Source organism: Leptonotus elevatus, chromosome 16 (genome assembly GCF_054856555.1).
Source record: "Leptonotus elevatus isolate MCC_2025b chromosome 16, RoL_Lele_1.0, whole genome shotgun sequence".
NCBI lineage: Eukaryota > Metazoa > Chordata > Actinopteri > Syngnathiformes > Syngnathidae > Leptonotus > Leptonotus elevatus.
This window is the reverse complement of record NC_141254.1, coordinates 16,500,004-16,707,863: the sequence shown is the minus strand read 5'-3', so window position 1 is coordinate 16,707,863 and position 207,860 is coordinate 16,500,004. Positions and strand designations below refer to the sequence as shown.

The window sequence follows — 207,860 nt, the reverse complement described above, 5'->3', positions numbered from 1 at the left end:
CCAGGAAATAAACCAGATCAGACTTGCATGATGCCCAGTCACCCACAACATATTTGCCTCGTTTCTTTAGCAGATATAGGATGGCTCAAAAGGGGAGTGAAAAGGGAGATGTTGAGAAAAGATACAAGTTTAACAGCAAACTATACGCAAGCCGTTAGAACATACGTCAACTGTTCCATTTCCATCGAAACTCGAAATGATTGATTTGACTGTCCTCATTTTTCTCAAATGGGACCAATAAAATACATCTGTCAAGTACCACAACATTTTCTAGCGATGAGCTGATTGGAGCAAAAAGTATTGGAACATCGCTTTGCTGTTCACAACAAACATTTGGGTTGGACGTCAAAATGAGGAGACCGAGCTGGACGCTGTAGTTTTGCGTCTGTTTAAATCTGGTTTGTGCTTTTTGTTCAAATTCATGATGCTCACGCCTGCCCTCTGCAGGTTGTTACTGCATGTCACGATTGTTCTATGTTCTTCGACAATTCTCACATTAACTGCTGCCGTTTTCCTTGGGTAGACACTTTTATACTGTTACTTGGTACACCAGTAATTTCGTTCCTTGGGACATAAAAAAAAATATATATATATATATTTTATATTGGTATGACGTATGACCAATGTTTGTGTAAACATGTGACGAGACTGTCTGCCTCACAGTTGAAAGGTTGTGTGTTCAAATCCTGGCTTGGACTTCTTTTTTTTTGCTTGCTTGCTTTTCCCAAGCTTGCACGTGTGTTATCCTGGTACAATTTCCTCCCTCATTTCAAAAACATGTAAGTTAGATTAATCGAAGATGCAAAATCCTATTGGTCTGGCTGTATAAATAGTTGTTTGTCAATATGTGCCCTCCAAGTGGGTGCCAACTAGTCCGGGATGTACTCTGGTTCTTGCCCAAATTCTGCTGGGAAAGGCTCCAGCATCCCGGTGACACTAAACGGGGATTTGTTATGTGGAATTCAGTTTTATTTCACTTTTTAAGAACAATCCACAACAATAGAAATGTGATTACAGTTTTGGACTACTGAATGAACGGTCTATGTTCGGAGCGGTCTACAGCGCCCTCTGTAGTATTTAAATAGGAACAACACACTCTCAGGGCGACAGTGCTGTCTTTCATTCATGTCTTGTTGACGATGTATTTATTCTTATTTATTTAAATTAGGCCGCAGGCTGAGGGTAATTTCTGTAGTGGTCGTGCTACTCTGTGGATTGGTTATCAGTGTCTCTAATTAAAATTCCGCATGCAACCTTCTTGTTTATATCAGTTTCAAAGTTTTTATCATGGGAAGCCGATAAACACAGGGTCATTCTACATGAATGTAAACCATATGTGTCTAATTTTACAAATGACCCAAGCATATCGGATTACATGTTACTCATACTTCAATAATTAAAATGTTATTCATATTTTTTTTGTCATTGTCTGCTATAAATTCCCTTGGTGTTTTTAATTGTATTAGTTAATCTGAATATGTTTTGTGCCTTTGTTTAGAAATTTGGACTCACCAAAATTTTCAGAAAGCTTTTCCAAAACATTAATGTTTGTGTCTGTTGTACGGAGGACCAAAAATGCCAAAATAAAATACATGCATGAATATATAATTAAATGTTTAATGAATTGTTTAATTAATTCCGTATTTATATAATCATCTCGATATTTATTGATTCGATTATTTAAATATTTATTTCTATGTATATTTATTTCGATGTTTTATGTCAAAGTTTGAAATTCGCAAATAAATAATGGAATAGGCTAATGACTGTCAATAGTTTATGACTCATTTAATTAATTGAAAATATATTTATATAATTTTGGCACTTAAGATCACCCATAAAATTATTATTATTATTATTTTATTTTTTGTTTAAAGATTTGACTTGCTGCACACTTCAGGTTGGTGACGCTTTATTCCAATCAGAGCGCATTACTAGTGCCTACGTCATCTTCCTGCGACGGGTTAAATGAAATTCCGTAGTTAGAGGTTGCAAATGGAAGAATCGACACAGGGAGCTATTTTTACGTCTAGTAAGTAACGCAGTTGAACTTTTATTCTCACACATAAACGGTCGCAAGCGTGTTTTCAGGAATACGCTTTGACATTATTGATAAAGCGAGCAGGCTAATGCTAGCGCGCAGATTTGGGCCCTGTTTAATCTCGGAGTAGTTTGCATTGTTTTGGTCGGTGACGTCAAACTAAGCAGTAACACCTGACTCTTCCCCATCTACCGAACATACTTGTCGGTTTCCGTTTTGCTTATTTACACTAAGTTAGTTGCATTCATAGGCTTCGCTAACTCAACCAAAGCTATGGCTTCCAGGCGGGCCGGTTATCCGAGCAGAGTGGATTCCCCTTCATCAAATAGTGGCAACCGCAAGACGAGTATCAACAACATTCCTGAAAGGCCTGGGACAGAATCCTGCTACGACCGCAAACCAGACAAGGTCGCATACGGCAGCGTGAGTGTAACATCGCTGAAAACCCGCCTTGCACCGACCATTCAATCTGCCATGTCGGCTGCAGTTGACACTCTCGTGGGCGAGGTGGTGCTTGTGATCAACGAGACTCATCAAGAGTTGCTGCACAAGGAACAAGAAAACGAGAGGCTCAAAGTGCGTCTGGAGGTGTCTGAGAGGGAGTTGAAGACGATGCAGGATTGCCTGTGCAGTGCCCAGAAGCTCATAGACCAGCTTCAGATCTCGTACAGCGGCCCTCATAACATTGGTCAGTCGGTTTTCGCTCCATCTCTGCCCCCTATGGTGGCAAGCGTAGACCGGGACCATCCGAACTCTCGAAACGGTGGAGGCGGCGTGCATTTGGGTCTCGGTGGTGGTTCCGTGGATGACTCGCTTCATTCCTTTGAGCCAAGAGATGACTACAAGATTTGCCAGCTGTCTATTCAACCTGATGGTTCTGTGACCAACCACGCTCTGGACTCCTTTGCAGCAGACACGTCTCACATGTGCGCCGATGCCAACAGATCAGGTAAGGATATTGTAAAAACCCGTCAAAAGAAATTCTAGCAGCAACTCTCCAAAAATGTAAACGTTTAGGATGCAAGGACCGCGTGCTATCCAATAAAGGATCCCGTCTTGTAAGAGAACTTGACCCATTAAGTTTTGTTCATTTCATGCCTAACAAGGACGTTTTTAGTCTTCAAAAGGTGACATATATCAATATGAGCTAAGTTAATATAACCTAGCTGGAACGAAATGCCCCACCAATTGTAAAACAAATGTTCTGCCTATAATTTATATATTAATTCTTGTAAGCAATAAGGAACCAAAAAATAAGTTATTATATTCATTATATATTTTTAAACCACTGTAATCGGTTATCTGAATCTTAGTCTGGCAAATATGCTAATCGGCCTAAAAAATGTTTTTGTCACTCGCTGCTTACTGAAAATGACATCACAGTTGCTCAGTACTCAGGTAACGACCAATCACGGCTCATCTTGTGGAAGTCACTTGAATAAACTCAAAACACAGGTGATCTGGTGATTGGTCGTTATCTGAGCCCTGAGCAACTGTGATGTCATTTTCAGTCCACAGCGAGTGGCAAAATGGCCGCCCCCTGAGTTGGATAACAACCGTTGGATTTTGATGCTTAATTTATATTGCATAAACACAATATTAATCAGAATGCCGTGTGTAGACTAGTGGGGCATAGGACATACAATGACAATTTCTTTGCTTAAATTCCCACTTTAATAATTCAAAATCAATTTGATCCTATTTCTGCTTCAGATGAGAGGCCGTCTCAGGGATCTGGTGAAGCTGGCGGCTTTGAGATAAAAGTGGAGCAGGGACAAGCTTCAAGCTCCACTCCGAACAACAGGAAGGACACAGTTGGCGATGGCGAACAGTCGCCCCACGCCATGGCCGACCTCAGCTATGTTCAGGTTGGGGACGGGGGCAGTTCCCAGCGTCCCTTCACCCAACCTTTGCGCCACCAAAGGCCTGTTCGAGAATGCAGCAATGCCCCGCAGCAGCGGATGATGGACGGGCAAAAGCCGCTGGTGAGGACTTCAGGACCCGGAAGAGGTCACGGCGTTTCAGCGGGCAGAGCAGACGAGCCAGCGGGACCTTCTGGCGCCGACGCGGCCGCGGAGCCTCCCGTAGATCGTCCTCACCATTGCTTAGAGTGCGGGAAGACCTTCCGTCTGATTTCCAGCCTGAAGAAACACATCCGGATCCACACGGGAGAGAAGCCGTACCCTTGCAGCGTCTGCGGCCGCTGCTTCCGCGAGTCGGGCGCCCTCAAGACGCACCTGCGCATCCACACCGGCGAGAAACCGTACTCGTGCTCCGAGTGCGGCAACTGCTTCCGCCACTTGGACGGCCTGCGCAAACACCGGCGCACGCACACGGGAGAGAAGCCGTACGTGTGCGCCATCTGCGGCAAGCGGCTGAGCCGCCTGCAGCACCTCAAGCACCACCAGCTCATCCACACGGGGGAGAGGCCGTGCTGCTGCCCCTTCTGCAACCGCAGCTTCAAGGAGCCCGCCGCGCTGCGCAAGCACATCCGGACGCACCGCGAGGAGGGCGGCCACATGGCGGTCGGCGCCACCGCCGACGTAGCCGAACCCGACGCCATCGGTAATATTAACAGCCTTCACCCGGCTGCGCCGTCTCCCCAGATGAGGTTTGGGGAGTGGGGGGCGGAAGAGGACAACGCGGGTGCTGACTGTGTGTAGAAAGTGTGTGTGTGTGTGTGGGGGGGGGTTCTGAAGATTCGATTTGGCACCGACACATTCCTCCCCCAAAAACAAAAAGCCAATCAGAACCTGAGAAGAGCCTTTTAAAGAAAAGTTGAATGCCTTCTGCACTCTTGAGGTTTTGATTTGATTAATAGCAAAGTGAGGACAAGTTGAATTATTGGCAACGGATTGTGGAGTTATAATAATAATAATAATAAACCTCCATCTATTCATTTTCTATTGCGCTTGTCCTCGTTAGAGTCGTGGATGAAAACATATCAACATTTTCAACTTTGTGTGCATGCGAAAAAATTTTAAGGGCATTTTCCTATTTTACATGTTAATAGTTTGCATGAAATCGATCCTGCACCACTCGGACGGTACATCGTATTGACTGGTCTGCTTCTCAGCAATTTGACAAAAGCCGTAGCGCATATTTAGAAAAGTGCCTTAGCCGATTTAAAAAATAAAAAAAAAAGATCCGTCAGTCCTGCTACTGAATGTAATTCTCACCTGGCGGGACTTTGGTCATTATTTCACAAATTGCACGTCTTCATAAAACACAGACGCATTGAGATTAGATTAGTCTGGCAAACATATCATGAAGAATCAGTCTTGTGTAATTGTTAATCCAACAACTATGAACACAAATATTGATTAAAAAAATTACAATTATTGTATAGCTTACAAGGTACTTGGGGCTTTATTTATTGCTCGTTATTTATACTAATTGACACCAGCCACATTAGGCACAGAAAACATGCCTTTACATAGACAATAATCACCTATGAGCAAATATTAGAAGCAAAATGATTTTTTTTTTTATTGAGAAAACGAATGGCTAGCAAATGTTTTCTGATGCACTTTTTAATAGTGTAAATATGGCTGTAATTTATTCTGTCTAATGATGATTTTTTTTTTAATGTACAGTAAACCTTTTTGTTTTAATATTTCAAACCGCTAACTCATCATGTAAATATGCTTATTAAATACTGACGTCCCTCCCAGTTGTAACTCATATAGTCTCAGCCTTCAAACAAACTAAATATTACCGTACTTTCTCCATGTATGCTGCACAGTAAATGCTATACTGTAAATCTTCACGAAAGATGCTCCAAATGTGAAATGTTTGTCGTTGTATACCCACAGTGTGGTTTGCCAAGGTAGCTTTGCCCCTATAATGCTGTATTTTTTTTTTTGCTTTTTGCTTCAAATGACATTAAAGGAGGCCTTTTGCATGTAACTTAAAAATGAAAACGGGAAGTCCCTGTTAAATGTGCAATGACTTTTCTATGCTTCTGTGTTCAAACTGTAATGTACTCTTGTTTCATATGCTATAAATGTTACTGTACTAAAAGGCCTTGTTTATATTTAAACGTTATTGGACGAACAATGGAACAAACAACAATTATGTTATATTTGTAGCATGCGAAAATAGGGCGGGGGGGGGACAACAAGCTTTTTATTCTCCACACCGCCACCTGCTGGTTTGGGCGATGCACTGCACCACTCGCCCGATTGCAAAATCATTCATAAGAGTGACATCAATACGCAATTGACATTGAACCCTCAACCTGTTGAGCGTTAGTAAACGCAAAAACCTTCTACCTCACTTGATACCTAAATTTGTATCTTGTTCCCTTTCTAACCAGTCTGCGAGTAAACAAGACATTACGGTCCAGCCTCATGCAGTGAGATCACAGCGCAGCGCCCCCCCTTTTGCACCCTTGCATGATCTCATTGCATCATGACTGTACCGCCGCCAGACAGATGGTGGCGGTCTCTGGACACGCCCCCAAACATCCCAAATAACACTTAAGTAATGACAGCTGTGGTCGCGCACGCACGCACGCAAACCGCTGATGTGTTCCTTTGGTGTGATTAAAAGCTTAGCACGAAAGACGTGCTACGATTTCTGCATTATAATTTAATTTAATGTTTTCAAATGAAATTTGCATAGCGCTGCACAGCCCCTTCGGGGACGGCGCCAGGATTTTTTTTTTTTCTTCAGAGGCTTGACTGGGGCCACACGAGACCCGGTGTCGTACCATCTTGAGTCTCTTCTATAGCACCCACGTATATAATAAACTACAATTTCAAACAATAAGTCCAACGAGGAGCATGTATCTTCAAAATGTAAATGTACAACGAAAAAGAATTCGTCATTATCAAAAAACATACAACAAATCTTGTTCTATAACTAAAACAATGAGGAAAAAATATAATTAGCCTAACAGCATAATTGCCAGTCATTTTTAACTCAATGTCACAATATCAACCAATAAATAACAATGCGCTTGCAATTTTTTTTGTCATGTCTGTCAGACATCCAGATCAATGTAATCCGCAAAAATTTAAATGTGATGGTTTTTTGTTTTGTTTTCCAAAAACCAAAATTTCTGTCAATTATGCTAGTTAGACTAACAATACTCAAGAAATGCAAACGTCATTAAAAGGAGAAGTCCACATTTTTCTTTCTCTTTTTTTTTCAGGAAACAACCAATCACGACTCACCTGTTTTCTGGGTTTTGGTCATGTGACGTTCGCGAGCTGACCCTTTGGCACTGTGATGTCATTTTCAGTCGATAGCGAGTGACAAAATGGCTGCCCCCCAGAGATGGATAGAAACGGGTGGATTTTGCTGCTTAATTCATATTCCACAAACACAACATTAATCAGAATATCGTGTTTAGACCGTTAGGGACACACAGAACATATTGTCAAGATTTTTTTTTTTTAAAACGTCACCTTTAACAGATTGTGACCAAAACTATTTCAGCCCAATTTTCTTTTTGAATTGTTTTTTTTTAGTTTCCATAATACATAGTATAATTTTTTTTTTTTAATGAAAATGATCTATGGTATGCTTTGTGTGTCAATTATAGGCTATTTATTTTTTGTGTCCGTGTGCTTGCAGTTAATGACGGCAAAGGAGATGTCAGAGCAGCCTGTGAACTCCATGGAGTCATTTCCTCAGCGCCTGGAAAGTAAACACATACTTTTTTTTTTTGGTAAGGAAGTGACTCACTTTCTCTCGCTCTCACTCTCTTTCTTATTGTGTCTGTGTCACTTTCCCTTGTTGACCACATGACCCCCAAATACCGCCTTCCTCCCTTTGGGAGCGCAGTGGACGTCCACTCCAGACACACTTGACTTTTCCCAGGCATGAAATTCATGATTGGAATCCTTTAAAGTGTGTATGTATGTATGTGTGTGTGTGGAGCGGGGTCGAGTCGACTGGACTGAGCATTACGTCATTGGGCTAACTTGAGTCTATTCTATTTACAGTGAATGGCTGATGGTTATATTGTTTGGTCATGTAGAATACAGTGGGCTTGTTGTCACATGGGTACGTTGTCACATTGTAATGATCTTCTCCACCAGTAGGCACAACTAAAAAGCGGAATACGAGTTTTCTTCCTTTATGTTCAGGTGTCATGTCCTGTCTGAGAAGAGAATAATTGTGAGCTGACATGAGCGGCAATTAACAATTTTGCGCAAAGTAAATTAAAAAAAGTTAACGTTCAGTGACAGTTGTTCTTTTTTAAGATAACTTTGAACTAGAGCTAGCATTTGTAAACAGCCCGGTGAGTTTGTGGCAACATGTCTCAGTCATTTTGTGGTTAATTGTTACATATGTAAGTCGGTCTACGTATATGCCAGAATAACCTTTCTGATGATGAGTCTGATTTGTAAGGAAATTCGTTTTTCAGATTTTGTTTTGAGTGTTTATAAGTGTAATAATCTTCCGTTTTAGTTTAACATTTTCAATATCCATGGTAAACATTTTCTGTGCTTGAAAATGTTTCACTTTTAAGTGAAAAAAAGTCATTTTAATTATTTTTGCCATTGTGACATATTGAATGAGAAAACTTACCCGAATGCGTATGCAACATGTCACATGTTCACATTCTCTATTTGATTGCTTCTGTAACTTAGCACTGACACAAAAAACATGAACATGACATGAATCCCATGACACGGTGTTGATAAATTAGACACGTAACATACAGGAGGATGCAGTGTTATTCATATTTCCAGAGTGACTTGCGAGCTTGAACGCGGCAAGGCTTGCGCGGGAAGGTGGGAAAGAAAACGTGGTCGCTAGAAAAAAGCACTTTCAGCTAAACTCCTGCAGCGCACCGCCTGCATGGCCCGCTGCCAGCCTTTCTCCACGGAGGGCTGGCTCACTTCTCCTCCTCCTCCTCCTCCCTTTTCTTCCCTCCTTCTCCCAGAGCCGCATACGCACTCCCGGGGAAGCAACAGGCGAAGAAGGAAGAGAGGAGGACGAACTTGGAGAACTTTTTTTTTTTTTTGGAAAGGGGAACTTCAACCATGCCAAATTGGTCGCTTTTGCGAATGGATCACCAAAGCACGCCCGAGTAGTGATTTAAATCCTCCATAAAGAGGGGAACCCCCTCCCCACAAGGAGCTCATTGTCGTCAATCGGCGAACTCAGCGGATCGCCCCCGGCTGGTGGTTTCATGTGTCCGGCTGCGTGAAAAGGGGGGCACCGGAGGATGCCACGATGCCCTCGCTGATCTGCCGCGTGCTTCTCCTGTGGCTCAGCGTGCACAGGCTGGCGCGTTGCACGGAGCGCCTGTCGACGCGTGAGCGCTTCAAGGTGGTCATCGCGCCGGTCTGCAAACGGATCTGCCTGAAGGGCCAGTGCCAGGACCGCTGCGAGCAGGGCAACAACACCACGCTCATTGGGGAGAACGGCCAGGGGGCGGACACGCTCATCGGACAGGGGTTCAGGGTCGGTGAGTAAACAATCAGACGGGGTTTGGTTTTTTTTGGGGGGGGGGGGGGGGGGTATAATTAGGCTGCTGAGATCAACGCCGAATGGCGCTCTGATGACTTCAATTTGCACGCCGCATCTGTTCATAACGCGTCTTGGTGCGAAAAAAAAGTTTGAAACCCCTCATCATCCTCTTTAGGGAGAGGGAGGAGAGTAGCCACAATTTGTAAAAAAGTAGTCCTCTAAATAATTATTGAGATGTAAGTAGTGTATTGAGTGAAAAAAAAAAATACTCAAATTAATTTAATCATTCACTTCAATCAGATAAAAAATAATCATAAAAGTGCAAGGGAAAATTCATATCTTGTCTAATAATATAATTTGCGCTTAAGCAGCCAATAACAAGTTGTTTAATAACTTAAATTAAGGCAAATTCAGCCACAAGGAATTGTATTTCATCACAGGTGTCAAACTCAAGGCCTCGGGGGGCCAAATCTGGCCCACCACATGATTTTAAGCAAGCGACGTGTATCAACTTCATGTTTCTTGCTAACATGCCAACATTTTTAATTATCTGAACTTTTAAAGACATTCATATTGCTAGCATTTTCTTCTTAATTTTTGGAGGAAAAACTGTTTTATTAGCCTCTTCTTTATAGTGGAAGTCAACCTTAAACATTCCTTGATAATAATGTTATATTTGACCTCACTTGTCTAAACATGACATTCTGATTAAGATTCGTTTGTGGAATATAAATTATGAAGCTTTTTTTTTTTTTTGGATCCATCTCATGGGGCAGCCATTTTGCCACTTGCTGTCGACTGAAGATGACATTAATATTGCTCAGGGCTCAGGTAACAACCAATCACAGCTCAACTTCAGAAAACAGGTGAGCTGTAATTGGTCATTGCCTGAGCCCCGAGCAACAATCATGTGATCTTCAGTCGACAGCAAGTGGCAAAATGGCCGCCCCGGATGGATAAAAACGACTGCATTTTGCTGCTTAACTCATATTCCACTAACACAATATCAACCAGAATACCATATTTTGGTTGAATTCCCCTTTAAAAAAATCATCTATTTATATAATATAATATGAGGCAATCATACATTTAATTGGGCTCACAATCATAACAGCCCTTCGAAGGAAACCATAACTAAGATGTGGCCCACGACAAAAATAAGTTTCACGCCCTCGTAAACTTTCTTTGTTTACATTCTTGAAAAAACACAATAGCCTCACCAGGCAGATATTAATTACTATATATAAAGCTATATCCGCTACGTATAAGCAAGTAGGGAGCCGATTGTAGCTCAGTGTAACGGAGTAAACGTTTCTTCTTACCAAAATATACTATGTTACATTAAAACGACTCTGATAAGTACAGTTAAAAAAAAAAGAAGTTATTTAGCTCAAATTTAACTGAGTAAATTTAGGGCAGGAGTCGCCCGTCATGGGACATTGTGATTACTAATTTCCAACGAATATTATTGCAGAGATGGTGATCATTTTTTTTAATTATTATTATTATTATTATTATTATTATAATACACATTAAAAAGTCATTTGAGCAAATTAGTTTCAGTAGTGGGTATCAAACTGGTAGTCCTTAACATTAATAGTTCCCAAGAAGTAGTTCTCAGTTTCAAAAAGTTGGTGCCCTCTGCCCTCATCTTAAAGTAAAAACCCACTTATAGTATGGAGCAGGACAGCCGCACACGGGTTCCTAATTTTAATGATAACAGGAAGTTGCTGTAGGAAAAGATTGTGTTTGTCTTTGCTTTTCATGTTGTAATACCCTCCATGAAATATTTAAAGCCTGTTTGGAATAGCTGCGCGTTTGATCAAAAGTATTAAATAGCCTGCTCGTGATGTACATTAGATGGCTCTCAAACCGGGCCCCGGTGGTCTGTGAGACGTCTTGGGGGGGTCTGCAATATCATTTGCAATAAATTATGTCTTATCATTTAAAGAGGTGCATACCGGCGCACCAATAAAACAAACAGAATAAACAGAGTAAACCAATTTCTCCTCCCTATAAGGGAGGACAGTCTAACACTCTGCACACTAACAAATGAAGGTTCGACATAGAGTTACTTAAGTACTCCGTAGTGCCGTCAGAACCAGTAATGACCCCAAAGAAAATACACTGTACAATGGTGCAATATGGAACCAGGGATGCTATTTTGAACCTATGCAGCATCTTTACTTTATTTATTTATTTATTTTTACAGTTTTGGTCAAATTATAGGAATGTGACATGTATCGCTTGAAAATAGGCAACATTTTTATTGCTATGTCATTTAGAAATCAAGCCAAAAAAAATTCTTTACAATATGTTCTAGGTTGCTCCATTAGTCTAAACACAGTATTCTGATTTAATATTGCATTTGTGGAATATGAATAAAGCAGCAGAAAACAGGGCTCAGGAAACAACCAATCACAGCTCACCTCTTTTCTGAGTTTAGGTCATGTGATGTTCACAAGCTGAATCGTGATTGGTCAGTACCTTAGCTTCGAGCAACTGTGATGTCCTTTTCACTCGCAAAATGGCCGCCACCTAAGATGGATAAAACACCAATAGTAATCCTAATGCAGTGTTTAGACTAGTTCAGGGAGCATACAACATATTATTGTAAAGAAATGTTCACTTAAATCTGATTATTATTCACTTTGTAAATGCACATTGGTAAATTGGATCTTTTAGCTAACTTTGATCAAAACGTGATTTATTCCATTTGTAAAATATCTAGTAATAGTACTCCAATCATTAATGAAATATAATGTCACCATTCAAGTTGAAATAATGTTCCCAGCATAGTGACAAAATCTACCGTGGCTCCTTTAATTCAATCCTTTAATTCAATCTCTCAAACATGATGATGCAATACATGAGCTGTATCCAAAACCTCCTTACTGTGCTTGGACCCGTGTGCCCTGCTTTAAACTCGTTGCCACCAAAGTAAAAAAATAATGACGTCGTCTCCGAGCCTCGCAAATATCGTACACATTCGACTAACTTTTAGACCCAATCGATAAAAAAAAACTATCAGTTGGTGAAATGAGGTGGAGCTCCCTCCACTGCCAAAATGTTCCCATATCGCACTTTAATTACTGAGCCAAGGCTCATTACATAGCACATAAATGCACTCTCAGATCTCGACTTTCCCCCCAGTGAGCGGAGCAAGCAGTCTGGTTGGCGTGAGCGAGTCTTTCTCCGCTCCATCACATCAAATGTGGCCAGACGTGGAGCCTTACTGTCTACTTCACTTGTCCAGCCCACAATCGGCTTCAGTCTTTTCCTGACTGTGCGTATAGAACATGACCCCCCCCCCCTTACCCCCCCCCCCCATCAAAAAAAAAAAAAAAAGGAAGTGATGCGGATTGGTTATCTAAAAGGAACTTGTCCAAAAAAGTAGTCGCTGGTAAGGCTGAGCTTTAAATGATAAACGTGATCCAAGGTAGCAGATGTTAACCATCACTCACGGAGTTTTTTTTTTTTTTATTCCGTCATGGTAATAAAGTATAGTCTAATATCGTAGTAAAATAAATACAAGTCGGACATATTGAGTGACAAATGAAATGACTTTGAGAATGTGTATCTATGTGCTATATTTAAAAAAAAAAAAAAATCCTTTCTCTCCATCTGTGGAAGTCATTAGTGAGTGAACTTTTCGTGTTTCCATTACTGTATATGCTGCTGGAAATTAAACCTCTTGACTCCCTTTCAAAGAAGCGGCGTGTATTCAGGCTCATGTTACACACATGAAAGATAATTTTCCCCCTCTTGAAGTCTCATTGCATTGCAGTGTCAAAAGTTCAAAATTATTATTTCTTTGTTTGCTCCCCTTTTACCCTCGCATAAATCATGTCACAACCCTTTGCTGTGTTTTGTATTCATAAATAGTCATAAAGCAACTTTCGGCTGCTTTAGCAATAACATCCTGGTTCCACTTGGAATATAACAGTCAGGTTCTTTCAGATAAGCTTCAAAATATTTAAATGCTTTTTTGGCAGCTAATAAACATGCAATAGTTTTTGTTTTGTTATTTGTATAGTGGAACTTCGAAAGCCAACACAAGCCGATAACGTGAGGCTGGTTGGATTTTATTTATTCATAATTGCCCCATACAAAGTGTGACTATGTGACTAGAAATAGTCTGTTGCCAGGTCACATTGCCGCCATCATAAAACTCTTTATTGAAGGGTTAGGTAATGTATTAGGTAACAGTTTGACATTCTTCACCGTCATGACATGTAAAAAAAAAAAAAAAAACTACTATATATTAAAACGAATGAATTGACCGACCTTTTATTGACACGTGACATACAGTGGATATAAAAAGTCTACACACCCCTGTTCAAATGTCAGGTTCTTATGATATAAAAATTAGACCAAGATGAATAATTCCCCCAAAATTTATGGAAAAAAAAATCATTCAGAAAAAGGTGGTTGCAAAAGTGTACACACCCTCTTATAACAAGATGTGGATGTTTTTATAATTAACCAATCACATTCAAACTCATGATAAATGGGAGTCAGGACAAACCTGCCATTATTTAAAGTGCTTTATAGCAGAAGTCTGAATGTTTTTACATTCATACATACCTTTGGAATTATGTGCAAAAAATTCAACCAAAATCTCCTGAACATATTTGGGCAAATGTGTTTGAACACACCCTGTGTGCCAAACCCTATTTATAAGGGGGTGTGCACACTTTTGTAACAAGCCTCGTTTTGTTTTATTTTTTACTTCCCCTCCAAATGAATTGTACAGGTTGTTACTGTAAACCACATTAATGGTGAAAACGTTTTGAAATCATTTGTCTTGGTCTCATTTTTTTTTACTTTTAAATCACAAACACCTGGCAATTGAACAGGGGTGTGTAGACTTTTTATACCTGGCCTATAACTTGTACTTAGCATCGATGGCAAACTTCAGAGCGTCCGCCGTATTACTCTAGTACTTGAGGAATATAAACATGTTTAATTTCCTGACACCATTTGCAGGGCTCGTGATGGTGCTTCCTTTTTGACTTGCCCATTTACAGTACGGTGCTGCAGCACACGCACAGATGCGAATAGCGAGCGTTCGTTCCCAGTTTTTACAATCAGCTCAACAATTCCTTTCTCCTTTTCCCAGAGACGGTTTTGATTTACTAGCCTGTTGTGACGTTTAACCTGCGAGTCTTACAGTTGAGCGTGTGACATCACTTCAGATTCATTTCAGATTCGTGCATCGCCCTCTCCAACTCGTTTTGGAGCTTCTGTGTCAAATAATTCAGGCGTTACATTTTTGAATTCCTAGAATGACTGGTGATTGGTACACATTTGTTCTGGAAGCTGCTCTGCAAAGCACCTGCATCCTGGATTTATCGCCCCCCCCCCCCCAAGAAAAAAAAAACAGGCTGGAAAAATGGGACTGAGTTGTACGGCTCTTGCGGCAGCCTGAGGAGCATTTGGCTTCGTTCGCCACACGAGATGTGTGTTGTTCTGCGCGAGTCCTGGAATGTGTGCGAGAGTGGACGAGTGGAAATTTCTCTCCCCTGTGTTAAATCGGCCGCAGCTATAGCGGCAACAATATGAAGACTTTTCCATATCGGTGACGTGAGCTTAGCCTGACCGGATCTGTTTAAGTCTTGTGTACGAATATGGTACACATGCAACATGGACAAGGATGCCTGGATTAATTCAGGGAATAATAAAAAAAATCAATCAATCAATCAATAATGCTAATATAGACGTCTGCCAGTTGATCAAATCTTTATAGCTATGATCTCTTTTTTTCATGTTTTTTTTTTCGACACGGTAATTGTAATTATGTTTCTGTCAGGAAAGATGATCAAGTTCCTTCATATGTTGTGGTTGATAAAATTTACAGTTGGAATCAAAGTTGGAAAAAAATGGCATTATCTAGTTATCTAGTTGCTTTTTACTTATATTTGTTCCTGCTTGTATTATGAGTGTGTTGGGCAATGTTCTGGATATGTGTGCATTTTATTTTACGACAACCCTGATGATAAATAAAATAAAATAAAATGACACCAAGAAACCGTTGAACTGCCAATGTTTTTGGCTGGAAAATACATTTAAAATGTAACGCTGGCCATTCGAACGTACCTTCAAATACATTTAATCGTATTTGCAAATGCGCTTGTATGCACTTGTTGGCTAAACGCTATAAACCTATAATGATAAGGTGTATATTGGCTTACTTTAAAAAATAAAATACAATTAGCATTCGACCTACAGTATACCAATGTGTTTATAAATAAAGTACGTAAACATTATTTCATTATACCGGTCTTTTTTTTTCTTCTTTTTTTTTGCTTTAAAAAATTGTATGCTGGGCATGATTTCCGTTGGGCATGTTTTCCCATAATGCCACGGGGTATTGACTTGCGCATGTGCACGTTTGAAAAAGAATGCATTTCAACGAAGTCAGTAAAAAATTTTTTTTCCAATGATTTATTATTACGTCTGCAATAGAAGATTTACTTTTGGCATTTTCCCCCAAAATGCCACGGGGTGTACACATGCGCAAGGCAAGACCCCGTGGCATTATGGGTGGAAAATGCTAAGTTTTTAGCATTTAGTCTTAAAGATAACATGTTTGGGATTGGCTTTATTGCCCTGTGACCGCATCTGCTTAGGTTCCTTTTTATTCAGCTTGATGCTTGAGAGAAAAATGTCGAGGGGAGGCACCTCGCCATCAGTTATTAGGTTGGACTACATGTGAATCTTTAAGCTGCGTTTAAGACCATTTGAGTCAATTCAAATGACCATCTATAGCCTGCAACATTTCTACCATGAGTTTTGTTTTGATTAGAACGTTCATCCTCTCCATCAGCCTCATTGGCTTCGTCTGTAGTGTGTGGATGTTGACCTGTCTTGCTGAAAGTGGACCTCATCATCATTAGTAGAAATTCTGCTATTCTGGGAGTTCCCATGTGGTTCGCTATTTCGAGTGAATGACAGTAGTAGCCTGCGGTTTGTCCCCCCAAGCACAGGTCAGAGGTCCATGAGAGTTTGAAAATGAAGACAAGTTATATTAAATAGGTCAGCTTTGCTCCCTGCCTATTTAGAGTGGGTTGGTTTATTTATTATTTTTATTATTTTTACCTCGGAGCCACCCCACAAACTCCGCTCTCTCTTTTGGTTGGGAAAAGACACTCACATGCTTTCATGGTGATAAAAAACAAAAGTACCTTTTAAAGAGCCAAGGTATAATCACTGTATGTACTGTAGTATTCATGTGTTGGATGTGTGCATTTCAGGGGCGGGGCCTAGTGAGTGATGTCAGGAGTTGTAGTCGGTCGGCCAGTGTTAGTTCATTGTGAGCGTGTCGGCGGGTCATGTGGCCTCAGCAGCAAGTGTTTTAATTTTGTATTTGTGTGGCTGAATGTGCATTGGCAACTATGGCTCTCCTTGCCCACATGAGAGGGCATTACATTACAGTACCTTAATTGCTCTTTCACTTTAATGGCAGCGTATCTTAAGCTTGCTCATCTCAAATTTTAGCAATACCAAACAAAATCAACCATAAAAATGACAAATATGTTAACTCTTTTAAAATTGTTAACAATCTGCCTATTTATTGCTGATATTTGTTGATTTTTTTTCCACCCCAACACATGTTTAATTAAAATATTTTAAGTTGAATATTCTCTCAGGGGTCTCTGAAAAGTTTGTATAGTCCATCCATCCGTTTTCTATACCGCTTCCCTGATGACTTGGTGCAAAAGTCCGTCAATCTCAGGGCACATATAGACAAGCTAGTGGGAATTGAGCACATGCTACCGGCGCCGTAGTCAGGTGAACGTACCATCATCAGTGACTAAAGTTTGACGTCCACATCACAATACATTCACTGAATCGAAACATTCACTAGTTACACTGCACGGTGGAGGCCACCCCTGCGAGTCATTTCAAATCAAATTCCTCTTTGTCATCACTTTCTGCAAAAAGACGCTGAAAAAGATCCAGTCCGTTGCATGAGCTCTGAAGCGTTGCAGTAAAATAATGTTTGGAAAACAAAGCAGCAATTAGGGTTGTTTTTGGGAATGTCACAAGGGAACAGTGTGCATGTTTGCACGAGCGTGTGCGCCCGAGTTTGCCTGGTGTTCAAATGTTGTTTACCGACCTGCAGCTCTAACAAACAACCTCCTTTACCATCTTTAACACTCTCCTCCCATTTGCCCGGCCGGGGGGGAAGGGGGGGGGGGGGGGGGGAGAATGGCAGCAGTTTATTTAAAGCCGCTCGGAGGAATGTGAGCGCCCGGGATTGCCGCCATCGCGCGGGACCCTGTAGCTGTAGCGATTAGCCAGGGTAAACAGAATAATACGGCTTCTGCCAGAACTGCCGCCATGGCCTTAGACTGTGCTGCATTCACAAACCTTGAAGCTGACACACTCACCATTGCTGATTGTTATCTTGTTGAATAACATCTGTGCAGAAATATAATGAGCATTTCCAACCTATGGGTGGCAGAAGTACTCGTACAGTAAAGATACAAAAAGACACTGATAAAAGGAGAAGCACTGATTCAAGACAAGGTGAAATGAATGAACTTTCTTACTTAGGTACAAAAGTGAGAGGTGTAAAAATGTATGTCAATTATATTCGATACCCCCCGTTGGCACAACAACAAAAATCCCTATACAAAATTTAGTGCGCCTCTTTTATTAGACCTCACACTAGAAATAACACACACAAAAAATCACGTTATGTAGTATGTTGTTTTAGCTAGCTAGCTTTGGCTCAATTGTAATGCTAACAAAACATGTTGCCGTAGCGTTGCTAATGCTGTGAAGTGAAGTAAATGTAAAACAATTTTTTTTACTGTCAGTTATATTTAATACCAGTTTTAAAGTTGGCACAATGAAAAAAAAAAACTTCTCTGTACACAATTAGTGCACCTCTTTTATTAACTGCTCGTACTGAAAATAAGAACAAAATAAATCATGTTATGTAGCATGTTGTTTTAGCTAGTTAGCATTGGCTCAACTGTTATGCTAACAAAGCAGAAAAAGAAGTGTAAATTAGAAAATGTTACCAACTGAAAAAATACACTTCATGTGAGTGGTTTTTTTGTGTGTGTGATAAATTTAGAAAGTACTGATGCTGTATATATTTTTTCAAATGTTTGGAGTAAAATAAACAAATTGTTAGTAAGAAATATACTCAAGTACAGATACCTGAAATATCTACTTAAGTACAGTAATGAAGTATTTGTACTTTGGTACTTACTAATACTGCTTTTGAATATATTCACGATTTCACATGTACCAGTGGATGAAATAGTGAAGCTTGTAGTACTTTTATTTTTTATTTTTTTTTTTAACAGTGATTTATCCAAATAAAAGTAAAACATTTATGCTGCATGGGCACTGTATTAATAGTATTTTTATGACTGCGGTGGCTGACTGTGTTTCTCATTAGCTTAAAACCAGGAAAAGGGAGTGTGCAGTGGAGTTACTTGCCGCTTCGCTTAAAGAAACACCTTCTGTATATCTGTCGATTAATCAGATGACAATGATGTCACGGCCCTTTTCGGCCTGCGTTCTACGACCAGATTGGAAGAGGTTCTGAGGAACGATTCCATTGTTACCGGCTGGCTACAACAAAGTGTAATGGAAATGCAACCACGCTAGGCGGAACCAGGCGGTTTCGGGGTGAAAGTGGATATATAATGGCAAAGGGGCATAAGTTACTGCAGTCACATTAATTCATTAAATATCTCTTCCTTAAATTGTTATACCAACATCGCCACATAGAATACTATTCAAGAGCCTGTCTACGGGATTATCCATTATGTGTTAGCATTAAGCTAATGCACTTAAAGTGTGAGGTTGTTTTAAATACACGCCATGTAATTCTCTTAGTTTTATATTGTGATGTTTAGTTTTGCTGAACAATGTACTTTTGTTTTTCTGCTCAGTCATGTCAAAATATGTCATTTGTGTAAGTGCGTGTGTGGAAAAGTGTAAGCCAGCAAAGCGTTTCAGAGATGAGGCAGCCTAAGTACAGAGAGCGACAGCAAGTGGCTGCAAACCAGCTAAAGAGCGAAGAGGGATGAGATGATGACAGCTTTGTCCCATGCAAAAGTGATAGTTTGACGCCTTTGGACAGATGCTTCGAGCTTTATGAGAGGATAGATACACGAGCAGTGGCATAGCTTTCCGATAAAGACTAGCTTAGCCTAGCATTATGACCCCCAAACGGAGAGAAACAGTCAATCCGCCGTGGAGCACTTTTAAAGCTCATTAGTGCTATATTTGTTCCGTTCATTCATCCAGGGGTTATGTGCCAAACTATTTCCTCCGAAGGGACAGCCCCAGTGCATTATGCAGTGTGTGTGTGTGTACATAAATAGACAGCTGTTTTCTACTGTCACACTTTGACCATAACAATTTAGACAACTGGTATTAGGGTCATGCTTTTCCTGGGTTTGTCTGTAACCGCTAGCCTACCGTGCTGTCATAACATTCAACCACTAAAACAATTTTTTTTCTGTTCAGGAATGCAAGTAAATCATTTGACAATAATAAAGATAGTAAAAATAGTAGTGATTGACTACTTTTTCCAGGTTTGTTTTGGTAGAACAGTACATTTGTCAAATTCATGGATGGTAATTGTATTTTAGCATTGGATTAGCACTCTGGATTAGCACAGTGTATGTGATTAGCACGTTTGTTTTGCAGTTTGGAGGTTCCAATTTAGAATTTCGTATTTTATGCTGTGCACCGGTGATTCCGATTTTGAAAACTGGCATCTCAGATTTAATGAAAAGCGGCACTTAAGTAAAAAAAAAAAAAAAGTCTTTACAATAATATGTTCCATGCGGCCTCGCTAATCGAAACACGGTATTCTGTTTAAAATTGCGTTTGTGGAATATTAATTAAGCCGACCATTTTGTCACTTGCTGTTGACGGAAAATAAAATCACAGTTGGTCACAGGGCTCGGGTAACGACCAATCACGGCTCACCTGTTGTCTGAATGAAGCTGCACCGTGATTGGTTGTCACCTGAGCAACTGTGATGTCATTTTCAATTGACAGCAAGTAACAAAATGGCCGCCCCCTCGATGGATAAAAACGGTTGGTAAGGGCTCATCGTTATAAATTACGTATGGTAAAATTTATAGGTCAAACTTAAAAAAACAAAAAAAATGAAACCAAAATATCTTAAAAACCTGATGTGTTATAAAAAAATGCTTTTACTTTTTTTTCTTTTTTTTTTATTCATTGAGGAACACATAAACATCACCTTTCCCCAATCTTTTGATTTACTGTGTCATGCTTTTTTAGCATAAATTCTGCCGTGTGTTTTAGTCAGCATGTCAAGAGTTCCAGGCCAACAATACGAAAACTACACCAGTGGAAACGTGCACGGACAAAATGTACGCGTGTGTTTGTGTGTGCAGTGTAGCCCAGAAAGAGAAACAGTGTCTATATTTAATCTACGTGTGGGTTGGTTGGTTCAGACAGGCCCGTGTGAATCACAGAGAAAGTGACTCAACTGGCGTCATTATTATTTTACAGTCGGAATCCTTTGATTGGGGGCGTGGCTAATGCTTGTTTGTGGCACGGTCGGCGTCGAGGGGACACATCAGGTCATTGTGTGTGGTTGCGTGTTTGCTGCAGTCTGCTGTATGTGCATTCTTTTTTTTCTTTTTTTTTTTGTGGTGTGTAATTTGTTGTTTTTGTGTGGGAAGGGCGCGGCTGTGGCTGCAACGACGCTGTAGGGGAAGGTGGGGGGGCTTGCGTTATGACGATGCGTCATCGACAGACCATCGAGTGGGTGGTCGCGTCACAGGGCACTCTCAGGGCAAACCTTGCTTTCTTTTTTCTCTTTTTTCTCTTTTTTCTTTGTACCTTTCTTTCCTTCCTCCATTTGTATCCTTGCTCTTTTTCTTCTTGACTCTCTACTTTGCTTTTCTTCCTGCATTTGTTACCTTCCTATTTCTCTCTCTCTCTCTCTCTCTCTCTCTCTCTCTCTCTCTCTCTCTCTCTCTCTCTCTCTCTCTCCCTCTCTCTCTCTCTCTCTCTCTCTCTCTCGCCTTGTCTTTCATTTAACTCCGTTTGTCTCCTTCCTTTTCCTTCATTTTGTTCTTTACTTCTGGCCTCTTTGCTTTCCTTCTCCCTCTTTTATCTCTCTCGTTTGCCCCTTCCCCACTTCCTCTTAACTAATTTTTTTGCCTTTCCCATCTTCCATTATATCTGTTCTTTTTCACATTTCATTTTTTTTTTTTACACTCTTCAAATTTCCGCACACCCTTTCTTCCATTTCTTTTTCCCATTCTTTGCCTCTGTCTTTCCTTCCGTCATCCCTTCCTTTCTTACAGCAGCCAACACCCCCCCCCCCCCCATCCATTTGCATTTTCTTATGTTCATTTCCATGTACGTACACGGTTTCTGTTTTATGCTTGTGGAATGTGAACGCTCTTTTTTTTTAAATACCGTAAAAGAGACAGGTCATCACAAGCTGTAGATATCACATTATTTTCTTTCATGCATATCTTCTTACTTTATTCTCCGACTCTACCACATGCTCTATACGTCATTTTTCCTCTGACACTTTATCTCTCCGCCGCACTTTTAGCATAACCCGCTGTGGAGCATTCAAAGGGAGTTTCTCCGTATATGTCCTAAAACCCTTTTTTGTCAGGCCAGTGAAAATCCTACATTTCCTCTCTGCCAGAGCGTGACAAAAACTTTTAATGGCTTAACTGAAACCACATGTACAACAACGACATGGACGTATGAAGGTGGAGAAGGGCGGCTTGCAACTGCAATCTGGTAATCTTTCCATTGTCCAGGTTTTTGTGGGAAATGAAATAATTGCTGTATCGTCCCACGATCACGCCATCCAGACAGCCCCCCCCCGTCCTCACTCCTCCAGTTCACACAATCGCACCATCGCGTAGCTCAAAGGAGTAGTGTATTTGATTTTTAATAACACCCCGTCTCAGGAATGCGTTGGATCCTTAAAAGACAAAGGCGTGGCGCATGCACGAGGACGCCGGCCTCCCAGACGAAAAGACGTGAACTGATGAGTTAATGAGTATGGGAGGATCATAAATTCTGTGCTGATGAAGGGAAAGTCTTCTGTAGATGTGTGCAATTTTTGGTAATTTGGTCTTAGCAGGCCATGTGTATGTAGCTAACACCCTGCGTTCCATTGGCAGGCAAACGTATTTCACTAAAAATAAGTCACCAGAAAGCGTTGGTCGGTTTATCACCAATATGTAAAGTGAAGAATGACTTGATACGACGTAAATCATAAAGGATTTTAAATCATAAATGTGTCAGTCTCAAAGAGCAGTAAGACAAAATCGAATTAGCAGTGTAATATAGACAAGATGTGCAACTTGGAATGTTTATTTTATTATTTTTATTTTTTTAAATCAAGCTGCTGACAGTAAACTGGGTTATAATGATTTACAGTATTGAAACCACAAGTGGTTGCTACTGTAGAAATGGACTGTACAGCTTTGGTGGAAAGCAGGAGAATGAGAAATTGAGTTGCTATTGGGCAACGATACATTTCAATATAATATCCAAAATACAGTGGATATAAGTGTACACACCCTTGTTTAAATGCCAGGTTAATTGTGATGTAAAATTATTGAATTAAAAATCGATCATGTCAAAACATTTCCCCAACATTAATGAAACCTATAACTAGTACAACTTAGTTGACTTTTCAATAATTAAATAGAAGACCACAAAAACGAAAAAAGGTGGTAAAAGTGTTCACACCCTCTTAATTGGAGGTCTTGGCTGTTCTCAGAATTAACCAATCACACTCAAACTCGTGTTAAGTGAGAGTCAGCACACACCTGCCACCAAGTGGCTCTCATTACCATAACACATTTTTCCACATTTAGGAGATTTTGTTATGTTTGTTAATTTTTCTTTTTCTTTTTTCCAAGTTGAATTGTACATGGTTGGAAAAAATAGTTTTGTACCACAAAAGCCTAGCGTTTGAGCAGGGGTGTGTAGACTTTTTATATCAAGGTATAAGCTTTCAGCATATGCATACACAATATATGCAATGTTATAATTTATAGTAGCAATATTTAAAGCTTCTAATCCTTGGTTGAGAAAGTGTCAAAATGTTAATATGGGTTCGGGTTCGAGCACTTCTTGCCCCAAAGTTAGCTTAAGTACCGCTAGGCTCCAGCCCATTTGTAACCCTGATCAGGTTAAAGCAGTCGAAAATGGATGAATGCAAAAGTCCCTTTCACTTGAAGCCCCTTCCCCAGAATTGATTAATACTCCCCTGAACTGCTCGATAACCTCCCCATCTACCTTTGACTCTCTTGAACGTGACATGATCCTGACTGTGCTACCTCACAAAACTCCCTCTGCTCTGGTCTTCCTGAGTCCATTCTCTGTGGCTTTGTGTGGGATCGTGTGACATTGTGTAACATTTGCGAGGGGGGAAAAAAAGAGGCTCTTTGGCTTGCGTCTGTTATCGTAATTTTCCTCCCCCGCGTCTTTCCCAGTTCCCAACTCGGATGAAAAGTGTAGCCGCAGCCCGATTGTGCAGCTCTTATGTCAGAGGATGTCTGGGAAAAAATGACTCCCGAGTGTGTGTGTTGCTCACCTGCTTCTTGTCATGCTCTGGCTCATTCATGCTGCATGTCGCTGCCTGCATGGAGGTTATGCACTGTCACCTTGTGTTAATGCTTGTCAAACCGCCAGTGCAGTGGTGTTTTTATATGAAAATATTTGGTAGGTTACATACCAGAAACATTGCAGTATTCTCTTTTAGTCTCTTATTAGCTTTATTTGAATTATTCTTAGTAAGTCTCAGTAATCCTGGTAACTGGTGAGCTATTTTCAGAACAGACCACACGTGCTACTCATGTTGTCCTTGGGACTAACTAGTACCCACTGGCACCTTTTATTTTATTTTTAGGACAATGCACATTAATCAGAGCATGATGTGTTTTTGCAGTGTTTCTTTCGTCTTGCTCCCTCCCTCCTCCCCCATACGCTCTCAGCTCGCTGAAAAGGAGAGAGAAAAAAGTGAATTGGAGGCAATTAACTTCACAGAGGCAGCTCATTGACATTGAGGTGCTCACCTTGACATTTTACATTTTTAAAATAATATAACCGTTCATTATTACTTTTAAAATGCATTTGTACAAATTAAGAGCACCTAAAACATATTCCTAGCGTGAATAAACACCTCATACTTCATTTTCATTCATTTCACAACTATAAAAAATGTGGACTTTTGTACAGTTTCCCTCTCAATAAACCTTTCCACCACGCTGGCTCACTGTTTCAGATTTGTTGCCTTTTGTCCTTCTCGTTCTGAGGATGTCCCTGCTGCGTTTAAAGTGATCCAGGCCCATAATTACCCCACAGTCCAGACTCGCTGGCAGTGCGCCCCTAATTGTTTCCATGTGGATTCTTTCCTCTTTGTCTTTTTTGTTGGTTGAACAAAATGTGTTACTAGTGAAAAGAAAACACTTGTTAGTACACGTGTCGTGGTAATTAGCTGCAAAACTGGAACTGCCAAAAGCATTTCCATGTTTCGACCTTTTCCTGGGAAGTCCCCAAACAGCAGGATAAAAGTACAAAATGGAGAATTTATACATTTGCTGTGATTGCTGGCTAAGCCATGGACCTCTTTTTTTTTTTTCTCATACATTCTGTAGATAGGAATAGCCTTCCACCATTAAGGCTGTTAAACACATCAATGACATCACCTTCTTGTACTCTGCCAAGGGTCAGCTTTTGATTGGCTGTAGAGACCAACTAGTCCAGGAAGTAGGGGATTTTTTTTTTTTTTTTAATCCTTGTGCAATGTTCATTGAAAATTACATTTGACTCTCCTCCCTCCCTTTGTGTTTCCACAGTTGTGTGTCCCCTCACATGCTTGAATGGTGGCGTGTGCAGCTCCAGAAAACACTGCCTATGCCCGCCGGGCTTCACGGGCCGATTTTGCCAGTTTCCCCTGCGGCTCACCCAGCGAGTTCAGGCGGCGCGAGGCAACAAGCAACCCGTCTACCCCATGTCCTTAAAGCCCGACGGCCAGAAGCTGCTGGACCAAGCGGGCCTGGGACGAACACAGTTGACTCAGTCGCACTCCGTGTTCTCCATACCGTTTGCACAACCGGGCCATCATTCCTCTGAAGGTATCAGCTTGCTTATGTCAGTTCTACATTAGGAGCGAAACAATTACAGCAATTGGCAGAGGTGGTAAAAGAACTCACACTCTGTACTAGTAAGTAGAAATTCAGATGCTTGAGTAAAACTGTAGTAAAAGTACAGATTCATCTCTAGTTCTAAAGTCAAAGTACAGACTCTGAAATTTACTTGGGTATAAAAGTAAAAATGAAACAACTAGAAAATTCCCACATACTTGCTGATTAGTTGGAATGGTTTGAAAAGGGCACGTGGAAATTATAGGAAAATATGAAAAATTCAATAAATAAATAAATAATAAATGTAATTTAGGGAAAATAAAATAGGAATGAGCTGAACAGTTTAAAGTTGGAACAGTTTTAATTGGCCAAGAGATGTGGAAATTAGAGGTAAATTTGTATTTTTCTTTTTTTAAACCGACTTTTGAGGTAAATATTATAAATAAATAAATAAATAAATCCTACTTTGGATAATTATTATGTAATTTAGGGGGGGAAATGAAATAGGAATGATCTGAAAAGTTTAAAGTTGGAACAGTTTGAATTGGCTAAGTGATGTGGAAATTATAGGTATTTTTTGCATTTTTTTTTTAAAAATCCTTTTTTCTGGCTTTTATTTTTGAAATTTTGGGGGGAAATGAGCTGAACAGTTTAACGTTTTTTTTTAAATCCTACTTTTGGGCTTTTATTTTGTAATTTAGAGAAAAATGAAATAGGAATGAGCTGAACAGTTTAAAGTTGCAACAGTTTGAATTTGCCAGGTGATGTGGAAATTAGAGGTCATTTTTGCATTTTTTTTTAAAAATCCTTTTTTCTGGCTTTTATTTTTGAAATTTTGGGGGGAAATGAGCTGAACAGTTTAACGTTGAAACCGTTTGAATTGGCCAAGTGATGTCGAAATTATAGGTATTTTTTTTTAATCATACTTTTGAGCTTTTATTTTGTAATTTATGGACTAGCAATGGAAAAAAATGGAATAGCAATGAGCTGAACACTTAAAAGTTAGAACGGTTTGAATCGATCAAGAAATGTATAAAATCGACTTAAATATGTACTGTAATGAAATATGTATGCTGACAGTATCAATGATCTACTCTAGAATTATTTATATTTTTAATCATACTCAATAAGTGGAATAATGTAAGTAATAATTTGGCCTCAATGAATGTCCTTCGTTTGTTTTTCAGTGCAGATAAACGTGCATGTTCAGCACACGCCAGAAACGTCTGTGGTCATTCAGCCTGTGGACCAAGCGGACAGCAAACCTCCCCAGAAGACGGGGCCGCGCTTTCCGCCCACGCGACAAAAGCCCAAGGGGCGCTGCTTCCAGGAGACCACCCCCAAGCAAGCCGTAAGTTTGACTCACAAGACTTCGGACATGGAGACGAGACTCAAGAGATTCCGCTTCTAATAATTTGACTGAATGGCTTTAGTGCAACAGCACCCCGCTTCCTGTTCTGACCAATCAGGAGGACTGCTGTGGCAGCGTGGGCAACTCGTGGGGGCAAAACAAGTGTTACCAGTGCCCCAAACTGCCAAGTAAGCAACATCAGGAACATTCATTGGCTGGGAGAAATCGCATGGTTCTACCGCCCTATAAGTATTTAATTTTTACCAGGTATAGGTCCTTGCTTGTAAGTTCAATTAGCATTTATTAGCACAATTAGCATAATTACATGTCTGTGACATGTGTTGGTAAAAACACCCCAAGGAAGAAAGAGGAAGTGGTTCATTTAATTAGCTCCGACGTTGTGCAGGACAGCTTGCTCACGTACAGTGTATATTTTCAGAAATAAGCAGATAACTTAAGGTATGTTTGGTTGTTAACTTTCACACTTGATGAGTGGGCAGGCACTCCAGAGAGTTGTGTACAAAAACGACAAAAAGGCATTAGTTTCCATAATATTTCTTTTTTCCAGTCAGCACAGCAAAAAAAATACACTGGCTGGCAATGGCATTAGGTGCGCCACAGTCTAATGAGCTCTGGATCAAAAATCTGCCTTTAACAATGTGTTTATTCTTTTGGGACTAGTTTGCCCTTCTCATGCACTGCAGTTAAATAAGGTAGCCAAATAAAAACAATTGTCCTGGATGTGTCCAGTGAGCTCAAAAGAATTCCGTATAAATACATTTAGTTATTGCACTACGATGGCGTATTAGGGCCACATATAAATATATATATATATATATATTTTTTTTTTGGAGAGGTGGTTAATATAATAATAATAAAGAAAAAAACTTTCAGGGAAAAACACTTGCATAATATCGACATTATAAAGTGGCAAATTTGCGAGAAGAAGTGCCGTGCCCTTTCAAAGTGGAAATGCTTAATATAATATGGTTAATCTCTAACGCAATTACTATCTCCTTACTTGAAAACCCGACCGAAAAGTATAATTTAACGAGTTTTTCCACCGTAGGCATTTTGCACAATTGGGAATTGTGACTTGGCACAATCATTCGAGTACACTCTAAAAAGAGAATTGATGAAACAAGTGGTAACATACAATTGAATTAAATAAATTCAAGTCAATATATTAAGTTTAATTAATTATGAGTTCATTAAGTTTAATCACTTGAGTTATACTTAATATAATAATTTTGGATTAGCTTAATTCAGTCATGTGTTACCACTTCAATGAAGTTGGTCAACAATTCTCTTTTTAGAGTGTAGGTAGATGTATTTCTTGCAAGTTTCTCCATTTTATTCTTGAAAATCTGCAATTTTATGTCTCATAAATTGGGGGCGGGGGGGGGGGGTTCCCCTGCAAATTTGCCACTTTATGATGTCACAAATATTCAAGTTTTTTTCTTGAAAATTTGTGAGGTTTTTTCCTTTCTAAAAAAAATATTTATTCGGGACGCCTAGTACCGTACACAAATAAGTTTTGATGAAAAATGTTTGTTTAGGTACATTCCAAAATCAATATGTTGCTTAGCAGTATCCACTATGCGTGCAAAAAAAAAAAAAAAGAAGTATGTATTGAATCCATCTCCTTATCCGCATCTTGTGTGTTCCTGGGAACAAATGATTGTTTATCCGGCCAAAAAAATGTCAGGCATCCCCGGCAAGTTGCACCTTCCGACTTTGAAATATGGATTTGATATCACCGTACATGAAAGTTAGGGAGGAGAAAGCAGATTCAATTATAGGAATGACACACCCGCAGACAGTGAGCCAGAGGAGGAGAATGTGGAAAATAAGGCTGTTCTACATCTCCATGTTCCTACGGGCCTGCCCAGTGCAGGACTGTCATCACATCGCCCAAGGTTGAATTTCAAGAAAATGTTGGCTGCGCATTCTTTCCACTCAACTATTATTCCAGCTCTCAGCACTGAGTCACACAATACAGCCTTTGACAAAACCCGATACTGTACGTCTGGTTAGAATTTAGACTACAGCCCCCGAAGTCCTGTATGCTTTGTTCCATCCATATTCTTTTATCTCTTTTATTTTTAACTCTTATTCACAACTCTGATCTTGTTTTTTTTCCCCCCCAGTTTACATTCAAATAATTCCTGTTCCGTCCACCCGCGGCTGTCTAAAACGGCTACTTATCGATTTACTGCCTTTTGTTACATAAAATTCATCTGGGCTGGAAACTCATGACAAACGAGGCTAATGCATTGTTAAACTTTTAAGCCACATTTCAAGACGTGTTCATTGTATTGTGAGACTGGATTTACTGAGCAGAAGGGCTCGTAAAAGCTATCATTAGAGAAGCAAAGGAGAAACAAAGTAGTTTGTTTAGCTGTAAAATGTGGCCAGAAATCTTTCACTGGCTTTGACAACTGCAATTTCTCAGACGTCGTAACAACATGGTGCCAAAAATACACGCTGGTGCTAAAACGAGGCTTGTTTTTTCAAGATGTTCTTTACCATTTAAACTCAAAATTGAAACATTTTTATTGGGGGTAATTTGATTATTTTGGGAAATGGACTTAATTGTCGTCTCGGTGCACAGCAATATGCTTTTATGCGCCATTTTACGCAGAGACTAAACTGAGAGGTGTTAATGAGTCAGTTAAAGGTTTATTCTTGAAAGGTCTCTTGATGCTATGTTTCAGCATGTGTGCTTTGCTGTGTCCTCAGATGCTTCTGTCAAGCAGACAATTGTAGAAGATTACGGATCAACCTGCCCGCAAGGCTATAAAAGATTCAACAGCACACACTGTCAAGGTAGCGTTGACTTTTTCATTATTTTATTTTATTTTATTTTATTTTATTTTATTTTATTTTATTTTATTTTATTTTATTTTATTTTATTTTATTTACTTTAATTTAATTTAATTTAATTTAATTTATTTAGTTGTAATTATTTTTTTCAGAGGGGGTTTATTGTTTTGTTTTTTAATGGTTTTTTAATTTAGTTTTTATTTTAGTTTTATTAGTCTTACAGTAGTATTAGTATTTCATTAAAAAGAAATTGTCTCTTGTGTGCAAGATTAAAAAAGACCACAGTGAGTATTGCATAGTAAAAAAAATTATAAAAATATTATTTTTAAATCATTTTATAAACAACGATCCACAAATCAAATTCAGGTAATGTGTAACAGTCCACAGACTCTGAATTACAAAAAGTGCGGTGCATAATACCGCTTCTCAAGGTATTTAGATGCATTGCAAGAACCCTAATGAAATGATGTGATAATGTAGAAGTAATTCACAAGTTGAGACATAAACATTTCTTCAGAGGTAATTGCTCTTATTTCCGCGGGGTAAGCCATTCAAGAGCAATGAAGCCTTACGAGTAGAGACGCTGTCTAACCTGCTGACCTTTTTTTTTTATCTCTATTTAATTTATTTTACAGTACTTTCCTTTGCCTTTTTAAAGTTTAGACAGTGTTTTATTGTTTGACGCTATACTAACAATTCGTTTTCATCTTTCCAACTCCTATTTCCGTTTTTAAGAATTTTTTCAATGATTTAACTATTTCTTTAGGTTTTTAAATCTGAACAAATTGGAGATTGACCCAAAATACTTTATAACTTACTCAAACTATGCTCTCTGCTGTCCTGTCTAAATATAAAATCAGATCTACTGCGTATCTAAATGACATTTTCATGCTCTTGCTCCCATCCTGCCCGCCTGCCTTGAAGATATCAACGAGTGTTCCATGCAGGGTATTTGTCAGAATGGAGATTGTTTGAATACTCTGGGAAGCTTCAAATGTTCCTGCAAGGCTGGTTTTGTCCTGGAGAGGAATCGATGTGTTGGTGAGTTGATATACCGCAAAAAAAAAAAAAACACTTCAGTCCTCATCGCGGTAAGGCTTGATCCGTTCTCCGTCTCCAGTGGAGTTGGCTCAGTGCTTCCGGATGGCGTCCGACGTCAGGGGTTGCGAGCATGCCCTGACCACCCAACTCACCAAGGACATGTGCTGCTGCACGGTGGGCAAAGCCTGGGGGCGCAACTGTGAACGCTGTCCGCAGGTGGGCACAGGTGAGGACACCAGTGAGACGCACTGCTCGTGGCTTAGAAAATGTCATATTATTATTATTATTATTATTATTATTATTATTATTTTTATTATTTTTATTATTATTATTATTATTATTATTATTATTATTATTATTATTATTATTATTATCATTATCATTATCATTATTATTATATTTTATAATGTAAAGCTGGCGTCAGTTTATTCTGAGTCCTTCACTTTCTTATGCAGAGAGGTGTTCGATTAATGTATGTGATATGTTTATGAAACTTTATTGTTTTGCAACATATTGGCATCTAACTGAATAGGTCAACAAAGTGCACTCGAAAAACAGTTGGGTTAAAAAAGAGCCCAAATTGGGTCAAGAATGGGCCGACTCAACTTTTTGAGCGACTGAACCCAAAAAGTTGGGCCAAATGAATAATCCGCAATTTTTTTGGGGTTGTTTTGTGGGTTATTCATTTGACCCAACTTTTTGTTAATTTGGTTGTCTTGGGTCAAAAATGAACGGACTCAACTCAACTGAGTTATTTAAACCAAAAAGTTAGGTCAAATGAATAACCCACATAGCAACACAATTTTTGGGTTGTTTTGTGAGTTATTAACCCTTATAAGATAACCCAATTGATTTGGGTCAAAATTGAACCGACCCAAATTCTTGTGTTATTTATTGAACCCAAAAATCAAATTAAATTAATAATCCACATAGCAACCCAATGATATATGTTGTTTTGTGAGTTATTTATTTGACCAAACTTTTTGGGTTATTAAATGTACCCCAAAAGTTGGGTCAAATACGGTAACACACATGGGTGATTCAATTGACCCAAAAAGTTGGGTCGACCCCTTTTTGACCCAACTTGGGTCATTTTTAACCCAACTATTTTTAGAGTGTTTTTAAAACACCTCCCTCAATACAGCTGCATACTAATAAGCATTACATGTAATGCAATGTTCTTTGTGCTTGATACTTAGTGGCCTTCAGTAAGATCTGCCCTGCTGGCAAAGGATATGTTCTCAAAACATTCACAGAAACTGTCGCCTTCCCCCCGATGCCCTACCCTCGCAAGCCTGAAAAGGAAGGTAAAATAAAGTTATTTCTTACTATAACACTGGCACTTGCTAGCACAATCCCAATTATAATATTTATTTTCTTTTGTTGTCATCTAGAGACAACAACTGCTGTGCAGCAGGTTCCAACCAGCTCTCACAGTCCTCGTGTTCCTGGTAAACTGCCTACGTCCACGCTTACCTTTCTACGCGTATAATTATACACACACTTTTCAAAGCAAGCATTTTCCATTTGAGTGGCATGATAATTGTTTTGTTATAATTTTAGCAGGTTTAGAAACAGGACACTTTTACCTTGGCTGAAGTCCGTTTTTGGCATCAACTTGCACAGATTGCAGGAGATCAAACATATTTCAAAAATCACACTTATTCCCAATCTGCGTTTACAAGTTTATGACTTGTTGTACTTCAGATATACAGAGTGTACAATCATACACGTAAATGTTTTTTGTTGTTGTCATTATTCATTTTTTATCTGTTTTACCGGCAGTTGTCAAACCCACCCCTCCGACAATCATCCGAATGACCCCTGGGAATGACCCCTTTGGAACCCAAACTAAAGTCTCACGTGAGTTTCCTGCAAACCTCAAATTCATTATTCAGTGCCCGCCATCCTAAAGATGGATAGAAAATAACTTGACGACTTCTCGGCCAGTAGCTCACAAATGAGAAGCTAATTCTACTAATACATTCTTTCATGTTAGCATGCGTATGAGTTGTTTTTAGGACTAAGCTAAATCTTCATGAATTCTACTAAACAAGTCTTTAGGTGTAGTGTGTGTATTCTCTGTGTTTTACTGTTTTTTGTATTCAAATATGTTGGCTCAACTGCGTTTGTGATGCACACTCGACTCACAAACTTCACAACAATATATGTACTTTAACGGAAGCGGACGCCATTTTGTTTTGTATTAACACAAATATGAATCGCAAACCCTTTTGTCCATAAGTGTTGTTTTATGTTGTTGTTGGCAACTGCTTTGGGCAAGGCTGCTAATGGAATGTTGCTAATGAACCTCTTCATTCATTTCTGCTTTCTATGCTTTATTTTGTCCTACTTGCTTTCATTTTCTGGACAATTTTATCATGTTAGTAAGCTAGTTTTAGGAATTCACTTTATGTCTACTTTCCAGTGATAACCACAAAAGGGTTTTAACACTGGATGTGTATACACTCACCTGTCGCTTTATTTGGGTCCACGCAGGCTTGGTTTTAATGATTTTAGAAACTGTAGCCGTAGTACTCCGGGTGAGAACGTAAAGTTTCGAGGTAGCCTACACAGGTGACAGAAAACTCATAGGGTTGTTTTGAGAATTTGACGTTAAGGAATGAGAAAGCATGAGTCGATCCCTAGTTTATTTATTAATAATTCAGGATGTTGATCAAGTTACGATACGTTCTGAATGAAAATAGCGAAGCAGACATATTGCTTTGGCTCAAATAGTCTCCGCAGTCATGACAGCTCAATAAATATCCTTGAGGATGTATTGCGGCAGATCATTGCCATCGGACATCTGCGCTGGAATCAAATTGTCGTCCGAGAGTACTAGCAAAAGTGTTCGCTAATAAGGTGCCCTGTGAGTGTATACGCACGGATCTTCAGTAGCAGATGCTGGCCTACTAGTATGTTGTGTGTTCCCTCCCTAAAGCAGAGACAGATGAATGTAGGCTAAGCAGAAACATTTGCGGTCGCGGAGAATGTGAGAACAGCCCGAACGGCCACATCTGTCACTGTCACCCTGGCTACCGTCTCAGCCCGCAGAGGAACATCTGTGAGGGTAAGGGACGACGGTGGTTAAAGGAGGTGCACACCTGGACCCTTTTTTTTGGGTTGTACCGTCTGAGGAAACATGCGTGCATGTCCTTTTGCTTCGAGCAGATTGTGTCCTTACTTTTTTTTCAAGCTGCATTTTCTCATTAGTTTGGAGTTAATTAATGGCCGCTTGCTTTGAATATTTCATGAGGAACACATTGCATAATCTACTGCGATCCGATACAAAAGCTGCATTATTAAAAATAGGTGAAGTTTGCAGAAAAAAAGATCATGATGCTTAGTTTTGATTAACTCCATCATTAGAGCAGTATTGATTCTACAGCAGACGTTTGTAACCGTTATAAGTTAAGTAATGTGTTTTTTACCTATTTCAAGGAGATTTTGTTGTCATCGAGGTGAGTTTGAGTTTTTACAGATTTAAATATATATTTTTTCCTTTAATTTTAATTTTAAAACAATTTAAATCATATTTTTCCCACCATTTTTCATCCCAATATCAGAGTGATGGGGAGTGACGTCTTGCTCAAAAGCACCTCGACAGTAGTCACTATAAGTATATGCACCACGACTATTCAGCATTCTAATTAATATTGCATTCGTGGAATATGAATTAAGTAGCACAATCCACCCATTTTTATCCATCTCGGCGGCCATTTTGTCGCGGTCGACTGAAAATGACAAAACAGTTGCTCGGGGTTCAGCTAATGACCAATCATGGCTCACCTGTGACATTCGCAAGCTGAGCCGTGATTGGTCGACTCGTTACCTGAGCCTTGAGCAACTGTGATGTAATTTTCAGTCGACAGCAAGTGACAAAATGGCCGCCCCCTGAGATGGATTTAAAAAAGGGTGGATTTTGCTGCCTAATTCATTTCTACAAACACAAAGCCGTTGCCTAGAACATATTATTGTAAAGAATAATTTTGGGTTAACCCTTTAAAGGAACATACACAAATATATGTCATATTTATGTAATATTTCATATCAATGTACTGTATATGCAAGGTTAAAAAATGTCAAACCAAAATTAATCTGGATATTAAACCAGATTAAAATGTACTGTGGGAAAGCATCAAATCCTGCCTAATCCCATTAGATAATTTTCTTTCTTTTTTTTTTTGCACTTTTAGAGGATCACCGCTACATTTTATTCCTGTGCGAAACTTAGCCTCGTTTAGGGTATTGAGATTCTACATTGTGCCATTTGCGCGTTGATCTTGCAGATGATAAATGTTCATTCTTGGCGGAGTGCCGTGCTCTGTAATTGCTCTTGTTTGTTTGGGTAAAAGGCAGAACTTTCAATACATCATTTTTTTTTTGTATGGCTGCAGTCAGAGCGTATGTCAAAAGTAATCCGCGGCCATTGCTCCTTCCTGTCCAGATGATAATGAATGTGAGTCTGAGCCTTGCGGTCAGGGCAGAGGCTTTTGCATCAACACAGACGGTGGCTACAAATGCCACTGTCGCCAAGGCTACAAACACATGGTGCAGCATGGGAGGCTAAAGTGTGTCGGTAAGTCAGGCTGAGTCATGGCCATGTATTTTTTTTTTTTTTTTTTTTTTTTTTTGTCAGGTCGTGAATTTGCTTCTCTGTGTTGGCAGATGTGAACGAATGCTCCAAGCGGGACATCTGTGGCGCTGGAGGCCAGTGTGTTAACTTGCCCGGGTCTTACAAATGTGAATGTCACAGCGGCTTTAAGAGCAGGTCACACCGTCATCCTGTTTGCGAAGGTAAAGAAAGAAAGAAAAGAAAAGAAAACATTCATTATGCATGACAATTTACATTCTTTTGATATGAATTTCTTTCTAGATATAAATGAGTGTTTGAGTCCTGACACTTGTCCGAATGAGCAATGTGAGAACACGCCCGGGTCCTACGAGTGCGTCCCTTGCTTGCCGGGTCACGAGGCCCTCTCTGGCGTCTGTTATGGTGAGTGATAATTTCACTTGCATCTTTATTTGGAACACCAAAAAAAAAAAAAAAACTTTAGTTAACAGCCTATTTTAATGTATTTAACCAGATATAAATGAGTGTCAGAAGCCTGGAATCTGTCCTAATGGGAGATGTGAAAACCTGCCTGGAACTTACCGCTGCTTATGCAATGAGGGCTTCCTCCCATCTGTTGACAGCAAAGGCTGCAGTGGTGAGTCTTTTGAGGGATGGAGGGGGGGGGGGGGCGGGGGGTTGATATTTCTGTAACTGAATGCTTTTATTTTTTGGTAACATTTACAACTCAATTCTTACAAAATCATACATGCTATGTAACATGTTTGCCATGTTTTAGGTTGGTACACCATTTTTTGATATGCGGCATTGCGTTGATTTACACTTATGTAATAGTGAGTACAATTTTAAGTTCGATTCATGACATATAGTCAAATATATCATGATAAAATGTGTATGTTTGAATCAAAAAAATATGTTTTAAATATAAATGCGTTTGAAGTGGAAGTAAATCCCGGCATTTAAAAAAAAAAAAAATATTACATGTATGCGGCCCAACTAGTCTGAACACAGTATTCTGATTAATATTGTGTTTGTGGAATATGAATAAAGCAGCAAAAAGATTGTGTCCATCTCATGGGTGGCCATTTTACCACTTGCTGTCAACTAAAAATGACATCACAGTTGCTCGGGGCTCAGGTAACGACCAATCACAGTTCAGCTTGCCAACGTCACGTGACCAAACTCAGAAAACCGGTGAGCCGTGATTGGTCTGTACCCGAGTTCCAGAGCAACTGTGATGTCATTTTCAGTAGACAGCATGTGGCAAAATGGCCGCCCCGATATGGATACAAATGGGTGGATTTTTGCTAATTCATATTGCACAAATAGAATGTTAATCAGAATAACATATTTAGACTAGTGGGGCTGCATAGAAAATATTGGAAGAACATTTTTGACTTGACTTCCTTTTTGATGATTTTACATATTTATATTGTATATGATTCACTTTTTGAATTGCTCTAAAACAGCTTAGGTGCCTAATTTTTATATATTCAAATTTATTGATAGACATTAAGCATCTACGTGTGCATTAAAATTTTGTGCAGTCAAATTGGGAAACGTTAATATTTCCCACTTAACCTCACAAAGAGTGCGTCACTCGTGCTTATCGTAGATTTATTTCCCAGAAAAGAGGTCGTGTCTAATTAGTGAATTGACATCACCATCCGACCCTCCCCGGTCAATCATAATGCATTTAATCGTTTAATGGTCGTCTGGAGGTGGAAGCGTAATGACAAATGCCCTTTTACACGTGTACCCTGTTCCTCTTATGGCACTCAAGACATCGACGAGTGCGAGGACGTCAGGTTGTGCGCGTACGGCCGCTGCATCAATACTGAGGGATCCTTCCAGTGTCAGTGCTACCCGGGCTACCAGCGCACGCAGGAAGGCAGCCACTGCGAAGGCATGAATTATTCACCTCCCTTTTTTTTTTTTTTTTTTTTTTTTTTTTTTTTACACTGACATGGAATAGTTTATGGCGTACATAAAAGTTCATCATTTACTTTTGCTTAGCTCAGTTTCTGGTTGGCACGATTTACACCCTGCCGTTGTCTCTCCAGATATCAATGAGTGCGAGAGGCCGTCAAACTGTCAAAGGGGCCGCTGTATCAACAGTATGGGCTCGTACACCTGCGAGTGCCAGAAGGGTTACACGCTGGTGGGAGGCCGGCGATGCCAAGGTCAGTCTGCTCAAATCCCAAAGGAAGTTTCATCATGCTGCCTGCTTTATTTATTTATTATTTATCACAAGTTAATGCAAGCTCTGGATTCAAACGGATTGTATTTGTGGGCTTTTGTGTCAACATGCATGAGATTTGTCATTGTTTTCTGTGATTTTCCAAGCTATGAGTCCATGCCTATTTTTAAAATGTCTGAGCAAATATACCAATAAGACAGTGTTTTTTTTTTTTTTTTTTTACTTTAATCTACCAAAACATTCTTTCGGCTGGTGTTTACATTGTAATCACAAAGTTAGATCACGTGTTGTTTTCTTTTCAGACATTGACGAATGCGCATCGGACTGGAGTCTTTGCCAGCCGTACGGCTCTTGCGAAAATAGGCCGGGCTCGTACGCGTGCGCCTGCCATCATGGCTACGTCCTCTCAGAAGACAAACACAGCTGCGAGGGTAAGCTTCCTCTCATTCTTTCTTGCATTTCTTGATGTCCGTGTTCATCCTTGAGCTTTACGCCCGCCGGAACATTTGATTCCTCCCAGACGCCGGATCAGCTCACTTCAGACCAATTACAGACAATTCTACTTCCTTTTAAGGACTAAAAATGGAAATTCCCACAGTAATTGTGGGGAGTTGAATGTGAAAAGATGCCATTGGCAAGCTGAATTAGAAATAAATCAATAAAGTGTCTGTTGACTGTAAAAAGTGCAATCAATTTACAGCAATGCTGTGACATCATTGTCTCCCTCAGCATTATGCTTCCAAGGTCATTTGTTTGCATGTCAGATGCTGACCTCTCATAATATTTGCCACCTCGCAGCGCCTCAGATGGTAGCAGATGAAAAGAAGGAGTGCTACCTGAATCTGGACGACACCGTGTTCTGTGACAGCGTCCTGGCCACCAACGTCACCAAGCAGGAGTGCTGCTGCTCCATCGGGGTCGGATGGGGAGACCACTGTGAGATCTACCCGTGTCCTGTTTCTCACTCAGGTACAAGCGAAACATGCTCACCATTGGCTCCTGGAAGGATGCCTGGTACATGACTGTGCACTCTAAAAACTGTTGGGTCAAAAATGATCCCCAGTTGGGTCAAGAATGGACCTACCCAACTTTTTGAGTTATTTAGCCCCAAAAGTTGGGTCAAAGGAATAACCCACAAACAATTCTTTTGTGGGTTACCCAACTTTCTGGGTTAATTAAATAACCCAAATTTAATTAAATAACCCAAATTTAATTAATAAAGCACAAAGCAACCAAATATTTTGGGGTTGTTTTGTGGGTTATTCATATGACCCAACTTTTTTGCTTAATTGAACACCCCAATTTAATTGGGTCAAAAATGAACCGACCCATCTTTTTGAGTTATTTAACCCTAAAAGTTGGGTCGAATTAAATCAATAACCTACAAAGCAACCCAATTACAGTATATGAGTTTTTTTTGTGGGTTATTCATTTGACCCAATAAGTTGGGTCAGTCCATTCAATTGACCCAGAAAGTTGGGTCAGTCCCATTCTGACCCAAAATGGCTTATTTTTGAGCCAAATTAATTTACACTCTTAAAATTGCTGGGTCAAAAACAACCCAGTTTTTGTCCAAATTTGGACCACCTGTTAACTTTTGGTTTTGTATAGAACAGCCCAAACTTTCTGAATTGTTTTGTATAAAACAACACCATTTTTGGGTTGTTTTTCTACAGTGAGTTGTTTTTGCACAAAACAGCCCAAAGTTGGGTTAAATTCACCCACCCAATTTAGTGGGTCGGTCCAATTTTTGACCCAACTGTTTTTAGATTGAACAGTGGAATTCTAGTTTATCAACTAACCCAATATGCATTTTGATGAGTGTGTTATAATGAATGTGTTAATTACGCTTTTGTTTTCTTATCCACCCAGCTGAATTCCACTTCCTGTGCCCACACGGGCAGGGTCTGTATTATGACGAAGGACTCATGTATAGCCGGCCTGCCTTCCAAGGTCGATATGTCATCACATGCTGCACTTTTCTTATTCATCTGCAACATCAACCTTGTGATTAACTTGTCACTTATGAGACTTGTACACCCTTCCTTCGCAGATATTGACGAGTGTTCTCTTTTTGATGACGAAATCTGCAAAAAGGGTCGCTGTCAGAACACGCAGCCAGGATACGAGTGCTACTGTCAACAGGGCTTTTACTACGACAGCAACCTGCTCGAGTGCATTGGTACGTCTTAGGCTTTTTTACCGCGGTATCAAAGTCATTACCGGTGGCAACACTCTATTTTCTCCTTCAGATGTGAATGAATGCCACGACGAGTCTCTGTGCAGAAATGGCCATTGCGTCAACACCGAAGGGTCCTTTTACTGCAACTGTAAGCAACCGTGGACCCCGGACACCAACAAGAAGAAATGCGTGATAGCAGCGGTGGCAGGTGAGTACGCTACAATCTTCTCCCAAAGACCTCGTCACGATGACGTGCGTTTTTATTGTGCAGATGTGAATGAGTGTGAGGACACAGCCAACTGCAAGAACGGTCTCTGCGTGGACACCCCGGGGTCTTACTACTGCATTTGCTCCCCGCCTTGGACCCTCGCTAACGACCGCAACCGTTGTGTGACTCCTGAGGAGCAGGCCGGTGAGTGCAGACGCGCCTTATAGAAAGCACTAATTCATGCTTGGCAATATTTGCTTATGGCAAAACAAAGAATAGATTATTGGTTTCACTGATGGGGGGGAAAACTGGCGGAAATACGTACAACCTTGAATGTACACCACGTTCACACCTCTGCAAAAACAAAACAGCATAATTTTTATTGGGAATTGCTCCTGAACCATATTTAATAGAAAATAGTACTTTGATAAAAACTAGTTTGTATGCAATGGGAGGGAAAAAAAAAATTCCTAACATAGCTGTGCTCATTTTTGTACATGGTTTGGTAAAAACAAAAAAAAACAAAAAAACTGTACTTAATAGTTAAATTAAAACGTGTTGCACATAAAAGTTAAATACAAATTTTACCTAAAGACTGAAACACATAAGAATTTAAAAGTGAAATATAACTGAACTGTTAGTTGGCAGTGTTTTTTAGTACCACTAGAGGGAGCAAGAGAGGGTAATAATCACCTGGCTACATAATATAAGAACTGCAATCCTTTCTTTAATAATTAATTTTTTACTAGAACACAAATCATAATCCATTAGAAAACTTACATTAATAACTGAATATTTTAAAAGTTTAGTCAAAATAGCAATTTTAGAAAAAAGTGAATCATTTTTCTCTGGTGTGACAGAAAAGAAAGGCTCTTTTGTTAAATTCGTTGTCGTACACTGTAGTTGTGCTTTAATTATGTTTTTTGTGATTTGTGATACAAAAAAAAAAAAGGGTTTCTTTATGGATAATATTGAGCGTCGATTAAAAAGCTAGCCGGTCTTTGGGTGTCAAGTTTCCAGCTTGTTGTTTGTGAGGCACCATTGCTATTTATTATGGATGAATTTGGTTCAGCCGTTTTGTGATACCCAATGTTTACCACAGCAGTTTGCAGGAGGGTGAGAGGTAGGATTAGTTAGGATTATACAAGCGAAAACAATCAAAATACTCAGCTGGCCCTACAGTTTTATGTGGGAGCAAAAAGCAGCAATGACGTTTCTGTGCAGTTTTCTACAGTCAATATCAATCTACTATTTCTTTCCATCAACACCTTGTATTTTTTCTTTTTATTAGCATTCACAAAAGAAGGTGGATACTGTTATAAAAATGCAGCTCATTGGGTACCCCTGCACAAGCAAAAATCAAATGAGAACCAATCAAACAAATGTGCTTTTTCCAAACGATTATGCTCAATTTTGATTGCCTGAGAGATTTTGGTTGACTGAGACTGATGCAAAATGCACTTAATAAAGTAACAAAACGTCCATTGTATTGTATGTTATGCAATATAGTATTTCTGCTCGAAATATTGCTAGTGGTGTTTATGCAACTGAAACAAAATTTCTGGCGCAGACAGGATAACTGGTATTTACTGCAGGATTGTTATGCCACATTGCTAAACTAAAATGTCTCTGTGTTCACCACTTTGCCAATTATAGCTGGCCCAAAACAGATGTTCATACTGTAACCAGTGTCTGTGGTGCCCTTTGCAGATGTGAATGAGTGCCAGGATCCCTCGTACTGTAAGAATGGGAGGTGTGAGAACACGCCCGGCTCCTTTCACTGTTTTTGTGACCCTCCTCGCACCTTCAGTGCGGCGCTCAAACAGTGCGTCTATGACGGTGGGTAAAATCAGTATCAGCTAGTTTTTTTTTTTAAATCCCTAAAGACACTTGGCACCATGGTGCTCCATGTAATTTGTCCAAATTTAGGAAATGTGTTAATCCGTTTAATAATATCCTGAGGTATTATTTTTACACACGTTTGGACAGATTTTTTATTTTTTTGCATTAAATATACATGATGTCAAGCAGAAATAATAATATTAACACTGATTAAAGACTACACACCAAATATTAGCTAGCTAGCTAGCTTCTAAAATATATATATATATATATATATAAGCTATCTAGCAAAATAATATTTAAGCTAGCTATCTACAGCAAATAATATTTACCTGTACTATAAGGTCATTGGTCATATATTATTTAGCTAGCTAGCTTAAGATGGCTTCTAAAAATATATAAGCTAGCTAGCTAAATCATATTTAAGATAGCTAGCTACAGTAATATTTAGCTGCACTATGTGAACATTTGTAAGCAAGTCTTCTAAATATACACACAATTATTGTTTGTTATATACAGTGTTCCCTCGTTTTCTGCTGGGGTTATGTTCCAAAAAAATACCCGCAATAAATGAAATCCGCAAAGTAGTTAGCCTTATGTTTTACATTTATTACAAATGTTTTAAGGCTCTAAAACCCCTCACCACACAATTTATACACTTTTCTCAATGAGGCATTTACATTTTCTCACATTTCACCTTCATAAATTAAATAAAATATTTAAATAATTACTGTAAAAAAAAAAAAAAAACATGCAAAATTGCACTTAAAAAAGTCTGTGAAACAGCAGAGCCGTAAAAAAGGGGACCGTGTTACAGCGAGGGAACACTGTATTGTTATAACTGCTTGACATCATTTATATTTAATGCATCTAAACAAGGTAATAAAAATCTGTACAAATACAATAATATTGTGTTAAAGCAATAGCCTACCTCTCAAATAATATCTTTATTAAGGAATATTTTATGATACCAGAACTGGTTCTTTTTAAAATGTGCAGGTGTGCCTAATGAGGTGAGCCATTTACTAAATGAAGAATATTACATAGCCTAGAGACGTGTACACAAGCAGAACTGCTTAGTGGGTGATCCAAAGCACTCAAAGCTGTTAGTCTTATTTCAAGTTCCTCTACTGTATATGGAATGAAAGCCATGCATTTATATTTGTGGATTTCGGACCATTACAAAAAAATGTTTCTGTACTGTTTCTGTATGTTATCATGCCTAAATACTGTTTTCTTTACCCAGATCGCACCGCGGCCCACAAAGACGTGTGTTTCCTGCAGGTGGACGAGGGTTTGATCTGCAGCGATCCAAGGAGCGTCATGCTGGTGACTTACTCGGAATGCTGCTGCCACTACGGCCGTGGCTGGGGACCCGAGTGCAACACTTGCCCACCGAGGAATTCGGGTTAGTAAAAGTCAGTGTCACGCTGTCATGCTGCTGTCCCCGTTGAGTTTTCCTGAAGGTTCTTCTTGTTTGTACGCAGAAATGTTCAACCATTTATGCGAGATGCACCTGGAGACGGAGTCAGACGGAGAGCAGGATATCCTGACAGCTTTCGCTCACTATAATCCAGGTTGGACTTTACCGCCAACATCTTTGCTTTTAAATTGCGTTCAGTGTTCCGCCGCAATATCGCAGTATGCCTTCACACTGTTTTATGTTATCTTGCATATTTGCAGTTTGACATTCACAAATTCACCGATTTGTGGATTTGTTTTTTGGGGGAGCCGATTCTGTTATTTGCTTTGTTGAACTAAGTTGAAGTAAATTGAAAGTAAGATTTGCAAGATTTTCAAAAAGAAATGAATGACTAAATGAATAAATACATGACTAAAAGTGAAAATAAAAACAGATATAAACAAATATAATTTGAAGATAAAATATATATATATATATATATATATATATATATATATATATATATATATATATATATATATATATATAGAAATGAAGAAAAAATATATATAAACACATAAATAAATATATGTGTATTTAATTTTGTAATGATATTTTTCATATTTGTTTTTATTTTAACTTTTATTCATGTTTATTTATTTATAGTCATTTATTTATTTAGTTATTTATTTATTTATTTTGAATTTTGGCAGTTTTGGTCCTCCATAAAATAGAAAGAAAAAAAACAATTCTCTCACTGTATTTCTTGCCAACCTTCTTTTTCCATCCGCCACATGTTTTTAAAATGTTCTCTCACAGGTGACAGTTCAGAGGAGGATTCAGACGAATGCAGCTGTGCAAATGGCCACTGTGTGCGCTCCTATCTGGGCACCATGTGTGAATGTAACCAAGGATTTAGGTTGGACCACTCCCACACCCGCTGTATAGGTATGTACTTTCATCATGTTGTACATTGATTGACGTTAGATAGACTTAATAGTTGTAGATACTTCACAAAACTGTTTTCTGAAAACATGGATTTCATATTTTATTGAAGATAAAATATACATATATATATATATATATATAGAAATGAAGAAAAAAATATATATAAACACATAAATAAATATATGTGTATTTAATTTTGTAATGATATTTTTCATATTTGTTTTTATTTTAACTTTTATTCATGTTTATTTATTTATAGTCATTTATTTATTTATTTATTTATTTATTTATTTTGAATTTTGGCAGTTTTGGTCCTCCATAAAATAGAAAGAAAAAAAACTTCTCTCACTGTATTTTCCTCACTTTTTACCCGCCCACCCCGCCTCCCCCCCAGATATCGACGAGTGTGCAGAACCAGGAGTTCGCAGTAGTCCGTGCGAGAACGCTCGCTGTGTGAACACTGTGGGCTCATACAAGTGCTACTGCAAACAAGGCTTTGCGCCCACACGCAGGCCAAACAAATGTGTACGCCGTAGACCCCAATCCCCTTGACATGTCGCTCTTATTTATCCATATACAGTATATGCAATACACACTCAAGCACTGTGCACATGCTGTACATAATCCCTATTTTATACATACAGTCAATCTAAAAGGAGTCATGTGATCACAATAAATGATGCCAGCTCTTTTTCTGTCCTTAAAAAAAAAAAAGAGGTTTGGACAAAAAATGTTTAAATCAATATTTTTGTAATTAATTATTGAGATTTTGATTTTTAAAATGTTTTTAGTTGATGTTTTCTACTCAAAGCCCATTTGAGATTTGTACATTGAAGGCTAAAAGTAACGCTATCCCTCTTTAAATCTTTGTCCGCATTCATTAATATTTAATTCTAAATTGCCCTATTTTGAATTGTGTTATTTGAAACACAGATTGTTGATTGTGTTATTGTACAGTTTGTGGATTGAGAGTTGCTGTAAAACTTGTCAATTGTTGTTGATGTAAAATAGGAGAGAGCTGAAGTTTTTGTATAATTTGACATGTGCACCTGAGTAGACTTTAAGCTAGAAATAAAGACCATGCACTTAGCAATGAATGGGGGAATGTTTGCCAACTGTAGCTGATTTAGGAGGGGGAAAAAAACGAGAATGTTTTGCTGCATTGTACCATTTTAAAAACGTGTTAAGGATTTAATAATTAAAAATATTCCAACTACTTTGTGAATTTCTATTGTATGTGTTAAGATGGGTTTGGGGGGGAAAAAAATGTCTTATTTGAGTATTTGCAACTCTGCTTCCTGGTACACATAAAGATGATGCCGCTGCTCATCCTGTGAGCTCAAAGGAGTCACGTCGCTATGGCACCAGCAGCCCCCTCGCTGTCCCGGTTTCATTCTGTCAGAGAATTATGCAATTTAAATCTGGAACAGCAGGGTGACCTTCAGCAACTAGTTTAGGCAGATAAGAAAGAGGTCAGGATGGAAAAAAAATGGAGGCTGAGCAACAATTACAACAGAAATAGCCTAGCTGCCCTTTTTGAGGTGACTTAAAAGGTGGTGAGAGGATATTAATACATTTTAGTGGGTCGCGCTGCTTGGTGAGTAACCCTCTGATGGCTCCGCACTGCATCTGCTGAACTTAAGTAGGAGTCTTGGAGAGTCTGTGGAAAATGGAGGGGACAAACTTAGCTAGCAATGACTTTTCCGAAATGAGCTGTCTCTTTCTATCAGTCCTCGGTTGACCACAAACCTTCTTTAAAGCAAGTATTGTCTTTTCTACTTTGGAAAAAAAAAAAAAAAGGGTGTGTGCATCCAGTTGCTAATGTAGTTTGAAATGACCTTTTGTGACGTAAATAAGCATCAGGTGTGTCTGTCTGTCATAAAGTAATGGTGAAAAAAAATAATGCGTAACAATTACAATGACACCTCCAACTGAATGATACCACCCCCCCACATATTAGCATATTTTTTTTAACCCGATCCGCCATCGCTCCCATATTCACAGCTTTGCGCTCTTTCCGTGATGCTCGAGATGGCCACAAGATGGCGCCAAAGTCTTGTCTACAAAGGAATAAGTCACAAAGAAGAACTACGGGTATGTTGAAGGACTACGTTTAAATAGAGAGGCTAGCTCTGTTTGTCAGGTAAAAGACATAGGAGAGTCTTCTCCGTTCTATTTCAGGTGCAATATTTTTTTGAAATTAGAACATCTGTAAAGTCTGCATCCTGCTGTGCGCGAAAGTTTGCGATAAACTATGCGAATGTTGATTTCTCATGGTCAGGGTTCGTACAAGTTCGCAATGTTCGCTAAGCCTTCTCTAAACGTTTTTTTCCATTAAAAATCTAAGCGAAGGTTTAGCGAAAGTTTTCAAACCTTGAACGAACCCTGACGAACCCTCACGAGCTAGAGTTTGTGGTGGATTTATGGTTGAATCTGTTAAAATAGGCAATTATTAACTTTTTAAGAGTAATTAATTATAAACATTATACTCACTTTTTTGTTGATTATTTGTAGTAGGGCACGCACAAAAAAAGTAGGATTAATGATAGGGACCAAGAAAAAAGCAAGGTAATATAAACTTCAAATTAAGGCCTGATAGTTTTTACATTTGGGTAAATAAATACACTCGGCACTATTTAATGAAATACAGAAATCAAGTGTGCAAATCAGGTTATTATACACCCTTTTCAGATGACAGCATATGAATACGGTTGACTTTTTATGACGATGTTTCCGTGCTCCAAGCAGAGTCGTCTCTCTTGCACCTCTTGTCATTCTGAAAGGTCAACACAGAGCCCCTCCTCCTTTACCTCTCCTTGACTGGAGTCATATGATTCAGCTTTAAGGTTGGGAACATCGTTCCCACATTTGACTGAGAGAAAATAAGAACACAGATCATGCCCAACCATGCGTGAGCACAGTCACACCAACTTTGCCAATTCGCATGCCTGCCCGCCGCGACCCCGCCCCCGTTGCCGCCACGCACCAAAGATGACCCCGCCCGTCCGGGTCCCATCTATAGAAAGCAGACAGAGGGGGGTTTAGCTCAAACTGCTGCAATCTGCAGAAAGCACTGTGCCGGACGCACTCTGGCAGTCAGTGGCAGACTTATATTCTGCACTCAGCTCTTTCCCTTTGTCACAGTGGATTGGGGATGAGCTCCCTGCGCAGGGTGTGGGTGTGAGCGCAGGGGTGTAAACATGCTGGGTGTGTGCTAAACATGTTGACACATATTCACGCAGATTCATTGGAGGGGCTTTAATGTCACACCAAAGTAGACAAATTTCAATTCTTTGGACCGTCCTGTTCTGCTAATACAGCTTTGGACGTGGGTTTTTTTAATTGTATTTTTTAATCAAGATTTTCAGGGCCGTTTTTTTTTTTCCTCACAAAAAGTCTGCTCCATCACAGTGTTGCTGGAGCAGATGGTGAGTGCCTTGCTCAAAGGCACCAAGCACGATATTGCCCTAAATCCTTTTACGACACAAACAACACAAGAAAAATGTACAAGTAGCGGAATATTGTGGAGAACTTATTGTCAATTAAAAGTGGTTGGATGTTCCGTGCAATATCAAATATTTCAAATAAATAGCCAAGTGTCAAGACTGGTTGGAACGCTTCGGCTACAATCAAAACGTCCCCAACAAAACCCGGCTCGGCGCTTTCACGACCACAAATTGCTTGTAATGAATGGGGTGCTATTTTCCCAACTGCTCGGCCCTCCCAAGACGGCCCAACATCCCATAAAGTCCCCCCCCCCGCTACCACTTTGTTGGTTTAGCTACGCCCACGAGCGCACATGTAGCCGCCCTCTCCAGTGCACACAGACCCAAAAATAGGTGCTCTGAGTTGAACTGCTTACATGTTTGAAAGCCACCGATAGTGTCTTGGATATTTTTCGCGTATTCCAGGAGTGATTTTTGATCCAGCCTGAGGTTCCAGGTTCCAAACTCAAGCTCTGGGCTTCTGTGTGAATGTTATTCCCGACATTTTAGAAGGGACATCCTGTTCTTGGAATGTTACTGTTTGTGACAATATGACACATTTACTGTAACATCCTTTCAATACTAAGATCCCTTTGAGACTTTTATGTTTACTGTATACTGTTTTTAATGTTATTTATGGTTTCATATTAGTGCACAACAAGCATTCATGCTTGTCTCGTCACTGAGTGGGGAATGAATCCACGCTGCCAGGTGTCAGGTCACAATTGCATTAGTTTATTTCATTAAGAACATTTCCAACCTAATAAAAGTGATCTTTATTGGGCAAGTTTGTAAAAAACAAAAAATACCACACAAGAAATTGTCTCCAGTGAAGCTACAATAATGAATGCAGTAATACAGGCCTACAGGGATATGCAAAATTGGCACAACTTTAGAAAATGTCAAAAATGGATTCATGAGTCAAAAATATAGCATAACTGTGAAAGTTATTTTCAAACCAAAAAAATGTAACAAAAAAAAAAGTCAATTTGCCTTGAGTCAACCTTTGACCTGAATGACTAAGAATCAACACAGACAAAGAAAAAACATTATTTTTAGGACAGTATGTTAAAAATGACTTGGGCAATTATGTGACACACTAACAAATACTGGGTTGTTTTTCTAACCCACTCACTGGGTAGTTGTGGAAGATTGGGTTACTTTTACCCAAGGTTGGGTTAATTATTTTTGACCCAGCAAGATTGGGTTGAAGATTGGATTTTGGCGGTCTAAAGCTGGTGGCCATTTTGTACAGTTTTGTGGCGTGTACTGAAATTGAAGTCAATTTAATGTAAAATTCTCAGTCAGTAACACAGGTGCCTTTGGACATGGAGAATGGGGTTCAAATCCGTGTCTGGTTGAAATGTAACATCTATTTGGGTCCAGGCAGGTATGATGCCGATTTCAAGCCACTGCTGGTGCCAAGCCTGTATAAATATGCGAGTTGCGTCAGGAAGGGCATACGGTGTAAAAAGTATGCCAAAGATATCATGCGAGTGACTCGCTGTGGCTAAATTAGCTAAATCTTAAAAAAAATGATGCTAATAGAATGAGTGTTATTTTTAACCACAGCTACGCAGGTAACCTGATAACCTATTTATTGATCGATTTAATTCATCACTATGGGTCATTTTGACCCCATGTCAAATCCTCAAGCGTATGCTCTGAGATTAAAACAACCAAGCATTGGTTCAATCTTTTTTTTCTTTTTCTTCACCCAATTTGGATTCATTTCTAACCCAGCAGTTTTAAGAGCGCATTAGGCAAACAAACGACATGCTATTTGGCTAACAGTAGTAGTCGTTGTAGTGTTTGTACTATAACCCCATGAAATGTATCATCTCAATACAAACCAATATGGTAGCAGGCTTTTTTTTTTTTTTTTGCTTTTAGCACCAGGGACAGCAACCATATTGTGCTTTTATGTTTCTTTTCAATCGTAAATGCAGAAAGCACACCGAATCCGTACACGCTGCTTGTGCATGTGACCAGCAAGGGTCAGCAGGCAAGCACCCACCCACCCACACTCCCCCTCGCGCACACGCCGAACGACCACCAACAGCAGCACCTCCACCAGCTTTTTCTTTCTTCGAGCCTCTGTACTGGAGCGCAGGCAGCGGGAGCGACCCGGGCGGAGTGTCGGATGCTCGGATGCTCGGATGCTCGGCCACGAGCTGCTGCGGATATCCGCCTCGTACCTGCAACTCTCGTCAGATATGTTCCCAGCGCGGACCGTTTTCGCGTGTTTCAACTCGATTCTGAAAAGGCCTTTTTGAGGGTGCTTTTATAATACAGCGTATTGAGAGCGAGCAAGCGCGGCGGAGGAGATTTTTTTGTTTGTTTTTTGTTCGATGATGCGGATGTAACGGAGGGACATGATTAGCATCTTTTTGGGGATTTGATTTTTTTTAACCCTTTGTTCTTGTTGTTTTTTAACCATTTGAATTAGCGGGCGGAGTGGCACGCGCCGATTGACGTCGGTTTAAATTCAATTTTTACGCGATAGGGTACAATTGCACACACACCGAGGCAGAAGACAAAACAACAGGTAAGCACATTCCCCCATTATTCGTCCATCTTCTACTGGCTTTCTGGCTAACCCACTAATAACAAAGCTCATGAGAGAGGAGAGTGATATCATTCAGGTGACTGCTGTTAGCCCACAGCAGCTATTAGCATCCCATGCCAGCAGATAGCTCATCGTCGCCAAATGTGTGTTTGTTCAACATGATGACAAAAAAGTAATGTTTTCCACACCGGGGCTCATCTGTTGCTCAAATGCTAGCTGTTTGGCCGAGGCGTTCGTTTGTGTAGTAAATGGGAACCATCAATCAGGACGTCTGTCTTTTGCCTTTGTTTGAATCTATGTCAAAGCCTGCCACATTCGGACAACATGCTGCGTCCACACTGTGGAGCCGTAGAGGCACTAAAGCAACGTTTACCTGCAAGCTATCTTATTCTTTTGTCTCATATTTTCTGCCTTTTAATTTGTCTTCATGATTTCCATGTCGTGAGCTGTTATTATGATAGGACAGATATATGTTGCATGGCCTACACTGCAAGAAGGGCATCAGCTATGATGGATGCTGATTATTTTAACAACCCATGTGCATTAAAGCAGTATTTCCCAATCTTTATTGAATCCATTTTATATTACAAAGAAATCTCGTGGAACGCCACCAATCAAAAAAATGTCACAAAAAGTTGATACACAGGTGAATTGTTTACCTGTAGAGCGTTTAATAGTTCTGCCAGTCACTATACATTGCTGGCATAGATAGCAGAACAAATAAACATTTAATGTAATGAATAAATAATTTCCAATTCAGTGAAATTAGACATCCAATGATCTCTCGTGGCACACTGGTTGGAAATAACTGTATTACACCATATTTCATCCAACTTATAGTTGACCTAACATACATGATGACAAACAGCATCGCAGCGGTTTAAAATGTGCTCATAAGAATTGAATGGCGGTTTGGACATGGCTGCTCAATATGCGTATGCTTATTGACGACTTTTAATTGCTTTTCTTGCCCAGACCATTACGGTGTCCACCTAAGGGAATTCTCTTTAATATTGTATGATCGTGGTTGTCAATATTGCTCCCCATACACATATTACAGCTTGTCTGTGCTTTGATGCAGCCAACGATGGTGGGAATAGAAAACGTAATGTTTCAGTGGTTATATTTTAATTGCCTTGTCTCTTTTCCTTATGACGTATGTATGTCATGTTCCAGAATGTGACTGTGATCATTTTTAGTTCCTACTAAGATTGCACAATGACTTCTGTATATAAGGACAGTTAGTCACTGCGTACAGGGATGGCCATAGCATTGTGTTGCAATTTCACATTCATTGCATGATTGATTCGTATTCAGACCTCTTTGACCCCTAACCTAGCATCTACTATGGAAACTTTCCATGCATCCATTTCTATACCGCTTGTCCTCATTAGGTCTCGAATAACTACTCAGCCGACATTCTGCCGAACTATGGACGCTAGACCAACTAAATGTATTCTTGACACCTTCTGGAACTGTATGTCAGCCACATTAGCTTTACTATGTAAAATAGGCCTGCTCATATAGGTTGATTTCACCTAAGTTTTTGAAAGAATGGGACAGTGCCACTAGAGGGCCACATGTCAACATTTCCACCCAGTACAGTAAATCAATGCTTCTGAGGGAATTGTCTGGAGGCAGGATTAGTTGTATGTTGGTAGATGGCCCCATGTACTGTAGTAAATAATTTACAGTAGCCCTCTGGATATGTGGCCAAAATGGTGTATAATATATAATGAATAATTCATGGGAAATTATTGGGTCCCCACAAAGCAGGGTTTCCTTAACATTTCCAGCTATAGACCCTAATAATAAATGTGGTTCCTCTTCAGAACCCAATCCCCCTCCAATGTATTGCCATAACATCAGTATTAACTCATTGACTGCCATTGACGACTATAGACGTCAACAATTTATGTGAACTTTTTCTATTAGTTTAACTATTTTTTTTTCATTTCATTTAATTTTTTATGAAAACCTAGATTTTTTTTTTGTTCATTTATAACGTGAGTCAACTATTGAAGTCATGCGATTAATTACAAATACAAATTTTAATCGTCTGACGCCCCTCATTTTTTTTTTTATTTTAAAATTAGGGGCGTCAGGCGATGACATTTTTTTAAAATTTTAATTAATCACATGACTTCACTAGTTAACTAACGATTAATCCAAACATTTATATCTGTTCTGAATGTACAATAAAAAAAATCTAGGTTTTCATACTCTTGTTAGCAAAAGTGGAAAAAAAATGAAACTAATAGAAATAGTTCAAATTAATTTTTGACGTCTATAGCCGTCAATGGCAGTGAATGAGTTAAAGAATAAATGAGACATTAATTTTTTTCTTTCTTTTTTAAGAGCTTAGTATTGTTCATTCGGTAATGTCATCATCATTGCTCTGTCTTTTATTTAATTTTATTTATTACATTTTTTAATTTTGTATGTGGGTGAGAATTTGTATGTGCGTGCATGCGAGTGTGTGTGTATTCGTTAGTTCACCAAAAACCTATTTTAAAAATCCCATACTGTTCACCTAAACCGAACACCGCCGTCAGGAGACCCGAGGACATTAATTTAACGCGTCACCAAAAAGCCATTTGGCAAGGCGCTCGACAAACTAAGCAAAGAGGAAACAAACAAAAAGTCAAGAAAACGCTTTGTTTATTTTCCATCAAGACGTGAGAAGGTAACCTGTTGTATGGGAACTGGGCCTTACTATACAAAAATAACTTGCATGCATGGTTTAGTCACATTTGTTTCCAATGCTATTATTATACTAAGAAAGCTTGTGTGTACGCCTTTAAAAAAAAAAAATCAATGTCAGTAGTAGTACACTGAATGATGTACTTGAAGTGAGTGTTGACATACTTAATTTAGTTACACAATTCGTTACTTATTATCTTGCTGTGAAAATTATGCACCCAGTAGAATGGAAATTGTTTGCTAATCAGTACCTCATGATGATGTTGGGTGTTCTAGAATGTGACAGATGGGCTAAATGTTCCTCATTCGTCAAAAAATGAAAATTGAAATTTGTTTATTCTAATTCTACAATTAATCCCCTTTAAAATTATATATAACACACCTAAAAAATGGACGAAGTTACAGTCAGCAATTTCAATGTCGGCAGGTTGAAATCCCTAAAACTGAGAAAAATACATTTAAAGTTTTGGCAATACATCTTTCAAAGGTCCATAGCAAAAAGATATTGACGCCAAACTTTCAGGAATCGTTGATAGACCGTTTGATGGTTCACATCAAAGTCCCCCCCCCCCCCCCCCCTCACACACGTAAAACAAAAGCAACATATCAACACTTTAAACATACTGTACAGTATTTACAAGTCACTCCAACTCGATGATCATCTTTTCATCTGCAAGTTTAACAGTGCTCATATTTAATTCACATTTCATGCCACTTGCTGTGTGCATTTATATAAATCATTTGTGAAATGACTTTAGAGTTGAGGAACTCCTGGTTAATTGGAGTCAGGTTCCGCGAGATGCGCTAATGACAAGTCTGCTAAATGATGCACATTGTCTACTACTTGCAGTCACTTATTTTCATACACTTTGACTACACAAAAATCGAGACCTTAAGAAGGGTGTTTTTGTAGGAATCTCAAAATTGACATCAGTTACTCGAAACTAATCTTTGCGACAAGCGGGACCCCTTAGTCAGACCGGGTCGTATGAAGTGGCAGCAGTTTTATGTTTAGAGAAGGCCGAGGGTGTGAGTCAGAGTCAATATATTCTAAATTGGGTTTTGAGCTGAATAGGTTTGGAAAAATGATCATTTGCCTCGCAGTGACACTTTAGTCACATTTCCTTTTTTGTGCCGCATGATTTCCCTGATGCACAAGAGAAACTAATGATGTTTTCCTTTATTCTGTACACAAAAGCTGGTTTGCTGAATCAAAGTGACACGTCTGTCTGCGTGCGGCGGACACGGTGGCTTGGCCGTTTGATGAATGTGATGCTACAGGTCAACAAAAGAGCCTGCTGTCCTATTCAGCAATGCATTTAGACTGGGATCAACAGCCTGTGGAGGGGCCTCCGATGCTTACATGCCGCTGGCTGCTTCGTCGCTACAAACAGGAAAAGGCCGAACAACTGTCCCAGCTCTCTGCTGACTCCTTCATTGTATGGGGCCGTTTGTTGGCACAGGCTTTTTTTAGTTTTAGGGATACTTTTATTGTGTGTCTAGCGAGTGTATTTAAACTCTGTGTGTAGCCTCAGTTCAGTAATCATCTCAATGAAGTCGGACGTTTAGCTACATTCAGTTGTGTTAGACTTGCCGATCAAACCAACATTAGCCCTCCGCAATAAAAAACTGGAGGGCTTTTATGTTGAATAAATGATGGGAATTCATCCAGAGTTTACACGCAGTGTCCTGTCCGCACTGCCTATTAATCGAAGAAGCCCCAGGTATGATGAATACTTTGCAAACTAAGCTTGTATGGAAGTTTGAGATTGGGGATTCTAGCAGAAGGTTGCTGACGAAAGGAGTCCTAATCACCGATGTAGCTCGTCTTCCCTTAGCTGATGTCGTGTTGTTCATAAGACCACGCAGACTAGTTGAGACGGAATCATTCAATTAAGTAGTGAACTACTCCCCTTTGGTTCAATTGCTTCACAATGAATCAATGATCAATTCCGCACTGTTGGCAGGTTAATTGATTAAGCTGTTATTTTAGAATGTAAACACGCAGGACATACGCAGACTGTCTGAAAGTGCTTTTGAATTTCAAAACGTTAACCTATATAAACCTTTAAGTGAAAAAACAAACACACACGTGATGATGTTATCACGGGGCTCTTACCAGAACTTTTCATTTGCATCATTTCTGGACTGCTTTTTGGAGCAGTTCCTACTGACAAAAGACAACCACCAAAGCGGAACGCTGCCATTTCAGAATTCACCTTGGATGTGTTGTTCTTCGGGTGGTCTAAAGTGTTGCTTTTACACCAAAAGTATTTTTTGAAACCCGTTGCTATGATGAGAAAGAACATTTTGCAGAATGCACCACTTACACTATCAGGTGACCAGTCCGACCTGATTTTGGGTATTGCAAGTGGTGGCATTTCGAATGCAATTGCTGTGGTTGTAACAAGCACTACACTGTCATGATATCTGATGGGAGGGACGATAACCACAGAATTTTCATTCTGTACCCTTCCAATAATTAAATTGTTTTTTCCACTAAAGAACCTTGACAGGTCTCTTTTGTAGTGTATTTTGCATTTGTATCTACTCTATAGTACTGCACTCCACTTTTGGCGAGTGACTGTGTGGCTGGCTAACACACACAGACCATGTCATTCCCTGCAGGCGACAGATTCTGGACTCAATTTCTCATTTGCTCCGCTCCTGATTAACGTGGTCACATTGACAAAGAGATGATGATGCGAAGGAGGGGTGACAAAGAGAGGGGAGACGGAAAGAACGGTGGCGCTGCCCGTCACGCCGCTGGCTCTGTTCGGCGGCGTTCAGCTTGCGCCGCTGCACAATAGGCTGACACGCGTCTGTCAGGTCAGAGGATGAGTTTTGGCCCCCCGGGGCACCGCCGGATGGCCTACTTCCCTTTTGGTCGGAGCGCCCTAGTCTCACTTGCATCGGATATGTGAAAGATAAAATAAGACAACAATAATTTCTTCAATATGTGTCATTGTTTTTGGTTTTTAGCTGCAAATTACAAAGACACTTTGATTTGTGTTGTTATTCATTTAGTTTTAATTTGTGGATTATGCCTCAAGGGGATTTTCTTTTATGGAACCCTTTTTAATACCCCCCTTTTTTTTATTCAACATCTGTCCATTCCTTTTCCGGTCTTAACATGAAGAAGCTGTATTGTGGAATAGCTCCAGGCTGTTATTTTGGAAATATTGTCCTCAAGAGGATCCTGCCTGGTTACCCATAACAACCAAAGTAGTTGTTACCATCTACTTGTTCTTGTGTGATTCAAAAATGCTGAGCCGAGCCACATTGGGCCAAATCCTAAAACACCCCAGTGCAGTCTATGGGTTCATGCTGAGTGGGTGGATCGAATGTGTGGCTTTTCCAGGCGGTGCGTGATTTTGGCAGTGGCGGTAAGTGTTAGTAGGTCATCCCAGTTAGTTTGTGGTTTCGTTCCACTGTGCATGTGGGTGTGTGGGAGGACGAGCAATAGGTTGTATCATAGTAGGTCAGGGGGATTGTTTGTCTGATCCATTGAGGAGAGATTAACGTAGACACTGAACAACGACCCTTCATACTTGTTACCAGAACAGGATTGCCCTGCCTCTCTGCCAGACTCCCTTCACCTCATTGCCCTTTCAGCCCCCAACCACCTTTAACCGCACCCACAGAAATGGGGTGTATTGTGATACATATTAAGGATGCTTGTCCAGAGTTTGGGGGGTAGTGAAATTGTGTTTCTGATTAATGAAGAGTTTAGTTTTCAGCACCTTAGCACATTTTCCGTCAGTCGTATGGTTAGTTGAATGTGATGTGAAAATGTTGAGGGGGGGTAATGTGGAGGCGGTGTTCTGTCTTCTTCACTAATCCCTGCCTTTAGTTCCTATTCCCAGCCACTCCTTAATCTCCTGCTAATAAGATTTTCAAGCTTTTGTTTGATTTTTTTTTTTTATATAACTAGAATGTGTGTGTCAGATTTTTACTTGACTTTAAGGTTTACTTTCAGTGTTGAATGCAGTGTGCTTTTATTTCTGACATGCTTAATAATGCAATGGGTTGGGGGGGGGGGGGGGTCAATGGTGTTTTTTCTGTCCTTTCTGTAACTAGGGCCAAGAAGACAGGCGGTATATAGAAAAATGTTCATGATATATAATTAATGGTCATAGTGGGCCATGGTCATAGTGGGCTGCTGTTTCTATGCCTCATCCTTTGCTAGACAACAAACCAAAGAATGATGGACCATCATTTTCCATTTGGAAGTCCTGCTTTGTTAGACAATCTTTGATTTTTGGGTGTGCTAATTTTTTTTCCTACTATAAAATATCAGAATATGTATCACCTTGTAAGCCATGTAACAGGATTCGCGTGTATCGCGTTACGTATCGCGTATCGTATTGTATTTTGAGGTTGTTGGCAATAGCCTACCCACCCCAACTATACATATACACACAGCAGTCACAGCAAACTGTTATTAGTGAATTGACTCATCATGGACAATGCCATTAATCTGGCCAATGCTCTTAAATGGTGGAGTTTAATCCTTTACAGATTTCCAAGGGTGGCATTTGTGTGTTCATACTTATTTTGTGTCTGTACTAACACAATTTGAAATAGTGGTAATGTTTGTTGCCTTTGTCAATTAAACTGTGCTCAAGTTGTCGTTGGAACAAATAGGATGTTATGGAAAGAGTTAACAGTTAAATAAGTATAGTGCAATTTTGATTCATCATAAAGACACACTGGCTTCTGCCTCAAAATCAAATACCCAATATCTCATTACATAAGATCTGGCAGCTAGTTGTACAGTGAAAGCTCCTATCAGATGTGGAATATAAAGCTGTGCAGCTGTCAGCTTTTTATACAATATCCCCCACCTCCGCAGTGTGCAATGACTTTGTCTTTTTCGACTTTAGGTTGGATGAATTTTCCTCTTGCCTGGACGCCTGGACACCATGAGCACCATCTCGCCCACAGACTTTGACAGCTTGGAGATCCAGCAGCAGTACAATGACATCAACAACCGCTGGGACCTGGCGGCCGAGACCGATTGGGACAACGAAAACAGTTCCGCGCGCCTCTTTGAGCGCTCGCGCATCAAAGCTCTTGCAGGTATGGGTTACCTCAGCAATGTAATTAATCTGAATTTAGTCTGTTAGTCACTTTGGGGAACATTTTCAAGAAGGGCTGTTTGGGTGGCATACATGTCTTCAAGATACAGATTACATTCAGTCATTCAACACTGGCCTGGTTACATCCTGAGTCTTGACCTTATCTTCGTAGCCACCACAGTCTGGAGATAGCATGCAATCCATCTTTAACTAATGGTCTCTGATTGGGTTGCTGATTAGATGACCTTTTATCATCTGCATTTGCTTTCACTCCGACGAGCAATTCTGTGATCCAGTGTGTACCTTCAGTTAGAGCTGCCCACTTGTGATTGGATCACTCGGGTTGTATTTGAAGTCTGGCTCTGAGCATAGCTAAAGTGTTGTCCTTAATGATTTGCTTCAACGATTAGGTGGGTTCAGCCTCACTTTAGATAAACAGCTTAAAGAAGTGAAACTGAAGTTTGTTTTCATAAGGTAATTTTTAACTGGAGGTAGCTTGGGCGGTTTATTTACATGAGATTGGCCTGGCAGGAGTACTTCTAGTCATCTGTACGGGAAACTTCATTTTTACTAGGTTGTTGTACAAATTTACCCTTACACAGCCTTTTGACTAGCTTTTGGAAATTAGAAATGTTACAAAAATGACAGTAAAAGAAAATATCAAAGACTAATAGTAATCAGAACAAATCTAATTAGGATCTCTAGTTAGGTACTAACACAATTCCTTGTGGCCCAAGAGATGCAATTTGGTCATTATAGGGCGAGACAGAAATAGATGCAAAAGAGACCCATGTTAGATAGAGGCCTCTGCTTCCAATACACTGCATACTGTGCATAGTAATACAGCGAAATAATGGTAGCAACAGATTTTTCGCATCTTCTTCCAGTGTGGAGTCTCAAAAGCGATGACATACAAAATGTCTGTTCGCTGAAACCCACCTTGAAATCATAATGCATTTTCGGTTGGATAAAAATGCATTTTAAAGTAAGGCTGTGAGATGCGGAACACAACCATATCTGCTTAGTCTTAGCTACTTCAAGCTTGGTGATTGCTAGTACATCGCAGACACGGCTCCTCGTCCATCCTCTTAAGAAACCCACATTGATGGCCGAGTACGGATACTAAGTATCTGTATCGGGCCGATACTTAGTATCAGTACTCAGTACTCGAGTACCTTATTTCAAGCTATTGGTACTCATGATGTAAAATGGACTCTTATCGGCTGCCCTCATGTGGACATTTTTATGATTAGGAACTAGAAATTAGAAAAGAGAAAAATAGAAAATTGCCCGGGTGAAAAATAAAAATGGCGATGTGCTGCTTTTAATATCGTAACTTGACAATGGCAAATGTAATTTTGAGAAATTCTCGTTATCGTTACATCCCTAACTGCACTGGTATCGGTGACTACTCGAGAGTTGAGTATTTGCACTGGTATCAATCTGAAAAAAAGGTGATATCAAACATGATCATCCATACATATTTATGTTTTCTAGGTGTCCATGTGTCTGTGAACTTCCCTGCCCTCCTAGTTGTTCACAACTTGCAGTATTGAGGAAAACCCAGCAGAGGGGAGCAAGAGTCACTAACACCCACAATTAAAACTTTACTAGTCTCAATCTCTTAACAAAGGTTCTGATGATATCTGAGTACAGTTTTTGTTGAATAATGTGTAAAATAGGACTTTTGACGTTCATGTACAAATACAAGGAAATTCCTTTCCTCCTTGCCCATAAAACACATCCATCTCATGACATAGCCATCTGTCTTGACGCCAAGGCATTATATCATAGCTGGCATATTATTAGAGGAAGCTAGAGGGCTGCTCTACTCGGCGTTTTGTCATCTGCCCGAATGAGACCCAAAAAGTGTGCGCTCCAGCATGAATACTTGCGATACCATCGCACTTGGACAAGCACAGGCTTGATGTACACATTCTTTGACATGCTGCAGTAAATGTTTTCCCCCTGGGCCAAGTTACCGCCCACCTTTTCTAACTTACAAGACCCGCATCCTGTGTACACAGTTACACTATTGACTCATTCATACCTGTATTATTGTTGGATCCTTTGCTGTTTAATCGTTTTCCTGCTGTTCCAGACTGTACAGAAGTCACTCTCATCTTTGAAGTTTGCCATAAATACATTCCATCTATCTGCATTCATTGCCTACTCCCCACAGTGGGTGTCCATTCACCAGACCATTGCTTGCTATCATGAATTATTACTTCTATTTTCCTCAGTTCCCATCTCTTGATAGTGCTTTCTCTATTCTCTGTTCATTGCTTCTATCCGGAAGAAGCACATACTCGTTGGATCTCATTAGTCCGAGCCCCCCTCCACCCCACCATAAACACACAGTCACATAAGACCCAGGGCAGTTCATTTCCTAATGAGACCAAACCAGATGCTCCTTGCTCATCAGTACACGGATCAAAAAAAATAAACAGTCCCTTTTAACTCTGCCCCCTGACCAGACCAAAGGCCACTAAATGAAAAAAGGCCACGACCCTAAATCCTCATGCTCTTTATTATAGACTTGTGTGTGTAATTCTTTGCACATGTAGGCGCATCATTCCATGTTTTTTTTCTGACAGTTTGTCACCATTCTAAATCTAGAGTAATAATTGTACATTACAAGATTTCCAATAAGTAAATGACAGTGCTGTAAAAATGAGAGGCACAGAGACACACAATGTACTAATTCTATATTTGTCTTTATCTAGCAAAACATCAAATGAGATAATAAAGCTTGATCTGTAATTGTTTTAGAAAGATAACACTCCACTTCAAACCCTGCTAATAGGTTTCCTGAAAGAAAGACATAATTCAATATCAGGACAGGAAAGAGCTTGCTGTGTTGTCAAGTCGAGACCCCTCAACAACTTCCTTCTTGTCTCAAGTGTTTTATCATGTATTGCAACATTGTCCAGAGGAACACAAAAAAAGAAGAATAAATGCTGTCTTAGAAAATGATAGAGGAAGGAGGGAAAGAAGCGTACAGCGAGACACCGGATAACACACTTTCGTGTTTGTGCCTTCTTGGCAGACCACGCCCCTTTTGCTCCATGGAATTAAGGTGGCTGTGAGTAATCTGCCTCCGGTTACACTGTGCAAAGCGCTCGTAATGGTTTAGTCCACCTCCACACATCCCCCTTCCCCTCTTCTGTCCACCATTCTTTGGAAGCTCCTCCCTTAGCACACCTTTGCAAATGAGACGAGGAGGGCACAGCCGGCTTTGTTTACACAGCAATCCGACCACAGCCTGTTAGCCTTTTCTACAGTGCACTGCTCCAACAAATGTGAAGAAGAAGAATTTGTTGGGAGGAATATTTCAATGTTCCTTTCCTGGAAACAGAAGAGATTTTAATCTGTTTTTTTTTTTGTGTGGTGAGGAGGTAAAACAGACACTATATTGTTCTTCAGTTTTTGTCGTTTTTGCGTTTGCATTGGACAAGGTAGAGGATTCCAACTTTTGAGCTCATCTTTTGCCTTACTTCAACACGTTGTGAGGATTTAGAGGAAATTATAAACCAAGACGTTCTGGATATCCAAAAGGTTGATCTTATGTAAAGCCGTTGAAAGGATTTGATGCAGTCTTAAAGTGGGAAGATTTTCCTTTTGCTGTGATATGCTGGAGAGCCCACATTTATACTGTGTCTAAGAGGAATATTTTGGAGGGAAATCCAGAGACAAGGCCATGGAATGGGACCACAGAGACAAGGAGCCCTGCTTGTCTCCTGCAGCATTTGTTAATCAGGTGCAATACTCAAATATCCTGGAAGGAAGGTTTAAACAGTTGCAAGGTAAGATTTCTTACAACCTCATTTGACTTCGAGAAGTGATTTTTGCTATGGATTTGTGCCTATCAATGAAAGCACACATGAGGCTTCCGCTCGGTGTCTAAAGCAGGGCGACAGTGTGGCACCTGATTACTAGGCCACCTGTCCCGAGCTTATCACAATGCATGGCTCTGTCTATGCCCTGCACACACGTTGAACAGTGATTGCAGTAACCCAAAACGTATTTAAATTTTGTAGTCATTATATTAAGAGCAGAAAGGGTGTAATGGGAAAACATTCTTTTTTTTCTTGTGTCAAAAATTACAGTTTGAACCAACGTTCTTACGTTATTGTGGGGCCTGTTTTCTTGAAGTTGTAGACGTTTTATTTACAGGCCACAGGGTATTCACAGTCATTGCCTATGTGTTCACATTACAGTGCGTGCAACTGGCTTTGTGCCACCGGAATGCATAAGTGTCTCGGTGTTTTGCAAGCTTCCGGCACTTCATCTGCGGGTCTCTTAAAAGGAGCGTTGTCTTACACTTTCTTGAGGTGGGGGGGGGATAAATATATAATTTAACAAGTGCTTAGCTGTATTTCAATAATGTCAAACATTTAATGAATTTAGAAGTAAATGCTAAATAGTTTTGCATCCATAGAGACAACGTGAAGACACCACAAAGGACAAAATAGTATCTGTTGCTGCAAAGAAAGCAAAAATAGTCATGTCCTGTAATCAGAGCATTATGAGATTTTATTAATAGTTTCAGTAATAAACAGGATTCATGTAAATATTCATGCAACAGTAAAACAAGTATTGTTGTACAGAACTGTAAATATCCACTCCATAGTCACACGTCTTATGAGTAACTCTTGTATTTCCGGTTGGACTGCACTTGAGGCTAATTCTTGGTGTCACTCCTTCATCAAGTCATGATGTCGGCTAGATTTGAAAATGAACATAGTTTAGTGTCTGAGCCTCAACATGTCACACAAATGGAAGCATTCCTATTGTTTTGGGCACACAAGTTTCCCAATGTTTTAAGTCCTGGATTTTTTTTTAGATAAAATATATAATCTCCATTGGTAGTTAAATATGACTGTACGAGCAAAGGGTCATTAACTTAAGTAGATGATTAACATTTGACCAAAGTGTTAAACTAATATCAGGTCTTGACGTGGTGATATTATGTAACTGTCATAAAAAGGAAATTGTCACACCTGTTTTCTAATTTAGAAATAATGTGAACACAAATAGTTTCTCAGCCCACAGCTAAGTAGAAAGCATACAAAGCAAGAGCTGACCCTGTGGCACATAATGTCTGAGGGATAAAGCAAGTAACTCATTAACCACAGTTAAAGTAGATAACCGTAATGAAAGCGTGAGCCACATAGTTAAATTTATGTCTGAAGAAAAATAATTTGTTTATGCACACTCAAAGTTTATTTTTCCCAGTAAAGAGAAAGTGTGATATTGCTGATTATAGATAATGAATTAATTACATGTTCTCAATCATTTTCACAAATCGCAGGATGAGCTTTATATTATGTGGTCAGACTGGCAGTACAAAATTTGAATTTTGTTTTTATGTTTGATTTTTTTGTGAGGCTTGTCAGCGTAATCAATGTCAGAATGTTGTTTTTGTTCTACCTCCAGTTACCCACTGAGTTAACTTTCTATGGACTCTTGAACTTTACTATAGTGTGGTCTAAATTCCTTCTCGGCATAATTGTTTTAAAATACTTAAAATGGTAGCTCATTTTGATTATTCACAGTCTTCAAAGCGTGCCAAATATAATATGTACAGTATATTACGGCATTTTCCACCATGCAAGACAGCTTTGCATTGTCTTCTTCATAGACATTTTTGTGAGAATTCTTCAAATGTTAACTTTCAAACCTAGCAGTCTCCTGCTGAGTGTTGTAACTTCATACATCGAAAGCTCTTAGTCAAGTGGCCTGCAGCCGTATCTGAGAGTCACGTTGCCTTTGTGAGAGTTCAGCATCCGTAGAAACACACACAAGCACACAAAACAAATAAAATTCCCGCTTTCTTTGTACAGTTAGACCAACATTGACAGTTTGTTCTTGGAAGTATGTCACAAGACGCTGTCCATTTTGAAGCTTGAGGGACAATTACTGTCTTGTTGACATTTCACTTCTCTTTTCTGTCCAGATGTTGTGGCTTTAGTGGTCCCTGTTTCTGTCTCTTCTCCCATGGGATTGGCCTTGGCCAATCCCTTCCTCCCCACACGTAACGCATTATCAAGTGCAGCTGCAGATGCCAGAGAAGCATGACCTGAATGGTACATTGATACCTTCACTGTCTTCACAAAAGTGGGGTTATTGGCCTGTGAGCCTCATCTGAGTTCATGAAAAAGAAACATGCTGCTTTGCTGCTATCTTGCACATGTGACCTCAAACGGTTGTAAGTAGGAGGGGAAAAACGAGTACATACCTCATGTTGCAAGGTGGCAGTTTTACCACAGTCCTACTTTTAGTTGCAGGGTAGAGCAAAGGCAGTTCCGCTTTCATCGCGAGGTTATATTTTGCAGTTTGCAAACACACTTTTGCACAGTTTTATTTAAGCACCAATGATTGGATTTGGAAAAAGTTGCAAAAACCCTCAATACCTTAGTTATGTATCCCTCATGGCTGTCATTTTGACATAGAGGTAGTAAAATGACTGATACAGTTAGTTGGATTACCCAAAAATTGGACAAAGAACCCATTAAATGTTGGTAAGGGTTTGGATAAAAATACAGGAAGTTATTTTTTTACTTGATGTCACACGTTCATCACTGGAACAGTCCACTCCCAGATCATTAGACGGGTGGTGAAGAAGTAATCTGTCATCTCACTTGCCAGTTGGAAAATTACATCCCAAAGTCTCAATTTTAAAGTGTGCTCTAAAATCGCGAGGGTTAAGATTTAGGGTTATGTTTATCCTTTGTTCATTAAAATACCATGTATCTGGTTTTCCTCAAAAAACTGTGCTGAAATGTAAGGCAAAAACGTACTCCCACGGATTTCCTCGTTCCTGCACCGTAATCTACTGAGGGGATGGCCAAGAGAAGGTCACTGAAGCAGATTAAAGCAGACATTTGTTTATCCATTCTTTGCGAGGACATGGTGACCAGAAGCAATCATTATGCAAGTTCAGGGTGAGATGGGACGTCAGAAGTTTATGGGATCAAGGGCATTTTAGAGAGCCAGGGAAGAAGGCTTCACAGGGAAAAGTACACAAAATAAATTACTCGTCAGAGCCTTTGTGATGAACTAGTTCTCTGGTATCTTTTTGTGATAGCTTATCACAATATGTCTGAACGTATCAGTCAGGTAGACTGTATTCGACTTTCACATCATGTGAAATGCTGCTTACTATGGTGAGCTATTTTCAGACGGGGGTCACTTCTTACCCTCAATGACGACACAGAGCCAAAGTGCAGTGTCATGCATTTGCGGGCAGCGTGATACTGGATTCGTTGACACTGCAGCGATCCATGTATTGAACTCATTTTCACTCCTGGGAATTCAAAGAATGCTTCTTTTTCCCCTTTCACCCCCTCACATATGGTATGCTCACTGCTTGTATTTGGCCACAGCAGAAAACTTTGGCACGATTTGAACATGACAATTGCTGAGAACTGAAGCAGTAAATCTTTGCTCACTGCCACATGTAGTAAATCAACGTCTGTGTATGTTTGTGTGCAGTATTTGTGTAAAAAAAAAAAAAAAACACAACAAAACACAGACATTTAGTCTGCCATAATTTTTTCTACATATCAAGTTAGAGTGAAATAAGAAACTTGGCACAGGCTGACGAATACCTCATATGTAATCATTGATCTCTAGACTTTTATCTATTCTGTTCAAAAGAAGCAGTTAAACTTTTACAACAATGTTGCTTATCCTCTAATGAACAAACATGACCCACTAGTGCCATATTGTTAGAGAAAACAGCTGCCCAAGGTTTGTTCTCATCTGCCATGGCAGGAACTGATGACAAGTGTGTGTGTGTGTTTGCTTATGATACATAACCAGCAAAGCCATCATGTGTTTGCCGGCAATCTTCCTGTTCCGTCGCCTTGTCGTTAGGGCCACTGTGCTTGAACTGTGGCAGGATGGCGTCTGCAAGACTGCTGTCCGCGGACCCATTGTCTGCACCTCAATTTGAGAATTATGTCACAGCATAAACAAGCCTATGGACAAGTTCATCTCTCAATATAACCCATTGGTTATTTATGGGAGAAGTTGGATTTTTAAAAGCACACTTGTAACATTCTAGTTTTACAGGTGGAGGTGTTGGAAGCCATCTTGCTTTACGTAGACATCATTTTGCCTCATGATTACCTCTGAAGACATTCCGTCCAAGTGTGTCATAGAGCAATAAAAATGACCCAAGTATTATGTGGCCTTGCGTTTCCGCATTAAACCTTTTTCACATTGAACCACAAAATGCCAGTTGAGTGCTTCTTAATAGCAGGCTGAGTTTTCTAAATAGAGGTGTGCCGTGTAACAATAGGGGTGTGCCACGGAACATCACAATGCTGCCCTTTTTAAACCTTTATTTCATTTTGCAGCACTCTAATTGCTGTCTCAACTGTGGGAAATTCCATCCTCCTCTGCCTCTTCATTTTATTTTATTTGATGAGGCAATGATAGAGTAATCCCACTTTAAATAGAGCGTATCAAATCAAATACCACAGACTCTTTAACACCTTTTTGCTTTCTCCAGTAGGGTTGTTGCTTTCTCATTGGCGCAAAATGAGCCATTTTCAGAACACTGCAAAAATAATTCATTGTCATTTCCTTTTCCTACATAAAGTGCTGAGCAAGCCTTGAGTTTAGTGGTGACAATCAGAACATTTGAAATGAAATGACCCGAGGCTGATTAATCAGTCATTGAAGGATAACCGTAATGGTCATCTGAAATTAGCCGATAAAGTGTTATAAAAGTCTTGGAATAGAAATTAGCCACATCATATAATGATAAATTAACCACATCTTATTAATAGACTTTAGACTCATGTGCAAACATTCGGTAGAGAAGATGCTAATAGAGCTTTAATGTATACACTTTGAAAGATCAGTGGACAGGGCTCTTACTTTCTCCAATTTAAACGTGAAAAAGTTCAAAGAGGAAGGAAGGACCTTCATTGAGCCTGCAATAGTTTTAAGTGTAACGCGTTGTGGTATTTCTCCACCTTAGCAGGCATGTGTGAAATTTTTGAATTGGTTCTTTTTTTTTCTCTCTCTAAATGGTTGCAAGAGTGGTTGATTGCACAATTGCTGTCTTATGTTTCCTCATGTTCACTGAACTTTACCCTTTTGGACTTTATCTATTAATAACTCACAATGTGGCAGTTTTTAATTTGCCTTGCCATACTTAAGTTATTTAGTTTAAATGGTGTAGTAGTTTATTATTGTTATATTAATTTCACAACGTGCCATACTAGAATAGCATTTTGAAAAGGAAGCAAGACCTTATGTCCTAGAAATCAGGCCACCTTGTTAGCTGCATGGTAGAGAAGGATTAGCCTCTTATTCCCCTGGTCCATATGTCTGATCTTCTTTTAGTGTTAAAATCATTCATTCTTATTCTATAATTTTACTAAAATAGTGATAAACACTTGTATTGTCACTTTTTTTTTTTTTTTTTACTTTCTACTTCTCTAACCACCATAACGTAGAGGCAGAAATGTCACAAAATATTAGTTTATGTTAAACAAATTAAAAGCACGTCCTAAGTGGTTAATACAATAATCTGTGTTATTTAAAGCTTATTGAAAATGGAGTGGACCTCAGGATTTACTGTCTATTCGCTGAGGTTTAAAGTCGTAGACTTGTATTTATACTTGTTGCAATGCAACTGTTGATTAAAAAACGTTCTCTCTCTCCTTGTGATTCCTTTCCAGATGAGCGTGAAGCTGTGCAGAAGAAGACCTTTACCAAATGGGTGAACTCTCACTTAGGCCGAGTCACTTGTCGCATCGGTGACCTGTACACGGATCTGCGTGACGGCCGCATGCTTATCCGCCTGCTGGAAGTGCTCTCGGGAGAACAGCTGGTCAGTATCTCAGAAAAAAAATCAATCTCTGTCCCTCTCCTGGCCCCGAAAGTTATGAGGAAGGACACATCATGTGCTTCATTTCATCATTTTTATGTGTGACTTTATTTCTCTACTGGCGTTTACAACCTGGATCTTTTTTGCCTCTCTCGCTTAACAGCCAAAACCCACTAAAGGCCGCATGCGCATCCACTGCTTAGAAAATGTTGATAAAGCGCTGCAATTCCTCAAAGAACAAAAGGTCCATCTAGAAAACATGGGATCACATGATATTGTGGATGGGAATCACCGTCTCACCCTGGGGCTCATCTGGACCATAATTCTTCGCTTCCAGGTAATATCCTATCTCATGCTATAATTAATCCAGGATTGTGTTCTGTGGGCACCATATTAAATTAACAAATGATGATGCCGCAGATTCAAGACATCAGTGTTGAGACGGAGGACAATAAAGAGAAGAAATCCGCAAAAGATGCCCTCCTCTTGTGGTGCCAAATGAAAACCGCCGGGTGAGGAATTGACCTGAGAGAACAGTCATTATATGTCTAAGATATTAGGCCATTTATGCTCCTAAAGCAATCCCTGCTGGATCTGTGTGTCGTGTCAATGATTGATCACTTCTGTCCTGGCCTCCGCAGCTACCCCAATGTCAACATCCACAACTTTACTACCAGCTGGCGGGATGGTCTAGCGTTCAATGCCATCGTACACAAACACAGGTCATTGACTTTTCCTTGTACTTGATGCTGCTTACTACATTGGTATGTACAATGAAACTAGCCATTGTTCGCTCTTTGAATGGAAGTCTTTTCAATCCAAGGTTGTAGATCTTCTTTTTTTTTTTTTTAAAGCTTATGACACTTGTTGCAGTGCCATCACACTTCTCAGGGGTGTTTTAATCAGGTCTTCTCTTCAGTCTGTAGGATGGCTAAAGATAAAAATAAAAAAAGGAGTGAGATGACCTAGATCACAGAAATAATAACCCACTTATTTTATATGTAGAGCCCTTCTCGGTAAGTCACTTGCACATCCAGTAGGTAATAGTGCTATCAGAGTATCTTGTTAAGGTATGAGTACGTATGTGACTGCGGTGTCTTCAAAAACTGCAATGATACAGTGGTTAAATGTTATTAAAGGTTAACATTGCTCTCAGTGCAGTTACTGAAGGATGCCTACAGCATATAAACCACGACACTACCATTAACATAGCTGTTCAAGATATATATTGTATGAGTAGTTCCCTTCTCCAATTGACTATTTTCAATTTCCTGGTCTATCATCGGAGACTAATCAGTTTTTTAATAGATTGTAAAATGTATTTCAAGGTCTAATTCTCTATAGCATAAAAAGGTGATGACGCATTTCAATCCTGCCTCCCCGTGCAGTTTGTTCCTATTACAATAATAATTGTTCCCTGGCCTCTGCAGACATGACCTGATTGAATTTGATACCCTGAAAAGGTCCAACGCTCACTACAATCTCCAGAATGCTTTCAATGTGGCCGAGAAGGAGTTGGGCCTTACTAAGCTGCTGGATCCAGAAGGTGAGTGGCTCAGGCCACTACAAACACACAAAGCCTTATGTAACTTGTACTACAGCGGGTGTTTCCACTGAACCACTAATTCCCTGGCCTGATTGATGGATTACTAGGCTCAATTATTGTATAGATGACACTACATCACATCAGTGACTTCTGACAATGTGTTTCCAAATGTGTACTGAACCGAAAACACAATTTTCTCCTCCCAGATGTTAATGTTGATCAGCCAGATGAGAAGTCCATCATTACTTATGTGGCAACCTACTACCATTACTTCTCAAAGATGAAGGCGCTAGCAGTGGAGGGCAAACGTATTGGCAAGGTTAGCTGTCATGTGAATTCATATAATGTACTTTACATACATTTATATAAATCCTAAATACCCAATGAGTATGTGGTTGCTATTTGCTTAGCCAGTTGCGTCAACCCTTACATCTCTCTTGCAGGTTCTTGACTATGCCATTGAGGCTGATCAGCTGATAGACAAGTATGAGACCTTGGCGTCAGAGCTGCTGGAGTGGATTGAGCAGACAATAGTGACTCTGAATGATCGGCAGCTAGCTAACTCGCTCAATGCTGTACAGAATCAGCTGCAGGCTTTTAATTCTTACCGCACTGTGGAGAAACCTCCCAAGTGAGTGACAGAAAACATCTATTTTAAATCAGTATAACAATCAACCTGTTCTGTTTCATTAGTATGTTTTTTTTTTTTAATTAGGAATGGGCGAGTACAGATACCAGATATCGGACAAAAAATTCAAAATAGAAAAATTCCATTAATTTCATGCAATTTGAAGGAAAATTGTACATTGGGATATACTGTATATTGTCTTTCTTTAAAATTATCTGTCATTTTATGTATCAAAAGTAGAAGAGTTGAGTACTCATACTGGTATTTATCTGGGGGTAAAAAGTATCAAACATCACTACTTTTTAACAGGAATTGTTTGTCACCACAGATTCACAGAGAAAGGAAACTTGGAGGTCCTGCTATTTACAATCCAGAGCAAAATGAGAGCAAACAACCAGAAAGTGTACATGCCAAGAGAGGGAAAACTCATCTCTGACATCAATAAGGTATTGGTTTATCCATAGATAGATGCATGCATCGATTAGTCCTAGTCGTAGTGTGTAGTGCTTACTTCCTAGATTTCCTGTATGTGCAGGCGTGGGAGCGACTTGAAAAGGCGGAGCACGAACGTGAGTTGGCCCTCAGAAATGAACTGATTCGCCAAGAAAAGCTAGAGATGCTCGCGGCGCGTTTTGACCGCAAAGCTGCTATGCGAGAAACATGGCTGAGTGAAAATCAGCGCTTGGTGTCTCAGGTAATTATTTCAAATCTTTATATAGCACAGCATACATTTGATTGTAAATCTTATTTGACTTATTTTGTCAACAGGACAATTTTGGAACTGACTTGGGAGCCGTGGAAGCTGCCACCCGTAAACATGAGGCAATTGAAACAGACATTGGTGCATATTGGGAGCGCGTGGCTGCTGTTGAGGCTGTTGCCAAAGAGCTGGAGGCAGAGGGGTACCACGATGTGCGACGTGTGCTTGCTAGAAGGGACAATGTGCTTCGACTCTGGGAATACCTCAAGGAGCTGCTAGCTGCACGCAGAGAGCGGCTTAATGCTCATCGGGACCTACAGAGGCTGTTTGAAGAGATGCGTTATATCATGGACTGGATGGCTGACATGAAGGTACTGCCGCAGTATTTCACACACGTCGACAATTACCCAGGATGCACCAAGAGTGGCTGTGATAATGGATACATGTTCCTTACTTTTGTCAATTTGTCAAAAATCATTGGATATTTTGTCTGTATTTCTGTGTAGAGTCGTCTACAGTCTCAAGACAGTGGCAAACATTTGCATGATGTTTTGGACCTACTTCAGAAACATACTCTAGTCGAGGCGGATATTTCGGCACAGGCAGAGAGAATCAAAGCAGTGCAGGGAGCTGCAAACCGCTTCACTTCTCATGACCAAGGTGAGGATTAAATACGTGACTTACCTTTACAAAATATTTACAGTCGTATATGTTCTATCCCTTCTAATTGCCAGCCTATACACCATGTGAGCCGGGGCTGGTGAGTGAAAAGGTGGACCTGCTGGGTCAAGCTTACGAGGAGCTCGGGCAGCTTGCCGGACAACGCAGAGAACGCCTCGAGGACTCCCGTCGCCTGTGGCAGTTCCTGTGGGACTTGGGAGAGGAGGCAGCCTGGATCAGGGAGCAAGAGCAGATCCTGACCAGCGGCGAGTGTGGCAGGGACCTGACTTCCGCCCTTCACCTGCTCAGTAAACACGAGGCTTTCAGGGATGAGATGGCGGCACGCTATGGCCCGCTCAGTAACAGCATTGCTGCAGGGGAAGCTTTGGTGAATGAGGGACACTTTGGAGCCTTAGAGGTCACAGAGAATATTAAAGACATCCGTGCACAGTGGGCACATCTGGAAGAGGTGGGTGGTGATCAACATTCTTTAAAAGTGCCTGACAGCTATGCCCCAGTAAAAATCAGTTTTGTTGGATTTCTTGTCATTTCTTTTCCACAGACAACTAAACTGAGAGAACAAAAGCTTAAAGACTCAGTGGCCCTGCATCAGTTCCTAACGGATGCTAATGATATGGATGCTTGGCTGATGGAAACTCTAAGGCAAGTGTCAAGTCAGGACGTGGGCCTTGACGAGTTCTCCACCCAAACTCTTGCTCGCAAGCAGAGGGAAATCGAAGAAGAGATCAAGAGCCACCAACCCCTCCTTGAATCCCTGCATGAGCAGAACCAAGCACTGCCACAGACCTATGCTAATTTCCCAGAGGTAGTCTTCTTCTGTTTTTCATGCATTTTAAATGATGACATGCTGTACTAAATTACTGTTTATTGTCTATGTAGGTGGAGGGCCGGCTACCTGCTTTTGAGCAACGCTATAAAGAGCTGGAATCCCTGTCAGTGTCTCGGCGTCAGGCCCTGGAAGGTGCTTTAGCACTTTATCGTATGTTCAGTGAGGCGGGTGCCTGCCAACTCTGGGTGGAAGAAAAAGAGAAGTGGTTGCATGGCATGGCGATCCCGACCAAACTTGAAGACTTGGAAGTGGTGCAGCAAAGGTTAGTGTAAAAGTAAACAATGTGAAAAAGATACAGCATTTATTGGTATAATATGCTCCAAAAATCCAATTGGAAAAAAAAGCAGCGGCAGGCTATGCGACTGGTACTTGGGGCTTCAGTGGGTACAAGCTCCACCTTTAAATGCCACTGCTATCACACCACAATTATAGAAAAAAATCTATACTGTACAAAAACGCAATATATACAGCACACAACTGTGCCACATACATCACCTGGAGCAGTTTAAAATCAATATTACTCTCATAACATGACAAAAACATTTTTAAAAAATGATGAAAAATGTTGCTAGCTGGTTGGCCCTTAGAGGTGAATTTAAAATTTGCTTGGTTCAAAAAACAGTCCTATGGCCCCAAAGTTTCAAGTTACATTGGCCAGCACTACATATCCTGAAGGCACTGGGCAGATTAGACTGGCATGTCAAAACGGATAACCTGAAATCCGATTGGACAAAAAAAAAAATACTCTAGCGTCCACAAAGGATTCAAATCAATGCAGCCAAAAATATTGGTGACCGCTCACCACTGCTCGAATGTCGGAATTTAGTACAGATTATGAATTGAGTTCCGTTGTGGCTACAGGTTTGAGACACTGGAACCAGAAATGAACAACATAGGGACCAGTGTCACCGATGTGAACAAGGTGGCTCAGCAGCTGCTGACTTCGGACAACTGTAGCAAAGACCAAATCCACCAGACGCGCGACTATCTGAACAACAGGTTAGAGATGGCTGTTAATGACCACTAATGCAGCATGATGTAAATAATTACCATTGGTACCAACCCTAGGTGGAAAGAATTCCAGAAACTAACTGGTCAAAAGAAACTAGGCCTGGAGTCAGCCCTCAATATCCAAAACTACCACCTGGAATGTAATGAGATCCAAACGTGGATGAAAGAAAAGACCAAAGTGATAGAATCAACTCAGAGCTTGGGAAATGATCTGACTGGAGTGATGGCGCTGCAACGCAAACTCACAGGCATGGAGCGAGACCTAGAAGCTATTCAGGTATGTAGTAACCACTGTGTTGGGTATGGAGCGATGAACGTGGTAAAAAAATTGTGTGTGTCTTTCCAGGGGAAGTTAGATGACCTGAGAGAGGAGGCAGAAAAACTGGCCAAGGAACATCCAGATCAAGCAGGGGAGATTCAAGACCACCTGGCAGGGATACAGGAAGTGTGGGAGGAGTTGAACGACACCATGAAGCGGCGTGAAGAGTCACTGGGTGAGGCCAGCAAACTGCAAGGCTTCCTCAGGGATCTCAATGACTTCCAGTCGTGGCTATCCCGCACCCAAACAGCTGTGGCCTCTGAGGACATTCCCACCTCTCTGCCTGAGGCTGAGAGTTTGCTAGCCCAGCACGAGAATATCAAAAACGAGGTGGATAACTATAGGGACGACTATGAGAAGATGCGAATGGTCGGTGAGGAGGTGACTCAAGGTCAAACAGATGCCCAGCATATGTTCTTGGCACAAAGGCTGCAGGCGCTGGATACTGGCTGGCATGAGCTGCGTCAAATGTGGGAGAACCGCCACAGTCTTTTGGCCCAAGCATTTGACTTCCAGACATTCTTAAGAGATGCAAAGCAGGCGGAGGCCTTCCTCAACAGCCAGGTTAGGAAAATGAACTACAAAACTAAGGTTTCTTCCAGATCGCTGTGACCACAGGGATTCTAAAAATATCTAAAGAGTACACTCTGAGCTTGCTATGAGCAAACATTAGGTTGCTGGCTGGTGTGCTGAGTAAAGACTAACACAGTGTTGCAGTCATGATTGAGCTACAAAAGAACAGGTTGAAGCCTCTTCAGGATAACTGTTTAGAATTACCATTACCTAATAATAGTTCTTTCATTTAATAATCCAGCAATAAGACAGATGAACCTAGATAGAATTTAAAGGGGAAGTCAACCGCAGGTAACAAACAATCATGGTTCAGCTTGTGAATGTCACATGACCAAACTCGGAAAACAGGTGAGCCATGATTGATCGTTAGCTGAGCCTTGAGCAACTGTGATGTCATTTTCGGTCAATAGCAAATAACAAAATGGCCACCCCATGTGATCGATAAAAATGGGTGGACTTTGCTGTTTAATTTTATATTCCAGAAAGGCAATATTAATCAGAACACCGTGTTTAGACTGTTGGGGGAGGATATAACATTATTGTAAAGAAGTGTTTCTGGTTGACTTCCCCTTAAATTATTTTATGCTAGAGAACTTGTCTTTTTTTTCTTTTTCTTTTTTAGACTTCATGTCAAGAATAAGCAGAATAGGATTCTAGTTGAGAAATGCATTTAAAACATTCCTTTCCTCTCTTTGTAGGAGTATGTATTATCCCACACAGAGATGCCGACAAGCCTTCAGGGAGCGGACGAGGCCATTAAAAAATATGAAGATTTCCTCACCACCACAGAGGCCAGCGAGGAGAAGATAACTGGTGTTGTGGAGGCGGGACGGCGCCTCATTAACGATGGCAATGCAAACTCTGATAAGATCCAAGAGAAAGTGGATTCTATTCAGGAAAGGTAAGAGTATTTTTAAAACAGATGCCATTTTGCGCTTGTGAAAACATTGCATTTGAATTTTCTCGTTCACTTTGACCAGGCATCTCAAAAATAAGAAGGCTGCCAATGAATTGCTGGCAAAACTTAAGGATAACCGCGAACTGCAGCACTTCCTCCAAGATGGACAGGAGGTATGAATAGCACATCAATAATCACACATTTTGTTCATCACATGCTACATAATAAAGATGTTGTCTAATATCTGCTTTCTTTCTGAAGCTCACATTGTGGATTAATGAGAAGATGCTAACAGCTCAGGACATGTCATATGACGAGGCTCGAAATCTTCACAGCAAGTGGCAAAAACACCAGGCCTTCATGGCAGAGCTGGCCTCTAACAAAGACTGGCTAGACAAAATCGATAAGGTGTGACTATTTTTTTCCCCTTTTAAAACCACACATGGAAGTGAAATCAAAAAATAATTGTCATGCTTTTATTTTGGCTTCTCAACAGGAGGGCCAGGCTCTTGTGGCTGAGAAGCCAGAGTTGAAACCAATTGTTCAGCAAACCCTGGAGGACCTGCAACGTCAGTGGGAGGAGTTAGAGGGCACCACCCGCACCAAAGCCCAGTGCCTGTTTGATGCCAATCGGGCAGAGCTGTTTACACAAAGCTGCTGTGCTCTGGATGGCTGGGTGAATAACCTCAAGGGTCAGCTGCATAGTGATGATTATGGCAAGGATTTGACCAGTGTCAACATCTTGCTCAAGAAGCATCAGGTAGGTTGCAGCAAGTGATGTCTCATTGGTGACAAAAAAAAAAAAAAAAAATTTTTTTAAAAGACTTGTAAATAACAGCATGTTGGTTGTGTCTGTTCAGTGACTGATTGTCTCACACTCTTGTTCCCTTCCTGTGTAGATGTTGGAATCCCAGATGGAGGTCAGGGAGAAAGAGGTGCATTCACTGCAGTCTCAAGCCTTGGCTTTGTCTCAGGAAGATGCTGGACTTGCTGAGGTAGATGGTCAACAAAGACGCGTCACCGACAGCTTTTCGAGCCTTCGGGATCCTCTTCAACTGAGGAGACAGCGGCTCCTTGCCTCTAAAGAGGCACACCAGTTCAACAGAGACTTGGAAGATGAAATAGTGAGTTAAATTAGGATACATTGGATGAATGAGTATATTGATGTTTCTGCTCATTCGTAATGTTATTCCTATAGTTGTGGGTGAAAGAACGGATGCCCCTGGCGACCTCCACGGACCATGGAAAGGATCTTCCTACTGTGCAGCTTCTCATCAAGAAAAACCAGGCATTTAACTTGAACTTTTAGGAATCCTAGAATGCAGGAAGATGGGAACTGTGGCTGATTATGTAATTTGTTTCTGAAAATCAGACGTTGCAAAAGGAGATCCAAGGGCATCAACCCCGCATTGATGACATCCACAAACGAGGAAAGACTCAAAGCCAGGTAGACGGGGAGCGGCAGTCTGTTCTAGAGGAGCGGCTCGTTGAGCTGAAAGAGCTTTGGGACCAGCTGATTGGCGAAACCGACAAGCGCCACGCTCGTCTGGTAGAGGCCAATCGAGCCCAGCAGTTCTACGCCGATGCGGCGGAGGCGGAGGCCTGGATGGGAGAGCAAGAGTTGCACATGATGTCGGAAGAAAAGGCTAAAGTAAGTTAAGACGAATCAGGAAGAGAAGTGATTTACTGCCACTTGCCTTTTTACCTCAATTTTAAATGAATCGTAACTGTGTCTCTCAGGATGAGCAGAGCGCTCTAGTGATGGTTAAAAAGCACCAGACTCTGGAACAGGCACTTGAGGACTATGCCCAAACCATTCACCAGTTGGCCAACAGCAGCCGGTTAATGGTCACCAGTGAACATCCAGAGAGGTTAGAGAATGAATCACCTTTTTAATGACTGAAGTACATTGCAAACAACTGAGATGGTATTTGTTCAATTTCACAGTGACAGGATCACATTACGACAAGCACAAGTCGACAAGTTGTACGCGGGTTTGAAAGACCTCGCAGAGGAGCGCCGTGGGAGGCTTCAGGAGAGACTTCGTCTGACCCAGTTAAAGCGCGAGGTGGATGATTTGGAACAGTGGATCGCAGAAAGGGAGGTGGTTGCCGGCTCCCATGAACTAGGACAGGACTATGAGCATGTCACAGTAGGTTTTATTCCACCCTCTGCATATCTTGTTGATTATGGTGCTATGGGAAATGTAGCTGAATTAATTATTTTTCTTTGCACAGATGCTGAGGGACAAGTTCCGCGAGTTTGCTCGTGACACTAGCACAATTGGCCAAGAGCGTGTAGACGGCGTAAACGGACTGGCAGATGACCTCATCGAGTCCGGTCACCCGGAGAACGCCAGCGTCGCCGAGTGGAAGGATGGCCTGAACGAGGCCTGGGCCGACCTGCTGGAACTGATTGACACGCGCACACAGATGTTGGCAGCCTCCTACGAGCTGCACCGCTTCCATCAGGATGCCATGGAGGTTCTCGGGCGAGTGAGGGAGAAGCGGGAGGCGCTACCGTCTGACCTCGGCCGGGATCTGAATACTGTCCAGCATCTACACAGACAGCACAATACTTTTGAAAATGACATCCAGGCCCTCAGTGGACAGGTAATCTGCTGAGAAAATGTATAAAAATCTTCTAATCTTCTTGCGAGTGGACACATTTTTATTTCTATCTTCTTTCTACCCCAAGGTGAACCAGGTGCAAGACGATGCCGCACGGCTGCAAAAGGCATACGCTGGAGAGAAAGCTGATGACATTAACCGGAGTGAACATGCTGTGAGCTCTGCCTGGGAGGGTCTTCTTAAGGCTGGCGAATCCCGCAGGGTGCTCCTCCTGGACACAGTGGAGAAGTTCCGCTTCTTCAACATGGTGCGAGACCTCATGCTCTGGATGGACGGGGTCAACCTGCAGATTGATGCACATGACAGCCCCAGGTTAGTAAATAATGGAGTGCAAACACATTTAATGGATTCTGCGGGTCATAGTAAAGCATTTAAAAGTCATTAAATGAAAAATTAAGGCCTTAAATGGCATTAAAAACCGTTGAATACATATTGCATACATACATGTCTGGATCATGGCATTAAAAATTGTAATCCAATTGATGTTACAGTTGATGTTGTTCATGCTTTATTTTACGTACAACATTGTGCAAAGGAGTCGCTATCGCAATTTAGCAATAATAAATGTGATTAAAACATTTTTTTTATTTGTGGTGAGTCCGTGAGTTGCTTCATGTTCCAAGTGCCAAATGCTCTGAATTTGAAAAGTAAAACGTACCATTTCTGTCACCAAGGTCCAACATGAAACACTAATCCCACCTAGTGGCAGAAAATTACCTCAACACAAATGTATGACTCGATGATTTACACTCCTTTTAATTGTTTAGCATATCTTTTTAACTTCCTATTACTTCCTATAAAATTACTGTTATCAGTGGTTGAAAAAATAGAACCACATTTGTATTTGGTAACCATAGTATGTCCACTTTTATGTTAATTAACAAGAGTACAAAATATTGTATTGGGTATTAAGAACAGATATAACGTACAAGTAATTTGTGATTAATTGTGACTTTAACTATGGAAATCATGCAATTAATTACAATTACGGAAGCATTACATGAGACTTGCTGATGCCTGCAGAAACTTCATTTATTGTTGTAGTTACTTGTACCTTACTTCTCATCGTCTTGTTGCAGGGATGTCTCTTCTGCAGGCCTGGTCATCGCCAATCATCAAGACATCAAGTCGGAGATCGAGACCCGAGCGGACAGCTTCACGGCCTGTATAGACATGGGGAACACACTCATCGAGAATAATCACTATGCCACGGATGAGGTCATTTTCTCTTGCGGCGATTCACCTATTACAACAAAAATGCTGACCATGTCATTACTCATCATTTCTTCATTTTCAGATCCGGGAAAAGCTCGCTCAGTTACAAGAAAAGAGAGAGAAGATTAACAAAAAGTGGCAGGACAAGATGGACTATTTACAAATTAGTATGTATTCAACTCAACTTATTTTGCCGTTTATAAAAGGGCACATTCAAGGTAATAACATTGCACGAATGTAAAACCTCTTTTTCTCCTTTCCTTGCCTTCCAGTGCTGGAAGTATTGCAGTTTGGACGTGATGCCTCTGTCGCGGAGTCCTGGTTGGCTGGGCAAGAACCTCTTGTGCGGACAGCAGACCTCGGCTCCAATGTGAGCGAGGTGGAAAGTCTAATAAAACGCCACGAGGCCTTTGAGAAACTTGCCGCTTCCTGGGAAGAGCGTTTTGTCCTGTTGGAGAAACTTACAACAGTGAGTAGAAATAAATAAAATCAATCATTAAAATCAAATAAAATTGTGATCTAAGAATCACAGCCTAACGTCTTGAAGGCTTCAGTTCAGAAATCACAACTGTATTTCAGTTGGAGGAGCAGGAAATTCAGAGGCGGCGAGAGGAAGAGGAGAGGGCACGACGGCCCCCCACGCCAGCCCCGTTGGAGGAAGTGGCGCAGTCGGAGGCAGAAAGTCAAGTGCACGACTCTGCTGCCAGGTAAGCCAAAGGTTGATTTTTAGCCAACATAAAGCTGGGTACGCAGTGTCAACATCGTGTTTGATAATATATGCGTTATCTCATTATCAAACACAGAACCAGTCTCGACCAGACAACGCTGAATCAATCGGTGTCTGTGAACGGAGTGCACAGTGACAATGACACGTCACAGGTGAGAGAGACTTTTTTTTTTTTAAATCATGAATGTGGATCCAGACTTGTGATTCAAATTGTTTTTTAAAAGACAAAAAGTGACCCTTTGTTGCAATATACCAACATTTTGAATCAAAACGTTTCTTAGCAATAATGCCTTTGTGCTCATTAGTATTCCAAAATAAGCCTAGATTCCAAGTGTGTCATTCAAACATTGTATAACTGGACTGTTTGTGAGTTGATGTGCATCTTTGCATTGTCTACTTGACTTATCAGCATTGTCTCTTGTCAGATACCGACATTGTTATACTGTATGCGGGGCACTTACGTCATCATCATTATCTGTGTTTAGCTCCAGGGGACATCCATGTTGAACCCACATTCTACACCGACTGCGTGTGGAAAGAAAGTAACTTTTTTTTTTTTTTTGAAAGTCTGCAGATGAGACAACTCAAAAAGAAATCCAGCATTGTTTTGTTAGTGAAGAAACAGTTACACGACTTAACAATGTCCTGTTGCGTTTTTACCAGCAATCGCTATCGCTATCATTGTCAGTGGGATCGAAATCAGAGGCTAAGCGTGTGTGTAAACCAAAGCAGCCGCAGCGTGTGAGTACCACGACTTGGTCAGCTTTTGTAGCCTCCGCTCAGCTCCTGGTCAACTTGCAGCGCCATTGCTCCCTCGTCCGTCACTGTCACAACCATCGCTTTGTCATGTAGCGTCAGATCATTTTGTTATGGCCTTTGTTTTGCCGTTTGCGCTCCGAGGCATGATGCAGATCCATGGACCGGCGGTGTTCATGGATCAAGTATACATCTGCTCTTATGTGCTCATATTGACCAGGACACGAGTGACTGTAGAGTTGTATATGTGGTGGTATTTGTTCAATTTATGTGTAGTTTGTTTCCCGTGACAGATATCTTAGCAAAAACATCCACTCAAAAAAAATGATGATTATAAAGTTACTATACATGTCCAAGCTGTATAATTTCTGAAGTATTTATGACAGGTGTGGCGCATAAGTCCCCAGGAAGTATGGCTGTCATGTTAATTGTATGTCTCAACTGTGCAAGTGACTGCAAACGTACAGTTAAACATACATACATACGCTGTGATGTGTCATTATCCGGACCTGCTGAACTGACAAAATGATATACTTGAAGCGAAAACTTCATCCGAGCTTTCCATGTCAAGCCTGTGAATTAGCTGCTTTGCTCCTCAAACATCCTCCAGCAACATTCCACCACCTCCAATTCACGCTTTGCTCCCCCAACCACAGGGCTCAGAATCGGAAAACGGACCAGGTCGAGACAGCGGCTTGGCGTCCTCGCGCCTCGAGCCGTCGGCCACGTTGCCGGGCCGAGGTGGAGCCGACGCCGACCCGGACACCATGGAGGGCATACTTTGTCGGAAGCAAGAGATGGAGTCGCACAGCAAGAAGGCAGCTACTAGGTAACAAAAGTGTACAGCAAAACAAGTACCCAACCCTTGAGCAGGGTTATTATAGTTTCGGAATTTTTATTTTAGTTAGTTTTTATTTTGTTTTGAGTTTAGTTTAAAAAAAAAAATGTAGTTAGTTTAAATTAGTTTTTAGGGTGGTTCTGTTAGTGTTTTATTAGTTTTAGTTATTTAAAAAATGCTTAATTTTAGTTAGATTCAGTATTACTTTTTTTTTTTTTAAACACCATGGTAAAATGAAAAAAGTAACTAATTTCGTACCTAGCGTTGCATTTCAGCTGAAAAAGCAGGCGAGATCAGCCATTGGAGCCAAAAGTCAAGCACGCAAAATTGTCGCTAAAGAGCAACGTCATCCAAAGGTGCTTTTCTATCGGCTGCTGCTAGAGGACGTCGCGTCTGTGTGACACACTTTCAAACGTCTTTATTCCAGTTAATATCAAAATAAATATACTTAATATTTAAAATCATCCCCAAAGGCAACATACATTAAATTATCAAAGACTAAACAAAAAATCAGTTAGTTTTCGTTTAAAAAGAAAAAAAAAAGCATTTTCGTTTTTATTTAATTTCGCTAACCTAATGTTTTTATTTTATTTTTGTTTGATATTTTTTTGTTAGTTTTCATTAACTAAAATAACCTTGCTCTTGAGTAGTCTCCGATTCCAAGTACTGATACCACTAGTACTTTTGAATGGAGGAATAAAGTTTTCCCCAGAAAACAATGGCATTAATGGCAATTTTCTATTCCGTACCGATACTAAACGTGGTATCGATACTCACATCCCTAAAATGAACTATGTGCTTTTGGTGCTGAACTCTACACTTTTAATTGATTTTGTAATTTGTATAATCTCCTAGGTCATGGCAGAATGTGTACTGTGTCCTACGAAAAGGAAGTATGGGTTTCTACAAAGATGGCAAGAGTGCTGCTAACGGGATTCCATACCACGGAGAGGTTCCCATCAGCCTCGGAGAGGCTGTTTGTGAGATCGCACATGACTATAAGAAGAGGAAATACGTATTTAAGCTCCGGTGAGCGGATTATTGTACTTCATCAAATAGTGGTCTTTTAGAATGGATGTATTCCATCTGATGCAAAAAAAAAAAAAAACACATAATGAATAAATAAATAATATAAGTCATCTCTTGACGATCATGTGAATGCTGTGTTTTCAGGCTTGGAGATGGAAAAGAGTACCTGTTCCAAGCAAAGGATGAGGTGAAATCTATTTATAGACTTTCTAAACCAGTTTGACTTGTGGTATGAATTGTCTGATTAAAAAACATCTTTGTCCTCCTTGAAGGCGGAAATGAGCTCCTGGATCCGCTCCATCCTCAATTCCATTCCATCGGGATCGGGAGACTCGCCCGTCGGCCCGCGGCTTCTCAACCGCGCCATGACCATGCCCCCCATCTCACCCATCTCCCCCGGCGGCTCAGTCGACACCGCCGGCGTGACCATGCGCAACAAAGACGGGAAAGATAAGGATCGGGAGAAGAGGTTCAGCTTCTTCGGCAAGAAGAAATAGGACTTTTTTGTCAAAACCATGGATGGAACCAAATTGCGTCGGATCGACCCACAAACTGAACAAGGCGGACGTAGAAGTCCAAAACGACACACACTGGTCTCAGTGCAGCCCGGACAGGCGCACTGTATTTCGACAGCTACAGAAAATGTACTTTCTTTTTTTTTCCCTCTGGTTTTATCTGTCGCTTTCTTTTTGGTTCACCAGTATTTCCCGACTCAAGTGCATCTCAACCACGGACGCCCGCATCCAGAGACACAACACACAGTAATTAACACAACTAACGTAGGCTGAGGTGAGGCGAGGTGGTGTCCCGTTTGAGCCGCGTTGCTGCCGCGTGACTCCCCAGTTGACGGAAGCTCTTCTTTGTTGTGGAGCAAATCACCTCAGACGCTCTGTTCTGCTTTTCAGCTTGATGTTATTAACCTGACCAATATTAATGCTGTTCTGATGATTATTTATCTTTTGTTGTTGCTGGTTTGAAGAAAACAAATTGATTTGATTATCCATGTCGTGGAGAGAAACAAAATAAAACTAGTGGAGAATGTTGGGCTTATGTATGTATTATACATTTATTTTAGGAATGACGGTACTCGAGTTGTGTTTTTATTTTATTTTCTTTTTTATTAAAATAAAGCCCATTTAGTTTGAGCAGTCTGCAGTACGTGAACACAAATTAAATTGGGAAAATTATATATTTAATAAGCGGCTTGATTTCCTTCTTTTTTTGTATTGCTAAATTTGCCTGAATTGATTATCTTTGGAGTGTTCTTTTTTGCTTGATTTGTGATTATTATTTTTTTGTCTGTACAAAGCAGAGAAAATTAGTTTTTCTAGTGCGTGTGTGTGTGTGTGTGTGTGCGTGAGTTGTGGTGATGTGGATTTTGCACGTCAATATTACTCCTCATCAAATAACAACCTGATGGATGCTACTTTTTGGTACTAAATGCGGATGAAAATGGAACACAAATACAAAAATACTACTGGAATTCTTTTCTGGAGATAAATGCTTTTTGTTATGTTGTAAACTGATATGACCCAGCAGTTTTCTTTTACTTTTGTTTCAATCATCACTCTGGCATTTGGTGGCTGTTGGTAGACTAAATGTTGTACGTGGCCGGCATGGATGGACGGCAGCACGTGTCCAATCACAATTGACGTGGCTGCTATGGATTTAATGTAAGGAACCAGAATACAGCATATGTGCTGCCAGAGTGTCGCCTTACTTGAAAAGATGCCCCTGACCCCATTCACAAACCTTCCAAACCCTCCATTCAAACACTTTCCAAAATAAGCGTTGACAGTACAGAGATACAGAATGTTCTAATGTAATTTAATTGGGCTATGGACTATATATATATATATATATATGTAGGTACAAGGCCCAATGTTGCGCTAAAACATCACAGTGCCGTCAAATAGGGACACATTTTGAATCCTCTAAAAATGATATTTGTGCTTTGTGGCATGATTATACTGTAGGTTTATCGTGTGCATCATCATCAACCCATTTGTGTGGATTTATGCTGAGAACGTAATCGCATCATTATAACGGTGGGACAACAACGTTGTATGTAATTGGCGTCTATAACCACTAGAAATAAGGTAGCTCTGTCTATGAAAAACACGTTAGGCATTCTATTAGACTCTTCAAATTGCTGTACATGTTAAAACGGTACGTGAGGTAGTAGAGCAGTTTTCTATAAATGCATATTAATAACTATCGTCACTTTCATCCAGGTGTCAATTTGCCTTTCTAACTGCCAAAATGTAATGAGGTATCTTGATAATACTAAAGGTTTGGGTTGCGTTACAGGTAATCACAATGACACTGACAGAGGGGAGATGTAAACCTACCTAATGGTTGCGCTGGTTTGAACTGTAATGCTTGGCCTTATTTTCTAGCTCCAAATGAATGTGGAACCAGTACAACCATTGCGCCAATCCGAGTACAGGGTGACCAAACATCCACTTTGGTCTGCAGTGCGAGGAAGCCAAGTTACAAAGGGGCATAAACAAGTGACCATTGGCACTGTTACATTGAGCACAATGATTCAAATGTCACGGTGGATCGGTGGTGCTGAGGTCAAAGGTCATGCAGAGTATTGTCTTACATCAACTCATTTGAATGTAAATGAATCCACTGCGGTTGGGCCAAATTGGTCATGGAAGCAAAAAAAAAAAAAGAAGTGCTCTCTCTTCCACCTTCCCATTAACACTGCATGCTTGAAACATGTACGTTTCTCCTCAGAGGACCTTTGACAAGAAAAGAAAGTTGGTAGGCTGCGAGAGCGCTCGTGAAAATAAAAGTTCAGAATGAAGAACGGCTTTGATGTGTGAACTATTTTATAGAGGGGGGTGGGGGGCACTGGAATGGGGATTATTTTTATTTTTTTTGTAGAAGGAGGCAGGGTATTTGCAGTTGAGTTGGAACTGGTCATTTTTCATCCAGTGGTTTGTCTTGCCGCTTTGGACAAAACTTTCATTTTCTCTTTACTTTTGACAATGTCCGTTTTTTCCCTCTGTAGTTAACACTACTATTATCAATTGCTATTATGATCATTATTGCTACTGTTGTTACTATTACTACTACTGTTACTAATGCCACTTAAAGCAAAAAAAAATAAAAAAAGGTGTAATTGCTGTCCATTTTTCAGGTACGTGTCTGTAATAGCAGACTCTTCCACATGGTGTCAGTGTGCCGTGGAGCATTTTCATTACAATTCGAGAAATGTTTGTTGACTTGTGTATCTACAGCTACAATATTAGGAATAATAAAAATCTGGTTGAATCAAATAATGTGCTGCTTTTTGAAGAGTAAATTATAACTGGGGTGTTTTGGGTGGATTACTGGAGAAAAGTCTTTACTCTTTCAAATGTATTTTTATTCACCGTTTGATGCCAGTGACGTATAATGACAGGCAGAACAACTAAACACTCTTCCACTAGATGGCGAAAGCTACAATTAACCTATGTAGCCAATTGTTTTTTAAGGCCAAAATAATAGCATTGTGTTCAACAAAATATACAGTAGTTACCTCTTTTTTAGCTTCTTCTCTACTGCTTGTCCTTGAAAATAGAATAAAAATGTTTACATAACAATCACACGCAGCGACAAGGCATGGCCTACGTCATATCATATCAAAACAACAGCTCCGTTGTACTGATTCCAGCCAGGGGGACGACAGAAGCGTCACACTGCAACATTCAACTATGTTTTGAATAGTTTATATGTTTTAAAGAGTGTAGGAGGCCTAAAACGTTGATATATTTTTTATATCGCTATAAACGGGATTCGCTTATTGTAAATGACAAATGATCCTGCAATGACGAAAAATGACCACTAAGCGGTGCTAAGTGGTCACATGTCTGTTCTCGTCGTGTGTGTGCGGGGACACATTTCCCAGCAGCCCCTTTGGCCGCATACTCAAGCAAGATGGCAGCTGTTGTCGACAATGTTGTCAAACTGTAAGTGTTCCACTTTTCCTACACACTTGTCTCGCTTTTAAACGACAAAAGGTGAGGACAACCCACGACGACCATTTCGTTGTTACGCTACCAGGCGCGTCGCTGGGTCACCCGAACGAACATTTCCACTGGACGTTTGAAGGTTATCAAACGCAGTCGGAACGTCGAATGTTCTGTTGGTCATGTCCTACATTGGTTGCTGAATAGTTAGCAAGCACGCATTTGACGTCTTGAATGTGTCGAGTCACTATGAAAGGGCAAATATATGTCCTGTTTTGTATTTGTGGGTGTGTGAGCAATTTTTTATTTTATTTATGTGGATATTGTGATGCTATTTTTGACAGCTAGCTCACGTCGGTTGCTACCACACAAGCAAGGTGTCTGTCACGTAACTAGCTAAAGTTAGCCAAAGTTGGCGTTTAGGGGGGTAACTTGGTGAGTACAAGTTTAAAATGATTTGGTAGCGAATTGAATACCCTTTCTAACAATCTCTTCTTAGTAACTTGCTGCACTAGTTAGTTTTGAATAGAAGTTTACAACGTGCTCAACGACTCAATTTTCCGCGCCGTCGCACACTTTGGAGTTTTTACAGCAGGTGTTTTGGGAGATTTCAGATGCTGTCCTTAAATCCAGCAATTTTGAAGCGTCACCTAAATCTTCCTCAACTCCATTTTCATTAATAATTCATTCAAAGAGCACCTACATATAAAAAAATAAAAAATAGTCATCGTTTCCTGTGGAACTTGCATTCAGCTATTCTTTATGTGCTCTTTCTGAACTTCCCTTTGGAGTTGGGAGCGTTTATTTTAGTTGAAATTGGCACAAGTAATTTTAGTTCTCGGCGAGAGAGACTGATAACGATTATTAGTAGTCAATGAGACCGATAACTGAAATTTGGAGCCGATATTTTCAGTAAAAGTGGGGGGAAAAATAATGCCGGAAAAGTTTTTAACAATACAAATTCAGGCATTTGTTGAAATGTCTTAAGTCGTATGTTTATTGAACAACTTTTCAAATTATTATTTTTTTGTCTTACACAATAGAAATCTTTATTTTAAAATTCTAACAAAAAGTTCAGGGCGCTCCCATGGTCATCAGTATGTCTTTAAAAAGCTATATGGAAATTTAAATAATATCTATAATTGCGCCCTATAGTTTTCTACAGTTAATACATTTTTCCAAAATGTCAAAATAACTGAAAAACAAAAGAGAGTTCCCAATGGTCAGCAGCATCTCCTATAAAGTTAACTTAAAATGTAAATAAATATTTCCATGAGGGTAACCACAATTTTAAATGAATCTATTATTGGCCATCAGATTTTTAAAGAAAGGCGGAAGGCTGACATCGCTATTGGACATAATGCCAAATATCGGCGCCAATAATCGATCTATCCTTATTTTATGTATTCTTCGATATGTAATGGCTTCAACTTCTGAAGCTGAAATTGCACTGTAGCACTTCTCTGATAGCTATCAGTCTAAAACAAAACAAGATCATAGTAGCAAGAACACTTTTTGAATAGTGTCTTTAGTTTAAAAAAATAAAATAATAATTTGTCCGCAGGTTGGGAGAGCAGTACTACAGAGATGCCATGGAGCAATGTCATAACTACAACGCCCGCCTGTGCGCAGAGAGGAGCGTGCGCATGCCCTTTCTCGACTCCCAGACGGGAGTTGCTCAGAGCAACTGCTACATTTGGATGGAGAAGAGGCACAGGGGACCCGGTAGGCATCATCGCTGTTTGATTTGATTGTGTGTTAAATATGTATTCATTTTTGCCTAATGTGGCAACACATTTAGATGTCGTCACAAGCATACAAGATGGCGTTTTTATTGAAGTTCTGTTGTTCCTTAGGCAGGGCTCCCGGACAGCTCTACACTTACCCTTCCAGGAGGTGGAGGAAGAAGAGAAGATCTCATCCTCCCGAGGACACTCGGTTCGTCTTCCCTTCAGTGAAGTCAGGTACTTTGTAGCGGGATTTTCTTTGAAGTGGGCGCTCCGGTCCAGGTGAGCCTCAGACGGAATTATCAAGCCCGCGTGCGCTTGTTTGACTGCGCAGAGCTTGATTTAGGACTGAAGAAGGATGCGCTCCTGTCATCTGACGGCAGCAGCCTGGAGGCCTTGCTCAAGGGCGACTCCCTGGAGAAACGCGCACCCGCCGATCCCCGAGCGTCTGAGGAGGACTCCAACCCCAGCGACTACACCGCCGGCTTAAACCCTGCTGCGCGCATCAGAAAGGTTCGACGCAAACTCAAAATAGTTCAATGTGAAGTTTTCTATTGAATTTTATTTACAATAAATCAGTTCATCCTTTATTTAACGAGATAAATGAATACAAATAAACGTGTATATAATAAAAGTTGTCACGCACCTTCACCTGCCATGTTTTCCACGCCAGAAAATCTTGGAACCCGATGACTTCCTGGATGACTTGGACGACGAGGACTACGAGGAAGACACGCCCAAGAGAAGAGGCAAAGGGAAGGGGAAGGTGAACAAGTGCTTGGGACAAGAACACGCTTAACAATTTGTTTTAGGGTCACGTTATATCATTTTCAAGGTTGTGTGCGTGTTCAGGGTCGCGGCGTTGGCAGCAGCAGCAGCAGCAGGAAGAAGCTGGACTCGGCAGCGTTGGAGGAGCGGGACAAGCCGTACGCGTGCGACAGTGAGTGACGCCGCCCCCGCCCGCGACTTTGTCCTGACCTCGTCCTGACCTCCTCCATCTTGTCTCCGCTCCCTGTAAAACCTCGTCAGCGAGTGAAGCTGCCGTAGACTTCATCTACTTCTTAATGTGTGTGCGTGTGTGGTGTTCTACTTAAGGGATCACATTCTTCTGTCTTGTCTGTGCTTTCTTGTCTCCTCCCCCTCTCTTTCAGACGCTATCAAACAAAAGCATAGTTGCAAACCTTCTGAAAAAGGTACATCAGCTTCCTTCCTACATCGTCTGCATGTCGCGCGCTCGCCCGCATCTTGTGCTTTGTCGTCGTCGCTGTTGAGTTTCACTCTTGATTTTTGTGGCCCGCAACCTTATTCGGAGGACAACTGGATGTGATCACTGCCAGTGATTTGCCGTCTTGACACGATGGACGCGCTTTGCTTCAGTTTGCTCACGTAGATGGAAGCGCAGGGTTTTTCTCTGTGTGCTTCATCGTTTGTTTTTTTCACTCCACACTGTGCACCATTTTGATATTTATTAGTATGTATTTAATAAGATTTTTTTAAAGTCTTTTTTTTCCCTTAATTTTTATTAATGCATTGTAGATGTAATTTTAGACAATTTTTCATTGATGTCAAATATGATTCAATACGAAGTACATTTGCAATGTGTTTGCCAGGCAAACAATAATGTCAAACCAAGTTTATTTGTTTAATATGACGGCGGTTTAAATATAAAAAGGAACATTTCGTTTCGTCTTGCTGAGGGCTCTTGGTCCCACTTTCCTCCTCGGCTGCACTCCTTACATTAGAGCAGGGTGGCCAAAAAAGTGCATGTTGGATTAATCCAGCCATTTTTCCCTAAAAGTGGCAAATTTTTCTGTAATTCATCTAATCATTTTTGAAGATATTTCTACTAAATAATAAATAAAATATTATTTATTGATTTTTATTAAATACTTGTTTATAAACTATTTTTAACTTGTAAATAAAGCATTTAAAAACAAGAACGGTTATAGTAATAACATTTTAAAATATTTGACATAAATATTGATTTTTTTTTTTTTTTAATGTTTATAAACCTTATTTGCCTGGCCTATTTTCTCTCTCCCCCCCAAAAATGGTCCCCTTTGAGCATCCAGATTTGCCCACCCCTGGGTTCCCTTTGCCTTCTGCTTGTTGCCTCTTTGACCTTAAAAGGTCGCCATCCGCGTCACGTGACTTGCCGCCTCTGAGGTGATTGCGGTCAGTGTGGTGTCCGCTCAGAAAGTACTGCAATCCCTCCTGATCACGGCGGGCAGGAATGCAAATAAGAGGACGCGAAAGAGGAACTTTTGTCTTTGGCTTTTATCCGATGACACTCGCACGCTCTCCTCGGAGTGCTCCTTATCCTCACGTACTCATCACTTCCTTTTCGCCACACGCACGCTCTATTAACAAAACACTGTGAAATATCCTGAAAGTATTGAATTTGGAAAATAAGTTCAAAACAATTTGAATAGGAGCCATTTAATTGCTGGGTGCAACCAACCCGATACATTTAGACGGTAAAAATTGTCCAGTCAATTTTTTACCATTTATTTCATGCTAATGGTAACTGATGTCAATACACCATTAAACCAAGTAAATAATAAAATGCGGTGGAACCTTCAGAGTCATTCAGATGAATGATATTAGACCAGAATTGTAGGAAATGTAATTGTAAAGTGACTGTAGTCACCTTTTGATTTTTGACAGCCAAAGGAAGCTCTTTGCTTCACAATACTGTCACTTAGTGGTGGTCACGCATGTTGTCTTTTTCCGGTGTTGGCGTCAGTCTGCGGCAAGCGCTACAAGAACCGCCCCGGCCTCAGCTACCACTACACCCACTCGCACCTGGCCGACGAGGAGGGCGAAGACAAGGAGGAGGACATGGAGGTCATCGAGACCCCGCCGGAGACGCCCAAAAGTAAGTGGTCGACCTTTTCCCGCTTGGCAGAATGTCTTAAGCGGCGGCGTGCTTGAGCTCCCCCCCCCCCCCCCCTCCCCCATCAGCTCCTAAGAGAGGCCCGGATGGGCTGGCCCTGCCCAACAAGTACTGTGACTTCTGCTTGGGAGACTCCAAAACCAATCACAAGACGGGCCAGTCCGAAGAGCTGGTGTCCTGCTCCGACTGCGGACGCTCGGGTTGGTAACACTGCTGGCGTCCTCCTCCGCAGAGTCCAAAACGTAGAAATGTGGTTCAAAGAATCGTGGCGGTTTCAGGCCACCCGTCCTGCCTGCAGTTCACCCCCATCATGATGGCCGCCGTCAAGACGTATCGCTGGCAGTGCATCGAGTGCAAGTGCTGCAACATGTGCGGCACCTCCGAGAACGATGTGAGCTCACGAACCTTTTGCCGTAGACGATACGACAAATTCTTTGAGAATGTTCTCTATATATATTTTGTTTTTCAAGGACCAGCTGCTCTTCTGTGACGACTGTGATCGAGGTTACCACATGTACTGTCTCAAGCCTCCCATGGCAGAACCCCCGGAGGGTACGTGCACTTGTTTTGTAAATTTACTCTCTTCGCGAAAGTCTGTCCACAAGGAAACACTTTCTACGACAAGGTGCCTGCTTGAAAGGTTGTGATGTAAAGCTCGGAAAAGTACTCTCATTTTGTGTAGCATATTTCAAAGTGCTGGTCATTGTGACAAACTGTCTGGCTAGTTAATTGTTAGATGGTTAACTTAAACTATACATGCATGCATTAAACTTTATTATTATTTTTTTTAATGTTTACAACAAAAATATTACCTCCTTCATTGTGATGTTGTATAATGGAAATTTAAAAATTTACAAAAGCAAAATTATTTTGAAGTCACAATTTTGTTTCAATCTGCATTTATTGGAATTTCTCAGTGCTGGTATAAAAAAAAAAACTAAGACTTTTCCACAAAAGTCACAAGGGAAATGGGGGCAGTGGGAGCCCCCCCTCCCTCCCTCCCAAAGAGATAATGTTTCTAAAATATTGACAACAAATTAGAAAACACTATCTGTGTAAATTATGTCATATTCTAAGGAGAGAAAAAAGTCAAAATATCCGGATAATATTCTCAATTTTATAATTGTGTAAATGTCTTAATTTTAATTTACTTGTCATATTACAAGAAAAAAAATTATTGCATTTTAAAATAAAAGTATTAATTTTACATTAGTTTGATGAGAAAAGTTATCAAATTTACAAGAATGAGTTAGAATTATATGTCTTTTATTATTTATTTGATTTATTTTTTGAGGAAAAAAAGAAAAATGTCTTAATTTAACGAGAACAAAGATGTCACCTTGATCTTATACTATAAATAAATGTTTTCTAGCAAAAGTTTGTGTTTTTAAACAGTGGTTATGAGGTTGAAAAACAAACATAACGAAATAGAATACAACATGAAGTAAAAATGTGAATAGACTAAAAAAATAAACGTGGACTCAATTGGTTGTGTGTGTGTGTGTGTGTGTGTGTGTGTGTGTGTGTGTGTGTGTGTGTGTGTGTGTGTGTGTGTGTGTGTGTGTGTGTGTGTGTGTGTGTGTGTGTGTGTGTGTGTGTGTGTGTGTGTGTGTGTGTGTGTGTGTGTGTGTGTGTGTGTGTGTGTGTGTGTGTGTGTGTGCGTGCGCCTCATTAGGGAGCTGGAGCTGTCACCTGTGCGTGGACCTCCTGAAAGACAAAGCGTCCATCTACCAGAAGCAGGACGCGCCGCCCTCGTGATGGCCGCTCCTTCTGCGCACACTCCGTCGCACGGACGACGACGACGTCGTCGCGCGAGTGTGTCCAGAGGGAGGCTGTGATTGGTCCAAAGGGAAGTACGCGCTACCACACTGGCCTCATGTCTTCAAACGGGACTGCTACGCGCTCCGCCTTCAGGCAGAACTCTTGCCGGTTGGAATCGAGTAGCACGCCGTGCGAAACCGAGCTTTTCTACCATTTTTTTTATATTTCTAAAGTCTATCTCAGTACACTTAAGTGGATGGCCGTTTGGGTTCATTTAGATTTTGGAAACGTTTCACACCGTCGCACGCAGGCTAAAGATAGATCTCGTGTCAAGCTTGTTTAAATGGCTCCAAAGGCTTCAAGACTGCAGGGGAGGGGTCGCGTCTTAAGTGAAACATTGCTCAACAAACAGCACTTTGCTCTAAAACGGAGGGCAAATATGCTGCCCCCCCCCCCCCTCTCTTTTAATTGACATAAACTGCAATGGATATTTATTAGCAGTTATGCTATAACACTAATATTCAAACGTTTGGGCTCACTGATCAATTAATTATAAAGGAAATGACCAGCTTGTAAATAGACAATAATGATCACTTTTAATTGCTGTCTAAGATAGTCACCCTCAAAAAATAGGATTATAAATTGTTTTTGAGTGGGTGTTTTTGTTGTGCATCTCACTTTAAAAAAAATATCCATTTTGCCTTGACTCAGGAACCGTTTTTAATACCGCTGAGATTCATACTAAATGTATAGAAACTAATGATGGAGCAGTCGAACAAATCTTTATTATTATATGAACTAAAAAAAAAAAAAAACCGTTCCTCTGAGGTTTTCTTTGCATGGCGTGCTGGCTGAAAAGCTCTCGCAGTTTGTGTATGTTTGAATTCTTCATCTGTGTTTGAAGAGTGCAAAAATAGCCCCTCCGCCCGTCATTCCCAAAAGTTCTTTGGGGCCTTTTAGTGACACGCATAAACATAATTCCTCCCACCAAACTAAAATGTTAAGGTCTTCCTTGCTGTACTGTAGCAGTTTGCACCCTTTTCTATATTTATTCTAGATTGCAGCGCCACTTGATTCTTTCCGAGTCATTTGCTCGTCCGTTGCTTGTGTGGAGAACGAAGAGGCACGTTTTGGAGCTTCTTACAGGGTTGGCGTTGGATTTTTTCGAGAGAACGTGTGATGTGAGTGTTGTTTTACTGCAAGGTCACTGTAGGCGACTCCCTCTTAGGCTGACTGATGGAATGTCCCGTTGTACTTTTCACTGTAGGAAAATAAAACAAATTGCTAAGCACTGTGATGTTTTTTGTGCTTCAATCCGCAGACAAACTAATGAGATCCGAGACGATAATATTCTTAATAAGCTTAAGTATAACAATCCAACTGTTTGTTTTTGCGGATAACGTTTGTAGTCGTTTTGAACAGCACTCCGTACTCACAACCATTTGCAATATTGCGGTTACTCGTTCAATATTTTGTGTGCAAGATTCTGAACATTTTGCCGACGACAACAGGAACGACCTATTATGCAAACGGTATATCCGTATTGGGATGCCACAAATCAGGTACAAATATTGTCGCACTATTTTATTGCACTCAGGATATAACAGTCTATATCAATGCCTAATTTGAAAAAAATAAAATAAAATCCATCACATTTGAATATATTTAACATTGCCACATAACAGCCATTAAAACATTCAATCTTCGGTTTCCATTTGATTTCTGTCTCAGTGTGTTCCCCTTTCACAAAACCATTGCGCGTGTCAACGGCCCTAAAAATTCTACACACGGAAACATTTATTAATGATCTAGTTTCAATATTTTATAAATACAAAAAAAAAAAAAAGCCACAAAACTAGTCTCCAAGTCAGACCTTCATTGCTGCAAATCTAAGTCAGTTATTTAACATTTACAAAAAGTCTTGGCAAGGAGTCACGAGTAGTAATTACACATCCATTTGGAAACCAAATCACTTTGGTGGAACATTTAAGACTTGGATTTAATATCAGATTGTACCAAAAAATGTGGCGGCTTCTATATAAAAATATCAGATTGCTTTTATTTGATGATAAAAGGAGCAGCAGTCTAGAGCATGAATACAATTGCATTTAATTTATGCATGAAGTACCGGTGAAGGTTTGTGCTTAGCAATTCAAATATTCCACCAAAGTGAAGACATTGGATTGGAATCATACAAGAAAACAAATTCTTCGTACCTGCGTGACAATTCAATCTAAGCTACACTCATCAAAGTTGGTGACACTCATTAAATATAATATCATCTAATAATCTAAACAAGAGTAGAGGCCAATCTTTTGACGTACATTAAATTGTACCAATACTCGCTGAGAGGCTAACAATGAGCCTATAGCCACTCCTGACACGTTCAAGTTGTCCCAGTAACGTAGGACATTCGAGCCTCGCAGATTGCTGCGCCGTCATGTAAATATTACACTCAAATACAGACAAGAATGAACAATAAATACTGTTTCCTTTTTAGCACGGGTGAGGAACAAAAGTTGAACAAATAGGCGGCGGCGCTGTCAAGAAATCAACATAAATGAAAAGTGCTGCTGTGAAAAGACTCAAAAGTGTGTTAAGCAAATCTTTCTTTTGGCTTGAGCAAAAAAAAAAAAAAAAAAAAAGGGGTGAATGAGGAGTTAATTGACCTCACATGTGGCCAAAGAGGATGGAGCAGAGCAGGAAGATGGCGTAGAGGAACAACAGGCCCAGACCGAGGCGCCGATCCAGCCGCCAGCGGTTCAGATAAACGCTCGTCACCTGCAAGACGACACCAGAGCACGCATACTTTTTTTTTGCTTGGTTCGTGATATCGGTTGACGGAATGAAGAAAAAAAAAATGTTTTGACTCACAGTGAGGAACACGGACGCTAACAGCAGGATGACCGAGTACACCAGTCCTTTGTTATTGATGGACACCTGTTGGAAAACGAGATATCAATCATTGAGCAGCTGCTTGGAGGTGATGAGAGAAGAAGCGCGACGGTGAGCCTACAGACGAGCCGTGTTCCACCACCAAAGTGCGTAAGGCCCACGGGAAGCCCAGACCCAGCAAGATGTCGAAGATGTTGCTGCCTATGGAGTTGGACACGGCCATGTCCCCCATGCCTGAAGGGAGAGAACAGATGGGAGATTCCCGACTGAAGCAGCAGAGGGCGCTACGAGGTTAAATGTGTTGATGTAAATGAAGAGAACAAGTTTACATACGATATTCATTCAAAATGTTTATTGTATTAAATGCTTAATAGATTTTACTGTACACAATCTAAAAAAAAAATATGAGTAAACAGTCTTATGTATAATTTCACTTTTTAACATTTCAAATACAGTAATTGATTTAATTTTAAAAAGTCAAGTTAATTACAATTTGACATCTGCAGTACATTTCAAAATTCTTTATTGGATTAATTGGATATTTAAAGAATTTGTTGATTTATTGCAAACATTAACAATTTTACATACATTAAAATTGTTTTGTTTGTAATTGACTATTATTTTATATATATATATATATATAATGTATATTAAGGCTTTTGTTTTCTATCAAAAAATGACCATTTGCTTTTATTATGTAAAAAATACATATTTTATTTAACTTGAGGCATTTTTTCCTATCAAAAAGTTACCATTGGCTTTCTTTTTTAATAAAAAAATGACCATAGGCCGTAGGCCTAAGGTTTTTTTTTTTCGTTTTTTTTGTTAAGTATAGTAAGGCTTTTATTATGTTACAAAAAAGAACATGTATGGTAACGCTTTTTTTTTTTATAAAAAAAAATAAAAAAGTTTATAGTATTTTTTTTTTTTTTTGCTTTTACTCTTTAATTGATAGGACATCTGAAGAATTGACAGGAAAAGGTATGAACGGACCGCACGGCCCGGGGATTTGAACCAGGGTTACCTGCTCCGAGGACAGGGTCTTTGCACGTGGTGCAGGTGCTCAACACAGTGAGCTAACCATCAGTTTTTTTTCTTTTAGATTAAAAAAAAAAAAAGATCATGTATAGTACAGCTTTTATTATGTAAAAAAACAAAAGCACACGCACACCATTATTTTAAGGGCTTTTTTTTCCTATAAAAAAAAAAGAAAGACCATTATCTTTTTTTTAAATAAATACAAAAATGTATTTAATTGAGGCATTGTGAATCCCACTAGAGTTCTAGGCAGTCAGGCCTAAACCCCTCTCATTTTTTTTTTTAATAAAAAATGACCATATAGTAAGGCTTTTATTTAAATAAATAAAATCGAGATGTATATTTTGGCTTTCATTATGTAAAAAAAATTATAAATTTTTCCTTTTTTTTTTTAAATTCCTTCAAGTAGTTTGACTGCTTTGATTTTATTTTGGTTTGGCATTTTATATGCTTGTTCCTTTATTTTATGTTCCTATATAGTTAATGCATACTGAATATTTTCTCCAGCACACAGTAAATATTTACAAGAAGGTGATTGATGCCTGACTTGGCGTTTGCTCACCCACCTTGCCGGGCAACGATGAGGCTGGCCATGCAGTCGGGCACGCTGGTCCCCGCTGCCAGAAAGGTGATACCCATGATGTAGTCTGGGATGTCTAAGGTGAAGCTCACAATGGTGACCTGATTGACAGGTGAGCACGGTCACATGACAACATGCTGTCAATTATAGCGATGATACTGACTAGCAGCATCTGGGTGCTTACCATCCACACCATGAGGTAGGAGAAGATGGCGATCCACAGCGTGGAGGCCACAAAGGTGACCATGAACCAGCGGTGCCAGCGCGGTACGACGCAGTTGGGCACCGTGCAGTAGAGCAGGAGGCCCAGAGGCCACGTGGTGACCCACTTGACCTTAGCCGAGCAGCCGCCTGACGCAAATGCTCACGATGTCACTTGAACCCCCGCCAAGTCATCACACTACTTCCTGTCAAGTTTCCTCACCTGGGATGCGCAAGGGGTGGAATACGCCGCCGCCGTCGTCATCTTCGTCCGCCCCCGGCTTGTCTGCGGACTCCGCGTGTCCTACGCTGCCCCCGTTTTCCAACCCGCAGGAGCCCGTCCTCTTCAGGCTGTTGGCGGCGGAGCCCCCTCGGGACCCGAGACTGGCGCCGCTGCCTCGCGGGCTCTTGGAACTGCGGATGAGCCTCTGCCTCTGGGAGGAGAGAAGAGTCATTTATACCAGCAACAACAATGTCCATCGATTCTTTGTGGTGTGCCCGCTTTGGCCACCAGGGGGCAGTATAAGACAGGCAGCTATACAGCCCTGTTCATTGAGGCATTGTGAATCCCACTTGGGTTCTAGGCAGTCCAACCTCAACCTCTCTCATTTTGCATTGGGTTTAATCCATTACTTAAAGGGTTACAACACCACATCATAAATGCTAACTAGTGCTAGCAGTAAGCTAACGAACCAAAGGGCTAAGTTTGGTTGTTTTCAATACCAAAAGTGTAAATTCTCTTTGTTTGGTGCTTAAATTTGGCAGTAATCTTGATGCCTCTTTTTTGATGAACTGTTCACTATTTACCAAGCTGTTGCTGATTGTAAAATGTGTGCCACTATGCATTTATCTCAAGTTAAAAGAAGAAGAAAAAAACAGTTTGGCGTGCGTGTGTGTTACCTCGCTAATGAGCACACGGCCAGCCATGGAGAGTCGGGTGCGAGGCGAGAAGTGTGGAGTGATCATGATGCGCAGGCCGGCGTCAGAGAAGGACAGCTTGTGAGGGCTGAGGATGAGAAGCTCATCCACCATGACGACTGGGGGGCTTTCCTGATTGTGAACTTGAGCTAAACGTGCACGAGGAAGAGGAAAGTCTCAGCAATAAGAAATCTTCATACATGACAGGTTTTAAGGTTCATATTTCATATTATTTTATTTTATTTTTTTAACACTAGCCATTTTCAAAACCTTTGTTCAGGAGTGCCATGGCGGTGTGGCAGGCCGAAGCTTCGTCGGCCATTTTGTCCTCCCCGCGATCCTCTGAGGCGACACAACACGGCCTGGCGTGCCGGAACTGCCACTTGACAAATGTCAGGATGCGAGCGTTGAACCTGCCGACACACGGGTTTGACGCGTCATTTCAAGACGACAAGGTCGTCGCGCTCTCGGGTTGGATGAAGGAAGGGGGCGTGGCCTCTTACTTCATGATGATAATGTAGATCACGTACATGGTCATGAGGAGCAAAGACTCCCACCTGAATCACAACAATAAAGTCAAACATGAATTATTAGTAAATTATATATTTTTATATATATATATTTTTTTTTTTTATTATTATTTTTTTTTTATTTTTTAGGACAAGTGCATTAGAAAATGGCACATTAGATGGGCGTATGTTTTTTCAAGGCCGAGCCCAATGAGGGTGATGTCATGTGACAGCATCACTCTGGCAGATGTGGTTTGTTGCACCAGTACAAAGTCCAATCTGATTCAAATCACACTTTGCAAGCATGTCTGGGGATTACAGTTTTGCATAAAAAAAATAATTAAAAAAAATCTTATTTGACCATATAAGTAGTAATTGAAATGGCACTTTAAATACCACTACAACCACAATAGTAAACAATGTCAACATTGTTAAACAGCTCTCTCCAAATTTAACATAAATTATTTGTCAACGCTAAACAACCCGTCCTATTCTAAAGCATGCACATTAAGTCTTACGGCACTCCGTGAAATACAATTTGTGCTCCTATAAAACACAGCTGGATGACCGACGCCAACAACATTGGCATTCAGTGAAAAGTCACCACCGTTTATCAGCTGGGATTCCATTAAGTTTAGCGATAAATCCTCGGTTTCGTGAAACCGCATCACACAGCGAGACAGAACCGGAGGACGAGGCTCTCAAAAGCTGCTTTGCCGATTTCTAAAGCACTCATCGCCTAACTGAACAATACTCGTGTTGGTTGTTTGTCTTTTTTGATGGGTTCCAATCACGGAGACAGCGTATTGATATTTTGCTGAACGTCTGATTTGACGCGTTCGCCCTCACAAGTGACAGTTTGTGAGCAAGGGCAATCGTGCGTGTCCCTCAACAGCGTTTTGCAAAACGGTATCAAAGCAAAGATGGACTCACCAGACGACCACAGCATCATAAATCACCTTGAAGAAAGGATTATAGACGTTAAGGGCTGCTCGATCGATTTGATTGATTCATTGGAGTAAGGAACGTGTTTGCATACAAGGAAAAGTCAAATAAAGCATTCAACATTAGAAATTCGATTTGGATTTCTTATATGGCCTCCATCACAGCTCTAATGTTAAAGAAGGGGTCGCGTGCGACTCACCCCGATGAGCGCCAGCACAGACAGGATGTAGTAGGAGGAGTCTCGAAACAAAGGCCACCACGTCAGCGTCACCGTCTGCGGAGGATGCGCGAACATCGTCACGATAACATTCGGCCCAGTCGCGACAACCTTCATGAGGATTTCATCATAATGTGGTTTCCACCTGGCCGGCGAAAATGCCGCTCAGGCCGATGATGACCAGGATGTTGAAGACGGCCGAGCCGACGATGGTGCCCACGCCCACGTCCCCTTTCGTGATGAAGACGCCTGTTGGGGAGAATCACAGACATCGCTCAGGTGTGGTGCTTTTATTCGCATAATCCAAAGAAAGAATGTTAAAAGGGGAAGTCAACCCCACAACCTTTTCTTGACAATAATGTTCTACGCAGTCTCACTCGTCTTGATACGATATTTTGGTTAATAAAGCTTTAGAGGAATATGAGCAGTTTTTAAATCAATATCAGAAGGCGGTCATTTTGCCACTTGCGGTCCTGTGAAAATGACATCACAGTTGCTCAGGTAACAACCAATCACAGCTCGGCTTCACAAAACATGTGAGCTGTGACCTGAGCTACTGTGATGTCATCTTTTTGTGGCAAAATGGCCGCCCCCTGAGATGTATAAAATGGCTGGATTTTGCTGCATAACTCGTATTCCACAAATGTAATGTTAATCAGAATATCATGTGAGGCCACATAAGATATTATTGTATTTTTTTTTTAAGGTTGACGTTATTAAATTTATTGCCTTCCAAGGTTACTATAGTTAATGAAAATGAGCAAAAAAACTAAATTTGAAAAAAAAAAAAATTATAAAAAAAATATTGAGGATGAGTTGGAAAAGAACTGATTCTCTTTTGAACTTATGAAAACAAATTTGTCACCAATGAGTGATGTGAAGAGCTCCGGAGCAGAGCTTCCCGCTGCCATGAACGTTGCCCCGGCAACATCCTCACTCAGCTGTAGATTCTGAGGGGGGGGGGGGGGCAACATTGTTACAACGTTCGGAACCGTTACGTCAAGCATTCGCGGCGAGCTCACCTCGGATATTTTCTCAAGTGAAGGAACAAAGTAGTCATCACAGACGATGGCGAGAGCGTAGAACATGTAGATGGCCTTAAAGGAACAACACGCAGAGATCAGCCAACCCAAAAAAAAAAATCTTCACAATAATAACACAGCATTCTGATTAATATTGCATTTGTACGATATGAGCAAAGCAGCAAAATCCAGCCATTTCTATCCACCTCACGGGGGCGGCCATTTTACCGCATGCTGTCGACATCACAACGACATCACAGTTTTCTCAGGGCTCAGGTAACGGCCAATCACAGCTCAGCTGTTTTCTGGGGTTTGGTCACGTGACGTTCTCAAGCTGAGCCGTGATTGGCCGTTACCTGAGCCCAGTCATTGTCAGTCAACAGCAAAGTGTGGCAAAATGGCCGCCCACTAATAATCATTAAAAACAGGTCAATTTTCCATAAACACAATATTAATCAGTTTAGAATAGTGGAGCTGCATAGAATATGTAATTGTGAGGACTTTTTTTTTTTTTTTTTTTGGGGTTTCCAGTGATGCTCACACAGAGAACGTGTAGTAAGACTGCTCCATTTTTCCTCTGCTCCTTGGTGAAGATGTCCTCTGGAAACTCGTGGATGGCTGCAAGGCGCAAGAATTTAAAAAGTATTACAATCCGCTATCATGGTGACTTCATTTACTGACAGGAAGAGTGTTTATCATTTCATGTACATATTAAAAAAGGAGACCGTTTAGCGTGCGTCCTAACAGGAAGTGAAACCGGCAGCTGCTTCCTGCGTGTCCTCTCAAGTGCAATCGAAGAAAAACTCTAAATGGATAATGACAACTCTGCGTTCCCCATCCAATCTGGCAAAGACTCTCCAGAGAAAGATACAGTATTCCAGCACCAATTTACAATCCGAGCGGGATGAATTTAAACTAGTGGGGGCACGGATGGGGGGGGGGGTGCGTGAGGGAGGGGAGGCGGGCTAAAAATAGCTGCGAGCCCACAGAGGCTTCATGAGCACAAAATAAGGAAAGCAATTGAGAGATCATTTGTGATGCATGATGTGAGAAATGATCGGTGACAGTGTTGTGTCAGCAAAGGGCGGGGGGTGGGGGGGGGGGGGGTTACACCCCCCTTCCTCCACAACCACAGGAGACATTTAGCCATGTTGAGTTTGAAAATGTAAATGTTTGTGCAGTTATGTTTAGACTTTTGCGCTTGTGCCAAAACTACCTCCATCCTTACTGGGCTATTAGCGGCATCCACAGCAATCTTTCAATTGTTTGACCATAAGCCAATAATGTGCTGGGCATTCCTCTTTTTATTAACCAAACTGGAAGCCATCCAGGCTGCTCTGACTCATGATGCACTTCTCAGGTGTTACTATCACTGGAAACATTAACATGGAGCTCTCGTGGACCCTTTCAGGAGTTGCTCTGATGAAGGCAGTTGCCATGGAGACGTTCTCTCAGGGGGGATTTTTTCTTTTTTGATGGGTGGCAGTAGGAAGCCAAAGGATTGAAGGGAGGGGGGGGGGGGGGGGGAGGGGGGTATGTGTCTTTCCCATGGATAGAGTTTATGAAAAATGGGGAAAAAAAAGAAGGAAGTGACAGCAGCTCGGGACTGCGATGTCTAAAAATATTTATTTTTCCTTTACAAACTCTCAGGAGAGGTCTGAGAGAGAGCAGAAAACAGACGCAAGCGATAGTGGTTTAATGATGCCGTGTTTGCACTAAACCGCGCGTGTGTGTACGTTATGTTCAGGGGTGGCGTGATGCACGTCGTACAACGTTACTGTTGACAACACATGGATCCACGCCGCTAACATCAACAGCATCGTTTTGCTTGATGTCTTTTTACTGCTAAACAGCAGATGGCAACCGCAAGAGCAAACACTTGGGCTCCGCTCCAAAAGTAGGACAACGTTGAGGCCAATTTTTTTAATTCTGGATGTAAACTCGGGCAAATTCAAATCGACATTACATTGAAGGAGAATGTAATTTTCATTTTTGTCATCCCCTACAGCTAGAAAACTGTTATCAGCTACAAATAATAAAAGGGAGCAGATTATTGCAAGTCATTAATGGGGGAAAAAAAGGGGGGCCCGAGATTGATCCCTGAGGGACCCCACACAAGATGGATTTTAGATTTGTTTGAATAAACTCCATACAAATAAATAAATTGCTCTCTTTTATAACTAGTCAACCACTTTAGAGCAACTTCCTGTATTCTGTATCTACCATAAACCTAACCTGTAAGATCAAAACAATTACAATAATATATCATATAACAAATAAATAGTTTATTGTATTACAGAAAAATACATACCAGATAAACATTTTTTTTTCAAAATGTGTTTTTTTTAAAAAATGTTTACTATAAATAAAAATAAATAAATAAATAAAGAATATTTCATCCCTGGAGTGTAATGTAAATGTAATTATGCATTTGGTCTTTGATTTTGCCATCCTTTGAGGTGGGATGAATACAACAAAGATGAGAAAGGAGGCGGCGTTTAAACCAACCTCGCCATTAAAATGCAACATGAAAATGTGGATATAAAAAAACAAAAGTGTACACACCACTGTACTGATGTTTTTTATGTGGTATTAAAAAAAATAGATCAAGATTATTTATTTATGTTTCTATTTTAACCTACAAACCGTCAAACTCAGATTGGAATTACAGATTACACATACTCACCCACATACAAAAAAAATATATAATAATATATATATATATATATATATATATATTTAAAAAAAAAAAAAAGAGCAATGATGATGACATTACCGAATGAACAATACTGAGCTCTTTAAAAAAAGAAAAAAGAAAAAGAAAAAAAAAGCTCAGATTGGAAACATTTAAATCAAATAAACCAAACTAAAACAAAAATACTAAAACTAAAACTACACTTGGCTTCATCGGACATCTCTTCTTTTTTTTTTCATCAAAATAACCTGGCATTTAAACAGGGGTGTGGTACACTTTTTATATGCACTGCCATTTTGTTATCTTGTACCTAAAGTGATTTGATTCAAAGATCCAAATCCAATTTCCTAATACAAAATGGAGACATCTTTTTTTTGGTTTAAACAAAAACAAACTTCGATCTGTCAGCATCTTGTTTTAATAAATGGCCACATTTGGTCTTGATGACGCACTCATGATGAGACGTTTGCTTTATTTGCATAACGTGCATTCACCGCCACCCCCCCCCCCCCCCCTACTTACGGCCTATTTTAGTTCCGTGCAATCGTCTGGGCTTTCCGAACTTAGCATTCAGTTGCCTAGCAACAAGCTCGGCGGAGGCTCGTCAGCCGAGGTGGGATCACGCTGTCTGCCATCTTGTCAAGCAGAGGACAGATGAAAAGATGAGACAATCGAGCCTGGGGCTGGACATCAACATGCAATCCCCGAGACAATATCCCTCCGGCTACGGCCGCTGGCTTTTTAATCACTACCGCATAATGTATTGCGTAATGGCTGCCAAGTCTCCTGCTGGGGAAGATAGTGGCTACCTGGGCCTGCTGGGTCTTAAAGGCTCTTTTTTCACAGGCTTATGTTTGCTCATTTATCTACCTTGCGTCCTCATGGGACATAATTAAATCGACGTTACCATGTTGGCACGAATTAACGTCGCGGCGATGAATGAACATATCACTTAATCAGACTTCATGGAGAAGTTTGAAATTATTCATGCATGCATCTTAATTATGTGCTCTCGGGATGTAGCGTTCACCGAGGGGGTATTTATAGCAAAAGCAGGATATTAGCATAATTCGATTTGCATACATTCATTGGAGTGACCCGCAATAATGAAGGTGCAAAGAACACAATAGAAGACGGTGAGTGGCAGCTGAATATTGCGAGCGCCTTCACAGTGTGAATACAAATAATGAGAAAATGAGGAAGTTGTGCTCTTATCTTGTTACCATGAGACTTCTTTCTTGTGCAAGCGTGTCACATGTCACGTGGCTCACCTAAATGCTCAATTGTGAAAATGTGTGTATAATTGACAATCATTAGATTAACCCATTAAAAAAAAATACAAATTATAATATATATTTCATTTTCCATTTTATTTCTTTATTTATCTTATTATATACTATCAGAGGTGGCAAATCCAGGTCCAGAAAGTAAAAACCCTGCCACAGTTTGGCTTTAGCTCCTGATGCTAGCGAGCTAGCTAGCTCCCTAGCTAAACGAGCAACATGGGAGCTAGCTAGGGAGCTAGCAAGCTAGCACCTGGTGCTAAAGCCAAACTGTGGCAGGGTTTTTACTTCCTGGACCTGGATTTGCCATTTCTGTATAATATTATTTATTTATTATATTTATTGTTATATGTTTTCAATTAACTGGATAATTAATGGTAATCTGTATTTTTTTTTTTTTTACTGCCAAAATCAGCCTCAAAAAATCCATAATATACAGATTGTTAGAATTTTTTTTTTTTTTTACAAACTGAAGATGTAAAAATGCTAAAATTATTGTGGCCAGCTTGATAGAATTTAAAATTTAATTGGTTAAGGAAATAGTCCCAGGTTCCCGATATAGTTTAAGTTGTCTCTGCAACTAGTACGGAGTCGTGCAGGCCCGGTGAGTATAAATTGACATGACAACACTAGACGCTGAAATCTGATTGGACAAAAAAAAAAAAAAAAAAAGTTAACTGGAAGCAGTAATAAATAATGACATGATGAAGATATTAAAACTTTAGTGGACACAAATTTTGATGCTGAGGTTTCGGGTGACTGGCCTGCTCTGTGTTCAATCACACTCTGGTTGTCGGGGAATTGCATGAGCTGGCGTGTCCATCGCAACCCGTCGGCATCCACGCCTCGTCCAGACCCAGAAGTCTCTGCTGCAAAAATAACACAAAAGGTCATCAGTCCAACACATAACAATAAAGTACATGACTTCTTTTCATGTGTCATTTTCAAGTTAATTCAGAGACACATTGTGTAATTTTTTTTTTCCATATATTTCAATATTTTGTCCACATTTTGTATGGTGCAAACCTGCAAAATGTCTTGCCAAAATCTTTAATTTCGTGACACCATTTTATCCTAATCTAAAAAACGCAAAATATTCCAATGAGATGTAGAGTAAGGAGACCATATGAGGCAGCAGTGAGCCCAGCAGAAGTCAGCTGTCCTCTGTCATCATCTGCAGCGAGATCTTTATAGCGTGTATTTTAACTCTATGTTCCATTCCTCGACAGCTTATCTCTAGAGCGGCTGCAGTTAATGCAGCGTTACCGGGGCGACAGTAAAGGAACACCCACACCCACACAACAGATAATATTTCTCATTATATTCCCCACAGGAATGAAATATATACAAGAGATCTTTCCACAAATGGGTTGAGACGGGTAGTGAGACGCCGTCGCTTTAAAACGTGCGTTTTTTTTGTGTACCTTACAGTTCAATGAGCTCATTTTGACGAGAGGAGGCGAGGAGGCTTTTATGTCGCGGCTTCAAGAGGAGCTCGGCTCGTGTGAAATTTTAAAAGCGTTTCTGCCACCATTTTGACACCAAGGCCTCGGCATCTCCTCAGCACGCTGTTTTGTTTATCAGAAGATGCCATTATGCTAATGTAGATCATGCATACTGAATGTGTGGTATGTAATCAGGTGGTGGATTTTAGTAGGTCAAGAAAATCATTACATAATGGCGAAGGAGAGTTACTGGTGACATAATTACAGTGCCGATAAGTGTTATCTCTTCCAAGACTGAATGTTAAGATTCATGAAAGAAGAAGAACAACAAATAGTATAGCTTATTTTTAGGACAATGGTATCACATGACCTAAAAAAAAAAAAAAAAACTATTAGAGTACATGTCATCTCAATAACTCAACACACAGTATTTCAAATGTGAAATTCCAACACTCTCTATTCCTCCAAACAACTGTTGCCTGTCTCAGTAGCAGAAAAACAACACCTGATGCCGTCAATCACATTGCGGACCGAGCGGCATTTCACATCATAATACATAGGAAGGTTATATTTTTATTATGTACAGTTTTATGTCTTGTATTATTATTGCTTAATATAACCACATTGAGGTAGCCAACTAGCTAGTATAGCGCTAGTAAATTAGCATGCAAAGTGTTAGCATCTCGAGCGTTTTCAAGTTGGCGATTGTGTTTTCATCTGTTGGCAGGTGGCCAACTAGCTAATATAGCGCTAGTAAATTAGCATGCAAAGTGTTAGCATCTTGAGCGTTTTCAAGTTGGCGATTGTGTTTACATCTGTTGGCAGGTGGCCAACTAGCTAATATAGCGCTAGTAAATTAGCATGCAAAGTGTTAGCATCTCGAGCGTTTTCAAGTTGGCGATTGTGTTTTCATCTGTTGGCAGGTGGCCAACTAGCTAAAATAGCGCTAGTAAATTAGCATGCAAAGTGTTAGCATCTCTAGCGTTTTCAAGTTGCCGATTGTGTTTACATCTGTTGGCAAGTGGCCAACTAGCTAGTATAGCGCTAGTAAATTAGCATGCAAAGTGTTAGCTTCTCTAGCGTTTTCAAGTTGGCGATTGTGTTTACATCTGTTGGCAGGTGGCCAACTAGCTAATATAGCGCTAGTAAATTAGCATGCAAAGTGTTAGCATCTCTAGCGTTTTCAAGTTGGCGATTGTGTTTTTATCTGTTGGCAGGTCAGAGTGACTTTTTTTTTTTTTCTCTTCATGTCACAACATTTTGCAGACTCGCAGCTGAAAGAGCACATCCATAAATGGAGCGACAAGAAGAGCGACTTGTGATGCTACATGTGTAATAACACTGTCCAGGTGTGGCCAAAGTAGCTTGGCTGTCACCCTTACAAACAACAGATCACATGTTTTGTCCAGCGCTTTGAAGCTGAGCAGTCTTTGGTCCGCAAGCAAGAATCCTCTCCAAGTTGCAGACGCGCTCATAATTCAAAAGGTGAAGTGTAAATATTAATGACACGGCTGCTTTTTCAGGCGACTGATGCCGAGATCAGGATGAAATGAAATTATTAAAATGCACCTGGCGGAACATAAATCAAGTTCACTTGTGTTGGTGCCATTATATGGATCACAGGCACGTATACACACACGCAAGCATGCACCGGTGCTGATGCTGCTGATGACCGTGTGGCAGGGTGCGAAAGGTGTTGAGAGGATAATGAGCGAGGCGGAGGTATTTTTTTTGAGGGGGTTAGAATGTTTGAAATCCAACTCATTTCATTCTTTGTGACTAATACAGGATGTCTAAGCTGGTATCATAAGGTCTTAACTTCCTTTGACAGGAAGGAAAAAGGAAATGAAGCTGAATTATTTAAAATTAATATCGTTTTGCAAAGAATAATTGTCACCAAAAATGTATTACTGCATACCAGATGGATGTGATCTTAAATGATTGGATTAAGATGTGCCACGTGCGTCTTACGTAATCTTCCTGCAAGCAGCTATGAACTACAATTTAAATTCCATAACAGAGCCTTTACCACCTGCACACTAAAAATAAAAGTGATTTTTTTTTTTTTTTTTTTTTTTAATGGCACTAGAGAGGCAATAATTCACATTCATGACATCACAGAGTGGGAACTCATCAGTGGATGGCTACGTTAAAATGTAGCACAGGTTGTGTTTGAGCAATAAACATAATTACATGCTTTAAAGTAAAGCATTTGATAAATGTTTGCGTATCACATTTAGAATATTTGTTCATGTCAAAATATTGGGGTCATTTGAAATTATGCAAGTAATTAACCGATTAGAAAAAGAGGAGCATGATCGTGTGCTGGGGATCCAAAAACATTGAAGACGTCTACACAACATTAATTGTCAAAATAATTAACACATGCTCTTCAAATTTGGCGGGAATTTTTTTGGGATAAAAAAAGCCTTTTTAATTAAGCGATTAATCGTGATTAATCAAAAAGATAAGATGTGATTAATCTAAAAAAATAAAAAAAATCGTTTGACACCTTTAATGACAATATATTTTTGTTCATCTATCTATGCCGGTGATATGGATTGACATCCACTAGATGGCATAAGGATGGCATATGTTACCCGTGTAGACACCTGCTAACCTTCATACCAACTAAATAAGCCCAGATTGAAATGTAAATTTCAGAGACGAGAGAATCATTATGACAGTACAAGTACATCATAACATTGTCTCACAGAGCCACACATTTTCACACCTATGGTATACAGTATATATTTAAAAAAAAATAATATATATATATATATATATATATTATTGCTTATGGTCATCATTATCAAATGTAAACACGATTGTTAAAATTGATATGACTAGGGATGTTTGGAAACATTTTTTTTCAACTCACCTGGCGCGTGGATGACCTGAGCGAGCCACAAGACGGCGAGCAGCCCGACTCCGCAGCAGCAGAACCGCTGGAAGGGCCGCCGGTGTCTCGCTGTTCTCATTCCTCCGCTGGCAGCATGTCCACAAACATCTGTTGCGCCCCGTCTCCAAACTATTATCCTGGAGCAAACTACGGCCAAACACTACTAGTACTCCTACTACCACTACTACTATTACTGTACTGCCAACTACCTCCCGCAGAGAGCGTGGAAAAAAATAATAATAAAGAGTCAGGAAACGCTCCCACTTTTTGTTTTCTCGCCCTCCGCACTCAGCGAACAGGCCAGGCCGCTACGGTTGCCACAAAGCTGCGGCCAGCTCGCAGCGAGTCGCGGTGGAGTGGCGCGGCTGTCTGCATTCACGTGAACAAAACTGAAAGGTCGACAGCAGCCCCCACAGTGAGAGGGGCAGCAACAGGAGGCGACATGCTGGGCGCACCCCCTTCTTCTTCCCTCCTCCTCCTCCCACTTTCTCACCCGCGCCTCCCTTCAACGGCCACCAGGCGGCGACAGAACTGTAGGAAAGGATTCGGGCCGTCAAATTCCGGACATTTCTGATATTTCCCCCAATGTAACGCAATGCAAATGTTTCCTTTTTATGCAGTGAAAATATATATATTGTATAATGTATTGCTTTTGCCTATGACTATCATACAAAACAGGCAGATTGTTATAGAAGGCCTACTGGTAGTCAAAGGACATCATCACATTTTGAAAACAAAAATCTTCCAAATCAACTTACAAGCCGCCATTTTGACTTGTAACGTAAGGTCGGAATTGTCAATTGATGTTCAATATTAATCCATTGGGGGGGGGGGGGTACTGTAATTCCATTGAATTAAATCTTATTCAATTGTAGTATAAAACGGAACTACGAGGTTTTAGTTTTTTGGTGTAAAGCAAAATGAGCTTTTAAGAATCCAGGTGTGCTAGCTGACAACGGCCAACACAGGACCTGATTGGTTAGCGTAGCTGTCAGTCAACACAACAACAACAACCTGTCAAGGCAGATTATTATTTTATTTTTTTAAGATAGAAAACTAAAATAGTCTACTGGGAAATATGAACTTAAAAAGTATATATATGAAATGCTGTGCCTACAACTGATTGAAAAAAATATTACAGTATTTTTTTCGAATGATTCTGATAGTGTATCGGCCAAGCAAAGAGTTTTTTCACGACTGACTGGCCATGTTAACCCCTATCCACTGTTATAAATGCAAGGAAAACACTCGGTGTCACTAATAAACCGTTCCTGTGTGCTACAACAAGTAAATGATGCTGGCCAAACGCAATCATCACCATCGTCAAGGCCCAAGAGTTGAAGTGTCCAACTGCAGTGCCCCCTTGTGGTACAATGGCACGATGCGCGCTTAACAACCGTGCATGACGTCATTGTTGGTTCAAGTTTTGAAAACAGTGCATCATTATGCCCTCTCTTCTTGGCAGAAGAACATTAGGAAAGAAAGTGAATTTGCTGTACACGCAGGGGCGAAATATAATATACAAGTCTGCATGTCTAAACAAAGTGTGTCTGTATTTAGAGCAGAGTCAAACTATTCTTAAGGCCTTGAGCTCTCTGTGTGTGTGTGTGTGTGTGTGTGTACTAGTATGTGTGTGACACATAGTGGAGCTTCCAGTGAAGACTCCATCCTGTGCTTCAGCCCCAAATAAAGACATATGCCGGCACATTGCTGTCATCGTAAGTCCTCCCAATGTCAGTGTGGCGAGGGGAAAGCATTTTTTTTTGGCTGTTGTTTAAGAAAAGATTTACATGCGGGAAAGACTGTGGAAATGCACTGTTTGTATGGTGGTGTCGTGCTGTATTGTGAACATGACAGCAGCTTTAAATAGTGTGTCACCCCATTAAAGTTTACACCCCACAAATGCTATTATTTCATGTCCTTTTTAAAAGGTCTTTGACGATGAACATGGCAAGTACTTCTTCAGTTGTGCATTGTCTTTTCCACATTGTTTCAAATGTAATGGATTTTCAGATATGATTTATTTTCAAACAAAATGCCCATAATCAAGTATTGAGAAACTTTCGGACATTCATGTCTGTTTCAACTTGATTGCAATGTATTATCAAGTCACGTGATGCACCCTTTTCCACTTTTAATTCAGCTTTAGTCCAAAAATCATATATTTGTCTGATTGCTTCACTTGCAAACCCCAGTTAGTTGTTAAGCCTAAACTGAGAGCAACAACAACAACAACACACATCATCAGCATCATCTCAATTATTATTATTATTATTTTTTTGCTCACACAGCAGACGAAATATCAGATGTTAACGATGTTCATCTGCAACTGAAACCTCAAGTCAGTGCAACAAGAAATGAGAAACGTGAGATGGGCTAAACATACATTAGATTCTCAGGTAGGCACAAAGTCAAACTCACACTTTGACCGTCCCGCCAGGATCTTGCTCGTTAAGGCGTACCTAATGGTGTTTTTAAGACCTTGTGGAAGCTAAGAATGCGAGCTTTACAGATATTACGTCATCACTGCTGGCTTGATAAAAGTCACATTTCCAACCAATCACGCCTTGCTTCTCTGCTCGTTCAACCCCCCGCCCCCACCCCCACCCCCAGTCATCTTCCCTCCAGTTTCAACAGCTACAATAAAATCCACATTTGCATGATTAATAAATTACATTTCGACGCGCACACACACACACACACACACATACACATACACAGGAGACGTTTTGGATGTTGCTTGGCACATTCTCATGCTTCACCGACCTCTTACAATCTAAACAACAATACGAGACACAGTTATTAACAGGTCTTCTCACACCGATAGTTCAGTCTGGAGGCTTCAGCATGTCCGCGAGATGATATCTGTATATAACAGGAGCTGTACAAAGCATCCTCACATACGGATTAATTAAAGATTAGATTCATAATTTAATCTGTATATATATATCTTAATATGCTGGTACCGGGTATTCACAGTGACTCTAAAAATAACAATACAAGAGGAAAGTTTGTACACCAAACAAGAGCGTCGAGAGTCTGAGGAGTGGACGTTTGGAACGCAATTGACAGAAGGATGTTGAGTTCGGATGGAACGCTTGAAGAGCTGCCTGGGCGTTAGTTGGCACTGAGGAGAAGCAGTCAGTTTCTTTTTAAACACACCGGTGGGCTCGGGGGGGGGGGGGGGGGGGGGGGGGGTGTAAATAGAGGAAAGGAAAGAGCACAGGGAGGAAAAATCAAATCCAAAAGGTGCCACTGTCCAGTGCTGATTTGACCCCCCCCCCCCCCCCCCCCCCAAAAAAAGTGCAAGAATGAATCCATACAACATAAAAATCAAGTTTTGGAAGATTTCCTCTCACTGCGACCACTCATAAACCAGCCGGCAGTCACAAAACATGGTTCAATGCGATATTCTGACTCTTCGTTTGATATTGGCGTGAGGTGTTTCATTGAACACCCAAAAAGCTATAAAAGCTGCCGTTTGGTGTGGTTTGCCAGCAGGAGGAGAACTTGTACAGTGTGGCTGCTACAATATCCAGTGAGGTGAGAGGAAAACAAGTTGTGGAAGGAAGCTGTTCTTTCCTGCCATTGTGTGTCTTCCAGGGAAGGTATAACCCCTTTTTCAGTGCACGTACACAAATAGGCTCATCTTGTTTTTCCTCATGTGTGCAGGCGTCTTCATTTGTATTTAATGAAGGGATTATTACTAGGAGAAACCCCGTCCTAAAACTTGAGTACAGTACTACTAAGAAGCAAGAGATTGGCATTGGAGTTGCCGAGCGAGGCTTCCAATTGGCCTCCTTTTCATTCTATTATTATTTTTTTTTAACACTGTGACTTTTAAAGGTGAAGTCAATAAAAAATAAAAAATCTTTACAATATGTTATATGCGCTCCCACTAGCATAAACACAACATTCTGATATTAATAAAGCAGCAAAAATACACCTGTTTCAGGTGGCGACCATTTTGTCACTTGCTGTCGACTGAAAATGACATCACAGTTGCTCGGGGCTCAACAAGCAATCACAGCTCACCTGTTTTCCGAGTTCGATCATGTGACATTCACAGGCCGTGATTGGCCGTTACCTGAGGTCTTTGAGCAACTGTGATGTCGTTTTGAGTCAACGGCAAGTGACAAAATGGACGCCGACTGGGATGGATAAAAACATGTGGATTTTGCTGCTTAAAGTGGAAGTCAACATTAAACATTTCTTCACAATATGTTATACAGGATGTGACTTCACTAGTCTAAACATGACAGTCCGATTAATATAGCAAAATCCAGCCATTTTTATCCATCTCAAGGGGCGGCCATTTTGCCACTTGCTGTCGACTGAAGATGACATCAATGTTGCTCAGGGCTCAGGTAACAACCAATCACAGCACAGTTTCAGAAAACAGGTGAGCTGTGATTGGTCGTTGCCTGTTGACAGCAAGTGGCAAAATGGCCGCCCGCTGAGATGGATAAAAACGGCTGGATTTCACTTCATAACTCATATTTCAAAAATGTAATATTCATCAGAATGTCTTGTTTAGACTAGTCGGGCTGCATAGAACATATTATTGTCCAAAATTTATTTTGGGGGGAGGGGTTAATTATCACAAAAACAATATTCATGAATATTGTAAAGAAAGTTTTTGGGTTGACTTCCCTTTTAAAACCTTCCACACTATAATGTAACACTACTCTTCACATTTAAGTGGTACACACACACACACACACGCGCACGCGCACGCGCACACACACGGCATACATGTGATTCTATAAGCTGTATGTGTACACTTTTGGTCAACTTTCAGATAAACATGCCCTCGGCCGTAACTTCAAATGGAAGTGCTGATCAATCAGCCCAGCTTGTCAAGTATTCGAAGCAAAGTACAGTAAGAGATGCACACACATGCGACAAACACGCGCGCGCGCACACACACGCACACGCACACAAAGAGATCACTCGGGCATAGTCGCGCTAACAGCAGCCCGTACGCGCTTGTAAGGGAATGTCGTTACTTTTTAGGAGTCAAATTTGCATACAGCTTCACCGGCAGGCGGGTCCAGGAGTCGCTTGTCTATGTGCGCGCACATGCGCATCGTTCTGCTGATTGTGGTTAAGAGGCGCGCTAACAGGGTTTGTTGACGTTGCACAGAAGCTCCGTGACTTTGATGAGGCGCGCCACGGTGCTCTGCGACTCTTCCTGCAGCCGCTGGTTGTTCTGCCGCAGGCTCTGCACCTCGGCCTGCAGCACCGCCTTGTCCTCCTTCTCCTGAAAGACACGGGGCACACAAACAAAAACAAAAGGCCGTCTCTCAGATCGCTGCGTGTGGCGGGAACGGAAAGGGGGAGGGGGGGTGGAGGTAGAGTCGGGGGGGCGGAGTAGGGAGCATATAAGACACAAAGGTTGAATTGAAACACACATGGTGAAGCAGTGGATGACGTCGCTCGATGGAAACGGCGCTGAAAGAAAACATAAGACAGTGCTGATGCTTCTATAATAGGGCTGACTCGTGATTTACTGTCTGCTCAGTTTCAATTGAAAATATTTAGTTGGACAAATTAAAAAAATTTTTTAATCAGTGGCAGAGGTCAGCAGGTCAGCCTTGGCTACACAGTGAACATGAAGCTGAGAGGTCATTACACGATCCATAGTTAGGATTTCATGAAACAAAATGCACCCAGATCCAGAACCTTGCTCAACACACTCATAACACGAGCAGGAATAAATCCAAAGTAAAAAGCGACATTTAGCTGAGCCTAATTGACTTATAATGTTAACCCGCTGTTAAAACCGGTTTCATTTGCCGTCAATCATTTCATCCCAAATTTTGACGTCAAATCAATGGATTAGAAATTGAACCATAAAATGAGTCAAAATTGAAAAGAGTCACAGTTACTGTCCCAGTCAAGAGCTTTTATAAATAAATTTCCATATAAATTATAGGGAGGAGAAAAAAAAGTTTTGTACACACACACATACAGTAGACACACATTCTGTACAGTATTGACAATTCTCAATGCAAGGCAACTTTGTGTTCAAAGTATTTTCGTAAAGCAGCGGTTTGCGGGGGGAAAAAAAAGTCCATAGTAAATATCGTGGCTCAACACATACAATTTTCCACACAATTTTCTACATGAACATAACATGGACTAGGTTCAACCAAATGTGAAAATAAAACACTGATTACAGCTTTCAATGGCATTTAAATTACAACAGGAGTGGCAGCAGATTCACACAAAACAGAACATTTTACAGTACTAGTGAAAAAAAAAAAAAGAAAAAAAAAGAAGAAAAAAAAGAACAACGTTTGTATTTAATCTCTGCCTCTCATAAAGGTTGTTTCATTGGCTGGGAGGCCTTGAACATGTAAACAAGACACAAAATCACCTGCTTCAAGCCCAACAACTTAAAAACGTTTGTTCCCACCTGCTGACTCTCCTGTGCAATTCGACAATTGTGCGAAATACGACGACGGCACAACATGAAAATCAAAGCACCTTTTGCAGGTCATCCTGCAGCTTCTTCAGCATGGCCTCCAGCTGGGATACTTTCTCCTCCAGGTGGCCTGGAGAGTCACTGCAGTCACACGTTAGAAACAAGCGACGTTATGGATGGCTTGGAATAAGCAATAAACAATAAAAAAATTATTATTTCATTGCTACCTGGGGGATTCTTGGTGTTATTGTAAAGCCTCGTGTTTTTTTTCATTGGCATTTGAGATGTCTTTTTCTTTCTTTCTTTTTTTGCAGTCCTTGAATGCACCTGCTGCACTTTCAAAAGCAAAAAGTATGTTTCTACTTCTCTCCTGACGCAGCTGCTAATATAGCCGGTGTAGTCGACTTTGCAATTAAAATTTTCCTGCACTAACATGTATTATTTTGCATAAACCTCAAAGTGTGAGTTTTATTTCTTCATGTCATTTGTGAAACTATGCTCGTGCACATGTTTGCTTGCTCAGGTGCGATGTCAACCTCAGTTTGTGCTAGCATGTTATTTAGGCTAGTATGCCAGCTAATACTATTAATTGAATAATTTAACGACAGAATACAGTTGCTTATGTAACATGGGTTCCTGATTGTGTACATGCTAGATGCGTGTCTGTTTCAGTTACTAATCACGTTTTCGCATTTTGAGGCAGGCTTTGCTCCCTTGCAAATAACGGAGGTCCCCGCTCACTGTATTGCTAAAATCTATTTCTAATGATATACAATCACCATAGCATTCATAAAAAAAGGGGAATGGGCAAAATGATGCAGATTGACATGTTATTGTGGGATATATTTTAGCCAAATCTGTTCATCTGCAATCTCTCTTTCTCTTTCTTTAAGAAAAAATTTATAGATAGATGATGTTAGACAGGCTGTGTTTGTGTGTGTGTTTGTGTGTGTGTGTTTGCATGAAACATAAGGTTCTCCCACTAATGCAGAAAAAAAAAACTAAAGACTATCTGTCTCGAGATCGCGATATTAAGAGCGCATTTGTTGCACAGCAACCGTGACCTACCTCTCCTTTGTGTTCATCTTGCCATCCGTCTCAGCTCCTGATTGGTCTCCAGCTTTACGATCTGTGACCAGAGACACATTTGATTACATCAAACTAACATAGCATCCATCATCTATTTTTTACAGCACTTTTCCCTCAGCCCATAGGGTTTTAAGCTAGAGCCCATGGGCACCAATTGATGGGCAATTTAGAATATCCAATTCAACAACATAGATGTTTTTTTGACTGTGGGGAGGACGACTGGTACAGACAGAAACTCTATAATAAAATTTTTTTTGCAAAATTGATACACACATTTGGCGCATCTGTAAAATCACAAGATGTTTACCAAGATTTGGCTTACAAGAAAAAATTTTTTTTACTGCTAATGTAAAAAAAAAGAATTCAAAATTTAATCCTTGTTGGCCTCCACATTTTGTAAACTGTTGTTTCTTCCTCATTAGTGTCAGTAAATGGCTGCGATTAACTTTGAAAAAAAAAAAGCAGCTTAAGTGAATTTCAAGAGCGCTGTTCACTTAAAGGGATAAGCTATCATTCATGATGAATTTACTGAATGTTTGCATTTAAAGAGTGGACACCACTCAGACTACCAGTTAGAGTTAACAAAACTCAGCGTGTATATATTTTTGGAACCCAATGTTGTGGCTGGCGAATGTCATCTTTACTGACATGATGATGTCATTAGCTCCCCCCCCTCCTGATGATTATTTGACATTCACGTCACTGCACGGTTCAACAGTTGCTCACCCTCGCGTGACAGAGCCTCCAAGATGCTGCGGCAGGCTGTGGCCAGGTCAGCGATGGACTGCCACTCTTCCTCGGTCGAATCCGTCGTCTCTGAGAGAACTGAGAGCAAGGTTTTAAGATGAGTACAGCCGCAGTTTGAAATACATCTTAATATAATGCATCTGGGGCAGGAGAACACTGCGGCAGCATTATTTTTATTTTTTTTTAGAGATGTTCTCATTTGGACTTGAAAGTTTTTTTTTTGTGGCGGGGGGGGGGGGGGGGGGGGGGAAAGGCCGCCACAAGGTGGTGCTGCTGTGTTGATGCTGACTGGATTCAGCTGAACTGCTTGATGCGTCAGCAGATGTTTTAGTTCAGTCTAGACTGAATGTAGGGCAGTTTTTATGTTAGTGCAAATGCAAAATGATGACATTAATAATCAAGTACGGCACTGAGAATCATTATGTGCAGTATAGCCGTTACAACTGGACAAATATGATCCCACTTGATAAGCTACCTTGTGATTCAACAGATCAAAATAATCCACGGTTTTATTGATGCCCCCCCCACCCCCCCACACACATATGTGGGCTGGGTGTCCACTCATGGCTGTTAAATGGCGAGGTTGATAGTCTCAGTGGAGGCACAGCAGATGGTTTTAGGAGTGTGTCTTGAACTAAAAACGCCATCCCCCCTCCCTCCCACCACCCATCTGTCCCCCTTTTCATCGCGGCCCTGGCAGGGGGTGGCAGCAGAGCAAGGGTTGATATTAGATTAGCGGAAAAAGGGGGGCAGGATGGACGGAAAGGAGAGGAGGAAGGACAAAGGGGATGCGGTGGGGAGCAGCGGGATGATAATGCAAAGAGAGGTTTAACACAGAAAGGATGTGGGGGGAGGAAAAGGCATTCGAGGCACAAAGCAGATTCGTATATTGGAAATGATTCGTTTGTGTACGTGTACCTAATGTTGTGTCCACTTAGTGTGTGTGTGTGTGTGTGTTCCATTTAATAGCTTTTAAAAGCCTTACTCTTGGTGATGGAGTTGTGAAGACTTAAGGCTCGTGAGTTCCTTTCAGCTCGGTCCACACATGACAACCTTGAGGAGGAGAGAGACGATTCGCTCGCCGAAGCTTTGTCGTCACCAAAGTCGGCAATGAACTGCAGACGCAGACAAAAAAAAAAAAAGGAGACAAATATTGAGATAAAGGCGAATCTAAAAACATGTCCTTTTGTCTCGCTGGGTCACCTGCTCGTCATCCAGAGCAAATTTGGGCTTGGCCGCCAGTATTAGATCAGGCGTGGCATCCCTCAGCTCGCCGACATTCTCGTAGCCGTGGCGATCCTCTTTCAAGGCCACGTTGTCATAAATGTGTCTGTAGGAGAGATGGATTTAGCATGAGAGGGGGGGAAAAAAAAACACTAAACGAATCCGCTGTTAAAGCTTGTTGACGTTTGCATCCACTGCACACGTCAGAGGTCAACAGAATTTGAAGCACTCAAACAAGTAATCCGCCGGATTGCGTTCTGCGTGCTGTTCTTGTCTGATTGCTGTTTCTCGATTCCGCTCGGCTAAAATCATCTTTTAAAAAGCACGGCGCAATGCGCTTGTTTTGTTGTACGGTAATAACATCATCTGCGACCTTGTAAGTGCATCTTTCTAATAGCTTGGAATTCTCATTTGCATCAAGCACATTTTTATAAAGCAATTTTGATTTACCTTTGATGCATGCCCTACTTCATTTTTGTTTTCTCTTATTCTGAACATAATCATGCAATCATAATTGATTCATTAATTTAAAGAAAATGGTGAGGCTCATGTGCACTTTCGGTCTTTTGCAGAAAAGGTTAGCCGGTCCATGACTTAAAGTCAACATTAAACATTTCTTGACAATACTATGTTATATGTGACCTCACTAGTCTAAACATGACATTCTGATTAATATTCCGTTTGTGGAATATGACTTATGAAGCAAGATCCAGCCATTGTTATCCGTCTCAGGGGGCGGCCATTGTGTCACTTGCTGTCGACCGAAGATGACATCACAGTTGCTCAGGCAACGACCAATCACAGCTGCTGGATTTTGCTGCTTAACTCATATTCCACTAACACAATATTAACCAGAATACCATATTTAGACTAGTGGGGCTACATGGAACATATTATTGTTAATAGTTTTTTTTTTGGGGGGGGGGGGGGTTGACTTCCCCTTTAAAGATGCTATAAAGTTTTTTTTACAAACAGAAAGCATAACATGCTGTATAATATTGCGTTTTTATTTTGAAAAAAAAAACCCCACTTACCCCTCACAGATATCACTGTAGGATGAATGCCTCTCTAAAGAAAAGCTGCGTGTGAGCTGTGAGCCCTCTTGTTCCTGATTGGACGTTTGGTCCTGCAGGGAAGTGGCCCGTAACAAGGGTAGGCTTGGCGGCACCAGGAACGAGTCCGCGTCACCTCTATCAGTTCGCCCTTGATGCACTTCTCCTCCATCCCCTTGCACCTGAACCTCGGCCATGTCCGCCTCGGTGATGCCATCACCCTTGGGCTCCTTTTCTTCCCGCTCATCAAGCACCCACGCCTCACCGGACTGGTCCTCGCCTGGCTTACACTCTGCATCCTTGATGGCTTTCTGGTACAGCTCAGAGAAGCTCCTAAAAAAAAAAACACAAGAGAAATCAAACCCTACTTTCCTAACTTGAAATTGTTACTCTGCAGTTTTTCCCCACCTGCGGGGTTTCCCGTTCTCGTCTGGCGGGATGACGGTGATGTGGATCTTGTGCGCCGTCCGGAGCAGCCTGGTCCTCTCCTCCGTGCTGAGGTGGACCAGGGAGTGGCCGCACAGACGCACCACGCGAGCCCACAGCTGCAGGCCGCCACTCTCGGCGTAGCAGAAGCGCTGCAGCTCCGTCACAAAGCCCTCCTCGTTCATCAGAAAGCCAGGCTGGCCCACGCCGTCACGTAGCGGGGTGACCTCCAGGGCCTCACACCCCCGGGTCACCAACTGCAAATGAGAAGAGGATATTAATGGCCAAATACGGCGCCATCAGGAAAAGCAGTTATAGTCTGACATGATGACTAAAAGACAAGAGGGATGAGAAATGGTGGTCATTATGACATTGTCAATGAAGATCTTAAAAATGCCCATGGGGGGGTGGGGGGGGGGGGGTTGAGTGTGACTGGTTCTCTGTCCATTCAGCTGGGACCCTGAATTTGATTAGCAGGGGAAAAAAAGGAATGGATGGATGAATTTGATTCAGATTTCCCCCCCCACAGTTTTAATGCCATCCAAAAGACAGTCAAAGAAAAATATGGAAACCAGTCGCAATTTTAAGGAAAAATGCTATTTTGAGATATATAGGTCTCGAGCACTCCTAATTTTCTGGCACCCCGCCCCCACCCCAGGAAGAAGAAAACATTTTGTGTATGTGAGAAATGAATGTGCAGTTTTATTTTTCGGCCACAGGTGGTAGTAGTGATTCGAAATTCAATTTTCTGCATTAGGCAGCTTTATAGCAAACAAAAAAATTCATGAAAGTTCAGATAATGGATGGATGGAGATTGGAGAAAGGAAAGAATAGATATACAGAATAAATATAGATCAACTTGCAACAAAGAAAAACCTTATTAATTTTTGTGTTTTTTTTAGTCAGTCACAAAATAGATTTGAAGTAAAATCAAATAAATGAATGGGAGAGCCGCTGCCACCTACTGTATTGGATGTGCAATCACACTTTTTTCTTTTGCATTAAAAAAGCAATTTTTCCAGGTGGACCCGCCCAAGTATTTGGACTGCTCTAGGATAATACAATTTCCCCTTTATGATATAGTACCGGTACATTAAAATACAACTAACCTCAACTGACATCATTATTTTACTTCACTGGTTGGCTCGAAGAAATCATGTGGTTCAGAGGCATCAAAAGTCAAATTTGAACACCCACTTGAGTAACCACGTGTGGTTCGTTGTCTGATGAAGTGTTACACGCTGCGTAAGTAATGAATGAATCCTAAATGGATGACCACCCACCTCCAGCCTCTGCACCACCTCCCTTAAATCCTCCGCCTGGCTCTCCATCACGCTAATGGACACCGACTCGCCGCGCTCATAGAAGATGTCCAAGCAGGGCCCGCCATCTTTGCTTTCGGCCACCGCCTTCCAGCCGATGACGTCCCTGCAGGAGCAGTTAAACACCACCCTGCGCGTGCACCTCTCGATGAGCACCACCGACTCGGCCGAGACGCCCAGCAGACAGGGCAGCCTGTGCTCTGCCGCCTCGCCGTCCTCCCCGCCGTCCACCATCACGGCCCACACCAGCGCCCCGGCACTGTGAAGCTCCGCCCCCTTGGCGCCCTTCAGCTTGTCTTTGCGCTTGCCTCCGAGGGAGAGCAGCGGGAACTTGGTGGAGGAGTCGATGGGCGTCGTGGTCACGTAGTTTTCAGCTAAGTCCTTCAGGTATTCTTGCCGCGTGCGGGTGGCCATGGAGCGGAACTTTTCCGACTTCTCTGCGGCGTTCTCGGCGTTGACCGCCTTGGCCAGGAGGAAGTCTCGGAAGGCTGGCGAGCGAGGGAAGAGAGCGCCCTTGGGGAAGAGCGGGCCGAATAACGGCATGTCTTTAGAGCGCGTCACAGCCACCCTGGGAGGGAAAGAGAAAAAGAGGGATGACCGATTAAGAGAAGGTGCGTTTACTATTTTGTCCTGTTTGCCTTTGAGATGCTCGTGTGCTGCTACTCGGGTTTCTAAACACTTCAATGCTCTTGATATGGTGGTGCAATACAAATATAATTCATTCTTCTATAGGTTACAAGAGAATAGCAGCATATTACCTACATTACTTGACTGACTCAATGCGGCACTATTGGATCTCATTATATTGGATCTCATTATATTGGATCTCATTATATTGCATTCATGTTTCTAACTTCTATATGCTAACGACAATAAAGGCATCACGTCAGACCTGTAATAGGTGTTGTCTGTACAGGGCTCGTGAACCTGAACAATAATGAAGACGTGCTGGAAGTGGGAGCGGATGGACTTTGGCGTGAAGGGCAACGCGCCGGGCTCCTGGAACACAATGGTCACAATGTCGTTGCCGATGTGGCGTTTCCTCAGCAACTGCAGATGAGAGAAATTAGGAGTGTTAAGACAAACATGCCATACATATATGAAGACAACAAGCAAAATACAAATAGCATCAGGAAATATCACTTTTAAACTCATTTCTTAGTTAGAATTGAAAAACAAAACAAAGAACACATCACTAGAGAACATAAACCACTATCATATAGTATATTATTATTATTATTATTAATATTATTATGCGTCACCCCTATAGCCACAAATAAATTGAAACGGGCTGCAAAGATACATTTACAGTACTAGCAATTACCATCATTATAAGTACACTTGTAAAATATATATATAATAATAATGCACATTTTTTATTGAAAAATATGGACTATTTTTGTGTTTGTATTTTGCAGCGATGTAGCTGTTGTACACATGGACTGATCCACTTTATGGGTCAATCTGACCCAACTTTCTGGGTTGTTTTATACAAAATAATAATAATTTTTACACTAAAAGACCCATTTCTTGACTCAAAATTGGGTCAAATTGACCCAAGTAGAGGATCCGGTCCATTTTTGACCCAAATGTTTTTTGAGTGTAGTAAAGTACGACTGGACGTTGGTGTATTCTGAAAAGAGGTCCATGAAGCAGACTTTTGAATGAAGGTCTACATGAGCATATCATGTCAATTTTACACATTAACATCTTAATCACCAGATTGCACAAGAATCTGACAGTTTTTCGAGCAGTAAGGCAACTCTGATTATGTCCCTGATGGGAGTGAACGCTGGGGGGGGGGGGGGGGGGGGGGGCAGGATTTTCAGGACTCCTTTATTTTATTATATGTAGCCTCATGCTTCTGTTATAGAAATGATCCATGCAATATCAGTTTGTGCTTTAAATTTACCTGCTGAGTGTTATTGGCTGTGTAGGGCAGCATGGTGGAGACATGGAACATAATCTCATAGTCCTGGTAGCGAGTGTAGAGGGAATGCGTCCCCGTCGAGTCGGCTGCGCAAGTACAAGAAAAGCAAGAAGTGGTCAAATCACGTTTTCAGATGTGTGCAATAATGAATGTAAACTGGCTGCAAGATGACCGGCAGAGCTATTTTGCGCACAGGAATCAATCACAGGCTAACAATGATGCCCATCAGAGTACGGCGAGTGTTTTCACTCACTCTTGTTGTCCAGCTGAGCTCGGTATTTCTCCCAGCCCTTCAGTCGCACACGATCGCCCAGCAGATCCAGAAACTTCTCAAATGCCGGCCCGGAGCTCTCGTTGTTGTACATGTCCTCTTCAGAGCTCTGGCCGGCTCGGCAATACATGACGCCGACTTTTCGCTGAAAATTTAGCTAGAATGCAAGACCAAAAAAAAAAGAGAGAAAGGTTTATGATATAAACATCATCATAAACATAATGCAACTTTACCTCTCCACCTCTTTTTTTTCATTTATTTGCTCATGAATAGAATAAATTAATAAAAAATAAAATAAAATAAAATAATTTTTACTACCTTGTAATAAATTACAAGGTCAAATGAAGAAGGTACCACTACACTCCCCCTCCCCCCAAAAAAGAAAAAAACTCATCCCTGATCAGATTGGTGATTTTTTTTTGGGACCTATTTTCAGATCAAAAGCACAATTCCACTGTGAAAATGTGTACCTGTGTAGTTCACGTAATTCCTTCTAATCCCTTCACTTTCTAGCTCCGACAACTCTTGCACAAAATCATTTACGTGTTCCAGTTCAAACTGCAGTTTCATACAAAGAACGGCAGCTTTTTGCGTGCCTGTGTGTCTTTGCCAAATAAATACATACACTCAAAATCAAGAACACTCAAGAGGAGTTAAAGCACTTATGTGTAAAATAATCTAACCTATAGTGCTGTCACCGTCGAATATTTTTAGAATGATTAATCTATCGATTATTCAATTGATTAATTTTAATTTTGCATTAAAGTGCATCACAAAAGCATTTTCCACCGATTACTGTTTATTAACCAGTGATTAGTGTTTATTTCGTACTTCGTATTTGCATAGTGATTTAAAAAAAATAAGGGGGGGGGGGGTTGATGTTGTACTATGTTACTGGTTCAATCACTGTTTTCCAAAGTATAAACATGATGTTTGCAAATGTCAAATTTTGGTCTTATTTCATGAAGGACTACAGAAATCAGTGAACAAATTACTGTTGATGCCGAAATCAAGAGGATTAAAAAAAAAAGAGAAAAAAAAGGCTTCAAACGATTACTCGATTATTAAAATAGTTGCCGAGTCATTTGATAATCAATTACATGACGATTTATCAATTAAGTTTGATAGTTCTGTCCCAATCAGTTAACACAATTGAATGAAAAACTGAATTTGAAATTAAGATACAAAAAGGACCTAATAGAGGACACACGAGCCATTCCAAGTTATACTATGAATCCCTACTTACCCCCTGTTCATCCAGCTTCAGCAAGGTATCGCGAACCTTGGGCGAGTTTGAGGCCAAGCGAAGGCAGTGCAGGTTGAGTTCGGGCATGATGAACTCCAGCAGCCGCTTGGGAGACAAACCGCGGGGGGTGGTGTGACGGGCGGCAGAGGGAACAGACTCCTCTAAGATGGATCCCCGCAGCGTCTTCATCTGAGGAGAGATTCCGATCCGGGACACGAGTTCGATCATCGTGTCGCCGCGTACTGAACACGAGCGAGTTCCAAGGTTTTACCTCTGTGGTGCGAAAGATGATTCTGTAATTGTACTGAGCTCCGCTGGTGCCTTCCTTCTCCTCTCTGCGGAAACTGATGGCCACTGGCCCAAGGCGATCATCCATGCCAAAGAAATTTTGATGTTCTGGAATGAAAATACAAGAGAAGAACTTGTAATTGTTTGAGGGGTATAAAATTTCTTCCTGCTCTTTCTTACCTTTCATGTAGAAATATTTGCGATAATAATGCGCCCCCAGATCGGCATGTTCTATGAAATAGTTGCTTTTGCCCTGCTGCTGGACGTGACTTTCTCTGGGCTCCTCCAGGACCGACGCCGCGTCGTTGGGGGTTCTCGGGCTGAGCCACAGCCCCCGCCTGGCCTGGGCTCGAGCCAGGCCCACCTGCTCCTCCCCGCCCGTCTCATTCCGGAAGTGGGGGCAGCTGAGCAGGAGCTCGTTGTCGTTGCCGTCGCCTTCGTCCAGCAGCAGCGACTGCTCGGGGTCATCCGTGCCGCCGTTGCCCACCTGTGCGGGTGAGGAAGGCGTGCCCTGGGAGAGGGGCCGCATCTGGGAGGCAGCCGAGGCCCCTGAGGTGATATTCTTTTTGCGTCCGATGCTGTCTCTGTTGGTGGCCGCCTCGGTGAGGTCAAAAAGGATGCTCTGAACGTCATAATGGGCAAAGTTCCTCACCCAGGCTCCACCCCCGATGTTATCATAAGGACCAGGCTGAGGGATTTGAGGGGCTGACGGTTTGGATTTCTTACTAAGACCTTCAGGTTTGGGCGGCTTTGCAGGTTTTGGGGAGTCCCCTATGGCAGAAGACAAGACCCGGAAGAAGCCATCAGGTTCTGGTAGGTTTCCTTGGAGTCCTAAAAGAAGGAAGGGGTCCTTAAAGCGCAGGGCATTTGGGCTAAGGGGCCCTTGGTTTACAGTTCCTGGATCTTGGACTTGAGTCTGTCTCTCCAGTGAGGACAGACTGCCATATTCCCTGTGAAGCAGCACCCCAGAGTCCCCCTGAGAACCAACGCCCACTTTCTCGCCAACCGCCCGAGTAGCTTTTCCTCCCGCCTTCCCGCCAGAGTCCAAGTCTCCTAAAGTCACATCGCTGTTACTCCTCTGCATGATGTGGCCCCGGCCCACCGCGCGCAGGGTCAGGCCCGCCCGGCTCGGGGTCAGGTTGTCTCCATCGGACCCGTCTCCCTCCCTCCTGGGTGGCCACTCCACCACGCCCGCCTCCCGTTTGGGATCAAAATTGACGGCCGCGACAGGTGGCCGCACATTCTGCCGCCGGAACTTGCGAACGAATAAATCGTCGGACTGCATGTCGCCAGGGAGATGACCTCCGATCCGATTCTATGATCCCCTAATATGATCCAGATGTGAAACGGCAATACTTGGAAGAGGAAACTCTACTCAGTGAAAGCGACACATAAAGTCCTGCTTCAAAACACTTGAAATGATCTCAACAGGGGAGCTCTGGTGTTTGACTGATGAAGTGAAAATGTAGCAGAGGCTCAACCGGGCGTGTGGCAAGGAATTTTGGGAGTGATCCGGGAGTTGCGAGGTGCCGCTTCCATCACTGTGGCCCGATTCTTCCTCCTCTTAGACGAGGCCCTGTCTGCATCCCCAACATGGCATCCACCGATTCTTCAGCGCCTGCAAAGAAAGAATACACCTTGAAAATATGCCATAACTTCATGTCTTTAGATTAAAAGTGACATTGAGAAATCAGAAGAGGAAATGTTATTGCGATGTTGGACTGCGAGCCGTTCACAACCCAGGACCAGTTTTCTTGTATTTCATACTAGTTTTTTTCCCATCATTCTTATTAGTTTTCCAAGCATCCCATTCAATTGTAGTGAACAGCAAAATAAAAAAAATCCTTTTTTTTAATTATTATTTTTTACTTGTGGTGGTTACATGTAATGGGACAAAATGGAGGTCACAGCAACATATTGATTTTAAATTCCTTCAAAGGAAAAAAAAACACTGGTGTACATTTTGTTTAATGTTGACTATTCATGCAATGCAAAATCAAAATATTAACCTGTGCCAGCATTAATTTGTATTCATTTTTGTTAAAAGGGGAAGTCAACCCCCAAATTTTCTTTACAACATGTTCTCTACGCCCCCTAAACAGGGCACTCTGATTAATAGTCCTTGTATCGAATATGAATTGAGCAGTAAAATCCAGCCATTTTCATTCTTCTCAGGGGGCGGCCATTTTGCCACTTGCTGTCGACTGAAAATGACATCACAGTCGCTCAGGGCAAACTGTTGCAAAGTATCTCTAAATAGCTCCACAAGCCTCAATACAAGTAGCCCATTAAAGCACATTTGACAATAGACAGTCTTAGCGCTGGGAGGGTACGGGAGTGGGTGGGGCGGGGGTGTCTTCCTGACTCACTGGAAGCCTGGCAACATACAAGAGAAGGACACATTTGTTCCCGCATAAACAGATGCACGGCTTTGACTCATGCACGAGCATTAAAATCGACAACTAGTACAACTTTGGATATTACAGTACATGATAGGCATGATATTTGAACTGTGATAAAGATGTTCGCTTTTTAAGTCCTCGCTTAAAAAAAGAAAAAGAAAAAAAAAGACAACATGAAGCCCATTTTTGGTCAACTATTTTCTCTGACGTCTTGACCACACTGACGTCAGCGACCTAGAGCCGAAACCTGTCGCCGCTCTTAGTAACGTGAGGCTTCTTCCTGTCAGGCTTTTTCACATGCATCACAGCTCTCGCACTTGCATCCTGATGAGCAGGTGCAGCGGTATGCGTACGCACACACACACACGCCTGCAAACACACACACACACACACACACACTCACTATACTATATTCTGCACTCTGCTCTCTTGTACATTTCCTGCTCTAGTTAAAAAGATAGAAGAAGCTTTCTATTTTTGCTAAGATGCATTCACAAACAACAAAACACAAAAGTTGTCGGCGGTTTCAGTCGTGCGGCAAGATATGTTAATGTGTCGACTGCCGAGGTGTTTCCATGCAAGCTCCTAATGAGAAGGCTGAGCGGGAAGTCTTGCTGACTGCACATTGTGTGTCAGGTCCATGTGGACTGTTGATTCATATCGTCTGACTCAGCATTCGGGCACCCACAACTTTGTGTTTTTGTGATTAGCAAAAACTAGCTTTTTTTTTAGCGTGACATGAGATTGCCTGGTGACCATCCAGGGTATATTCCGCGCTGGGATATGATTTAGCTGACCTTTGACCCGAATGAAGACAAGAGCTATAGAAAAACGGATGGATGGATTGATTATTGATTAGGTTAGGAAAAATCAAATCGAACCCAGATTAAGAACCACTGGGTTAGGTAGATACTTCTTGATCCCGAAGTTCTGGCAGAGAATGGCGGACACAGAATGACAATGGGCCCAAAACGAGATTTTCTAGCAGTGTAACACGCAAAAAAAATACACTCTGTAGTCCACAAAATATAAATCAAGTGCGGTCAGTAGTGCTAAATCTATTTGAGCTGACAAGCATGTAGAAAATAGTTTCGACTGCAAGTAGCTCCAATCACTGTCACATTTTTCATGTTGTTCCAACAACCAGAAACCGTGACGCGCTCCACCGCCACAAAGCTATCTCGAAACAGAACATATGCCCACGTTTCTTAAAGACCCCCAACTCATCCCATAAATCAGCCCGTGTTTCCATGACAACGTGTCCCATGCCAAGTCTAAAAGTGGTATGCTGTCCGACAGGACTTGGGAGATTGCGCCATCTCGTCCTCACTGCTTTAAATGAGCCCTCTTGTCTATTCAGATAACCAAAATAGATTTAAAACTGAAACTCTCTATTGACACCCTTCATTGATTTCACATCAGTGGGTGTTTTTGGGCAGTAGGATATCCATAGTAACAAAATATGTTCTTCACCTTCCAACTTACCACTGAATGATTTAACACTTACAGTAGATGACTATCATAAATGTATATTCAAACTCATTAGTTTGATACCACTTTTTTTCAGACCAATAAAATACCAAGTACGACCCCCCCCCAAAAAAGCTAGACCTATATACCCCCAAATTAATGGCGATTTTCTTTTAATTTCCAGTTCCTGACCGTCAAACGGCCACAAGAGGGTGGCTGATATTGGCATCAGCTGTCGCCGCAAGTACCAATATTTTAGAAAAAATTCTCTTCCATCCCTAAACTTTATAATACAAAAACAAATGCTGTACAACCAATTTATAATACAAAAAAAAATACATATATGATTCTGTAGCCAATAGTTAAGTGACCTAAAAACCTCGATCATCGCGTTTGCATTTTCTTTTCCAGCATAATGTAGGCATAACAAATAATTTCCCATGCAAATTAACTTTCAAAGCAAGCACCCTCCTTCCATTCATTCATCCAGGGTTGTGTTTTTCAAAACACACAACCGCCTTTGTTCATCTTTATGGACGAGCGTGTGACATGTGTTACATGAAGTTCAATGTAAACACAAAAAGTGTGCAGCTTTCTACCTGCTCATATTTATGCATATTCTTCTAGAAGCCTCTTTAAATTTCTGCACCCTTTTGGGCTGAAAGACCGTTTGCAATTTAAATAGATTTTTTTTTTAAATATATAAAACAGCAATCTTACCCTGAAAAGAAATTAATTGAAGATAACCAGTCAAATGTTTCTCTGGATATTTCCCAGTGAGCAGGGTTGCATGAGTCTGGCTTTAACCATGCCCTAATATAAACGGATCAATGAATGACGGCTAAGTGGCAATAAAAAATAACTTAATGACATGATGGGAATAAACAGCAAATGCATTTTGAAAGGCTCTCAATACTACAAGCTACAAGTGGTGCTTTTCTCGGTCTGCCCATTCTTGCTTCCTTAGGACGATGTATGGAATGTGGCTATAGCTACCAATTACCACTGATGTCATATGTTTTGTATTAGGCTACCTAATAATTACAGATTTCACTTTGCAGGTTACCGCCAGGGAATAAATTGTTGCAGCTGACGTGGTCATTAGCAAACATCCCTTTATAAAGTCATGATATAGGATGATAACACTGCGCTCACATTACCTCCTCTCAGTCAGTGTGGTGGATAATGTGATCGGATCGTGACCCCTTCACGCCATCTGAGCCGCAAGTCTACAGTCAGATCGACTCCGCGCTTTTAAGTAAACCAGAGGAGGAAGTGCACTACAAAAAAAAAAATGTTCAACTTCTTGATTTTGCTGCTTCATTAGGTAGACCTGCACACTATATATCGAGAGACAAAACAAGAGCATGAAAAATACAATGAGAAAAGACGCATCTCCAAACCAAGCTCAAACGCACGTCACCTCAATATTTTTGCTCATGCGTCTACCAGAGCAAAAAAATCATAAACCCTGAATCTTTTAGACGTCTAAGTGAAACAGGGCAGACATGCGCAGCGTTTTGGGGAAGTCATTGTCGCTTGACATATTTTGCACACCACAAGCGTACGTCCTGTGAAACAGGAAGAGATGACTGACATTTGAACCCAGAAAGGATGAGTGTCGTCATCATTTGGACTTAGCACTTCCACGACTTAAGCGGTGGGCCACCAGGGCGAATTGTATTAATGATCTAATCGGGTTTCTCTTCAGGTGAAGCTGTGAATTTCCTTTTGTTAAGACTTAACGGCAATTATAGTCGAGCAAATGGTCTCTTCCATTTTCCTACCAACCGTTATTTGTCTCAGTGTCATGAAAGTCCCCATTCCTAATCGCTTGACCAAAGCTGCTCCAAAACATGAATGTCGGGGGGCGTTCACGGTAGTAAAAAGCTGCCTCATCAGTTCGTCGGTCTAAAAAAAGAGATTGATTGCAGGAAATATAAAACCAACGCTCTTTATTGATCCTCTGCAACACTGTTACATTAGATGCAGTTGCACCTCTGCATTTTGCTGCTCAACCTTTTTGACACTGGCCCGGTCTGCTGCCGATGCTTTTAGATAAAGTAAACGTGTATTAATGTGATTCTCTGATGGTCAAATTCAGTCCAAAGCGCCCGCACTCACTCCCCACACAAGCCCCGCCCCTTTGGAGTCACACTGCGGACAGTGAACTGGACCCCTTCCAAAAGCTGTTAAGTCGATTGCACTGCACTACTCTTCTTTTTCTGTCATGCCTTGGAAAGTACGTCTTCTATTTTGCCCCAGCAGTTTGCAAGCGTCAGTCTAAATAATCATCTCCCCTAAGACACGTGAATGCCTCCATCCCAATGCACCTGAGAGTGAAAGATTTTAAAATACTGCAGAACATTTGGCAAGATAAAAAAAAGGTTTGCTAAGGCAACCCAAATCTTGCTATAATGACGCCTCTTCTCATTTTTAATATATGGGTGTTTTAAAAATCTAAGTTTTTTTTTTTTTTTTTTTAATGGATGCCGCACATGATGAAAGAAAATCATTAAATTGCAGTGGATCTAGATATAAACGTGCAGATATAGGATTTTATTATCATCATTTGAGTCACTGTGGTATGAGTGGAAGCACCCACCAGGCTAGAATCATAATGGCACCTCCTGTCCGCCACTATTGTCCAGGGACCAGGAAGTAACCTGCTGACTAACAAACAGATGGACGAAGAAATATAAACATGACGCTCCATGTTTTCCTTACACTTTTGTTAAAGGGGAAGTGGATGTTAAACATTTCTTGACAATAATATATGTGGCCTCACTAGTCTAAACTGATTAATATTACATTTGTGGAATATGAGTTATGCAGCAAAATTCAGACATTTTCATCCATCTCAGGGTGCAGCCATTTTGCCACTTGCTGTCGACTGAAGATGACATCACAGTTGCTCAGAGCTTAGGCATTGACCAATCACTGCTTAACTCACTTCCTGTACATTTTAGGATATGGCTGTACTGGACTTTTTTTTGTACGTCTCGGGGTGCTACACGTGCCTGCCAATTTTTGTAGATGTAGGTCAAACGTGCCGGGATTTTTATTTGTCCTTTAGGGGGCGCTATGGAGCCATGTCATGATGACAACTTCATAATATTTAAAAATGCTTCATACGTTACAATCGTGGCATAATGCAATTTGAATGAATGAATGAATTTGATCACACAGATGTTTCTGATGTTTCATTTGAGCTACATTAGGCAGGATAGTCATCACTGACTGACAGTAGTGGTAGATAAAAAAAATTCCCACCATCTCCCTCAATTTATCTGCACGGCGCAGGTCCTAAAGAACGATACCAGGCTGCCGACTGGTGGTTGGGCATCACTGACCTACAGTACATTCTGCTATATGCATTACTTGCATTATAGCACATGTTGTTTTCATTTTCTTTGTATTACCCCCTTGTTGTAAGTTAGTAATTATTTGTGTACCGCTTTAGATCGAATTTTTTTAACTTTTTAAATCAAATTTACAGTTGCAGTATTTAAATGTGTTTTTGTGAGTGGTTTGCAGGTTTCTTCCTCTGCGTGTTATATCAATACTACCAAAAAAAAAACCACACATCTTGAAGTTTTATCGATAATCTGTGAAATGAAAATACATTATGCATGATGCTGTTCTGATGTTAAGGTAAAATGTTCTATATTTGTAAGTTAGGGTTTTAGAGAGGAACAAAATGTCTAACTTCTGGCATTAAATGTATCAAATTTCTGCCTATCCTTCTATTTGCACAACATTGCGGCGTATTAGAGCAGCGACATGAGGAAGCAAGGTAAATGAAACTCTTTCTATGGCACTGTGGATTTTAATAACCAAGTTCCTCTTAAAAAGCAAAAAAAAAAAAAAGCAAACTGAAAGCATTAGTGAGTTAAAAGCTATTGTTTCCATCGTGGCCTTCGTAGAAGCTGTTGGTAGAAGGACGCACCTCCATTGTTTGATATGTATTTGCCATGACATCAACACTACTACTTCCTGTGTATCTTGAAAGACACTTTTGTGGCAGACTGCGTGCGTGTTATTTGAAGGTTCAGCGTGAAATGGCACGACGTGTGTTATTGTAGCGACACTGTACGAAGAAGTGCGCGTGGACGTGGTACACTGTCCTCCTTGTGGTGACAGCTGTCCCTCCGCGACTTTGTGTGTGCGTGTTGGGGGGCGTGGCCGACAGGCAAAAAAAAGATGGAAAGAAACTAACCCTCGACTTCATGACTAGATCTATTATGCTGATTTTTGAACCCTTCTTTTACTCAGCACGACTACGGCTTACTGTCCTTCTGCCTCGTCCACTTTCAGAGGAAGACACGACGACCGCTTTTTTGCTTCCTCCTTGTTTATACTCATAAAATGACAAGCCAGTTTTTATCTTAAAGTGTTGATTTGTGTGAGGAAATCAATTTGTTTACACTCAGCGAGTGTTGGGACTGACTAATTGTTTAACTCTAACTGTTGATTTCACTGTGAATTGTTTTTTTATATTAGTCCCGCAAAGGGGGAATTCAGGACTTCTTGTCCATCATGATAGCAGACGGCTCAAATTGCTGTCATTATTTGAAGAAACCGAATTCTTCTCCTCTGTGACTCTTTTGTTGACTTTCACAGGCAGTTTTTTTCTTCTGCTTTTGCCACAGAAATGTTGACTAAAGTGTGACGATGGACACACTATCCCTTGTAAAAGTCAAATTAAAAATAGTTAAAAATCATTAGGATTTCATTTTAAACACATCTGCAATTGCATGTGAATGCTGAAAGATGAATGCTAATATCTGAATGATTTATTATAACAATAATGTCAGTTGCCATATAATGGATAAATTGGACAACGATCATTATATGAAAGTTGTCCTAAAATGTTCTCCAAGCAGGGTTTGAACCCAGGTACGTGTCATTTACCAGTCTTTTGCATTATCCTCTGGACCATATTTGCCTTAGAAAATTATGTGACATTGTATGTAATTGTATTGAAAAAAATGCAGTTTAATACACAAAGCTTGCGGTGAATTTGAATTTTGAATATAGAACAGAATAATATAGAAAAAAAGCAGCATTATGTGGGAGTTTTTGCACCTCAAAAAAGCGGGCGGAATGCGATAATAGTAAAAAAAAAAAAAAAATCCAAATAACATTCACACAATAAATGAATCGCAGATGATATTGGAGGTTAGTACATACACTACAGCATTACCAAATTCTCAAGTCTAAAGCGGTGAAAATGAAAGGATGCTTAAGGCGATGACATATCATTGCTTCGACATGACTCTTTTGTTCAGGAGAAACGTAATGATGAATCCATCCTTTGTTATCAAAATCATTATTTTTGCCGCACAACAGCCTTTGTGCCAATGCAGACAATTAAGCATCTTCCCATTGGCTTAATATTATTCATCAGCTGTGCACCTTCTGACCTACATATAACACGAGCTCACATGCTAACAACGGTGCTGCGCAAATCGGCTTATTTATGGAAGTATTCCGTGAAGATGCGACCACGCTTGCCCCGGTCCATACGTCCTGCGGAGTTGCTTTGAAATGAATTTCAGTGCAAATGTTAAGATGCCCCTCCTTTGCTAATGTTTGTTTGGTGCAGACAGACGGTGCAGCAGTGAAATGCATCTGCTCCAGCTGCTCTGTCCTCTCGCTGCTTTGCGAGTGACATTGCATGGCAGAGAGGCAAGCGGCTGCATAATAGAGGCCCCTGTGCATTAGCTTGATAATCTATTATTCTTACAAAAAAAAAAAAAAAAAAAAAAAAAAAGAGGAAAAAAAAGTATTTTTACATTGGTCTCCGGGCAGGATGTTTTGTGCCCTTTAGATTTGCAGCTATTTGCAGGTGCTGATGTGTTCGCTTTCAATGGCTGTGAATGGCCTTGAGTGCACTTCTCCTGTGTAATGGCAACTTGAACAATGACAAGGACTGCCACTGCACAGCCTAATGGTCTAATGTATGTATGCGGGACAATATTGAGAGGGACTTTGTGACTACAGACAATGGAGTCTTTTTTTTTGCAAAAAATACTGAGGTTAAGAGGCATTTAGTGTAAACATACTGCTTCCATGCGTTACCTGTTTTCATTTTAAAGTTAAATATATATATAAAGGCGTGTGGAGGAAGTTTCAAACACGGCATCGTTCCGAGAGCTGTTAACTATTAATTAACAAAATGAAAGTGCTAACCGGAAAAACACCTGGCACGCATCTTAACAACAATCCAACTAAACACACACATTCAGACCTCTTTAATAAAAAAATAATCTGTACCTCGAGTTGCTCGCTTTTCCTTCTCCGTGCAACATTGCTAATTAATGACTGAAAACTATTCGTGCTGTTTTAGTAGTCACGGTGATCATAGGACCAACCATTAGAGCAGACGTTTATTTCCCCGGAGTGTGACTCACTTTTACTGCACATTGCATCTACAAGGCATCGCCGATACTCGGCACAGAGCGCAAGAATATTTGCAAAGAGCAAACAATAATGGATGGTGGTGATGATTGCCGGCAAAACTTCAAATAACACTTGACAGGTGCCTTTAGGGAGTTGAAACACTCAAATGAAGTGCTCGCTCGGCCTCTAATAGTCACGTAACTTCCTGAGAAGTGGCCATCAAATGAGTCAAGTGTGAAAACAAGCAGCTTACAGTAATGCGGTTTGTGAATTAACATGTTTACATTTAGGAAATGAATGAGAGGTCATCTAAAATCGAATGATAGCAAAAAGAAGCAACATTTCTACCCACTAGATCGACATGAAATAAAATCTTTAAACACAAGAAATTATTCCATCGGACAGATATATATTTATATGATGTTTTGATCCATAAAATCCCCCGCACAAAAAAATGACAGAATGCATAAAATTCTATTCTATTCTTCTCATTGCTAATTTCTAGTTGCTGATCATAAAACGGCCACGAGAGTGCGGCCAATACTGGAATCGGCTGCCGTCGCGAGAACCAATACCTTAAAATAAGGCCTGGTATCAGCCTGATACCAATACCTGGTATCAGTGCTCGCCCATCACTACTCTATAGTGTACACGAAAGAAGCAATGTACAATGTTTTAATGTTGGTCATGGTAATTGGAGAGTGAAGACGACTTCATATTTTGTCTGCAGGGATAGAACTCAGTTTTACGTGTTGTATTATCGGCAGCTGTCCTTTTGGATCTCAACATGAGCCCAACCACCGCATCTCTTTCACAGAAATTGACCAACATCCTTAACTTGGTAAAACAAGCAAATTGTAAAGTCAGGTTTCCACTCAAGTTCAGTTTAGTGCGTTGCTGTACATTTTTTAAGAGATTAAAATTCCTACCGAACTGAAATGGACCATACTTGTATTTTAAACAGATGATGGGATATGTTGTGACATCCTCCCTTTCTTTTATGTCATGAATGTGTGTATTCTTACCAAAAGTGAATGGGGAAAATGACTACCCCATGAATTGCTACCAAAAACTTGTTGAAACCACTGATTGTAAAAAAAACAACTAAAATAAAGAAACTATTTTAAAAAGCATCTTAAATTCAAGTAACACATACAACAGTGATGTTTCAACTCCACATCAGCAACATGATGTCACTGCAAGCTTTGCATTAATCATACCGATGTTTTTTTCACCTTTAGTGAGTCAGGTCCAAATGGCATTTCGCGGCTTAAAACGTTCACGTCAACCGCAATGAATAGCACGTAGCACGGGGGAGAGTGCGGCTCAATGTAAATTAAATGTCCCGTCCTTTGAGTGGCCTGGCTTATGTAAGTGACTGCTGCTGCTGATGCTCTTGTTTTGTCTCTATCACTGCATGCTAGGTCTTCCATCCCTGCATCTTTTCTCCCCACAGCATTTATCTGAAAGCCCCAGGTTTCGCTCTCTCGCACACTAGCTCCATCCTAAATTACAGAGTGCAGGCGGGGGTGGGGTGGGGGTGTATGGGGGGTGTACCTGACTCCAGCATCCCTCATTCTCTGTGCCACCTTGAAAACAACACCCCCAATTCATTTCATTGTCTTCATATCACCACATCACCTCTAATGCACGCATAAGCGTGTAAACCAAAGGTGGCGGCTCATTTTTGTTGTTGTACTTGTCTTTCAAAATAAGGATTAGGACCCAAATCCCGCTGCTCTTTTTGTCTACGCATGTTCAGCTCATCTTGTCTCATCCATCCCCGCCTCCATCCACCGCACCAGCGCTAGGCTTTTTGCACTGACTCCTTGACTGTGTCATAGTGCTGCTTTTTTTTTTTTTTTTAAAGACAATTGGGCCTTACAATAGAGACAGAAGAGATAGGGTGGGGGGGGTGGGGGGGTGATGAAATGCGACAAAGGTGACAAACTGGGTTGAATCCAGTCACTTAATGACACACAAGGTGGCTGTAAAGGGGGCTTCTTAGCTTACTCGAGCACCTCACAGTTAACACCGAGACAAAAGATGTGATGACACCAGGCATTATTTCATCCCCTCTTCGCCCCTACAATGTCTGGCGGCAGGATTGTGTGCATGCCTCCACACACTCTACTTGTGTATGCACTTGCAAACGTGCGCACCCATTACACACGGCCGGGAAAAAGGACACGGCCGAGGCTGGATGTTGAAGACGCAAAGGAAAGGCTCTTACCTCCAACATTTCAGCTTCGCTCCACCCGGTCTCGTTTCATCCTTTTCCTCTCTGTCGACTCCCTCCCCTTCTCTCCCCATGGCAGCATTTTTCTGCTATCTATCTCCACGCTCGGGCTCGCTCGCTCGCTCGCCTCCTCCTCCTCCTCCTCCACTTCGCTTAGTTCCTCCTGTCTGCTGCACTCTTCCTCTGTCCCAGAATATTTCAAAAAAACAGTAAACAATACCACACACTTCCCAATTTGTCTGCCTTTTTTTTTTCTGTTCGCTAAGTCAAGAGGCAGGTTGATGTGTGCAGTCCTCCTCCCTCTCTCTCTCTTGTGCTGATTCTATTCCATTCACATCACACTAAAGCCAACCCCCTCTTTCTCTCTCTCTCTCTCTCTCTCTCTCTCTCTCTCTCTCTCTCTCTCTCTCTCTCTCTCTCTCTCTCTCTCTCTCTCTCTCTCACACACACAAACACACAGCTTAGTCCCAGTCTCCTCCCCCCCTCCCGGTCTCCTTGACAGAGAGGCAGCAGTGGTCAGCTGGAGCCAAAAAAAGAGAGCTCATAAATGCAAATATGTGATTGGTGAGATGTGTGTATATATTCAAATGAAGGAAAGGGACTGACACGATGATGTAATGTTGTGTCACATCCTGCAGTCAGCAAAGCTACTTTTTTTTTTTTCTAACACTGCTTATTTATGCAATTACTCATTCTGACACGTTACCAACATTTCATTTAAATCTCGATTGCTTCCACTAAAGTTGTTCTAATACATGTATGTTAGTTTATTAGCAGGATTATTTTACTTTTATAATCTTTGGGGTGGGGTTAACAAACCACAACCCCCAAAAATTAAGAGAGGATCAAGATTTATTTTCTTAACAGGATTCTTCAGATTTTTTTTAGTCATTATGACATACTGTATATATCTTACAAATAAAATGGTGGCATTAGCATCAGGTGGGTATTTATGAACTAAGGTGCTGAACTGTGCATACAAGGACAACCATTCTAGTTGTCTATGACATTTCTGGACAGACTAGATAAAGGCTAAAATGGGGCAGAGTTGAAAATAGTGTGCGTGTGTGTGTGAGAAAGAGACTGTTTGTTTGGAGCTACCTCTGTGTACTCCCCAAACGTAGCGGCTGACATCATTACAAACAATCAAACTGCTTGAAGACAATTAGAGCATTGGGTCTGGACAACGTATTTTCTAGGCATCCCAGTTTGTAGCTATATCTTCTTGAAGAAAAAAACCCCACACCTGTTAATCTTAAATTAAACATTTAATAATATTCCATTGAGGGAGGGGGGCATTGTGTCCAACACCCACCCCCTCCTCTGCCTTAATTACTGTACGCAGACCCATCCTGGTCACACCATATGGCTGTTGTGTGCTAGCAGGTCAGCAGCGCTGGTCAAGCGCTGAGCTGCGTGGGGGGGGGGGGGGGGGGGGGGGTTAAAGGAGGTTAGGGGGCAGGGAGGGGAGTGTGTGAGGGAGGTTGTGTTGTTGGTGAGTGAGTGTCATGAACAGATAAGAACCATTTAAAAAAAATAAAAACACATGCTTGGGTTGATAGGAGCCAAAAAGTTTTAAAACAGTCATACCGTAGTATGGGTTGGATGTCAGTAGTAGCTTCAATCTGAAAGGAAAAAATAAATCATTAATTAATGTAATTGATTTTTGTTTGCATTATTGCTACCTGCAATATAATTTGCATTGCTGAAATAACTAGAATAGCATTTTAATTGACATAGGATATTGCGTCATAATTCCTGAACGCTCAATTATGTTGTGAATCTTATTGCGAGAAGATACATTATTAGGTTCCCACATAGCAATTTTTTTATAGAAAATTCTGATCTTTTTTTCACTTTCAAAAATTTATGAAAACTGGTCAGTAAGGCTGACAAAAGACAGACAGAAATATTTGAGGACCTGTAGGAATTTTTGCTATTTAGTACATGTCACACCGATATTGGTGACAATAACCTTCATATATGTCTGGGCTACAGGGTAAGGTGACAAGACCTAATTGAAATATCCCAACACGTGGGAAATGCATTATTGTCCGATGAAACCAAAATAAAACATTCCAAAAATTATGTTATCACTGTCATCACCTAAAGAACACAGTGCCTATTGGTAGGCTTTGTTAAGAAGGAAATTATGAACAGTTCCATATAACTGTCAGTGTTGGCAGAAAACCAATCGTTTCTACTAAACAAGTCAGGAAAAGCCTACTTGAACATCTGAACTTTATTTCTCTATTACTTATTATGGCAGGTGTGTGCCGACTCCCTTTAAGATGGGTTGGAATATGATCGACTGAATCTGAACAGTCACATCATCATAAATGGGTGAGCACACACTTGTCCAACCAAATAACCTCAAGTTATTGACTTTTTTCCTTCAATTGAGCTGTCCCGTTTATAGGTTACAATAATGGTGTAAAAAGGCTTGAAATGAATCATCTTAGTCTCATCTTTTATCACGAAACCCTGACATTTGAACGGGAATGTGCAGTGTCAATCAGAACTGAGCATGATTGTCTTTGTGTTTCAATCCTGTTATTGTATTGGATCTTATTAGATTGCAAAAATCTTTAAAAAAAGGGCCTCAACTGAGTGTTTTTCCTGATTGAGATGTTTGCAAATGCTTTCATATAAAATGGCTGATTACTTACTAATCCTGGATGGATCCTTAAAAGAAGCAGAATATAATCTGGCATCTGTCAGAAAAGATACAGAATGCATTTATTGGACAAGATGAGTAGCTACTGCCGAGGCCCAAGCAAAGTGCTATATTGCGTACGAGACGACACGCGAGCCTCGACCCACCAAAGGCATTCTTATGAAAGGAACACTTCAAACTTGCCTTTGTAAAAGGGATGGGGGGAATTCATTTTTAATTAAAATCAAAATTAATATCGAACGAACGAACGATACGCTAATTTGGTTTTACACAACGGGCTCATTGGTAACCAGCTGAATTCATTCACACGAGGAAATAAAGCCGGCTTATAAAAATACTTATTAGAAGAACATTTATACTTATAAGTGATGAGTCAACGTCCTGGTCGCTGTTAAATTTGATTATTATACCACTTGACAGAAGTCACGGAAGCCACATATGTGTAAGGTTTGTACTATAGCAAATTCTGTCTGTAAACACGCTACAGAATATTGAGAAAAATGCTGCCACCTGATGGTGATTAAGCAAAAGGCGTAAATCAACGCTTGTGCAATGCTGCCACCTGGTGGTCACTTGTCATACTGTAATTACGGACATGACGTGACAGATGCATTTATTCTGACACAAATATTACGCAGGCTCACTCACCGTTCAAATGACGCTTTCTTTCATTTTCCACAGATATCCAAATGAAAACATTTGTTAAACATGAGAAATGAAGCTTAAAATGGCAAAAATACGTTAGACTTTCAATTCGTTTCTATCAAACAATTGTGTTCCACTTGGATGTTCCGGTACTGACACTTCAAGAGTAAACTCCACATCCTTTCTGACAAGCATAACACACACCTAATATATCACGTTTCTTTTCCTAGAGTGCAGTTACTTTACAGTATGTTTAAAAAAAACTAGACAACTGTACACAAAATGTACATGAATCTTTAACAGTTCAACATGGCTTGTATGTTGGGTATACAATCAAATCCGGTATGAAGTCCCAAAATATGGATGTGATTTATCTCATTGTACATCAACATGAATGACTGATCAAGACAAAAAAAAAAAAACGGCATTAGAGATGCATAAAACTCTTCAATATAAGCATAATCGGTCCAGAAAATAAATGAATGAATGAGGAAATTGATTGTTTTCCATTATTGAATCATAATATATTGTCTATCCTGGTGCTTTTAAATTCAGACAACGAAATCTGCTTTAATAGTAGTTTTCTAACTTTCTGAGGAGTTTGGTGACTCAGTTCATGAAGTGAGTCTAACAGATTTCAATAGCCAACATGAGAGGGACAGTTGAGCAGCATCAGAATTATCACTAAAATACACGAACATCAATTTAAAAAAAAGTTTGACAGGAGGATGTGTACTACTCAAAACAAGGTATGGAGACGATTTAGGCCCTGAACACATGGAGAAAATTTCATAAACACTGTATTTCATTAATACATTTCATTTTGGAGGAGAGTCATTGTAGATGTAGAAATATCCAAAAATGCTCCAACATTAAATGTTGAGCATGTTTGTAATTTGTCGTACACTATTTAACACCCTTTGTGAATTGCACTCAGTGTAGTTTGGGCAAGTTGATCGTGTCCACAAGAGAGGGAGGGAGTGTGGTAGGTTCTGCTGATGAAATTGTTCACTTAGTCTCTTGTCGAGTCCCAATATACAGTTTCGAACAGATATTCACAATAAAAGCTTATGCATGTTTTGTTTTTTGTTTGTTTTTACTTGTCCTGCGTTGGAGAAAAAAAAGGCTTCTGTATTGCGAAACCATTGTGATCCCAGCTGCATGTATGCTGTCCAAAATGGCCTCAAGAGAATTTACCACTTGCCCCTCTTGCTCCAGTCCTTTGGAGTGAAATGAAGACATTTGGGATCTATGCGCGTGTGTCTCTTCTGCATGGCTCTTTCATGTCCATCCACAATGTCTTCTGACAGAGTCAAGATGTACTGGCCCTTCAATAGGAAGAACACAAAACAAAAAAACAAAAAAAAGAATGTCACTTTATAGTCTGGACGGAATTACGTATTATTACAAAAAGGTCAATCAATAATTACTTGATTCGTTAATATTTGGGGAGTTCCACTTTCAGAATTTGAAATGAATGTTGCATTTGAAAAGTATGTGTTTTATGAATATTTAAAATCACTTTATGGACGAATATAAAAGGATTCAAAACTTAAAATTTTACAATTATTTTAACATGACAGTTCATCTTTTTACTAGTACTTAATGCAAATAGGTTGACCACTCACCTTATAATAGTTGATCAAGTTGAGGTACTGCAGTGTTGAAATGACATCTTCTTTCTTGACACTTGTTATTTCACTGATCTCACTGAGGAAAAGTAAAAAAAGGAAAAAGGGAGTTGTGAAGCTTTCCTTGACAATCAAAATTAAAACAACCAAATTTCAACGCTCATATACTTGATGGTGATCTGCGGCCGCTCGCCATTGTCCGGTTTAAGATCCATAAGAATCTCCAGGATGGTCTGCGACCAGTAGGAGCGATAAGACAACAGGCCGAGGTCCGAGAGGGGCTTCTCCGGCGTGCCCGTCTTTCCTTCAACCTTGGACAGCTCGTAACCTGAAGGACAAGATGATGAGGTAAGGTTTTTGGGAACGTGTTCATTTGCTCAACACCCTCTAACGTGCACTCACTAAACTCGATGAGTAGCTTCCCGTAACCTCGCCGCTGATAAGGAGGCAATGTCAGGATGCAGGCTACGTTATAATCCTCTGTTGACTCTTTTTCCTTTAAAAGAAACATGAAAACCTAATGAGGACTGTGTCTGTGTAGTTGCAAGCGGACTGCACATGAACACACGTGTACCTTAGAGAAGTATCCCACTATGTGGAAGCCTTTGGAGTCATATTCCGTCATTACGTAGAAGAGGAAAGGGTCTGTGTCGTAGTACAGGGTTTTGTGGTCCAGGAAACACTTTGCAAGTAAACACAGGTTCTGGGAATAATTCTATTTAAAAAAAAAAAAGGGGGGGGGGGTGACTCAGCAATGTCAAAAATGAAGTTGGAGCGTAGCAAATGAAACATCCAAACTCACTTTGTTTTTTCTGCCATCAATCTCAAAGAACGAGATGGTTCCTTTGCGATAGATCTCGTTGCCTGGAGGATGTCTGAGGTTACATTTTGTCTGATCAAAGGCACAAACAACAAAAATCAGACTCAACCAGCAAGAATTGCAGGACTCAAGCAGTTTTGTAAAGACGTTTTGTTTACCAAATGTCTCTGCAGACACTTGAGACTTTTGAGGTACTTGAGGCAGAATTCACAGAGGTAGAGAATGGGCAGCGACGTAAGTTCCTGCGGGTACGGGGAAAAGTACCACGGCTTCAGCCGGTGACGACCGAGTTCTATGCACTCGATGTTTTTCATCCGGGTGACGATGTCGTCATGGCTGCGGTCCGACACCAGGCTGCCTGTCATGCGGGGTGCAGACGGGATGCCATCAGAACTGTCCTGCGAATCCTGGGAACAAAAAACACGGACATCAGACAAAAGCATGTCTGCTTTTGGGGACATTAAAAAAAACAAACCCCAAAAAAAACAAAAGCTGATTTAGTAAATGAAATATCTATATCTGGATTTCTTTGCGCAACATGTAGAATCACAGTGGTTATACGTGTTACCAGAAAGACTAGACTTGGACCCAATGGGACAGAGCAACACACAAATTTCTATAACAGGAAATCAAACAGACCTCTGGTGGTGGTAGAAAGACACTGGCACTTTGAGGCTTGTTATACTGCAAAACCTTTATCATCTAGAAGAGAAGAGACACAAAAAAACACGAGCTGATTTGTATTTTACACTCTCAACACTTTGCTTATTGGGGCGGATGGATATCAGTTTGTCATTCGAACATTGTTGGAGAATATTCAAAAAGGGGTTATCAGGAGCGGGTCTTCATTGCGGATGGTTGTTAGTGACATCAAGTAGTCGTTAGTGGACTGTTTACATGGGCCCAAACTGAGACAAGCTCCCCTCAGGGTACACCACCATGCAATTTGGAAGTCTTGTTTCATCATGAAAAACCAAAACAACATTCCAACAAAAACAAGAAGTGGGGAGTCGTATAAGAAACTAGGGATAGGCTGATTATTGGCCAGGCTGATTCTCGGTGCCCATATTTAGCATTTTGACGAATAGCAGTATCGCCCCGTTTTTTTTTTTTTTTTTATGTCGGCCGATAATAGATCCATTTAAAACTGTGTTAACCTCGGGGAACTATTTATTCAGATTTTCAGTTAACTTCATCAGAGATGCTGCTGTGGTGACCTCAGGAAATTTACACATCTTTTGTTTTTGTTTGAAATTAAAACAAAGATACATGAAAGTTGAACATGTCAGTTATTTTAAAATTTTGGAAATAAGTCATTTACTGCAGAAAACTATAGGGAGCTATGGCATTTACTTGTTTAAGTTTTTATTTCATTTTTAGGACATACTGATGCGCCTGGGAGCTCCCTGAAGATTTGTTAGAATTTTAAAACATAGATAACGAATCATGATTGTCTAAGATTAAATGAATAAATACATCGACATTTTGCAAATCCACAAAAGTTGTTCAATAATAATTCAAACATAGTTAAGAGTTGGAATTTGTATTTAAAATTTGCCCTGAAAAAGAATATCGGTTTATCGCTATAATAAACCATGCTGGCGAGAAAGCATGACAATTACAAACCAGTCATGTACCCTTAATGGTGGTTAAGCATGTAAAATTGCTTTTATACACGAAACAATAGAAATGCTGTCTAAACAATTCAGCTGTTACAAGAAGAATAACGTTCCGTTGATTGAATTTTAGAGATGAATTGAATGTATTTTATATATGCAAACAAAATAACGTTTTTGTAACAGCTGAATTGTCAAGCTCTTATTTTGCAGGGGGTTGCGCAAGGGCTACCTAATATTGTTAGAGGTAGAGAACACTGTCTGCATTTATAAAAGACTCAATATTTGGCATTATAAGGTTAGGCAAAGGGGCTACGCGTAACAATGCTTGAAAAGATTTTGTTTCAAATATTTCTGGTAGCAATGAGGCATGGAAAAACTCGTTCTCATTTGATCACAGATGACGTGTATGAACAAAGAAGGATTAAAAAAAAGACTACATTTTACTTTTACTTCCACAGTAACAGTACTCTTACTTGGGAGCAATTTCTGGCTACTCTACCCTCCTTTGCATGTAGAAACATGATCCATGGAGGCACTTAATGCGCCCAGATTCTGAATCGCCTCTAAATTAATCATCCAAGTACAGCTATTATCTTCCATCATGGCTGACAGCAGCATTTTTTTCACTGCTTAAAAAATTACAGACATCCAACATGCGTGCAAAGTGGTTGTATGTAAACGGAATCACACTTGGAACTCCATACCTCGTCAGTGGGTCCACAATTAGCTTTCCTCTTCCTGCCGGGCTGAGAGGGGATGAGCCGTCGAGCAGTTCCATTCTTCATAAAATAACAATGGTGTTATTGATGCAAATGAAGTCTTGAAAAGAGTTACACAAGATGGATTGATCATTACTGTCGTAAGGGAAGAAATCTGGTCATGGTCTTCTCGCGTCTTGAAGGTGTTCGTCTCTCTGGCGGCAGGGTAAACAGCAGCCGGAGAAGCCTCGGTTGAAGTTGGCAGGGAGGGCACTGGGGGGGCCGGCGGCACCTGCGGCACCAGAGGGACCGGCTCCACTTTCCTCTTCTGCAGTGAACAAAAGTTGTTACGACAGTCGGCTTCATTTGTGTGTGTGTGTGTGTGTGTGTTTGCAAACAGCTGGCGACACAATGAGATGTTGGCCACTTTTAGTTGGTATCAAGGAGTACAACCTGCAGCTTATGTGAGCTGAGAATGAGTCTGACTCATGGCCACAGCTTATTCAAATCATGTAGCTTAATTAGTTGAAGTTGTCTTTGGCCTAAATGGAAATTGCACCTTATTTAAATCTGGTATTTTGACACGTTAAACACAGGTCAGGTACACTTGAAAAAGGATTACAATGTATGATTTTTTTTTTTATCTTCTCTGGACTAAAATGAAAAATATCACATACATGATTTATGCTATTTAACCAAGCTGCTTTTATACATGTGGTTATCATAAAACACTTGTCTGAATATAGACTCCTCTCATAATAACAAAAGATCCAGTGTTTACTAGGAGCTGTACAGACTATTTAACTGAAGTACCCTCAAATCACATTTCGAGTGTGATGTTGTAGTCGCCAACCATGTGTTTTTGGCTTGGGCGGGAGGCAGTTGCTTGTTGCAACAGATGAACATTCTGAATGAAATTAGTCCAGCACCTTAATTGACTGAATTTGTATCTGTATGCGCAGCTTTGTTGAGTGAGGCTGAACCAGTAGCAGGATTTTGAACACTTTTTGACCCACAGTATCGAAATGTAAGAAAAGCGGAGAATTGCTCTGTCGCACACAAAGAGGTTGATGATAATTTGCAAACACTGTCAATTCCCACAATGCAAAAGCGGCTGGTGTGGTAATCCCAAAATGAGAACAGGCTTCTCCGAGCATTGTTGTCAATATAGTTTAGCGCAAAGCATAACATTCTACTGTGATTTGAGCCTGGATGATCACCTTGGCTGTTTCCATCAGTGTAGCCTGACCCGTGTACAGTATAACGCATGTTAACACCAGGACTAAACAAGGTATTTTGCTCTTTGGGTAATGGGTAAATTCAAGTTGTACCGGAGTGGGGAGGGTTTTGCCTCTGGAAGGAGCTGTGGCAGATTGTAGGTTGAGATCTAGACTCTTCCTCTGAATTGAACAGAAAGGAAGAGAAGCAGGTGGGGTTAACTGACATTCGTGTGGCCTTGAGTTCACTACGCAGATGAACTCCATACACAAAGTCCAACTGGCGGCTCTTTTTTTTTAATTTTTTTTAAACCATCAATACAGCATTAAAAACAGTTCTTGGCAAAGGCAGGAAATAATGGTCTTCCATTCAAACAAAACATTTTACTCATAGCAATGATAGCGATACAGCAAGTATAACAAAGTCAAGTAGTAAAGACTTGGAAGTCAAACGGACAACCAATAGAGGAACCACCTCTTAATTGGCCAACGAGTTTATGTAATTCACAAAATTGAAGGAGAGATTTAACCTCTTTTTTTTTTTTTTACTAGAGACTAAAAACAAAATTAGTTTTCAATGAAAAGATGAACAAGAAATAGACATCTCAGCTTTAAAAGATAGCACCTCTTTTTTAACCGTACATCAGCACCTAATATTAATGTGAACAAATGTATTGAAAATGTGACTGTCAGGTGAGTTTTGGTGACGATGTATGCCTCATAAACAAAATATTATGACAGGAAAAAAATATCTGACTATAAACAAAATACGACAAAAAAAACAGCACATAAAAGGTATACAAAAGAGCTCTAAATCAGTTTCAAAATGATCTTTAAAAAACAACAACAAATGTATCAAACTTGAACGTAAATTACAACTCAACTGTATTTGGCCAGTGAATCATTTGCGTACCACTAGAGGGAGCCCGAGTACCACCAGTGGTACTCGTATAACATTCTGACCGTCACTGACCTTAGGGTCTCTTAAAAACCGAATGGCCTAAATTTAAGCAGCAAATGCACAATTAAAAATGTTGATGGGAGATATTTTAGGTTATTTTTAGTAATATTTAGTGCTCCAAACAAGAAAATATATGCACTCACTACTTCTCGCTCAGGTGAACTGGGGCGGGAGCCTGGAAGACCATTCTTGGTTGGGGTTTTTGCTTCCTTTTTCGGAAACTGGAGTTTCTTCATGTCCAGCCTGTCTGCTGTGACCCACTCATCCAGACGTTTGTTGACTGTCAACAAATATTTTACACAATTTAGCCATCTCAGTGGTTTGAGACAGTAACAAAGATGAGCCAAAATATACTTACAGTCAATGTAGTGAACATAGTAGAGCTTTCTCCCGGAGACTTCCTTCACACTTAAAATCTCAGCCAATGCTAGACAATAAAGAAATGCAAAAATAATTTCATAAGCACTGTTCCTAAAAAAAAAAAGATGAAGCCCCCCCCCCCCAAATGAATGGAAATAGAAATGGAATATAAAGATTTGGGGGGCGTTTTTCCTTGTTTTTTTGTAGCTACACAGTAAATGCAGTCAAACACTGACTAAGACATGTTAAATTTAGAGAGGGAGTAGAAACTTTATAGAAAATGTATAACGGAATCGGCCCTTTTCATTATTGGAAAACAGGAGTGTATGCTAAATAAGAATATAAAAAAAAAAAACTTGGACTGGATGGCGCGAGTGTCAAAATAACTGTGATGCTGACACTCAAGGAGACGTGTAGCCGATGCTTAATATGTAAAATAATCCTCTAACTAGAAATATCAAGATGAAATACCACCACAAATAACACAGACCAAACGTCAAACGATATCGATTCCTTGCAATTAATATATTTATATGCAATATCAATACTACCCTGTCATTACTATTTAAAAAAAAAATAGAATTCCGGTTAGAGTTGGCAAATTGAGACATAAACGCGGTTAGGATGTACCGATTCTGTGATGGTTATTACGGATTTGTAACAACAGGCCGGGGTAAAAACAACTGAGGTTCGCTAGTTAGCATTAGCTCGTTTAGCATTCAGAAAAACAAGCGAACAATGCTTACGCCACTCGTCTTCGTGTTCCTGGTTCTTACGTAGAACAGGAAGGCGGCAGCCCTCGACAATCTCAACCTGTCGGAAGAAATGCGTTCATTTTACACCTGGAGTGAGGGCAACTAATGAAAAATAACAGTACATCGCTAGGATACTCACCGATGATCCGCTGTCGGCCATTTTCGTCATCCTTGCGAGCTACAGCGGGGTGTTGTGGGAAAATGCCGGTCTACGTCAAAGGTAAATAAACCAATCAAGAAATACTCTGACAGCGTGTGCTGTGAGCGGAAGTCGGTAAACGAAATAGGAAATGACATGATGCTTTATCAAATACGTAAAATTATTTTTAGCAAACTATAGTAGTTGGAGTGAGGTAATTCATTGACACCTTTTACCACAAATGATTAAAAAAATAAATTAAAAAAATCTTATCAAAATGTATTAATTAAATTTTTATTGTTGCCACAATGTTATGGAAAAACAGCTGTTAAGTTATAGTATTCAAGAAAAGATTAGAATAAAGTCCAAATTGTATGTGGAAAAACTTCAAATAAAAAATAAAAACAGTATTACAAATGACAAAATTGTGATATTATGGGAAGAATGACACGTGCACAGCTGATAAAGCTGAAATATTATGGGAGGAAAAATACCTGACACTACCTGAATACTACATTTAATATATAACAAAAAGTAGAGGGGGGGAGGGCAGATAACAATAAAGTAGTTTTAGGCTCTTACATGAAAAAATATATAAGAATAAAGTAAAAATGTTATTAGTAAAAAGTTGAGCATTTTAAAGATTCAATTCAGATCTTGCACATAAAAGGTAAATAAGTATTGTACCAAAATAAAAGTGTAAAACACAAACAGTTCTCAATTAAATGTAAATGTTTAACTGTTTAAATAATTAACATTTATTGCTTGAACAAAAAGTTTAATGTAAATGTAACCACTAACTCACTGTGCTGATATGTGTAATTCCTGTGAGTAAAACAATCCACTGATTACAAGCAATGGCAAAGGTTATAAATGATCTTTATTATAAGCATTAGAACAGCTTTAAGGATACAGAACTACAATTTTTTTCAAATGAAAATGAAAACTAACATTAAATGATGCACAAATCATATCAGACAAAAATCAGTCCTCTCAAATTTGTTACATATGGTAACCATAGACAAATAAATCACACATGACAAGGAGTCTGGTGACTTTTCAAAACTGTCAGGGCTAATAGTAACATGACAACTAAAAGTGTGTCAAAAGACATACTGTCAGACTTAAACATGCATTTATGCGCTGTTACCCTCCAACTTTCAAAGTCCCTTAATACTGCTGATTTGATATGTTATGTGATTCAAAGTACTCAAGAGTGCTACAGAATAACAATTTTAAGAAAATGTCCATTTAAATTCGATAGGAACAGTTTAGATTGTAAAGATTATAGAAATGTGTCAGTGACAGCCTATTTAGAGCTATTTTTTTTGTGGTTAGGAAACAAATGTGACAGCATATTTTTTTTGAAAAAAAAACATCCTAATGAATGTAATTTGAAATAGAGGACGACAAATTCTTTTTTTTCCATCTTTTTTTAGTCTTCAAACCCACTGAGGCCAAGTCTCTCACCAGTTCATGACTTCAACACTAGTGATTTGTTCCTGTATTGATTTGCTCCCCCCCTCCCCCTTTTTCTGCAGTGTTTTTTGTTTAGTTTAGTTTTTTTTAAACATGTTGCAGGGTCAGCAACCAGCTCTGGGTTTTGATCTAATTTGAGGATGGTAAAAACACTTATCTGTTGTGTTGGCATTGGAAATGACTATGCAATATTTCCTTTTCAGCCACAATTTCCTGCACTTGAGAGGCAATTATCTTGACAGGATCTGGCATTAAAGGCAGTACCTTCCCTGTGGCATTAGCAGCATTTAAAGTAGCATCGACATTATATTTGAGTTGCATTGTTTATGCCCTAACCCCTGTAAAGCATCCACTAACATGCACATTAAAATGCCTTTTACTGAGCAGTCACATAATAATAATAATAATGAGATGTGTCATTTAGAGCAACATCTAAGTTAGTATTGCACACAATGCCATTGGCAATAAATTAAAGTGCTTAAATGAAGTTTGTGTTGTAAAACATACACGTGATAGTTGGGTGGGATGTTGGACAATCAAATGTCACAATGTTTTCTATTGCTATTAATAACACAACTAAGCCCCCTGCTACAGTATTATTTTCCAGAAAGGGAGTTACAATTCTTATCATACCTCTTAAATGAACCACCATGTACAAAACAATGCACTTCACTGGCTGCTGTCAGACAAAACCACCTTCTCCCTCCACACCTTTCACCTGAAAATAACGAATTACATATCCTTGCCCTCTTTCATTGGTCGCATTTCACACAAAAAAATCTTTTGTCATTTTTCTCTCCTTCATAGCTTGGATTTTTCTGATTTCTTAGGTTATATTTATGCCATCCCCATGAACATGGCAAGATGCATACATTTCCAAGTAGCACTCATCAAACCTTGAAGCTATAAAAAATAAAATATAATACAAATAAATAAGATTCTAAAACATATACTGAAAAGTGCATTGTACTTGTATTTTTCACAGCATAACATATCCACTGTACAATCATTGATTATATGTCTACATTATTTTATACATTATAATTAGGATTACTAAGTAGCATAGATTGAATAAGAAATATTTCATAGCAAGTCTACAGGAAAATAGTTGCATTGCCCTGAAACAAGGTTGCGTGTGTATGTATGCATGTGTGTGTATTTGTGTGTGTATTTGTGTGTGTGTGCATGTGCGTATGTGTGTGTGTAGAGAGACAGACAGACAGACCAACATGTATGGTGATATAAGTTATGTGCGCAAACATCCAGCACTGAAGCAGACAAAGCTTGTATCATTCTAGTTCGGAGGCACACAATCAGCCCAGCCAGCATTTCAAGTATCGAGCATTTGTTTTGGAAAAACGCACGTCAGTCAGACATCGGCGATGCTGAATGATGGAGAGAAGAAAAGGTAATTCCATCATAGCTGATGGAGGAGGGGGAGGCGAAAGAATCATACAAGTACTTGCTTCAGAGGAGTAACAGCGATTAGACGAGCATCTTTTTATTATTTTTTTCCCGGACCTCAGCTACTGCACTTTTCCTAAGTGCAGCCAGTTTCATTTAAGGATAGCCCTCTCTGCATCAGTCTGGAAGCAGCAGTCATGCCTGTTTTCTCCAAGGTTGTCTCCATGCTTCCTGGATGCCTCCCCCCCCCCGGTACAAACAAGTAGTTATTGTCCTGGCAGCAAAACGAGTAAGACTCACTAATGACATCTTTACAAATCCTTCATCCGATCATTCGTGTTCGTCGTGTGCCATAAGGCGTGTGAAAATGAAAAATGAACCAATCACGGGGAGGGAAAGTCATTCAGTGGCAGTTGGTGTGTTAGGATCGTATCCCCAAAAAGAAGGTTTCAAGGAAAGTGGGACGCTGACAAAAGGTCTGGCACTTGAAGTTTCCACTTTTCCTGGTTTCAACAGGAATGTATTCTTCTTGAATTACGGGAATCAGGATAAGTGTTTCGATGAAACACCAATCACCGGATCTCCTGTCAATCTAGGATTACTATCTAGGCATTGAGAGGCAAAAAGTACTTTATATGCCATTTCCCCTTAAATATACATTCCAGATCCTTAGTTTAATTAAACATGCTTTCTGTATCTTTCATCATGGTTCATATTTATGATGAAGATGAACAGGACTGTGATGATGATCGTAGACGGAATCCAAGCTGGAGGATAATTTATGAGGGAAAGAGTACAGCAACCATTCATGAATAACGAGCAGTTGCACGTTGGAACTGATATTTTACCAGTCGCGCTCCTCAACGCTCAGACTTGACTTTGTACCGCAGGACAAAGTACGTGGCCAGTCTGAGGACCAGGAAGAAAACCCCTAAGACCATGAAGTCTACGTAGAGCTTGGCGTCCTGCACATCCAGCAGTTGCAGGACCTCCTCTGGTTTTTGAAATTTACACACGAGACCCGGACATTCGAGCTCAGTGCGGTTCATCCCGTAGATGGAGAGTATCACTCCCTCAAAGCCATACCTGGAAGTGGCAAAGGTGTCTTTAACACTTAAGGATTAGTCATAATAATAAGTTGTAAAAAAAAAAATATCAGAACATACCTGACATAAGATACATAGGAGCTCCACTGCAGGTATTTTGGAATGGTGTCAAAATTGACAAAGAAGCCAGAGAACAGTAGCACAGGTATGGCTGTTACCGGGCCGACGAATGTTGCTACCTGTGGAAAAACATTACATAGCATTTACGGCTTCTAAGGCAGTGGTCTACAATCTGCGGCTCTAGAGCCACATGTGGCTCTTTCGTCCACCTGTTATGGCTCTCTGTAACATTGGAAAAAAATAACAAACCAATATTTCAATTTCAATCTGTCCATCTTTCAAATCTACATTTAAAGCTTATGTTATACTCTAGTAACATGTAAAGTGCACACTTGGCGGCCAGATTTATTGCGCTATTCCACCACCGATAGGCAAAACATGGCTAAATCCAAGAAGAAGAAAAAAAAAAAAGCTTCTGAAGAAAACGAAGGGGGGAATCATCTTGGCAGTTTTGTATGTTATCAGGAGTAAGATGGAGAATAATAAAGATACTTCTTTGATTAGTCTGGTTTTATTTTGGTAACAAGCTTATGTCCCAGGTAACTCTAAAAAAAAAAATGGTTCACTCTCTCCGTTTGAGTCTGAGTCCCATTTTATAAGGCTGGAGAATGCATAGCTAATGTTACTTCTTGATTACAGACACCAACCTGGTCTTTTTTTCATCCAAAGCATGCAGGTCACAAATCTAACAGTTGCAGATGTTTACCTATAGTGAGAAAAAATAAATATTCCTGTGCGTATGTGCTTTTTAAATTGCTGGGTAAACCCTAAAATCAGATTATCCATTGGTATCTTTGCTACGTGATTGATCTGTGTCTAACCCTACGCCTGAGGCAGTGCAGTAAGCAAAGACTCAAATTGAACCACTGGTCAACTCTCAACTTTCGTAGCGGAATAAATAAAAACATTTTTTTACGTCTATAGCCATCTATGGCAGTGATTGTGTTAAGTTTGGCTTTCGTTTGACGAATACGACGTAGACTCAACTAGACATTGGCTATTTAATTTGGAAATTCAATTTTGTGTTCACTGTAGCGGTTCATGGAGTTCATAAATGCAACATCCATCCATCCATTTTCTGTACCGCTTGTCCTCACAAGGGTCGCGGGGTTGCTGGAGCCTATCCCAGCTGGCTTCGGGCAATAGGCGGGGTACACCCTGTACTGGTTGCCAGCCAATCGCAGGGCACACAGAGACGAACAACCATACTCACAATCACACCTATGGACAATTTGGAGTGTCCAATTCACCTGCCATGCATGTTTTTGGAATGTGAGAGGAAACCGGAGTACCCGGAGAAAACCCACGCAAGCACGGGGAGAACATGCAAACTCCACCCAGGAAGGCCGAAGCCCGGACTTGATCTCACAACCTTTGCACTGGGAGGCGGACGTGCTAACCAGTCAGCCACCGTGCTGCCTAAATGCAACATACTATAATTATTTTTAAACATACAGTTAAAAATGTATACATACATTTTGTGTTATCCTCACTAAGGGGTTTCAAGGCTCCCAATGTAGATGGCCCAAAATGTCTTGCGAGTATTTAAAGTTGCCAAACCCGTATTCTAAGCAGATACCAGCTACAAGACATACAGCGGGGCCTCACCTGCAGAGACGTGGATGCAGCGCCAATAAGCAGTCCAAGCGACTGGGCTACCAGGGCTGTGGATGTGGACAACGCCATGAAGAGCAGGAAGCGACCGGCCTCTGGAGGCTGCTCAGTCATCCAGTACACAATACTGCAGTACATGATTGGACAAATCACCTGTGAAGGAGATAATGCGGGTCGATGCATTTCTTTGGGGATCTGATACTGTTAACTACAAGACCAATTGTCAGTTACTATGAAAACCGCCGTATGACTTTTGGCTTGACTTCTTACCATTGAGCGCTAAATCTATGAAACATTACCTGGAACGGTACGTCCGCCATTGTTTTTGCCAAATAGTACGCCTTTAGGCTGTACCAATAGTTGAGGTGTTCCCTTAGAAACACAGACATTTCCAGAGGAACTGTGAAAGCAAAATATCAATAAAAGTGACATTCCACCCCAACTGGAAGCAAGTCAATTATTTTCCAGGTGACGGCGAGATATCTTACAGGTGAGAACGGTGGGCATCAGGGCAGCAAACATGAGAAAGAGCATAGAGAAGAAGAGGAAACCCGTGTTGTTGAAGACTTTACTGGCGTCGTTTCCAATGTTGAGATAAAGTAGACCGATCAGCACTCCAACACACAGATGGGACATCACTCTGAGGTGGGTCAGCACCTGCGAAACCATTGAGCCCTAACATTAAATACTCACTCACATTTTCCCAGTGTGCAAAACGTTTATAGCTACCATTTAGTATGTTATCAGGATGAAAATAGACATTATGATTCTGGGAGGTGGACAATTCCATTGCCATTGTGACTTAAGCAGTAAAATAAATTCATGTATGCACTCTTTCATTTCCAACCTTTTGCCAATGCTCCACAAAGTCTTTAACATCATTGAATTTGACACAGTATATGTTGTTAAAAGCAAGTTTTACCGTGTCCCTGCAAATTGTAACGAAGGTTCTTTTGAAGAGGATGCAGAACTGTGTGAACGTGCTGGTGGCAAAGCTATGTTTCTCAAGCGTCCCTGTGTCCTGTAAAGAGACGGACGGATAAAACGTCAGGGATTTTCCTACAGTTTGCAAATAAATCAGCTTTCACACAAAACATTTGAAGACAGCAGATGATTATAAAGAAGAAAATCTTTAAAAAAAATAAAATAATAATAATAATAATAATAATAATAATTAAAAAAAGAATTTTTTTTAAATAATAATAAAAAATAAAAAAAATAATACAAAACAACAACAACAAAAAATAAATAAAGAAGAAAACAATACTCTATTGTTTGGAGTCAGCTAATGTGTTAAAGCACTCATTTGGCCTAGCGCGTATACAAAAACAGGCAATTAGAATTTCATAGTGCTTATTTTATGTAAATTAGTTCATTTTATTCGTTAACGAGTGCTCCTAAATCCAATCCGATTAAAACGCAATTTCCAGTCTCACTATTCTTGGAAGTAAACAAATAAAAAAGAAAATGACTTATCCATTGTTCTCGTATACTCTAATTCTATAATCATACACTCTTCTCATAGATTCCATTGTGTGGTGTAAATGTCAGAATCACTCACACTGTGGACCTGAGAAGGACAGGAAGAGTCACTCTTGTCCCTTGAATTCTTCTTGCCCTCCTCGGAGCACAATCCACCCTGGACCGCCTCAAACAGCACCGGGTTCAAGTCTCCGTACTCTCCCGATGCCACCTCGATGACTGGAGAGTGAGAAGACAAACGCGTTATGGAAGGTCTGAAAGACGTTCTCGCATCAGATGGTGAGCGACAAGACTTTGAACTCACTGAAATCTGCAGGATTGTGATATGTTGGGCAGTGGAGGCCCAGGTTCTTCAAATAAGGGATGAGGTAAGGGACTGTTCCCTTGTAGATGCATTGACCTTGACTTAGGATGTACAACTAGAAGAAAAGATAAACAACGATTTTACACTTGGTCACTAAACATTATTAATGGTGGAATATACATTGCAGGTTTTGTATCAGGTGTCATTAGTGCATTGCTGTAGTCGTGCCCGCCAGCATGCATATGTAAAAAAAAAAAGAAAAAGAAAAAAGATAAAACAAGAAGCCTAGGGAACATCTCTCCTGCTCTCTTTGTCAGATAACGTGACTCAGACTTATCTTTGCAGCAGCTAATAGAAAGAAAGCCGTGTGGGCGCTCAGGCTACCTTATCAAACATCTCAAAGAGCTTGGCACTGGGCTGATGAATGGTACAGATGATTGTTCGTCCTCCCAGAGCCAGAGACTTCATGAGGGAAACCACCTGGAAGCACGACGCGCTGTCCAGTCCGCTAGATGTGACACCAAAAAAAAAAAAGAAAGGCGAATGCATGAATCTGTAATTGTGTGGAGATCATGCAGACTGGAAGAAACGTAAGCGCTGCACCTGGTGGGCTCATCAAAGAACATGACGGGAGGGTTGTTGACCAGCTCGAGGGCAATGGCCAGTCGTTTGCATTGACCGCCCGAAAGAGAGTTGGTACGCGTTTGAGCGCAGTCCAGAAGCCCCAAGGCTGTCAGAATCTCATGCACCTGAAACATATGCAACATGCTCATAACTGTGCACCTTTTATATCATATAATAACCCAACTCATGGTCAAATTGTAATACATTTACTCATACTTACCAGTTCCTTTTTGACCTGCATGCTCTCATTGAGTTTCAAATTGGCAGAGACCTAAGGGATGAGAAAACAGCTATGATGGACAGACGTCCATTTCTCTAGCGCAGGGGTCTGCAACCCGCGGCTCTGGAGCCACATGGGGCTCTTTAGTCCCTCTCCTGTGGCTCCCTTTGAATCTCTTAAACAATTAGTAGAAAATATATATATATATTTTTTAAATATTTCTTTTTTTTAGATAACATATTAAAAATCAGACAATTACCATATAATTTCTTTGGAATTGTCAAAAAAAAAAGTCACCCAAAAAATTGTTGAAAAGGCAGAAAGGAAAACTTTCAAAAAAGTAGCAATAAAATGCCCAAAAACAAAAGAAAAAAATCCCCCAAATTGCCATAAAATGTTCATAAAAATTTATAGCAAAGAAGGCAGATTTCCCCCCCCCCCCCCAAAAAAAAATAGCCATGAAATATCCAAAAAAAGGATGAAGAGAGGCAGAAAATGTCCATTATATGTCCATAAAATTGCCAAAAATGTCAGACATTAGACAGAACGGCAGAAAAGTTAAAACATTTATGAAAAACAAAGTATGGAAATAAAAAAAATTTAAAAACGGAAGATGAAAGGAGTACGTATTAGATGCTGCTGTCATATTTTTGTTTTGTGTTCTGGTGCAGCTCTAATTAGCTCTTGGGCACGAACACACTGCTTCCTTTACCACAATGTTGAAAAGTTTTGAGGCTCCAAACAGTTTTTTTTTTTTTGCTATTTATTTAGCCTAAAATGTCTCTTTTGACAGTAAAGGTTGCTGACCCCTGCTCTCGTGCTTACACACTGAACATAAAGTATCAAACTGAACGCTAACAGACGTGACCTCACCATCATGGCCTCCCTGGTCGTCAGGTGCGGCAGCAGCATGTCGTCCTGCATGATGTAGCAGGACATCTTCCGGAAGGTCCGCAAGTCCCTCGGGCGGCCGTTCACCAGGATTTGGCCCTTCATGCCTGTCTCCCTGCATCCAAACAGAATCTATAAGTACCAGCGCAAAAGTACTGTTGCTAAATATTAGCCTCACCTGTACCCTGCCAGGATATTCATTAGGGTAGACTTCCCGGCTCCAGAGGGCCCCATGATACCAATCAGCTCTTTGCTGTTGAATCTTCCGGAGAGACACTTGAGGAGAGCTTTGTAACCTGGTGAAGAAGGAAAAACAACTAATTGATATTGCTGCATGTTGTTTTGATCAGACAATTAGTTCCATTCATTTCTTCTTCTTTTTTTTTTTTTATCACACTCTGATTGTGTCACTTCCAACCTCGAAGCGTACGAGGCAAATGTAAATAAATACAAGACACGTGTTCATGTGACACAAAGTGATTTGGAATGACTGCGTTAACCAGAACAACAAAGAATCTATCGAAATCAGCCATCTTTGTTGTTTACATTTGCGTCTGGGAGTGGGATGAATCCGACTTTCAAACCCTCCTCGAATGCAGCATAAGAACGCCATTTTGACTTGTGACATAATTTCGCTATTGCCAATTGCTTCGAAACGCTAACGACACAATCCGAGTGGGATGAATCGGATTTGCCACTTTCCTCGAATGCAGCATTTTTCCCCGGTGAAAGGATGCTCTATGCTCATTGAAAAGCATGATTTGACTTTGGATCCTCGTCATTTGATTTGTGTATGATAGCCACAGGCAAAAGCAAAAGCAAAACAACACGCCGTGGAAATGAAGCGTCACACCTCTCCAAAATTTAGTCTGTTTCTTCAAAAAGTTGTGTGGAAAATCCCGTACAGCATTTCATTTGTAAACTTGCTATCTGTATGTGTCGTACTATCTACGATTTACTATGTCAAAACGACTGCTGTGAAAAAGGCAATTAATACAACAAAGTGTTATGTTTAATGCTTACATAGGAACAAGACGCTGATTTAAGCAAACAAGCAAAAGCCAAAGGCTGCTTCCCTTGCAGCATTTTTCACTATTGCGATGCATCCTCCAATTGAAGACGATCATAACACAAAAGACAAAACTCTTTTTTTTTTTTTTAATGACTTTAAAATGTCAGAATAAAGTCTGAGATCAATCCATAGTGGAAAGTTAGAGAGGTTTACTTGATCCCTGTTGTGGAGGGAAACATTTCTCCTCTTCTATGTGCCGCATACTGATGATCCAGACTTCTGCCGTAGCTTGTGAATAATAATGGCTTTATCCGTGTGACACTGCAGGGACATCTTTATCACCGTGTCTCATTTAGCCATATGGCAGGAAGAGCAACTCAATGTCCGCTACTGACACACCACGCGCACAAAAAAAAAATGCGTTCACAGTCAAATACTAGCACACAATCTGATATGTCTATTAAAGTTTTTATAGTTTAGTTTTTATAGCATTTAGTAGATGATAATGTTGTTTCACAGACAAAGAACACATCGCTGATTTAATATATCAGAGCTGTGAAATAAAGCCTGTTTTTCAGTTTTCCTGGAAGACCGTGACTCTCTGCCTCATGAGACAATCAGCAGAATAACGTTTACATTCCGTGCCACTATTGCCTGCAGGGCAAGGACATTGCTTTATCATGATCAGATATTTTCTCAGCAAATTGATAGGGAGGTAACATCAATTATGCAGCATTAATCAACCAAGCAAGGAATAATGCTGCCCTACGATACATGCAAAGTGATGATGTCAAACCTTCTCACTATTCTCACTTATTACCTCCCCCAGGGGCCGGACGACGGATAGTCACACGTAAGCAGGTTGCATCAACTTTATGCTTAAAAAGGACAAAACCACTCTCCTGACTAAATATAATGGCGGTCTGGCAGCTTACACATCACTTCAGCTCTTTTACTGCCCCATCAATAAAGGAGAGAACACAGCATTAATCTACAGAGCAGGATGATCATCATCCATAGCACTTTCTGTGTATGGCCCATTTGCCACAGTCATCTCGAGGAATAACTCATAAGCAGTGTCATTGAGATAAAGGTCTCTGTTCTGTTCATCGCGTCTGACATCACAGGCTAAAATGCTTGTGAACGTCATCCTTTTTGTGCCGTGTACCAATCGGAGGCCAGCGTTTTTGGGTTCAGCAATAATTTACTGATAGGATGAAAGAAGCACAGACTGTAAAAACATCGACTGAATAACAATAGTTGATGCACTTTTTGTTATTGCATTCTTATCAGGTCTTATAATAAAACAACATTGGCCTGATGCAAATAGATGAATTTAGCATATGCAATGTGATTTAGCAAGCCTGAGATGAATGGCTGATTTTGCGACTTAAAAAAAAAAAAGAAATCCAAATCAGCATAGCATCCAGTCTTTGCTGATTTGTTGTCTTTGGTTTTCTTGTCTTGCCGTCCTGTATCCTGTAGGAGCTTGTGTTTTTTTTTTTCAATTCTTCATTTTTGTTAGATCGAGGTAAAATTAGTACAATATTTACTGTAGATTATTCCTGAGCCTTGTTTATCTTTTTTTTTTTTTAATAGAACATCCTTTCTTCTCCTGCTTTCCTGCACTTGGGTCCTCAACCCTGACAAACCGTGACAGTTTCATTCTATTAGAGTAAGTGAACATGAAATTTAACATCTGCTATTTTAGCAACAATTTTAATAAATATGACCCACCAATAGCGCACACAATCTGTTAGAGCGAACACGCAATCGGCCACTATTTGGGATCTTAGTAAATAGGGCTTGGGTTTTAAAATGCGCAAAATGAGAAGGACAGTCGAGCCCAGAACTCCATTATGTCTCAGTTTCTTTATCACGCCGAGCAAGTTTCATTTTCACAGAGCAATTTATAGTCTGCTGGAGTCAAAATGCGGTTGTAATGAATTCTTATAGCCAATTAGTTTAATTAGTTTATTGCATTCTTCTTGTTTTTTTTGCACAATTCTGTTGACAAAATGTTTTTTTTTTTTTTTTTTTATGAGATTTAAAAATCACATTTTATATCAGGGAAAAAAAGATTTTAGATAAGACAGGATATGGATAGAGAGATTGACAGAAAGACACAGAGATATAAAATAAAATAGTCAATTTATTCATTGAAAGAAGGGAATGTTTTTTTTTAAATATCTAAATATCTAAAATGTTGGGAATTTCGGGCTTGTTCGATAACGCTGGGAAAGTGAGCCAAGTTCTGAAAGTCTTTGCGTAGTTAGGAACAAGTGAGGCACTTCCTGTTCGCACATCCTCCGCATGATGAGCCGGGCAGCCCGAAGTGGCAACACAAACGCATGCACAGAGCGCAAGCCGGATTTGATGAGCCAAGGAAAAACAGTATTGACTCCTGCTCAATACTTCCTGTCTGATCTGCTCTACTTTACCAAGACCGCCCCTAATAAATACACAACATAGGACAACACATTTATTATTACAGCCAATACCTGGAATGAATAACGTCTGGCCCCTCTTAAGTGCACATGAATGCACCCCCCCACCCCCGCCTTGTTAAACCTACAGAGGAGGTAAACAAGTTCAAAAAGGGCGGGGGGGGGGGGGGGCGATTTGTCGGTAAGTCACGATGACCTGATGCTGGACATCCTTTCATCATTAATAAGGGCGGGTGTGTTTCAATGCTGTTCATATTTCATGAGCAGATCAATCATGTCTGACTCACCGACAACACAAGAAGAAGAGATGCAAACAGTGCGAGTGTAAATTATTTACTATATGGCCGAACTTTGCTGAGCACTGCAAAGGCGCACTTCTGTGTGTGTGAGTGCACACGGCGAGGCAAGAAATAATGAAAAAGACACAATTTTTCTTCCAGTTGCGACAGTTGCTTAAAAGCCTCGACGTGAACGTGTGCACTGAACCCATTGATCAACATCCATCACTTTTTACTGAGGTGGGGCACTGTACCTCTCCTCCTCCACCAAGGACCCTCGCGGATGGTGTGAGACAGCTCATTGAACTCCAGGTCCACAGCGGAGCGGCGTGGGAGGTGGGAGAACCGCTGGGCCTCTGTGATGTGATTTTCCACTTTCTTCAGGTGGGTGAGCAGGGGCGCCTCGGCGGGGGCCCCGCTGTGGAGTTTGGTCTCCTCCATGGGGATGCTGACGGAAACCTGGTCCGTCTTTTCAGCCATGCTGAAAAGAAGGCACACAGACAATATGACTTATGTATAGGCCGTCAATACAGTCAAAAAGAAGTTGAGCCCAAAAGTTTGCCTTTCACAGTACACAAAGTTCTTATTGGTGTAAGGAACCTTCATCCTAAAATTTCTACACCGGCTTAATGTGAGTCAAAGAATTGATTTTAAAATCGTACTCAGCTAAATATAGCCATTCCTTTTACAGTAGTTCCCTATGAGTCTTCCAGATCCCTCTGGTCGTCAATTTCAGACTTACTGAGTGCTTCCAGGACAAAACAAAGTTTTTATGATCTTCAACCGTGATTTTGCTGCATAATTCATATTCCACAAACACAATATTTTGTAATTTTTGTATTTATTTTTAGCTTTTTATTTATTGTGCTTATTATATATTACGATTATATCTCGATTTTCAATTTTTTTATTTCTTTGCTGTGAATAAATAGCTTTTCATTTAATGTACTTTTATGTTAGGATTTTATCTCAATTTTCACTTTTGTATTTCTGTAAAACACAATTGCTTTGCCTTGTGTATGAAAGACATCAACTTCCCTTGTCTAAACAGAAGTAATTACGTTTAGTTTTTAGTGACATTGTCAAAGAGGTATTACTTTAACAACATGCTTATCATTGTGGCTGCGGTGTGCAGTGGTATGGATGTAAAAGTATTATACTGCACCTTCATAAAATCTATACACTTACGTGCTGGCGCACCCTTGACAATTGACTTTTACAGCTTCAGAACTACCTTCTTGACCCTGGGAAAGATTGTCGTAGTAGACCAGAGCTGTCAAGTAATTTAACAGACACGTCACAGTATGTTGCAGTAATATATGTTGTATTAATACCAAAATATATATATATATATATTTTTTTTTACTAGGACTGGCCGTATTTATGACGACATAACGTTTCATACAAGTCTGACATTGGAACTCATTTGATTTTGCAAGTATACCTGAATCATTAAGGGACATCTGTTAAATGAACATTGGCAGAAAATTGAATGGGAGAATCAATTGACTCGAATATGATTCAGTTGGTGGAATGATTAGCCGATTCGCCTCACCCACTGGTGTTGGGTAAAAAATGCGTCACCTTGTCAAAAAACGGCGCTGGGCATGATGCGATTACTCATAATTGCGTTAACTGGCCGCTTGAAGGCAAAAAAAGATTGTGAGGGTTAAGAGCTGATGTCTGGCTTTAGTGCTGCTAATTTGAATCCCCATCTGTAATATCTGCTAATGCATATGCTCGACAACATTCTGAGCATTCTGTTTCCAGATATCTTTATAGTCTCGAGGCTGTCACCCTCAATTAACTGCATGCAGTTCAAGAATGTATCTTCTTTCTTTTTTTTTTTTGCTAGAGTGATTTACTTTCAAAAATTCACACATCACACTGACACAATTTAATGATCATCTACCTACTATATATAGCAAAGTCATTCCATTGTATTGAATTCTACCATTTCCCCTTATAGTCCTTATGTCCACTGGTTGGCATGAAAGAAATCACATGGCAGTTTCTACTCTTAACTTGAATCCGTCATTACCTTATCATAGTATGCATTCATTTCCTTGGCTATACATTCGTACCATTTGACACTACCTGTTATTTTAACACAGTCAGAAATACTGAATTTTCTTTTTTACCCTCAATGAACGTGCAGGCGCTTCTCAATAGATTAGAATATCATGGGCAACGCAATTTATTTTGAAAGTTCACAACAAAGCGGACTATTTCATGATTTTTAATTTTAACGATCATAGCTAACAGTGAACGAAAACACAAATTCACCATCTAAAAAAAATATTACAGTATTACATAAGAAAGAACCAAAATTATATACAGCGCAAATAAAAATTTGGTAAAAATTGGCCATTTGAACCCCCCCCCCCCCCCCCGTGTTTATAGAATCTGTATAATACATGTGTTAAACATTTTTGAGCTGAAATCCTGAAATGTCCACGATAGTTATTCTAATTCAGATATTCTCAAAGTGTGATACGCAAATAATTACCTAAACACAGTTCAGCTGTATTTAACTTTTTTTCTTTACATCAATTTGTAACAACATTTACATGTAATCAGCTTTTTTTGTATTTTCCTGTATTTAAATGTGGTGTTAATGTTCAAAATGTACATAATGTTACTGTGCTATTAAATGAGCTTTTCAGGAATAATAGCTTTTTTTTTGAGAACTGCGTGTCATTGACCAAACCCGTGTTCATAAGATCAGTATGTGCAAACATGCACTCCAGCCAGTCTTGTCTTCGGCGAGGTGTACTCAAATATGCTCACATGAAGAACCTTGACCATGGCTCTTCTATTGATCACCATGCCATTAGTGAATTTCCATTACCAGGCTGCATATAGGCCCCGTAAAACGAACTTTAATGGCCTCTTACTCAGATGAAGGCCTGCCTGCTTGTTGTGTCATCATGTGCGGCGCCCACAGCCAGGACACGTGAGCACATGCGACCCGTAGTAAAAGTCCACTGCATAAGGATGACATATGCTTATTAATCATTATCCATCCATCTTTTTTCTTAAACTGTTAATCCGTGTATTGTGTGTGTGCGTGCTGTGTGTTGGAGCCCAACCCAGCAGATTTAAGGCAAGAGGACAGAGTACACCCCTGGACTGGTCGCCAGCCAATTGCAGGGCACTTAAGCAGGTCTTTAAACTGCGAGGCGGATGTGCAAACCACTAGGACACTGTGTCACCTCTTATTAATTATTATTTTTTAATGATAGCTGTGCTTCTATGAGCTGAAAACGGACTAGAATCGATCATTTCTACAGCTGAAAATGCATTTTGTGACATACTCATCGCGAATGTTTGCATTAAGGCCACACCAGTTGACATTCCTTCACACATTGCTGCATTCCACACACTGCACTTACTTATTGTTGCGTGTTGAAACGAGCAGGTGAGACGTCTGTTTTCCCTCCCTATAGGTGGGATAGCAACAGTCCACGGGAGATCCGTTAAGGGAAAAAAACAACACGATCCCAGCACATCAGAAGCGCCGACAAATAGTCCCAGCTGGCGTGTTGATGGACAGTCCAGGGCAAAAACAATCCAATTCGTTTGCGGGTGCAAAAAGAGGACGGCTGCTTCTCATCAAAAGATCTCCCGGGGTGCGGCAGTCGCTCATGGTGTCATCATCATCATCACCATCCTGCATCCTCTGCACAGGCAACTCCCGAGGTTAAAATCATGTCCGGCGTCAAACTGCAGCTGCACCCCAACGAGATAACGCGGTTTTATCTTTTAACGTTTCCATCCGCTCTGAGCCAGCATCCCAATTCTCACTCGATATTGCTGATGGAGGATGAGGATGGGAGGATGGTGGGGGGGATGCTTGATAACCCTCCGGCCGGCTACTAGGATGGAACTAAAGTGCTGCAACAGTAGCTCGACGTGCGGACGTCGGACGGTCGGTCGGTCGGTCGGTTTGTCGGTGAGCTTGGTCAGAGTGAGGTGCGCACGCCGCTCTGGGAGGTTGCAGGGCGTTGCTAACGAAGAAGGAAAAAGTAGAATAAAAAAAGCATAAACAACATTAGCCTACTTGGGTTCTTGCTTATTCCGTCCAGCATGTGTGTGTCGACAAAAAAAAACCAACCCATCTTTCTTGATCAAATTTCGTAGTCTCTTAATAATAAAAAAAATCATCCACTTAGAATGACGATTTCGCCATCTAATCAAAGTGTAAAAAATATTTAAAAAACAAAAGGTGGTAAACAGTGAAGGTAAACAGTGGAGGAGATTTGCGTGCTCCACTGTCTCTTTAACGGCCGCACCTGCGCAGCTGCCCGGTGCTGATGCTGCAGTGGCCGGGTTATTTTCGGTAAATCAGCCGGGGTTACTAGCGTTCAAGTGGACCCAACATGTCTTACACCCCCCCCCCCCAACCCCCAACCCCCAACCCCCGAGGACATCAATATAATTTTTTAGCCAATCACACCTGACTCTTTTTTTCAAAGGCGTTTAACGTGACCTCTTCATATCCATCTCATGTGAGCGATTTAATTTGACAAGTGTCAAACTCAAGGCCCAAGGGCCAGATCCGGTCGCCACATCATTTTACGTGGCCGGCTAAAGCAACTCACGTGTGTCTAGTTTATTGTTAAAAATGTGTAGTAAAATTGCAAATTGTCCTCACTCTTAATAATAACGTTGAGATGTTGTTAACAAACTCTCTTTATCTCTCTATTTTTTTCTTTAACAAACTCAACTAAAGTTAAACAAGATATTTTCAGTGACATTTCATTTCAAAACTATAAATCAGGTTCATATACGGCTTTTTTTTTTTTTGAAAAGAGAGAGAGCTCAGTATTGTTCATTCGGTAACCGATTCGACAAAAAAAACAAAATCACTCACTTCAAAGGCAGTATCCAGATTTTATCATGACATATTTACCCTCTTACAAAGGCAGGTGATTCATCATGAAAATGACATAAACCACAAAGATTGAAAGTAAACACTTTCAGATAGGGTAGTTGGAACTCAACAATGGGTGTGTTTGTACTGACTGCATAACTAAAAGGTGTTAGCTGGGCAGGTGAGGACCACGTTGCATATAAATACAGTAGAAGTGAGAGGAAAGGGAACAGTCATACAAGATGGCATCTACAAGAACGGCAATCTTCTCCGTGGGCCTCCTGCTGTTGTCCATTCAAGGGGCGCTTACCATCAGAGGTGAATATATTGCACAGGCACAAACTAGAAGCAGAACTACAACTAAATATAGAAACATCTACCGAAATGATAGGAATTGGCCTTCTGAAAAAATATTTTACTGTGTGTGAATCTGTGTAATATGAATGTATTGAGATGTACCCGTGTTGTGCAACTTACCCTGCAGGACAGGCCTCACTTCCCATTCGACTGTCTGTGATGAACGACCTGTCTAACATGACCCCGGAGACTCATTTCACATCCGTGTTGGAGGGAGGGGTGCTGCTGGGGGCTTTGAGGCGAATACAGGAGCTGCAGCCAGACTTTGAGTAAGACCCCATCCCCCCCCCCCCCCCGCCACATGTGTGAGCCTCAGCTGTTTCTGCTCCAGCTCACATTGTCGCGCCCCACCAGGTTCACCCTGAGAGAAGACCCAAACTACGGCCTGTTTTTGGAGAGCGTTAACGGCGTGGCCGGAAGTGAAAAGGATCAAACTTACTGGGAGATTCTGTCAGAAAACTCGGGGGAATACACGCGGTTGGATGTGGGTGAGTTTCCTCCCCAGAGTCAATTACATCTGAGGGAGACTTAATGAGGCTTAATGAGACATGGGGATTTTGGTTTTCATCAACTCACTGCTTTGGGACACCCATTAGTGTGATGATTCTGCTGTAATAAATGACAAAAAAATATTGGGTGCACCTGAACAATCCAATTACCAATCAACAATGATGTCTTTACAAAGATGTATAATACAACAGAAAAATATGATTTGCTCAATTTTTTGGGGGTCCTTTCTAATGAAACCACGTAGGCCACCTTCGTGTGCTGATTACAGTTGCTTTTAGTATCATCAATCTTGGAAAAGGCAAGTGTTTTATAAATACCGTATTGTTAACAAGTTTCTATTGGCCATCGGAAATGTCATTTCACAATAATACATATTTCTTCTTTCTTCACACAATTATGGTGGCCCTGATTAGCAAAACGCAAAAACAACAAAAGTGAGCGCTACAGCTAATCAATAAAACACAAAACATATCAAAAACCCTGAAAATTAAACAGCGTCGCATTAAAAGACACACACACACAAAACAAGTAACTTAAGAAAAAAGGTAATTGCAAGCACAAATTAAAAAACAAAACAAAAAATGAAACACAACAACAAATCAAAAAGAAATAAAGAAACAAATGGAATTACAGATTTGTTTTTGTTATCTGTTTTTGCGTATTTAAAAAAAAAAATCTAATGTATTTTGTTTTGTGTTTTTTTTTCTTTGCTGTAGTGCTTTATTTATTTGTGTTTTGCTCTTCAGGGCTACTAAACAAAAGTCTCAAAAGATCATTACCTTGTCCTAATAAACAGACGACAGTCAACATGGTTTATAATGACATGTTCTTATCAAGTACTGTAAACTATATGCCTTGCAAGCTCTTTAAACTACGGGGAAAACAAAAAAAATATTTTTGCTTGAATAAACCAAGTGTCAACATCACTAGAAAATGAACGTGAAATTAACTGGGCAGTAAAAAAAAATTGTTGCTGTTTTTTTTCCCCCTTCAGAACATTACGTCTAATATTGTTTCTGTTTTCACAGGAATTGGCTGCTACACACCATCAGAAAATGAACACATTGTACTGAGGTTCAGTACTTGGGCCAAATAATCAAGAAAGACCATCAATGGACATCACAGTCATCGGAATCATTTGTGAGAGTGCCAACTGATCATTTATTTTTTTACGTTGATTTAGAAAAGCAAAAACAGCACCACCTGGTGGTTAACATTGGTAGTACATGAACATCAGGCACACAAGTGCATTTTAGAAATCAACTCAAAAGACTGTAAAATATTCAAACAAATGACATGCAATTCAATTTAGGTGACATGCTTGAGAACACCAATACAGCAGCAAGGGCGCTTCAGCTTTAACATTTCATATTTACAAAATACAGCTGAAAATAAAGATTTTGCAATCCAAATAATTGATCTGGTGCAACTTCCACATACCTTTTTGCAGCGCAATGTTCATATAAATAAACTCTACCTATTCTGTGTTAAATGTCCCCCTGAGCTCTCAGAGTGATGCTGTGATCCCTTTTGCAATGAGATTAAGGTTTCAACTCCCTCAGGGACAGATGGACGAAACGACGGAGCCACTAATCTACATGGTTTCATTCCTCTCTCCTGTGTTTAGCTTTAACTTGCAATAAACCATACAGTAAGGTGGACATATTAATGTATACTGTAACCATAATCATTCCTGGCTTTTGGATCAATAGTAAGCATTGAGAAAATCTGATACTGTCTTTTAGACAATATTGAGCAATCCAAAAATCGTCCCAAGTGCACAATAATAAATAAAGAGATGAAGCGGTTGGTTCGAAAACTGTGTTGTATCTGACTTAATGAAATAAGGACTCAGCCAGACGACGTTCCATAACACAAGACAACAAACCGTTTCTTGTGATGATGCTACAGCTAGCTCAGTTACTCCAGATTTTCTCCAGGTGATGTCTCCTGTTGTTTATTTTTAGCCTGTCCATACTGAAACCACAAAAAAAAAAGAAGAAGATGGGTTATACACACTGGAATTCCTGAAGAGAGACAAAATATTTAGTTTGACTCATTTAAACTGGACTTCCACATACTTCACCCAACTAACTTTACTAAGGAAATGTTTTTTTTAAATGTCCAAATACTATTAAAGACAGCATACAGACAGATAAGTTCCAAAGGGAAACTACAGGAGTAGCAATCAGAGTGTATTTGACTTGTAAAGTAATTCTGTTACAAATTGGACAATTACTATTCCTCATAACAACAACACTATTGATGATCATGGTTGTAGCTGCAGACCCAGGAGCACCAATTAGAAGGGGAGAATTTATTAGCTTTGAGGTTCCAAAGCCTACTTACGGCACGATAAAGCACAGTCACAGATGCAAGGGATACACTGAGCAAAGAAACGCTTCCAGCCAGTCTCCTTCTTCCTGCAGTTGTGTATCTGAGTGCAGCCTAGCTTGGGAGGACCAGAGTAGCTTTTATATGCACAGGTAGAGTTACATGTCCCGTTGAGTTCCCGCTCACTGACTTCAATGGAGCCCTTTTTGCACATTCCTACAAAAAAAATATTGAAAATAACATTATACTGTGAGTGTTATATAGTGTTTCGTACCATTGTGTTTACATACGGAGGCAGGTAGGTTTCCGAGTCCATAGGCCATTCGCTTGGCAAGTCCTGGTGGCGTTTCCCACCAACATGAAGCCAGGACGACACGAGTACCTCAGTACAGATCCCACCCACCAGTCATTTCCATAAACAATTCCATTGTAATCCACATCTGGCTTCCCGCAATTGACTATCATAAAAAGCAAAGCGCAAATATTAGAAACTAGATTACAATGTTCAGTCTTGCTGTATTCTTGGATTACCTCTGCAAAGGGACTTGTAACCCAGCCAGCAGCAGCTCGAGTCGCCACAGGGATCTCGCCTGAGCTCCTGGTGGCGCGCGTTGCAGCCGGACAGACAAACTGGGGCCGTCCCTGACCAGTAGATGTCCCCCAGGAAATCGGGTTGCCCGATCCATTCTATGTCAACTACTGGAAACGCTTTGATTACTTTTTTCTCCTTAACCATTGCGCCATAGCACATTAGTGTAACATCAAGTGTGCCGTAGAAAATGAATGTATTCAAATTCATCTAATTGGTCCTTAAATGATTGTTTACTACAAATACTTCATCTTTTTTTTTTTTTTATCTATATGAGTGACAGGTGATTCGGCGACAGAATTGTTGAAGATTTCTGTGTGTGTCTTTCTTCAATTCCTACGTATATCTATTATCAGGTTTATATTCAAGTTAACAGGCCCAAATTTCACACAAAACAGTATTTCAGAATATTATGGGCCATTCCAAAATTGGAGAACATTCTCTGATAACCCAAGAAGTTTCAATCATGCACAAAAATTAAAAAAAAATGCACTTGTGTGAATTATAGTTATACTAAGACAAAATGTAACTACAGCTCTAGTATAAAATATTATAATACTTAAAATATAATTTAAAACGACAAAATAGCTCATAAGCACTCCCTAAGAATGCTCCCCCCCTCCCTTATTTATGATCAACTTAAATGCAAAACATAACAAATGTATTACTTTTAAATCAGTTTTTCTTGTATAATTTTGTTGACATGTGTCTTTGTAATTGTTTAAACATTGATTTATCGCAGTCATATTTTAAGTAGTAGTAATCATGCTATTTCTCTTAAAACAGATGCAACGATGTCCAAAAAAAAAAGAGAGCTCCATGTCCATTTCTATTTTATTACTGTTTTTTTATGTTTTCCACTCAAACCAACACAACCCTTGACTTCTATTATCTTAAGAAGTATCAATAAGGTTGTACTTTTTTTTTTTAATTAAATGGCCAAATTTAAACTTGACCAATTAGCATAGCAACACAGCTAGGATGCTAACTTGAGCAAAAACTAACATTTATCACTGAAGGGCAACAAAAAATATTAAAATTAAATGTGTCTTTAAATAATATGTAACATTCTTTATTCCAGGATTTATTGAGCAATATTTGAGATTATAAAGTGTAATAATAATAAAGTGTAGCACTGACCGTTTATATCTATTATTTTTTTTACCCTGAAAACATGTATTTAAAAAAAAAAAGGTTAATTCTCAAAAAGTGTGCCTAAAATGTCCTCCAATTCTGCAATTACCCATTTATTGTGACATTTTTGTTTGGTGGAGAGGTGTGATCTTTTTCTAATATAAATGTAAATTGAAATATGTCCTTTGGCTAGTTTGAGAAACATTAATGTATTACATGACAAAAAGTTCATCAAAACAGATCCTTCATGAAACAAGCTTCGTCAGCAAATCAAGGCATGATAGTAGATCTTACCACTAATTTCTACTCCTTCGATCCATTCAGACACCTGAGAAGTTGCCTTCTGCAAGGACGTAAAAAACAGCAACAGCAGTGGACGAAACCTCATGGCTTTTACGCTCCTTTGCAACGTTTCTGGCAAACCCTGCAGATCTGGGAAGTCAGTCAAAGTCATGTTGCCCAGCAAAGAGTCAATACATTCCTGCCTTTGCACATTAGCTGAGTGAAGACGATGAGTGGAGCAACACACTTAAGCTGTGTGTGTGTGTTGCCTAATCTTCTACACACAGAAAATACCACTAAAGGTTATGTATCTGGAGCAAGCAGTGGGGAAATTAAAGTATTTTAAGCCATTTGCATTTTGAAAGCAACACATATGATGAAATTCTAATGTTTAGCAATAGCACTAAACAGATTGGGTTTAAATTAGAGGTGCAATAAAATGAAATTGTCATTAGGGGGCGCAGTAAAACACTTCTACCTGGTAAATGTAATTTAAAAAATGTAATGTAGGAACTGTGTCAAATATTCCACAATGCTTAATTTGGATTACCAGTCAGTGGGTCAACATTAACCATAGTAATACTGCATCTGTGTCACTTCATCTTATGGGTATTTTTTCTTTTTTAAATATGTTGCCTCTTTTATGTAGTTATAGTGGTAACCAAGCATAGCGACTCCTAAAGTCTTTATTATGGCTATTTAGCTAAGATAGTCACAAAAAATAATAATAAATAAAGCTAATATATATATATATATATATATATATAATTAATAAATAAGACAAAAAAACAAAACCTCATAGAGGGTAAAAATGAAAACCAAATCACTGCTGTACACTTGCCTGACTAGTCAGCCGGGATATGCTCTCGTTCCCTGCAACCCTGAACAGGATAAGTGGTATAGAGAATGAATGGATGGATGAAAAACAAACATTTCACAGCACAATATTTGAAACTCTATTTTAATTTAGTTATTTTTTTTGTGCAGTACAAAAACATGACAAATGTGGTAGTCCTTACATATATTTGAAGTGTGGATGCCATTCTCTTTGTCATAGTTATCATTAAGCAACCTTCATATTACGGAAAGTGATATAACTGTGTCATGTTGCTATATAGGAGGTAGGACACATTGGATGAATTCAAGTTAGAAGTATACAAAAATTCAGACAATGTGGTTCTTCACAATGTTGGCAAGCACAATGGGGGGGGGGGGGGGGGGTGTCAATCAATTGCCTAAGATGATGGACAAAACAATTCTTTCAAAACTTTAGATCACATTTTACCCTTCTCTGAAACTTGGTTTCAGTTGAGATACAAGCAAATGCAAAAAAAGTACAGCGATGCCTTGAGATAAGAGTTTAATTCGTTTTGTGACCATGTACATAACTCAAAAACTCAAATCCTAGCCCCCTAATTTAGATGAATGGAAATATCATTAATCCATTCTGACCTGCTTTTTAAAAAAAATGGTTGTAATGTGATTTTTTATATATTATTGTACTTCAAGTTATCATAACCTAACAAAACAAAACATATAAATACTCGGCTTGGTCATGAAGATTTAATTGTGCTGCTCCTTCTAGAAGAGCTTAAAGTCTCTTTTTTTCATAGAATTGCTCACCTTGTATCAAACTGTTGCTTAACATCAATTGAATTGAGTTTTCTGCCACCATTCAGTATATCTCAAGGTTACGTTCCCAGATCAAAACAAACCCTCAGTTCAGGTACTTGTATCTCAAGGCACCACTGTATTCACATACGGCTCACCACAATGGTGAAAGAGGTCAAACTGTCTGCATGTCTTGTTCTTGAGCAGCATCCTGATACTGTAGTATGACGGTGTTGTCCGCCGCCTGTGTCAAACCTCCAGTGAGAATAGAGAACAAGATGCTCTCTTCCTGACTGCTCTCCTCACAGCTGACGGCGGGCGCCTCCGTCTTCTGCTCCTCCAGCAGCAACCCTCTCAGCTCTACCTGCATTTCTGAAGGAGCGGCCCTGGGGGACTCTTCGCCCTCCTCGGCGTGCCCGCTTTGCCTCTCTCGCATCAGCTGCTCGGTCAGCTCCACGCTCTCGTAGCGGATCAGCTGCAGCCGCAAGAAGCCGTCATCGTGCTCCTTGTACCTGGCAGCAATGATTGCGAAAGTCGACGGGATGTTGCATACGTCACCGTCTACGCATTTTTATTTATTTATTCAGCGTCACATACCTGAACCGCGGGTGTCCAGAAGGCCATTTGAACTGGTGTTTTTTGTGCAGGTGGATTGTGAGATTATTTCCCCTGGTGAAGCACTGATCGCACACATGACACTTGTAGCGAGCTATAAAATTCCCCTGGAAAAACACAATTTGAGAGAGTAAGAGAGTTAAAAAAAAAACACACACAAAAAAAAACTGTTTTTATAGGTCAACACTTCTCAAAACACTACTTTTAACATTCAGCATAATTACATATTATAAACCAGTTAAATTATTTACAGTCTCTTTTATTATGTTTTTTTATTAATATTTTAGAATACTTAACTATTAATAAAATATTATTTCTTTACTAAATAAATAAATGTAAAAAAAACAAGATTTTTAACACTACTTTTAACATTCAGCATAATTACATATTATAAACCAGTTAAATTGTTTACAGTCTCTTTTATTATGTTTTTTTAATTAATATTTTAGAATACTAAACTATTAATAAAATACTCTTTCTTTACTAAATAAATAAATGTAAAAAAAAAGAATTGTTTTCTTCTGCATTCTGGAACAGATGAATGGCATTTCAATAGGATTTTTTTTTCATATACACAGGAAATGTTAATTATGTGGAAAATCTTGGTCATGAAACAAATTGAACATGAAATCAAGGTAACACTGCAGACAGTAAAAACCCATTAAAAAAAGATTGCCATAAACCGACGAGATAAACTTCTTAAAAAAAAAAAAACAGCAATGTAGCCGATCTGTGGTGGGTAAATCATGATACAATGGAAGAACGCTGCATTGCCCCCTCTTACCTCATGCTCCTTTTTGTGGTGAGTCTTCATGGTGACAAGTGTGCGAGAGGTGAAATCGCAGCCAGAGACTTCGCAGTGGTAAGCAGGGTCACTGCTGTGGCTGTCCAAATGTTTACGTAGATCCACCAGATTCTTACAGCTACACATGAGATTATCAGAATATCAATCACTTTATTAAGACATTTGAGAAAGAAAAAAGGAGTAGCTGCACCTTTTCCGTAAAAAAATATATAAATAAAAATCGTTTTGCAGGATGTGCTACCTGTATTCACAGTAGTCACAGCTATATGGCTTCTCATTACTGTGTCGGAACTTTATATGGTTGCGCAGCGCTGACGGCGAAGGGCAAGTCATGTCACACAATGGGCACTTGTAGTGGCTCACTAAACAAAGCAGAGATCAACGATATAAAGATCATATGGCATGGAAAATTAACCTCAAATTAACCTCATGGTTTATATGTAGTTTATTGTGAATGTTTTTCCATATGGGGAAATATAAGACGGGAAAATATTTTTTGTGTGTAATGTAGCGTGGCTGTTAAATGTTATTGATGAAAGGAAGTGTAAAAAAATTTTTTGAATATAAAAGGGTAAAAAGGCTGGGGGGGGGGGGGTCAACTTGGAAACAATACGAAGTATTATAGCTTGCTACTAACCGTGGGTCCTCATGTGGTCTCTGAGCAGTCTCTCTGTTGCAAAGCGTTTTAAACAGTGGGAACACTGGAACCTTTGGCCTAGTGACAGCATTCATCAAAGCGCATAAAGTCAATTCTACGGTTGCAACCATTAACTATCTTGTTGATGCATATCCCTGCCCATGTTTCACCTTCCATAGCACTCTGTCGAATGATGTGGTCAAAGAATTTTGTGTTGCTGGCGTACATCCCTCCACAACCAGGACATGCCACAACCTTCTCCTGGGTGTGGCTGCGTAGATGCTCCCGTAATTTAGGACGACCTTTAGCAGTAGCATCGCAATCTGATTTTTTTTTTTTTTAAGGAAGAAAACCCATGATAGCATTTGCATTACATAGGGTTAGGTCTGTCCAAACTGCCATATCCGAACAAACTTGACTTACCCTTCCATCCACAGCGTACTTGGAATTCACACTCTTTTGCTGGTATGTCTATAGAGAAGCTGTGAAGCTCCACGTGTCTGTAGAACCACTCTGGATTCTCATAAGGTGGTTGCTTTAAGAAACATGCAGAAAAAGAAGCAATTGCATTTTAAAACCTTACATAAGGATTACTTCAAACATTTCACAAATACCTCAAGCATACCTCACAGTCTTGCCACAGGCAGATAAAATTGTCAGGGATTTCAGGGACAATGTTGTGGCTCTGGTCGCTGATGGAGCATGTGCCAATGTCTGCCTGGCCATTAAGTACTTGCTGACCCAACTGTTTCAGCTTAGTATGGTAACAATGGAAGAAGACATGTCGCCGGAACTCTTCAGGACCCTCCATAGAGCAGAACCCGCAGTCTCTCCAAAGACAGTTTCTCTCCACTGGTCAGAAAAGATTGCAAAAGTAGTCCAAAATAATATTTAAAACAAAAGCAGACAAAGAAAGGGTCTCCACTAAAGCTTAACAAATAAAATATAACTACATCTGTTTTAAATCGAAGTCAACTGTACAGTCTGAACCAAATTTCCAATTAAACGCATTAAGTGCAAGTTGCTAATAATGACACACACAATTCGTCAATATGTTCTTTCTCAGGCATTCAAAAAGTTTCTAATGTTGCTTTTTTTCCCAAGAGCTGGGCTTGTGTAATGGATCTGATGGAATGTGAGCTGAGACTTCTGCCATGTTTACATTCATTGAAGTGTTGTAGGCTTCACTCTACCTTTCTAGCAGATGATCCACACGATTAAACGTTTAGTTCTCCATATTTACGCAGTTTACGAGCCAGTGAACGGATACAGACGAACAATATGCTGGCTTCGAGATCCACTCACCCTCTGGTTCTTCTTCATCCTCCTCCTCCGCCATGTTCACTGCATCCAAGTGAACCTCCACATGATTGCAGAATTTTTCCATTTGATTGAACGACTCCTGACACGATCCCCACTCACATTCTAATGTCAGCGTATTTTTCCGCAATCGTTTATTGGGAGGCATCTCCTGGAATAAATAGTTTGAAAAAAACACACACAAAAACAAACGTTAACCGGCTAGGACCACGTAGTGATTCAAGTATTTTTTCCCCCACATTACCTTTTAAACACTCAGTAGCTTCGGAAAACTCAGAACAACGGAGTAAGAAAAGTTATTAAAATTATCATTGAAAACAGTTCCTGTGTGGATTCTAGCTGTTTTGAGTGATACAAAGATGTAGACATCTAGAACAGGTTCTTTTATACAAGCTGTGCAGTGCTTTTAACGGTCCGACGGAGGCAAAACAGTATCTTTGGTTCCCAGTGTCAAAAGTTCCGCAAAAAGTACCGCGAATCAGTACTATTTTTTAACAAATATTTTTATACTTTAAATATTTTTAATATTGACATTAAAACATTACAATATATTTGGAAGGTTTCTATATTTATATTAAACTAATTTGCTGGGTTGTAGATCTAAAAAAAAAATAAAGGTGTGTGGCTGCCGAATAGATCAGCAATAACCTTAATAATAAATATTTATCTAAAAAATAATAATACAAAATTGAACAAATTATATTGATACGTAATGTGTATTTCAGCCTTTATTTTACAGTTTGAACCCTATTTACAACCGCCAGTATCCCATTTGAAGTCACATTCTAGATCACAGTAGTCCAGTGCCTTTTGACAAAACAATGAGTCCTTGGTGGGGAAAAAAACAAGTAGAATAACGTAAAAAGAGGAGAGAACGCCTTTACTTTTTTTCAGTAACTTAAAAACATATTGAGTTTCCCAAGTGTACTTTTATAATACACCCTATTGTTACATATTACCATATGTTTGATTGCTAATTGTGCACCAGAGTCCATGATTTGCAAGTAGCTTTTATACTTTGTGCTAAGTGAGTGGTTTTAATGTCTTGATTATCATGTGATTAATTTGCTCTTCCGTTTTCTGCTAGGACATGTGAATTTTCCCACTGCAGAGTTAAAAAAGAAAAAGAAAAAAAGAAAAAAAAGATAATCAAATTAAAATCCCTTTTATTTACACAACATCCCTATAAGTAAAGTGAACAGGTACAATTAAAATCATGGACTGCTGCTTTATAAATAAATTATCACTGAATTTAGTCTAACTATATAGGCGGCATGATGGTCGTTACTTCAGAGTAGTGGTGTAGTCCAGGCAGGTATACACGGGTATACGGAGTTCTTTTTCACCCACCTCTACATTGATGCACACCGTTCTAACCACAGTTTTCACTATTTTTGTTCATTGTTCAATTTGTTTTATAACATATAATTTGTTTGCCTCATAATAAATATAATTTCAGGCTGCTTGTGTTACCAAACTGTTCTTAACAAGCCGTGACCATTTTATTATTGTAACTACAAGTGACGGATTTTAATTCTTACATGTCACCGTTTCTTTAAAAAAAAAAAAAAAGATGAAAATTGAGCGTACATGTATACCCACTTCTCCAGGGACCACTACACCACTCTCACTACATTCCTTATAAACCCTCAGTACAAAAATATACTCTTTGGCATGCCAGAATAATCAAAATTACTCAAACATGGTTACACGTTTCAAATGGCAATTCATTGAAATTAGAGTTACAAACCACAGAGTGATTTCTGTCATATTTGTACATGATGTAAACATAACCTATCATTTCCCTGACACGGGGTCGTAACCACACATTGAGGCCGAGGATCGAAAGTAACTGAGGTAATAGAATATTTTTAAAAGGCACACAAACAATGAGCCTGTAAAGTTGTTCCAAAAATATGCGTTTCTCTGTCATCCTCTAGACGTCGTAGAAGAGGCGCACCAGATGGTAACGGATCCCAAAAGCCAATGCGCTTCCCATTACCTGCACACAAAAAAAATTAAACATTCATGTTCTTTCTGAAGTCGATAGCTGCTTGAGCTGTTTTGGCTCTACCTGTATCAGGAGCATGATGGCAGTGAGATTTCTCTCGTGGGTTGGACCGAGGAATTTCAACACAAGATTTATTATGGTCATGTTGTTGCACTCAATGAATTCGTCATCTTCTTCTTGGCCTCTGCGCACCTCAAGGAGATTCAGTAACTCTGCAACCTGTCGAGGAGGCCGTTTTTTTTATTGGATACAACAAACGCTGCACACGAAAATAGCAGCTGGAAGTCTGTCATTAAATGGTCTGCATTGCCACATGCATAATCACGATAAGCTATGATTATTATTATTGAAACTATCTTGACTTTAAAAAATAAATGAAGTAACAAGACACTTCTTAAGGTACAGCGAAAAATGTAAATGAGATCTAATCAAAGGAATTCTACCTTGAGAGATGAAAATCATCATCTAAACTGAACTTATGAACGTTATTTCTAATATTATCCTCCATTATATTGCTAAATAAGACCTGTTGGTAGAAACACCCCAAACAGAATGCAGTGCAGTACTACAATACTGCAAACTACAATTAACAAATAACATCAACATCATAGCTCCGTCTCAAATTAGATCTCGTATTGAACACACCTGCAGAATGAGATGTCCTAGTTTGGAAAGGTCATTTCTTTTGAATTTAGAGAAACTCATCCCCAGTTTGCCTGTGTCTGGATTCAACCTTAGACGTGCATTTCATAATAGGAGAGAAAGTGGATAAGGGGCTCAAAGATGAAATGGACATCACATAAAAATGTGTATGTACACTACCTGGGAAGTCTGTGTCTAGGACAGGGGATGATGTGAAAAAGCTGAGGCAAGGAGTAGAGAAAGTTAACCACTTGAGGAATGAAAAATAACAGCATTGTTTTGCTGAAGTGTCCTAGGATGCCAACAACAGCAAAGGTCATCCCTGCAAAGTAGCAGAAAGTATCTCCCACGAACACGGACGAGGGGTACCTATCACAAAATAAATAAATAAATAAATAAAACGATTGCAAGAATATTGAAACATTAGTGTGCTGTTTGACATCAACGGCATCAGATGAGAGAATTGGCCTACCAGTTGTGATAAAAAAGTGCTAAAGTGGTGAAGAAGAACGGCATCATGAAGTAGAGAGAGAAAACATGATCATCGTGGTAATCCCCTGAAATGAAGAAACATCAATGGTCAAATTTCATTTCCCCCTCATTTATGAAGGATACACATGGGCAGAATCAAATCGACTTTGGAAATGGATTCATCGCAACACACCGCTGAGCTCCAGCAGGTTGAAGATGATGATGGAGCCAGAGATGAACAGAGCTTGACCTGACTCGATGCCGTTAATGCCAGCCAGGATGTTGATGGCGTTGGTGCAAAAGACTGCCAGCATGCCCATGTACACGTAGTAGAGAATACCTGTCAAAAGAAAGTGTAAATTCATTTTTGTATTAATCAACTATGAGAAGCAAATTACAAAGCAGGGCTTTATACACAACTCAAATGTACTGTATTAACCCATTCACTGCCATAAATTCATTAAAAAAATTTTTTATTAAAAATTAGGGGTGACAGGTGATTAAAAATTTGAATCGCACAACTTCACTAATTAACTCACGATTAATCAAAAATGTTATATTTGTTCTAAATGTACAATAACAAAATTCTCATACTCTTGTTAACAAAAGTGGAAAAAAATGTTGAACTAATAGAAATAGTTCAAATGATTGTTTTACGTTTATAGCAGTCAATGGCAGTGAATGAATAAAAAAAAAAGATTATTAAAAATTCGGGGCGTCAGGCGATTAATTTTTATCGTTATTAATAGCACGATTTCACTAATTAACTCACGATTAATCAAAAATTGTATATTTGTTCTAAATGTACAATAAAAAAAATCTAGGTTTTCATACTCTTGTTAACAAGTGTGGAAAAAAAGTATAACACTAATAGAAATAGTTCCAATGAATTTTTGACGTTTATAGCCATCAATGGCAGTGAATGAGTTAATATGAAAAGTTTTATATACTGTGTTTTTTGGTCAAATAAATACTAACAGAGAGGGAAAAAAATCCTAAATGTTTGTTGTGCCCAGTGAGTTAACATCAACCAACCCAACTCACCTAGATCCAAATGCAGCCCTAGCAGTGCTCTGAACGGTTTGGGGACCAGGATGATCGTGTTGCCAAAGTTGGTGAAATAGACCATGAGAAGTGGCAGGGAGGCCATGGTGGGAAGCAGGAGCTTGTGTCTCCATCGCAGGTTGAGCACGTCATCGGCGAATCCCAGAAAGATCATGCAGCAGATGGCGAGCAGCGCACCGATTAGCTGCACAAACTAAAGAAACAGCACAATCAGAAGTGGTTGACATAATTTTTGTTGTTAAAGTTGTCTGTGATGTCCATAAAATACCAAAACTGAAAAAAAATACAAGATTATACAGAAAATCTTTAAATGCCAGAAATTTGCAGGCTGGCACACGCAATCGTTCTTGGAACTGATAACATCAAACCACATTTTTTTTTAAATCAGGCCATGGATGAGGAATATCTTGCTTTGCGGAATCTCAGAGTCGTTCATGCTTCCTGGTTCACATAGCTCAATGTCGCTGGACAGCAACAACATATTTGTTACTGCCTACCACTGGCTTTAATATGGTCCACTCCTACCTACCTCATCATGTGGAAAGCCATTGCACTGATCTCCAACAAAGCAACTGAGGAAAGGCACTGGGATGAAGCAGAAGAGGATGATGAGGAAGACTGTCCCACTGATGACACCCTGTGATTCTGGACTACAGAAACAGAAGAGGCTCACGCATTTTTATATTCGTCCCAAACACAATCCAAGACGTGAATTGTACTCACACTTGATTTTTTGTCAGTTTGTTTAGATCCATGCCGTACAATCTGGCCGAGATGAAATGGTCCTTAAAAGTGGGAATCAGCTTCATTGTGGCCAGGCAGCCGAGTGCTGACATGAGGCCGTTGATGAGCAGCGGTAAGAACGGCGACGGCGACATTTTGCAGCCGTTTTTGTGCTTCTTTTTGAGTCTTAACAGGTCACCGAACTGTGCAATTCAAGTGTCGTCGACCAGTCAGTCACTCAATGAACAAACTCTACCTATCGCCACTCAGACATAAACACGTCATGCTGCCATTTTAAGACAATATACTGCGACGCATACTTGGTACAAATAATGAATAGCTCCATAAATCTTAACAGTTAAGTCATACCGGTTGCCTTCGAGAGTTTTAATGCTAAAACGTGAGCTACGTTTGAAAAAACTCCACGGCTGTCAGGTTACATTGTCCGGTTCCTGGTGTCAGACGGGCAATGTACTTCCGGATATTATTTTCAAAATAAAATAAGTGTACGTGCCCAATTACACAGTATTGTACACTAAATATGCCTCTCAAAGTGTATCAAAATTGAAAGGCTTTTAAAAGACAATATTGATTGCTATGCATCATTCGGAAAGATACTGTAATATTTTTGGGTATAATTTTTAGATTCACAAGAGCGGCAAAATATTGCAATATCATTGTGACTAAACTGTTCTGACCAGGATAACTAAAACTAATGATAGACATACTGTACTGCTAAATTAAGAGTGAGATCAGTAAATACTGACTACTGTTATTTTGTAAATATAGAATGGAGTGTATTTCATGTTGTGAGTACAGTATACATTATATCCAAATGATTCTCTAGAAATAGCAATAGAATTGGCCTCTGATTCGTAATCTGGCCTACTGAGGTTTTACATGATCAATAGTGCTCAAATGTTTGTTGCATTAAAATGTCTTTTTTTTAATCAACATTAATTAGACCACCTGTGAAATGCCATACATTAAGTACTAGTACATTTAGTCAAGAATTGCATTAATATTAATTTATAATGAATTTATTGTAAGTAGTCAAATAAAGGAATATGGCTAAATAAACATATCCAGTATAATCAACAATGTTTTTTTTTTATTTTTTATAAATGTGTTTAATGATTGTTAAATATAAATAATAGTTATCTGAGAGTGATTCAAATTCCCTATTAGTCATATATCAATTTTAATCAATCAATAACCTAGCCCCTACATCCGTTTTAAAACTCAAATATGGCTTTTGAGCACAAAAGGTCACCCGCTATTGTTCAAGGTGGGTTGGACTCATTGCAGGGATTCCCGATGTACTTTTATTTCGAAAGACCCGTTTTGTATTTCCGTTTCATCTTTCGCACTCCAGCCCTGCAGCGCCACCTTCAGGTTGACGTCATTCTCCTGTTCCGTATTGTGGCGAGGTTAGTCTGTCTTGCAGTAAGATCAGTGGAGATTTGAAACCGAGTGGAGCCAGGTAGTTCGGGATTATTGAGCGTTAATGTGAAATGTAAAGAAATCGTTTTCAACGAGAAAGACTCTTGCGCGAGGAATGCTGAGTGTGCAATGGGACAAAGTCATGTGTTGTTGGCGCCGCTGTTTATCGCCATGAAGGCAGCAGCTTCATGTTACCGCGACTTGCTTTCGATTCCCTGCATGCTGCAGTCAGGACCGTCCAAGTTAAACGGTGGGTTCATTTAAATCTTATTATTAATGTCACATTTGAGCTTCTTCTCTTATGCACCCCACACACCTTATGTGTTGATGTACACTGTAATTAATTAGGACTAAGGAGCTTGTTAGGATCCTTCAAAGAACCGCAATTCCTGTTTTTTTTTCGTTTTTTGTTTAACATGTAATGGTCCAAAAATTCTGCAGGGCTAACTGTCTGATGCTTTTCACAGGTTGAAGGGTGCCTGCCTGCCCTCTTCCGACAGTCCCTAACATTTCCAGTAGACATGAGAGGCTGCACGAGATGGTGATGGAGCTCCAAGAGTTGGGCTGGCTGCTTCTTGTGGGGCTTTTCCTGGCCTCCTTGCTCATCGTGCTGGTCTGGCTCTTCCGGTTCTCGCTGAGCCTGCTGCGGCAGTGGAGAACCAGGAAAGCGGCCGAGCAGCATCAGCGGGGTCCCTCCCTCAGGCAGCATCCTCATCACAGCTTGGCTGCAGGTGTGTGGGACTTCCTGCTCAAGCTGCGCCCTGCTCCGGATGGAGGAGCTGTGTCCGAGGTCGGGCTCAAAGGCTTGTTGACCTCGCTTTTCTCCTTCAAGTCGTTGAGCGAGCAGTGTCGCAGGAGCTGGGTCAAAGCTCTGAATGAGCAAGCTTGCAGGAATGGGGTGAGTGAGAATTATTTTCATCTTCATGTGAAGAGGGACACACGAGGACAGGACTTAGCGAGCATGCTGGCAGTGTGTCGGAAAAGTAGCGCAGGTATGAATTTTGATGTGCTACGTGTGTGTAGAAGTGGGTGTTGGAGTGGGTAAGAGGATGGGGAGCACATCCTTGCATAACAGCTTTGGAAGCATAAGAGCGTAGAGGCAAGACCAGCCAGCATAATCGCAATATGAACGCCTACACCTTGTAAAAATAGCCTTCTTTACCCCAAGCCTGGTATGATGAAGTGGTGGACGCTTCTCTTTAGAACTATGTCCAGGACAGAGCGATGTTTGTCTGTTTGACCCACTGCATAACCTTAGAGTTTGAATCGAAGTTACTTCATAAGTAAGACTTATTCATACAAAAAGTTCTAATATTCAGCTTCAGGGTGAAAGCAAAATGTACAATAACCTCCTGAATTTAATTTGAACTTCTTCGAACTTTTCAACAGATGAACAATGTACTTTTTGCATGGCAAGGGAAAGTACTGACACAGTTGGATGTGTCCATCCAAAATTTTAGAGGTCAAAAGAAGTTCTTCTGGAAAGATTGTTTTCACCGAAAGTCGGATATCCCTTTTCACTTTCTTCAATTTTATCAATGTAATGGCATTATTTATTTTTCAATTTGATGTCATTTTTTTTTTATAACACTCATAACATGCCTTTGGGTGATTTTAGAGTATTCGATTAAACTAACATCCATCCATTTTCTTAACCGCTTGTCCTCACAAGGGTCGCGGGGTTGCTGGAGCCTATCCCAGCTGGCTTCGGGCAGTAGGCGGGGTACACCCTGAACTGGTTGCCAGCCAATCGCAGGCTAACAGGCTAACTAACAGGCACATTTGGAAATGTGGGATGAAGTCAGAGTAAACTCATACTGGGAGAACATGAAAACTTCACATTCTAAATCCAGAACCTCTCAACTGAGGCCGACACGCTCACCACATGCTCCACCGTAACATTTCCCTGAAATTGAGTTGTTTAAATAAGAAGGGAATAATGTATGAACTGAATGTGCAATGGTCTGATATATACTATATATTAAATTGGATATCTTGAATTTACTGTAACTAAGCCGAGCTATTTAAAGAGGAAGTCAATGTTAAACATTTCTTGACAATAATATGTCATATGTGACCTCACTAGTCTAAACATGACATTATGGTTACTATTACATTTATGGAATATGAGTTATGCAGGCGGCAGCCATTTTGCCACTTGCTGTCGACTGAAGATGACATCACAGTTTGCTCAGGGCTTAGGCAATGACCAATCACAGATCACCTGTTTCCTGAAGCTGAGCTGTGATTGGTTGTTACCTCAGACCTGAGCAACTGTGATGTCATGACTCACTTGTAGCAAAATGGCCGCCTCCTGAGATGGATAAAAACTGCTGGATTTTGCTGCTTAACTCAGTGCAATATTAACCAAAATACCGTATTTAGACTAGTGGGGCTGCATAGAACATATTATTGTCAAGATTTTTGTTTTTTGGGTGGTTGACTTTCCTAAAGTTTAATATCTGAGCTTTTTATTTATTTGGCTCCTTCAGGCTATTTTATGATACTGTGCAAAAGTCTTACCATTGTTTGATTTAGCAATTCTATATTGAAATACGCTATCACTAAGTTTAGATACTCACCTCCACCAAAGACAAATTGTTAACAAAAGAGGGGAAAAACAATAGTTGCACATTGTTTGCTAGTCGAGCTGTTTGTTAGTTGTCGGGCAGATGAGAATAGGTGGCGCCATTACGATTCTGGGAGATGAACTGCAGAAGCTCTCCGTCCTGCTAGGAAACTGAATATTAGATCAGAAAAAGGTCCTATTGACTATGATAAATTCATTCAAACGGATCGTTCTCATGCAGAATGTCAGTAATTGCAGAGACAATCTGTTCTCTCCAGTGTGTCCATGTGACAATTTCTGAACTGCGACTGCCAGCCAAGGCATCTTTACTCGCTCATTAGTATAACAACTGTTTTTCGTCATCGTGTCTGCACGCACAAAAGCGGGCTGTTATTCTAGATGCGTCTGCAGCATATGCTAATCACTTGGCTGCAAATGATACCGGACCATGACACAGGCTGAGATGACAGAACACAATCTAATTTGATACTCATGCATGCTTGTATGTATGGTTGTCTGGGATGTTCTTTGCTTCTTTCTTTAACTTGAAGAACCTGCTGTGGGACATGACATGACCGGTACAAGAAAGTCACACCCCATTCTTTGGCCAATCGAAGTAAATATTGCATATGTTGTTGTGGCCCACTTGCAAAACACAACCAACGATGGTCTCGTCTGCTTTTGCATTTTGGCAATTGTTTGCTCTGCATCAGCAAAACAAGAGCCCCCTGGAGGCAGCGCTGTGAGGATACCGCATGTGGGGATTAGCCTGTCTTATCGCTTTTCACATTAACCTTAGCAGTTCTCTCGTATTCAAGGTCTGACAGAGGTCTTGAAATAATTGTAGTCATGCTTAGAGGGGGGAGCACACGTTACTGAAATGATTCATCCAATTATATTTACTCATCAGGTCTGAAAGTCAAAGGCGAGATCATAGACAAAAGTATTTTCATCATTGTCAACAATGATGTCATGGCATCGCCATGATATCGATGCTGATTCTGGATATCGCATTATATTACTATATGGCATATATTACCCTATGGCATTTAAAATAGGCAACGTATTTAATTTTTTTATTACTTGCGAGTTGCGATCTTAACATAGACCAAATATGGTATCTCTTTCTTCAAGTTATTTCAAGATAGGACATATCGGTTCAATTCAATTTCAAAAGGATGTCGATCAGTGCTGATCTTATTTTTGTAACCTTTATGGTACGTATCAGAAAATTCATTTCCTTCACTTGCAATTTGTAGTTACACAGTTTTTAATTTAACCTCCCATAGGCAACTTTCAAAAAGATCGATGAACAAGATAAATATATATGAATTTTTAATGATCAAATTTATGAATAGGCGAGTACTAGGGCTGGGAAATATAAATGTAATCTCAAATAAAAAAAATTATATATATATATATATATATATATATATATATATATATACACACACACACGCAATTTCTTTCATTTATTTTGGACGATTACGTTTTAATCCAATGAATAAACCCAACAAACATTTACTTAAAGAAAGTTTAATTCATTCAGAAATAAATCCTGTACAAAATGTTCAGACAACAATAATGTACACTAATATTAACATTTATTTATGTGCACCTCGATTTCACGATTTAGCAAATTTTCAAATCCTCTATTTTTTTAAATGACACTATTAATCAAATTTATTGAGTAAGCATTGAGCACTTGTCTTGGTATCTTTCGGGAAAAAAAAGTGGTCAACATTCCTAATCAATGTGCAGAATGTTCAGTATCGTATTATTGTCTTTAAGGGGCATAAATAATCTCTATACACATACACTCAAAAACATCCAATTTCTAAACACAGCATAAATATACATGAGACGTACACTAGCAACAGGTAGGATCAGTCTCAGTACAGATTGTAATTCTTATTTTGATTGCAGCGGTCAGAAAGGACATTTTTGCAAGAGTGTGTGTGAAGCTAAGTGCCCCACCGTTGGCAGTTTGCAGCTGGGTTCTTCACAGATTTCTAAAAATGTCAAAACCAATTACGCTGATAATGACAGTGAAGAAATCCTCCAGCCCCTTCTTCCGGGTCTTTTCGCCCTTAATCCACGGAGCCGGCCTCCATCGCAGCTGGTTAATTACTGTATGGTCGTGCCAACAGGAAGACGTCGTCGTGCTCCATCAGAAGCAACTGTTACAGCATCCCCGTACTGTTAGCAGCTACCGTGTTTGAGGGTTAATGAGCTAAGAGATTAAACGCGAGACTCACTGTTTTTCTTTCAGTGGAGCGTGAAGGAGTATCCTCAGAAAAAAAAAAAAAAACACTTTCATGTCTGTGGCATCCCATGATGCAGCATGTTTCGTGACTCACTTCAAAAAAATGTCTGCAGGTTTATTTCTGTGGGAGCCACGAGATACAGTCTTGTTGGGTTGGTGCAACGTTGACATTGACGGCTGGTCACTGATTGTCACTGAATGGTATCGATTAGAACAGAGGTGGGCATCGAGGGCCAGAGTCCTGCAGGTTTTGCATGTTGCCTTTCTCCAACACAGCTGATATATGATCAGCTCATTAGCAAGCTCTGCATAAGCCTGATAACGATCCTGTTGATTGGAATCAGCTTGCGTTGGAAGTGAGAAACCTCCAAAACCTGCAGGACTCCGGCCCTCGAGGACCGAGATTGCCCACCTCTGGATTAGAAGATTTGGATTCATTTTGATTTTGTGATATGCGAATAAGTGACAGGGGGAAGAGCTAAAGGCCGCAGTTCATGTCGTCTTCCTTCCGTGCTGCTGGGAGACGATGAATGCGCTGTGATTATTCACAAGTAGTTTGATCTTAAAATGGCAGGGGACATTAAGCACTTTACCGCCCATTCAGTATGCTAGCACAGGAAATAGGCCTTTTTCATGCTTATCACAGCAGTTTCAGGGAATCACTTATGCAAACCTAATCATTTTATGCGGTCCGTTAAAGCAATCGCTGTGCGTTTATTGCGAAGGTTTGCAATCGAAAGGGAGAACTAGAGTAGGCTAACGCCATTTTTGTAGTAATTTTAGGTTTTATGGTTGCAATAGAATGTTGGGGGGTTTATATGGCAATGATGACGCCCAATTAAAGACCAATCACGGCTCAGTTTCAGAAAACAGGTGAGCAACTGTCGTGTCATCTTCAGTTGACAGCAAGGGTCAAAATGGCCGCCCGCTGAAATGGATTTTGCTGCCACACTCATATTCCACGAACGCAGTATTACTCAGAATATCGCGTTTAGACGAGTTGGGCTGCGTAGAACGTATTTAATTGTGAAGAAATATTTTGGGTAGACTTTCCCTTTCAAAATGATAGAAATGCCTTTTTTGCTTTACAATCATAATGGCTCTCTGAGGAAAACCAAAACTAGTGATTCAGTTGCTTCCAATTACACTCATGACAAGAACAATCTAAAATGTTGCAAACGGTCACTGTTGTGACCTGATTCTCTCATTGAGAAACTAAAAGAAAAAGACAGAAAAGGCAACTGAGGGTCAACACAAGCCACAGGCTGAGTTTTATTCCTGGTTGACCCCTGGTTGCTTTTCAGAAGCGTCCAGCCCGCAGGTCCTAAAAAGAATGTTTCTGACAAACCTGAAATGACACAGTAGTAGTCCTCGGGGTATCCCGCAAATAACCTCTGCGTACACATGCGCATAAACCGAAGGTCACGGGGGACAAAATCTTTGGTCTGGTGATGACAAAACGAGGTCTGTTTGCCTGCGCCGCGAGGGCGCACAACGCCGCGTTACGCCAGTTGGCTATGTGAGACCTCGATGGACTCCGCCAAGTGCTACAGTTCACGGTGTGTGGGTGCAAGGTTGTCATTTTGCTAGAGTGACATGGTGTAACCTAGCAATATATTTGAAAAGGGGGAAATCAGCACAGTCAACAAAGTGCAGCAAATGGGCGGCATCCATCATTTTGTGGTTTTCTTTGGCATGTGGCTTTGTTTGAGAAAAAGCTACGCTTTGTGTTCAACACTTCAAGCCAGCGATTCCCAAGTACTGTGCCGCGGCGCCTACTCAAGTGTGCCATGAGAGATCTGAGAACTGTTTAGGGTACCAAAATACTGGACCAATTTTGGAATTTTCGGAATTTTCGGAAAGGAGGTAGTAGACTCAAGTTTATTCCATCCAGGTCCAACCGATAGCACGTATCCCAATGCTCCACACAGGTCGAGCGCAAAGCGGTCTCAACGTGCATGTGGGCGGAGTTTCGTTCTTTTGGCATTTTGCATGACTAGCAGAGCAGAGATATAGAATAGGGCGTTTTGCGCTGTTGTGGGATGGAAGGCAGCTGATTCCTGCCAATCAAAGTGGTTCACTTAATTGACGAGTAAAATGATCTAAGCAGATTCCTTGGGGGGGGGGGGGGGTTGAATGTGTGTTTTAATTTGTCTTTTGTTGTAATTTTTTAATATGTAGAGAGAAAAAAATAGGCTTTTTTTTTGTTGTTGCCAATTTTAAAAGAGCTAAATAAATTGATTAGTCAGTCTGGCCCTACAGTAAGCAACATAGGTGCCTTACCTATAGTGCTTAGCATTGAGTTTAGAGTAGAAATCACCTTTCAAAAGGAAGCTTTTGGTGCATTTCTTAGTGAACACAATGAAAGTCTTTAGAATTGACATGAATATGTTAGAAAAATAAAATTTTGTGTATGTGCATTGACAAATCATATTTACTATCCCCCATATATGGGAGTACTTTTTTTGTAGTACACAAAATGTTAATTCTGAAAGGGAATTTGATGTTTTCTAACAAAAGACTCTTTCAATTAAGACCCAAAAGAGGCCAAGCATTTGATTAGCTTACGGATAATATGTATGTAATACTACTAGGCGACATGCATAATTGCACATAACAGTGCTTTCTAATTATTATTATTTTTTTGGGCCAGCCAGCAAATAAACTAATATAAGGGCCTTCTACTGACCCATCTTTCTAACAGGCATTGACTAATCCGGGCAACCCCCCCCCCCCCCCCCCCTGTGTCTTAATTTGCTAATATCTCATGGGCTCACTTGGTCTTGTCTTAGCATGATTAGCAGTGACGTTCAGGGGAATTTGCTCTCTCTGTCATAATGATCTTAATTAGCTTCACTGCAGACGCCAGTGCCCTTTTTGGCAGAGTGGTACACAAAGTTTTTTGCAACACACGTACGCGAGCGTGCACACAATCGGAACCCGTTTCTGGATGCCGCGCAATCCGAGATACATCACTTTGTATTTGCTCCGCTCTTTGGATGCGATGAATGGTCGGCTGACTGAGCGGTTTTACAGGCTTCGGCCAAGCAAAAGTAAACATGGTTGTTTGTAGTGTGGAGTCACGTGACATCGCGTTGGTCCAGACCTACGTCAGCCCGCAGCGTTGCACTTTGCTTCCTGTCTCTCTCACACAGAAGCACACATACGCCACAAACTATGTTATATCATCCTCCCGTTTCTGCCCCGCCTCCACAGTTCAGTTTGGAAGAGATTGGACTTGCATCTAGAGAGGCATATGCTCTGACAATAGAGAGAGGGGCGGGGGGGGGGGGGGGGGGTTGTGTTGCTTCCTCACACTTGCTTCTCCTGAGCCAGACAACAAGGTTTACTACAGCAGATCATTTGGCATTCACACATAAACACACATTGATAATCATCCACGGCGTTGCACAGTTCTGGTGATGCCATGTTTGATTTTGAATCATTGTTAGGCAGCGGCAGGCGGTGCATTTGATACCTGGGCCTTCAGTGGGGATTTACCCGACTTAACCCCCCTTTTAATACCAACCCTGTCACATTGCATTTATAAGAACTATCAATGCTATAAAAACTCAAGATGTGTCACGCTCGTCAAATTTGGCTGCGATAAAAAAAATTCAATTCAGGTTTCTCCGTAATTTTTAATGTCATCTAAATCTCCTCAATTTTATCTAAATCAGTGATTGTAAAAAGTAGTTATATAGATACATTATAATTAACTAGCTTTGAATTCTTCAGCTATTTCAGTGAAGGTAACTCAAAGGGAACGCAGAACAAGTGGAACATACTAATTCAGAAGCATTAAAGGGGAAGTCAACCCAAAAATTATCATTATATGCGCCCCCACTAGTCTAAACACGACATTCTAATTAATATTGCGTTTGTGGAATATCAATTAAGCAGCAAAATCCACCTGTTTTGATCATTAAAGGGAGCGACAATTTTGCCACTTTCTGCGGACTAAAAATGCCATCGCAAGTTAACTCATTTACTGCCATTGACGGCTATAAAAGTCAAAAAATAATTGTAAGTATTTCTATTAGTTTAATTTTTTTTATCTACTTTTGCTAACAAGAGTATGAAAACATAGATTTTTTTATTGTACATTTAGAACAGATATAAAATTGAAGTTATGCGATTAATTACGATTTAAAAAAAATAATTGTAATTAATCGCATAACTTCACTATTGTAATTAATCACATGACTTCACTCCCATAACTATTGAAGTTATGCGATTAATTACGATTTTTTTAAAAAATTGTAATTAATCGCATGACTTCACTAGTTAACTCACGATTAATCACAAATTTTATATCTGTTCTAAATGTACAATAAACAAAAATTCTAGGTTTTCATACTCTTGTTAACAAAAGTGGGGAAAAATGTTAAACTATTAGAAATAGTTCAAATGAATTTTTGACGTTTTTAGCCGTCAATGGCAGTGAATGACCAATCACAGCTCACCTCTTTTCGAAATTTGTTCATGTGACGTTTGCTAGCTGAGCTGTGATTAATCGTTACCTGAAGTTGAACCCTGAGCAACTGCGATGTGATACCATTTTCAGTCGACAGCAAGAGGCAAAATGGCCGCCCCTGGAGATAGATAAAAAAACGGTTAGATTTTACTGCTTACTTTCAGTCCTACTAACACAATATTATTTAGAATATCATGTTTAGGCTAGTGGGGGTGCGTAGAACATATTGTAAAGATCATTTTTGGGTTGGTTTCCCTTTTAATTTCGCAATATATCAAATGATGCTTTGACGTCACTACCATATAACACAGCACAGTGGAATCCGCAAATGAAGCTCGATCTCCTATGAACTTGAACATGCTCCCTACCAGCCTTTGGTCAAACATATGTTGCCGTTTGCATGCCAGCGCCCTCGGGCACCGACCATCATTCTGACCGAACAAATGCAACTCGCTGCTGGCCGTGCCGCGGTTGTCATGTCCATGTCGCGAGCAGTGACTGCAATAACCTCCTGTTTTTCTGTATTAGACTGCCAAATGGTGTAAATACTTAAAAACAGTGAACAGAGAAAACACGACTTTTAGGTAATAGTGCTTTAGCCATGAAATGAGATCAGTGCACTGTTTAGATGCCTGACACCAACTGTGCTTAAAATTCCTAAATTGCCCTAGTTAGCTAGCGTACCCATGATTCAGAAGAAGTTTCATTAGCCGGCTGGGAAAACAAAACAAAACACCTTCCTTAAGGACTCTGCCTAATTGTTCGCTAACTGCATGCTGCTAGTCTTGTACCACTGCAGTCTATAATATTTTATGTCATCCCCAAGTGTCTTGCCTCTTCAAGTTCATGTCCACTTATGTAATATTTAGTACGTTTGTTCTCTGCCTCCCTCTGTCTTTTCACAGAGCTCCATCCAAATCACTTTTGACAGCAGTGTCCAGTTTATTGCTGCGCCTGCAATTGAGAGCGTGACCTGCACTGACCAATCAGCACACAAAATGGTGGGTAATCAACTTCTTAAAAAAATACAAGATAATTTTTTTTTAAATATATTTTCAAACAAGAATACAATTACTATGTCATTGATAACCGCATGTAATATTATGTGCATAAGTGCAAAGAACTAATTAGACCTTTGAGTAGACTTGTTGGTGTTACTCCATAGCTGCAACATGCAACACAAACACAAGCGTTCACTTGTGGACATGAGAAAGACATCAAAGCGAGTAGGCATTTGTTTACGTAGTTTAGCGTAGCGTAGTGAATTTTGATTCACTGTGTAAAATAGAAAAGGGGCAGCCTTGACCGATTGTGTGAATCTCTTGACGACACCTTTTTCTTACACGATAGGTTTTACATTGTAAATGTCGGGTGGACACTGTGGCATTTCCTGTGACGGTTACTCAGCAGTCCCCCGCTGCCGTTGCCATGGACACCTATCAGATTACCATCGCACCTACAGTGGCAAAGGTACTGGAGGCACACCACCTGGTTTCCTTTTAGTTTGCTCGACTCTTTTACAAGCCAGCACACCAGAACATTTGCATTGCTAGTCAAATATCTACTTTGACGAGAGGACATGTTACAGACCTACCATCGCTGGCGTTTATTATTATGAACTTTGGAACAGGCTACGTTATCACAATTGTCAACAATTGAAATGAATGAGTAACTCCCTGACAGTTATTATTGTTGTAATGACAAAATTGGGGATATACCGTACTGAATGAAGTATATATATATATATATATAATATATATATATTATATATATATATATATATATATATATATTATGTATATATTATATATATATATATATTAATTATATATATATATATATTATATATATATATATATATATATATTAATTATATATATATATTAATTATATTTATATATATATATATATATATATATATATATATATATATATATATATATATATATATATATATATATATATATATACACTGTATTGTGTATCTACCTCCTTACACGTTTTCCAACCATGCGTCCTGTTTCTACTTTCATCATCAGGTGGTTGTATGTCTGGAGGAGGTGGAGGACGAAGGACTTTTGGTGTCCTGGACTCTTTCCAAGCAACCGTCATTGAAACTGACTGCGTCGCCATGCAGACGGCCAAGACATGTGAGAAGATTTTACATTAGCAGTTATATTGTTGTTGTTGGAAAAAAAAAGAAGAAGAATGGTATTAATATCCAAATGATTTGTATCTGAGTAAAATAAAGACATTTGAGCTCCAATTTTCTAAATTAGTTCAATGGGAAGTCAACCCCATAAATTCTTTACTGTATATTCTATGCAGCCATTTTGCCACTTGCTGTCGACTGAAAATGACATCATGCAGAGTTGCTCAGGGCTGAGGCAACGACCAATCACAACTCACCTGTTTTTTTTTTGTGTCTGGTCATGTGACATCTGCAAGCTGAGCTGTGGTTGGTCATTTGAGCCCCGATCAACTGTGATGTCATTTTCAGTCGGCAACAAGTGGCAAAAATGGGATGGATAAAAACGGGTGGATTTTGCGACTTAATTCATATTCCACAAATACAATATTCAGAATCAGAATGGTAAATACAATTTTGGGGTTGACTTTAAACCGATGTACCATCTTTTTTTCCACTGGTATCCCGATTGCTGGTTGTTTTTAGCGCATGGATGACAAGGGAGACTTGGATGTGATCAAGAGCCTTATAGAGGACACTCTGTTCAGCTCTCATCCCGCCATGATCCTCAACCTCAGGACTTGTACAACTAGTTCTCCAGTAAGTTCTCGTCCTCTTTCTATATGCGGTAGGAATGTAACATTGTTAAGTTTAAAGGCTTCATAAGGGTCATTGAAGACCCGTGAGCCGGAATGAACGTACCCACCAAGAGATGACAAGCAATGGATGTATTTCATGCTTTTACGCTACGTTTTCTGCTCACAGGTCTCCGTGGAGCACCTATCAGTGGGATTAAAGCCTGTACCCCAGAGTGTCTTTGTGCAGCGACTACTTCTACGGCAGCTCAGGGTGACCTTAAGCAAAGGTCAGATGCATTCCCTCGATGGCTTTGGATCCTTTGTGCCGAGCGTTCTGTTGAATCCTTGGTGCCTCACTCAGTTGTTTTGTCTTTGCAGGCCAGTGGTGTAGCTCAGAAGAGCTTTGCTGCGTCCTCAGCCTGAATCAACCTTCCTCGGAAAGGACAACCCGCTTTCTGCACGTGCCCCACAGCCCAAAGACCCCAATGGAATGGAGAGAAGAAATTACCTTGTGAGACATGTCACATTAATAATGCCAGGACTGTTCATACCTGGCAACATTAAAAAAAAAAAAAATGAATGTGTTTTTGTTTTACATTGCAAAGTGGGATTTCTTCCAGGATGACTCTAAACACAGCTGTGCCCTTTTTGTGTTGAAGGGAGTTGAGCCCAGAAACCAAAGAGCTGAGAGTGAGACTTCTGGAGCGGAACGGCAGAAGCGAGCGTAAGGCTGGGATCCTGTCCAGAAATATATTTTGCCGCAGTGAAATTCTGTTTGTATGCATTTTGAAATATTAGGATGAGTAGTCCAATATAGTTTCAGAACTACAGTCAATTGATATGCAGTTTGTATTTGGGCAGTGGTTTTATGACAACCACAGTGGATCAAAAAAAAAAATATATATATATATATATATATGGCAATTACTGTTTTGGAATGTTACATCGTACAGTATTGGTGGGTCTGTCTTCAATTTTGTACTTTAATAAGGGGAAATCATACTCTATTGGCTTGAGATACGACAACGGAAACTTCTTAAACTTGAGGCTACGTTTCAATCACATTTACATTCTTTAATTTTCAAATTAATTAGGTAGTACGCCAAAGAATATAATTTTTATTCAACTTTTATGAGCTATATATTGTAATATATTCATATGAGTACAGTTTTTATTTTCCTGTTTTTAAATGTAGTGGAAATCAAATGTTGGTCACACTTTAAAAACTGTTGGGTCAAAAAGAGACCAACCACTACTTGAGTCAATTTATACCAATTTTAATTTTAATTTTTGTTTACGAAACAATCCAACTTCGGGGGTGTTTTTGTATTTTTGGTGCAAATTAAAAACAACAACAACTGTTGACCCAGGCATCAGTTGGCCTTTTTGACACATTGAGTTATTTTTTTACCCAGGGTTGATTTATTTATTTATTTTACTGGTATTTATTGTACAAAAAATTGTATCCCAAAAAAAAAAAAGCTTGGGTCACCCAAGTAGGGTAGCCCTTTTTAACATAATGGTTATTTTCCTTTCCTTTTGTACAAAACCATCCCAATTTTGTAGGTTGTTTTATGCAAAAAACAAACGAACAAAAAACGCTTGGGTCAAATTGACCCAAGAATCAATACCCCCTTTTGATACATATTTGGTTGTTGTTTTTTGTACAAAACAATCAACTTTTTTGGTTGTTTTGTAATGTTTTGTCTAAAAAAAAAAAAAACAAGCAAACAAAATAATTCATAATTTCATTTGTTGTTGTTTTGTACGAAACAATCAATTTTGTTTTTTTGTATTACGTGTTCAAAAAAGCAAAAAAACAAAGTTGGATTAAATTGACCCAAATAGCTGTTGGCCCTTTTTGACACTTTTTTGTGGGTACAAAATTATCCATTTTTTAAAAAAAAGATTGTTTTATGCTCACACAAAAAACAAACAAAACAAAAAGAGTTGGATCAAATTGACCCAAGTAGTGGTTGGTTAAGGACAAAATCATTGCCTTTTGTATCTTACTATGTTTTTTTGTTCATTTCTCTTTGGTCTGCTAGAATTCCTTCCAGGGCATGCCTGCTTTGCCTTGGACTTCCAGTCCAAAATTCCTACCTCTGTCGTACTCACAATAAACCCAAGCCACGCCTTGGAGCCTATCGCCACCATCACAGCAGAAGTGAGTGACAAGCTGTTAAATGCGTGACAACTACCTGTATTACGAATAAATGGAACGATTGAGCATTTCTTTTATCAGTCTTGTAAAAGAAGCTGATAGAGAGCTCGTTCTTGCATTTTCATCTGGCTCAATGTGAGATAACATCTCTCACACTCTTTTACAAATGTTTCCCTACAGATTCCTTTTGTCTGATCTCAGTGCAAACAATTGCTAAATGAGACGTGCAGAGTTTTTGAGTGTGGTGGATTTGCTGCAATGTTTTTATTTTTTATTTTTTATTTTTTATTTTTAATCCACTCAGCTGCTCTATGTGGAAACTGAGGAAATCCGGGCACCGCTGCGTTCCTCGCTCACCCCTACCAAAAAGGTCGATGTGGACCGAACCATCATGCCGGACGGAACCATCGTCACCACCGTGACGACGGTGCAGTCCAGACTAAAATTGGAGCGCGGTCCAGGTACATTTAAAGCATGAATCACTGTGTTAGTTAACAACATATAACTGGAGTTATTATTCTCTAGGTGATTCTCCTTTGCGTTCCCCGTCCAAAGTTGAGGTGACAGAAAAGAAGCCCACCATTCTCTCTGATGGAAGAGGGACCCCCAGCCCCGATCCGAGCAGTGAGTTAGAAACCATAAGGACAAAACCATACATGGACAAAAGTATTGCGATGAGCCTCTTAATTAAACCATTAGTCATTCGTGGATTGGATCAAACCAGACATTTTGGCTAATTTGTGCTTTTGGGGAACTTTGAATGACTCTGGCGTTGCCGAATTTGAGAAAAAAAATACTTTCAGGATGAATTAGAATCGATTGTGAGCATGGCCAGTCAAGCATCAGTCATTTTTTTTACCAAAAATCGTAGGTCGTAATATTCCTGTATGCAAAATGGCCGCACGTCCCAGTCCTTTTGGCATTACAGAAACATGTTAGTATTCTATATTAGCAATCAGCATCTGTGTAAAAGGAACATGTTGCCGATTCCTTGAAAACAAAAATGCTGATTTTATATTTGTGCTTTTGTTTCATAGGGAGCAGACGCTTATCTAATGGCTCGGATCCTGTTGCAGAAACAGCCATTCGTCAGCTGACTGAGTCCAACTCCAAAATGGCTCGAAAGACACCAACCAAGAGAAGCACACTGATCATCTCAGGCGTGTCAAAGGTCAGAGAATTAGCGTTAACTATGGATAGAATGTACTGTCGTGGCATGCATATCAAATTTGCCTTTAAACAAATACGGGGGGCCACGCAAATTTAAGCTCCGTATACCTACTTTTAGGCGGCAGTCTCGGCGACCACACACTAGACCCCCCCCCCCCCACGTAGCACATTCAGATCACATTACAGCAGTCTTCTGACCTGATTTCTGAGTAAAAGAGAAATGTTTCCACTTCAAGAGGCTGCAGTGGTAACCTGACTCATCTCAAGACGACACATTTTTGAAAACAGATTATGACAGTAGAACCGAGTGCAGCCATTAAAAAAAAAAAAAAAATCCCCCTTACCATTGCAAAGACATATATTGTAGACATATATTTTTGTTTTTCAAGCTGTTATGTTCGGCATTTTAGTCATGCAGTATGAGAGGTCCGTTTGCTTTTTAGAGCCAGAACAGATTTGCTGTCTGGAATAGTCCTTCTGACAAGACATGATTTAAAAAGGGGTAGACAGCGAGAACGGCGAGCAAAGCAAAAAAAAGAAAAAGAAAGAAGAAGACAATTACAACAGGCAGCCAAAAACGCAATAACAATCACAACCGCAGTAACATGCTACATGATATGACAGCAGAATCACAAGCTTCATTTAATGTACAAATGTATGTTATTTTATTAGTGCAGATAAAAAACTGCAAGATTGCCTTGCGTGGAAGAAATGACAAAAAAAAATACCAAAATGGTAGCACTGAAGTCACATAGAGTGTATAGTGGAGCACAATCAAAAAGTGAAGGGCAGGAAGACAACATCTCTCCATACAAAGTCCATTATGTTTTTAGATCTTGATAGCATTGGATGTTATGAGCAAAGGTGAACCTCAATTTACTGGTTTATCCAAAGTGGCAATGCTTTAAAAAGCTACATAAATATATTTATACGTTTGACAGACAATGGAAAATCAACAGTGGTAACCATGAGGCGACCTCACTGTTCTGTGTTATATATATTTCAAATTTTATTTTTTTATTTATTTTTTTATTTTAATGGGGAAGTCAACCCCCGGATTTTTTGGGGGGACGGTAATATGTTTTATGCAGCCCCACTAGTCTAAATACGGTATTCTGGTTGATATTGTGTTAGTGGAATATGAGTTATGAAGCAAAATCCAGCCATTTTTATCCATCTCAGGGGGCGGCCATTTTGTTGTCTGTTGTTGCTCAGGGCTCAGGCAACAAGCAATCACAGCTCACCTGTTTTCTGAAGCTGAGCCCTGATTGGTTGTTACCTGAGACCTAAGCAACATTGATGTCCTCTTTAGTCGACACCAAGCGGCAAAATGGCCGCCCCCTGAGATGAATAAAAATGGCTGGATTTTCCCGCTTAGCTCATATTCCACAAATGTACAGAATGTCATGTTTCGACTAGTGAGCTCACATATAACATATTATTTGTCAAGAAATGTTTTAGGTTGACTTCCATTTTAACTACAATTTTTGGGAGGCACGAGTGGCTATGCCAATAAAAAATATTAATATTTACATGCTGACCACATAAGAGGAAAAACTTGAAATGAATTCCTTTTACTTTTCAGGTTCCTCTTTCTAAAGACGACTGCACGCTGTCAAGTGGCTACGCTGCAGCAATGGACGCTGCCATGCAAAGCAACCATTTCGGGGCGGGACACCACCAAGAGCCGGGTGAAACCACACCTTCCGATGTGTCAGAGCGTCCCTCTGTGGATGATGTGGAATCCGACACTGGCTCCACTGGGGCTTTGGAAACACGCAGCCTCAAGGACCATAAAGGTGACACAGTTTTACCCATTATTTAATATGATGTCACACCGTAATATTAAATGTTGTTTTTCTATCATATGTTATTGTAAAAAATGCTTTATGGGGAAAATTAAGATATTTTGCTGCCACCTGTTGACCAGTTTAAAAAAATAAACACTAGGACATTACAGTGCAGTGGTTCACTGTTCTGAGGTTAGTGGTTTGAACCTTAGCTAAAAAAAAAAAAAAAAGGATATTTAATGCAGCATCTCTCTATCCTACAGTGGGATTCCTGCAGAGCGGATCAAAGCTGTTGTTCCGCAGAAGATATCGTTCGAAGGAGCCCTGCCTCAGCCAATCCCATGAAGACGTCTCCAAAATGGGCAATAACTTCACTGCGGCGGCGGACAGCGGTCGGAAAAAATCCGGTAGCTTCTCGCGACGTCTCATCAAGCGCTTCTCCTTCCGCTCATCAGGGAAATGGAAAGGCAAAGCCACGAGCAGCAACGGAGGAGCCAGCTCAGCCAATAACTGATCATTTCTGCTGTCGTCCCCTGTCAGCTATGTGAGCACAAGACTATTTATTCCATCCAAGTCTGATGTCCCTTGGATGGAGGACACCTCTGGGAGTGCTTTTTGAAGAGGAGAAATATTGCTGCTTCAGGACAAAAGTGGTTTCTTATCAAATCACTAAAAGTGAAATAAGATGAAGTATATTTAAGTTTTTGCAGGAAGGGACAACTAAAGTTTTTTTTTTTTTTGGGGGATTGATGTTGGAAGTTCTTGAAATGATGTAAGGATGCCACTCGAATGGCGTTGGTGCACTTTGGAATTTACATTTTTACATTCTACATAACACATAGACTATCTGTATGAAGGTAATTTATGATTATGTGAAGTGCTATTTCTTTTATCCATACCATGGGTTGTCTTAGTTGCGTTATACTGTAAAATAAGAAATTGCTGTGATTTTTCAATGCAAATCAAGTTATATTCCATGTTATTTAATATAGTCGTATTTTCTTCCACATTGCATTATGAAATTGTTCAATGTAGGTTTTAAACTAAGCAGGAAATTGTCATATATTGTACTTTCTTGACAAAGTAATTGCTCTTAAATTATTTTCAGATTTACCCGAGAGGAAAGTAAGCAGGCTTATATATGATTGGTACTTGTTTAAAAAAAAAAAAAAAAAAAAAGTAATAAGGAATATTTTTCACTAAGAATAAAATTGCTATTCCAGTACTGTGACTGAGCATCTGCCGGAAATGAGGACAGTGGTAAGATGTGTCCAATGCGCTTTATGAAAATAGGATCAATTCTTAATTGCTAAAATACAAAGACAAATTGCCTGGCTGGAATGTGAATGCGACAAGTGGCAGGTGTGATTTCTGCTGTTATTTTGATATGTTTAATTTATTTCAAATAAATTATTGAAAAACTTGGAATTTTTCAACTATTTTTCTGTTTGACCCTGTTTTCCTCCATTCATTACGGATTAATTCCAAGGTTTTCCTTTGAATATCAAGATATATTTTACAACACATTTAATAACTATCTGATTTTTTTTTATTATCTCTGTTTAGCTTGGTTGGTGCGGTTAATCACTTTTAAGAAAATTCCCTGAATCACACTGCTTCGAAATTGTGCTTCGGAGCTTGTATCATTCTGCAAGTATCACGTGACCGATGACGTTCGAAGCTTCATACGTCACAGCGCGTATTGACGACCCGTAAAGCTTTGGTGACTGGTGGCCCGCGAAATCACGAACTAGAATTTATGCGGTCATTTGACAGAAGGTCACATTAAGTTCAATGTTGGTCGGCCTCTGAGTGGTGAAGTGGTGCCGTTACTCCACTTTGTTACACGAGATGTGGGTACGCTTCCCCCCACCGGGAGATCACAGTGAGAGGGGAAAATAAAATTCTGATTCTCTATTCAAAGCGACTTATATTAAATGTATAATATTAAGGGTCTAATTTAATAATTATTCAATACCATGCATGGTGAAATTTAAATAATTCACACGTATTCCCGTTTATAATCAACATCGACATACACTCGTCAATCACATTTTATTTATGAAAAAACTTTTATTAGTAGCAGACTTTTGTAAATAATACATACTCTGTATCTGATTTATTTAGACTTGTATTGATGAAAGATAAGTGTGATTGTTTCACACTTCAATGACATAGGTTGCATTTACATCTTTCGTCCACTAGATGTCCCATATGTTGCTTTTACTGAAGCACCAAAGCTCCGAATCGTAATATGATATATAATGAATCGGCATAATTTGAAATAAAGCCTCAAAGCTTCACCAGCACGTCTCTAGTTAAATAATTTTTCTGTTTCACTATTGTACCTCATTTTTTGGTTCCTTTTTGGCGCCAAAAGTTTGAAACGCGAGGGAACAACCACAATTGGCTACAAATGCCACGACGAAACTCAAAAGCCAATCGCCTTTCTTTCTTATGTAATTGGCTACGCATCAAATACAAACCACCAATCGCTGATGACGCGATTTATTCTTTCATTCCACCAAGCCAACCACAAGATACGCTATCGTCATAGAAGCCAATCACGTAAAAGGGCGTGACATCCCCGGCCTTTTATATCCGGGTAGAGCAAATGTTTCATTCTACAAAACTACAATTCTTGAGGAGTACGTTGAAGTTCTACAATGTCTGGAAGAGGTAAAACCGGTAAGGCTCGTGCTAAGGCCAGGACCCGTAGCAACCGGGCAGGTCTCCAGTTCCCTGTTGGTCGAGTCCACCGTCTTCTCCGTAGAGGTAACTATGCAGAACGTGTAGGTGCCGGAGCTCCAGTTTACCTAGCCGCTGTGCTGGAATATCTCACCGCTGAGATCCTCGAGTTGGCTGGTAACGCCGCCCGGGACAACAAGAAGACCCGCATCATCCCTCGCCACCTCCAGCTGGCGGTGCGTAACGATGAGGAGCTGAACAAACTTCTCGGCCGCGTCACCATCGCCCAGGGCGGCGTCCTGCCCAACATCCAGGCCGTCCTGCTGCCGAAGAAGACGGGACAGTCTGCTCCGAGCTCCGGCAAGACTGGAAAGAAGGCTTCCTCGCAGTCTCAGGAGTACTAGGCGTATGACTAGTAACTTTTACCCCAACGGCCCTTTTAAGGGCCACCCAAACTGCATTTAAAGAGCAAATGTCCTTTGTGTTGATTTCGTCACTTTTGAATAAATTCATGTGCTGGAGTTGAACGTCGCGAGTGGGTAGGCTGCCGTCGGCTAACTGGTTTGAACAGTTTAGCATATCCGGGTAAACTGGGGAATAAGTTCGCTGGCCACTCGGCGGTTTTAAACGTTATGTCTGTTCTCACCACACTAAGATAAAAGACAATTTCGGCCTAAATCGAGGTTAGCTAGTTTGCTACGTCTTTGAGTAGCCGAGGCCTCGTCACGTGTACGTTATTTTATTTGTTTTAGCTAGCTTCAACCTCTTTACACTTATTTGGCATTTTGAAAATGCTACCATTTGCTGGGGGGGAAAAAACAAAAAGGGAAGCCAACCCAAAGCTTCCTTTTACATGGTCTATGCAGCCCCACTAATATAAACAGTGTTTTGATTATGTGATCTGGTTTGTGTTCAATATGAGTTAAGCAAAATCTCAGGGGGCGGTCATTTGACGTCGACTGAAAATGACGTCAGTTGATCAGGGCTCAGACTAATCACGGCTCGTCTGTTTTCTGAAGCTCGTTACCTGAGCCCTGAACAGCAGTAATGTCATTTTCAGTTGCTAGCAAGTGGCAAAATAGCAGCCCTCTGAGATGGATTTTTCTTTTTAACTCTTATTCCACCAAATCCATATTAATCAGATTGCTGTTTAGACTAGTTGGGGCATGCACATACAATATGTTTAGAGAAGACTTACTACGTAAAATGATTGGGGCCAGTGAAGAGAGAGAAAAAAATTGGCAGGATTCTGCCTTTAAAGCGAGAATTCTGACTTTAATCTCAGAATCCTGACTTTAAAGTGAGAATTCTCACTTTATAATTTTGAGATTAAAGTCAAAATTCACTTAAATTGAATTTGTTGTCGATTTAATGCGAAATCAAATGCCACAGTTAAACAAGTTTGCTGACTTGCAAGCACACATTTGAGAAACAAGCACTTCATGGTGGCAGTGATCTCATCTCAGTTCACAACATGCAGCATTTTGACAGAGTAGCCTAAACGATGCTTTAAGACGTTAAATGTCACTCTCACTTTACTGTCAAATATGTTTACAGACAAGCATGTTTTATCATTGGCGAACAGGACGGATATTACTGTTTGAGTAACTCCTAGTTGTGAAACTCTTGATTTGAGTCTGTATGGTATTATACTGCCACTTGGTGGCCAAAACACACCCAAAAGAAAGTAGTACAGCACTGTAATGGCATTTAAATCATGAGAAAATAATTTGGGTATTGGGCATGTAGTACGCCGACTCTTCCACTAGATGATGTGGTAGAGTAGGTTTTAACAAAAGCTCAGCTGTGTGTTGTCCACTTTCTATAATTGCCATATTTGTCACCTTTAATTAAAACAGTATTTATCAAATTTGTGAATTAATGAACTGTACAATATTTGTTTTAGCTGGTTATTTAATAATAAAAAACGGTAACACATTCATTTAATTCAACAAACTATAGCTCAACTTAATTGAGCCTGTGTGGGAAGGACATTATTTGAATTTCTTCTCTTAATGATGGCATTCAAACTGTGTCAAAGGTTGACAACTTCCACCAGTTTAATTGCCTAAATATGTGTTGAGGGGGAGCACTGATTAACAGGATAAATACAGGAACAAGCTATGTCATGAGACAGCAAGAGGGGGGGGGGGAAAAATAGAGTTATAACCGTGATTGATCACCATGTGTAATGCAGATGTCGCATTCCCCCTAATGTCTTTTCCAATGTGTGTAGCAATTGCAGACGTTCCTGTCATCTCAGTTTTATTCAGAGTAAGAGCAGCCTGACACCACTGAGTTAGTTAGCACAGAGCACAGGGACAGCCTGAACCAATTACTCTGGTCTTGACAACGTGTCCACAAGCGCAAACTGCCAAGCTAAAAAATTCCAACCGGGGAGGAAATGTCAAAAATATCCTTTGGCTGTGATGTCTGTAATTTCCAGCTGTGCACTTTTCAACTGTGACAAAGCAAAAGTCTGGGTTTGTAACACGAGAGCGTCTGCTTCACATATGCGTCTTTCAACTTTTGAGACCACCGCAAGTCCAAATAAGTTAGTACAAAATGTGATAAAAAGTTATTGAATCTAGTCATTCTTGGAAGGAGAACGTAGGTTGGATATAAATAACAATAGCATAAATGCTAGGTGAGGCGAACGAGGGCTTGGAAAAGAGGGACGGGCCTGGCAGCAAGACGCATGTGGACGCACTGAGCGGAACGCAACATATTTTCCTCTTCTGGAAGTCAAGACGACTTGTAAGGATTTGAGCGGGCTGTCTCATCTTGTTTGATCATCATCTTTTCATCGAAATCGCTTCACAGGCAACAGGATGCTGCTCCCAGCCAGATCGGGTAATGAGGCGCTAAAATATTTGTTTGCTGGTGGAGTATGGCAGCGTTTGCGTGTGTGAGAGAGAGAGAGAGTGAGAGAGAGAGAGAGAGAGAGTGAGAGAGAGTGAGTGAGTGAGTGAGTGAGAGAGAGTGAGTGAGAGAGTGAGTGAGAGAGAGAGTGAGAGAGAGAGAGAGAGAAAATACATTTACAAAGGGGCTATTGTGCCAGCATGACATATTATACTCATGTTTGTCATCCAATCGCGACCCAAGTTATGTTCTGTTCTGAAGTTTCTGCCATCATTGTTTTTACTTTTATTTATTTATTTTCACATCTTGCAGGTGCCTTGCCAACTTAAAGGTTCACTCGGAGCAGGTGCAATCACCTCATTTTAGAGAGTGTTCACGAGCTGGAAGCACCATGAATGGATGCTTTTGTCATGAGTTACTACCTTCGGAGCTCATGCGTCCAGTAATGCACTGTTTGAGGAATTACGGCGGACGAAGAATTTGCTCAAACAGGATTATGAGGTGCATGCGGGCCTGAGTGAGTACAGTACATTTGCAAACTAAAAATAAGTATTGAGGTGAGAATATTGTGAATGGACCAGTACGGTACAAATTTGATCTCTTAGCATTGCTGACAGGAATGGAAGATGACAGGGTGAACATTTTTGGCTGTTACATTTTATAAGCACATGGTGGACTTTTGCTTAGCAACACGATTTACAGTAGTTAGCAAGCTGACAATGTATTGTTTAACAAATCTGTTTAGAATTTCGGGAGGGGGGGGGGGGGATGATATACCACTATGACAGAGTGGACATGTTCAACTTGACATGCAGTACAGGCCAAAAGTTTAGACACATTTTGTTATTCAATACATTTGCTTTATTCTCATGGCTGGTTACTTTGTAGATTCTCACTGAAGGCATCCAAACTATGTATGAACTAATGTTGAGCTATGTACTTGACAAAAAAAAAGGGTGAAATAACTGAAAACATGTTTTATATTATAGATTCTTCAAAATAGCCATCCTTTGCTCTGGTTACTTTTTTTTTTGCATACTCTTGGCATTCTTACCTCTGGAAAACCCTTTCAAAAACCTTTTGAAGCTCATCGAAAGAATGTGCAAAAAAATTAATCAGCGAAAAGGATGGCTATTTATTCATGTATTTATTTTATTAATTTCACCTTTGTTTTGTTAAGTACATGACTCCACATGTGTTCACTAGTCGTCATGGTTGTCGTCATAGTTTTGATGCCTTCAGTGAGAATCTACAATGAACATCGTCAGGAAAATAAAGCAATGTATTTAATGAGAAGTTGTGTCCAAACTTTTGGACTGTATTCTATACTGTAACTACAAATATACACACGCATATTGCACAAAATAGCAAAATATAAGTGTAATGCTCTATTTACCGGTAATCTGTAACAATAAATTGTTTCATTCTTTTTTTGAAGGAAG

General features: G+C 40.3%; 14 protein-coding genes across 28 annotated transcripts; 7 read left to right on the top strand and 7 right to left on the bottom strand.

Annotated features, from left to right (window-relative positions):
- Nucleotides 1-1,952: 1,952 nt before the first annotated feature.
- LOC147161037 (uncharacterized) lies at nucleotides 1,953-7,844 on the top strand. 3 transcript variants are annotated; one of them, XM_086097810.1, is made up of 3 exons: nucleotides 1,953-2,990; nucleotides 3,755-4,606; nucleotides 7,625-7,844. In XM_086097810.1, exons 1-3 carry the CDS (start codon nucleotides 2,315-2,317, stop codon nucleotides 7,696-7,698), a joined length of 1,602 nt encoding a protein of 533 aa, XP_085953936.1. In that variant the 5' UTR covers nucleotides 1,953-2,314; the 3' UTR covers nucleotides 7,699-7,844. The 3 variants fall into 3 exon arrangements, with proteins under 3 accessions (XP_085953936.1, XP_085953935.1, XP_085953937.1); XM_086097811.1 differs by lacking the exon at nucleotides 7,625-7,844 and having other exon boundaries at nucleotides 1,977-2,032; nucleotides 2,326-2,990; nucleotides 3,755-6,291; XM_086097809.1 differs by lacking the exon at nucleotides 7,625-7,844 and having other exon boundaries at nucleotides 3,755-6,291.
- A 1,077-nt stretch (nucleotides 7,845-8,921) lies between these two features.
- On the top strand, nucleotides 8,922-45,409 carry ltbp3 (latent transforming growth factor beta binding protein 3). Of its 3 annotated transcripts, none has more exons than XM_086099077.1 (28): nucleotides 8,923-9,470; nucleotides 25,330-25,608; nucleotides 26,805-26,968; nucleotides 27,051-27,156; nucleotides 29,711-29,797; nucleotides 30,719-30,835; nucleotides 30,915-31,061; nucleotides 32,035-32,142; nucleotides 32,230-32,286; nucleotides 32,621-32,698; nucleotides 33,783-33,908; nucleotides 35,286-35,417; nucleotides 35,507-35,635; nucleotides 35,715-35,834; nucleotides 35,926-36,048; nucleotides 37,195-37,317; nucleotides 37,475-37,594; nucleotides 37,914-38,042; nucleotides 38,410-38,580; nucleotides 39,484-39,564; nucleotides 39,665-39,793; nucleotides 39,864-40,001; nucleotides 40,065-40,205; nucleotides 41,712-41,840; nucleotides 43,090-43,251; nucleotides 43,331-43,420; nucleotides 44,065-44,193; nucleotides 44,588-45,409. In XM_086099077.1, exons 1-28 carry the CDS (start codon nucleotides 9,236-9,238, stop codon nucleotides 44,743-44,745), a joined length of 3,708 nt encoding a protein of 1,235 aa, XP_085955203.1. In that variant the 5' UTR covers nucleotides 8,923-9,235; the 3' UTR covers nucleotides 44,746-45,409. The 3 variants fall into 3 exon arrangements, with proteins under 3 accessions (XP_085955204.1, XP_085955203.1, XP_085955202.1); XM_086099076.1 differs by having other exon boundaries at nucleotides 33,780-33,908; XM_086099078.1 differs by lacking the exon at nucleotides 41,712-41,840 and having other exon boundaries at nucleotides 8,922-9,470; nucleotides 33,780-33,908.
- Nucleotides 45,410-49,726: 4,317 nt separating this feature from the next.
- On the top strand, nucleotides 49,727-85,398 carry sptbn2 (spectrin, beta, non-erythrocytic 2). Of its 3 annotated transcripts, XM_086097932.1 has the most exons (41): nucleotides 49,727-50,226; nucleotides 57,837-58,032; nucleotides 67,733-67,884; nucleotides 68,045-68,218; nucleotides 68,302-68,393; nucleotides 68,523-68,603; nucleotides 69,312-69,427; nucleotides 69,634-69,746; nucleotides 69,871-70,058; nucleotides 70,384-70,501; nucleotides 70,591-70,749; nucleotides 70,824-71,126; nucleotides 71,262-71,415; nucleotides 71,490-71,884; nucleotides 71,978-72,241; nucleotides 72,316-72,527; nucleotides 73,127-73,264; nucleotides 73,334-73,553; nucleotides 73,623-74,159; nucleotides 74,867-75,069; nucleotides 75,149-75,239; nucleotides 75,328-75,474; nucleotides 75,563-75,826; nucleotides 75,966-76,190; nucleotides 76,265-76,354; nucleotides 76,439-76,717; nucleotides 76,807-76,937; nucleotides 77,014-77,218; nucleotides 77,304-77,678; nucleotides 77,764-78,008; nucleotides 78,776-78,914; nucleotides 78,994-79,078; nucleotides 79,184-79,380; nucleotides 79,491-79,618; nucleotides 79,715-79,790; nucleotides 80,124-80,180; nucleotides 80,302-80,379; nucleotides 81,051-81,223; nucleotides 82,088-82,261; nucleotides 82,406-82,448; nucleotides 82,534-85,398. In XM_086097932.1, exons 2-41 carry the CDS (start codon nucleotides 57,876-57,878, stop codon nucleotides 82,756-82,758), a joined length of 7,203 nt encoding a protein of 2,400 aa, XP_085954058.1. In that variant the 5' UTR covers nucleotides 49,727-50,226; nucleotides 57,837-57,875; the 3' UTR covers nucleotides 82,759-85,398. The 3 variants fall into 3 exon arrangements, with proteins under 3 accessions (XP_085954058.1, XP_085954060.1, XP_085954059.1); XM_086097934.1 differs by lacking the exon at nucleotides 80,124-80,180; XM_086097933.1 differs by lacking the exons at nucleotides 49,727-50,226; nucleotides 57,837-58,032 and adding an exon at nucleotides 61,239-61,837.
- Nucleotides 85,399-86,088: 690 nt separating this feature from the next.
- dpf2 (double PHD fingers 2) lies at nucleotides 86,089-93,898 on the top strand. Of its 3 annotated transcripts, none has more exons than XM_086098216.1 (12): nucleotides 86,089-86,223; nucleotides 87,788-87,948; nucleotides 88,080-88,187; nucleotides 88,285-88,463; nucleotides 88,624-88,716; nucleotides 88,803-88,890; nucleotides 89,102-89,143; nucleotides 90,697-90,828; nucleotides 90,915-91,046; nucleotides 91,125-91,237; nucleotides 91,323-91,398; nucleotides 92,522-93,898. In XM_086098216.1, the coding sequence occupies exons 1-12, from the start codon at nucleotides 86,192-86,194 to the stop codon at nucleotides 92,602-92,604; spliced, it is 1,239 nt and encodes a 412-aa protein (XP_085954342.1). In that variant the 5' UTR covers nucleotides 86,089-86,191; the 3' UTR covers nucleotides 92,605-93,898. The 3 variants fall into 3 exon arrangements, with proteins under 3 accessions (XP_085954342.1, XP_085954341.1, XP_085954343.1); XM_086098215.1 differs by having other exon boundaries at nucleotides 91,317-91,398; XM_086098217.1 differs by lacking the exon at nucleotides 89,102-89,143 and having other exon boundaries at nucleotides 91,317-91,398.
- Nucleotides 93,899-94,176: 278 nt separating this feature from the next.
- Nucleotides 94,177-109,740, bottom strand: LOC147161033 (sodium/potassium/calcium exchanger 3). Of its 4 annotated transcripts, none has more exons than XM_086098210.1 (17): nucleotides 109,237-109,740; nucleotides 105,675-105,779; nucleotides 101,474-101,550; nucleotides 100,933-101,007; nucleotides 100,776-100,860; nucleotides 100,056-100,159; nucleotides 99,893-99,967; nucleotides 99,682-99,707; nucleotides 98,743-98,796; nucleotides 98,498-98,652; nucleotides 98,222-98,388; nucleotides 97,545-97,755; nucleotides 97,305-97,471; nucleotides 97,107-97,221; nucleotides 95,624-95,736; nucleotides 95,482-95,547; nucleotides 94,177-95,388 (listed from the first exon to the last, which is right to left on the bottom strand). In XM_086098210.1, the coding sequence occupies exons 1-17, from the start codon at nucleotides 109,334-109,336 to the stop codon at nucleotides 95,278-95,280; spliced, it is 1,806 nt and encodes a 601-aa protein (XP_085954336.1). In that variant the 5' UTR covers nucleotides 109,337-109,740; the 3' UTR covers nucleotides 94,177-95,277. The 4 variants fall into 4 exon arrangements, with proteins under 4 accessions (XP_085954336.1, XP_085954337.1, XP_085954340.1 ...); XM_086098211.1 differs by having other exon boundaries at nucleotides 98,510-98,652; nucleotides 109,237-109,738; XM_086098214.1 differs by lacking the exons at nucleotides 105,675-105,779; nucleotides 109,237-109,740 and adding an exon at nucleotides 104,150-104,347.
- A 3,184-nt stretch (nucleotides 109,741-112,924) lies between these two features.
- On the bottom strand, nucleotides 112,925-140,761 carry sipa1 (signal-induced proliferation-associated 1). 2 transcript variants are annotated; one of them, XM_086098636.1, is made up of 18 exons: nucleotides 140,468-140,761; nucleotides 139,389-139,423; nucleotides 137,793-137,981; nucleotides 125,463-126,900; nucleotides 125,266-125,390; nucleotides 124,995-125,183; nucleotides 123,731-123,905; nucleotides 123,460-123,563; nucleotides 122,440-122,597; nucleotides 121,509-122,115; nucleotides 120,208-120,482; nucleotides 119,782-120,132; nucleotides 118,727-118,853; nucleotides 118,509-118,638; nucleotides 117,503-117,601; nucleotides 116,756-116,816; nucleotides 115,750-115,828; nucleotides 112,925-114,520 (listed from the first exon to the last, which is right to left on the bottom strand). In XM_086098636.1, the coding sequence occupies exons 4-18, from the start codon at nucleotides 126,565-126,567 to the stop codon at nucleotides 114,377-114,379; spliced, it is 3,729 nt and encodes a 1,242-aa protein (XP_085954762.1). In that variant the 5' UTR covers nucleotides 126,568-126,900; nucleotides 137,793-137,981; nucleotides 139,389-139,423; nucleotides 140,468-140,761; the 3' UTR covers nucleotides 112,925-114,376. The 2 variants fall into 2 exon arrangements, with proteins under 2 accessions (XP_085954762.1, XP_085954761.1); XM_086098635.1 differs by lacking the exons at nucleotides 139,389-139,423; nucleotides 140,468-140,761 and having other exon boundaries at nucleotides 137,793-138,121.
- Nucleotides 140,762-141,071: 310 nt separating this feature from the next.
- Nucleotides 141,072-149,401, bottom strand: LOC147161031 (histone acetyltransferase KAT5-like). Its single transcript, XM_086057780.1, has 15 exons — nucleotides 149,321-149,401; nucleotides 149,173-149,239; nucleotides 148,425-148,493; nucleotides 148,210-148,346; nucleotides 147,220-147,288; nucleotides 146,046-146,216; nucleotides 145,895-145,969; nucleotides 144,211-144,273; nucleotides 143,730-143,978; nucleotides 143,554-143,643; nucleotides 143,326-143,466; nucleotides 143,154-143,247; nucleotides 142,920-143,079; nucleotides 142,749-142,830; nucleotides 141,072-142,448 (listed from the first exon to the last, which is right to left on the bottom strand). The coding sequence occupies exons 1-15, from the start codon at nucleotides 149,348-149,350 to the stop codon at nucleotides 142,314-142,316; spliced, it is 1,632 nt and encodes a 543-aa protein (XP_085913906.1). The 5' UTR covers nucleotides 149,351-149,401; the 3' UTR covers nucleotides 141,072-142,313.
- A 781-nt stretch (nucleotides 149,402-150,182) lies between these two features.
- On the bottom strand, nucleotides 150,183-166,545 carry abcg4a (ATP-binding cassette, sub-family G (WHITE), member 4a). The gene is made up of 15 exons (XM_086099020.1): nucleotides 165,637-166,545; nucleotides 162,496-162,722; nucleotides 158,683-158,800; nucleotides 158,487-158,619; nucleotides 157,614-157,664; nucleotides 157,373-157,518; nucleotides 157,154-157,277; nucleotides 156,770-156,884; nucleotides 156,545-156,684; nucleotides 155,906-156,004; nucleotides 155,472-155,640; nucleotides 155,283-155,383; nucleotides 154,978-155,136; nucleotides 153,370-153,488; nucleotides 150,183-153,289 (listed from the first exon to the last, which is right to left on the bottom strand). The coding sequence occupies exons 2-15, from the start codon at nucleotides 162,719-162,721 to the stop codon at nucleotides 153,064-153,066; spliced, it is 1,926 nt and encodes a 641-aa protein (XP_085955146.1). The 5' UTR covers nucleotide 162,722; nucleotides 165,637-166,545; the 3' UTR covers nucleotides 150,183-153,063.
- Nucleotides 166,546-167,306: 761 nt separating this feature from the next.
- Nucleotides 167,307-169,474, top strand: LOC147161029 (cobalamin binding intrinsic factor-like). Its single transcript, XM_086098982.1, has 4 exons — nucleotides 167,307-167,435; nucleotides 167,602-167,743; nucleotides 167,829-167,962; nucleotides 169,013-169,474. The coding sequence occupies exons 1-4, from the start codon at nucleotides 167,360-167,362 to the stop codon at nucleotides 169,078-169,080; spliced, it is 420 nt and encodes a 139-aa protein (XP_085955108.1). The 5' UTR covers nucleotides 167,307-167,359; the 3' UTR covers nucleotides 169,081-169,474.
- On the bottom strand, nucleotides 168,997-172,550 carry LOC147161028 (C4b-binding protein). 2 transcript variants are annotated; one of them, XM_086098980.1, is made up of 5 exons: nucleotides 172,336-172,550; nucleotides 170,850-171,017; nucleotides 170,609-170,776; nucleotides 170,334-170,534; nucleotides 168,997-169,961 (listed from the first exon to the last, which is right to left on the bottom strand). In XM_086098980.1, the coding sequence occupies exons 1-5, from the start codon at nucleotides 172,493-172,495 to the stop codon at nucleotides 169,948-169,950; spliced, it is 711 nt and encodes a 236-aa protein (XP_085955106.1). In that variant the 5' UTR covers nucleotides 172,496-172,550; the 3' UTR covers nucleotides 168,997-169,947. The 2 variants fall into 2 exon arrangements, with proteins under 2 accessions (XP_085955106.1, XP_085955107.1); XM_086098981.1 differs by having other exon boundaries at nucleotides 170,850-171,014.
- Nucleotides 172,551-173,287: 737 nt separating this feature from the next.
- On the bottom strand, nucleotides 173,288-177,885 carry hinfp (histone H4 transcription factor). Of its 2 annotated transcripts, none has more exons than XM_086098977.1 (10): nucleotides 177,556-177,885; nucleotides 177,297-177,462; nucleotides 176,617-176,843; nucleotides 176,415-176,526; nucleotides 176,162-176,314; nucleotides 175,992-176,069; nucleotides 175,596-175,716; nucleotides 175,334-175,472; nucleotides 174,532-174,656; nucleotides 173,288-174,446 (listed from the first exon to the last, which is right to left on the bottom strand). In XM_086098977.1, exons 2-10 carry the CDS (start codon nucleotides 177,457-177,459, stop codon nucleotides 174,110-174,112), a joined length of 1,455 nt encoding a protein of 484 aa, XP_085955103.1. In that variant the 5' UTR covers nucleotides 177,460-177,462; nucleotides 177,556-177,885; the 3' UTR covers nucleotides 173,288-174,109. The 2 variants fall into 2 exon arrangements, with proteins under 2 accessions (XP_085955103.1, XP_085955104.1); XM_086098978.1 differs by having other exon boundaries at nucleotides 177,297-177,459.
- Nucleotides 177,886-178,460: 575 nt separating this feature from the next.
- dpagt1 (dolichyl-phosphate (UDP-N-acetylglucosamine) N-acetylglucosaminephosphotransferase 1 (GlcNAc-1-P transferase)) lies at nucleotides 178,461-182,677 on the bottom strand. Its single transcript, XM_086098979.1, has 9 exons — nucleotides 182,224-182,677; nucleotides 182,030-182,150; nucleotides 181,480-181,693; nucleotides 180,629-180,775; nucleotides 180,437-180,521; nucleotides 180,145-180,333; nucleotides 179,968-180,055; nucleotides 179,386-179,541; nucleotides 178,461-179,313 (listed from the first exon to the last, which is right to left on the bottom strand). The coding sequence occupies exons 1-9, from the start codon at nucleotides 182,376-182,378 to the stop codon at nucleotides 179,248-179,250; spliced, it is 1,221 nt and encodes a 406-aa protein (XP_085955105.1). The 5' UTR covers nucleotides 182,379-182,677; the 3' UTR covers nucleotides 178,461-179,247.
- Nucleotides 182,678-183,618: 941 nt separating this feature from the next.
- c2cd2l (c2cd2 like) lies at nucleotides 183,619-202,292 on the top strand. The gene is made up of 15 exons (XM_086057752.1): nucleotides 183,619-183,916; nucleotides 184,134-184,564; nucleotides 193,884-193,979; nucleotides 194,329-194,448; nucleotides 195,018-195,128; nucleotides 195,653-195,766; nucleotides 195,932-196,031; nucleotides 196,123-196,255; nucleotides 196,404-196,468; nucleotides 197,793-197,911; nucleotides 198,213-198,369; nucleotides 198,434-198,532; nucleotides 198,946-199,079; nucleotides 200,664-200,877; nucleotides 201,132-202,292. Exons 2-15 carry the CDS (start codon nucleotides 184,205-184,207, stop codon nucleotides 201,380-201,382), a joined length of 2,073 nt encoding a protein of 690 aa, XP_085913878.1. The 5' UTR covers nucleotides 183,619-183,916; nucleotides 184,134-184,204; the 3' UTR covers nucleotides 201,383-202,292.
- A 1,189-nt stretch (nucleotides 202,293-203,481) lies between these two features.
- h2ax (H2A.X variant histone) lies at nucleotides 203,482-204,077 on the top strand. Its single transcript, XM_086099102.1, has one exon. It carries the CDS (start codon nucleotides 203,535-203,537, stop codon nucleotides 203,958-203,960), a length of 426 nt encoding a protein of 141 aa, XP_085955228.1. The 5' UTR covers nucleotides 203,482-203,534; the 3' UTR covers nucleotides 203,961-204,077.
- Nucleotides 204,078-207,860: the final 3,783 nt, after the last annotated feature.

Coding starts and splice junctions, on each gene's coding strand:
- LOC147161037 (XM_086097809.1), top strand. CDS start 2,315: ATGGCTTCCAGGCGGGCCGGTTATCCGAGCAGAGTGGATTCCCCTTCA. Junction 2,991..3,754: donor CGCCGATGCCAACAGATCAG/GTAAGGATATTG, acceptor TTTCTGCTTCAG/ATGAGAGGCCGTCTCAGGGA.
- ltbp3 (XM_086099076.1), top strand. CDS start 9,236: ATGCCCTCGCTGATCTGCCGCGTGCTTCTCCTGTGGCTCAGCGTGCAC. Junction 32,699..33,779: donor AACCCAAACTAAAGTCTCAC/GTGAGTTTCCTG, acceptor CCCTCCCTAAAG/CAGAGACAGATGAATGTAGG. Junction 43,252..43,330: donor TTGCCCACCGAGGAATTCGG/GTTAGTAAAAGT, acceptor GTTTGTACGCAG/AAATGTTCAACCATTTATGC.
- sptbn2 (XM_086097932.1), top strand. CDS start 57,876: ATGAGCACCATCTCGCCCACAGACTTTGACAGCTTGGAGATCCAGCAG. Junction 71,416..71,489: donor CTTCACTTCTCATGACCAAG/GTGAGGATTAAA, acceptor TCTAATTGCCAG/CCTATACACCATGTGAGCCG. Junction 75,475..75,562: donor GGCTAGACAAAATCGATAAG/GTGTGACTATTT, acceptor GCTTCTCAACAG/GAGGGCCAGGCTCTTGTGGC.
- dpf2 (XM_086098215.1), top strand. CDS start 86,192: ATGGCAGCTGTTGTCGACAATGTTGTCAAACT. Junction 87,949..88,079: donor GAAGAGGCACAGGGGACCCG/GTAGGCATCATC, acceptor GTTGTTCCTTAG/GCAGGGCTCCCGGACAGCTC. Junction 91,238..91,316: donor GCGGCACCTCCGAGAACGAT/GTGAGCTCACGA, acceptor TTGTTTTTCAAG/GACCAGCTGCTCTTCTGTGA.
- LOC147161033 (XM_086098210.1), bottom strand. CDS start 109,336: ATGAGAACAGCGAGACACCGGCGGCCCTTCCAGCGGTTCTGCTGCTGC. Junction 101,008..101,473: donor TCTTACTACACGTTCTCTGT/GTGAGCATCACT, acceptor TGTTCCTTTAAG/GCCATCTACATGTTCTACGC. Junction 100,861..100,932: donor CACTTGAGAAAATATCCGAG/GTGAGCTCGCCG, acceptor CCCCCCCCTCAG/AATCTACAGCTGAGTGAGGA.
- sipa1 (XM_086098636.1), bottom strand. CDS start 126,567: ATGCAGTCCGACGATTTATTCGTTCGCAAGTTCCGGCGGCAGAATGTG. Junction 122,116..122,439: donor ACAGACAACACCTATTACAG/GTCTGACGTGAT, acceptor TTTCCCTCCCAG/GGTGGCTGTGACGCGCTCTA. Junction 120,483..121,508: donor AGGTGGTGCAGAGGCTGGAG/GTGGGTGGTCAT, acceptor TCTCATTTGCAG/TTGGTGACCCGGGGGTGTGA.
- LOC147161031 (XM_086057780.1), bottom strand. CDS start 149,350: ATGACGAAAATGGCCGACAGCGGATCATCG. Junction 148,494..149,172: donor GGAACACGAAGACGAGTGGC/GTAAGCATTGTT, acceptor TTTATTGTCTAG/CATTGGCTGAGATTTTAAGT. Junction 148,347..148,424: donor CTATGTTCACTACATTGACT/GTAAGTATATTT, acceptor ATTTGTTGACAG/TCAACAAACGTCTGGATGAG.
- abcg4a (XM_086099020.1), bottom strand. CDS start 162,721: ATGGCTGAAAAGACGGACCAGGTTTCCGTCAGCATCCCCATGGAGGAG. Junction 156,005..156,544: donor GTCCTTCTCAGGTCCACAGT/GTGAGTGATTCT, acceptor GTCTCTTTACAG/GACACAGGGACGCTTGAGAA. Junction 153,489..154,977: donor CTGCATCCACGTCTCTGCAG/GTGAGGCCCCGC, acceptor GTTTTTCCACAG/GTAGCAACATTCGTCGGCCC.
- LOC147161029 (XM_086098982.1), top strand. CDS start 167,360: ATGGCATCTACAAGAACGGCAATCTTCTCCGTGGGCCTCCTGCTGTTG. Junction 167,436..167,601: donor AGGGGCGCTTACCATCAGAG/GTGAATATATTG, acceptor CTTACCCTGCAG/GACAGGCCTCACTTCCCATT. Junction 167,963..169,012: donor ATACACGCGGTTGGATGTGG/GTGAGTTTCCTC, acceptor CTGTTTTCACAG/GAATTGGCTGCTACACACCA.
- LOC147161028 (XM_086098980.1), bottom strand. CDS start 172,495: ATGACTTTGACTGACTTCCCAGATCTGCAGGGTTTGCCAGAAACGTTG. Junction 171,018..172,335: donor CGAAGGAGTAGAAATTAGTG/GTAAGATCTACT, acceptor AAGCGTTTCCAG/TAGTTGACATAGAATGGATC. Junction 170,777..170,849: donor TTACAAGTCCCTTTGCAGAG/GTAATCCAAGAA, acceptor TTTTTATGATAG/TCAATTGCGGGAAGCCAGAT.
- hinfp (XM_086098977.1), bottom strand. CDS start 177,459: ATGCCTCCCAATAAACGATTGCGGAAAAATACGCTGACATTAGAATGT. Junction 176,844..177,296: donor GGATGAAGAAGAACCAGAGG/GTGAGTGGATCT, acceptor TTTTCTGACCAG/TGGAGAGAAACTGTCTTTGG. Junction 176,315..176,414: donor AGTACGCTGTGGATGGAAGG/GTAAGTCAAGTT, acceptor AAAAAAAATCAG/ATTGCGATGCTACTGCTAAA.
- dpagt1 (XM_086098979.1), bottom strand. CDS start 182,378: ATGTCGCCGTCGCCGTTCTTACCGCTGCTCATCAACGGCCTCATGTCA. Junction 181,694..182,029: donor ATGGCTTTCCACATGATGAG/GTAGGTAGGAGT, acceptor CTGTTTCTTTAG/TTTGTGCAGCTAATCGGTGC. Junction 179,542..179,967: donor TAGGACATCTCATTCTGCAG/GTGTGTTCAATA, acceptor CCTCCTCGACAG/GTTGCAGAGTTACTGAATCT.
- c2cd2l (XM_086057752.1), top strand. CDS start 184,205: ATGGTGATGGAGCTCCAAGAGTTGGGCTGGCTGCTTCTTGTGGGGCTT. Junction 197,912..198,212: donor TCGCCACCATCACAGCAGAA/GTGAGTGACAAG, acceptor TAATCCACTCAG/CTGCTCTATGTGGAAACTGA. Junction 198,370..198,433: donor AAAATTGGAGCGCGGTCCAG/GTACATTTAAAG, acceptor ATTATTCTCTAG/GTGATTCTCCTTTGCGTTCC.
- h2ax (XM_086099102.1), top strand. CDS start 203,535: ATGTCTGGAAGAGGTAAAACCGGTAAGGCTCGTGCTAAGGCCAGGACC.